Source organism: Sebastes umbrosus, chromosome 17 (assembly GCF_015220745.1).
Source record: "Sebastes umbrosus isolate fSebUmb1 chromosome 17, fSebUmb1.pri, whole genome shotgun sequence".
NCBI lineage: Eukaryota > Metazoa > Chordata > Actinopteri > Perciformes > Sebastidae > Sebastes > Sebastes umbrosus.
The window spans coordinates 19,817,375-20,105,732 of record NC_051285.1 but is presented as its reverse complement, the minus strand read 5'-3'; the positions used below and the strand labels follow the sequence as shown (position 1 = coordinate 20,105,732).

Sequence of the window (288,358 nt, the reverse complement as noted above, 5' to 3'; positions counted from 1 at the left end):
ACCACAATATTAAATTTGAAATGGTATTTTGACACACATTTCACCTTTAACAAATATTGCGATTTCCTCCTCATACTGCGATTTTAAAATTGCAGTAGGCCATATTGCGATTTTGATAACATTTCGATTAATTGTGCAGTCCTACTTACAATATGTATTTATCACAAAAATATATGTCAGTAATTATTATTGATGGTCTACCAGCTGACTATCTATCACATTTTAATTGTGCAACAGCAAAGACCTGATGAACGGCACAAAGAAAATTACCTGAGTAGTTTCCGAAAGTGTTTTTTCATTTTACAGATGAGCTCACTATACAGTCCTCTACATAGAACTCCCTGGATAGCAAGTAGGAAGTAGTGAATAAGTGAATGATTTCGGACACAGCCATACAAAAATAGTGTCCAGCCAATTTGCTCTCAAGATCATTCTTTAGCTCTTCATTTGTAGTGGTAATTTATGTGAGATTATCCTTTGTTTTTACTGTTTTAACAGTGAAAGGTGAGGTGACGGTTATGGTACAGACTTCCAACAAAAACATATAATCCTTACGGTTTTAAACCCCTGTGTCCTTTACCTTGATTGTTCATTTCATGAGGAGTGCAGCAACTCTGAAAAGCAGAGGTGATTTTTAAAAAAGGCTAAGTACAGTAAGCTATAAGTGATGAAAACCATTGAAAACCTTTTTAAAAAAGCACTGATGCTCTGAAATACATACCATTTTGACACATACACCTTTATCTTTATATCCAGTTAACCTTATTCTTACAACTGAAGTAGTTTTTAAATCCTTTTTTTCCTGTTCAGGCCATGAATATCCTCACCTCAGTGCTCCTGCTCTACGCGAAAGAAGAGGAGGCTTTCTGGCTCCTAGTGGCTGTCTGCGAGAGGATGTTGCCGGATTACTTTAACCGCCGAATTATTGGTGAGAGGGGAAGCGATGATTCTCACACCGTTTCTGCTGGTGATAAAATTTGAATGATCTCAGGAGTGAAGTCACACTCTGAAATGTTGCTGATCTTTCTTTCAGGCGCTCTGGTCGACCAGGCGGTGTTTGAGGATCTGATCCGAGAACACCTCCCCCAGCTGGTGGAGCACATGACGGACCTGAGTTTCTTCTCGTCCGTGTCCTTGTCCTGGTTCCTCACTCTCTTCATCAGTGTCCTGCCCATAGAGAGCGCTGTGAACGTGGTGGACTGCTTCTTCTACGACGGCATAAAAGCCATTCTGCAGCTCGGCCTGGCAGTGCTGGACTACAACCTGGAGGCTCTGATCAGCTGCCATGACGATGCAGAGGCCGTCACCATCCTCAACAAGTCTGTGTGAACACAAAACAAAGCAGGACTGATGTATTTTAGATGTTATCACTGTGTAAATCTCTCTTTCTCTGATGGTGTTATTTCAGATTTTTTGACAGCGTGACAAACAAAGACAGCCCCTTGCCTCCAACAGTGCAGCAAGCTTCAGTAAGCAATAACGACAAATCATCCCACTTCAAGGTGGATATCAGTGAACTGATCAGAGAGGCATACGAGGTATTGCGTTTTTTCCGTGTCAGTTTTATTTAGTGATGTCTGTGTTGTGGTTGATTTAACTAATTGTGCCTTGTTTTAGAAATATGGAAATATTCGCTCAGAGGACGTCGAGAGTTCACGGAAAAGAAACAAACTGCATGTGATCCAGACACTGGAGGATACAACCAAACAAAATGTGGTAAGTGGCCATTGAGATTACAGTAGTTAGTGTACTTTGCATTGTTACTGTTAAAGTTGTTCCAATACCAATACCAGTATCAGAAATGCACCTGATACTGCCCAAAATTCAGTATCAGGTATCGGGGAGTACGCCAGTCTATGCACCGATCGGATACCATCATTTATTAACCCAGAAAATAATCAACATGTTTAACCGGAAATCAATTCTTCTTTGCGGCTACAAATCAGTTACCTTCACTGTGCTTTCGCTCTGGATGTATCATGGCTGCCACTGGCAACTACTGCTTTAGAGCAGCGAAGAAGAAGTGATTGCAGGTGGTCACATGACGATAGCAAACAACAACAGTGCAGTGCCAGCGGAGAGTGTAACGGTAGTCAAAGCGAGGAAAATGTCAATGCCATTGGACAATATTTCATCAGTGGAAACATACAACAAGCTAAAACGGCGATATGTCCAGTAGTGTAAGAGCTTCCGTTCCGAAGGGTGGTGACAGTAAACCCCCCCCCTACCCTATGTAGGGGTGTGGTGGAATATTTACACCCTGCAGGACAAATTAGCACACAGGCCTGTCTACTGAGGAGACCGCTAAGAGGATACGGATATTTATGTTTCTTTGTAACTGACAACCTGAATATGTAAAAGAAAGTTCTGTTGCATTCATTGTCTGTATGTATTTGTTCATGTTTTACAAAGGGTTTAACTTGAGCCAGGCCATACAACAAAGATAGTAATCATATCACATCCATACATGGTCAGTAGTAAACAGCTGTTAAAAAATTTTAGCTGCACTGGTATTGGATCGGTGCTCGGTATCGACGGATACCGCAAGTGGTCATGTATCGGAAAGGCAAAAATAGTATCGGAACATCTCTAGTTACTGTGGTATTGAATTAAATTGTATTTTCAGATTCGGGTGGTGACCCAAGAAGTCCGATTCAGTGCCTCACATCTTGACGGGCTCTATAACTTGTTCAAAGTGAGTCAAAGTGTCATCATACAATGTCAACAGACATCATTTAAAAAAAATTGAGAAATGGGCGAGTTATATTTTTCTTTGTTTTCTATTTTCAGAGGCAGCATTTCCTCTGCTGCTACTGGACAATGAAGAGTCCGGCTCTGCTGCATCACGACCCCAGCCTGGCCTACTTGGAGCAGTACCAGTTGGGCTTCCAACAGTTCAGCGTGCTCTTCTCCCTGCTGGAGCCCTGGGCTTTCTGCAGCCCCAAGAGCAACCTCTCCCTCTGGGTCTTCCGCCTGATAGACGAGAACCAGGACGGCCTCGTCAACTTTAAAGAGTTCTGCAGCGCCCTTGGTGAGTTTACTCGCTCTTCTGCTTCCTCCAACTAACGCAACCTCAGTATCCCCTACTGCTATAATTTCTAACTGCTTCTCCCGCAGACACTTTTGTACAGCGGATCGTTCACAAATAAGCTGAAATTCCTCTTCAAGCTGCACCTGCCGCCAGGTGAGCGAATGACAATTGTAGCAGCAATTCTAAATGACAAGTATGTGACAACTCTAACCCCTAACCCACTGTTGTTGTCTCTCTCGTCTTTTGTAAACTACGAAATGCATTACAGTGAACCTTGAGCTCCAACCTCTGACCCATTTTCTCTCACAACATATCTACAGTGCTGATATACACCAGCAGGTTCAAAGATCAAGCGCAGCCAATGTTTTCAGACTGGATCCTTATCATTCTCTAGATTCTACCTAACATGACAGCAGCAGACAGAAGCAGCCTAGAGTGAAACACAAGGTCAGATAGACATCAGTCTTTGCTCTACAGGGCTTGAAAATGTAGGAGTCGTCCAATAACTCAGCGTTTGTTGAGTGAGCCATTGCCCGGGGGTAGAAACCTGTCCGTGAATGTGTGGTCTGCATGATGTGGCACCTTGCGGTCTCGAAGGCAGGGGTAAGAATAGTCTGTGTTGGGTGAAAGAACTTTGCCATGGCAACGATGGGTGTGAGGAGCTGTGAGTGCCATTTTGCAGTGGACTAGTTTCTCCAAAAGAGGATCTGTGATGAGGATGAAGTGCTCAAATTACAACTGACAGCTTAGCAGCAGCAGAAGAGCACTGAGTCACCGTTTGCAATGTGCCAGGCCAGTGAACGTCAAGCAGCAAAGCTTGTTTTATGTCTCGTGGAGAGTGTGTATTGCTTCAGCACCAAGGACAGGTCCCCGGTACTGAACCCTCACAGACTCCAAACGTTGTCTGATAAATGGGACAGCACATATGTGATATTGTTTTTACCTGGACAGTGATGTTTCTATGCACAGTAAAGTGTGAGGTTGATATTTCAGTATGGATTATAATGAAGTTTGTTGTTTGCTCTTGTGTAGAAGTAATAGAGTTCTGTCGGACCAAATCAACATATTTGATGTCACCATGGCTGCCATCATATGACAAACACACACATTCAGTGTTTTTTTGTTTTTTTATGATGCAAAATTACACTGTCATCACCGTTTTTGGCGTCACAACGCTGTGCATTGTGGGTTTTCCCCCCTCGAGCAAAGTTGTCAGAGTTTACGGACTTATGCAAAGGGTGCAGAGAGTGTGCAGAGAGCTGAAAAAAAAATAAATCACAGTGATCACAAACGCTTGCTGATTTCACAGCGGGACAGCCCTGGGCCCTGGAACTGGGCCAAACGCTCCATTGATCAAGGAAATGGAATCATGTGCTATTTAGAGCTGAGAGGCTGTTACGTTTTTCAGTCCAGACTCAAGAACAGCAGCTGTGTTCACTCATCAGCTTCAGTCAGAGAGCAGGGAGTACACAGTGACACCATCTGTGTCGTGATTGGTTGTAGGGAACACAAAATGTCTTGTTGTTCCTTTAACTCAGTGGTTCCCAACCTATTTTCCTTGAAGCCCCCTCTACTGTATCTAAGTACATCATCATACAAAAAAATTACAAATCCTTGAACAAATCCTCAATTTGAATAAATTGATTCAGTGTATTAAATGAATTAGTCTTTTTATTAAATCAACTTTCTTAATAAATATAACTGAATAAAGTGATTGACGTCTTGACGGAATCGCCAAGTGAATGCAGATACATTATATGACATTTTTTTGGTAATGCTTTAATTAATTTGACTATAATGGCATTAGAGCCAAAATATATTTTTGTTATTGTGGTTAAATAAATGTAATTTATGGTGTTGTTAGATTGGTGCTAGACCGCCCCGTTACTACAGGTGCAGGCCTCCCTTTGTGTGCGTCAAGCAGGAGAGAAAATTGCTTTTTGACCGCAGTGAAAATGTTCTTTTTTGAAAGGCTAAACGCCAACAAACTACTCCGAACAGAATATTTCGTTAGATTTTGCTACTGAGTAGCAAAAAATATATATTTTTAATTAGTTTTATACAGACTTTTGTATAAATCCATCAAGTGTTATTATAATTTTAGTTATACATGAGCAAACCCCTGTGATCTTTGGCGCCCCCCTGAGGGGGGGCCTGGACCCCAGGTTGGGAACCACTACCTTAACTTATAGCTACAGATAGGAGTGCTAACAATGTTAACATCAGGATTGCACTTACTATTAACAGTTGTACATCTGTGGAGCATGAACATGATTACACATGCAAATAGTCTATTACATTATGCTTATCTTGTGTGCAAGTTGAAATTTAGTTTAAATGTTTTCACAGAAAATCATTATTTATCTTTGTGCAAAGGTGATCATTTGAAGCATCGTTGACATGGGGGGAAAGGCCAGAATTTGAAGATAATAATAATTTGGAGATAATCAATATGTTTCATGTTCATCTGCCCATTCGATTTTAAATAGTATTTTAGATTTTAGATGGAAATTAGTGCTCAAGTCTGGCAAGTGAGGAAAGGTCACCACAATCATTAAGGTTCATTCAGTTTGGATACCATCACAGACACACAGAGCGACTAACAAGGCAATCCTCCGGCTGTGCCACTTGTGCAGCACGAAGCTGTCTGCCAAATATAATGACACCGCTGGCTCGTGAGGGTAATTGTGTAACCCAGCAATGCAAACTGACACACAGGCATGAACACACTCAGTCATTGGTGGGGGTTGGAGCACAGAAGTATAGCACATCTCATTCAACATCAACAAAGATTCAATCTATTTTTAGGATTGTTAGATGGTGTTGCATTACACTGTATCTAATAAACTGATGACTCAGCATATACAGATATCTATGTTGTTTTCTTTAATCAAATTCTTTAAAGGGGACCTATTATGCTGTTTTGCGTTTTCCCTTTCCTTTAGTGTGTTATATAGTTTTTTGTGCATGTAAAAGTTACAAAGCCCAAAGTCCATGCCAAAGGGAGTTACTCTCCCCCACAGAAACACTGCTCCTGAACTGCTTGAAACGCCTTGCGTGAAGTCCTGCCTTTTCTTCCGTAACGTGGTGATGTCACCAAGTAATACATTTGCATAATACCTGCCTAGCGGGTAATCTGGGGGAGGGTGTGACAAGAGGTGCCGCAGCATAGCCGTTATGAGAAAAATATTTTTTATATTATAATATATAATATTTTTCTTTCTTTCTTTAAAGCATTTAAACATGTTCTAGTAGAAACCCAAAATACAAGTATGAACCTGAAAATAAGCATAATAGGTCCTCTATAACAAATCTACATTGCTCCTCTGTCACCTCTATGTCTTCATCTTTCCTCACTTACAATCGGTATCTTCTAGCTTTCACAGGTAGTCCTTTGCACTTAAAGGAACAAAGAATCCAGCACTTTATTCCAGTGACTGAAGACTCCTCTCACTTGAGTAGACTCACTGGTTAGCCTCTTTACTATCTTTTCCTTTAAAACTCAAATTTCTCCTTTTACCCTTTCCTCCTAAATTCTGTCATAATTCTGTCCTGATGTTTGCCTGATTTCCTTGAATGCATTGATTTATTCTTGAAGCATTTCTCTGTGCAGTTTGTTCACACGCTGCTTCTGTATTTTAGCATTTGATCTGCCAGAAGATGGTGTGATAAGGAAAAGCCCTGAAAGAGGTAGTATTTCACCCAAATTGATCACAAACACTCCATGGCTATAACAAAAAAAAACTGTAATTGTCTTAGTTTTGTGTGATGGTTTACAGTTTGTGTGTGAAATTGACAGGTAAAGGAAAAGTGGACCTGCAGGCCTACCTGAAACAATGGCAAAATGAAATACTTAAGAAAGAGGAAACCATTAAGGACCTGCCTCGAATTAACCAGGTAATTTAATCCATGTTGTTTTTATTGACTGAAGGGGCCATTTTCTTCCGGAAGTGACAAAAAATAAAATTTATAGCTGAAGTAAATATGATGAAAAGTTATTTTTATAAAATGGTCACTATATCCTGACAGTAGTACATGAGACAGATAATCTGTGAAAAAATCATGTTCCTCTGCCTCCCTCTAGTGCTCGTAATGGCATTTGCAAGAGTTCACAGCTGCCGAACCTTAACCAATCAGAGCCAAGCAGTCTCTCGAGCAGCTGTCAATCACTGCTCGTGAAGCTTGTGAACACCAAACAAACTGGCAGCGCAGAACAAAAATGAATCAAGACTCTGTTACTGTAATGCCTATCCTCGCCTTTTCAGAACCATATTTTAGTGTACTGTTAAACTGTAAAATAAGAAACCCGGCCGCCATGTTGAAAACAGTCTAGCCACAACCAAGCACCGCCCACCGGCCAGAGCAAACTTTATAATTTTACAGCTAAACAGTACACTACAAGATGTATCTTACATTTGAGGAGAGAAATAGGCATTACAGTAACAGAACATGTATTCATATTTGATCAGCACTGCCTAGTTTGACCGTTTGATCGAAGTTCACAAGTTTCGCAAGCAGTGATTGACAGCTGATGTAGGGACTCCTCGGCTCTGATTGGTTGGTTTCCTTCAGGCGCGGTAAAATCTTGCAAATGCCATTAGGAGCAATAGGAGGACACAAAGGAACATGATTTTTTTCACAGATTATCTGTCTCATGCACTACTGTCAGGATATAGTGACCGTTTTATAAAAATAAATTTTCATTTTATTTGCTCAAAGTTACCGGCTGCAGCTTTAACTTCACACTTTCACAATAAAACCACCTAAGTGCACAACACTTGCTTATTTTATTATTTTCTATCTCAGACTCAGTTCATCCAGTTCTCCAAGACGCTGTACAACATCTTTCATGGCGCTCCAGAGGAGGAGTCTCTGTACCGAGCAGTGGCCCATGTGACCAGCCTCCTCCTGAGGATGGAGGAGGTGGGACGGAGGCTACAAGAGCAGGAGCCGAAGAGCCCCCCCGAGTCCACAAAGCCTGCCGACACCACTGCTTCTGCTGAGGAGGAGCAGCCTTCAACGGAAGAAGCTCCTACCACCCCTGAGAGCTCCGAAACTTCCAGCTCCCACAACAGCCAGGACGCAGGGCCCGACCTCACGGAGATGGAGTGGTCCTTTTCTTTTGAGCAGGTCCTGGCTTCTCTGCTCAACGAGCCGACCGTAGTCAGCTTCTTCGACAGGCCCGTGGACGTTCAAACTAAACTGGGACAAGCTAGGGTTGCCCAGTTGAAGTTAAAGGCCAATAAGTGAAAGGATGCATAAGTGAATTGATACTGTGAGTCTGATTCAAACCCACAAGTCACCATGAATTTGCTTTCTCCACTTGGATAGGGGCAGCGGGTTTTGGCGAGGCAGACAGCGAGATTACTGCTCAAATGGTATCGTAAATAAAGAGGAGACATCAGATTTTAAAATCTGGGGTGCAACATGTGTTCAGGCAGATGATGATCAGCAATGATGGCTAATGAAATAAGTAAGGCACAAAAAACACTGTTACAGGCCACTGACCAACACCTTTCGTGCATTTTCATGTCAGGCCTCCTTGCATACCGTAGGCTGTCCTTCCTCAAATCTGATTATGCATTTTCAACCTCTGTGATGAGGTTCACACTCTCATGTAGCCTCAGATTCTTTGGATTTTATGGAAGTTTAGTTGAACATATTTCTTTCCCCTATATGCCATGGAGCACACACAGTATAGTTTTGTATTGTGTAAGGGACATTCAGTACTAATGTCCCCTGTATTTAGAAACATGACAGAAGAGTTTGTCCTTCCCTCTGTCATCAACAAATGACTTAAACAAGATGACTGAGAGTCCACAGGAAGATGCTCCCTCTGGATATCTTGATATTCTCTTTCAGATTGCTAACTGTAAATCCTAACGTGTCCCGTGACTTCAGTGTCTCCTGTTCTTAGGCAACATCAGTGTTATTCTGTAAATGTCAACTTATTGTGAGAAACAACAGCTTTCCAGTTGAAGAGGCCCAGAATAAACAGTAGTACAGTGAGTAAGGACAAGCAGCAGAGTCGTCCCTGGAAGCCATAAATAGATTTCAGAGATTACCTGAATGACGATGTCAGATGCATTTTTATTGAGCGCATGAAAGATTCAATTATGGTATTATATATTTTGCAATAATACATGAGCCGTACTGCCACACTCATCCGTCTCGTTCCTCCAACAGCAGCACTGCAACCGATTCGACTGTTATCAAGCCATTAAATAGGTGCTCTCAGTCGCTATAAGCAACATAAATGTGGGTCATTAGGAGCCTACTACACACACCACGTTGCAAAAGTTAAAGTGAAACTTAAAAGCAATACGTTCTAACTTTGTAAAACCGAATGAAATGTCATGTTTTGAACACAAATAAAAAGGCATCTTTAGGTTTAGGCAACTAAACTACAAGTTCATTAAGTTTAGGCAATAAAACTACAACTTCTTTAGGTTTAGGCAATAAAACTACAACTTCTTTAAGTTAAGGCAACAAAACTACAACTTCTTTAGGTTTAGGCAACAAAACTACAACTTCTTTAGGTTTAAGCAACAAAACTACAACGTCTTTAGGTTTAGGCAAACAAATCAATTAAGTTTTAGGAGAAAAAAAACGTGTTTTGGGTAAAAAAAACTACGAACACAAAGACAACTACACGTTGTTCATTTTACACGGGATGCGAACACTGGTCTCCTGGGTGAAAACCCTGTGTTTTCATCTCCAACCTCCACCCCATATGGAGTTTCACACTGTCTATACTACAGCACCTGACTTCTGCTTCTGCTCCTGTTATAATTATTACGGTTGCTAGAGGTCGCTGTCGTGTTTTTTTTTATACCTTCTTTCGGTGATCTACCATCTGAATAGATGATCAAACCAACTAGTGGGTGTAATAGGCCCGTTTTGTCCCACATCTATGGGCTTATAGCGACTGATAACACCTATTTAATAGCCTGAAAACGGTTCTATCGGCTGAGCACACACAATGACAATATTATAGCATGACTTCGACTATGTCATACTGAAAGTCTGTAAAGGTAAAATTGTTTGTATTCCACAGTGCTGCTGCAGGAAAACGTTCTGCCTCGGCTTCTGAAAATGTGCGTGATCTACAGAGTGCGATTGGTTGATGTATCGTTTGCTTACGTCTGTCTTACTGTATATGTAGGATGTTATGCTCAACTATAAGTGCAGCATTTTGTACATAAGGATCAGTTCAATAGTCGTTTAATTATTGTAAGATATGAGCTACTAGTGGACTGTTGTGGACGCAACGTAAACCTTTTGAAGGACATTTTGTTTCATCAAATCTCAGGGTGCAATTTGTGTAAAATAAAAAGGGAGAAAAGGGATATTTTTTTCGACCTGGGATATATAAAGTATACGACTGAGTTATACATAGCTTACAAATGTCTGTAAGATTACAAATATAAGAGCATGTGTGTAGCATAGTTACAGGATTCGCCACATTATGCTAGCTGTCAATGAACAGCAATTATTACTGCTCGCTACAGAAAGCCAGATCTAACTTACAGTATTTCTGTTTAATTTTTATCTGTGCAATTTCTGCTTCTGCTTTGTTTTTTGCTTCTATCTCAGTGAATCATTTGCACAGTTGTTTGAGATTCACACGTTTGTAGATATGCCTGTATCTCGGCCAGATCCCGCAAGGTCATGACCGCTTCAGCTGCAGCTTGTCGTCTCCAAGGGCCAAATTCACACATTTATAGAGCTTTATCTCTGCTTGTCTTTTAGAAGCTCTTTAAGCGCAAGTGCAATTCTCCATGTGCTTTATTTTTTATTATTTTCCCATTTGCTAAGAACGTTTTGTGGTTATTGTTTCACTTAAGATTTTAGAACCAATCTGAAAAGTATTTCATTGTGTAATTATTGGGTTAATTGATATAGATTGTTGAAGTGAGCTGTCTTTGAAAATAACTCATGAACTGAAAAGACAAATCTGTCACTGTTTACCTGACTAATGTAAAAAAAATATTTATCAAAATACACCCCATTCATCTCTTGATATCATTACTTAAATCTAAAACTACATCAATGACTTCAGTTCAGTAAAAGGAGAGCGCAGCAACCTTCAGCCTTTCAAAACAGCAACTCTATTTCCATTATTTAAAAAAAAAAAATTCACCTACGACCATGGTCTGACTATATCAGTACGACTGTTCCCCGGCAGTTTCATGCTGTATTTGTAACTTCTCTGAACTTCAACAAGTTATTATATAACTCTAATTACAAGCTCTTATCAAAGACTGCATTGTGCTCTTTCTGCGAGTGTTCTGAGCTTTTGTTGCTTAGTCGATTTCTAATAATATGCGATAAAATCTTAAAAAGTAGAAATCATACAAAAGTTTCATTTCATTTGGTGGTCTTTATGAAATAAATGAACAGTGGTTAAGACAAAACAAACCTTGTGATGCTCAGTAATTTCCTAACTGTGTTTCTTTAGGCATAGCTTCTGGAAAGTGGCACTTATGATGAATTATTTTTTTAGCCTGAAATAGTTTGCGGTTTCCGCTCGGTGGGGACTTAAATGAAGGCGGTGACTTTGTAGGAACAGCGGATGGAAAAACGGACAGTTTTGAAATCTTCATCCCCCTGGCAAGCTGTCAGATTTGCCATTAAGCATCAGAGTGTATACAGTAGGCATGGATAACACTCCAGCTCCTGCATTAGTATATGATTAATCAATACTGTATACTGTACGTGCAAGTGTAGTCTGCAGCTTTTTATAGTCTGTAGCTTTTGCTTGAACGCTTGTTTTGCAAAATATGTGAAGCACAGATATTTCTGTTTACCTGCTTGATTAAGCTTTCTTTTTGTATCTCCATTCAAAGGTATCAGAATAAAGAGTGATGATTCTATGAATAATGAGGTTTGGGTCTTTCTGAGTGTCACCTGAAGCACCTGAGATCTACACACACACCAACCATCAATTGAAATGTGACTCATAACATGTTAATTGCTACTTGTTTATTCATGTCTTAAGGGTCATAACAAGCTTCTGCCTTTGGGTTATCCTTCAGTAAGTACTGTAAGTTTATATTTCTCTTTATACATGTAATATAGGGATAGTTACATAGGATTTTATTGTGTTTTATGTATAAATAAATATAGTCATGGGTGGATAATCCTATGACCGTTGGCAAGTCTTAATTAACCCACATGCTTTCAAATCCAGAAATGATCTGGGATTGATCCATTTTTGTAATTAAGTAAAAATATATCACCTGAGATCAGAGTTCATGAGTGATTGACAGCTGCTTAGAGACGGCAGACTCCAGCTTGGCTCTGATTGGTTGTTTTCCTCCGGTGTGTGAAATCTTGCAATTAAGAGCACGGGATGACACAGAGGTACCTGTACATGATTTTTTTTCAGATTACCTGTCTCATGCACTACTGTCAGGATCTAGTGCCCATTTTATAAAAATACTTTTTAAATCATATTTGCTTGATTAATGACATAAGTAACTTCAGAGATTTGCCATGCTTTCAACACACATTTTGTTGCCGCTGGGAATCCATTTGTTATGGCGTACCCAGGATCTGCTCTTAATACTAAGCCATACCTCTAAGTTCACCCCATAGGCCTTCCCTACCTCTGCTGTTAGGGAGGCACTACAAGCTATCGACTTTAGGAAAGCAACTTGGAAGGATAAACTAGATCCTCTGTGCCCCTTTTATTGCTGAACAAATCACATATCTCTTTAATCTCTCCATTTCTACTGGAGCTATCCCTCAGGTCTGGAAAACTACACATCTAATCCCAACGCACAATGGTGGTGATAAAAACAATCTTAATAACTATCGCCCAATTTCCAAACTGTCTGGTCTTGCTAAATTCTTAGAATCAATAGTTGAAAGTCAGTTCAAATCATTCCTCTCAAGAACTTCTGTGTTAAATACAAAACAATCTGTTTTCAGACCCAAACATAATACTGCCACTGCTATTACTTTGGTTATAAATGATATTGTATCTGCTGTTGACTAGGGGAAATATTGTGCTGCCCTCTCTATCGATCTAACAAAAGCATTTGACACTGTTGATCATGCCATGCTCCTGCAGAGGTTATATGTGAAATTGGTTTGGATTATAAATCCTGGAAATGGTTTCAGGACTACCTGTTTCATAGACAACAATGTGTGATTCTGGGAAATGATCGTTCTGTCAAAGGGGGTTCCACCGGGGTCTTTATTCGGTCCTGTCTTGTTCACAATTTATATTAACAATATTATGTCCTTCTTAACAAATTGTAACGGCCATCTTTATGCAGATGACACAATTCTGTGTTGCTTTGCAGCCCAGTCACACAGCAATTTGTGAAATAGTCAGATAATTTAATGTATTGATTCAATTCAATTGATACAAGGAAGCTATGACTCAATATACTGTATGCTTATTAGGGCTGTGTATTGGCAAGAATCTGGCCATACGACACGTATCATGATACAGGGGTTACGATTCACTATATTGCGATATTGCAAACATGGCGATATATTGTGATTTTTTAAAATCTAATTTTAGGAAATATATAAAGAACACACCACCATATGCATAAAATCTGAGTTAAAAAGTTTACTTTTTTATGCAATCAGAACAGTGGGATCTGTATTTCTATTTATCACAGTCCCTGTAACATCCAAATATCATAGCATTATACAGTACTCTGAGAGGGCACATCCTCTGAGAAGGAACATGCAAGTCATATTGCAAATGAAATAAAGTATTGACTGATTTAATCTTTGCATGTAAACTATTAATTGAAAATCAGTACAGTGTTTCTGTGAATTGATACAGTATCAAAAAAACATAATATCGCGATACTCAATATTTTCTTACACCCCGAATGCTTATTAGCCTATATCTGTCATAGTTCTTGTGAGAGAGGCTCCAAACAGGAGCCACAGGTCACCCACAGGTCTGGAAGTTCTTTGCCCCCTCACAACAGCTGACTACGCCACCACCAACGAACAATAAATATCTACAGACAGTCCCTGGCATGTTTCCTGTCCAGGTCTGGGCCCACAAAAGCTTTAAAGGGTCCCGCCTCATATGGTGCCCCAGCCTACAGTAAGAATGGCAAATCCTGGCATTAGGTTATAATGGTTATGTTATAATGCATTTTGAAGACGACAGCTTCAGTAAATAAAACCTCAAAAGCTTTTTAAAAACACTACTGCGCTTGGTGACAAAAGTCCAATAATCTACACTGATAATCATTGTCCACTTCCTGGCTTTTCACACCACGTGTATGTGGGAGTAGGATGAAAATGCATTAAAAAATGTACATTCCATATGCAAATGATGTGTTGAGCATGTAGACGATGCAAAATGAAATATGGTGCTACCATATACTAGAGGACTAATTTTTTATATCTTGGGGAAAGAGAAGCACAATTGTTGTTTGTTATCCTCTCTCTCCATTAGTGTGTCATATTTGGACCTGAAAAGCAGGCGTTATGATGGACAGTCTTATTGCTTACTGGCGACACAGCAGCTACAAAATTAGCCTCTTTATGGCGTGACAAAAATACGGGACCATACAGTACATATACAGTAGGCCCATAATGAATCCTCATTAACAGTGAAATGTCCCCCCGTTAACTCGTCCTAAATAGTGCACTCTGTCTGTCTGATTTACGAGTATGACAGTGTGACTCGGTGACGGATGGTCTCTGCGTAACACTCATACTATTCTGGCTCAGAGATTTGGTTGCATATGGTTGCAACCCAGAGTTCACAACCTTCACCCCCGTCACCTGTTCAGTTTTCAGCCTTGTCTTGTCAAGAGAGTTGCTCTGGAAGTTTCAGAGTTCTTGTCTTGGTTCATAACATTGATTAAAGTCAATGGAGACCTTTAAAGGGATAGTTGGGATCTTTTGTGGGGTTGTATGAGGTACTTATTTATAGAATAAGTCGGTGTATTAAGACCTTTACACACCAGGGGTTGACGAAGAAACAACACCAAAATGCGAAATACTCACTGCGATTATTTTATGTATAGGGCTTTTATTGTGAAAGGTATGAACAGAATGAGTGGATTGGTCTGAGCTGCCTTTGTTGTTTCATAAACTCAACACAATTACTCAACCCGTTCCGCACAACATGATTGGTTGATGCCATTATTGGTGCGAAAACTCGTTCTGAAAAAAAAAAACTCTTGGCAAAAACAACAGTTCAAAAAACTATATTGATGTGCAAATTAATCGCACAAAAAAAACTAAAATGAATCAATATCAGTTTAAGTGTACCCTAAATTTTGAATATAATAAATAAATAATAATATACCACCCTGCCATCAGACAGCCCTCTCAGAAAGGGAACTGAAGCCATTCTCTTTGCTCTCTTCAAAGCCACCAGACTCTATTGACAAAAACAGTAATTTTATCTTGCAGAACACGCAAGTTGCTGGTCTATCTCTGCCTCGATCGAACAAAAACAAAGTAACCAATCGAGGGAGCGGTAGACCAGCAACTTCCATGTTCTGCAAGATAGAACTACTGTTTTTTACAAAGGAGCCTGGTGGCTTTGAAGAGAGCATATGGATATACTTGCTTCAGTTCCCAGTTGGAAAGGGCTGTATGAAGCCAAATTAAGGCAGTGAAAATATTCTAAATATAGCGTACACTTAAACAGATATTGATTTTTTTTTGGTGAGTCTTTCTTTAGGTGGCTAGAATACATTTTGATGCTGTCCCCGTCCACAGCAGTACATTGTTTTTCTCCTGTGCTGGTACTCCTGTCTGTTTCTCTAAACTGGGTGCGTATCGACACTGACTATGGATAAGCTCCTCATAAAATCCAACTTCAAAAGATCCAAACTATCCCTTTAAGCATTTCTCCTAAATCGTGCAGGGAAGAGAACAGACGATAAACTGCATTATACTCACCAAGCAAAAACACGTTGTTGCTGACAATTTAGCCCAAGTAAAGTACTTGGGCTAAATTGTCGGCAACAACGTGTTTTTGTTGCTGATGCAGGAGGAGAAATTTTTGGCCCCCTACCCCCATTTACACACCCACAACACTCCTGCAAGTGTGCATGAGAGTTATTTATAGCTGCAGTGAGGAAGTCTTTGAAGCAGACCTCTCACCAGTGTATGATGGTATGTGTTTTGGAAATGGTTCCATCCACACCGCGCTCAGTCTGTGCGTGTTTGCTGCAGCTGCTGGAAATCAAGCAGTTAAGATGGCAACCTCAGGCAGAAAATAGCAGGGCTGCATTGATACGCCGGGCAAATCGAATCATAGCTGCGATTACAAAACTCAGTGAACACAAATCATACAAACCTTTTTATTACAATACGTCATTGAATTTTGATGACGAATGTGAATGATTTCAAATTCATCTTTTTTACTGTTTTTGAGAAAACAAACAACTGATCCATTCAATACAAGCTGTGTTCAACGTCACCAACTCCCATCCAATCAGGTGAGAGTATAGTGTTCAAACAGACATGGAAGCAGATGTCAGGGTCCAGATTGGGACTTTTCTGCCTTTGAGGAACTAACCTTTTACTGAGCATTTATTTGTGAAACATCATAAAGGGCATTATTCTAGGGGTGTCCTGATCAGGTTTTTCCTCTGTTTCTGATCCTGATTAGAGTCCTTTAACATTAAGTATCTGCCAGTACAGAGTCCGATCCATACACTGTATATAAGAAGTGGACGTAGTCACCATGGCGTCACCCATTGGTTTGTGGACTGCTGTTTTTAAAGCCTCGAGTTTCGCATTTTGGACGTCACCATCTTGTTTTTTTTGCAACCAGAAGTGACGAAAGAGGGAGGAGCTAAGTGAATGCTGAATAAGACATTTTTAGGCAACCAAAAATGTTATAATTAACTTTTAATGAACAGAAAACACCTTGTGAAAGGGTTAAAGTTGTAAGACAAAAACACGGACAATGCCATGGTGGCGACCTGTCAATCACAAGGTAGCCACGCCCTAAAGCATCCCCTGCTTTATGGTCTATTTGACTCTAAATGGGACCATAATTTACTAAATGAACATCATGCTGTATTGAAGAAGACTTGAAACTAGCGATTGAGACCATAAACTCATGTTTACAATGTTTACTGAGGTAATAAATCAAGTGAGAAGTAGAGTCATTTTCTCATAGACTTCTGTACAATCAGACTTCTTTTTGCAACCAGAGGAGTCGCCCCCTGCTGGTTATTAGAAATAATGCAAGTTTAAGGCACTTCCGCATTGGCCTCACTTCTCAGACCCTGGTGTTGCCCACTGGTCCAATCTAAAACCTTCATCTGACACACTCCTAATTTTCACAAGCGACTTGATTCAAATACTGAAGGTCCTGATTCCAAATTATTAAATTTATCAGTTTAAGGCGGTAGCAGCTTGGTCTGTAGGGACTTGGCTTAGGAACCAGCACGGACCAGGTACAGAGTGTGGACTGGTAGCTGGAGAGGTGCTAGTTCACCTCTTGGGCACTGCTGAGGTGCACCAAACCCCTAACTGTTCGGGGCATAACAATGAGAAGCTTGCTACCTGAATGCTTTGTACACTGAGCTTTGTTAATGAGAAAGAGAGAGGAAAGACAACAGCTTAGCATTTGGAGATAAGCAAATGTGTTTATTTTACCAAACTGGACGTTGGAAATCATAGTCACTATGATTCACATTGGTGCCCCCAAATCATTTCTCACATTCACACACTCTTTTTTTCACTTGCATATGCAGCAGGATGCTTGCAGTGCAGGCTGCTAGGAGAGCAGTGCTGACAAAAACAGTCGAGTACAGGGAAGAAACACAGTAGAGTACAGTATAGAAACACAGTAGAGTACAGTTAAGAAACACAGTAGAGTACAGTTAAGAAACACAGTAGAGTACAGTTAAGAAAAACAGTAGAGTACAGTTAAAAAAACACAGTAAAGTATAGTGAAGAAACACAATAGTGAAGAAACACAGTAGAGTACAGTGAAGAAACACAACAAAGTACAGTATAGAAACACAGTAGAGTACAGTTAAGAAACACAGTAGAGTACAGTGAAGAAACACAGTAGAGTACAGCGAAGAAACACAGTAGAGTATGGTAAAGACACAATAGAGTACATTGAAGAAATACAGTCGAGTACAGTGAAGAAACATAGTAGAGTACGGTGAAGAAACACAGTAGAGGTAAGTAAAGAAACAGTAGAACACAGTAAAGAAAGGTCAAATTTTGATGGGCTTTATTTTAGCCGATACCGATATGCACGGATCGACCCAATATATACCAATCCATAGGAACGGCTCAGGACATCCTACATTATTCTCATCTAGAGATTTAATTAAGACTCTATGAGAAATAAACATTTGGATGTAGCTAGCTCAGAGGCATGTGATTTATAACTAACACATTTTTGCAAACGTTTTTTATGACGGTGACGTCAGTTTTTCAGTTCATGTGACATTATCTCTGGAATAAATTCATGGTACTTAGTCTCAAACAAGGGAGGTTTTCAATAAAGAGGAGCTTTTTTAAAAAAAAAAAAAAAAAAAAGCATCTTGTGAATAGGCCCAGTGAATAAATCCTAACTCTACTCTGGTAGCTAATAATGTTTATATATTTCAGTTAAAAAACGTTTTCAGTCAAAGTCAGTCGACAATGAGTAAGCAGTTCATGTCTGATGCGGGTAGAGTAGAACTGACATGGAGGTGAACGTAAACAATTTGTTCAAGTCTAAGTCCACTTAAATGATATGAAAACATTCTTAATGAGTTGACAGTGCAAACCAAACTGTGCTGACTAAAACATTTCACGTCCAAATACTTAAAATCTAGCTGTCACACATATTAAATTCACATTTGATGAATTACAAGTTTTATAAACTTTTTTATAGACTTGCTTTTATGTAATGTTGTCTTTTTATTGTTTTATCTTTCATCGTCATTTGTCGTCTCTCTACTATGTTTTTTCATCTTTTGTCTTTGTGTTCAAATTTGACCTTAGTTTTGTCTTGCTTTTGTTTGACCTCACTGTTTGGCTATCTGTTGTTATATTGCCTTGTATCTTTGATTTATCTGGCAAAGCACTTTGTACACTCTGTTTTTAAAGGTTCTATATAAATAAAGTTATCATTATTATTATTATTATTATTATTATTATGTTGTTGTTGTTGTTGTTGTTGTTGTTGTTGTTGTTGTGATAAACACTGAAACATCAGTCATCTTATAAGAGGTGTCTGGCTCTGAAACTGTGACATTTGCTGAGCTGCAGGATAAATTATAAATTTTTATGACTGCAGTTTTTATCACGTGTGTTGTGGAAAAGCTGCATGCAAGTAGAAGAAATACAGCCAGAGTATATCTGTGACATTTTTTATGATGGATGAGAAAGAAATGGATGTTATTTTTGACCTCTTGATGATCACAATAGATCTGATATCTGACTTGGAACATGAAAGTTGACAGACGACTCTTTTGCTGCACATCAGTTTAATCAAATTACAGTCACAAATAAGTAAACAACAAAAGAATGTTTGTGTATGTCAACATATCTACTTTTTGATTAATAAAAGCAAATGTTCAATGGAAGCAGGAGTTTGTGTCTCCCAAACATTTCACATATTCCAACTGAAGTAAGAGGTTCATTTTTGTCTAACAGCTTTTTGCTTTTGTTTTGACATCTTTTCTGTACGTCTCACAGTTTTAGTGAGTAAATTGCTTGTAAACAAAACAATTTTCAAGTTATCTGTATCTTTATCACCCACAAATATGGAAGTTTGTTAATGTCAAAACTATTGAGCGAGTGCAAAAGAAATTTGAATATTAATTAATTAGCAAGTCAACACCTCAGAAAATGCAAGAACAGATTTGTAGACACAGGACGTTTTTTGAGTACAATCAAAGAATTGTGGGCGTAGTTGATGATTCGATGCCACATGAGGAATTAATTAAATTGTGATTTGAGTGAGAAGTGCAGCTTCTTTTGCTTATAATTTTCAAAGTTGTATCCATCACATGCAAACTGATGGTGAGAGCAGAGTAAAATGTATTCAAGTGTCACCATATTTAACCCTGCCTTCTAAGTAACATCATGCTATTGACCATAAGAGCCATTTATGGGTATGTCCCATAGAATAGGAGTAGAATAGGCATTGAACTGTTTTCCATGGTCATTTCACTAGTAGAAAAGAAAATGGCGATTGTTGTTAGTTGTTATGGTCACAAAACACGTCAATGGGGCCGTAAAGTATGGTTGAAGCTCGCCGGTAGCTTGTCATTCTTCGGAGCGGCAGGAAGTGAGGCGGAGGGACAGTTAGACCCAACGCTGCCACTGGCCACCAGCCTGCTGTTCGGCTCATTTTCAGTGTTAGAGCTAGCTAACTAGCCAGTTGTCCGCTAGTTAGCTTGCTAGTTTGCTAATTCCACCATGCTTTAATGCTACACTAGTTAACTTGCTAGCTTGCTAATCCTACCAAGCTTTAATGCTACATTAGTTAGCTTGCTATCTTGATAATTCCACTATGCTTTAATGCTACACTGGTTACAGAAAATGAGCCGAACAACTGTCATTTGGCAATAACAATGCGCTTTCCTGTGTGTGGATGAAGCATTATGTTGTGAAATTTTACTCATTTAGTCTGTCTCTCTATGCTTCGTAACGTTACTACTCCACTGCTAGTTTTAGTCGTTACTGTACAATCTCACCTCAATGAGTCCGCGACTTGCCGTAACTAGGTTTAGTTTATACAGAAATTAGCCCGCTACAATGGTTGCAATGGCAATGGTGCACATTAAAATGGCCGCCATTCTGACCATCCTGCTACGTTGTTTGTAATGGCCTCTGACATTTTACAAATCTGTCCCTGTGCGCTCGCAAATCTTGACTTGCAAATTGATAATCTGTTATGTGGTCACTCAATAGTTTTGTTCCTAATAGTCTTCCATACTAATGCAAATATTTTTCACAGGCAAATGCATGTTGTTCCTGAGTCTTGGATAGAAACAGAAGGTCCCTAGATCTTCAGGTCATCCAGCCTGCTCTTGTTATTGCTGTGCTTGCTTGACTGACTGTTTCTGCGATGGTTTTCAATGGACATCTCAAAGGCAGGGCTGGAGATTTTCCTCTCGTTCACATCATCTCCCTCTGCTTTACCTTTTCTCTCCACAGCCATGTTGTCTCTGTTCTGCTTGTAAACCGCTTTGCTGGTGTAGGGACTGTAGGCCGAGTTCGGCTCCGCCATGCTGTACTTTGACTCCGCGGGGAAGGGTTCAGGCACTGCAGGATGACCACCAAAGTAGTTATAGTTCGGGACGTAGGGCATGACTGCCTCAGTTAGGGCCTTGGAAGCCTCACCCGCAGCCTGGGCTCGTCTGTAACGGAGGCCCTGGTGGCACTTTTTGAAACCTAGATGGTACATTTCCACCAGGTTGAGTAGCAGGGAGATGAAGGCCACGGCCAGCATGAAGATGATGAAGACCGTCTTCTCAGTGGGTCGAGAGATGTAGCAGTTCACCCTATTGGGGCAAGGCCAGCGGTCGCAGGTGTACATCGGCTTGAGCTCAAAACCATACAGAAAGTACTGAGCTACAATAAAGGCCACTTCAAACAAGGTCTTGAAAATAATATTGAAGACGTAGGTTCGCAGCAATGCGCCCTTCAAGCGCACGTGGCCCTGGTTGTCTTTAATTGGGGCCTTCTTGGCTTTGGTGCTAACCATCTGCTGCTGCTTTTCACTCAGCAAGGCGAAGTCCTTCTCTTTCTGCTTCACCTTTTCCTCCATCCGGACCAGATGAAGGACGTGGCCCAGATAAATGAGCGTTGGCGTGGAGACAAAGATGATCTGCATCACCCAGAAGCGGATGTGCGAAATAGGGAAGGTCTTATCATAGCAGACGTTCTGACAACCGGGCTGCTTGGTGTCACACGTGAAGCCCGACAGCTCGTCGCCCCACACCTTTTCGGCGGCGGATCCCAGCACCAGGATGCGGAAGATGAACAGCACTGTCAGCCAGACTTTGCCCACGACGGTGGAGTGTTCCTGGGCACTCTCCAGAAGCTTCCCCAACGAGTTCCAGTCCCCCATACTGGCTCACGAATATCGACTCAGTTCTATCGAAAAAAACAGGAGAGAAGCCTGTAAGGAGAGGGAAATTTTTTTATTTTTACTTCGATTAAATAAACAGACAGTGACGCGGCAGAATGTGGTCTAGTCATTGAAACAGACTTGGTAGAGTATGTCTTTAAGCTACAAATCAGACCCTTGCTTTGACATGGTTTGGTTGTAAAACTGGTTGTGAAATTGGTTTTCAATCTTATCTTGTATCTTTTCTAACTAGCTGAACCTTCCAAAAAATACACTAAGTAGCCTACTTACACAGAGAACATTAAATCAGCTGATTTCTTGGCTACTCGGTGCAATGGAAACAAGCTGTGAAGGCAACACTTTTAAGTTGAAATGATGATTTGAAGACCTGCTTCGGTCTACCTGGTTTGAATGTAAATCCAATATTCACTCTCCGCTCAGCTCTGTTTTTGGTCTCCACTAACTCCTGAGGGAAATATCTGGATAGTTAGCAGCTCTATGCGACACTTTGTTCGCTAGCTAGTTGCTTACTTTGTGCGTCTGTGGTTTAGTGCTGGGCAAGTAGCGTAGGTAGAGTGGGTTTTCAAATTATTTTTTTATTTTGCCAAGAACATCTGCCTGCTACATCTGATAACGATGCAGCGAGAGGTTAAAATGAACCGAAACAGTTCAGTTGTGGGCTGTAAAACCAAAAGTATGAGCAGAAAAAGGCAAAACACTACGTAGAGCTGTGGGCAACAGCAGCTGATAATTGATGACTCAGATGATAAATTTCTGTGAGTGCGTCACTGTGAATGACCCCTTGCATATTACACATAGTCATTTGATCCATTGTTATTAAAAAAATATATATTGATTCTAGCAGCTTTAAAGCAGCAGTAAGCAGATTGGAGCAAATACGATTAAAATAAAGTTATTTTTATAAAACGGTCACTGTATCCTGACATTAGTGCATGAGACAGGTAATCTGAAAAAAGACTGGAGGAAAACAACCAGTCAGAGCCAAGCTGGAGCTTGCGGTCTCTGAGCAGCTGTCAATCACTCAAGAACTCCGATGAAACGGTCAAACTAGGCAGCGCTGATTAAATACGAATCAATATTCTGCTACTGTAATGCCTATTTCTCTCCTCAAATGTTTTCAGAAACACCTTGTAGTGTACTGTTTAGCTGTAAAATGAGAAAGTTCGTGACCCGGCCGCCATGTTGAGAACAATTGAGGAAATACCAAGCACCACCCACCAGCCGGAGCAAACTTTCTCATTTTACAGCTAAACAGTACACTACAAGATGTTTCTGAAAACATTTGAGGCGAGAAATAGGCATTACAGTAACAGAATATTGATTCATATTTAATCAGCGCTGCCTAGTTTGACCGCTTGATCAAAGTTTCGAGTGATTGACAGCTGCCTCCATTAAATAAACAGCCAATAGGAACGCTCTCTCTCTCTCTAAAATTACATGTGATTGGCCAGAGTCTCCCGTCATGGGTTTTTCAAAGCCTGAAAACAGAGCCATGAGGAGGTGCAGAAGTCTAGTTTTCTCTCAGAACACTTGAATTACAATATGCTGAAAGATTATTATGGAATTTTTGCCCAATGATGCCAAAAATGTTCTGCCTACTGCAGGTTTTAAGTGAAATTTAGAAGCAAGGGGTCACAAAAAGATCCAAATACCTGTGACACAAAATTAAATGTGGGAACCATGAAAATTAAATTCAATAAAGATAAAAATTAAATTCAATCAAGTGCATTGTAATTTAATTTAAATGGACAATCTATGCATCCAATCCAATCCAATAAGAACATTAAGTTAAATGAGTTTAGTTGCTGTACAATTTAGTCATGACATTCCTTGTATGCTTACCATTATAAATATGCTATTTGTTTTTGATGTTGTCACCGCACAACCAAAGGCTACTGTACTTCAGAGGAGATTTACTAATAGAAACACTGATTTATAATGAATTCGCTGTTTGTACTCCCAAAGGTTGTGTCCTATCCAGTGTACGCTAATAAAGAGGGCAAGGACACAGCTGACTGTGTGTGAGAGAAAGCCCTGGAGCAGGCAGGGGAGATTCCTACATCTTGTGACACAGTACCCAACAGTGCTCCCCGACTCCAGAATTAGGTTTCTAGTTTAGATTTCAGGGCCTATTGGTTACAGTACAACATAGTAAAAATATTCTTTAAAAATAGTCGTACTTGTCCTTTAGTGATCAGAAGTGGACAGACTGTGAATTGGAACACCTGTTTGAAATACATAAAGATTGTAAGCCAGGAATTAAAGGATTACTTAAAGGATCAGCACTTTTCATAAAGTACTAACTGTTGTAAGTGTATTTAATACTGATTCTAGATTTCAGTCCCAAATGAATACTTAGATATACTATATTAAAGATACTGTACATGAAGTTAACTTCAGAACTGTAATATGTTTTTGGATTATTAAGTTACACATTCAAAATAATTAGCTTGGACATCTTCATTAAGAAAGACTTACCTGATAATTTTCATCTCCTACAGCAGTGCAGATCCAGAGTCAGTCAGTGACGGAGCCTCTTCAGTTCACAGAGAGGCCATGTTCTCCTGAACCACTGAGGAAAGTGCAGCGCCAAGATAAACTTTTCACTTGAGGTCCTATGATCCCGCCTGCTGCCCTCCCACTCTGACCTGATCAATGCCCAGCGTTCAACAAGCACCACAGCTAAACCCTTCTGGTCCCCAGGCGAAGCACAGATGAAAACTTTCCCACTTGTACAAGAGTATAAAACTCTTCGCTTAAGAGGTGTTCCTGCTCAATGGAGTGGCAGCTCGAGAGTCCAGTGAGGATGCAGGTTAGTCTTACATGTCAGTGTGATCTAAATATAAGTCATGGTGATGGGAGTGGCTTTGTTGTCACTCTCATGGTGACCCCTGACTGTGTGGAGGAGCGTCAGGCACCGTCGAGCCTTCCCTCAGTGTTGCAGTGAGCGCTGCTGCTTGTCGAGTGACTGATAAGCTTTATGCATGGTGGTAATACGCAGAGAGACAACAAACTTGGTCCTGTTCTTTGGACTGTGTCATCTGGAAGTTCTTTATTCTTTCTATCAAGTCAAAGTTCAGCTAAATTCTTAATTTTCTTCATGTTGCTGCAGTGCAGACCACTCAACAGTGCTGGAAAGTAACTTAGTAGCCTACTTTAACTCATGTACTGTTCTTAAGTACAATTTTGAGGTACCTGTCTTGTACTTTACATATATATATATATATATATATATATATATATACAGTATATATATATACTGTTATACTGTACTATACTATATATATATATATACTGTATATACATATATATACATACATACATTTATATATACATACATATATACACATATACAGTATATACATATACATATACTGTATACATATACACACACATATGTATATATATACATATATACACACACACATATGCATATATATGTATGTATATATACATGTGTTTAAGTGTAATCTGTTAAAATACTGTATGTATATATGTATATATATACATATATATACATATATACTGTATATATGAGATAGAATTAGCCTGACCTTAAAATGCTTCTTACATTTGATCGCATCAGTAACAAAAACTCCACAATATACTGTAACATACTGTATATCATGATATAACACTCTGAAAGAAACCATAATGAGTACTTTTACCTATGGTACTTCACCACATTCTGATTATGTTTCTGTACTTTAACTTAAGTAAAATTAAGTACTTTGATAAGTATTAAGATTTTAAGTCAATTATATATACTTACACACAAACACAAGGTCGCAGTTGATCCGTGATACCTTTTGCCATTAAAGCCTGATCTCCTCCATACATATCATCCATCATACAAGACGATTACCGATTAATGAAAAACCTGAGCGGTGTTGTAGCTGACTCATTTGATATGAAACAGATCCTCATCAAAATCAGCCTCCTTCTGGTGAACTTCTAACTTTTCCTATCCTTTTAAAAAAACATGTGTGGGTGGGACTGAGAAGCCCCACACATGACAACAACTTTGCTCACACACAGTCACCACTAACGGTAATCACAGACAGGAATAACAGATTGGAGGAATTTGTTTTATGTATAGTGCTGCCAATATGAGTCACGTCAATCTGAACTCTACTATAGATGGTGTGCGTCGATGCGTTCCATAAAAAGAGAAGTGCCCTCATACTTGGTCACCTCAGGTCCAGCTGTCCGAGGGGTCAACCATTGTCACCCACACACTGACCCCTTACATGGCCAGGCTATTGATAACCAAAAACTCTGCACTTTGGCCTTCAGAAGGACCTTAAGAAGGACTTAATCAGCCTGAGATGTTTCCTAACAGGTGGCAACACGGCTCCGAGGATCTCTCGTCTAAAGACGGTGAAGGCGCCACTACTGTAAATGTGTGATGGAGTTTCATTCATGTTTCTCCCAGTTACAGAGCTGAAAGCTGTGGAGAATCACAGGTTGGCACCACTGTGACTACAGCTTCAATTCTTCTTGCAGATAACTGCTGCTCTCTGGTGATTTAATGTATTACATGAACTATTTCCACTCAGTCAGGAAATCCTTTCAAAATACTGTGCACCAGAACAATTTCAACCTCTTATACGCTGGAGCACTCCCATTGGAGTCAAATTGAACAATTTAAGAAGCCGTAGACATTTCACATAAGTAATTTCGGCATGTATAATCATTTCTTTCAGAATTTTTAAATCACATTTTGGATTTGGTGAAAAAACAGTAAAAATTACACAATTACACAAACTCTTGTTGATTTTATTCTGCTGTGTACTGACAATAAATAGACATCCATCTTCAAAATGAATGAATTTAACCCTTGTGCCTCACTTTAAAAAAGGTGCTCTAATGTCCTCAGACTTTTTTAGCCAACTTTAGTCCTGATCATTACTACCAAATATTCATTAATTTTCAAAATTTTAACCCCTTAAATGCCAGTTTGTTTACATAATGCCACTGTTGTTTTAAAAAAAAAAAAAAAAAAAAAGTTTTTTTCTGTATACTAAATGCTAGGGGAATTTTTAATTTTTTTTCACAGTCTGGGATATGTCAATGATTAGCAACAACACTTATTTGTATGCATTTTTATTTTTTGTGCAGTGTCAGATTTAAAGGTGCATTGTCGGTTGCTGTTACAGCATTCAAAGTTGACCCCTCTTCCCTGGCTCAACGAGCTAGAGAGAGCGAAGCGGTGGTCGAGCTAGCAATACAGTGAATGAAGAGAGGGAGCAGCATTAGCGAGAACAAAGCAGTGAATCAGAAAAATAAAACGTTATTGTCTGATTGTTTCACGGTGGTTACGTTCTAAAGCACAAACACACCCACACATCCACTACTAACTACCAAATATTAATTCCTTTTCATAATTTTGACCCTTTAAATGCCTTTTTTTTTACCTAACACCACTGTTGGTTTTTATGAGAAAAAAAAAATGTAACCATTTTTGTATACTAAATGCTAAAATACATTTTTGTTTCATAAATATAATATATTTTATAAAAAAAAATGTTCACAGTCTGTGATATGCCATTGATTACCAGCAATATTGATTTTGATGCATTGCATCAAACACTGCAGTGCTGCATAATACAGTAGCATTAACCAGGTGGAAACCAGGAAAATAGCATGTATTTGCGCCATAGGGCAAATGCGAGAAAATGGCTCAATGTGGTGGAAAATAGTAAAACTACAATTTTGAAGCCTGGGCTCTAGATTGAAAGCCTAGTAAAATGAACGATTTTATGATGTAATGGCCGTGTAAATTTTTTAGTTTTAATGGGTTTCATGGGGCCATTTTTGTCCTAAGGTGTTTGTATTTTGGCTACACAGTTTATTACAGAATTTTTATTATTATTATTATTATGAGCCATGATTGACCTTCCAAAATAAAAAAAACTCACACCCTTGTCAAAATATATGCCATACATTAATAGCTGTCAAAATTATCAAAAAATAAAACTCAAAAAGCCAAAAATGTCCCTAGTGAGGCACAAGGGTTAAATAACATATTTAGCAATCACTAGTACATTTCAGGAAAAAAAAGATTGAAATTCAAGTTTTTTGATGTGAGTTAATGCTTTGTTCATATCTAAAGGAACCATTTAACCAATATTAAACAAACACTGTCAATGATTTAACATGTTTTCCATGTATTAGTACAACATCTCACTAATAACAGCTACGGAAAAAAACATAAATCCTCCAGTCCATTAGATTCAATTCATGGTGATTTAGGCAAAAGCATGATCATATTTGATGAATAGAATATTATAAATTAGAATGCCCCAAATATTACTACTCCGTACTCTGGCACATTTCTCTGATGATCTTGAATAGCATGTGTCACATTTCATGATATAATTTTTTCTTTTCAACACCAAAAATCTTCATCAAAATCAAAGTCCACCATTGTGGATGTCAAAGTCCATGACAATGAAAGCATATAATGTGGTCAGTTGGAATATTTCTTCATAAATGTTACTTAATTGATCTTTATTGGACTAACATCAAGCTATTATATTATGTCAGTACAAAGTGCTGCTGTATCAAGTTTTTAGGTTCAAGGCAGTAGTTCCTGTGGGTATTCTTTGAAGTATTATCTTAAGTCTGGTGAGAACACAATGTGTTGCTTGAACACTACTTTTTCCCCACTTTGGCATCGAATGCTTTGTCACTGAGATTATAAACCACTAATCATATCAAACTGCGATTTACAATATATTATATGCACCTTACTCACAAGTTAAAGGGACTGTTTGTAACTTCTAACATGTATAAATCACCCGGGTCGGTGTCCCATGCGCGCTATGCACGCTCGGTGCTCGCATATGCACGCTCGGCACTCGTATATGCACGTGCGCTCGTGTGTGGTTACGCTGTTCAGACAAGACTCCAACACAAACTACACAGAAGCACCAAAACCGCAAAGTTATATCTAGTGAAGCCTGTCTTGTGAAACAGTGTTGGCCGCGGTCGGAGGACGCGTGGGAGACCGTAGCTTTGGTCTCCAGGGCCGGAGTCTCTGCTGTACTCTGCTCCTCTGCTCCTCTGCCTGCCTGCTTGCCTTCACTCACAGCTCGCTCCACCTCACGTGCATGCGAGCACACTACACACTGCAGAAGAGTTAGTTTAGCTCTGAGAATATCTAGTGAATGTACAGTGGACGTTTGTGCAGAAATAAATGCTGCAGCTCCTCCAGACCAACAGAGTTTTTCCGTGTCTTGTGAAGTGACGGGGCTCCGCAGCGAGAAACGTTATCGTCTCTGACCGGGTGCTGGTGTCTCCCTCCGACCGCGGTTGGGAGGCTGAAGCAGGAAAAGCCAATACTAGGATCAGCATTGATTCATGGGGAGACCTTCGTCTGGTCAGCTAACATTACTGCCAAGCATATAGAGTGATATTGTGGTTTTAGCTGACGTGTGTCGCCTCACTGTTTTGAGCGATGCTCATTCATGTCTATTTAGAGCGAGCACAAGCTCGAGCCCGACGCTGACTTTTGTTGACTTAACGGCCACAGGTGTCGCTGTTAACAAGCATTTCTGATTCTTACAAACAGTCCCTTTAAATCAATGGCCGTTACCTGGATCTAAGGTCACATATATGTCCCTTTGTGCAGGTATGAAATCTGTGTTTTGTTAGTACGAGCAGAGCTTCTTTTGGATCCAAGCCCCCATAGTCGAGACTCCAGCAGTCTGCAGTTGCTTACTGCAGGCTTTCCCCACTAAGAAGACCACCTCCGCGATGTTGAGCAAAATACAAACCCCCGACGCAGCCAGCATGAACACGGTGAAGACAGTCTTCTCTGTGGGCCTCGACACGAAGCAGTCCACCGTGTTGGGACAAGGGTACGAGTCACACTTCACCAGCCGGATCATCTTGTAACCGGGGTAGATCATATAAAACAGATACATAAAGGTGACCTCAAAGACAATACGGAACATCAAGCTGATGACGTACGTCCACCACAGAGCCCCTGAGATTTTCATCTTCTGGGTCTTTATCTGCTCCAGGTCTTTGGGGTTGGTCCGCCCCGACAGTTTGTAGAGCCTCTTGTCGACGTGGCGGCGGTGGGCCACATGCATGGCTACCAGGAGGGCGGGGGTGGAGACCAGGATGAGCTGGAGCGCCCAGAGGCGGATGTGGGAGATGGGGAAGAAGTGGTCATAGCAGACACTGTTGCAGCCCGGCTGCTGGGTGTTGCAGGTGAAGCCGGACTTCTCGTCGCCCCACACGCTCTCCGCCGCGACCACCAGAACCAGGATACGGAAAATGAACAGGACAGAGAGCCAGATGCGACCGATGCCTGTGGAGTGTCTGTTCACACCGCTGATGACGGCATAAAATGATGCCCAGTTCATCTTCGGTTCCGGGTCTGATGGAGAACACACCAAAGGGTCAACAGCTGAGAGAATATTTTGCTGAATATGACTTTATTTTTTTTGTAATTTAAGCTTTTCTAATAAAAAAAAGAACATAATGCAACACAAGACAAAACAAACCTACACTAAATCACTGAGGAATATGGAGCAGAATAAACAGAACAAATCAGTTGAGCACATAAAAGTAGCTAATAGAAAAAATAACATAAACAGATTAACATAAATAAAAGTACAAATAAAATACAACATAAATACAACATTTTCACAGTAAAAATCTGAGTATTGCCCTCCTATTTTGTGTCTTTTTTTGTATAAATTACAAAAATGAAACCAAACTTCCCTCGATAATTATTATTATTATTATTATTATTATTATTATTATTATTATTATTATTATTATTAATAATAATAATATTTTGCAACCACTCCCTCTCCAATACTTGTGATTACTCATTTCATAAAAGGAGAAACAAAAAAACATTCCTACATTAAATGAATCAACATACCTTGTTCATTTTTACACCTCTGATAGTAATTGGAATAACAGTACGGCCAATTTTTAAAGTTTAGCTGGTATATCATAATATCTGAGTATAATTTTGTATTGTGTAAATTTGCCGACTGCATCACTAACTGACCACCCAGCATCCGCCACCATGTTTTCCTACATATTTTATTCAATTCAAACTTTATTGCAGACTCAAGGTCCAGATAAGAATAAAGAAAAAACAACAACAATACATCACATATAATACATTGCAGTACAGGAAGCACTATAAAAAGTAATGATTAAAAGATATTAAAAATATAAATATTAAAAATATATATGCATACATCAATAACATATAAAGAACTATACCAGTGCCTCCACAGCTGTGATTGGTACCGTGTAGTGCTAAATCTGATGTTAGACAACCGCAAGATTAAGTCATTCTCAGAGTGATTAAGCCGGCATATAAATTTGTACGTGAGATTTCTTAATAAAGTTTGAAAAGTATTTATGCCTGCAGACACAAACATTTCACTTGCACTGGAACATCTCTGTCTTTTTAGTAATATTCTCATTGCATCATTATATGCGACCTGAAGTCTCTGTAAGCTCGCTTTTTTATAGTTTGACCCCAAATGGGCTTTATATAGTGGTGTACAATATGCCCTGAACAGAGACATCTTCACTCTATCTGAACACATACTAAACTTCCGTAAGAGAATGTTTGTTTGTACGTACATCTTGCGGCATTGCCTATAAATATCATCATCATCTGTCATATCTTCAGTAATGAAATGTCCAAGATATTTTACCTTATTACAGACACAAAGATTGTTATCAGACAATTTGAAGTCTGGAAATTTTAGACATTTGTCCTCCTTCGTTATACAGGTCAAGACTACACTCTTACTGGCATTGTATTGGATATCATGTTCCACACCATACACAGAACATACATTAAGGAGCTGCTGAAGACCAGCGCTACTTGGACTAAAGACCACAAGATCATCAGCATACATGATATGGTTCACTAAAGTATTTCCAATCATGCACGCAGTATTACAGGCTTTCAATTGCATGGAGAGATCATCAATATATAAATTAAAAAGAACTGGGGACAAAATTCCCCCTTGTCTGACAACATTGCTAACCCCAAATGAGGCTGAGACACTGTTGCCCCATTTTACTTGCATAGTCTGGTGAGCATACCAGTAAGCCAGGATTCTCACAATGTAATTGGGCACCCCTGTTTGACTAAATTTAATAAACAACTTTCTATGATTAACACGGTCAAAAGCTTTAGAAGCATCGATAAAACACATAAAAACTGATGAATTTTTACCTCTATATTTGTTTACAATTTCCTTTAATGCATATATACATAGGTCAGTGCCGTGTTTAGCTTTAAATCCAAACTGTATTTAAAATAACATCCCCTTCCCCAAATATGTCTCAAATTGTCACACTTCTATTAAAAATAATTTGTTCTTGTTTTCACTTAATACAGCATAACCTTAATGCAGCTCCTGATTAGTAGATACCTTGAAAACTAATTGTTGAAAAATGTTAATAACCTTTTTTTCTTACGCTAATAACTTTCTTATTAAATGTATACATTTTTTGCAGAATGTATCAAAGAGGTTACTGTTAGTTAAATGTAAATGTTAAGTTAAATGGAGAAAACATATTCTTTTTCATTTTAAGTATATTCTCGCTTTAATTGCTGAAAAAAATCCCTTGAAAACAGCTTAACATCTTTACTTATAATGAAGTAGTGCTATTTTGTCTTATATCGACAAGTATGGTCAAAGCTGGCCCCTCAGTCACGGCAGATTTTAATATAGTTTAAACAGACTACATAAGAGCTGAAATAATTAGATGAGTAATAAATTAGCTGACTGATTTATCAGCTACTATTTTGAGCTATTTTTCAAGCAAAAATACCGAACCAGCTTCTCAATTGTGAGGATTTGCTGATATTCTTTGTCTTATACGTGATAAACTAAATATCTTTGGGCCGTTGGTCGAATAAAACAAGCGATTTGAGGAGGTCACCTTGGACTTGAGGAATTGCCATTTTTCAATATTTTCTTATAGCGATTAACCGAATAATCGAAAAAATCTGCAGATTAATCGACAATGAAAATAATCACTGCAGCTTCACAGTGAAAAGGTTGCAGCTTCAACTCCCAAACTTCTGTTGTCCATCCGGCTTTTCCAGTGATGACCAGAGACTCAAGAGATTGAAAGATTATTAAAGAAGCTAAGCAAGTATTTAGAAGAAAACTTACAAACATAACTACAAATTAAAAAAAATAAACAAATTTAGTGCTAATAATAGTTCACATCATACTGTACCTTTATAGAAACTAGTACACTCAAAATTAACTTAGGTTAGAGCACTTTGGATGCTTGGATCTAAAGTAATCTACTTTTTCTTCTTTCCACCACATTAGTAAATCCTATTTTTTCCAAGTCCAGAATTAATTTCAAGGCAACAAAGCATCCAACATTTTTGATCTCCTGTGTGCTGATCATTATTGGTTGACCTGTGCCCCCAACATGTTTGAATTTCTAGTCTAGTATAAATGTCAGAGTTGTTACCCGGCTCAGCAGGAGGTGTAAGAGGCATAGGAGGCAGCGTGGAGGAAAATGTTGACCCGCTGGTTTGGCATGGATGTGAATCCAGAGAAGAAGGATGCCTCTCTGCCCCCCTCTGCAGTTGGCAGGCCACTTAAGAGTGCAACACTGAAGTCTGGCACCGTGCGTCATGTGACATGCTTTCACCAGTCGCCATGGTGTAGCATGCAAAGTGGGCATCTGTGCCAAAACCTAACAGTGTCTGTAACGCTTTTAATTCTTGGTGGGAATATAATTTGTGGTCTCAAAGTGTTTTGATGTGCATTAGAGAAGATATTTTCTGGTTATAAACTTATGATGAGAATCTGAAAATTCGACTTCATGACCGGCTATATAGCTATACATAAACATGACTTAGGGATTGCGAAATAAATAGCATTTTGTTTGATTATCACCATGAGAAAGGCATTTTTTTCTTTGACATTTTTTTAGAAACTCATACTTGCTGGAGTGTCACAGTTTTATCTGTAACTCTTAACTGTATATACACACATTTTCCAAATTCATCAGCCAAGTTGAGACATAACAGTAAAGTATAAACTACCCATAAACGCAGATTTAACCATCTGAACACACTGAAAACTATCTTGTCCTCATCTATATGACCTGATAACAGAGTTAGAACTGAAGCAGACTTACCCTCAGCTGTAGTTAGGTATAAAGCACATCCAGAAACATTTACGTTAGCAGATTTTTTTTTTCAATCTGTGACTGTGAACAAGAGTATCAGAGCACCATGACTTTGCATTGCTAATGATTCCCCTCACACTAGCCACTGCCCTGCACTGGAGAGGTCATATGCTTCTGTGCGCCATATTTGCATACAATAGCCCCATTTAGAGACACCAAACAAACGGCTTCAGAGTTCAGATCAAACGGTTTAATTTCTGCCCAGCTGAGGAATCTGTGTGGGGACTGCAGTCTGTCCTCACGTCCTCATTGTGCTGTGTTCTGCAGGGGAAGTGGAGGGTGTTTTTGACGCAATATGGAGTAAAACTTAAAGGTCTACAACAAAGAGTGACCCATAAAATCTTAAGATAAGAGAACATGAGTTTGTTATCATAATAATCATCTAGCTTTTCTCCTCAGCCTTTACATCCACATTGTTGCTGCCCGCCTAATATCGAATCACCGACTCAACCTGCTCACTCTGTCCTCCATGGGACCAAAGTTTGACGTATTCCTGTGGGATTAATGGCTCGTTTTTTGAAACCGAATAACCTCATTAGCGGTGTGATGTGTTGGAGTACTTCTACATAACTTAAAATAATAAATATGTATTGAAGCATTTCCACAAAATCCATTCAAGCATTTTTACTTTGTACCTTTAAGTAACTAAAGTTCACTCACAGTAAATTTTGCTTTCCCTCGCACCCAAAGCCAATGTGGAAGTGCCTTGAACTTGCATTATTTCAGCAGGAAAAGAAGTCTGATTGTATAGATGTCTATGTGAAAATGAGCCTACTTCTCACTTGATTAAACATCAGTTTATGGTTTCAATCGCTAGTTTCAAGTCTTCTTCAATACAGCATGATGTTCATTTAGTAAATTATGGTCCCATTTAGAGTCAAATAGCCCATAAAGCAGGGGATGCTTTAGGTAGTGGCTACCTTGGGATTGACAGGTAACACCACAGTGTTGTCCGGTCTGGGGAGTTGTCCATGTTTTCGTCTTACAACATTAACCCTTTCCCAGTGTGTTTTCAGTTCATGAAAGTTAATTGTAACATTTTGGTCGTATAGAAACGTCTCATTCAGCGTCCGGTTGTACTTAGCTCCACCCTCTCGTGTCCCTTCTAATTGCTAAAAAAACATGATGGCGACGGCAAAAATGCCAAACTCGAGGCTTTAAAACGCAATCTACAAACCAATGGTTGACGTCATGGTAACTATGTCCACTTCTTACATACAGGTTATGGTCAATATCTGGGTCGGGATATGTAAGAATTTTAATGACTGTATAGAAGAAATGTGTTAATTAAGTCTATAAATTGTAAATAAAACACGTTAACCCACCGCTCACAATTGTGACTGACTATAAAAAACACATTTCCGCCTACTTTTCCATGAAAAAGCTGCAGCTGCTCTGCCTGGCTGTGCTGGTTGAAGCTGCCACTGTGGATACAATTATTGAGATTTGAACCTGCGGTGCTTTTATCAGATATAACAGATGTGTAACAAAAACACCAGAATTCAGGTATACAGTAGCTTCATTACAACTTCGTTACAGCCAGCAACCATGTCAATTCACTGCACATATACTGTACAACCTGCATGTAGTACACCCATAACTAATGTGTCACGGCCATAATGATCACAACCAAAGCACAGCCATGGCTACAGCCAATCACGGCGACAGCAACAGCCAAAGCTATGTCATCCCATGGCTATAGTCATAATCACAGCTAACTACAGTCAGTCTCAATCAGCCTCGTCAGCAGCCGGTGAGACAACTAGCTCTATTTCTGATATCTAGCCAAAACCGTAAGTATTTATCATGCTCTTACGCTTTACGGAGTCTAGAACAAGCTCTCTGATTAATAGAATAGGTTGTAAGCATCAAAATGGACACTGCAATGTTGATTTTGAAAATAGAAATTATTTATGTGCATAAATAGCAGGGGTCCCGATATTGACCCTTGCGGGACACCTTTATCAACTGTGTGGACTTGATTTGAAGCTATTGGCAACAACAGTCTGAATTCTAGCAGAAAGATGTGATCTGAACCAGCAGTAAGCAGAATCATCAAAACCAATGGAAAGCAGTTTTTTTTAAAACAAATTATTATGATCAACAGTATCAAATGCAAGCAAAATGTCACTTTCGGGCTAATAAACTGCACAATAATTCAATCGGATGTCAGTGTCTGGGATGTGAATAAAATTTGGTTTGAGTCAGGTTAAGCTTAGACTGGAAAAAAACATCTGCATTGTTTGATGCATTCTGACTCTGATCAACACTAGTTGCACACATTGCGTGTTTACTCAAGTACAATTTTAAGGTACTTGTATTTCTATTTATGCTGCTTTATACTTCTACTCAACTATTTTTTGGAGGCAAATATTGTATTTTTTACACCACTACGTTTATTTGATATCTTTAGTTACTGTTTAATTTGCTGATTTAAATTATTGATAAAAAAAATACAAATCAACTGATACGTTAGGATATATTATTATAGGTTAAGCTACCCCGCAGTATGTAAAGTAATTATTAGCTCCACCTTCGCCAGCTGCAACATTGAAGTGATGAACACATTAATGCATCACTAATTATAATCCAATAATATAATATGTATTTTTCTGCATAATGAAGACTTTTATTTTCGGTTCTTTAAGTATATTTTGATGCTAATAATTTTGTTACTTTTACATAAAGTTTTTAATGCAGCACTTGTAACAGAGAATTTCTACACTGTGGTATATACTTTTCCTTAAGAAAATCATCCGAGTACTTCTTCCACCACTGAATACTATCTATACATCTATACTACATGACATGACCATGTTGTCGACATTAACTGCTGCTGCTGTTAGACATGTGTCGTTGTTAAGGGATGTCATTGTGTGCAAACATTCCTGTGGGATTCCAAGATGACTTAAAATCTCTCATGACCTGTTCTGCAACATTTCTAACACTCCTCGTGTTGTTCTTGTAAATGAGAGACCTGTACACGGATGAAGCTTTTTCAGATAAACTGATAAAGTACCAGTCCCTTTTACAAATATCAATAAGCGAAGATATAAATGACTGAATGCTGCATAATTGTGATGTAACTGGATACAAAATAAAGCATTTAAAACAGTGTGTGTGTTTGCAGGATAACTGTGGTCCCCTGCTTCAGTTCAGTCTGAATAATGACATCTGGAGGTCATTAACACTTACTGCAACATTTTGCTTCTCTTACTCTGCAGAAGGTAATCCAGTCTTGAGAAAGTGACCAACGGCAGTTTGTTCAGTGATCCAACTCTACTCTCCTCAAGTGCAACACCTCAACACAGGCCTCTCACGACACAAACATGCCTGCAGATCTGTCAAGTCATTACACAACATTTGTCATCATGCAGTGATCAATAATCATGTCCATTTTCAGACACATCTTGATATTTCTTTGATATTCCTAAAGTGGTACTCAATTGAGACAAATGACCTTAATACTTTTGTTATTATAATAATATTGTAGTAATAGTAGTGTGTGATGACATAGTTTTTACATTGATGTTTCCACTGTGTAAATCTAAAAATCTGGCAGGATTATTGTAGGTGTGTGCTGTAAGGGCCACTCCTGTGTAAACTAAGTCTGGTGAAGCTACCTGCTGTGAACAGACCAGTTATATTAACACACACCCAGTCACATGCAGGTGTGACCTGACTCACTGCAGAATAACCACATGATATGTTCAGGGCCCCACACATTAATGTGTCCGTGCAGGTGTGTCTGTATGGTGAGCTGCTTTGAAAACTAAATTTATTTTCATCCAACACAAAGCGTTACAGTAGCTTCGACTAAAGACCTATAAAGATATAAGCAATCTGAACCTTTATTTCATGTATTCAAGGACGTCCACATTCACACGAGAAGCTGCCCATTACAACCAGAGCCTGATCTGTTGGTCACTGCAGCAGTTGAGGGTTGATGGCCTTGCTCAAGAGCACCCCATTGGTGGTATTTCTTCCTGTTTCTGATCATAAACCCACTTTTCTAACCTTGTTGTTCACAACCTTTCAGGCTTGCAATCCCTTAAAATAAAGCAATGTCCACTTGCAACAACTGCTTGTGACTAGTTCAACCAAAAAGTATTTTTTTACACCTTTGTTTTATTCAATTACTTTTTAAGCAGTGGGAAACCTGAAAAGTGAAGCCAATCCTGCAGTGCATTAAACTTGCATTCTTTCTAATAGCCAGCAGGGGGCGACTCCTCTGGTTGTAAAATGAAATCTGATTGTATAGTAGTCTACGAGAAAATGACCCTACTTTTCACTTGATTTATTACCTCAGTAAACATTGTAAACATGACTTTATGGTCTCAATCGCTAGTTTTAAGACTTCTTCAATACAGCATGATGTTCGTTTAGTCAATTATGGTCCCATTTAGAATAAAATAGACAATAAAGCAAGGTCTGCTTTCGGGCGGGGCAACCTTGTAATTGACAGGTCGCTACCACGGCGTTGTCCGGTCTAGGAGTTGTCCGTGTTTTCGTCTTATCACTTTAACTCATTCACAGTGTGTTTTCAGTTCATGGAAGTTTATTATAACCTTTTTGGTCGTCTGAAAATGTCTCATTCAGCGTTCGGTTGTACTTAGCTCCACCCTCTCGTGTCACTTCTGGTTTCAAAAAAACAAGATGGCGACGGCCAATATGCAGAATTCAAAGTTTCAAAACGGCAGTCCATAAACCAATGGGTGACGTTATGGTGACTACGTCCACTTCTTATATACAGTCTATGTTTCTAAGATTAAAATTATACAGTAATTCACAGTGGGAAAAAGGGTATTAGAAATTCCAAATTAAAATACCTGATTTTTATGCAGCAGAATTACAAAGAGAAATATTTTAGTTTTTTTCACCATCTTGTGACCCCTCAGATTTATTTTATGACCATTTGTGGGTTGGGAACCACTGCTTTAAGTGACCACTGCACCTCAAGAAAATATGTAGAAACTTGTCTTTATTCTATCAGCTGATTAGATGCGGACTGTGGGCATAATGTATTGTATATCTAAAATAAATGCAATATAAAGCACAATGTAATCTCCTTCAGATTGTATATTTTTGTGCTTCTCCTTCTTTTAAATGTATTTATTTATTTATTTATTTATTTATAACATATGTATAACCAGGGCGCTATTATTTTTCCTTCACTCCTGCTTTCCCTGTAATTATTACCAATTTGTTTTGGCCCATTAATGACTTCAGCATCCTAACTGTGCAGATTTCCGACAGTACCTGAATGCAGCATCGTCGGCACAATACAGCAACTGTCCAGCAGCCCCTTTAAGAACCTCTTGGGTGTGGAAAAGGGGAAGTTTTTAGTGAGTCTGTAGCCAGCTGGTTACGTCCCATTCAGCTCTGTGTTACGCTCTTTGTAAAGATGTGGGGCTTAACGGGCGTGTATGATACCTCTGTTTGAAAATATATTTATTTACTAACACATATTAAGTGGTTTAATAGGGTGCTGTTAACTTTACAAATTAAAAATCGATTTCAAACCACGGTAAAGGATGGAAGGAGGTTTCATGAAAGGGTGAAGTATTTCAGAATGGGACGCTTCCAAATGAATTCTAGCCGCTCTGCTAATCACGACACCGCAACAAGGAAAAAGTGGTAAAGAGGACTAGGACTAGGAGACGACTAAATTGCATTTTAAACCGCGTCAGACGAGGAAAACAGGGAAGTGAATAAAAAAGGGAGCCTCTTCGCTGTTTAGTGCACTTCATACTTGACCAGCAGCAGCAGGCTCTCACGGACACCATGGTTCCTGCTCCACTTAGACATACGGGAGTGAGGAGTCGCTTCTACTGAGCAGCTATGAGCAGTGTGCGGTAGTGTGCGGTAGACGAGCGTACAGGAGGCTGCGTGGCTCACTAGAACCAACTCAGTGTTTCTATTGTGTGAAAGCCAGCTGTCCAGAAGATGGGGCATCCTCCTCTGGAGTTCAGCGACTGCTATCTGGACAGTCCGGAGTTCAGAGAGACTCTCAAGTGCTATGAAGTGGAGCTGGAGAGGACCAGCAAGTTCCTCAAAGAGTTGATCAAAGATGGCAACAGTGTGATCACTACTATCAAAGGTAAGCAGAAGATCTCTCTTAGTAGTTTTACACAGTGCTAGCGGATATAGTGGTGTGACTGAGGATCAGCATCAGTGGGGCCTTTTGAAGGGCCTGCAGGATCAGTGTGGGTGGGAGGTGGGAGGTGGGAAGGAGGTGCTAGTGCTCCCCTGGGAGAGGACCAAACAGCCCCCTCTGAAAGGCCATAGATCAGGCACAGATGTGCAGGATGACCGGCTCTGTTTGTTCCCAAAATAACACAACAGCTGTCTTCTTGTGTTGCTTCTCCACCTCTCTCCTCTCTGTGTGATGTCATCTCTCTGCTGCTGCTTGTAGAGTGGGACCAGTCCCACCACTGGTAGTTTGGACCAGGGCCAGTATGACAGCACACACTAGATGTGTATATTTGGGTCAGTGTGGCACCCATGAAGGAGAAACACTGTTAAGATCCCATTCAGCTGTCCAAATCAGCAGTGAGCAGCTTTTCACCTCGTAGACAGACTGTCATTGTAGGTGCTGTAGCTGCAGACAGTGCTGCAGAGGGTCCTACTGTATATTCAGTCCACAGAATAGCCAGAGGTCACGAGTGCTCTTGTTGGGGTCAACTGCACCAAGAGATATTCATTGAAAGTGCCAGTACTCCTTTTATTCACATGTTGGCATGTGTATCAGCCGGCATCAGCAATTTCTTGCGACTGACTCCTATTTAGTCATTATTTCTTTAAGCATATTATACTGTGTCAGTCACAATCAGCTGTGATTTTATTGTTATATTATTATACTAGGGCTATGCATATTCTATAGTAGGCCTATAATACTCCAATAATATCCCAACTGGAACATTATAGGGTTAAGGTGGTGTGTTTGTGTATAGTGTTAATACTTCAAGTGCTTTCCTGTGTTATTTGTTGTATCGCTCTATAACATATTATAGGATGTCTATAGTCTGGAATCAACAGCAGCCAGCCAGACACACAGGCAGGTATGCATGCAGAGCTGAGGTGTGAGCTATAGATTCAGGTTTTAGGAGCAGTGTCCCAGACAGTCAGGATGCTCCTACATATTATACAGCAGGATAAAGGGACACATTCTGAATTTCTACAGTGAATAAAAGGTACTCAGAGATATTGGGTTTAGGAACCGTCCCCCAAGAAAATTGTAAGGTTTTTGACTTGAAACTATGCAATTTTACATCATTTTTGACCATTATTATTACCAATTAAAGGATTATTTTATTATTTATACATATCACAGCCTTCATCTGGACATTTAATTCTTCTCTTCTCTCCACATAGTTTTTATGTTCATACTGTTTATGAGGCCAAAAACACCAGCACTGCAGAGTAAAATGATGAATTGCCGGTACTGCGCACCGTGAGTACCGGCCCACCTCGAGCACTGATTGAAAGTCACATATCTTTTCCACATTAAACACTGATCTCCAGCTGTAAAGAGCTATGAAATATGTGTTCTGCCCTGCACTTTGTCTACAATAAAAGTCCTATAAAAAGCCATTATTAAAGCAAGAATCCAAAATAAACAACACATGATTTGTTGATGGAAAAAAAACATGTGAAATGACAGAAGGTTGAAAACTGTTCCATTACACGAAGACGGACTTAAGGAAGCTTTTAGAATATGATACTAGGTACATCAGCCAAGTTCCTCATGCAAAAAGCCCTACAGTATTGATCTGACAGACGGTTTTGTTTTGGTAATAAAAACCCTGACTAAGCAGGGATAAAATAATGCATACTGGCTGCTGTTGTGCTGATGAACCCTGCCAAGGAGGTCTTTCATACTTTAGACTTTCCTACCAGAGAAAAAAAGAAAAACGGCAGTTACAATAATCCTGAACTGCGCTTAAAGTTTTACGAGAGTTGGGTTGAATTTAAATGATAAAGAATCGTAAATTGTTGATAATCATAGTTGTATTTGGAACTCCATTCAGATTTTTTCAAAAGGACTAAATGTTTGTTTTTTTATTACAGGCTATTCTCTGGCAGTTCAGAAGTTCTCCCAGACTCTCAGCATGTTCCAGTACGACGTCATCGGTGACTCCCTAACAGATGATGAGATAAACATCGGTAAGATAATGCAGATTTAATGTTTACTGCTTGTTAAAGTCATGATGATGAACTGACTTTCAGAGAACTTACAGAACATTTCATGCCTTTGTTTACTTATACAGTTTGGAAAAATATTTTTTTTACATCAGAACAAGCTGTTAAAAAAAGACTTGACCTCAGCAGAGAGGAAAATGTTTTGGCAGCCACGTCTTGGTAATTCCTCACAGCATGAAATGTGAGGAATCAGGAAACAAAATGGTTTGGAAAAACCTCTGCCTCAGAGCTTAATGACAAATGTGCATAAAAAAATAGCTGGAAATATTATCATCATAAAGTCTATTCTAATTCTAATCTTTTCCAAATTGTGTTTCCTGCGTCAGACACTTAAGATAAGAATGCGCGATGTCTTTACTCCGGTCGTCATCATCTTTGTGTTTTCATCCCCCAGCTCAGTCGTTCCAGGAGTTTGCCGGACTCCTGCAGGAAGTGGAGCACGACAGAATGATGCTGGTGGGTTATCGACTTCCTCCACGCTGACACTGCATCCTCCTCCTTAGACATTAGAAACCACACTAACGTATCCTGCACTAAAGATTAGACCACCACACAGGAAATCTTTGACACATTCTGTTATGGATAACTAACTTCCTGTTTGTTATGATGCAAAAACAACACTTTATTGTTATAGTCGATATTCCATCTGTCTCTGGTAATTGGAATATTCTATCACAAGACACATGCACCCACCTAGATGCACTGCGTGGCATTGTGTCTGCTTGTGAGAGGAATGCTGGTCATTATTAGGCTATCACTTCCCCTCTTGGTTTTCTTGTTCCCTTTTTGTAAATAATGGTTCTATATTGCCTGCATGCTGGTACACTTTCATACTCCTTTTTTTAATCACTTCTGATGCTGTTATTTCACATGTTATTATACTATAAATACTGAATATTTTATTTATGGTGTCTGTTGTATTTTAACTAGGGCTGTCAAAGTTAACACGATAATAAAACGTTAATGCAAAATCGTTTTAACGCCACTAATTTCTTTAATGCTTTAATCGAATTAATCTTTCAGAGGTTGTAGTGAAGATACTGGTATCATATGAAACTAGAAAACCTAAGGAATCCATTGGTACCAACCATATCATACTAGCTTGTTTCAAAGAATGATAAATAAGTCTCCAAACTTACGCTACATTTTGGCGAGGAAAATCTGGCTTGCCCATTTTCAAAGGGGTCCCTTGACCTCTGACCTCAAGATATGTGAATGTAAATGTGTTCTCTGGGTACCCACGAGTCTCCCCTTTACAGACATGCCCACTTTATGATAATCACATGCAGTTTTGAGGCAAGTCAGCACACTGAATAATAAATATGTACATACATTTGCATAAAGCAAGCATTTGTGCCCACTCCCATGTTGATAAGAGTATTAAATACTTAACAAATCTCCCTTTAAGGTACATTTTGAACAGATGAAAAATGTGCGATTAATTTGCGATTAATCACACATTAATCATGGACATCATGCAATTAATCACGATTAAATATTTGAATCGATTGACAGCCCTACTTTTAACCCATTTGCTTTCATTTTCCTAATTTATGTTATTATTACGCACAAGTTTTCGCACATCTCTCCTTTTTGACAAAGCCAGATAAACTCAATCTTTGTTTCATCCTTGTACGCGTCAGCAATTAACTCCTGGCAGCAGGAGCAGCAGTTCCTGTTAGACTGGGTTTTCTAGATACAGATCTAATTCAAAAACTGGACGTCATTTGGTCAATTGTGCTTGCGATGGTGCGGAAGAGCAGCATTATTATGAACAACACATTTTCACGACTTACACTTGAGATATTTAAAGTCTTTTCAACACGTTGGTGCCCCACAGATAACAATTTATCTACAAACATACTGTGTGAAAGAGTGTGTCCTACATATGGCAATACAGTATGTGTGTTTGCGTGTAGAAATGCACCGCAGTAACGGCTGCTCCATGTTTTCCCGTCCAGGTTCAGAACGCCTCTGATCTGCTTATCAAGCCGTTGGAGAAGTTCAGAAAGGAGCAAATAGGACTTACAAAAGTGAGTGTTTTTTTTACTGATTCCTCTGAATGTGGCAAAAGTAGTCCTTTCTGGAGTCAGCACTGTTCTGCTGTTGCTATGCATGGAGAGTCAAATCATTCTACAACATGTAAAACCGTCCTTACACAGACCAAACAGGTTGTTAGGAGGTACTTCCCAAAATCTATTTATGAATGAATGTGTGAAACATGAACCCGTTTATGAGTCTCTTCTTCCTCTTTGAGTCTTTAAAGATATTTTGTTGAAAGCAGTTTTGTAGTTGAGAACAGCTCATGTTTTCATAAGGTGACCCCAACCCCCTGTGTCGCTCCTTCACCAATGATTTATTCTGCTTTTAAAATCATCAGGAAACTCTGCGGGAGATCCCCTTGATTATTCACAATGACATTTGAGTTTCGTTCTGGTTGCGCTCCGGTGTTCAAAAGAGGGTTTCTCTCCCTCGGTGTATTTATTAACCAGCTGCTTTTTGTAAGTCTCGCTGCTGTGTTGATGTTAACTTAATCCGCAAGAATCGAAATGTACATGAGATATACAGGTCCTACTGTAGATGACTTGGAAAATGAATTCATATTAAAATCATATTTTGAAAAACAATCTAATCTAATCCAATTCAACGACTTATTTTGATTGTTCCAATAACTACGGCAGCTTATTCAGAAGAATATGTATTTGGCCGCTTTTAAAATAATAAATAATGACAATAACTATCCAATTCAACAATACTAATAACGAACTGGTTAAGAAAATCAGGGGTTTCTCAATAAGAGAAAAGGGGGTGTAATGTCCTTTACAATGAGAAAGTAGATGTGAGTGAACAATGTTCTAGAAAGAAGACAATATTTCACACAGTGAAAATGTTCAAAATAAAATTTACTAGATTAGTCCCCAACCTTTTTTGTCTGACTCCCAAAGCCCTATCAGATGAACTCAAGAACCTCATCATCGGCACCAGCTGTCATGTTTCAAATGTGATTGTTTGAACTGATTTTAAACTGGACGTTAAAGAACTATATCTTTAGGTCGGTTTGGTCAAGTTTGCAGTCATAAGGCTACCACTAGGAGAGGAGATTTATCGGTTACTTTTAGGTGTCCAGTTTAACCAATTGTCAATTACTTTTAGTTAACTATATTTGTTTATCTTAAGCTAATTATTTAATCAGGTTATGAATTAAATGTACTTAATTATTTGAACTGTCTATTCATTACCTTCAGTTTATTATTTCAACTATGATTTTTTTTTAGCTAAGTGGTTCTCAAACGTTTTGGGGCCAGGGACTCCTTACAGGGGAGAGAATTTTCCAAGGACCCCCTTTTAACCGTAACACTGATAAAGCATAATGCTTACTACCATTTGCACTCTTAGATGTCATGAACTATTTGTATTCTAAAACGTTTCAACCCAAATAATTCAGACCTGTTTTATAGTGATAAACAGAAACACATTTCAATATTAAGATGAGATAGTCCTTTATTAGTCCCAAAGCAGGGAAATTTGCAATGTTATTGACTGTTGATACCACTGATATACCTTTAAAACAGAGGGTGATTATATTCAAATTGTATTTGGACTCAGCTGGACAGCATTTATAGCCTACATTTCAAGCAATTGATCATTGGCATACTACTAATAAATCCAGATCTTTAAATTTACCAGTCTAAGGCTGACTTTTAGTAAGTGCTTCAACTTAAAAATAATGAACTTATTGCTATGTGTCACAATCATATCAGAGTTTCCACGCGGGTGGGTGTAATGGACACAATATGCTTGTTTTTTTGGCACAAATAGTCCCCAACTGTAGATATGCACTGTTTAATGATAAAGCACAATGTTATAATTTATAGTAAATTATTTTGCGTACCCCCTGACAGAGTGCCATGGACCCCACTTTGAGAATCACTGTTTTAGCTAACTGTTTAGATTCCTCTACTCGCATGCTAAGAAGTTTTTACACACTCTCAATTGAAACAAGTGGATGTATTTTTTTATTTTATTTGGATTTTCCATTTTATCAAATTAGTTGAGCTACAATTTCTCCAAATGTCCCCTTGGCAACTATATAAGAACCCCCTGGTGGGAAATAACTGAGTTATATTAGCCTATTGCAGATATGTTGATTTCACCGTGTCTCCATTACATAGTCTGACCACCACAGAGATTGTTTCAACTGCAAACTGCTCGGTATATATTATCTTCACAATTAAAAAAATTGAAAGAATTTAAGGAATCTTTTGTAAAAATGTTTTTTAATGTAAAAAAATAAATATTGACAACATTATTTAATGTTTTAAGCTATCAAATATTGGTATTAATTAATCTGCCTATAAAATCTACATAAAATCTTGCTCGTATTACTTTCTGAGAGCAGCTCATAATTTTACATTTTCTAAACACTATTTGTCAGTCAAGCTGTGCCAGATAAAGACTTTATTTAATCTTCCATTTTCACAATCAACACATCTGTCCTGCAGGAAAAGAAAAAGAAGTTCGAGAAAGAGAGTGAGAAATATCACTCCCAGGTCGACAAACACCTGAATCTCTCTGCCAAGAAGAAAGAGAGTCAACTTCAAGAGGTGGAGTACTGCAAGTATTCATCAGCTGTGTAGTGAAATGTAGAACTGAGAGAGGAAACAGTTTGAAATTTCCTTCTTTTTTTTTTACCACAGGCTGATGACCTCCTTGACAGAGAGCGAGTGAACTTCTATGAATCGTCGGTGGAGTACGTGTACCAGATCCATCAGGTGCAGGACAGGAAGAAGTTTGATGTGGTGGAGCCGGTGAGTGCTGCTGCCTGTGGTCTCCCACTCTTCCTCTTCGCGGCTACGAGCATGTAACAAGAGATCGAGGAAATACACACTGCACTTTAGAAGGAGAACTTGATGATGGATGATAAAAAACAAATCCCAGTGGTCATACATCCATTCTTTATGGCAGCGCTTGCTTTGTTTTGGCTCTTCTCGACAGCAGTCTCAAGTATGTAATTCATGCTTTGGTTGGACAGGTGCTGGCGTTTCTTCACAGCATTCTGACGCTCAACAACCTGACGGTGGAGATGACTCAGGACTTCATGCCTTACAAGCAAGAGCTGCAGCTCAGCTTGCAGAACGTGAGTGGTGTAAAAAATGATGCCATTAGCGAGATTTAATATCCTTTAATCGGATGTCCATAAGCGCTGTCTGGTTTTTCCCGCAGACGAGAAACAACTACGAGAGCACTCGCGAGGAGATGGAGGAGCTGATGAAGAGAATGAAACACCCATCTCAGATCTGTAAAATGCACAGTTTTCTGCCCATGGAGGGTTATCTGTACTGTCAGGAGAAATGTACGTATACTAGATGTTTATGCAGAAGCTTGATACTTTTAAGCTTTTGCTGGAATTCCCTCTGACAACCTGTTTTTTTTTTTTTTTTTGTCCCAACAGGGGCTTTGGGTGTGTCATGGGTCAAATATTACTGCAAGTATCACAAGGAGGGGAGACAGCTGGTCATGGTGCCATGTGAACAGAAGCCTACAACGAAACAGGTGCTTCACTGAAAGGAAATATGCAATTATTACTACAAATCAACCACTCGTAGCGACAGACAAACATGCTCTGACGTCTGCAGTATCTGTAGCCAGTTTATATCCTCAGACTGCTTGTAGGGATGGGAATAACCAGAGACCCCACGATATGATACTATCACGATACTTAAGTAACGATACGATCTTATTGCGATTTTAAATATTTTGTCATGTGATATATTGTGATATATTACATTTTTTCAACTCCAGATTATGCAGTTTGTCAACATCTGTTTTATCTATTAAGATGCAGTTTTCACTCTGTCCATCTCAGAGTTTTCATTCACATATCTTGAGGTCAGAGGTCAAGGGACCCCATTGAAAATGGCCATGCCGGTTTTTCCTTGCCAAAATGTTAACTTTGGAGTGTTATTTAGCATTCGTCCTGACATGCTAACATGACATGGTTGGGTAGTATTGATTCCTTAGGTTTTCTAGTTTCATATGATATCAGTATCTTCACTCTAGATTTAAGACTGAGCCCGCTTCAACCTCTGAAAGACAGATTAGCATCCGGGGTTAGTTTATATAATAAAAGATTGAAACTTCACGTCCGCGTTTTGATACTAGGGCTGTCCCAAATACGATTTTTTGGGCTTCAAAGCTTAAGTAAGACATTTTTTAAGGTATTCGAAGCTTTGCAGAGCAGCGGGGCATGGCAGGCTGACATGTTCTTCTGTCTGTTTGTCTCCATCTGCCCCGTTTCAGTGCTGCTGACACACTACTGGACACACACGCACCTCTACACACAAGAAACAGCGATATCCGTCTGAGAATAACTAATAATAATTAATGTTGAATATGAATAATGTGGGATTATATCTTATTCAATGGGCTATTTTGGGATTTATACATTATTATTACATACTTTTATATAAAAAATGAAAAAATAAAAACAAAGCATTAGAATAGTGATTTGGAGGTTGAATACCATGGCAACGATCGAAGCTTTGAGGCATTCGGATCAGCCCTAATCGATACAATATTGGCATGCAAAATATAGCGATACTATGCTCCTATTCATTTTTTTCCCACCCCTAACTGCTAGCTCTACTGTCATTGTCTCCATCACACGTACCAACTTTGTCTCCCTCTCTCTCTGCAGGGCCCTACGCAGCTGACGCTGAAATCCTGCTTCCGCCGCAAGACGGAGTCCATAGACAAGCGCTTTTGCTTTGACGTGGAAACTAGCGAGAGGTTAGCGCAAACAAACCCGAGACACTGTGAGATTAGGCAACACACACAGAAGCCTTGTGGGATAAACAGGTTCGGGGCGTCGAGGTGAACAGGTGGCTCACAAGGACAGAGTGTGAGGGCTAAATGGACTGTAGCCCAAACAATCCCTAAGCAACGGGGCACGGGCTGGGAACAGATGGCAAAGTCGGTGATTTCAGGGGAAGGAACGAGACAAGCTCATATTTATATAAGCAGGCCATTCGGTACAAAATGCATTTTAATAGAGCCATAGGCTGCTCTGTCATAATCAGGTTTCTTGACATATGTGGAAATACTTGAGTGTCGACGGGGTGTTGTTAAAGGTTTAAAAGCTGCTTGAATTATTCATCTGGTGCTTGAAAGTGTCTCTGGATGTTGAGCAGCTAATTTGTGCCAGCCAGTGTTTGAGCTGAACAATGAGGAGAAAGCTGTTTGATTAAACTGAAGGTGGCAGTGCTGTCTAGTGTAGAAGATAAATGTTGTCAGCTCAGGATAAGGAGAGCCTGAAATGCTCCTGGACGGTGCTGGGACCTGACCCTGACCTTTGACCTCTCTGGAAGGAGTTTACATAGGGCGATGCCAGCATACGAGTGTTTGATTGGTTGGTTCGGGTGTCCCATTCAGGCGTACTGACATGCACGAGCTTCGAAACAAATCAGGAAATGCATGGAATCACTAACATCATAGCCACATAGCCATATCCTACAGATATCAGGGTTGTTAGTTATTTTATAAGAGTTTTAAAGTTTTTATAGTTAGTTCATGAGTGCAGTTGGCAGCTTGAAACTCGTAGCACAGTTGTCTTAGTTAACAATTGATTCAGTCGCCTACAAGCTGTAAAATTTGGCAGTGGAAGTTTGTTGCTTCTGCAGAAGACAGATTGCAACGATGGATTTTCATCATCTCTTCACGCTTCGTCTCCATTTGCTACCTCCAATCATTAACACATGGGATTTAATCAGTTACTCCAAAGATGCTTAAAGTACTTCTTGTTGTGGCGTTCTTGTTATTTTGTACACCCTGTTTTGCTTGAAAAATGTGTAAGATCCTTAAGGCTGAATGTTCACAATGGTTGGATGCTGTAGCAGTGCATCGTGTGACTGAATAATTTAATTGCAACCTTTGCCTCTTTTAATGGCATTTGTTACTGTTTCCATAGAAACGCGCCCGTCACTTTCCAAGCTCTATCGGAGGGAGACAGGAAGTTGTGGATGGAGGCCATGGATGGAAAAGAGCCTGTGAGTTCATTTATCATCTCATCTCAGTTTGGATTCTCCGAGATAATATTTTCTTTGTGAAAACTACTTCACTGCCAAAAAATATCTACAATGCAATATGGAGTCTGCTACTGAGGGGAGACATGGCTACTGGCTATTGTGCTGCTGACACATAAAACCCACAGTGCCGGTTTCCACTTCCAATCTGCATATCACAGACTATCCAACCTGTTTTAAATAAAATCTCCTTAAATTTGAGCAGGTTGTTAAATCTGTAATCACAACTTTTTGGGGGAAGGAAGCGACAATTAGGAAGATTTATTTATGATAAAATTATAATAATTGTTATTTATAATAATTTATGAAGATGAAGTCATTGGCAGCTTCTTAATTAGATTGCACCTAATTAAAAGTGTTTTATATTCATAATTCATATTCATCATTATATTACAGAAACAAAATATCATGTTTTGTTATCAAATCCATCATGTGACAGCTCACGTGTGACTTTTGTTAAGCACCGCAGCACGTAGGCATGAGTGATCTCATTATGGTTTCTCTATTACAGATGTGTGAGATGGTAGGAAGCTTGTTAGGCACATTATGGTTTCAGTGTGCAGCTAGAAGTTGGCACCTCACAGCGGGGTTAGGTTCACACAATCAGTGATTTCTTTTTCTTTTTTTTATCTTATAATCATGTTTAGGTGTTAATGGAAACCACATAAAGAGTTTAAAGAGGACCTATTGTGCTTATTTTCAGGTGCATTCTTGTATTTTGGGTTTCTACTAGAACATGTTTACATGCTTTAATGTTCAAAAAACACATGTTTCTAATACCGGCTGTGCTACAGCCCTCACCCTCTGTCTGAAATGCTCTGTTTGAGCTCCTGCCCCGCACTCCCAAAAAGCCCAGTCTGCTCTGATTGGTCAGCTGGCCCACTCTGTTGTGATTGGTCAACCGAAACAAACTCTTCGGACTCCGCTCCATCTCCGCTCTAACTAGCTTTGTTAGAGGGCGTGCCAAACTAGCCGCTATGCAAAATGTGTTACTTGGTGACCTCACCACGTTACAGAAGAAAAGGCGGGGCTTCAAGGAGTTTCAGGAGCAGTGATTCTGTGGGGGAGAGTAACTCCCTTCGGCGCGGACTTTGGGCTTCGTAACTTTACAGACCTTTTACATGCACAAAAAACTATATAATACACTTAAGGAAAGGGGAAAAACATAACAAGCATAATAGGTCCTCTTTAATCTGACAAACCTTTCTGCTCCCACGGTCTGTCTTTGTATTCAGCAGTTTTGAGCCGATTAAAAACCACATTGCTTTACTAGCAAAATGTAAAACATTGTTAATTCCTCTTTTGGTTGTAGCTTTAAAGTTTTTTTTTGCTTTCTCTGCAGTTCTTGTCATATTAGACGGTTTAGTTTTAATGGTGGATGTCGTGTGAGTGGTGGACAAAACAAATAGACGGTAACACTACCAGAGGATGTGAAAATAACAGAAGCACACTTTTTCAATGCCCCCTCTTCCTGTGCAACTTCCCCCCATCACTTCTGTATATCGTGCACATTTCACAAGAGCTTTTCCACCTACTCTGCCCAAATATTGTCTAGCAATCATCTGCTGCACTGCACTACTGCCAGGTCTACTCTGGACAGGGATCAACTCTGTGGTGTTCTGTTAGAATAATCTCTTCTGCCACTTATTACACTCTGCATGCCCTTTAGCCTTTTGAATAGCGGACATATAAGGTACGGTCATGTAGACGCTTTCTATTAGCTCATATGGGCCTCATTGTGCAGCATGTCGATGCATGCTGTAATGTGTTTCAACATGTGTCTCTTCATACCGCACGCATCTTTTGAAACTTTCTAATGCTCTGCTTTCAGAGCCCAGACCTTTGCTCTGAAAGTATGCTGACTTTCCTGCACATTTAATGTACAGTGTTAATCTGGTACTCTAGAAAGTAATATTTCCCTATCATTGTATACTTATTGGCTTAGAGTAGACACTACAGCTGAAACGATTAGTCGATCAACTGATAATAGATTAACTCATATCACATTCAAGAAGCTGGAATCAGATAATTTTTACTTTTTTTTTCTTAGAAAATTACTCATACTGATTCATCAATGATCAAAATAATTGCCGATTATTTAATAGTTGACAACTAATCGATTAATTGTTGCAGCTCTACGACTAACCAATTAATCAAGAATTATCTGCAGATTTAAGCGATAATAAAAAATAGTGGTTACTTGCAGCTCTAGTACACACACTATAATTTCAGAGGTTTTGTGCCCATAATAAAACATTTCCAGGAGCTCTGGAGGCAAAAGCAGGCCGACGCCGGTCTCTACAGGCAGCCAGCTGGTCCATCAGTCCATAAGTCTCTTTTGGAAAGTTTGTCACATTTCCAAACCAAGAAGTGGTTAACATGCATGAACCTGTGCGCCAACAGACAACTGTTATGTAATACTACACTTACAAATTGCCTCAAGGCCCTCTTTTGTGCACTTTCCACTGGAACTTCTTACAAGTTCAAAGTATTTGGCATTAAAGTGTAGAACTAAGAGAAAAATGTTTGCATGTTCCCCTCCAAACTCCCCCAAGCAAGAGGACGTTTTGGCAATTTTCTTTTTAGCCACTGAAATTAAAAAATCATTCAAATATTGGAAAAAATTAGACCATTATTGTAGCAAAACTATTTGCAAATGTGTGTGGAGAGTTGTATAACTGTATCTTGATCCGTGTGTGCGTAATCAGATTTGCAACTATATTGAGATTTGTAAACGTGTACGTGTATGTCTGCATTTACAGATTTATTTATGCATTTGCAAATCTCAATACACTTGCAAATCTGAATACAGATTTGGAGATTTGTTTTTTACACATTTACAAATCTGATTCACACACAGATTCTGATTACACATTTGCAGATTCCTGTACACATTAAAAAATCTCAGTACGCATTTAGAGATTCTTTTACACATTTACATATCTGATTATGAACACACGGATTGAGAAACAGTTACCTAACTCTCCGCACACATTTGCAAATGGTTTTGCTACAATAACGGCCCCATAGTTTTCACTGTCAGTAATTCCTTTTTCTGATGGTAGCTTCATTATCTTTGCATCTATAGATCAGATTTATCAGTTTTGTAGCATAGCTACCATGTGATCTTATTTTTTTAATTGCCATGTAAAAACAGCAGGGATGTCAATCGATTAAAATATTCAATTGCGATTAATCACATTATTGTCAGTAGTTAATTGTGATGATTCGCAAATTAATCACACATTTTTGCATCTGTTCAAAATGTACAAATGTACAAATCAAATCATAACATGGCAAACTGAAGCCCAACAGGCAACAACAGCTGTCAGTGTGCTGACTTGACTATAACTTGCCCCAAAACTGCATGTGATTATCATAAAGTGGGCATGTCTGTAAAGGGGAGACTTGTGGGTACCCATAGAACCCATTTTCATTCACATACTGTATCTTGAGGTCAGAGGTCAAGGGACCCCTTTTGAAAATGGCCATGCCAGTTTTTCCACGCCAAAATTTAGTGCAAGTTTGGAGCGTTACTTATCCTCCTTCACGACAAGCTAGTATGACATGGTTGGTACCAATGAATTCCTAATTTCTAGTTTCATATGATGCCAGTATCTTCACTCTAGCTTGAAACCCGCTACAATGTCCGAAATCGCGTTTATGTGTTGAAGGAATTTCTGGCGTTAAAACAAATTTGCGTTAACACATTATTGTAGCGTTAACTTTGACAGCCCTAGAAAATACCAAAACAGAACATATTAGATTTGAGAGATTTTGAGTAATTTCCTCCCATGAATGAAGTAGTAGTAGTTCTATTCTCAGGTCTAAATCAATAACACAGTAAAGTTGGTGATATTTCACACTTCACCCACCTAGAACAACAAGCACTAGTCCCTGCTGAGGAGTCCTTGAACAAGACTCTACTCTCTCCAGCTGCTCTGTAGCTGGCCATGACCTCTGACAGCCATCAGTGGGGATGGTGACAGAGTGAAAAAACTGATAACAAAATCAGCTATTTTGGGGGAGGAATAGGATATAAAAGCTACTTTGGATAGATTTGAGTTGTTGGATGGTCCTGGCTGTGAGTTACTGGTGACTATGACTGTAGTCATGTACTGGTTTTAATTTTAAAGCTTCACCAAATTGCTCCCAAGTAAACTGAATCCTTTTTATTCGTTTGGTTGTTTTTGATTCAGGAAACTTTCTAGTTCCCAACCAGTTAACAAGACACACATTCTGTCCCTTCATATTTTTCTCTCTGTTTCCATTGATATTATTTTCATGCAATTAGAATCCGCTCATAAGGTAAACTTAAACTGGAAAATAAACTATCAGTGAAGTTGGATTCAGTGGAGCAGATTTGTGTCCTCCTGCCATCAAGTGTTTCTCTCATTTTCAGTTTTAAGAAAGACGTCATGCTGTCCATATGTTTCACGGTCCTCAATTTTCTTTTTACATATTTTTCATTTCAGATCTATCATTCCCCAATTCACAAGCAAGCTGAAAGTAAGTCAGTCATCATTACCCTCTAATATTGTGTTGCTGATGTGATGAGCTGTAGACAGACATAGTAATACTTTGATGTCTCACTTTACATCTCATGTCACGGAGCGCATCTGTATTTATGTTTTAAGAATTAGAAGATTTGTCTTAAAATGATTGTTTGCTGTTAAACCTGCTCTTTTTTTTTTTTACTTCCATAGTGGAACTGAATGAAATTGGATTCAAGTTTGTGCGAAAGTGCATCAACTACATCGAAACAAAAGGTAAACGGTCCATTAGAAGTTTATTCCAGCTGTTTTTAGTTCTGTTAGTTTGCTTTCTTGCCCTGAAGGGGGCGTAGTTGAGTCATAGGTTAGATGTTGATGCCAGGCCTGCAGGGAATAAATGTCCTTCATCACAATACTAGTAGTCTTAAATAATAGTCTATTTCAGATTGTAGAGAATTTTAATCATCACATCTTTTTAAAGGATTTTTTCTTTAAATTATTTCTTTAACAAAAGCCCTTTCTCTACATGCATGATAAAACGTAAACGCCCAATGTAGAAGATGTAACCTTATAATTTTACAATCACAAAATGTTTCTCCAGTTGTCCAATTCATCTTACAAGAATGGAAAGAAGTACTCAAGCCATGTAATTTGACTCATGATCCAAGCATGGCATGTCGTTCAGTCTCAAACTAAATGGTTAAATGAAGCGTGCATAATCAGGAAAGAACATCTGTATATTAATTCTGGCTCCTGCAGGCTCTGAAGAGAAGCATGTGGTACATTTCCACTGCTCTGTATATGTCCAGATTACACTCCAGCTTTTTTTCCTCTTCTTTTTACACTCCCCCTCTCGTCTTTCCAGGAGTCACACAAGAAGGAGTGTACAGAACAGTTGGCAGCAACATCCAAGTGCAGAAGCTTTTAAATGCCTTCTTTGGTAAGGAAATAAGCCTGTGAACATGTTTTACATCTGCCCATTCATTGTGTTTCTTCACTTGGGATCCTGTTCCTTAGCGAATCAAAGAAGCTCGTCTGTATGAATGACAAGGAAATATCAGCAGGTCGCTGACTCGCAGTGCTCCTGCTCTGGAAGGCTCTGCCTTAAAGTGGCTAGAAATTATATTTTTACACAAACAATGGATCAAAAGACTATGCATTAAAGGCGCCGCTTGTAGTGGCAAACCCACAAAGAACTATCACCGGATTCTGCTCTTCCCTTCAGCTCAACTTAGCTTTAAAGAGTCTTTTAACTCACTGCTTTCATTTCCTGGCCCTCAACTTAAATTTAGTTTTTCACTTTCACCGCTCTCATAGCATAACTTTCGGTCATAACAGGCAGTGAAAAAGCTTTAAAAAGCCACTGTTCACTACCTGCTCAGCACCAAACAGCAGTCGAACAAAGTTAGCGACTCGCTAGCTGGTGTAGTGGAGCATTTAGAAGCTAAAGAGACATATATTTCCCTCTAGTAGTTGGTAGAGACCAAAAACAGAGCTAAAACAGAGTGAATATTGGACTAACATTCATTAGGTGGACCCAAACAGGACTCTAAATGAATGCTAATGATGCTTTATTATCTGGTTGTATTAATAGGCAACTTAAAAGGTTATATGTCAGTGTTTTTACACCTTGTTTCTGCTGCCCCCAAGTGGCCAAAAATCAGTTATCGCAGGTTTAAATTACATTTGTTAAATACTTTTTTTACATCAGATATTTTACACAGTAGGAAAAGCACATTAATAACATTAACGATGGCTCTGTCCTATTCAAGTGTCCCAGTAAGTCATGGCAGTGAGTAAGCATTTGCAATAAGGACCCTGAAACTGAAGCAGCTAAATGGAATTCAGACACCATTTATGTTATTATTTACACCTGTGATTTGCCTTTTTTTTATTTTTATTTTTATACATTTTTGCAATTACTGATTGTCCAGTGAATTTCTGGCCCTATATTGCTTATTATTTAATTATGGCTATAGTACATGCCACAACTAGCCAGTTTGATCAATGACACAATTACACGGCATTTAACGTAATGGCATTAAAGGTTGTGTTGATAACATTGTTATGTAGACAAATATTAAAAAAAAAATAATAATAATAAATTCACAGAGCCTTTAGAAAGGTGCCGAATAAGAGTATGGCTTTTCTTAAAGTCAGTTAGTGTGGAAAAAACGGATAAATGACTGATATTGACAGTAAGATCCTGACAACGAATTGATGTGAAATAAATGCAGTGGAACGGGGGAGGGAGAACACGACATCAAGTGGCTGAATGTTATCAATAGCACCTATAAATAATTTCTGCTTGTTTGTTTTGATTTGCTCCTTCACAGACCCCACACATCCAGGAGATGCGGATTTCCACAGCAGCGATGTGGACGTTAAAACCATCACAAGTGCAATGAAGTTTTATCTCAGGTATGTTTGTGTGTTAGTAGGAGACACAAAGTTAATTTCGTGGAAAATACTAAATAACATTGTATAGTTCCAGCTCTATGGCTGTCTTTTACTGACATTATTATTATTATGAATATTATTATGAATATTATTATTATTATTCATGAATTGTTGACTACATTTTAATTGGTCAAGAGTCGCATTTGAAATTTTCCATGATTCTTTCTTGTACAAATCCCTGATATCTCAAGGATTTAGGTATTTTCCATGAATCTGCTCGATTGTCTAATGCACATTAAAGCCATTGGTTATTAAAATAGCCTTGACAGAGGTTATACTCTCTGAGAGCTTTCTGTAATTGTGTAAGGGAGTGTTTTTTTGTGTTTGACGTGGTGAGTTATATTGCACCGCGGCCTTGTACTTCTTTACGAGTGTGTGTATTCATCTGCAGGAGCTTGTCTGAACCTCTGATGACCTACAACCTACACAGAGACCTCATGTGTGCTGCAAGTAAGACGTGTTTTGGAAATTGTCCAGCGCAAAGATTAAGGAGTTTTGTTTGCATGTTCATGTTTTATTGGTCTCCTCTCGGATCTAGACCTACCGCTAAAGTGTGTCTCAAACTCACACTGGTGTTTCACTCAAAATCTAATCCCCTTGATAAAAATGTTGAAATGTCACTCACAAGCATTAAGAAGGTTGCAACTTGATTATGTGCTTTTGACAAAAACTTGTCCTCACCTGTTAGCATGCAACAGGGAAAAAAAGATATCTCCATCGCATTGCATGCATGCTTATTCATGTTGCACTTCAAGTACCCAAAGTCAACAGACTTTCTTTTTGCAAAGATGAGCAAAACCTGAATGGCAGGTACTAAAGAGACATTTGTAAATCAGTACTGTGCAGGCTGCAGGTCCAGCAGTTTAACAGGCACCACCAGGTCTGTTTGGAAGACACTAAAAGAAATCTGAGCCCTTTCACACACAACGTCACTGTAAAACAGAGAAGACAACAAGTTTAATAGCATCAGCCTCATTCTGTCAGGATGTTACAGTAAGACCACTGTTGGCTTCAGTTTCCTGGAAATGTCTTTACGTATTATACGGTTTGTTTTGGAGACCTTGCTTTATGCCATCACAGTGTATGTCTGTGCCCTATTGTGTTTAAACATTTCATGTTTATATGTAACTCATAATCATTTCTGTTATTCATCACAAATAATTTCAGAGCACCTGAATTTTAAATTATACCTCCATTATGTAAATATTTCATGAACTTAATATAAACCGTTCTTTCAAATCCATCCATTAGGTAACTTTGTGTTGTCTTTGTGTCACAGAGTCAGATAATCTGGACTTTCGACTGAGCGAGATTCATTCTCTTTCCTACAAACTACCAGAGAAGAATCGGGAGATGGTGGAGATGCTTATTAAACACTTGGTCAAGTAAGTGCTCGCAGCATACTTTGTTGTGATTTACAGTTTGTACTTTTGCTCTCACACAGTTTACAACAGTTTAGTTACAGTTAGTTTATGCAACCCAACGTGATGTTTGTTGACAGTGTGTGCAGTCACAGTGAAGAAAATCGGATGACCCCTTCAAACATGGCGGTTATCTTTGGACCCACACTGATGAGAGCAAAGGAGGAGACGGTGGCGGCCATGTTGGATATCAAGTTCCAAAATATTGTCGTCGAGATTCTGATTGAGGACTCCAAAAAGGTACGTTTTCAGAGAACGCAGCCTTTGTTGGGTCTGAGAATACATGTAAAACAGCATCAAAGTGTATCACTTATGTCTGTAAATATGAAGCGACCACCAGCAGCCAGCTAACTTAGTTTAGCACAAAAACTGGAAACGGGTGGAAACAGCTAGCCTGGCTCTGTCTAAAGGGAACAAAATCACCTACCGGCACCAGTACAAAAACAACAACGGGGAGTTGGACAATTTTTTGGCCAGGACCAGTTGCCAGGTAACCGACGGAGACGCTACGAAGTCACTGGTCCCGGCCAAGAAATAGTCCGGTACATAACCCCCAATAAAATTCTGAATTGAGGTTTTTACACTTTGGTTTGTATATGTATTAAACAAACAAGAGACTAAACTATACCTTTTGAACTGAGCCAGACTAGCTGTTTCCAGTCTTTATGCTGAGCTAAGCTAGCCAGCTGCTGGCTGTAGCTTCATACTTACACGTACAGACGTGTGAGTGGTATCAATCTTTTCATGGAACTCTCAGCAAGAAAGAGAATAAGTGTATTTCCCAAAATGTTGAAAAATTTAATGCTTCTTAATAGGGATGTCACGAGAACCGATACTTGGGTACCAAGTCCACACCAAAATTCTGAAAATGTGACGGTATTCTTTTTTTGGCCCGAGACTAACGTCGTTCTGTCCTCCCAGGGACGATAGAAAATATGTTTGGGACGCAGAAAACTCACTATCGACGCGTCCAGGGGATGCACTCTATTTCTCCCCTGATAATGCAGGCTTCACTTAATTGGTGTCCACCTTACGGGGCATGACAAAACAAAGTCTCTTTTCAATAAATTCCGTATAAAAATAATAATCTGTCTTTTAACTTAATTTTAAGACACATTGTATTAAAATAAAGATTACGTCCACATTAAATTAAATATAACACTGAAAAATGTAAATCATCAACATAAAAACAAATTATCAAATAAAATAGAAGTAAACCAAAGTGCTGCTGCCTTACTTGGCGCTGCTACACAAAATCCTGTTTATCCACTGCTAGCGCACGGCATGCCAACCACAATGATCGTCTAACTACATTACAAACAGTCAACAAAACTACACACAAATACTCCTTACACACACTGAATTATAGCTTATCATATTATTAACCATAATGACGAACAACTTAACCAAATGGGTGGTACTTTTTATCAATATTTGATAATAATGTAGGTCGCCGTTAACACATGCTTACCTTGCGGGGCATGGCAAAATAAAGTCTGAATAAGGCGTCATACATGGAGCAAAAGGCTACAGTGTCCTGTTGAGGACAAACGGCGCAAGTTGCTGTGTTCGCAGTTCAATAAATAATACAACAGCGACACCTAATGTTGCATTCAGACTACATCCTTACATGAACAACATATCCATGTTGAAATCAGTAGGACAAGAGCTAGTTGGCCTTCGCTGTTAGCTCCGTGCAGGACTGGGCTGCTTACCTTCACGAGCTCTCGTCCTGCCAGTTTCAACACTGGAGGTCACAATGATTTACAGTATGATGCGTTCAGGCTCTATTCAGTAAAAAGTGAGTAATAGGCAAAGGAACATTTTAACGTTATGATGTGTTAAAATGTAATCTTGTAAAATGTCGTCTTTTTTGCAAGAAACTTGAATAAATACAGTTGTGTGAAGGAGGTGTTTTCACAGCAATATAAAATAGATAATAGAGAGGGAGTCATGACCTGTTTAACTTCCTAACAAAAAACAGTATGCAAACGGTAATAAAGGAGTGGATGTTGAAATACATGGGATTTTGTTAAGATTGTTTTGTGAAAAATAGCAGTGATTTCTTTTTTTAATTTTACTGTCATTGTTTTTTCTGTTCCTTCTCATCTATATAACATTATTAATTCATTTACAGGCTGTAATTGTAGTCACTAAACCAAAGTGCTACTGTAACTTTTATTGCGATTACAGATCTTCAGTTATATGCCAGAGGACAGCACTGCCCCACCTGTCCCTCCTCCGCGAATCACCCCGAGAAAGCGGCAGCCCATCACCATATCCAAGCGGCCACCTCGTGTTTATCCAGCTCTTAGTCACCACTTCCACACAGAGAGTAATTATCAGCCTCCCTTGGCTTGACTGTCATCATCATCCTCATCATTAACCCATCCAAAGATTTGAACCGCAACGCCCCTGCAGGGTCATATCTTAACATTTTCTGAAGTACAGAAAAATGTGATTTACTGTAGTGTGTGTGTCCATCAAATACCATTCAAAAAAAATTATTACATATTCCTAAACATGGAGTCATTTATTTGTTTGTCAAAGAATGTTAAATCAAATTAATATTATTCTCTGTCTTTATTGTCTTATCCTTTGTTGTTGATAGGAATTCTTTTGGTGCTTTTTCATATAAAGTACAAGTAAACCTATCCACTCTACATTTTTTTTCCCACATTAGTCTTTTTTTTTTTTTCAAGGCCTCTGGCGAAATCATGTAATTTTTTGTCTGTTTGAACCCCTCATTAAGTGGGTGTGTCTCCATCCTCACATACACTGTGGCAGAGAGATTTGGAGCACCTGCAGCTTGTCCTCCCTGCGTTGGTTAAATATTTAACTCTTCTTAACTTACTATGCCACTACACTGTGGTTGGGTTACCAATTTAATGATTAATGAATGTTTTTGACATTCATTTACATTGTATTGTTATGACCTTCAGTACACATTTCCGTATGCTTTGCATGTTTTCTATTTGCACATTGAAGACAATTTGTATTATTTCACAGAGGAAAACATTTGACTGAGGCCTGAAGTTACTGTAGTCAGATAGGAAGAACAACATCCCATTCTTTATCTCAATGTGTAGCTGTTGAGTCCACTCCCAAGTACCTTGCATTAATCGGTTATGTTGTTTCTTTGCAACAGATGGCCAGAACGACAGCTCTGTCGTGGACGGGGAAGTCTCAACGAACCCCGTTCCCCTGCAGCGGACAAAACCTGTAAGCTTTCCTCCACTCGTTCCAAGAGAACCTCCTCCAAGACTAGCATTGATACCCAAACCATCTATCCGTCGGGACGGAGACTCCGACGCTGGCAAGATAGACGATATAAGGCAAAGGCCAGACTTTTCTTCAGCGGCAAATGGGGAGTCTGGAATCTATGTGAGCCGAGTACCGTCCTTCCAGGGCAGAAGACCACCTCCTAAAGGCACACCAGCCAACAGAGAAGGTAAGATGAAACATCGGTGTTTATGTGGCTGAAACTTCCTTATATCACACGTGTTTCTTCAGCTAAAAAAAAAAGACTTCTTCCAGGTTTTATGGGATTTTAAAAAATGAGAGACAAAGGGATATAATGCAATGTAGAAAGCAAATTTGTGACGTATTGGTCAGATATGTTGGGACATGAATAGTCATAGACATGTTGAATACTGTCAGTCAGCTCTTGAGAACGTCATTTACTCGTTTTCCCTTTGTCATGTGGCTACATCCAGTCCTTCAAAAGCATTCTTCTCTCCTGTTGATTTGTTTTTATGCCTCCGCGCCGGCGATAGCCGTGGCTGGAGGCATCATGTTTTCGGTTTATCCTTCAGTCCGACCCATTCTCATGAACGCGATATCTCAGGAACGCTCGGAGGGAATTTCTTCAAATTTGGCACAAACGTCCACTTGGACTCAAAGATCAACTGATTAGATTTTAGTGTTTAGTTAAGGTTAAGGTCACTGTGACCTCACGTTTTTTGGCCATAATTCAAGAATTCATGTGCTAATTATGACAATTTCATACACCTCTTACAGGATAAAATGATGAAGTGATGACATTTTGGACAGACATAGATGTAAACTGCAACTTGACGGGTTGGCGGAGGTATACAACTGCGAGGTTGTTATTGTTGTAGTTTGTTGTAGTAGTATACAGTAGTAATAAGATGTGGACGTAGTCACAAATGACATCTACCGTAGGGGACTGCCGTTTGAAAGCCTTGATAATTCGATAACTCGAATACTTGAATAACCTCGATAACCAATCGCCATATTGGTTTTTGATCATCACCATCTTGGCTTTTTGCAATCAGAAGTCACGCTGAATAAGACATTTTTAGGCGACCAAAAAGTTATAATTAACTTTCATGAACTGAAAACACACTGTGAAAGGGTTAAGTCGGACAACTCCCAGACCGGACAACGCCGTGGTAGCAGCTTGTCAATCACAAGGTAGCCACGCTCCAAATCATACCCTGTTTTATGGTCTATTTGACTCTAAATGGGACCATAATTTACTAAATGAACATCATGCTGTATTGAAGAAGACTTGAAACTAGCGACTGAGACCATAAACCCAGCCCCCTACTGGCTATTAAAAAGAATGCAAGTTTAAGGCACTTCAGCGTTGGCTTCACTTCTCAGACCCTGAGGTAGCCCCCTGATCCTTGCTTTGCAAATTTGCCTTGGAAGCCGTTAATCATCTGGTTCTCCCACATAATGAGTGTTATGCGAGCATTTATGGTGGATAATGAAGCAGTCACTGTTCAGAGCTTGGTTGCAGACATAAAGTCTTTGCTGATTGTTTCTTATTGAGTTATTTGCCCAAGAAAGTAGGTATCCAAGTATTTCCTAACTCTCAGCATGTCATTGTATAGATCTGTTATAATAACAGAAGATCCATGTTATAGTGAATACTGAAATGTGTTTCCTAACCTCTTAACCCATCACAGCCTTTATTCTTTCATTTTGCCATTTACAATTTTATTGCAAAAACTGTAATTCTACATTAATATTGTTTTTCTTTCAGGAGATTCAGACGGTCTGACCAGAACGAGGTCCTCAGAGAAACATGTTATTTGTAGACCTCCTGTCAGGCCTCCTGAGCCGCCCTCCAGATACCCCGCTCCACAAAAGAGCCCGATTGCAGCCAGCAGCGAGAGCACAGCCACATCCTAGTAAGTGCTCCAAAAGTCCAAGAGAAGTCCAAAAAAAATTCAACTATAGATCTGCTGTTTTTATTAAAAACAATAGAACTCACAATTTAAGCAACCTTGAAATAATGCCAGACGTGCAGTGTCAGAATCAGCAGCCTTCAAGGTATTAGTAGCTTTGATTATCAAAATTGTCGAGAGCTGCCAAGAGCAACCGAGGTGACGATTACTTTTTAGATTCTTTCATCCCAAAGATTTGTAAAAATATACGAATAATATGATACAATAATACAATTTGAATACTATATTGATTATGATGCTATAATCAATATAATTATATTAACAATGGACTACTTGCATGTGAACGGGGTCGCTTGTAGTGATGAACCCACAGAGAATTATCACCTGATTCTGCAGATTTCTTCTCAGCTCTACGGAGCATTTTAGCATCTTTCAGCTCATTGTTTTGGTTTTTACGGGCCACAACTTTTCAGCGGTAAAAGCTAAAAAAAACCCACTGTACACTACCTTACAAAGTTAGCAACTAGCTGGTGAACATAATTTAGCATATAGCAACTCAAGAACTAGATATTTCCCTCAGGAGGTGGTACAGACCAAAAACAGAGCTAAAAGAGAGTGGATATTGCACTTTAATACACCAGGTGGCTAAAAACAGGACTCAAATTAAATGCTAATGTAAAGGCGACCTTATGTCAACAAAAAAATCAGGTTACAGTTTTAAGTTATTTATCTTGTTATATATCTTGTAATGTTGTTTTTTCTTGTGGTAATGGATTAATTAGCTTTTATCTTGACACAAAAAAGCCTTTTTAACAAGATAGTTATCAGTTATCAGAAGAAAACTTCTATGTTATCTTGAGCTAATGAGCTAATTAACTTGATCTAAGGGACATTTTGACTTGTTCTAACAGGAAAAACACAGGTGCAACTGATAACATTAACAATGGCTCTGTTGACATTAAGTGTCTCAATAAGCTGTTCCAGTGAGCCAGCATGCACAATATCAGAGAACTGGAGCACCTGCGTTACATTACATTTATTTAGCTGCAGCTTTTATCCAAAGCGACTTACAATAAGTGCATTCAACCATGTTGGTACCACAAGAAGTGCAAGAATCATGCATCAACTTCATCAAATATGCTGATCTACTTCAAGTGCTACATTTATAGACATTGGAGATAGAAAGAGAGAGAGAAAGAGGTGAGAGTATTGTTATGGGCCAAGGTGCAGTCTGAACAGATGAGTTTTAGTCTATGGCCCTGTTCAGACCTGGTATTAACATGCGTCCTCAGCTCTAAGTACGTCTGTTCACACATTGCTCTCCGAATGCCCTTCTAGTTACTATAATGTTTTTAGTTACCTTTGCTTTTCCTGTTATAACATACAACTACCAAATAATACGTGATGACTGTTGGATCACAAAGGATCTAATGAAGAATCTCACATACATGTTTATCTACAATATCAACATGTCGTTTTTCTTCTTTTTCTGCAGTGTTGCCTCTAAAGCAAAGTTTTTTGAGAATGCCTCCAGGAACGTTGGCAGGTATGTAAAAGTGCTCCAGTTTTTCCTTTTCTTTAATTCAGGACACTAATCAGATGTGCTTGTTTTTACAGTACAGTAGATGAAAGTTAATAAAAACATCACAGAAGATTAAAGTTAGACATTTCCTTCTGATGACGCAGTTATGGAAACACATCTCCGCTTTTATGATCTGCTTGGATGGTTCAAGTTAAGGTCCCTGCTGCCCTCCCTGCACACGCAGTGATGACGGCTGTAGAGGAAGAATGCCTGAGTGGGAAGAGTTTGTGGGAGTTTTATCAAAAGAGTTCATCTTTTTCTTCATCGTAATCTCCTAGTTTACGTTAACGTGTGGCCTATGCTGACATTAAAAAGGTCTCGTTTGGCCTTTGAACAGAAGAAGCACAGATTGTGACTTTAGTGATTATTATCCCACAGCTGTATAATACGAATATTGTGTAGATATATTTAGATCTAATAATCAGTTGTTAGCCTCTGAAGATAATTACAGGTGGTTCACAGACAACCAATACTCAATACTTTATCAGACTCATCTCGCACAGTGTGAGATGCAATGAACCAAGATGCAAGATCTCTGTTATTACACAGCATATATGGGCCTTAAAGGTGCAGTCAGCGACTCTAATCCAAAACACTTTGTGTCAAATTCAGCGAATATCTGCTTGTGGTCCTCTAGCTGTCCGTTCTGTGTGCTCTGAGAAAAAATCTGATGTTCATACACAGCCCTGCCTCTGTAAACGGGAAACAAACAAAGTGGCTTAGATCGAGCCACACAACACTATTCCAGCCAATCAGCAACAGGGGGTGTTCTTACACAGGACAGGGGAAAGGCCATGGATGTAAGAAGAGAAAGCAGAAATGTGCGGTGAAATCTTTGCCTGAGTAGGCAGTGACCTATCGATGTGGCACATACACCGATCAGCCATAACATTAAGACCACTTACAGGTGATTTGAATAACATTGATTATCTCGTTACCATAGCACCTGGCAGTGGGTGGGATATATTATACGGCAAGTGAACATTTTGAACTTTGTGTTGGAAGCAGAAAAATGGGCAAGCGTAAGGATCTGAGCGACTTTGACAAGGGCCAAATTGTGATGGCTAGACGACTGGGTCAGAGCATCTCCAGAACTGCAGCTCTTGTGGGATGTTCCCGGGTTGCTCAGTCAGGACTTACCAAAAGTGTTCCGAGGAAGGAAAACAGGTGAACCGGCAACAGGATCAGACCCGAGGCTCATTGATTCACGTGGGGAGCGAAGGCTGGCCCGTGTTGTCCGATCCAATAGAAGAGCTACTGGAGCTCAAATTGCTGAAAAAGTAATGCTGGTTCCGATAGAAAGGTGTCAGAACACACAGTGCATCACAGTTTGTTGCGTATGGGGCTGCGTTATGCATAGATAAAATATAGTCTACATTAATTAGGCAGACATACAACACAAACGCCCCGAGATAAAGAGAGTGCTTGGTGTCAGCGCACCAGTAGAAAGAATAAAACATAAAATATTGGTTTCAGCACACCAGTAGAAAACAGCTCATCCACTCCTACCAAAAGTGAACACCCTAGACTGTATATAAAGATGGACAACATGACAGCTCCCCAAAAGTGAAGCCAAAACATTTTGATCGCTCTCTGGTGTTTGGCTGCAGTATAGGTCATATATCCCACCCCATCCATGTTAGTGGATGGGACATGGGCCAAACTTAAAAGTCAAAGTAGATGTCAAATACCTTTTTTTCCAAAGTATGTTTTTGTCATTTTAGGAAGTTCTTATCACATTGATGTATGTTCAAGTGTTAATTTTACTGATAAGTTTTGTTTTAATTAGTTATTTGATGCTATAAAAGGGGCTGAGACGTCATGATTGGCAGCTGTGAGTCTCTCTTGCTGACAAACTGCAGCCATGCTCAGCTCACAATTGGTTTGGACGGTTGACCTCGATACCGAGATACCGATACTGAGCGTCTGGTGACGGCGCACCAGGGTAAAGAAAAAGCTTGGTGTCAGTGCACCAGTAGAAAACAGACAACATAAAATAAATTAGGCTATATATACATTGGGGCTGTAACGTCATCATATAATGTCGTCAGCCTAAACAAATGGGGTAAATATTATTGTGTTATTGCGACTAGACCGCCCCTTTGTGTGGGGCGAGCCGGAGATCAAACACTTTTTGACCACAGTGTAAATGTTGCTTTTGAAAGGCTAAATGCCAACAAATATGGACTGAAGCCAGACATTGTTGGATAAAAACATGATGTGAATTTTGGAAATGATTACATCCATCTTTTTTCAGTAAATTTTGACTTTTGGAATTACAGCGACAAGGAGGTGTGTATTAGGTGTGTGTGAAAGAGAGAGAAGGTGGATTTTCACACAATGTTTCTATAAGTTATTAATAATAATAATTAGAATATCAACATTAAGAATGAAACTTCAAACTATTTGTACAGCCCTATTATATATAGACCTAATTTTATTGATTCAAAGGAGGCACATACTTTATTTGTAGATGAAGTCCATGCGCCTATCCCTCTGGACAAAGATGTCAATGACTTTGATGTAAAAGTCCTCCTTGTTTGATGTATTACAGGTTTCATAGTCTCTCCTTTTCAATGGAAACATGAGCCAAGGACAAAAGCCTGTTCTGCTCCAGTCTGTTACAGCTGTAGGTCTTTATGCACTTTAATGCTTTAACCACAGCAGATGCGGTTGGTAGAAGGTGTTTTGTGGCCTTTTATAGTCTCCTATAAACAATAATCTTATTGTCTGTCAAAAAAGTAAGCAGCTGCGTCATTCTTTGGACTTGAACAGTATAACCAGATCAAAGAATTTTGCATAGCTGGACAGGCTCTTCAATTTGTGATCATCAAATTTAGCTGACATCTCAACATCAACCCAAGCCAAGGAAATCAAACTCCTCCAGACTGTCAAACGGGGTTTTCATTTGTTCAGTGATGTTGTCAAGACCGTTATAGAATATTCTTTTCTTTTTTACCAGTTTTAGTTCTTCACTTTCCTGTTCAAAACAATCATAAAGATGGTCAAACTGCTGTCTCTTACACCACAGAGCATATGCAGATGTCATAGCCTTGGTTTTTCAAGACCAAGGAGCTGTTTGTCACCCACTTTCATTACAACAAAGGTGCTTGTGTCGTTTATTATATGACTCCAGATAACCTCGACAACAGCTTCAATTAAATCATGCTGTATCTGATTTTAAGTGCAGGTAAACATGTTTGAAGAGCTTTAATGTGTGGCTAACTTGTCATCTTTTTCTGCCAACACATGCAACAGCACAATATCATTTCCGTGACTGGCAGAGCTAACTGCTCTCGTCGCTCTTGCTTGATGAGGTACTGAAAATACCCAATAAAAGATTTGGAAATGGACCTTGTAAAATCTTGCGTAATAAGTTTTAACTGGAATTCTACCCTCAACAGGGAGACAATTCAACTCTTTAAAATGGTTTTGGGCTAATATGCGCTCTTGGATTGTAATTAAGGATGATGATTAGTTTGTTCTGAGTATTTTTAAGCTTCCTATCTGTTATTAGTATTTGTTTGGGTGTTGAGTTCAAAGAAGCTAGCTGCAATCTTTCTCGAGAATCGCAGACTCCACCTTTAAGGCAGATCATGGGTGGTCTCGTGGTTGAGCTGAAGCCATAAAATGGATTTGTAATTTACCTTTTTTTCTCTTCTAATTTAGTCCACCGGCCTCACCGTCAGCAACAAGAAGGTCAACTGTAAAAAAAGAGGTGAGATTTACAGTGATTGTGGAAGATTTAACAACATTAAAATACTGGATAAATTGCAAAGTACTTGTGTAATAAACTGTTTTTAATGTGTCTATTTTCGTCTTTGAGGGAGACTGTTTGTTTTGTTTCCTCAGAATTAATGTGACCACCACATGTTAGCTCTACATGGTCTGCTGGGTGCTGATCCAGCTGGAGGGAGTCACCATCAATGATCTTATCGGACAGACTGAACAAGTGGCTCTCAGTAGAACTGAATGGATGTATTTGATTCCATTTGGTTTTTAATTGTAAGAATGATGTTGTAAGGCAACACGGTAGCAGATGGACTTTTGAATGAGGTCGCAAAGTAGCTAATTGTCTCAGTGTTTGATTATTCCAAAGTTTGGATGGAGTAACAGTACTATTTCCCCCTTGTTTCATGCCAATTGACAATTTTGTCAAATAATATTACAACATTTAGTCTCTTTAAGGTGTTAAAACATTTGAATGGCCAATTTTATTTGAGGGAACTAACTACCATAACTGGTTATAACAGCTTATTTAAATCTCTTCTACACTCGTAACACTTGTTTTTAGCATTGTAAAATAGATCTCCCAAAGAAGACTAATTGATTAAATAGGTTTAATCATTACTGATTTTTTCAAAAAGAATATTTAGATCAAAATTTGAATCATGTATGTCAGTTGAGACATAACTTGTCATTCAGCCTTAAGTCACTTTTTTAAGAGGCATTACAAAAAGTATTTTGCTACACAATGTAAGCCAGCATTCCAGTCAGTGTGGTTTGAATTTACATAGTGAATATAATGTTAGATTAATAGGGAATTATTAAAACCAGATTCAATAGTGTACATTCCCTCACTTCTTACCTGATGTAGGTAGGTCAGGTCGCACAGAAGAGTCCTCAAAGTTTACATGAATTTGGTGCACCTCAAATGAATAATTGGGATTAAAAAAGCAGGTCAGGTAAAGTGATTGTTACAATATTGTATATGAAAATAACACTCCATTGTTTTGTTTTATTTCTTTATTCTTAAAATAGTTGTTATTTTTATTTTATTTTTTAAACCCAACTTGAAAATTCTGGTTGTTGTCTGTTTGGATTTGTTTTCAGGATGGAAAATAAACGCAAAAAAAGTTCTTAACATGGCTCGTGAATATTTTTAAAAATGGATCTGTGTGTTTCCATTCACTTAGATAAAAAGAAAAGGACTGTCTCCTTAAAGGGACTTCTATATTATCCTGTAAAGAGTATGAGTTGATATTTTTTTTGTTTGAAAACCAGCCTAATTGTTCTGTTATCATCTGTTATTTTTTATCCAACAAATTGAAATCACCAACTTTCAGAGAAGGCACGGAAGCTGCAGTCAACGAAAATTGTCAGTAAAGGACTGGGAATCTGTAAACTAGTATATTCTAATTTTATACTTTCTAGTAAAATCTTCAAAGGATTACAAGTGTCCATCTGAATTCAATAAATCATAGACAAACGTTAAACCATTGTCATACCAATCAGCTTTAAAAATGGCTTTTCTAACCCAGTTGTTCCGTTAGAAATCACTCATATGAAATCTATTTCACATTTGCACTAAATTAATAACTTTTTTGTATTGTTAAGTGTTCTCTCGGGGGAGATTGCAGAGCAGTTAACCGTTTCTTAGTCTGTAATATAATTTGGTGCCAGACCCATTTATGCCATCAAAGTGAACTAGACAACACATGTAAAAATGCGAAAAATTGGGGTTTTGTGAGCTTATCTTTTTGTTCAGTTCAAATTAAAGGTATTGTGTTTGTACAAACTGAAAGTGCAAGTATCAATTCAATTTATTTATATAAGGTCAAATCATAACAGAATCTCAAGACATGTAAAAAAATTAAAGCAGAATGTTATCATCTTAGTACAGCTTAAATTTACTGTGAGGAATTTTTAACTGGATATGAGACAGTCTCACTTTAATACTGATGCCTCTATATGACCTACATATGTAAACAAGACCATCAAGGAGGAGATTGGCTATTTCTATATAGTTATTCTTAATGCTTGTCATCTTTGCCACCGGGTCGGATTCCGTGAGAAATCTGATGAAATCATGCAGGTTCATCAGAAACTCCTTCAGCTCAGACTCCAGCGAGGCCTCCAGCAGCAACCAGCCCGCCGTTGACAGAACCAGATCCGGCTTCGCTGCTGCCTTCGACCTGCATTCTGAGCTCCGGTGGGAGGTGGAGAGCTCCGCGCCCGGCAGCTGCGGCTCATCCTCCAGCCAGGAGCAGAGCTTCGCCTTGTCGCTCCGCCGGTCCCTGCTGGGAGCCAACACCGACGACACGCTGCTGGAGGCCCAGGCCACATGGACCCACTGAACTGAAAGGAGACACGGGAGAACCAGGACTGCGCGGGACACACTGTCAGACACTGCTGCAGTAAAATGAGAGGTTTTCCAAAGGGACTCTAGTGCTCGGAAACACAGAGACCACCAAAATGAACAAAAATTAAAGTTCCTCTTTAATGTTAGAAACATTTTAATGTAATGAAAAAAGAACAACTCTCTGAGATTTGCCTTGCCAGATTAAAGATAACATCAAATATTTTACTCATGTTTACGACCAATGGCTTTAAATATACGACATTTATGGTGGTGAATTTTTGTGACAAAGAAATTGCTTGAAATGTCTTTCTATTGATCTGGTTTGTGGTGAAATTTAAAAATTTGCTGACATTAACTCGGGGGAAAAAACTGTTCGGAAATTTGTGTTTGGTTGATTTTTTCTCTGTTGTTACAATGCTAATTGGCATTGTATTTTACATCGTTGGAAAGCCTGTTTATTTACCTTCACAATGATGTCATGAGCAGCACAGCGGATTATGTGGGTAGCGCCCAAGTAAAATATGCCAAAATTCTCTGCCAATGGTAAACAGTGTATTCTCCTGTTGGTATTGACTCTTGTTTTGAGTTGTTTGGTGGATTGGATGATTGAACTCTCTATCAGTAATAAGGAACAAACAAGACATGCTGGCAATTTTACACTTTATTCATTTAATACACCATCAGGAGCCTCAGTAGCGGGTGGAAGATCCATACGCAGCCACAACAGCCTGGCACCTCCTCCTCATGCTGGTCACCAACCTGCTCACACGTTGCTGTGGGATGGCGTTCCATTCCTCAACTTGGATTCAACTTGGTATTGCAGAACAACTTGCCCTATCACACAGGCCTGATCCAGATCAGACAAACGTGGCATGCCGATGCTTGGAGCAGACACCAAATGATCACTTTAGTAGGGCACAGCACCCAGCAGGCCCCATGCACATCAAGCACCTGATTGGCAGCACCTGGAGCTCAAAGCAAGAGTCAATTCCAACAGGAGAATACACTGTTTAGCATTGGCAGAGAATTTTGGCAAATCTTACTTGGGCGCTACCCACATAATCAGCTGTGCTGCTCATCCCACAAATGCATGATCCTTACAAGTTGGACATCATTATGAAGGTAAATAAACAGGCTTTCCAACGATGTAAATTGTAACAACAGAGAAATAATCGACTAAACACAAATTTCCGAACTTTTTTTTCCAAGTTTATTTGTACTTTAAAAACATCCAGTCAGAAGCATGTAGGGGAAAATGATGGGGCCCAACAATGAACCCTGTGGGATCCCAAACAAAAATGTCTGCAAAGAATGAACTGTTGCCTACCTTACGTTTGCTGAACATGTCTGATTGGAAAGATGTCCCAGGTTTGATATCATTTTTCATCTCTGCCATGGCATTTTATAACTTCCCAAAAGAAGACTAAGGGCTGAACTAGCAGCTCTGCAAGGCTGTAAACGGGCACAGCAGTGCTTCGAGGGAAACGTGTGCTAACATGTTCATGATGATGAACATGATGATGTTGCTAATGTTAAGCAGGTAATATGTTTATAATGTTCACCATCTTAGTTTAGCTGGTTAACATTCTAATTTAGTCAAAAATTAAGTATTGGGCACATTCTAAAAACTAACCATGTTTTGAGGAGCATGATTAGTCAGGTTTTACCTTTATTCACTTCCATTCAAATATCATGTCTCAACAGGAAATACATACAATTTAAAGAGGCAAGATATTCTCAAAAGGCAAGCTGAGTTAAACTGTTAATGCAGCAGTAGGCATCATCATTGGGCAACATTTCTTTAACCTTTCAGGATATTGTAATTCAAGTGTTCTCAGAGAAAACTAGACTTCTGCACCTCCTCATAGCTCTGTTTTACAGGCTTTAGAAAATCTAGCCCGTAACGGTAGACTTTGGACAATCACAGGTCATTTCAGAGAGAGAGCGTTCCTATTGGCTGTTCATTCAACGGAGGCAACTGTCAATCACTCACAATCTCCGATCAAACGGTCAAACTAGGCAGCGCTGATTAAATATGAATCAATACTCTGTTACTGTAATGCCTATTTCTCTCCTCAAATGTTTTCAGAAGAATCTTGTAGTGTACTGTTTAGCTGTAAAATGAAAAAGTTTGCTGGTTGGCGGTGCTTGATATTTCTTCAGCTGATCTCAACATGGCTGCCGGGTCCCAAACTCTCTCATTTTACAGCTAAACAGTACTAGTTTGACCATTTGATCGGAGTTTGCGAGTGATTGTTAGCTGCTCAGAGACGGCAGGCTCCAGCTCGGCTCTGATTGGTTGTTTTCCTCCGGTCTGTGAAATCTTGCAGATGCCATTAGGAGCACCGAAGGACACCGGAGGACACGGAGACACATCTTTTTTTTTAGATTACCTGTCTCATGCACTACTGTCAAGTATAGTGACCGTTTTATAAAAATAACTTTTTTAAAATCATATTTGCTACAATTCTACCCACTGCTGCTTTAAGACGGTTAACTTTCCCACCTGAAACATTCCAAACGAAACAGAGGAACACAACCGTTTATAGCATTATGCACACAGCAGTTCAGTATAATAACCTCCATCTGTTATAGAAACATGTAGTCGGACACTTTATTTATTTTGCCATCCACTCCTCCCGCCACATTCCAACCTTCACTACCAGTCAGAGCCACGTTGAAATCTGCGGACCTGTACCTCAATTTCTAACCGTGACTGTACCAGCCTCTGCACTGGACTTGGTGGTTGGTTGGCCCACATCAGGGGCCGCTGGAAAATCCCTTGTAGCATTCGTGCCAATTCATACGACCTTGAGCTTCAGTAAACGAATATGCAGCCAAGTGCGAGACTTTCAAATAAGGGGAGCACGCACACGAGAACAAAAGAATGTATGTTCACACACGGTTCACTGGATGGCCAATTAAACATGTATTTATGATAACGTATTTTACTTTGGGATGTACCGTCTGATACTCATTAAATTTTTTTTCTACTTTTTAGTTAACAACATCATGCTTACCAGCTATATAAGCCTTAGATAGCTGGTAAGCATGATGCCAGTAGTAACACATAGGGGAATATACCTTAGATTCTAAGGTATATTCCCCTATGTGTTACTAACATTTATTAATGTCATTGTCTTTCCCGTGTTTAATTTGCCCTCTTGCCCAGCTTTCATGGTGCAACTTAGAATCCAAACAATTAAAATAAAGTAATACAATTACAATGACTTCAAACAAAGAGTCAGGGGGGATCACGTGATGTGCCGACCTGAGTAGACGTGGAGTTTTGTCTCTCCCCGCTGTAATGCTGTAAATATCATTTTTTAACACATTTCCTACCAGTGGAAAACTACCTCCGGTGTACACTATATTTATAATGTCACTCGACAACTTTTTTGCGACTCCCGGACCGAAAAAGAAGAAAGATGGACGTAAAAAAGGAGGTAAAGGCAATGCTAATGTAACCCACGTGCTGGAGCCTCTCTGCACACCCTGGGACTCTGCGTTGTGTTTTATAGTTGTGTTATGGGGTGTGGTGCAGATTAAGGGAAACACCGGCACAGTCTTTTTGATTGTGGTTGAGACCGGGAAGACTTTATTTGTCCACAACATCTGCTGCTCATCTCACTTGTTCGTCCACAACCTTACGAAGTAATAAAGAAAAAGTATAAACTCCATGAAAACATATATTCTAGTACAAAAATAAACACTAAACACTAACATGGAAGTAAATTACAACACATAAAATGATATAAGGCACTTTTAACGTAAAATCTCACATGAAAATAATTTAAATGAAACAACAACAAGACAGCTAGCAAACAATAAGTGAACAGGCTAATTCTCCTGCCTGTATTAGAGCGGCTGCTCTGCTCTGCACGGTAACATGCCAACATTACGGCCACTATTTACATATAAAACATATCTATAATAATAATAGGTGAAAGGCAACATCCCAATTATAAATTTAGTAGAAAAAGATGAACAGGAAGGGTGTTTTTAATTAATATATTGTACTACGATGTGGGCCGCCATGCTTACCTTACGAAGTAATAAAGAAAAGTAAACAGGAAAAAAGATGGCGTCCCCACGTAACTTTTGACTACGGTGTCCTGTAAGGGACAAACATGTCTATTGCGCAATTCTGGATGGGAATTACAGCGCACCAGCGACACCTGGTGGCTGATTTAGGCTACTGCCTTACACTAACATTAACGTCAACTATGCCAGCCAAGATAATGACCTTGACCCGGAGGGCGATGCGGCCTACAAGCCTACTGACAACCAAGACCCAAATGTGCACCGAGACAAATTAATTGTGGAGACTGTCACTGCTAATATAGAGAAGATGCTGGACAGTAAACTAGCTAACATAATTAAACCAGTTAGCGAAGTCTCGGAGAAACTCGACAACCTAATTGAGAGAATGGGGACAGTAGAGCAACAGGGTTCAGATTGGAGGATGTGTCCGCTACAACTACTAAGAAGGTATTAGATCGTCTGGAAAGTTTTGAAAACCAAAGTCGACGTCAGAACGTGGATTGTCGGACTGAAAGAAGGTACGGAGGGCAAAACACCGGTGGATTTCTTTGAAACGTGGATACCAGATGTGCTGAATATACAAAAGGATCGAATCAAGATTGAGAGAGCCCACCGTACGGGACCGCCACCGTACGGGACCGCCAGTGAGATTCGCCGGCAAGGAGGGTCCGAGAGCCGTCCTGGTGAGGCTGCACAACTACACTGACAAACAGAAAATCCTGTATGCAGCAAGAAACCGAGGCACGATAAATATCGGAGGTGGAAACGTGTCCTTCTATCAGGATTTCTCCACAGAAGTTGTGAGGAAGAGGAAGGAGTCGGCAAACGCTCGAAAATGACTGAGAGAAGCGGGGATAAGGTGCTCTTTCTTGTACCCTGCTGTCATCAGAATCTTTCACCCAAACGGCACCGGCTCCTCCTTCGCGTCTACGGATGAAATCAATGGCTATATCAGTAAGCTGCCCGCATCAAAATAAACCTCTGGCTTGAGGTTAGATAGAACGGGACTGCTTCCATATGTATATGGAATATTCAGGGTTCTAATAATGTGGTAAAGAGGAAATCTGTCCTGAACTCCCTTAAAAAAAGATAAGATTCAAATAGGAACAGGAAATGCATTTAAATGATGAGGAGCACAAAAAGTATCTCAGGGAATGGGTTGGTCAGATTTTCTTCTCATCACACTCAACAAGTAAAAGGGGTGTGATATACTGATACACAAAAATCTCCCATTTACTGTCACGGCTTCCTGTAAAGACACTGAAGGAAGATACGTCCTAGTTAAAGGGCTGCTACATGGTGAAAATATTTTGTTAGGAAATGTGCCCCTAATGTCCAAGATGAAGCATTTTATGCATCCTTATTTAGTCAACTAGCTGATATGGATTAATATGATAATAGGGGGTGACTTTAATTTTCTGCGTTATGCCCAATGATGGACAGACTTTCCTCTCAGACAATTCAATCCAAAAATGCCAAGGCTATCTTAAATATGAATAAGGAATTTGATCTTTTGGACTTATGGAGACATTACAACCCACTTTCAAAGCAATATACATTTCACTCTCAGCCTCATTTGTCAGCATCACGCATTGACTACATTGCTCTTTCTAGATGTCTTACTCATTTAGTTGAACGTGTAGATATAGGCCATATTGCCCTTTCGGACCATGCTCCTTTTGTTATGTCCATTCAACCTCTTAGACCTAATGAACGATCACTCTCTTGGAGAATGAATACAACGTTGCTTATGGATGAGAAATTTATTAAATTTTTAAATGATCATACAGATTTATTTTTAGAATTCAATGATAAGGATGGAGCTGACCCAAGAATTGTGTGGGATACTTATAAGGCTTATATGAGGGGCATGATTATTTCATATACAAGTCAAAAGAAAAAGGAGCGAATAGCAAAGCAACTGGAAATTGAAAAGAAAAGAAAACTTAGAGGGGACCTACTATGCAACAAAATTAGATGTGACCCTAATTGAACTTAAAGTAACTAGAACAGTACTGAATAATTTGATAGATAGAAAAGCAGAAAAGGATATTCTATTTGCTAAACAAAAATGTTTTGAATTGGCCAACAAACCAAATCGCCTTTTAGCACGGCTGGCAAGGAATGCCCCTTTAAAGTCCTTTATCTCAGCTATAGAGGATGAGAATAACCAAAGGCAATTAAATAATCGCCAGATCAATGAGAGCTTCACAAGATTCTATGCAAACCTATATAGTTCAGAGATTGACCTGGAGAGGCTCAGGACAGTTTGCTTCTTAAATAACTTAACTTTTCCACAGATACCAGAGGATCAAGCAAATGTATTGGAGTCCCCTATTTCCCAATTAGAAGAAGATAAAGCTATTTCCACACTCCAATCAGGGAAATGTCCAGGAGAGGATGGCTTTCCAGTCGAGTTTTTTAAAGTGATGAAGGGGAAAATTAATAATCTCTTACTATGGGTTTTTAATGAATCTTTTGAGGACTCCAAACTCCCAGAATCAATGTATAGGGCCATTAAACACTAATAGCAAAGAAAAATAGGAACACAGAGCTATGTTCTTCCTATAGGCCAATTAGCCTTCTTGGAGTGGACAATAAAATACTATCTAAGAGACTGGCTCTCAGGTTAGAGCAGGTTTTGACCTCCATTGTGGATGCAGACCAGAAAGGTTTTATTAAGGGTCGAAACTCCTATCACAACACAAGACGCCTATTCAACATTGTTCATTATCTTAACTTCTGTCAAACACCAGGTGCTGTTGTTTCTATGGACGCCGAAAAGGCATTTGATAGATTGAATGGGAATATATGTTGGAAGTAATGAAGAAATTCGGTATGGGATCAAATTTTCTGGGATGGATTAGACTCTTGTATAAGTCAGCTTCAGCCTTGGTTCTGACAAATGGTCTGTTATCTGCTCCATTTAAATTAACAAGAGGCACAGCTCAAGGAAGCCAGCTTTCTCCTGTCTTATTTGTTTTGGCTATAGAGCCCTTAGCAATGGCTATCAGACAAAACCCAAATATTCAGGGAGTAAAATTGTATTATACGCTGATGATATCTTTTGACATTAACAGACCCCACTAAATCATTGCCAGCTTTAACTGAGTGTATCAAAAAATTTGGCCGAATATATTGGTATAAAGTCAATTTTGATAAATCAGAAATAATGGCCTTGGATGACAGCGGAAATACTGAAACGACCTATGTCAAGTCTTTTCGTTGGGCTCCATCAGGAATTAATTATTTAGGAATTAAAGTTACCCCCAAAATTAATCAGCTATATGCAGAAAATATTAATCCCTTGATAAAGATTCTCAAAGACACCTTGACAAGGTGGGAGAGCCTCCCTATATAATTTCTTGGCAGAATTAACCTTATTAAGATGACAGTCCTTCCAAAAATATTATATCCTACATCTATGCTGTTTTTGATTCTAAAATCAAATGACATTAAGGTTGTCAATAAAGCAATGTCAGACTTTATCTGGGCCGGCAGGAAATCCAAAGTCAAACTAGAGACATTACATTTGCCAAAAGAACAAGGTGGGTGGGGTTTACCAAATATAGAATACTATATATTGTCCATGCAGGCCAGGGTTATTTACTCCTGGGTGAATGAGTATTCAGATTCCCCTTGGCTTGATTTGGAGTCAGTGATCTGTAAACCCTTTTCTCCTGTGAACCTGTTGGGTAAGCCCCTGAATGAATTACCACACATTGCTAAGAACAATCCTTTGATAACGAATGTAATGTGGACATGGAAAAATTAAAGAAAATATTTAAAAACACCCACCCACTTAATGTTCTAACGACACTGGTAGATAACCCAGAGCTTTCGTCGCAGGGAACTGGACCAAATTGTACACTCTGGCAAAGAGCAGGCATTACTAGAGTTTACGATCTCTTTGAGAATGGGAGATTTAAGACATTTGAATCACTGAAAGTTCAATACCATATATCAGACAAAGATTTCTACAAATACTTAAAGGTCAGACATTATGTCTATAAGAAAGCCAACTAGCTGGAATTCTCAAATGACACTCACATGCTAGAGATGTTTCTTATGGACCGCAAAGGGCGAAAGCACTTTATATCTAAGTTTTATTCAGAATTATTGAGTTTGAACTTGAACAAACTTGCATGGTTAAGAACATCTTGGTGTACATTGCTCAACTGTGTGATGGATAATGATGTGTGGGATAAGATCCTGCTGTTGCCTTCCAGAATTTCAATCTGTAATAGATATAAAGAGTTACAATATAATATCCTACATAATATTTATATATCTATATATATATATATACCGTATAAGGCTGGAGTATCACCAAATTGTTTTAAAATGTAAAACTCATGTGGGTACTAAGCTGCATTGCTTGTGGGAATGCAACAAAATTCCGTTATTCTGGAAGGCAATATGCGCTAACATTAGTACAGCAATAGGTCAACAGGTGTCAGCAAACCCACTTCTATGTCTGCTCGGAAGTGTCCCAGACTCTCTAAAACAATATGAAGACAAATTGAGACGTATCGATGGAAGGACTCATCTTTTTCTGCAGAAATGGAAGAACCCACTGGAATCTCTTGGAGTTCAATATAATCTGGACTTAAATTGATAATAACTGTGGACAAATGTTTGAATCGGGGACAGTGGGCGTGAATCAGATACACATACACAATTATGGACTTCATCTATCATTTAATTTCACCATACTTTCTTCTATATAAGTGCAGTGCCTCAATTTTATTTATGCTTTATCTTTTTTTTAAATGTATTTATTATTCTTATTTCTCTTTTATGGACCAGTCTTGTAACGTTATTGTATCATTGTATTGCGGTTTGTATGTTTGTTTGTGTTTGTCTTTAAAATAAAAAGTTGAAAAAAACAAAAAAAAACAAAGAGTCAGAATTATTTTATTTTGGCTTTAAAAGATGATGCAGCTTTAAACATTTTGAAAAACACACATATTGAAAAACACGTCACAAAAGTTAAAAATCATACAAGAGATGACTTTAAAAGTCAAGTGTTAGACACCAAAACAGACATTAAACTAATCAATATATACAGTTACTGTATCAAGTACAAAGAACCAGGTTAATATGCAGTACATTGGGCACATACCAGCTATTGTCCATTGACATAATACAAACACTGTAGCCTAACTGTGATTAAATCATATTAGTATTAAAAATGTACAGGGCAACTAGGTGGCTCATTGAGGTGCATGACCCACTGGCCTCAAATTCCCCATGTATAATGCATAATAAAGTTAAAACAGCATACAAAAATGACAACATTATTGAGAACCAACGTTAATTTCAACGATAAAGAGTAACACAATTTTAACTGCAATAATAGTCTTACAATATAGTGCATTCAGGAAATGTAAGAAGGCATCTATTTCTGAATGTTTTTATTTGATCAAAGCTTAAAGGGACAGTGTGTTGGATTTAGTGACATCTAGTGGTGAGATTGCAGATTGCATCCAACCTCCGCTCACTCCTCCCTTTCACGAGCATGTCGGAGAACTACGGCGGCCTTTGGGTAACATAAAAGAAGACTCGCTCTAAAGCCAGTGTTTGGTTTGTCCGTTCTGGCAACCGATTAGACTGTTGTGAGGCTATTAACTAGGCATTATCAGTCGCTATAAGCACCATAGATGTAGGTCAATAGGGGCCTACAACACCCACTAGTAGGTTTTATCATCTATTCACATGATAGATCACCAAAAGAAGGTATAAAAGAACACGACAGCGACCTCTAGTGACTGTAGTAATTATTACAGGAGCAGAAGCGGAAGTCAGGTGCTGTAGTATAGTCAGTGTGAAACTCCATGAGGGAAGGAGGTCGGGGACACACAGGACTTTTACCCAGGAGACCAGAGTTCACATCCCGAGACTTACTTAAGGTGGGCTGTTAAGGAGGACCAGCTATTCTCCTTTAAGTGACAAGACGCTCCTCTGAGTTTTGCTCAGCTTTTTAGCTATTATTCAATATTTCTATTTTTTAATAAACTGTTAACCGATAGCGTTAATCGGTTAAAATTCTTAATGTTGGTTAACGGTCAAACGCTTAATTATTAACATCCCTAACACTAATGAAAACATAGCTATGAATATTATATTCCATTTCTGCTAATAGATCCCCCTAAATCCTACACACTGCTCCTTTAAGCATTAAGTGCTTACTTGAAATACCGATTAGACTTCTGTGTAGTTTCAACCTCACACTGAACTGCTGCTTCCTCAAATGACAGCAGACACATTTATTCAAGTGTGAGGGCTATAATTAGCTGTTGTGGTGGGGTTAAGTCTCATAGATCACCTGAACTTGTCCATAGATATGCTGGATTCCATTTCCTGTTCACATAGCAAATATTGTATTAAAAGACAAGATGAAAACATGAAGACATTCATTTGTGCAGATGAAGTAAAATACTTTACAAACGATGAACTGAAGTTTATGAATAAATCAGTTACAAAACATGGTGAAACTGACTGTTGTAGTCAACTTATCACTGTCCACTGTACAACAAAATGGTATCATGCCTTCTGACAGATGTCCCATGCATTGAGCAATGACGACGCTACCTGTCAGTATACAATAAACGGGTACATGGAGCGATGCATGGATGTGTCCATGCATTGCTTTGTGTAAAGCTAAAAATTATGCATACGGTTATACAAACACATGATGCATGCATCTACAAGCTTGTGAAAGACATGTGTTGGATTGTTAAAAAGTGTTGAATTTACAGAGTTATAAAAAAATGTGTTGCAGAATGTACCACAGAAGTGAATTTGAAGTTTGGTTTGTGTTGGATTGTGATTAGGGCTGGGCGATAATTCAATATGATAATTTATCATCTTTCAATGGAATCGTATCGTGATGAAATCATACATTGAGATATTGTGATACACAAATATGTCGTCTAAATTGATAGTAACAAGCACATACTAACTCAAATTTCTAAAAAATTTGGATCAAAACGTTAAATCAAACTATTGTCTTAATGTGATTACTTTGTATTTGTGTGCATGCATGTAAACCCAGTCAGTGTATAGTTGGAAATTAGGGCAGTCAAAATTAATGCGATAACGCGTTAACGCAAAATTGTTTTAACGCCACTAATTTCTTTAATGCATTAATGCAATCAAACTTTCAGAGGTCTTAAAGCTAGAGTGAAGATACTGGTATCAACTAGAATCAACTAGAAAGCCTAAGGAATCCATTGGTACCAACCATGTCATATTAGCTTGTCGCAAAGGATGTTAACTAATGCTCCAAACCTGTGCTAAATTTTAGCGAAGAAAAACTGTCACGGCCATTTTCAAAGGTGTCCCTTGACCTCTGACCTCAAGATATGTGAATGAAAATGGGTTCTATTGGTACCCACCCAAGTCTCTCCTTTAGAGACATGTCCACTTTATGATAATCCCATGCAGTTTTGGGCAAGTCATAGTCAAGTCAGCACACTGACAGCCTGTTGGGCTTGAGTTTGCCATGTTATGATTTGAGCTTATTGTTTTATGCTAAATTCAGTACCTGTGAGGGTTTCTGGACAATATTTGTCATTGTTTTGTGTTGTTAACTGATTTCCAATAATAAATATATACACACATGTGCATAAAGCAAGCATATTTTCCCACTCCCATGTTGACAAGAGTATTAAATACTTGACAAATCTCCCTTTAAGGTACATTTTGAACAGATCAAAAATTTTTGATTAATTTGTGAATCAATATTTTAATCAACTGACAGCCCTAGAAATCATATCAAGATATCGTGATACACAATTATGTCATCTAAATTGATAATAACAAGCACATAATAACTCAAATTTCTCCTAAAATCTGATCAAACTCAATCCTAATCTGATTACTCTGTATCTGTGTGCATGTATGTTAACATAGTCAGTGTATAGCTGGAAATATTCATTTTTTTCCTATATTATTTCACTTAAAACTGTTCATTTTTGCACTAAACTTCTCAATTAAATGTCTTTGTCAAGTATTTAATTCACACAGGAGTATACAAAAATAGGCTTTACCATGTGGTTCTCTCATATAAACTATTTATTCATTGAATTACCAGAAAACATGTTATATCGTGATATATATTGAGTTATTGAGATATGAAGATTTTGGCAATATCGCCCAGCCCTAATTGTGATAAAAACGTTGATCTGCTACACTTCTAGTTCATTTACTGAAAGAAACTATTTCAGTGTAATGTACGCTCTGCATCAAGTAGACCAAGCTGTATGTACAAAGTGTCTTGTGTTTCACCACCTTGGTTTATGTTTTTTTAGATAAAATACAAAAACTTGATAATTGTATTCGATTCAATGAATGAATACTTTTCAACATACTTTTCACTCAAGTGTCTTTGATCAGTTATCTTCAAGGCATTCCACAGATTTTTTTCTTGGTTTTCATCTCTGAGCCTTGGCAGGGCCAGTCAAGGACTTTCACATTCTACATCTGAAGCCCTTCCAGTTATAAATTGGCTGTAAGTTTATATTTGTTGTCCTGTTAGAACATGACTGCCCTAATCGCTGGCTCGCTGGCACTTTGAGTCAAGTTCTCGTTCAGTGTTTGCCTGTATTTGGTGCCATGCGCTCGTCCTCGTGTCCCTACAAGTCTCCCAGTCTCTGCTGCTGCAACCCGCCGCACACAGCACGACGCTGTCAACACCATATTGTTGTCCATTAGGGATGGTGTACTCTGCTATAATGCACAGCAAGTGCTGATAGCTTAGTTTTATCAATGAATATTTTGCCTTTATGCTTTTAGTGAATGCAAAAATAAACTGAAGGGGAGTTTTATACTTTCTAACGGCACTATATCTGAACAGACATAGTTTGGCATGCAGAAAAAGAGCATGATATCTCTGTGGCAACTTCTTCAAAGTTGCATTATGAATATTTTTATCAATAATTTTGTAGCAGTGTAGTGGAGAAATAAAGTCAATCAAAACTTCTTAACAAACAGTCCAATTTTCTCAAATTTCCCTTGCCAAGTACCTGCTTTAACAAGTTCATCCACTACATATTTAAGTCAGTGCTTTAAAATTAGTAAGATATAGAAAACAGCCCTACGCGTTTGCTGCCAAAGTGATGAGAAAAGGTTTTAAGTAAAGACCGAAAATGACCTGTCATGACCTGTCATCTTGTTCCGCTGTGCTTCCAAATAGACAAAGGAAATACGCCTTTGGCGTTATTATTAGGAATTTAATCTTAAATTGTGATTTTAAGCGAATACTGGATGAACACAGTCTTGCATAAATAGTTTTTACTGTCAGATAAAAACAAATATACTACCGCTGCCTTCAATTGCTGTCAGTTAAATGTTCAGTAAATACAACTGGGAGGGAATTTTCTGCAACCTTAGTTGTTGAAAGGCATGTGAGCCCAAGAGGTAGTAACAATGATGTAATTGGTCATTACATTGTCGGATTTCCATATCAGCAACTAATACTCGACTTGAAATTTCACTGTTCAGTTTCTGATTAAAGGAGCAGTGTGTAGGATTTAGTGCCATCTAGTGGTAAGGTGCAGATTGCAACCAACTGAATACCCCTCCGCTCATTCATTCCTCCCTTTCCAAAGTGTGTCGGAGAACTATGGTGGCAGTCAGGTAACGTGAAAACGTGAAAGGCTCTCTCTAGATCCAGTGTTTGATTTGTCCGTTGTCCGAGCAACATGGCGGACTATGTGAAGAGGACCCGCTCCCTATGTAGATATGAAGGGCTCATTCTAAGCTAACAAAAACACAACGATTCTTAGTTTCAGGTGATTATACACTAATGAAAATATAGTTATGAATATTATATTGCATTTCTGCTGATAGATCCCCCGGAATGTTACACATTGTTCTTTTAAGACATCATATATCCCCGTAGACTTTATCGTTAATTATTACACGGCTTTGTTGCATACTCAGTTGTGATTGTTCTTCATAGCAGAACGTTGTCATGCATAACAGATCGTTGCTATGGACACAGTTCTGATCTCAGAGTCTGGAGGACCATTTTTTAGTAAGTAGCCATGTGATAAGCGGGATAATGTACAGCTAGCGGGTCATTGTTGTGGAAAAAAAAAAAACCTTCAGGACAATGCAAGACCCCCCCACAACGAATGGCCGGCTTGCTGTACATTATCCCTTATTTATCCACCTGCAGCACTAGAACTACTGTACATTCACACAGACAGACAATCTAATATTTTAGCTTCACTGTACACAATGCATGATGTAGCACATAATGTTGTGTGTTTGGAATACTTGGCTGCCATATCTGCACTGATTGTCACAGCATTGGATTTTTGCCCATTTGTTACAAAGTTTAATAAAAAATGTGTAAAAAGTTACATTTTTAAAACGATCTGCATTTCTGATTTGAAGGCTCTTAAGCACTTAAACGCCTCCCAAGTTGTATTGACCACTCTCGATTTCACAAGCAGGAACTTAGTAGGTGCACCTGAAGGCAGCACTTAGAAAAACAGATTTTGGGAAGTTGATGGGAAACAAGTATTTGTTTATTTCTGTAATCCAATTCTCATCTGCTCTTTGGGCTGTCTGTTTTTTTGTATTTATGAATACTTTGTCAAGTTTATGTATAATGAAGGTCACATGCAAAACTTGCAAAAAATGTTTTTAACCCTGCTACTTTTAGGCTGCTGTAATCATGATTTACAGACTTACTGCGTATGTAAAGTAGCATCTCTGCTCCGGCTGAAAACACAAACTGTCCACTCAGAAATAGCAGAGCTGTCAACAGGTGACGCCTTGCAACGCTTCAGATAAAAGCTTTAACAGTTCTGAACAAACAATCTCAATTATGGCTAAAAGGAACAAAAAAAAACTTGAGCAACAAAATAATGATTACAGGACAGGGCTAAGAGCTATTAGACTGAAGATGTAGGGAAACAGTACCTTTGTTTAAAGTTTATGGAGGCAGCAGATGAGTCACTTTCTGATAAATAAAAAAAATCCTTCTACTCGTGAAACAAGATGGGTTTAGCCAAACCTGCCAGGATCTTCGGTACATGTACTGAGATTATTTCTCCAATCATCTCTGGGAAGCTGACCTTCGTGGGGAGCGACTGAGCCTGGACAAAAAGGTCAAATGTAAACTGATGGAGCTTCTTTACCGTCTGAAACAGAAGAAACACAAATAAATTATATCATTTGAATAAAATTTACTGCCTCATGAAAAGAATATGTTACACCCAACTAACATAAAAATTTGAGGTTTGGAGAGCTCTGAATCATAGTAAACTCATCCATTAGGCTTTTTCTTCTGTAGTTAAATTTATAAGGTGCCAGGGTCTGCTTGTACTGGCTTGAATGCTGCATTTTTCATGGGTTATTAAAAAAAAACAAAGCACCCGATGTGATTTAATTGCATGCATTGCCAAGAAATGTTTTAAGCAAATCAGTAGGATTACTCTTGCTTTAGACGTTTTTCCCTGCTTGTCTAATTCGGTCAAATGCAAATGTCTTTCACAAATTCCATACCTTTACCTTCTGTTGGGGAGAGAACACGTGTGCATGTAACAACAGTTAAAGAGGACCTATTATGCTTATTTTCAGGTGCATACTTGTGTTTTGGGTTTCTACTAAAACATGTTTACATGATTTAATGTTCAAAAAAACGCTTTATTTTTCTCATCCCGGCTGTGCTGCAGCACCTCTTTTCACCCTCTGTCTGAAATGCTCTGTTTAAGCTCCTCCCCCCGCCTCCCGAAAAGCCCAGTCTGCTCTGATTGGTCCCAATCACTGTTGTGATTGGTCAACCAAACCAAACTCTTCAGATTCCGCTCCAGCTCCGCTCTAACTAGCTTTGTTTGAGGGCGTGCCAAACTAGCCGTTAGGCAGGTATTATGCAAATGTGTTACTTGGTGACATCACCACGTTACAGAATAAAAGGCAGGACTTCAAGCAAGGCATTTCAGGTTAGTTCAGGAGCAGTGTTTCTGTGGGGGAGAGTAAATCCCTTTGGACTTTGGGCATTGTAACTTTGCAGACCTTTTACATGCACAAAAAACGATTTAACACACTAAAGGAAAGGGGAAAAGCACAAAAGCATAATAGGTAACTTGAAATCATTAGAAGCAGTGCATCTCACCATCTGGAGAGAGTCCAGGAGTCGGGTGAGCTGGTAGAACCTCTGAGGACAGCTGGTCGCCATTCGATAGTTAATGAGGCGGTCGAGTTCGTTGATGTAGGTGAGACGCAATTCATCGAAGTACTTCTGACTCTTCAAACCCTCAACTGGCACTAGTGTAAAAACAGAAAAAAACTGTTTTGACTACCTGTCTCTCTCCTGCACACCTACTTCTGGGATAAAGTAGAGCAGTTTGTTTTGACATTTTGATGCTTGGTACACAGGACAGTGCTTACTAATGCTGAAGAGGAGCAAGGCCTTCATGCAGAGGAACTCTTCCTGAGTGATCTGCAGCAGCAGGAACTCCTGCGAAAGATGTCTCATCCGTATGCAGTGCTCATACATGGTGGAAATGTGCATCCGATGTCTGCAAAAAGGTCAGGATGAGAACGGTGAAACAATGGAAATGTTCAAATTGCAAGAGGCGAAGGAACAAATTGCTCTACACCTCGGACATTTATTCTGTAATGAATAACTGCTGAAGAGGAAAGGAATGTCAGAGGTTAGATCGGTATATCTATTAATGGTGTAATGGGGGCATTGACAGGGAATTATCTTTATAACAATACTGCTGTGTGACCTTTGAAATTTGGAGTAAGATGTTAAAAATGCAGAGCTCCGTTAAGCTAGAATCTCTACTTTATCGATTGGCTATAAAGTTAAGAAAAACATTTTAGTCATTCATATTGTAATATAATAAGAGATGATTGGATATTCCATGTTCATCATGCCTGAATAATCTTCAGTTATTTCAACACGCATGGGAGTGGGAGAACAGGCGTCGTGATCAACGTTTGCTATCTCTATGCAGTCTGATGAAATGATTCAGCCTTTCTTATGACTGACGAGAGAGACGCTTTGTAACATATTATTATTCTGTGGAGATAGAAATGAAATAGAGTTAAATAGAGCTGATTGTTCTCCATCCCTCTGCAAATGGATGCAGAGTTTCCGATATGTGGGTGTATAAATGTATAGCATAGACAGACCAGTGTATAATCCAATTGTTGCAAATTTTCTGGAAAAGTCCATCTAAGCCAACTTTGCAAGGATGGTGATGATGGAGATGGTTTGCCGTCGGGGGATGATGATGTTGCTGACACCCACCTCCGAGCACTGATCAGAACTACTGTAGACTGAGCTGCTGCACATGCTTTACTGCCTTGAAATTTCATCAAGTCAATGTATAACGGCTCATACAGCAGTCAGGTCAAAATGACAACTGACGCACCTAAAACAACCAAACTCTATGCAAATTGTAAGCCTAGTTAATTGGTTAGTTCAACATTTTGGGAATATGTTTATTAACTTTCTTGCCGAGAGTTAGATGAGAAGATTGATACCACTCACATGTCTGTCTGGCTAAGACCTAAGGCCTAAGGCTTAGCTTAGCGTAAAGACTGGAAACAGGTGGAAACAACTAGCCTGGCCAATGCAGAAGTGCCTTAAACTTGCGTTCTTTCTAATAGCCAGTAGGGGGCGACTCCTCTGGTTGTAAAAAGAAGTCTGATTGTATAGAAGTCTATAAGAAAATTACCCTACTTCTCACTTGATTTATTACCTCAGTAAACATTGCAAACATGAGTTTATGGTCTCAATCGCTAGTTTAAAATTAGTTGAATCGTTTAAAGAAGATACGTCTTTCAAGAGCAGTAATAAATAGCCCTAATTTAAATGAAGGGAATAAAAGTCTAGTAGAGACTTAATGTTTCCACACTTCACTTCCACTGATTTTTATTTTTGTGAAATATGGCACTGTTGCACAGGCATCTTCTAAGTCTTTCCACTGGCACCACAACATTAGCTGCTCAAACAGTCACAATCTTCTGAGATTCAAAAAGTCTGGAAAATTATTCCTGCTGCTTTTCATGCTATTTTCTTGCAAAGTGAAAAACATCACAATGAGTAAAATTAATTGTCTAGCATGCATTCGTTCAGATAAAGATGAAAATGCATGTTGTTGCATGTCAACCCGCTTTGCCTTATGTTTCCTGTTGCTCTCTGTTCTCAACTATCCAATAAAGCCAAATGGCCTGTTCTTAGGCACACTGAACATTGAGCCTTGTATGTTAATTCACAATAGAACCAACATGAAAACATCAACTCCTTTGTTTTAACCAGTGGGAAACCTCCAGGTCTGAAAAGTGAAGCCAATGTAGAAGTGCCTTAAACTTGCATTCTTTCTAATAGCCAGCAGGGGACGACTCCTCTGGTTGCAAAGAGAAGTCAGATTATATAGAAGTCTATGAGAAAATGACCCTACTTCTCACTTGATTTGTTACCTCAGTAAACATTGTAAACATTTATGGTTTATGGTCTCAAACGCTAGTTTCAAGTCTTCTTCAATACAGCATGATGTTCATTTAGTAAATTATGGTCCCATTTAGAGTCAAGTAAACCATATGCTTCAGAGCGGGGCAACTTTGTGATTGACAGGTCGCTACCACGGCGTTGTCTGGTCTGGAAATTGTCCATGTTTTTATCTTAGAACTTCAACTCTTTCACAGTCTGTTTTCAGTTCATGAAAGTTAATTGTAGGATTTTGGTCACTTAAAATGTCTTATTCAGCGTTTGGTTGTACTTAGCTCTACCTCTCGTGTCACTTCTGGTTGCAAAAAAACAAGATGGCAACGGCCAAAAAACAAGATGAAGACGGCCAAAATGCTGAACTCGAGGCTTCAAAACCGTAGTCCACAAACCAATGTGTGACGTTACGGTGACTACGCCCACTTCTTATATTCAGTCTACAATCTAGCCGTTGGCAAGAAAACATATAAGGATATTTCCCAAAAGGTCAAACTACTGCTTTAAATCAGTTATACCAACAGCTAAAAATGTCTATATAACAACCTGCTTCTGTATACAAACCTACACAACCATAAATTCAATATCTCTATCAACTGTCTTATAAGATAAGGTATCATGGCAGATATCTGTTCTTTCACCTGAAAATATATCTTTTTATAATAATTAAAGTAAACCAGAAACCATATGCCTGATGTAATTATGGCGGGGTTTTCTAAAGGTGAGGTATATAAGTACACCTGCACTTTTAGTTCAGTGAAAAAGCCCAACAATCTTTCAGTCACTCCTTAATTCAGTCCCCAATTATGATGACTGTACCGTTTTTTTTTTTTACCCCTCTTAAAAGGACAGACTTGGCTCGGCAGGAGAGACGGTAAGCAGCGAATTTAAAAGATGACAAGGAGCACTTCAGTCCATTAACACTTTATGCTCAAATTTCTTTCAAATAGCCTAAATTATCCACCTTTCTGACTTATATGGCCTCCACCAGCCCTGATTCAATCCCCAAAATCTGACCTACTGATCCACCACACCGTGAACAGCTGAATAAATCGACTTGAAATGAAACTGATATGAAACTTTTTCTTCTTTAGTTTCCAAAATGTGGATGTTCTGAGTCTAATATAGGTTATGGAAAATGAGAAAAAAACAACTACATTCTCCCTGTAATCATAACTTGAATCTGTTTGGGGTTCCCTGGTGTTTTCCACCTGCTCTAAACCCAGTGTTGACACAGAGGCTGTTAGCTCTAAAGAGAAAAACACCTGCGGTGACTTCACTGTATTAGGAGTGGCCAGAAGTTTGAAGCAAGGAAAGTTTGAGTTCAGAGCAGCTTTCTGCTCTGTGTCAGTCAGTGTAGATTTTTTACATTTACATAATAATCAACATAATGTGTTCAGATACTCAGCAAACAGTCGACAACTGTGAGCTGCTTCATTGAGAGCTGTGTGCATTACGGCTTTATCACCTCCACCAAGGAGGTTATGTTTTCGGTTTGGTTTCTTTGTCTGATTGTCAACAGGTTTACGAAAATCTCCTTGCCCGATTTTGATGAAAGTTGATCGAAGGGTGAAGCATAGGCCAAAGAAGAACCTGTTTAAACTAGGAGAGGATCTGAATCAAGGGTCAGATACATGCATTATCTTTCACCTATGGAAACAGCCTTGGCGGAGGTCTATGCTCTCTGAGTGCCCTTCTAGTTTTTAATTAAAGAGAACCTATTATGTTTATTTTCAGGTTCATACTTGTATTTTGGGTTTCTACTAGAACATGTTTACATGCTTTAATGTTCAATTTTATTTTTATTTTTCTCATACTGGCTGTGCTGCAGCACCTCTTTTCACCCTCTGTCTGAAACACTTTGTTTGAGCTCCTTGAGCTTATACTTAAAAGAGTTTTTTATACTTAAAAGAGGCAATGCCAATTTGTCTATTAAAATATTAGTTATTGTTTTAATGGAAACTGAAACTATCAATCCAATATCTGTAACCGCTTATCCTATTCAGGGTCGCGTGGTGGCTGGGGCCGATCCCAGCTGATATTGGGCGAAGGCGGGGTACACCCCGGACATGTCGCCAGACTATCACAGGGCTGACACATAGAGACAGACAATTAACCTAACCTGCATGTCTTTGGACTGTGGGAAGAAGCCGAAGAACCCGGAGCAAACCCACACTAACGCAAGGAGAACATGTAAACTCCGAAACTGCAACTAAAACAAAAAAAAAATCTTCTTCACTTCACTGAATTTCACTGAATTCACACATCAAGATCAGTTTATCTTATCATCTTATCTTATCATCACAGAGAGTATTATTCAGCCTGTGGATGTGGAGAGGGCTGGCAAAATAACCGTGATGATGTCATAGTGATGTTATCAGGGTTATCTCGGGTTTGGACACTACAGATATTTTGCAGAAAGCCTGATTTACAAACTGGTGGTAGGTAGGAGTTTAAAGATGTGACAGAAAGGGTTCAACAAAAGACACAATTTAGTGGATTTATGGGAAATGTAGGATTCAGTGTTTTGGCTACTTGAGGTTAAAAGTCAGGATGTCTTGGCCACTGCTGCTTTGATTTAAATCATTCCCTTTTCAATCCGTCTCTTTACTTCACTTTATGACAACAAAATCACAATTTTTGGGCGGCTGGTTAGCTCAGTCGGTAGAGCGAGCGCCCATGTAACGCCAAGGCTCAGTCCTAGCAGCGGTGGACCAGGGTTCGAATCCAGCCTGTGGTCCTTTCCACATGTCATTTCTCTCTCTCCCCCTTTCCAACACTCTATCCACTGTCCTATCAATAAAATACTTAAAAATCACCCCAAAAAATAACTTAAAAAAAAAAAAATCACAATTTTCCTCTCTTTTTTCTATAGCTAATGTGTAATGTGTGCTTCAGCCACCCCATCTACCGTTACCGTGTATTTCCACAAACACTACAGGATAAAGGGATCGAACTGACTTGCAGCTGTACCTAAGTAGGATGGAAACACTGAATGAACGCTCTCTCAACATTTCCATCAGGGATCCACACTTTGAAAAAGGAAAAACAATAAACCAGAGTATACCGAATTACTGGTTATGTGGAAGCGTCAGAAAAAAGTTTGTATGAGTACATAAAAAGCTGGTAAATTCAATGACCTACAGGAAATGCATTAGTATAAACATGAAGTAACAACCACAGCTTAAACTATAAAGTTCACTGATTGCTGCAGGAGTTAACCTAAACAGTGAGTAAATCTGGGCTTCATGATGTTGAAATTATTAAATGTTGATGCCACCTGCCAGTACTGACACATCCATACACTGCGTTTCCACAGTTTGTTAAAACCGTGCTGCTATTTTGCATTATGATTGTGATGTCAAGGAGAGTAAAAACAGTAAAAAGGGAAAGAAAATGTCACACTAATGGACCTCCCTCATTTATTCAGTGAGACAGTTTCAGTTTAGTGGACCAAACAATAGCTAAAGAGCTGTCTAATAGCTAAATTCTACATATAATTAAATGTAAATAGCTCAATGAACTTTCTATTTTGTAAGTTGGGCTTTTGTGATTCACTTATGAATAGTGCCATCAATGTGAGACTATTAACTATTCAAGCATTTAGCTATTTCTCCTATTTCCTAACACTTGGCTACGTGGATAATTTGAACTACTACTTTATTTAAAGCTTTATTTATTCAGTGCAGGTTTGCTGAGCAAGATCCTGCATCACACTCACTCACACAGTTACACAATCATAACTGGGAGCTGCCCAGTCTGACCATTACTGTCCGTCTGTCACTGACTAGCTTCAAATGAGCAGTTTAGGTTTTTTTGCTCATTTACTTCCCTGCCCAGGTTTATCCTGCCAGTTCAAGATCGAGCCAGCTACCTTCCAATTACTCTAACCTTTTAATTGTATTCATAAATACAAATTCTTATTGGGAGATACTACAACATACTGCTACTGTAGTTTGCATAAAAATAGAATATAGCAAGAGACAGGTGGTATATGGTATAGGATTACATACATTTTCTCTAAATCTATCTAACTTTATCCTGATGGATTTTTCTGCCTTTTAATTAGGGCTGTCAAAGTTAACGTGATAATAATGCGTTAACGCAAATACGATTTACACTACTTTCTTTAATGCATTAACACAACTCGCGATTTTTAGGTTGTAGTTGCCTCAGTTTTAAAGCTAAGATGAAGATACTGGCATCATATGAAACTAGACCTGTGGAATTCATTGGTAAAACAACATGTCCTACTAGTTTGTCGGGAAGGAGGTTAAATAATGCTCCAAACTTACGGTAAATTTTGGAGAGGAAAAACTGTCATGGCCATTTTCAAAGGGGTCCCTTGACCTCTGAACTCAAGATATGTGAATGAAAATTGGTTCTATGGGTACCCACGAGTCTCCCCTTCACAGATATGCCCTCTTTATGATAATCTCACACATTTTTGGGCAAGTCATAGTCAAGTCAGCACACTGACACACTGACAACTGTTGTTGCCTGTTGCAGTGCCTGTGAGGGTTTCTGGACAATATTTATCAGTATTTTGTGTTGTTAATTGATTTCCAGTAATAATATATACATACATCTGCATAAAGCAAGCATATTTGCCCACTCCCATGTTGATAAGAGTATAAAATACTTGACCAATCTCCTTTTAAGGTACATTTTGAACAGATCAAAAATGTGCGATTAACTATGGACAATGATGTGAAGAATAGCGATTACATATTCTAATCGATTGACAGCCCTAGTAAAAAATCATTCATATTGTATATCATCAGTTTGCACTAGACACTGAATACATTAGTTTTGAAAAAAAATAATCATTGATTTAGATTTTTTTTTAGATCAACTTATATTTTCTACTTCCACAAATCTATGGAAGTAAACATTTGATGGGACTTAACAAGACCATTAATATTCCTCACTAACACTCACACAGACATAACCACTGTTGTCTGTCCTGAGTAATATTCAGACCTGAATCAGCTCCACCACTCCCGTGAGAGTTTGAATGCTGGAAACTAATGTTCCTCACTTTAATCTCACAGTAACAAAAGAACACCTAAGGAGCAAATTGAATGAACATGGTCCTAAAAAGCCTGCAAAAATTTGTAGAGATGTCTTTGTGTTTGGAGAGATGGAGAGAGAATGAGATGAAGATGGAGAGAAACTGATGACTGTATTATGTACGATGGCACCAGCTTACTCACTGGGGATGATCTCTATATATAATGAGGAGTGCAGCGTGTCGGTCACCCCCTGATGAAATCATTTTGGAGAACACAATAGAACTCAAGAATTTAGAGCCGTACATACTCGTTGAACACGAGATCCGGGGCGAAGTAAAGCATCCTGCCGTTGACGTTCTTATAGGACCTCCATACCAGGGCGAACACCATTACCCCCATCCATGATTGTTGAATGACAGTCATTTGGTCGTCCACGTGAAGATTTCTAAAACCTAAGGATAAAGATTCAACATCATTAAATACAACACTGTGACATATTTTGTACTTGAAGAACCACTAATTCTTGTACATTTTACAGTACCCGAACATTCGTATTAAATTGATACTCCACCCAAAATCTTTTGAGTGTCAAACAACTCATTTTAAATACACTGATGGAACCGTTTTTAATTGGTTTGCCTCCTGCTGTATATCTCTGGCAGAGAGTTCTTTATCTCTACAGGTGATAATTTCTCCAAAAACAGTAAAATAACAGTTTTAGGGCCGTTATTTTTTAATCTATATATGATACGTCCTGGTAGTGTCATCAGGAGGCCCAACACCTCTTGTAATGACACAGGACAAACCGATGATCTTTTAATCAACCCCCTTAAAATGTATTGGTTTGTCTGAATTACAAATGATACATTGAGAATTATTTCTGTGTAATATAATAATTATTTTAAAAGACTGGTTGTCAGAACTAGCTATTTTAAAGTGATATTGTTTTAATGTTAGAAAATAATTTTGTAATAGGTATAAATAACTGAAATATGCTGTTTTTGTAAGAATTCAACACCCATGCTCTGGAAGCTCCAAGTTTACACAGGTGAGAAATATTGCCCTAATGACGACACAATTGTCTTATAATTGGCTACAAACCTGTGAATTGTGTTCTGTGAAATAACCTCCAAAGTTTAAGTACCAGGGGTCAGAATGTGAATCTGAAGAAAAGCTGTGAAACTGAAGAGCATTCAAGGGAAGTTAGAGACATGTACAAAAGAGGAAAAGGCTACAAAATAATATCCATGTGTCTGGATATCCCAGGGAGCGCTGTTGGATCAATAGCCAGGAAATGGATGCTGCATCAGACTGTACCACCCAGGCACTGCCTAGACAAGGCTGTCCCTCAAAACTCAGCATCTGACGGGAAGGAGACTTGTGAGGGAAGCCACCAACAATCACTCTGAAGGAGCTCAGTGACTGAGAGTGAAGTGAAGGTGCTCAACCATATCAAGAGCTTTGCATAAAAGTGGCCTGTATGGGAGGGTGGCTAGAAAGAAGCCATTACTCAAGAAAAACCATATCAAAGCACAAGTGACTCCGCTAAGGATGCTGTTCTGCTGCAGGATCTGCTGCAGTCCGCTAAAAAACTGAAGCTTGGGAGAAAGATCACCTTTGAGCAGTGGTTAAACAACAAAAAATGTTCCGCAAAGGCCAGATCTTAAACTGATCGAGAATCTGTGGCACTGTTTGAAAATGATGGTCCACAAGTGTCATCCAACCAACCTGAACAACCTGGAGCACACTGGCCAGGAAGAATCACTTGCAAACAGTGTGCAAAGCCGGTAGATATATACTCCCAATGACTTAAAGCTGTTATTGCAGCAAAAGGTGGCTCTACCAAGTACTAATGTGTAGGGGTTGAATACTCGTGCAAGTTTTTGATTTTCTTTAAAAGGTCTGCTGACAAACATATTTTTTTCTTTAATTTGTATCATTTTGGCTTTGAAAAATCACTGATAGAGTATATGGGTTTGCAAAAAATAAACTGAATGGAAAAATATGTGTAGGTATCATTTGTAATCCAAACAAAAAAAAAATCTTAACCGATAACCGACCCTTGTTAACTGATTATTAACCAATAACCGACAAGATTAGTGCCACGCATGCAGCGGTTTACCAGCTGCAGTGATTTACGATAGCGATTGTCTGACAAACAGTGTGTGTTTTTGTGCTATGTTAGCAGCTGTAGCTCTGCTCGTAGCTTCGTGCTCGCCGCCGCTCTGTCATTGCGGCGTAACTTTTGCGAGTGTCCGACAGGCCGTGTGTGTGTTGCGGCGGGGAGTGTGTGTTTGTCGGTGGCGTTATAGCTGTGAAGGTGTAGCAGACAGTGTGTGTACAGTTTATTTGTCGGTGGGTAAATGCTACGAGGCTACAACTCGCTCTGCCAAAGCGAGCCAGAGACTGGAGCCAACTTCCTGTATCTTGCAACGCTCAGTCTCTCTTAAGGTGGACCAGCTTTACTCCTTAAAGAGACGAGCCGCTCCTCTAAGTCTTTCTCAGCTTTTTAATTAATTATTAATATTTCTTTTAACTATTTAACCGATAGCGTTAATTGGTTAAAATGCTTAATGTCGGTTAGCAGTTAAACGGTTAATTATTAATATCCCTACCCAGCACCAAACGGCAGACAGACAGTCCCTGCAGCAACTAGCTGGTGAACACAGCGAAGCATTTAGCAACTAAAGAGACCGACATTAAAAATCAGCACTGTCAACACAACACTGATTCAAAAACTTCAACTAGTGTCCTACCTGGCAATCCTTTTGCCCATTTGACCACTTTGACCAGTTGTCTCTCTCCCAACTCGTTGAGGCTGGTGAGCAGCGTGGCGGCTGAGTCTGGCTCGCCGTAGTCGTGGCCTGCATTCACCACCTCGGGTTCAATGGACTCCAGGATGTTGAGGAAGACCAGTTGGGAGTTGAAGTTCAGGCCTGATTTAGGAGAGAAGTTCTGGATGACCTCTGAAGGGTCCTGAAAAGGAGGATCCTCTTCAGGGTTCTTCTGTTGTCCAATCTTCTTCAGTTTACGTGCTACAAACAAAAGCAGGCAATTAAGAATCAGTTCATTTATTATTTATTATGTTTAAGCTATTTCATCACACAACCAGTGTTGTGCAAGCCTGCTCTTCAATGTCCAACCTAATAATTTAAGTGTCAAATTATTTTGTATATTTTGACACATAATTTGCATGTGTCAAATTAAACTGAATTACATATTTGTCTGATTTTGACTGACAAATCCAGCTGTCCTTGCTCTAAAACAGGCATTCTCAAAGCTTTGATGACTGAATGCCAGTTTAGAGTCAACATGAGAAAATCAATGAATTACAACCTCTTAAATCACCATTGCTAGATAGCACATTCTGCACATACACTATACATACTATGGGTAGCTGTTTTGTCTCTAGGACATTAGAGTGTCCTCAGATTTAAAAATAGGATGGGTAATCTTGAGAAACTAGCAAGAGTAAGGTAGATCTCAACCAAAGAACTGAGCCCAGTGTTGCCAACTCTTTTCCAATGATAGTAGCGAGCAGCACTAGCTCCAAAGGACCCTAAATCTAGCAAGAAAGTCGCCGGGTTGGCAACACTGCACGGGCCGAATGAAATGATTGCACAGGCTTATTACAGTCCCACAACAGCCACATATTTTTTTCCCCTTTTTTTGTCAGAGCATTTGATGTTTTGATTGCTGTCGGGATGTAATGAGAATTTCTATAAATGGAGCAACAAATGTATTTGAACAGTACTACCAACCCTACCTTTAATGTAATTCTACTTTCCAAATCATCTGCTAGAAATGTCTCATACTGCAACTGTGGGTTTTAAGTAACCTTTTCAGGGAAATCAATTTTACCCAACAATACTTAGACTGACCTACTAATAGCGTTGAAGATATTAAATCATATTCTATTTGAGAGAAAACTCTCTAAACAGATGAGCCTCATCTGGTGGAAAGGCCCGTGGTCATCATGTATGAGAACTCACTGGTGATGTAGATGTATAAATTATGTTTTCACCCATTATTAAATTATTTTCTGCCAAGAAGGTTTTGCAGAATGTAGAAAATATATCATTGTACTAGACCACTCACTAAATCATGCATATTTGCATTACATTTGTGTTTCCTTAAACACTGCAGAGCATATAGGGATTAAGAGACAGCAAAAGGCCAAAAATTACAAATGCTGTATGTTTAAAAAAAAAAACCTTGCCCATCTTGAGCAATGACAAAGCTGCAATTTCCCCACAAATGCTGAAACTCGTGAGGCAGCTGCTCCATATGACAACCTGCACTTACAAACTAAATTGGAGGCAAGTCTTTGATTTGGTGGAGTAGACTGCCATGCAGAGTAAGTAGTATTACAACAAGAATGGCATTATTATGTTCAGCTAAACAGCAGCCAAATGCATTTGGTTCTATAACAGTCGGGTTTAAGACCTCCAACCATTCCCTGCAGTCAATAAGTGACTGTTTTATTTCCACAAGTTAAAGAGCTGTGAACAGTTAAGCTTCGGCTCAGCCTGTTATTTCAGGATGACAGCTGTGCTGGAGAGTGAGTGACGGACAGATTGACTATGTGCTAAGTGTATTGAAGCTTCACCCGATTCGACTGTTATCAGGCCGTTAAATAGGCATTACCGGTCGTTATAAGCAACATAGATGTGGGTCAGTAGGGGCCTACTACATTGTAAAAGTAAAACTGAATGAAGCGTTATGTTTTGAACACAAACAAAAAGGCTTCTTTAGGTTTAGACAACAAAACCACTTGGTTAAGTTAAGGGAAAAACAGTGTTTTGGCTTAAAATAACTACGTTTAAAAAGTTAAAGTGAAACTTAACGCTTGTGAACACAAACTTTCATATGGGATGCGAACCCCTATCTCTTGGGTGAAAACCCTGTGTTTTGCATCCTATCCATCGACCTCCACCACACATGGAGTTTCACACTGTCTATTTCAGTTTTTCACCTACGTCTAACTTTGTTACAAGACAGATATACTCTTTAAAAAAGTGTCATTAATTAATTTAACAATCTGTTTTAGCTTTAAAAGGTAATAAAACTCAGAGAATCAACATATGAAGCGACGTATCATTTCTTTAATCAATTGTCACTGTTGACTGGCAGTAAAAACTGCATTGATTGTAATGCAATTGCCTCTTGCAGCTTCTGTGTGTAAGAATGTCTCATTAATACCGCAGCCTGGCTTTCCAGTTCAGTTGGATAAATATTGAATTGCCAGTTATAGACACAACTTAAGTCTCTCTCAAAAGCAGCGGGGTTGAAAGACAATTGTAGATTATATAAGAAGGATAATTGGCAAGTCTCACATCTCAATGTCTGATCCGATCACAAACATTTCAAATAAAAATGGTTAATTAAAAAATTCCTCTCCGGGATTCTCAATTGTGACACAGGCAGGCATCTGATCTTTGCAGAGCACAGGGTAAATAGTTTGGGTTGAGCTAACCTTAAGATCCCCATGCTTCAGTTGAAGCCAATGCAAACAGGAGGTTGACATCCAAACGACAGATTCGAGCACGGCCTTTGTTATACTCACTGATTACAATGAATTAGTCAAGATGTTGTCAACGATCTGCATACGTTGGCTGACCAGTACACTAAGCTGCGGCGTCAATATCAGACTGTTTCCAGCTAAAACTGACCTCCAGTGAATAAGCTGCAGACGTATCCGTTACAAGCCCATTTTCACTCGTATCAAATTGCACATGTAAAATTTATTGGACATTTCCCCTTCAATATACTCACATTTTTGGTCCACTTCCCCCTATGCCATTACCCATCTCATCACCATTATAATCACCATCTTTATCCTAACTATCTTCTCAGGTTGCCAGGTGTGACTTGATTGCACAAAAAAACACAGTCAGGTCAGTTTAGCACTTTTTCCTCCTCTTGAAATGTCTTTTTGTAATGTGTGCCTTTGCAGATCCCACTTTACTCTCACTTTGGTGTCCAGGTTGGAGAAGTCATTACATCATTAGCTCACCGATGTAAGTCGTGTTTCTGGAAGGAAGAGTCTGACTCGAAGAGAGAGAGAAGTGACAGGTCTGATAAAACCGTTCCATAAAGTCCCTCTGTCACTTTCTTCTTCTTAAACTAGCCCTGTCTCCTTAATGTTATGGATATATTAATGTTAATACTTTGAATGCCAAGGCAAGGATAGTTTCTATCAAATAACCTGAATCAGGGCTGGAAATGCAACAAAAAAAACCCTGTTTAATTATCACTTCAAACTAAATATCAAAGGCCAGAATATTTACTTGGAATCACACATTGTAGTTTCTCTGAAAAATGCAAAACCACTTATTACTTAACTCCAGTGACATATTTATAAAAAGCCAGTCCCATTATCTCTAAATTATGGTTATACTTTGTTCAACTTGACACACAGACATAACCATTAACTAGGACCACACTGTTGATATTGTATTTTTCAGCCCCGAGTTATTGTTATTACATCAAAACTACTGTGCTGTACTGGATGGGGTTTTATGTGAGAAATGACTGTATATGAAGTAGAATTTTGAACAATATTCCCATAGAAAGAGGTTGAATTTCAGTATTATTTAAAGGTAATTAAAATAATATCCTAATACTACCTCATGATTTAAGGGTTATTACTCTATTATTACTCCACTGTTACTGTCTTTCATCAAAACACCCCCTTTTCCCCATTATTACTACATAATTGCAAATATTTTACACATTACATTTAAAGGAGACCTATTATGCTTTTGTGCTTTTTCCCTTTCCTTTAGTGTATTATATATTTTTTTGTGCATGTAAAAGGTCTGCAAAGTTACAAAGCCCAAAGTCCATAAATTCCCTCCTTTTCTTCCGTAACCTGGTGATGTCACCAAGTAACACATTTGCATAATACCTGCCTAGCGGCTAGTTTAGCACAGCCTCAAACTAAGTTAGTTAGAGCAGAGCTGGAGCGGAGTCTGAAGAGTTTGGTTCGATTGACCAATCACAAGCATGTAATCATGTTCTAGTAGAAACCCAAAATACAAGTATGCACCTGAAAATAGGCATAATAGGTCCTCTTTAACAGATAACATCAGACTGACTGATTATTAACAGCCTGTTATTATGCTGAAGCTGAGACAATTATGTGATTAATCAATTCGTTGACTGACAGAAAATTAATTGCTAACTATTTTGATGATCATATCAGTGTCTCAGTCATGTCTAAAGAAAATATGCCAAAGATCATCTGGTTCCAGCTTCGCCAATGTGAGGATTTGCAGCGATTTTATATCATTGTAAACTCTTTGAGTGTTGATCGTTTTTAATCGATTAATCAAAAAAATTAAAATAATTATTTGCAGCCCTGCCCTATATTACACATGTATTACCTTGTTATTGCAGAGATGTCCCTCTCCCTTACTTTGCATTAACTTCCCTAATACTACCTTAAAGTTTAATTTTCAATATTGCCAATATATTCTCAGTGCATATTGTCAAGATTTGACCTTGTTATTACCTCTGTAAATCATCATCCCATTATTATGACTGAGCTGTAATGCATAGTGCTACTACCCCAGAGCTGCATACTGTGGGGTGAGGGTTCAATGATTCACAAGGATCTTGGCATTGAGTCACCACTCCTTTGCATTTAGAGCCGGTCGAAGTTTATTCAGGAATGATTAAACCCTCCACCTTGTCCTCATCTGCCCCGAGAGAAGACCTCGGGGCAGGTGAGGACAAGGTGGAGGGTTTAGACCTCCAAAATGGTTTAGCGACACTTTGGGGATGTTATCTGGGGAAAAGGACGTTTAGGCTGAGATGGGTGGATGAACTCAAAATTAAAAGTTATATACTAATGCCCAAATAACAATAACATAACAATATCTGGAAGCCCCGCCCTACAATGACAGACACATTGTTCCTGATAAAGCCTGCTCATCACTAAAGAGTTTAAAACCAAGCACATAAATCTATCTACTGGACCTGGCTTGAAGAGCTACAGTATGGTCATTCATTCACCGTTTCATGAAAATAACTTTATGAATAAGTAATATATTTAAACTTAAAATGGAATGATGCCAGGACAGTTCTACATCACTGCACTGCCTTTTTTCCATTAAGAAGTTGGAGGAGAATACCAGCGTGCATCAATCATTAACTAACTCTGACTCACTGGTGGTGAAACAGAAGCTAAAGCGGTTATGGACGCATGTCAAAGTGTTCACTTTGGTTTAAAGACACAATTTGTTCTAGAAGTCTCATGGAAGTCACAGGTTGAGGTTGTGAACTATAAAAAGGATTTTATTATGATAAAAAATCTGTGAGATATATTTGTATTTCAACATAAGAAGTATGTAAGTGCAGATGTTCAGTGAGCTTCCTTCAGGTTGAAACAGCTATCATCATGGTTTGGCAACGGCAGCCTCCCTGCTCGGCTTCTATTTGCGAATGTAATTAACATTCCAGGAATAATAGGGAATTCAAATTATAAAAATGAAACCTTTGAGCAACTTACAATAATTATGCTTTTCAATCTTGAACAGATGCCAAACTCAACAAACGCAATATTCTGAGATTTCATCTTCTTCTTCAGACCTTCCAAACTAGAAAGACTGAAACAAATAACAAATCTTAATGACAAAGTTTATTATTTAATTGATATAACTGCAAATATATTTGCAAATTTGTAATAAATCAATCAAAATCAAATGAGACAAACCAGAAACCTCTTTTTCTTTCAGTATTTTATGACTCTGCTGTTTTATTTAAATATTTTGAGTAAAAACCCTCTGGGATAATAAGTCTAATTTTTCTGCCTCCACTTCTACAAATGATTGTCATAAATTTTCCTGTGAAATGCCGCGAGTGAATTATATGTCCAGGATGAGAACGTATAAGTGAAAGGAGCCTCTTTTTAGCCACAACTAGAAAAGGTGTGCCTTTTTACTTACAATCGCAGCATTAGATCACATTTTCCCTCCATGGGTTTGTCAGTGACTGGTGGCAAAATTACCAGCATGTCTGCTGCTTTAATTCACATGTCTCATGTCAGCTTTGTGCCTCCAGTACAATTTTCACCGTTAACAGAATGAGAAAATGGAAGAGAGTGAAAATTGAACACAAGACTAAAATTAGTCTACTACATGTCAATCTTTACAGCCTGATATGACGAGCAGGTCTGGGTAACGGTAAGGAGAAGTGAATGGAATAGGTCTAAATTGCATGGCAGCTCAGTCAGGGGCTTGATTATCAGTAACATCCCCTATTGTGATGATGCTGCAATTGAAGAGAGCCAGCTAAGATGTGCAGTGCAGAGAGAATAAAGTACTTGGTCTTGGGAAACCATTAATAGTTTCACTTTTAGGGACTCTCACTTTTTCTAGTGTGTTTTGTTCATCCACTATGTAGTGCACAGGGTTTGTTATAGTCCATACTGCACAGATGTATATTTAAATGCATATTCCTACTGTACACATCCTATGTCTGAAGTGAAATACAACTGATAATATATATTACTAATAAAATCGTCAGAGGTTAATAACACTATAATAAACCGAAGCAATAAAATAAAAAATAAACGATAATTGTTTCTTCTAAAGGCAGATTTTAGTACATTAATCCATCCTACCTCCGAGAGTCATCCCAGCTTCGAAACACCTCTTCAGCCGACAAGACGGACAGTTCTTTCTTCTTAGCTTATCAATGGTGCAGTCGTTTTTGCTTGCGCACAGGTATTTCTGTTTGCCTGCTTGGACAAAGAAACAGAGGTTGTAGATAAACAATCTGTTGAATGATAGAAAAACACTGGATGTACAGAATCTGTATTCCAACTGAAATAAAAGACAACAGGCTTAGGGGCCGTACACATGACGCGTCTTTTGCACGCTCAAATCCATGTAGATGCGCGGCAGGAGCCCTCAAACACGAGAGCCGCGCCCTCGCGCCGCGAAAACGTTCCCAAGCGCCTATTTTTCGGGCCGTGAAAGTTGAAAATAGTTCAACCTTTGGAACGCTGCAGCGTGCATCACATGTCATGTGACAAGGAACAAACAATCAAAGCCAGCAGATATCTTTTCTTTCTTCCGTAAATATCAATCTATGGTAAATATATGGAGAAGTTAATTACTTAATTGCAGAGCTACCCAGAGCTTTATGATCTGCCCCACAGACTATTTTACCTGCTTCACCCTGTCCGACCGAGGACGTCACAACATCCGGTTGAAAGGTCAATCACATTGACACAGAAATCGAGTGTAAAGCTCCTGTGAAGGATTTACGGTGCGGGGAAAAGCATTTATCTTTGTTTTGATTGTGTTTAGTTTAGTCAGTCGGGCTTCCTGCTAAATTACCGCAACTTCATCATCATTGTCATCGCAGCACGCAGGTTGTGGTTGCTAAGAAACGGCAGGCGTGACAGGGGCGTAACCTCCCAAGCACCTTGGAAAGAAAAAAAAAACGCCACAGTTGGCACGTTTTTCTGCTCTATGCGCCTCGCGTTTTTACATATATATCCTGAAAGTAATGCATGAGACAGGTAATTTTTAAAAAATCATGTGCCTCTGTGTCCTCCGGTGCTCCTAATGGCACCTACAAGATTTCACAGACCAGAGGAAAACAAGCAGTAAGAGCCGAGCTATAGTCTGCCGTCTATGAGCAGCTGACTGTTCAGATGTAAAATGAGAACGTTTGTGACCTGGTAGCCATGTAGAGATCAATTGAGGAAATACCAAACACCGCCCACCAGTCAAGGCAAACTTTCTCATTTTACAGCTAAACAGTACAATACAAGATGTTTCTGAAAACATTTGAGGCGAGAAATAGGCATTACAGTAACAGAATATTGAGTCATATTTGATCAGCGCTGCCTAGTTTGACCGTTTCATCGGAGTTCGTGAATGAGTGACAGCTGCCTCTGTTGAATGAACAGCCAATTGGAACGCTCTCTGAAATGACCTGTGATTGGCCACAGTCTCCCACACATGCTAGATTTTATAAAAAGCCTGAAAACAGAGCCATGAGGATGTGTAGAAGTCTAGTTTTCACTCAGAAAACTTGAATTACAATATGCTGAAAGGTTATTATGGAATTTTTGCCCAATGATGCCGAAAATATTCTGCCTACTGCTGCTTTAATTTAAACTGTACTATTAACTATTTGGGTAGCGTACAGGTCATAGTTTGTATTAAGGTAATATTAGCACTCATTCTGTGGTTGCTTAGCAGCAATCTAAAAAAAATCATCATGATCGTCTAATCAGGCCAAAAAAAAGGAAGTCGGTGCGCCTCGTGTTTTCCACCTGCAAAACACGCTCTGTGTGATTACTCTAGCTGTTGAATACTGGCATCAAAGTGGGAAAAACTCAGGACTTGAGGGACATCAGTTTAGGTTGTACCTTCTGCAGCTCTTTTGAAGAAAACCTTGCAGCTGCCACAGGTGAGCGCACCGTAATGGCAGCCAGATGCTTCGTCTGAACAGATCAGGCACGTCCTCTGTGGTGGAAAGAAGAACTCCATTGGGAACATGTGCTCTCTGCCAGCCTCGAACCTGCAGCCAAACATATGAAACAGGACTTCTATAAACATTTCATTATATCTGTATAATATCATTATCATTTCTTTACATTAGAAGCCGTTGTTCATGTTCCCCAGCTTGGATGTATCAATTGGGTCACAGCACACACACTATTTTATTGTGCATTGTTTTGGTGTTTCTGGTTTTATTAACTTGTGAAACTAATAGCCCACTTTAGGACCAAAAAAACCTAGCCTTATCTCATATACCACAGCATGTCCATACACTAATTGCTTTTTCCTTGTTAAATACTGTCCAAACTGTAACAACAGAACAGTTTCGGTTCACTCCCCAGACCTCTGCTACGGCCTCTCGGTGTGCAATTTTTAAGGAGGACAGAGAGTGTGATGGCTGAGGATGTTGTGGGAAAGATTTCAGCGGCAATAATGCAGCCAAGGAGGTGGGAGGTGGGGGGGGCACGATGGGCGCCCAGCTTCAGCCTTGAACACGGAGAGATTGGAAAAGGTTCAGACATAACGTTGCCTCAGTGACGTGCAACTTTAGATATCAAGGTTCGCTGTAACAGAGACAAGGATGAAGCTCAACTGTGTCCTCATTTACTTTAGGTGACAGAGGACATTAGGACAAAAATAATTCAGACAAATGGGGAAACTGATGATACAAAATGAAAATGAATCATACTGTATATTTATATATTATTACAAAATAATGGAGATCTTACATTCAATATCAGACGGATTTCATTCATAACACTCACAAGACTCCCTTAGACTGCAGACTGACGTCGAGTCTTAGACTAGTGTGAGGTCAGAGATCAATAAACCTTAAAATATGCATGTCAAGATCTACATGGCAATGCTCTGAAGCTCTTTATTGGTAAAAGATGAGTGGTAATCCATGTTTACTGACTTTCTGAATTTTTCTTGAATAAAGCCTGATAGAACACATGGTGATATTTTTCATAGTATAAAAAGGGTAAAGGGTTATCTTTTAATTTAAAAAAAAAAAATGATCATCAGCAGCATTATTCAGGTGGAGATGGATGGTATAAATATTATTCGTTATTCAATAAACAACATTTCCAAATTTGTAGTGTATTGTAGTTTTATCATATTAACAGCTGTATATTTTAATTACACTGTACATGTAAAAGCCCAACTGGGGACAAGAGTTGAAAATTAGCAATAGCTATAAACTCTCTGTGCAGCACATCAGTTTCATGCCCTGTATTGGAAATATGTTAAATTGCGTCGTCTCTATCAAATAAAAATCAAATTAAATGAATTATCCCATTAAACTTGAGTCCAGTCCAGAGGATGCAACACACTAATGAATGGTGAAAATAAATGTGTAAAAGTGCTGTAATTAAAGCTTTAAATAAGCCAGGGTGACTTTCAATGTCTGTTGTTATTAGTTTCATTCCAGGTTGCATAGTACAAGAAAACAGTCTGTATCTACACGTGTGGCATTCATGTGTAGAGGATGAAAGAACAACCAGTCCTTTACCAGCATAAAAGAGATCAAAGATCCTGGTGTAGTATCAAGAGCAGTGTTTAACAGACTGTCTCACTCCATATAGTTTTACTGATACTTTACTTTTTAAATGGGATATCTCATTCTCTGTCAGGGCTTGGGGAAGATTTAACCTTCACTCTTCTTCTTTCCGGCTTGTGAGGTGAGGTTATAAGATTTTTTGACATACTGGCTTGAATACTGAATTTTCTGTCATCTATTAAATGATCAGATTTGACTTTAGGTATACTGTATCGTATAGTGGCTGATTTGCTTATTTTAATTTGCTTTAAATTATCATATTCACTCACACCTTTGGAATGCAAAACACACTAGATATATCGTATGCGTGTATAGATTTCAACAGGAAGTATTGTATTACAAAAATATAAATTCATAATATGCACAAGACAAAATTGAATACTGCTTCACATGGTTGAACCAGGATTAAAACATCTCTGGACTGCAATGAAATAAAATCAGACAATAAAAAAAATACTAAAATAAAATTAGATAAAATAACCAGCAATAATATGAGATAAAAACAACAATGTTAAAACAGATAAGACATGTTGGAAATATAGATGTGAGCTAGGATTATTAAAAAAACTTCTTTTTTTTTAAAGATAAAGTTTTGAGAAAAAGATGTCAGTGATTGTGCAGCCTCAGATCTTCAGAGCTGAGGGGCCCCAACTACTAAAGCCTCTTTTAGTCTTGGACTAGGACTTAGGAAGAGCCAGCAGAGCCCTGCCTGAGGACACGATGATGCTGCAATTGATGATTAAACATGTAAATATCAATGAGCTGTTTGAAATACCTGCTTCCTTGCACAGATTTGCTTCAGCTTGTTTGATTTTCATTCATTATGCATAGTCTGTATTATTTGCTAAATTAATGTGCATCCATGAACATTTTGAAAAGTTGAAGTAAGTTTGTGAGTCTGGAAACTGTGTATACAGTGTTGTTTGCTTAAGCTAAATAGTTAAAGAAACATCTGTTTCCACTCATTGGAGAGGTAACGGCATGCAGTGCGCCAATATTAGCACCTTTCTTGACTGAATTCCTCTACTATACAATTCTCTCGCTGCACTGCGCTCACTGGTCACGGGTAAGTGGCGTGCGTTGCTCCCAGTCCAATCTGGATATAATTCATCGGAGGCACACAGGGTCCACTTCTCATTCTGCTCTCTTTACTAAAGCCCCTGTGAGTCTTAAAATATGGTTGGTTAAAGATAAATTCATCACTTCTGTCTGTTTGTGTGACAGTTATAATAAAAAGTTTATGTACAGCACATGCCACCAAAGCAATCCTACTAAAAAGTCTTTTGTAGAACATTTCCAGGAAATAACATCTGTCTGAGACTGGAATCCCTAATGTGGCCTACAGATGGTAGAAAGGCCGGAGTGGCCGGTCCATCAGCCAACACGCCATATACCCACAGCCAGCTGTGCCAGTTGTTTACTAAAGTTAAAGCAGCAAATAGCACACTCTGAAAATACTCCACTACAAGTGAACATCATGTATTCAAAATCTTACTTAAAGCAGTAGTGGATAGAAATGGAGCAAATATGATTAAAAAAAAGTTTTTCCTATAAAACGGTTGCTATATCCTGACAGTAGTGCATGAGACAGGTAATCTGAAAAAAAAATCATGTGTCTCTGTGTCCTCCGATGCTCCTAATGGCATCTGCAAGATTTCATAAACCGGAGGAAAACAACCAATCAGAGCCGAGCTGGAGCCTGCCGTCTCTGAGCAGCTGTCAATCACTCACAAACTCCGGTCAATCAGTCAAACTAGGCAGCGCTGATCAAATATGAATCAATGTTCTGTTACTGTAATGCCTATTTCTCGCCTCAAATGTTTTCAGAAACATCTTGTAGTGTACTGTTTAGCTGTAAAATGCGAAAGTTTGTGACCCGGCAGCCATGTTGAGATCAGTTGAGGAAATACCAAGCACCGACCACCAGCTGGAGCACAGCCAATAGGAACACTCTCTCTCTGAAATGACCTGTGATCGGCCAAAGTCTGCCGTCATGGGCTAGATTTTTTTAAAGCCTGAAAACAGAGCCAAGAGGAGGTACAGGAGTCTAGTTATCTCTCAGAACACTTGAATTACAATATGCTGAAAGGTTATTATGGAATTTTTGCTAAATGATGCCAGAAATATTCTGCCTACTGAAGCTTTAAGTAAAAGTATGTAAGTATTATCAGCAAAATTGACTTAAAGTATCAAAATTTTAAAAAGTACTCATTCTGCAGTAAAATGTTCCCCGTCAGTGTTTTACTATTATATATAATGATTTTTTTGGATTAATATTACTGCTGCATTAATGTGTACGTTGTACACATGTTTAAGGTTGTGCTAATTTTAACTGGGTAATTTTAATCTACAGCAATGCCTCATTCTATAAAATCATCATATGGTTGTAGCATAAATGTCCTGTGAGACCCAACGCATCTCTAGAGATGAAGTAGAGTATAAGTATAAGATGGAAATACTCAAGTAAACAATAAGCACCTCGAATGTACAGTATTTGAGTAAATATAGTTACATTCCACCACTGCCAAAATGTGTAAAACCCATTGATGTTTTTCTCAGATGGCACCTTACTCTGTAGTGAACTACATACTGTTGATATTCCACATTTAGACCAGATGAAACTGCAACACATTCATCTACTGCACTGATTTTTCAAATAAAAATAATACTGAGTAACTCAGCAGCAGTGTCACGTCATCTGCCTCAGCTGTTTCTATTTTGCACGGTCTGTCCCTCATTCCCCTTCTCCAGCCATGTCTCACTTCACCCATGCATTACTTAACTACTCTGTCACCTGACTTACTTTCCTCATTCCACACTTACAGTATTTAGACCGTGTCCATGTCCTCCTGCTCAGGGTCAGATTGTCAATGTTGCTTCATGCCTTTGCTTTATTTTGCCCTTGTCTGCCTCGTACACACCCCGAGACGAGCAGAAACAAGACGCAAAGCAACAGGTGCTCATTCATGGCAGATGAGATATTTGACAATCAATGTAAGGTGGTCGTGAACATCCAAAACCACAGTAGGGCCGGTGCTGGACCGGACCAGTAGAAGACAGCAATGAAAAACGTAGAAGAAGGTCCCCACACTGTAGCTCCCTTAGAGTACAAGTTATTGGCACATCTTTGTAAGTGACATAAGCCCAAGCTCTTCTTCAGACTTAATAAACCCATACAGAGATGCCAGAGGAGATATTTGAGCCATTTAGTGATAGCATCAGACCATCACACAAATAGCTAAATGAAGGGTGAGTGAATTTACAGTAGTCTATGATTTTTTTTCCCAATCTGTATTTAATTTTTTGAATCATAGAAAAACTGATTGTAGCTGCAATCATTAGATGATAATCACTGTTTCAGCTCACTCCTCTGACTGGGCCACTAACAAAGGAATTTCAAAATGGATCTGCCTAAATGCCGGGGTGGGTTGTTGTCTTATTGAATCATTATCATGCATCATGTATGTATGGTAATGAGCCGTGTTTCAATCAGTTAAAAGACAGTCTAAATGGAAAAAATGGGGGATAAAATCCAAACAGCTGTATGATATTTAAATACACATTACTGTACCTATGGGACTAACTCCGATTAGGGAAATGCAATCCCTGTAGAGAAATGTTTCTGCGTAACTTTGCTGAGTAAAACTCAAATCAGGAGCCAGATCAAAGACCATGCTCTGGTTTTTACGCAGCAACATTATCCAGATAATTCAGTAAGGTGTTAAGCAGGAGGAGAGCTGGATCTCTCAGTATTCCAGTGACTTTACGCTTATGCACATTGGTGACATTGTGCTTACCTAGAAGTCTAAACAGACCAAGGTCTGGCTTAGGACCTCTGTCACAGATCCGTCATCTCTCTCTCGCTCTCTCTCTTTCCCAATGTTTCCTGTCCCCTACTGTCCAAACATTCAATAAAGGCAAATTACCATAAAAAATGAAACCAATATGTACCTTTTGCCATTAGGCAAAGTATGTTTAGACCTCTACGTCTTCCTGATTCAAAGCAGATGAGGTTAGATCACAGCTCGGCAGGTCGGCCAAACCATGCTGCTGCTGTACCTCCACGTGTTTGGGAGCAGCTCCTTGTTTGAGATTTCGCAGCTGGTTTCACTGTCCTCACATTTAAGAACACCACTGAACTCAAGTCTTATGACTGGTAAACAGATGACAATTAGAAAATGGAAAACTGTAGAATGCCTGGGATTCCAAGACTGGATCTCTGACAGGGGCAAGGTGGCGGCTTTTGAGAGGATATCATGTAATCTATTAAATGAGGTAGAAAAATACAAGAATAAATAGGAAATGTTGCTGCGGTTTCACTCACTACAGGGGAACCAGTGAACACACCTTTCTTAGCACTAGGTTGAGTGATTTTGTTTAAGGGCCAGGCTCATAAAACACATGGGAGGCACTTTTATTGATATTTGTTTGCTACATAATGTTGTTATGTGTATTTGTGAACATACAAAGACATATTCTCTGTACTGTATACAGCTCTGATTGAGACAGTCATGATTGCAGGAGGGTGGATGTGGTGATGGCGCAGCGGGAGGAAACATTGTATGGACATTATATAAACATTCCTCTGATTAAGGACAACAAGCGGACAATAAGTTTTCATCTGACAAATTTACTTAACATGTCATGTTAATGCTGTTATTTTGATTTACCTTAGTTTATTGGTTATTTTGTTATTATCTGTTTGCTTTTATTTATCTTTTAGTATTAGTTAGTCCTCACCTATTTTATTTCATTTTTTTTGTTATTTTAGTATCATTTTTCTTTCTTCTGTCTGGCGTTGTTTAGGAATTGGTTTTGTGGCGTTGAAAATGTAAAGATTTGAAATTCAATTAACTGTATGTTTTAAATCACCACTGCTTCATCTATATACCTTGCTTAGACGTTTCACCAGCCCAGTGAAATCACAGACTGTCTGAGAAAAGGCTTGATGACGTCAGCTGCATGAGACCTCAGTCTGAGGTACACATAGTACCTTGTCAGTCAACATGTCCACTATGTGTCCCTTGTATTCCTGGAGGCCATATTCACATTTGGCGAATCATGCAAATATAACTGTTGGACCAAACACTAAAAAAAGCATGTGAAAGCTTTATTATCAACAAGCGTCTGAAATTGTCACAGAACTATAAACGCTCGCCTCCACTTCAAAACAAATTAAAGTCAAACATTAGTTTGTCAAAATTCTATTCTGTGCCGTCACATCTGACCTCTTTATGAAATGAATCCAACAAATTCAATGATAATATTCTCTTAAAGGAAAACTAGATTTATGCTTGCAAGCAAAGTCGTATATCAGAAGACAAAGAACACATTTCAGTGATACACATTTTGTTTTCACTGGGTGAAATCAGAAATATTTGTATTAAAGAATAGAATTTCTTCAAGTTCAAATGGATGTTATGAGCAGGTGCCTCAGACAAAACACTCAACACTATATTCATTTTATGTTTGATGAAAGATGCCAAACAAGTAAAAAATAAAATCTTGTAGATATTACTTTTCTTTTTTTTTTACAGCCATTAATAATGCACATTTTTATAATTGCTTTATAACTGGGGATTACTTTAATTAAAAGGAACATGTAATGGAAAAATGTATTTTAACAAGGATTGCTTCCCCTCTCATATAATCAGAAGGAGCTTCATTTTAAAACCGAGTCAGTCACATTTGATATATGAAAACATGAAATAAGCTCTAGGTTGCACATGCATCTAAAATGTCATGGATGTGAACCAGCCTAATATATTCCTACATCTGCTTCAAAATGCAGCACAACCTCAGATTGGTGAGCTTAAGTTTGCAAAGCCTTTATTGAAAGTAGCCTGATAATGTCATAAAATATTCTTTTGTCTATGCGGTAGAAAATGTGATTCTCCACCCCCCCCCCCCCCATCTGTTCACACTGACATTTGGTTTCTAACTGAAAGAAACAAATGTAGAATAATTGTATTACTTGTCATTAAAAAAAAGAAAACACAAAGAACTTAAACTGCTGTCTGTAAGAAATAAATAAAAAAGCAAAATGAGTGACTAAATCCATCCCAGATGAAGTTCTGGTAGTGTTATGATTAAATGTTCACATTGTTTTACCAAAAACAGGGCAGTAACTTCACAGATGACAGACTCTTAACACTCACGTCTGGGGTCAGACTAAGGTCACACTGTGGTCATACTGGAGACATGGAGCACTAAATTAGGATCAGGGTGTACATTGTGTTGCAATATCTTCTAGAAATCAAACTCACCCTTCTCTGCTCCCTAAACATTATTTCAGCTTCTTTACAACATGATGGATACCACACTGTTAAGAATTTCCCAGTAAAATAACTGTAAAGAACTGGCAGCAGGGTTGCCTTTATGTTACTTTAAAATTAACATTATTATACTGTCTGTGTATACTATACATTATTTTTTGCCTAGATGAATAGCAGGTTACAGACATAGGAATAGTCACACTAAATACAATTAAAGGCACTTGTTAGGAAAAAGGCTATAATAGACTTGTTGACACTTTTCCCAAAAATGTATGTCTATAGCTGGCTACAAGTACAGAATGCAAACCAGAACAAAATGTGAGTGAAGAACAGTAAAGCTAATTCACTGATTTTCCAATCATGTACAATGTACAAGCCTCACATGTGCAGATCAGGTCCCAGAATTCAAAAAATACTGCATGAAACTGTTACTGATGATACTTTAGACAGTTGATCAGCAGTAAAGTGCTGTTTTTAAGAATGCATTATAGTTCAGTTAAAAAACGGCCTATGAGCGTAATTTAACAGGTTTTCTTTTGTATTAAAAGTAAAGCACTGTTTTTAGCAATAACAGGTTAATACTGTTGAAATCCTGCTGTAAATTAACAGCAATTGTTTACAGTGCAGTTATTATTCGTTTCTATTATTATTATTATTATTATTATTATTATTATTATTATTGTGATTATTATTATTATTATTATTATAACTGACCTGTTGTCATTGTAGGCGACATCCAGCCACTCTCCGACTTCAGCCTTCACGTAGTTGGAGTTGGGATAAGGCGGCCTCAGCATCCCGCCCGGGTACCACTGCTCAGGACGCATGACGCTCCGTTCATATGGATTACATATGAACGTGTTGGTGCCCGCGCTGTGCGCATTTACGCACTGCCTGGAGCCCCAGCACTGAGTGTTGCACTTGTCATTAAACGTGTAGTTACTGCCCCACAACGCCCCGCCAGGTTCACCGTCCTCGCACTTCACTTTGACGCTGCTGTATTGTTCTGCGGGCTGGTAACCGCCGAACGTGTTCTCCATGACTTCCCCGAAGTCTCTCGCTTCCTCGGCGGGCTTGTTGTAGCCTCTGCATGGAGGTCGCTCCGCAGCCGGCTGGCCAAAGTGTGCCAGGTCGCCTGGCGCGGACGGGGCATAAGGGCACGAGGCAGCACGCGCTGTGTCCAGGTGATCTATGTCTTGTGGAGTTCTGTCGTCAGCCTCCTCGCACGGCGGGAAGTTGTGCTCGTCCGCGGACGTCCGAGTGGATGCAAGGTGTTGCAGACGCGCAGCAGTCTCGGAACTTTTGAACATTTCCACCAGTTGCTTGTGGCCGTCCCGGTCGGAGGAACACCTGTACTCGGTGTTGGCAGCACCCTGAGCTGCGGGACAGTTCAGTGACCCGGTTCCGGTTCCGACTCCAAACACATAGTCCCCTCGCATTTGGTCACTTGAGACGCACGGTGTGAGCGCGGCGTCCATGTCGCTCGTGTCAGCGGACTCCGTGGCCAGTCCCAGAGACACGGACACGGCTTTGCACAGCTCTCGGGCTGTTTCCGAGATTGTGGCGCAGGCAGAAAAAGCTCGACCGTCGCCCACTCGGCAGTCAGCGTTTAACAGCTCCTCCTGAGCAGCAGCAGCAGTGTGACAGCGCTGTGTTTCCATGGCACGGGCCAGCGCGTTAATGTGTCCGGAGCCGTAAGTGTTTGCGTCTGCATTGTTGGCTTCTATCAGCTGTCCGACACCGTTTCCAGTTGAGTTTTTGGTCAAATAGAGGCGACTTTCTTCAGTTTTTAGCGCCATGCTGGGAGCGCACACACCGTCGCCCGTTGTGATTCTCTCCCCCCCTGGCCACATGTTGCTCCAAGATAACTGACGGTTAGTTTGGCTCATTTCCCAGAAAGTGTTTACTCGGTCAGGAGACCGAACTTTGCACGACAAAGGTCTCTGCAAGTCTCACGTTGTAAAAAAAAAAAAAAGCGTGTTTTGGTAGAGGACAGGTCCTGAGGGAGCTCCAGGAGTCACTAACTCCTCCTAAACGGAGACTCTCAGTCAGAGGCGCTCACACTGGGTTTGATGAGAAGTAAAGCCTATCAGTAAAACACATTACCCCACTGAAAGAAAAGCAGGGCGCTGAGTGATTAATTTGTCAAATTTAACATTTTTAGATCTCTCTTATAGAGAGATGTGAGTTCGCCTTTATGAAGCTATTTCCGTTAGGCATCGGTCTGATATCCTATACACACAATCCAATCAAGAGAACAGATGCAAATAGACACAACACAAGCAGATGAAGACAACTTCTTCATTGCAATTTGACAACACATGACAGCATTTAAAACCTCTTCAGCAACAGAGCTGTGCGCTCCACTCTCTGAGACAGATCAGGGATGCACCGCTATATTGGCCGATACCGACTCAAATAGATTAATCGGATATCGGTGACAATGGGGCTGATCTATTCAGTTAAATTCTATGTTTCTATACTATGACGGAGTATTAGGGCCACATTGAGAACAAAACAAATCTCAAGAATTAAGTCATAATATTACAAGAATAAAGTCAGGTTTACAAAAAAAAGTTGTAATATGAGAATAAAGTCATAAGTTTAAGAGAAGAAAGTCGTAGTATCATGAGAATAAAGTCATAATCATAAAAATGTGATAGGGTAGCACATCCCAGATTTCAAAATCAAGGAGGACAAAATGCTAACATTTCACTTGTTGGCTCACATCACAATAGATATACGCTTACGGGTTTCGGCACGGAGACCTCTTCAGGGCGTGTCATAAAATCATAGTATTATAAAGTAGTAATTTTACGCGTTATTTTAGAGGGGAAATAGAAATAGAGCAGCGTGCCGCCTGTGTGAAAATGATGAACGTGGAGCAACTTGTGAAGTTGAAGTTACTTTAGTATAGGTTTCACAAATAATGAAATACTTAATCTTTTGGCACATCAGCACCACATTATCATAAGTATCAGCAACTTGGAAAGATTGTGCAAAAAACTGCGTTTATTCCGAAGAAAGAACCACACGGACCTGGGGGAAATTGCCTCTTTCTAAGGAGGAGGACATGACTTATTTCTCGTAAAGCTATGACTTTATTTTCATAATATTTCGACTTTTTATTCTAGTTAACTTATGACTTTATCCTCATAATATTACGACTTTCTTTTCTCGTAAACTTATGACTTTATTCTCATAATATTAAAACTTTTTTTCTCGTAAACCTATGACTTTATTATCGTAATATTTTTACTTTATTCTCGAAATCTCTGAATTGTTTTTCCTCAATGTGGCCCTAATACTCCGTCGTAATACACTATATACATTATATACTAGAATTTTAATTCCTGTTGAAGTTTTGACCAATTTGTTGCTGCATTAAAACGGTTTACACCCGAATTGTAATTCCTGTTAATTTTGAAGATTGTTGTTGGTGTACAATTTATTATTTCAATAAAAAAACAATTCACTAAATTTACGTTATGTTATCTATATATTTATTTGTTACATTTTGTTTTACAAAGTTAGGAAAGCGATGTTAAACACGTGATGTTGCCTTACACATAATAGAATGATGAGGCATACAGCTTATTAATTAAACACTGGTATCAGATCGGTACTCGGTATCGGCCGATACCCAAAGCCCAGGTATCGCTATCGGTATCGAGACTGAAAAATTTAGATCGGTGCATCCCTAAGACAGATGTGGCATGTTCAGCGTTTTTTTTGTCGGAGCTCCTCAGTTAAAGAATTTTTGTTTCTGGAAAAAAGTTTTGTGATTCTGATTCTTAAAAGACGTCTAAATTACTTTCAGAGCACCCATCCACTTTTAGAAGTTGTGGCACCTCTTTCCTTTTTTCCAGCCATGGCCACAAGGCCGAGGTTTTTCCAGAACAGCGTGATGCTTGTGAGATATTCTGGCTTTCCAAGTTGGAAATTTGGCCAGGAAAACTACTTGCTTGTTTATAACAGCAAGGTCGAGCCAGTTGAGGTAACTAAATGAGGTTCGCTCATCAGTCAGAACATCTCCTGGGACCGCTACTTGGACAGTATCCTCACATTTGTTACATTCAGAGCTTATGTCATCTGAGTTAATTTCCTTCTGCTTTTGAATGCTTCCTAAATGTCACAAGAACAAATTCCTCATCATGAGCCGGTCTCAGGTAGCCAGCACCTTCTTTTCCAGAGCTGCTGTCAGCAAAACCCTGCAGTAGCAAAGAAAATGCTGCTCTGCACTAAACCTGACACCCAGAGGTCTGTACTACGAAGCAGGATTTGGAGCTAGCGAGATAACTCCAGGGTTAACCCTGAGCTTTCCGTTCACTTCTTACCAGGGTAGATCGCAATGGTTACTTATGCTGAACACCTAACCTGCTCCGGAGCAGGTTATGTTTCAGATAAGAGATCAACTCGTTTGAAAGCACCGCCTACTGACCAATCAGAGCTCGGTGCACAGATCTTATGATAATATTGCACAAAGTTTAAAGTCATAATCCCGGCTAAAATCAACACAGTTTAAACTGACAAATAAAGGAATGACAGCCGGATGTATGCTGTGGGTGCTTACCGCTTTGAATTATGTTCTTTTATTTATGCTTGCTCTCAAGTCCATTTCACACCGCCGGAGTGACTGCATCTTGCACTGTTGTGACACGATCGCGGTGACAAAATCTGTCCAAAGACAGTAGGGCTGCACAATTAATCGAATATTAATCGCGATCACAATTTTGTCTTCCCACAGTTAAATGGACATGATCGACAGCGATATTGACGTTTAAAATACGTCAAATCAAGCGCTTCCTAATCTAGCAGCCAGCCACCAGGGAGTGATCAAGATGTTTTCACTTCGCTTTTGGGGAGCTGTAATGCTGCTGCATGCGCTCCTGAATGTTGCGGCTAAAGTCCAGAGTAGAAGAGAAACATACTGTATACTATTCGTTTTTCCCGTCACAACGGAAATGCACTAAATTCAGGTGAAGAAGAACCTTATTTTAAGTCTTTTTTCGGTGGTATTTCCCGCTACAAGCTCTCCAAGACCACATTTTGCCATGATAACTCACACAGACTCGCAAGGTGAAAACAATAACAGCATTGCTGCCGTGGCTGGTAATTTAGTCAGGATTTGATTTGTCCCGGGTCGTTAAGGAATGCCCTGGATCGGAAAGGATTTCTGCACTGACAATATCACATATGATGTAGCTCCTTCTGGCTGCACCATGAAACCAAATTTGAATATTATAGACGTATTGTGTATCCCTTCAGTCTTCACATTTCCCCAAAATTCAGACTGATGTGTTTTGTTTCTGTGGAAATGTTTGGATCTCGACTAGAATTTAAAGTTACCATCTACAAGATCTCCGTTTCGTTCTCTTTGGAGACACTTATGGCAACAAGCAGTAATTGCAGGTGTGTTTTTGAATCTTACTTCCCATAGTTCGCCGCTTGTGATTTTTCCCGGGAATGTCACCACAGACACCCAGTTTGTAATACTGTAAATGTAAGGGCTTTCATCAGTGGGCCATAGGCGCAATTACTATTGTGTAACCTAATTCGGTTATACATAGTAACTTAACAGACATTTATTATTATTATGAGAGAGAGATTATTACTCTAAAATAATGTTCTGTGATATGAAAAGTTTGATGATTTCAGAAACTGAAGCTGTAAAATGTAGGCTAAAGAAAACAAACGGTAGCAGACCTTTCTTTTTATTAAATAAGTAATTTTGAATTAACTACTAAACTGGAGAGTCTCCATCTCATGGTGTGTTCCCTGCGGTGTATAAATGTTTGTGCTTGTGAAACGTGGGAGGACTTGCTGGTCTGCAGCTCTTGGCAGCCATAGATGCCAGTCCAACCCAACCAAGAAACAAGTGAGCAGTCGGGCCACAGAACCACACACAGGCATGTTGGCTGATTGATGGCACTCTATACACGAGGGCGAGCTAAGGTGCCAACACTTGTTTCCCTTCTCTAAAGCGTACTGCTTGACACATTATGTCAACTGCTTGTTTCAAATGACATAATCACATTATGATTTAAACGCAACTGATGCTCACAGAAGCCAGAGGAGAAGTTGAAATCTAAACAACACACCTGTAAAGTTTTGTGACTGTATCTTGCACCGTTGGGACGCCATCACGTTGACAAAATCTGTCCACAGACAGAGAGATATAAACACCTGGCAAAGTACTCTAAACAGTTTCTGTGGTAGTTCCCACTACAGTAGTTGTCTCCAAGATCACATTTTGCCATGATGACTCACACACACAGACTCACAAGGTCAAACCAATACCAGCATCTCTGTCCCGGCTGGTCAAAAGACCAAAAACCTTCAAAAGTTTTTGTGTTTTTCAATTCCTCAAAGCTTCTCATATTTGTTTTTCAGCACAAACAGGAAGAGGGTTTGAGAGAAACTTTAGGATCACTACTCAAACTCAATAGAGCCATCAAATGATCAGAAACGAAACCAACTGTTGGGGGACAAAATAATGGAAACACCTTACAATGAATGAATTGAGTTCGAGATTGAGTACCTAATAACTCTGTCATGGACCAAAGTGCTGGTGAGATGGAGAACTGACCTGACTGCATCACTACTAGATGAGGAGGATCAAATGAAAGATGCTTTTGAGTTGCATTATGGGAAATATATGACAGAAGTTTTGGAGCATGACCTATTCTCTGGATATTTTAGCCTCTACTGCTTCAATTTTTACCATATTTTTATAAAATCGTCTCTAGCAAGTCCCCAAACTTATTGGAAGTACATAACTTACTTTACTCTTTAAACAGTGCGCTTTCAGAATTGTTTTTTTTTTTAGAAACTAGCATGTTTATGTTTAGCTTGATAACTGCGTATTGATTTGTGATTTGGGAAATTGTATGTTTATGTGTGAAGATGTTGAGCTCCCATCTAGTCTGCACAAATTGGGCAGGTGAATAACAGGTGGCAGCATCAGCTAAAGTGAATGCTGCTTGGGTTGTTGATGGACAGTAAACGCCCACACACCTGCTGAACTACATCACCTGAGCCTCCTCTCATCCCCCAGTTAAAGGCCAAGATGACCCAAAGCCTTCTAAGCCTTTTAAGAGCTTTACAGTTTATATGTATTTACACTACAGTCCTGCCTCTAACATCATGCCTTTGATGCATGCAACGTGCATAAACTATATTTAGACTCAAAGCACTGCTCTAACATATATCACACGTGATCATTTGTAGATTATAAGTAACAGTTCACTCTATCAAATGGCATTTTAACCTGGAAACATCTTTGATTGAATGAATAATCAATTATCCATCTCTATGATATTCCTCTTGCACAATCAGCTGGATTCTCTGTGAATTATGTTCTTATGCATATCTTTCACATACATTTTGGAAAAACGTAATGCCACCTGGATTCTGTTTTTTAAAAACAGCTGACCTCATATAGCCAGTCCAAAGACATTTATAGCACTATTATCCTCTTAACAATCCTCTGGCCCGCCGCTGAAGATACTGGCAGTATATGAAACTAAAAAACCTAAGGAATCGATTGGTACCAACCATGTCATGTTAGCTTGTCAGGGAATGAACGCTAAATAAGGCTCCAAATTTATGCAAAATTATGGCGAGGAAAAACTGATGTGGCCATTTTCAAAGGGGTCCCTTGACCTCTGACCTCAAGATATGTGAATGAAAACTCTGAGATGAACAGAGTGAAAACTGTATCTTATTAGATAAAACAGCTGTTGACAAACTGCATAATTTGCAGTTGAAAAAAGGTAATAAATCGCAATATATCACAAGATATCTCATCGCAATACTCAGTATATCACAAAATGTTTAAAATTGCAATAAGATCGTATCGTGATAATATCATATCGTGGGTCTTCTGGTGATTCCCAATCCTACTATTCGGCAATGTTAAGGTATATAGTAGTAGGGCTGTCAATCGATTAAAACATTCAATCACGATTAATCGCATGATGTCCATAGTTAATCACAATTAAACACATTTTGTATCTGATCAAATGTACCTTAAAAGGGAGATTTGTCAAGTATTTAATAGTCTTATATGTTTGCTTTATGCAAATGTATGTATTTATTTATTATTGGGAATTAATAACACAAAACATTGACAAATATTGTCCAGAAAGCCTCACAGGTACTGCATTTAGCATAAAAAAATATGCTCAAATCATAACATGGCAAACTGCAGCCCAACAGACAATAACAGCTGTCAGTGTGTCAGTGTGCTGACTTGACTATGACTTGCCCCAAACTGCATGTGATCATCATAAAGTGGGCATGTCTGTAAAGGGGAGACTCGTGGGTAACCATAGAACCCATTTCTATTCACACATCTTGAGGTCAGAGGTCAAGGGACCCCTTTGAAAATGGCCATGCCAGTTTTTCCTCGCCAAAATGTAGCGTAAATTTGTAGTGTTATTTAGCCTGCTTTGCGAAAAGCTAGTATGATATGGTTGGTACCAATGAATTCCGTAGATTTTTCTAGTTTCTAGAAAGTATCTTCACTCTGGCTAGAAACTAACCTAACCAACAGCTGAGTACAGCACTCATGCCGCAGTCAGCGTTGTGTTCTGGAGACACAGTTTAACGACATCCAATGTTTAATTCAGGGTCCCGGGAGGAGACTACCAAATTTATTCATTTTCAATATTTTATTTTAGGAGAGTAAAATTTCCACAGTAGCAGCAACAGGTATCCCAGGAGTTTATGTTACCAAAATAATGCACGAAGGAAGTGATGTCTGCGTTGGTGACGTTGCAGGGTGTTCCGAATGGGGTAATTTTAACGAGGGAAGTTCCCCTGACCGACATTCCCAGAACGGGGAATAGGGAGTAGTGTTTATGTACGCTCTGGAACGGAGCGCAGCTTTAGTGTTTCAAGCCATTTGAAGGGTTCCACCAGCGATGAGAATCCTTGACATTTTATGGGAGCACTGCAGGACAAATGTCAGCATATTTTAAGAGACAAACAGCACCGGCACTGAGGCCCTGCACTTGTAGATACAGTTCATCTAGAACAACCACGGTGTCCGAGTGACAGAAGGCTGCCTCCCACAACGAGTCATCTTCTCCCAGCTGGCAATGGGTCAAATGGTCAGATAAGGGAGATATATAAAAAAAAAAAAAACTCTGTGAAGGCCACCCTTAAAGATATGTTAAGATCAGTACTTAACCTTATGAGAAAAAAAAAACCCTCAGATCTACTATCATGAGCATTCAGCACCAAGGAACAGCTACGAGCAGAGAATGATAATAATAATAAGAAGAAGAGGGTCTTTAAAATGGCGTCCGTGTGTTACTTGTTTGGTGCAATAAACTGCAGGTTGTGTCATTTTCATGTTATGTGGTAAAGTAGGCTAACTTTCAAAATGGTGGTCAAAACACAGAATTAATACAGTAGCTACATATTTAGTCAGGGCCCTCTCTCTCTGAGATCTATGGTATGACAATCACAAAAAAATATTGAAATTGCCAATTAAATCATCTAAAGATGTGGATAAAGTATACATTTTTTAGTAAGTAAAACTGCAACAAGGTGGTCTGATCATTATGAGCAGAAAGCTGTTATGAAGTGCAGATGCTGTCATCCCAGACTGAGATGTCATATTCAGCAAAAGCTTACAGCTAACAATGGTTTTTAACAGAATAACTCATTATAAGAAATGAATTGAAAGCTAATTAAATCTTGTAACTTTAAAGGTGCATTGTGTAGCATTTGGCAGCATCTAGTGGTGTGGTTGCAGATTGCAACCAACTAAATACCCCTACGTTCTCTCCTCCCTGTCCAAGACTGTGGTAACCTGAGCCCCACAACGGGGCGATACACATTTTTTATATTTACATATATACACGCAAATACTATTTATTTATAGTTTCTGCAGCAGCAGAGGAAATTAAGCAGCATCGTAAACATGGCTGACAGTGGAGTGTCGGAGAGTGTAACAGCTGGACTTTAGAACTGTTTCCAGGTATTTTGATTACTTTGCTGTCTCATTCAAAATGTTGCACTCATATTCCGTGTTTTGTGGTCTTTTGGTTTGGCTTATAGCAGAGGTAATTTCCCCCTATGCTAGTGCTGCTAACGGTAGCGCTGCTAGCAAGTCAACAGTACCAGGGTATCGGTTTTGCGCTAGATAGTAGTTTAACAGCAGGCATCATCGACATGTTATTGCATCATGTTTTCGAGTGTTTTTTTTAAATGAACAGAACAACTGTTTTAAGTTGTAACTGTGCTGTACAGATGATGGTAGCCCACCAGTTCTCTGACTGGTGTCGTCACATAATGCAAACCTAAGTTCACTGAATAGCCAACTAACAGCATCACCAAAACTCAAGAACTGGTATGCTCCTGAATTTTGCCACAGTCTCATATAAGTCTATTTTTTTCCATTGTACAACACTTGCCACGGAGGAGCTTACACGATTGGAGAATATGCTTATTTGACATTTTCTTGCCAAACAGTTTTACACATTGTGGGTCATGTGTATCAAAGCAGCCCCGAAAGACTGCTCTGGAAATCACAATGAGAACCACAGTTAAGAGGAGTTGCTGTTTTGTGTGTTTGTCTGTGGACCAAACAAAAATACCACTGACTTCAAGCATAACCACATTAACGACCATGAACTGCTTCAGACAAGCAACTCTAAAACACCTAACATCGGACTTAAAATTAGTTGAATCGTTTAAAGAAGATACGTCTTCCAAGAGCAGTAATAAATAGCCCTAATTTAAATGAAGGGAATAAAAGTCTAGTAGATACTTAATGTTTCCACACTTCACTTCCACTGTCATTGATTTGGTGAATTTGGCACTGTTGCACAGGCATCTTCTAAGTCTTTCCACTGGCACCACAACATGAACTGCTCAAACAGTCACAATCTTCTGAGATTCAAAAAGGCTGGAAAATCAATCCTGTTGCTTTTCATGCTATTTTCTTGCAAAGTGAAAAACATCACGAGTAAAATTAATTGTCCAGCATGCATTCGTTCAGATAAAGATGCAAATGCATGTTGCTCCATGTCAACCCTCTTTGCCTTCTTATGTTTCCTGTTGCTCTCTGTTCTCAACTATCCAATAAAGCCAAATGGCCTGTTCTTAAGCACACTGAACATTGAGCCTCGTATGTTAAATCACATTGAACCAACATGAAAACATCAACTCTTTTCTTAACCAGTGGACAACCTCCAGGTCTGACAAGTGAAGCCAATGCTGAAGTGCCTTAAACTTGCATTCTTTCTAATAGCCATATATATATATATATATATATATATATATATATATAAAATCTATGGTCTTAAAGTGGCAGTAGGCAGTATATTTTTGGCATTCTAGGGCAAAAATTTCATAATAACCTTTCAGCATATTGTATATTGTAATTCAAGTGTTCTGAGAGATAACTAGACTGCTGCAACTCCTCATGGCTCCGTTTTCAGGCTTTAATAAATCTAGCCCATGACGGGAGACTTTGACCAATCACAGGTCATTTCAGAGAGAGAGCATTCCTATTGGCTGTGCTCCAGTCATGTGACCGGTATTTGGCATTCCTTCAAGCCATCTTAGTCTGATCTCAACATGAGTGCCGGGTCACAAACGTTCTCATTTTACAGCTAAACCGTGCACTACAAGATGAATCGGAAAACATTTGAGGCGAGAAATAGGCATTAACATCACATAATATTGATTCATATTTGATCAGCGCTGCCTAGTTTGACAGTTTGGTCGGAGTTTGCGTGTGATTGACAGCCGGCTGTCATAAACAGCAGATGGACAGCAGACCTCAGATCAGCTCTGACTGCTTGTTTTCCTCCAGTATGTGAAATCTTGCAGATGCCGTTAGGAGCACCGGAGGACACAGACACACATGATTTTTTTCAGGTTACCTGTTTCATGTACTACTGTCAGGATATAGTGACCGTTTCATAAAAATAACTTTTTTTTAATTATATTTGCTCCAATCTCGCCTACTTCAGCTTTAACCATCTGAAAACAGATGCATCTCAGTCAATTAGTGGACATGAAAGTCTTGATTAAGTAGTTTGATTTATAATATGAAGAAATATATGAAGTCTTTTTTATAGATTATCAGTGAAGCAACATGGGGCCACTAAGTGTTTGGGTGTTACAGCATCAAAAACCATTACATGACCAGGCCTTGGCTTGTTACTAAGCCGTGCATGTAGGCCAAGGATCCCTCCTTTTGATCCACATTTACCTTGATGTTGTTCGGGACAACCATCTCTGCGGTGCAGCCTGCAGATAAACTGATGCGACGCCCAGATCAGCCCATTAAGCCAGGAGGACAAGAGCAGAGGTCCTTTAGAAGCCAGTTGAAGGAGGTGTAACTGAGAGAAAAAAAACACAAGTGGACTTATTTAAAATGATGACACATTTTAACTTGAAAAACTGTATTTTGTAGTAATAAAATAATGTGCGTCTCTCTAAAGTGCTTGTGTTTATTAATATTCTATTAGCAAAGACAGAAAATGATACACATATATTATCTTAAATGAACACTCTGCTAAAGATATCCAAGGTCTCCACAGTGATGGCATGGAGTCCAAACTGGGATCCCCCATGCTGTTTGTAACCTTGAATTTTTCACTTTCGCAGAATTCCCAGTTTTTCAGGAGAAGACAGTCTAATGTCTCAGCCTTGGCATTTTGCCTCCTAGAAACCTTGCTTTTTCCTCTCTGCTCTCCCACACATTCCTGCCCTCATCTACACCCTCTTCCAGCTCGTGGCTGAGGGTAATATTAGGCTTCATATACTATCAGAAAAGGTAATAGTGACAGTAAGTTGTTATTGTGAATTCTTGCCAAATATTTAAGCGGGGAGAGTGTCATTTGCCTGTTGGTTTTTTCACTGTGGAGCCTGCGAGGTTTAAGCCAGAGCAAACACAAATGGAACATTTTAATGTCACGGCACTGGAATACTTTCATTTAACCACGCAGGTTTCATTTCTACAGTAAAAAAAGTCTTAACATTAGGAGGCAAATTAACAAGTCAATTTCATTGAGCACAGCTTATAAAATCTCTCACCAAAAAAAAACATTTTTACTGATTATGAGTTGGTAGACTCACATTTCAGTTACTTCCCTCGTCTGGAAGTCAATGGGTTCTCAGAATGGGTTTTTGGTTAGATGCCTGAAATAAGGGATGTGGTTAACACAAGCTTAAGGAATGTTCATGTTTTGTTTTATGACATAAAATATGACAGTAAATACCCAACTAGTGAAGTTTGAAGCTTTTACGTGTCTTTGAAAAGGCGGTTGCTAACAAATGAGACATTAAACGTCATCACGTTGACTCGTCTGTCTTTACATTCTTGTGTATACTCGCACTTAAGAGACCGTGGTGTAGTTCGTTTATAGCCTAACGTTAGCTTTTCACTGCTGACGATTGCATTTAGGCTTCAAAATTAAAGAAGTGGTATTCATTCGTGGAGATTATCATTATTATTAAACTTTTGTTTGCCACAGATCTTATTTTCTGCAAAAATCCAAAACCCATTGGAAACATCTCATTGTATTTTTGTCTAGGGTACCCATGGCAATGCTAATGGTGCCTTCAAATGACACTCGTGAGCTCGTGGTTACAATATGGGAAGTTGTGTATACAATATGCTTGCCGTTCAAGTGGTTAAGTCGTGAGAACATCGCTGCTATGCAATGGCAATATTAACGTTACTGTCGGCGTCTAGAAGCCACCGAGGCTAACAATTTATTAGCTAGAAAGCGGGTAACGTAATGCAGGAAATACAAAGGTCTAATGACAGAGGATGAGGCAGTTGGTAATATCAACAATTTCCTCTGACATAAAATTAAAAAGAAAAACTCTATATTACTAAAATTACAATATATTATCTTATCATCCACCAAAAAATGTACTTCAATGGTGTCCGACATGACACATCAGCAAACAAGTCACAACTCGTGAAGAAAATTTCCTCTTACGAGGTTGTGAATGCCACAAGAGGGGGCGTTCATATGGACTTTTCTCATGAACACGGTAAACAGGACCCCATTTGAAGGCAGCAAGACTTCCGGGTTGGCCTACAAATGTTCGTCATCCCCGCAACACTCTAGGGCAAGAAAAAAAAAAGTACAAAATGCAGGTGTTAAATGTTGCAGTGGGCGTTCTTATCGGGGACATTTCTGTCTGGCAGTCATTCATGGCCTTCCTAGTGCTTGCTCCTGCTGGAACAAAATACAGTCCTTCAATAGAGTGGACAAAAATGACCTAACAAGAAGTAAGGCTGTGTTGAAACTCATAATGTTATATTATAAAACATAGGTTCATGCCACACCTGCTCAGCTGCTAATCTTACACAGTACGCAATTGTCTACGTCAAACAAACTGAATGGATGAGAAGGGAAGGATATGAAGGAGGCGCTGACATCTGTCCAACATGTGGTCTTTTTGGTGTAATGGCCAAAGTGGATACAGCAGGTCACATGATGTACTTGGTCGATATACATCCACCTTTGTTATCGTCTTTACATGAGGTCAGGGATATTTTTGGACTTGATTGAATATGACGGAAGCTTTTGGAAACCTACTATGTTGTTTTTGTTGACAGTTTAACAGATGCATTTCTTCTATTCTCTGGTAACTTCTGAGGTTGTAGTATTGTGGTTTAATGTCACAGTAATTCTTTTAAAAGTTCATCGTTCCCTCTTGGTGAGCTTTTTCCATTGTAAGCAAATGCTGCCATTCACAAATGGTTTTCCTTGCCATATTAATTACTTTGCTGCTTTTGCAGTAACTAATACAAATGATTCTCTTCAAGGTGACAAGATTAGTTTCCTAAAATCCTAAATCCAACAAACAACTTATCTTTATTTGTTCATGATTAGGGATGCACCGATACCGATACTGGATCGGATATCGGCCGATACCGACTCAAATAGCTGGATCGGGTATCGGTGACAATGGGGCCAATCTATTCAATTAAATTCTATGTTTATATACAATATACATTATATACTGGAATTTTAGTTTTTGTTGCTGCATTAAAAAGGTTTACACTTGAATTGTAATTCCTGTTGATTTTGAAGTGGCTGGTGCACGATTTATTATTCTAATAATAAATAACAATTCACTAAATTTTTATCTGTGCATTTAATTGTTATGTTTTGTTTTACAAAGTTAGGAAAGGAATGTTTAAGTCAAACCTGATGTTGCCTTACACATAAAAGAAGGACACCAGTCACTTCCACACAGTGATGCATACAGCATATTAATTAAACACTGGTATCAGATCGGTACTCGGTATCGGCCGATACTCAAAGCCCAGGTATCGCTATCGGGACTGAAAAAGTTGGATCGGTGCATCCCTATTCGTGATCATACTTGATACATACTAGTGGAGGTAAATTTATATTGCCAAAACCGCAAACATGTGCATTGAAAAATACCGCAATTCATAGAGCCATCGTTCATCTTACATGTAATTCAGGAAAAAAGCAAAGATCATTTTAAATATCTACTTATACAGCATCTCCTTGCTTACTCTTCATTCTCATATTGTAATTTCACATAGATTAAAGCCAAGTTGTAATATATGCTCAGGTATTATATCAGTCACACTTAAATATTGTAATAGTGTAATAATGGTTAAGCTGGGTTCATTTTTAGGTGTCTTTTGGTGACATATAAAGTACTAGTTTTTCATGCAATGTTATGTAAGTACAAGTAAATAAGTTGTGAGCTGGTGTTATGATGTGTTGTAATGGGATTTCATGCTGTCTGTTGATGTTGTTTTTGACTCTTTGAAAGACACAATTTGTTTAAAGCAGAAACCTAATCAAGTTAGTCGGACATTACATGTACTGTAATAGTAAACAACAGAGATACAATTCATAGCTGAGTATTTAGTTCTACCCTGTTATAAAATACGAAAAGATACATTTTCTCATGTATGTTGACTAGTCTATCATTTAACCTATTGTTAGGCTGCTAGACTTGTTGGTTGTAGAGCCTTTCATGTTTTATGATAACTATAAAACAGTAAAATTATATTACATAACAGGTGCCAACTCTGCAAATCACTGAGTTTATGTTCCCAAGTCCAGCATGGCATGGGAGCACCTGTGCGGCAGTCAAAACAAAGAAAATAATCGAAAAGTTTCTTTATTCTCATTCCTATCTAACATTTTCTAAATATTATCATATCCATTTTCGTCAGTACCTCAGTTTTTTCTTCTAACTCGAAATTTGTTTTCCTCAATCCAGATGTTCTTCTGCGCTAATGAAAAAAATCCTTCACAGCAGACAATACAAACTGCTCATCTACAAACATTATACAGGGTCAGTCATAATTGACTTTTAGTCCAGGTGATAGTGGTCAAACTGTGTATTCTCTACTCATTGTATGACACAAAGCTTTTCTTGCAACAGTGAAATCGAAAATAAACAGTACAGTATAGTATATACCATATCCGTTCAAAATTTTGACAGGCTCCAAATTTACCTAAACAATTATTATTGGCTGAAATAATGCAAAATATGACTGCATTTGATATTAGAGGTCTTGCCCGGGATAATCTACAGACTGTAGAAAAATGGTTAAATGGTTTGACTCATACTGTACGCTTGCTTGCTTAAGCAAAAGCATTCCTAAACACACCTCTCGTTAAGAGTTAACATCTTTTCAATGAAGTGGTTTTCAAATATTGTCAATGAGAACAGTAACATTGGGAGAGTTTTCTCCACAACTTCAGTCCAATCTGACTTGGACCCCCTCCAGAAAAAGCCTGGTCTGCTCTGATTGGCTTGCGAGAAAAATATGGTGCACCTTTGCAAAGGTAGTTCTCAAGCCGTGACTTCAAGATCAGAAAAGACCAGGGTCTATAATACAGTATGTATCCGATTGCAATATACTGCATGTTCTAAGACCTGAGTTGTTGCATTTTAGCTAATTTACTTTTCAACCGCTCAGCGTTGTGGCAAAAGGCTGGTGTATAAGACAGGCAATTCCTGCATGATTACAGTTTTCGCTGTAACCACTGAACTGCACTTATTTAAGCTTTCATCACACTTAAAATGTCTCTGTCTCTCATTGTTCTTCCAAGTCTGACATCAACAGTATTACCTGTGTCTAATACCAGGACACATGTGTTCAGGCTGAATAAAAGGGCATTCAACAACCGTTCAAAGTCTATAATCTGAATTTGAAATGAGGTTAAGGTGAGTCACACAGTTGCTTTTCTCATTTGTCCATCGAGCTGTCGATTACAGACATCAGAAAGGATTTAGTTTGTTAATGATGTTTAGAAATTACCCTGAAAGAAAAAAACATAATCTATTGCATCAATTAATATCCTTCTTCCTGGTGTTTTGCTGCAAACTTTGCAACTCATCCAGATAATAAGTCTAATTAATTTCCTGCTTCCCCAAAATACAAAGGTGTGCACTTTGTTGACTTCATAGAGGAGATGTGTTTGTAGCTGCTCTATCAAAGCTGTTTGGATCTTCAATTAGTTCACATCTGCTTCACATTTGTTCACAGTCAGTGAAAGCTCAAACTCTGAATTTAATTTACAACCCCTGGGTGTGTAGAGAGTTTTATGTAAATCAAGTACCTGTCAAATTATGATACAGTAGTAAATATTGCAAGGAAACTGTTCTTATAAACTGTATGCTGATATGAGCAGTTTTGTCAGTGACATTTTCGTTATTCTTTTAGTCATTTGAAAATCATACATCTAATATATTCTCCAACTAAAGCAAACTGAGATTTTTTAGATTCTGTGATTCTTTTGCTAAGTTTTTTATTACTTTTTAACAAGTAATTGGATTTTTTTTTTTTTTCAGACGTAGTGCAAGAAATGTGGAAAGGGATATGAGCTAATGAAGTCTTAACACCTAAACATATCAAAAAAGGTCTATGTTGTACCAAAGTCAAATATGACATTAATTTTGCCTGAAAATTAAGTATGAGAAGGTCTACTGTTTTGTCAATCAACACGCAGTTTCATACTTAAAGTTCAAAAAATCGAGTTGAAATGCAGGGCAGGCACTTTGGCCTATATGTCACTTTTATCAGGATAATAAAATCACACTGTTGATGATGATGGATACAGCCTTCTTTCTTTCACATCTATCTAAAGAACTGAACAAACATGTTTGTACATTATATTATGGGAGGTTTTACTGGTCAATGAATGGTTGACAGGTTGATTATTATAAAATGAATACAGTGGAACTGCAAGTATGTCAGGAAACTAATTGTTTAATCCAATCTTCCATTTAGTGCCTAATGCTCCCACACAGCTCAACGTGGGTTTAACTGAGGGCCTCTTCACAAATATGATGCATTCAAATGCATTAAACCTGCAGTAGGCAGTATATGTTTGCCATCATTGGGCAAAAATTCCATAATAACCTTTCAGCATATTGTAATTCAAGTGTTCTGAAAGAAAACTAAACTTCTGCACATCCTCATGGCTCTGTTTTCTGGCTTTAAAAAATCTATCCCGTGACGAAAGACTTTGGCCAATCACAGGTCATTTCAGAGAGAGATACTGGAGGACACAGAGGAACATGATTTCTTTTAGATTACCTGTTTCACGCACTGCTGGAGGAAGTGACCGTTTTATAAAAATAACTTTTTTTAAATCATATTTGCTCCATTTCTACCCACTGCAGCTTTAACTTTCTTTTGTATCTATTTCATCTTACTAGGGTCATTCAAAAACAAAACAAATCTAGGGTTACGCTAATTATTTCCCCTTCAATATAACATTATTTTACATTGGAACTGACTTGGTGCACCACGTCAATTAATTCTTTCGTTTTAGAGTTGGTTCAGACTTGTTAAAAAAGCCTAGTTGTTTTTGGAAAATCGTTACCAGAAAAGCACCATTTAAGACGTATTGTGGTAATAGAGGTATGCTTCGTTTCACAGGGATCATACGGAAAACTACAATTACTTTAGCACTAACTGTATCAGAGGCTATTCATCCTGCTCTTATTTATTGGCTGGACACAGTGCATTCATTAGTTATCGTCACCTTCGGGCAACTATTTAAACACCTATGTTTGGTTTAACAGAGTGATAAAATAAGGCAAACCACACCGCTTATATTTAGAAGACATCGGAGACTCCTATTAAACCATAAATAGCTGCTGGACTGGGACAAATAATCGGCCCTGGCAGTTTGGCCCAGACCAGCCCCATCACCAGCCATTTAAGCTGCGTGTACCACGTTTTGTTGAAGGCTCTGTTCAAGGAAATACCTTCAAATGTGGTTGTTTTGCATACTTGCCAACCTGGACACCTCAAAATTAGGGGGGATTTCAAAACCAAAGCGGAGGGTCTGGGGCTCCTCCCCCAGAAAAATTTGAGTTTCAGAGACTTTGTTTCCTGAATTCTGGTGACTTTAAAACAATAAACCCACGCAGCGCAAATACGCTAGCGCTGCGCCGTCATATATCACCACTATGAATCTCCCAGAGAACCTGATATAGAGAGGGCAGAGGAGAGTACTGGCAGCTTGCAAGAAGCTCCGGTACGCATGAAAAAGTCACGGTACGCCAAGGAGTAAAATGAGTATAATACTGCGTACCGCTACGTACAGGCCCACTTCGAGCAGTGCTCATCTCTCATGACATGTTGAGCCAGGCAGCTAGCCCATAACTGCTTACCGCAAACTCTACACTCCCTCCCTCATCTCTCTCCCTCTCCTCCTCACTGGCACAGAGCGATTGGGCCAGCCCAGTGTCAATTAAGGAAAAGAAATAGGCCGATTTACTTGTTTTATGGGCCAAAAAAAGAAGACATACATCGGCCCAAAAGGACGTCGGCCCACCGGGAAAATGCCCGGTATGCCAGATGGCCAGTCTGGCCATGGCTGCTGGAGAGCAATGTGTTAGCAGGTCATTTCAGAAAGGAAATGACCAAGAAAATGGAGTTAAATGTACTTGAGTACGCTACAAATCTGTCACAAGAGTTACTAAATACAACCCCCCCAACCTTTATAATTTTCTCAACAAAACACACCGAATTAAAATTGGGGCTCAGAGGTTGCCAAGGGCCATGGATATTGCCCGGGATTGTAGTAAATACAGCATTGTTTCAGAGCACTGAAAAAGCTCTTGTCTTGTTAGGGGCCCAACATTTCTCAAAGCAATCACGCTGATTGTTGTACACTTGTCATTTTGTGATGCTTTTTTCCAAGGTCTAAATTGCAAGCTTTAGCTCCTAAACAAGTCAACTATATTTTCCATTTTTTGCTGAGCATTTTAGACTGCATGCTATACATTTTCAGATTTTTGGATGTAGTTTTCCCTTTTCCATTAATTTCCATAAGGTGTGACTAGGGATGTTAATAATTAACCGTTAACTGACATTACGCATTTTAAACGACTAACGCTATCGGTTAAAACGGTTAAAAGAAATATTAATAATTAACTCAAAAGCTGAGCGGCTCGTCTCTTTAAGGAGAAAAGCTGGTCCAGCTTAGCAGCCCACCTTAAGAAGTGAAGCCGGAGTTGCAGGGTACAGGAAGTTGGCTCCGGTCTCTCTGGCTCGCTTGAGCGGAGCGGAGGAGTTGTAGTTTTGTAGCATTTATTCATCAACAAATAAACTGTACACACACTGCTAGACCTACGTTCACAGCTATAACGCCACCAACAACCTCACCCTCACCGCCGCCACACACACGGACACTCATTAAAGTTACGTCGTGTTGACAGACTGTATGTGTGTTGCGGCAGCGGCGAGCACGAAGCCACTGGCAATGCTAGAGCTGCTAACATAGCACAAATAAACACACTGTTTGTCAGACACTCACTAAAGTTATGCCGGGCAGACAAAGTATCGTTACGCCGGGCAGACACACAGCTGACAACGTGCTAAACTAAACTAAATGTGTGGGGGAGAGTTACCGGGAAAGTGGCTGCATGTCCGCGACACTTAACGCAGCATCATGGCTGCTAAGTTAACGCTCCCGGACGGGTGAACTGGGGACTCACAAGTTGTCTGTTGTGCTCATACACTGCAGCTGGCCCACCGCTGCATGCGAAGCACAAATCTTGTCGGTTAACAGTTAAGAATTTTTTTTTCAAAATTAGCATCCCTAAGTGTGACATGGCAATACCGACCTCACTATGTTAATGTAACTAAAAATTAGTTTTGTAGGTATTTGGCTAGCATGGCTAAAAGTATTGGCTAGCATCATAGACTGTAAATAAGAAGTGGACGTAGCCATCATGACGTCACCCATTGGTTTGTGGACTGCTGTTTTAAAGCCTCAAGTTCGGCATTTGGCCCCCGCCATCTTAGGTTGTGGTCAGCCATCATGGGTTTTTGCAACCAGAAGTGACACGAGAGGGTGGAGCTAAGTACTGAAAGCACACTGTGAAAGGGTTAAAGTTCTAAGACAAAAACACGGAAAACTACCAGACCGGACAACGCCGTGATAGCAACCTGTCAAGGTAGCCATGCTCTAAAGCAGGGGTTCTCAACCTTTTGCAACTGAAGGCCCACTTGTGATTGTCAAAACATTTCCGAGGCACACCTTCCCAAATAAATGAGTAAAAAACCTAACATGTTTATACAACAAATAATAAACTGGGCTGTAGATATGTGTTGTGCCACTGTCAGCTGTAATGACCAAAATACATATTCTGCTTACCCTCATTGAGACACTTGGGCTTGCCTCTGGGAAATAATGAGATCAAGTCGTGGTGGGATGGGTGAGAGGCTGACAAGCAGAGTAGCATTCAAAGTTGCTTTCAGTTTGTTCCTTGCCTTTGATTTTGTGACAGTCACAATGGAAAACCCTGACTCACATAAATAGGTGGTGGTGAAAGGCAACATAAATTTGATTGCCCGTTTTGACAGAGAGGGATATTGACTGGCAGCCAGTATCCAGAATGAAGCAAGGTCTACTTGTGTGAGCTGAAGCTTCAGGCTGCTGTCTGCTGATAGTTCCATCAGTTCATTTTCCAACACAGTGGAGAGAGCTATGTCTTCTGAAGCAGGATCCACAGAGAAAGGGTCCAAAATCCAAAGGTTTCCATCTCGTGCATCTTCTGGGAAGTAGTCTGTAAACTTTCCTGACAACTGAGTCAAATGCTGGGTTATAACACTGGATATGTTGACATGAGGAGTGGCTTCCAAAGTTTCACTTAGGAGTGAAAACACGTCAAATCGTCCCTCCTTGACTCTTCTGTTCCACAGAATAAGTTTTTTCTTGAAGCCCTCAATTTTGTCTAAAACCAAAAACACTGTGCTGTTTCTGCCTTGCATTGATACATTGAGCTGATTTAACTGGTCAAATATATCTGATAAGTAGGCCAGTTTTGCACAAAAGTTACCATCAGTGTAATGCTCAGCAAGAGGGGAGTGCTGCTCTTCCAGAAATGTGTGCACTTCTTCTCTCAGTTCAAAAAGGCGATTAAGCACACGTCCCCTTGAAAGCCACCTTACTTCACTGTGGTACAACAGCTGCAAATGATCTGCATCAAGTCTTTCACACAAAGCAGCAAAACACCTTGAGTTGAGTGCATTTTTCTTAATATAGTTAACAGTTTTCACAGCCACGTTCATGACTTCATGCAGTTCTGGTGACATCTGCTTTGTAGCTAGACTTTCCCGATGTAAGAAACAGTGCGTCCACTTGGCGTCTGGCGCCCTCTCCTGGATCTGTTTTACAACACCACGATGTCTTCCCGTCATTGATGCAGCGCCGTCTGTGCAAACACCTGTACAGTATTTCCAATCAAGACCTTTTTCGGTGAAGTAATCATCAAGGCAGCGCATTACATTATCTGCCGTTGTTCTTGTTGGAAGCTCTTTGCAAAACAATAGATCCTCGTGAAGATTACTGTCCTTGCAGTATCTTACAAAAACTAACAATAAAGCGGCATTGCTAACGTCAGTCGACTCGTCCAGCTGTATGGCAAAGTATGGGCTTGCCTTTATTCCTTCCAGAAGTTGGCATTCAATGTCATCACTCATGTCAATAATTCTTCTGCTCACGGTGTCATTGGAGAGTGGTATTGACTGAATTTTGGTTGCAGCGGCTTCCCCCAGTAACTCTCGGCACATATCCACAGCGCTTGGCAAAATAAGCTCCTTTGCAATCGTAAAGGGTTTCTTGCTACGAGCTACACGAGCAGCAACCATGTAGCTAGCTTTCAAAGTGGCTTTTGACTGAGTAGTTAATGTTGTGATGATTTTCTGTTGTGCCTGAAGCCCGTCCCTTTTCCTTAGGAAATATTCTTTTGGCTTCTCGACACATCCTGGGTGCTTTGTGTTTAAGTGTCTCTGGAGCTTCGATGGTTTTAGCGCCTCATTTGACAAGATTTCACCACATTCAACACATTGTGCCTTGGGCTCAGCATCAATGCCTGCCATTACGAATCCAAATTTAATGTATTCAGGGTCATATTTCCTCACCACACGCTTCGGAGCTTTTACTGGCGCAGGGTTGTCTCCCACATCACTTTTTCGCTTTAAAAACCGATCCATTTTGTCTCACTGCATCCGAGAACGTTAGCTAGCTAACAGTGGCAAACACGTTTGTCTCGACCTGATGATGTTTGGTGTTTTTACACAAGGCCTATTGAAGGAGGTTGGGTCACACTTAATCAACGCGCCTTCGGGGTACTGCACATGCGCAGTAATATCTGCTCTGCACTCGCCGAAATTGAGCCGATCGCAACGCACGACCGCAGCTCCAGTTACACTGCGCATGTGTTATACCCAATACAAGACCCGTGTCCGCCCGTGTCTCAGCCTCCTTCAATAGGCTTCGGTTTTACGGCAGCTGGCATCTTACCTCCTTTAGGTTTTACCTGTTCACTTTGCTAAATAATAATAAAAAAATAATCTAGTACCACTGCCCCCGCGGCCCACTAGATGGCGCTCTGAGGCCCACCGGTGGGCCGCGGCACACTGGTTGAGAATGGCTGCTCTAAAGCATACCCTTCTTTATCGTCTATTTTACTCTAAATGGGACCATAATTTACTAAATGAACACCATGCTGTATTGAAGAAGACTTGAAACTAGCAATTGAGACTAATGTTTACAATGTTTACTGAGGTAATAAATCAAGTGAGAAGTAGGGTCATTTTCTCATAGACTTCTATACAGTCAGACTTCTATTTGCAACCAGAGGAGTCGCCCCCTGCTGGCTAGTAGAAAGAACGCAGGTTTAAGACAACTCCGCATTGGCTTCACTTTTGAGACCTGGAGTTACCCACTGGCTAGCATGGCTAAAAATACATTCCAGTATGGTTTGCAAAATGGTTAGCGGTGATGTCAAGTGATTTGCACAGTAAATGGGCTAAAACATGCAAACCTGTATGGTCCTTTAAGTCATTAAATCACACTGTCAACTCTGGGTCACTTTGGTGGAGTAAAGCAACTGAGCCAATATAAGAATGTTGGCAAATGTTTAACTACAATGTGGGCCTATTTTTTTTTTTAGGAAAAGTATTTGGGATTTCTTTCACCTCCTGCAACAGAAAAATATATTTCACAGTTTACTATTGGAGCATTTAAAGGTCTCCTTCAGGCTCAGTGAATGCACAGTATGTTACAAAATAGGGGTTTAAATCTATGATCAAGACTTAAAGGCTTGTTTTGACAGTAGCAGCCAACATAAAGGAAAATCTCTCTAACTGGCAGCTTCATTCCAAGTTTTCTCTCTTTGACAGATATATAAACACCTTCACCTTTGCCAAACTTTGCTCAGATTGTCTCATGACCTTAAATACAACCTTGGCACTCAAAATGCAAAAGTATAATACAGTATTTAATACGCAAATACTTTTGTGTTTTAATCAAATGGACCAAGTGACCAAATATTGTTCTTCATAAGAAGGAAGTCCAAAATGTAATATTGTTGCTTTTGTGTTGAGTCTTCTTACCATAGCAGCCCCTCTCCCTGTTGTCTTATTTATACCTTTCAGACATACCTTACCCAAAATCATCTACTCAAACAAAAATGATCTTCCTCAATTAAGCCTCATTGCATGAGCTACGACTGAACATAATAATGATGTTCAGACAGTCACTGAAAAAGTAATTATGTGAGCTCAATGATGTTTTTATTTGAATGACTTTTTTAGTAGCAGGCAGGGAACAAGTAATCCTCCTCCAACCATGTTTCTACCTCAATTAACAATCTCCTCCAAAAGGATGCTTGGCTCCTCCAAGCACAAGTCAGAGTGACATTGAGAGTGCAACATCCACAATGAACGGGGTCACGCTGAACCACTGAGTAGGAAAGGCAGTGCACAGGGGGTTTGCTTTTCTGCAACATCAACTTATATGGCAAATTATTTGTGTTTCATTGAACCATTGCCTAAATAAGACAATGGAGAAAAAAGGAAATGTATCTCGCCAGCATGTTCAATACATTTTACAGGAGCATAAGTTAATCCTTGGCCAGGGTGTTTTCCAGTATGAAAATAAAGAAGGTGAGTCCTGTCCTTCTAACTACAGTATTGGTTAACGCAACACCACCTCACGCCTCGTCTGCAATACAACATGTAAATACATTAAGTTTCTGCTCCTCAAATACTCACTAGCGCACCAAATGTGTATTAATCCTTGGCTGAAAATAGTCCTCAACAAATGCACTGTTTAGTCCTGTCTGAGTAGCGTTTGGGCTGCACGGTGGTACAGTGGTTAGCACTGTCGCCTCACAGCAACAGGGTCGCAGATTTGAATCTGACTTGGGGCCCTTCTGTGTGGAGTTTGCATGTTCTCCCCCGTGTTAGCGTGGGTTTTCTCCGGTTTCCTCCAACAGTCCAAAGACATGCAGGTTAATTGTTGACTCTAAATTGCCCGTAGGTGTGAATGTGAGTGTGAATGGTTGTCTGTCTCTATGTCAGCCCTCTGATAGTCTGGTGACCTGTCCAGTGTGTACCCCGCCTTCGCCCAATGTCAGCTGGTATCGGCTCCAGCCCCACGATCATGAATAGGATAAGCGGTACAGATAATGGATGGATGGATGAGTAGCGTTTACAACAGTGACCAGCTGTTTCGGAAATTACTACCATTTTAAACAAGACTAAGAGTGTACAGCAATGCTAGCAGCTTTGTGTCGTGGACTGTAGTTAGGCACAGCTGTGCTTTGAGCTGAATGCTAATGTCGGCATGTTAACATGCTCACAATTACAATGTCAACATGCTGATGTTTCAGAGATATAAGGTTTATCATGTTCACCATTAGCACAAAACACAAAGTACAGCCGAGGTTGATGGAAATGTTATTCGCTTTGCAGGGATTTGGTCATAAACTAAAGTACTGTATTATATTTTCTTTTTTAACTGCTTGTGGCGCTAGAATGAAAGTAAAGGGATCACCAAAGTTATTCTAATTCATCTTGAGGATATGAATGTTTGAACCAAAGTGAAACATTATTGAGATATTCCACTCAAAGCCACAAATTTCAACCTCATGGTGGTATTACAGGAAAAGTCTTGAAATGTTGACTTGAGTGAATGTACTGCTGAGAGTTCACTTCACTCCTCAAATTAAGTTTTTAATGGAACATGATTAGCAAATTAGCAAACTTCCCAGCATGCGTTTAGGGTAAAAACTCCCTAGAAACCTTTGTTTCTTGAAGTTTAAAGAAAATACAGGATGGAAACTTGCAGTGTTTTTCATAAACATTAATCTAGGTCATGGCTGTTTCTTTTGATAATAATCAGAATGTTGTAAACCATGATTAAGATTAGTTTCCATGTTAGTCCCTGCCCCTACCGATATATGATTTTATAAACTTACTAGGAGCAGTTTTACGTGTTGTTTCTTTACCAGCACTTGTGTAAAAAGGTAGCAGCCACAGCTGTAAAGCCTTGGTGGCAAATGAAGAACTGACTTTTAAGCAATGAAAATGTCACTGCCATGAACTTGCAAGCGTCACGCTGTGTCAGTGCAATGAGCGGCACCAATCTGGTAAAATAAAGAAACAGTAATACAAGCATTACAATGGGAATGTCATATTCTTGCCTTTACTGCCATCTGTTTAAAGACAGTTATATCTGTCCAAAAGGTCAAAAGTTGAGACTTATAAGCAGTGGTCAACCCCCGAGTCTGAAAAGTGAAGCCAATGCGGAAGTGACTTAAACTTGCATTCTTTCTAATAGCCAGCAGGGGGCGACTCCTCTGGTTGCAAAAAGAAGTCTGATTGTATAGAAGTCTATGAGAAAATGACCCTACTTCTCACTTTATTTATTACCTCAGTAAACATTGTAAACATGAGTTTATGGTTTCAGTCACTAGTTTCAAGTCTTATTATTTGAACATCATGCTCAATACAGCATGATGTTCATTTAGTCCCATTTAGAGTCAAATAGACCATAAAGAAGGGTGTGCTTTGTCCGGTCTGGGAGTTGTCTGTATTTTCATGTTACAACTTTAACTCTTTCACAGTGTGTTTTCAGTTCATGAAAGGTAATTACAACATTTTGGTCGCCTAAAAATGTCTTATTCAGAGTACGGTTTTATTTAGCTCCACCCTCCAGTGTTACTTCTGGTTGCAAAAAACCAACATGGCGACGGCCAAAAACCAAGCTGGCGATGGCCAAAATGCTGAACTCGAGGCTTCAAAACGACAGTCCACAAACCGATGGGTGACGTCACGGTGACTACGTCCACTTCTTATATACAGTCTATGGTTAAATGCATGTTAGCGTTCAACAGAGGACCTTTTCTTTCTGATGTGACAATATGGTCAAACATATACAAAATGTTGATAAAACTGTATGCACATAATCTGCAACAATGGAAGCAAATTTAAATGAGGGTCAAAAAGGCATCTAACATCACTAGTCAAGACAAATTAGCTACGGTATGTTATTATGCATATGAGTATTTGAATGAATGAATTATGAAGGCTGTTTAACTCAGAGTGGTATCAATTTTCTAAATATTTGAAAAGGATATAAAACACAGAAGTTGTACTGGCGAAGGCACAGCTGTCCGCAAACACTGGGCACTTCTTCAATGTACTACACCAGAAACACCAAACAAGGGGTCATTTTGGACTACGCTACTGAAAATGACCTCATTTGTCATTTTGGTACAAGGACTTGTCAAACATTAGCAACCTTAGCAACCTAACTTGTTTTTATTTGGAGTATACTATGGTCAGCCAGAATTAGTCTCTCCTTAAAGCTGCCATGATTTATATTTTTATAACAATGACAATGTGAAAACAATGTAACAATGCTAAACAGAGCTAAAAGAGAGTGAATATTGGGCTTACAGCCATCAGGACACAAAAACAATGAATGATAATGTTGCTCTGTAACTAGCAGATTTTTGTTTACAGCTGCCCCTAAATGGCAAAAAAAAACAGTTATTGCAGGTTTAAAAGTAGCTTAGTCTCAATTGAACAGATAATAATTGGCGATATAAAGAGTTTTCTGTTATAAAAGCTTTATTTTCCTCACCAAAATCAACAAGTTAGAAGAACCAATATGCCAGTTTTGATCAACAGAATAGATATGGACCGATAGTGACTGAACGTTATTTTAATGCGTGAAATTAAAGGGACTGTTTGTAACTTTTTAAGTGTATAAATGTATCGGCTTGGGACACATGCTCGCTCGCGTGTGCGTGTTTGCGTGTAGCCGGAGTCTCTCTGCTCCTCTGCCTGCTTGCCTTCACTCAGACAGAGCGCGCGTTCTCGCGTACTCGCTCCACCTCTACACGTGAACGCGCGCTCACTACACACTGCAGAAGAGTTAGTTTAGCTGTGAGAATATCTAGTGAATGTAAAGTGGACGTTTGTGCAGAAATAACTGCTGCAGCTCCTCCAGACCAACAGAGGTTTTACTTCGTCCGGTCAGCTAACATTACTGCCAAGCAGCTGAAATATAGAGTGATATTGTGGTTTTAGCTGACGTGTGTCGCCTCACTGTGTTGAGCGATGCTTGTTCATGTCTATTTAGAGCGAGCAAGCGCGAGCCCGACGCTGACTTTCGTTGACTTAATGGCCACAGGTGTCGCTGTTAACAAGCATTTCTGAAAGTTACTAATAGTCCCTTTAAATGAAACACGCTGATTGTGTCCATTTACGGTTTGTTTGGTACTTTAATCTTGTGGCTTCTCTGGAGTGTAGGTGTAGTGTTATGAGTCCCAGCATGCACTTTGGCAGCAGGTTTGTAGACATTGGTCAGTCTCTATTCATGCATTATTCTGTAATTTTATTAGCTGGTTAATTATGTTTTATTGTGTCATATAAGTACCCAGTCCACATCGACTTAAAAGCAGGGAAGTACTCGTATATTTTACTTAAGGGGAACGCCACCTAAATTAAGAATTCCAGTCTAGGAAAGTCCGATCAATACGTGTGAACATGGGAAACTCTCTCAAAACCAGAAACCAGAGAAGTAAGTCTCAAACTTGTGATGTCATAGGGTATAAAGTGTGGAGCTGCTCCATAGACAATGAATAGGAGACTGATTTTCTGATTTTGTGAATACACAGAATGTTTGTTTTCTTTTTTATACCCAAATGAGTTTTATTCTACCTCCATATCAGCTTACGTTAGCTAACGTTAGCTAGCTCTGCTCGACTACATAAAAGCAGTCCTCTCTCTATCCCGCTGCGCTCCTCAAAGTTTTCAAACATGTAGAGCTGAATGACTCTCTGCAGTCACATACTGTCACCAACAACAGAAAGGCATCACTGACTGAAGGTCAAAGATGCAAAGTGAACGCAGAGGTCACCGCCAGCGTGTATACATCATGGATCATTTGCACCTGTTCACGTAACAACAGAGGTGTGTTTGATTTGCTCAGGTCACTCTGGGTACTCACCTGGAGGGCAGCTGTGGAGAGCAGGTTGTCCACCAATCGGAAGCTTGGTGGTTCGATCCCCAGCTCCTCCGGGTCATATGTCGATGTGTCCTTGAACAAGGCTCCCGAAGGCATTGGTGTGTGAATGAGTATTTAGATTAGATTCTGATGGGCAAAACTGGCACCTTAGCAGCCTCTGCCATCAGTGTGTGAATGCTGACATGTAGTGTAAAGCGCTTTGACTGGTCGGAAGACTAGAAAAGCGCTATATAAATGCAAGACCATTTACCATTTTTTTTAAATTACGCCAGATACAGTAATGCTAATAATTACCATAGTCCCTCATGATGTGACCCTAAATTTATTTAATTGTTGTTTTTATTTTTGCGTTGTTCACTAAGTGTTATCCAGGTGAAACTGTATTTTCCTGCCTTTCAGCTAATCACTGAGGCACCTGTCTGGACAGGGAGCTCTCCTCTGACCTCCTGTGGCCGCTCACACACCTGCAACTTCTTCTCTGCTTTATTTCATTTGTTTAGCTCCATTCTCACAGTTTATCCCGACTTTTGTTTTTACTCTGTAGCGCTTGCGACTTGAAATGTAGTGAAGTACAACAGGCCTACTTGTGAAGTAAAAATTAGCCTACAGATTTTTATTTTACTCAAAAACTACAAGTAGGCCTACACAAAAAAATGTACACAGTGTACGTAGTCTACACAAAAAATGACAAGGACATCAAAGCTGGAGAAAGGTTGAATACAAACATTAAACAGATATAAATATAAAAGAGTCAAAAAAAACAATTGAAAAGAGTAAGACAATAGTGCAAATGGTACTAGAATAAATAGAGTAATTAATGTAATAGGTTACTTTATATACATGACGTAGGCGGATATGACAGTAGCCTATATACAATATACTGTATATATAGCATGCTTAGATTTATATTTTCTTTCTTTCTTATTTGTGCATTTTCTTAGTTAACATTTCAAACAAAGAAGGTTGTCCTCTACCTCAAGCTCTACAAATATCTGCCCCAAAATAGTGTTTTTATAATCCTCCATCCAGAAGGACTCCTTAGAAATGAAGGACATTTTAGTAAAACAAGTAGTTCTTAAATCGCCATTTAATGAAGTTGTGTTATAATGAACGTGTCCATTGTATGATGGGGTCTGCAGACGTTTCCTGACTCAGGAGGTGTACACGTCCAGGAGGGTGGGCAGGTTGGTGCTAATGTTCTTCTGCAGACCTCTCTGTTTGTTGCAGCCTTTTACTGTCCCTGTTTGGAGGCTGATCCAAACCAGACTGTTGCTGCATGACGTGCAGAGACAAACTCAATAATTGTGGAGTGTGGCAGATTGTTGAAAATACTTGTTTTTCGGATGTTTTCTCTAAAAGATTAAAATAGCCCTCAGAGATCTGACGTACAGTATGTATGTATGCTTTTGCTTCCATGGTGTGCAGGTAACAGCATGTCATGTTGGGTTTTCTTGTTTGGCTTGATTATGCGTCACTGATACTAAACATTTTCTGTATGTTTGCTTACTCTCACAGTCACGTAAAGTAGTGAACAAATGAACTTTTTGACCTGATGATAGAGTGGACTGGACTCTGACCTCTGACCTTGTATAAAACAAACTTGTAAAATTATAAGAAATGTTTACTGTCATTATAAGATGTGAATTAGTTAAAGAAACGGTGCCTCCATGGTATTTGTCAGCAACACTGTCTAACTTCTTCCACAGAGGTCCTGACGGAGTTGACAAAGATAACACTTTGCTGTATATGCCTACCGTTTGTTTTTCATCTTATTAATTTCATCATTATTTTGGTTATTATATTTGAGTAACTTCAATTCACACTCCTGAAACTTTTCTCAGTAGACTTTTTTACACTGATACTGAAACACATTTTTTTTGTCCCATCGTAAATCTGTGATCCAAATTGGTCTTAACATCCCTGAATCTGCTGAGCAAGACCCCCCATTGTGGTTCCTCTGATTACGGTGCCACATTAGAATAAGGGTTGACAAGTCAGTATTGTATTATGTGTTTTTCATTTAGTAGCAAAATTCACCGAACATCATCACTAAAGAATTTCGCCTAAAACCACTCTCAAACCAGGATCAGATTAAATGTATCACATATCCAAATGAAAACCTAATTTTGCAGTGCAAAGTGTGCTTGAACCATAAAAAAGATGTGGAGATGAAAGTTTGAATTCTCACAGACACTCCTTATGCTGCAAATTTTCATTTTCCTCTTTGCATATTTTATTCTATTTCAAATATATTTCAGACTTGTGCAAATTACAGACGTTTGTGTGAGAGCAAAGAATATTTCAAACCTAAAAAACAGTTTTTTTTCTAAATGTCTTTCACCTCATTGTGAAGTTTAATCAATTTCTTGATCCTGCCAATATATCTTTATTTGAATATCTTTTTGCATTCAACCCAGGTTATCTGTTTGTTCATGTTTCAGGTAAAAGCTCCGATATCACTGACTGGATTTTGAGAGAATTCTGGAGAATGATGCATCTCTTCTCTGAATTGTGCTTCAGCAACGCCATTTTTCACATCAGAGATTGTCACCAATTCAGTCTGACACTTTTTAAAATTAGACCGAGTGTCAGTGGGGTGCTTCAGTTAGAGGTCAGGTCACAATGATCCACGTGTTAACACAGTGTGGATTGTTATATTGAGCCACCTGGCTCACAAACTAAATGGTTTTGTTACAAACGTTTATTTTTAATCCTGTTGTTTGAATGGTTCCTTTAGCTGTTTTTATTATGGAATACAATTTGTGTTGTATTTATTCATGGTTTTATTTTATGTATCTATTTTCTGTGTTTTGGGAGCACTGTAATTTCCATGTTTGTTTTTTTTAGTTGAATAAATTGAACCTTGAACCTGACTGACTGTGTCATTCATGGGGCACAACGTGTTTGCTGTAGCCTTCATCTCATATGCACATGTTTACTAGGGCTGCAACTAACAATTATTTTCATTGTTGATTAATCTGTTGATTATTTTCTCAATTAACCGATAAGTTGTTTGGTCTGTAAAGTGGTGAAAAATGTTGATCAGTGTTTCCCAAAGCCCAAGATGATGTCTTCAAATGTCCACAACTCAAAGATATTCAGTTTACTGTCAGGAAAGAAACCAGAAAATATTCACATGTAAGAAGCTGGAATTTTGACTTTTTCTTTCTTTAGAAAAATACTCAAACCGATTAATTGATTATCAAAATAGTTGGCGATTAATTTAATAGTTGATTGATTAATTATTGCAGCTCTGTGTTTACATTGTATCTTCTCAATAATAAAACCTGCTTTCAGAGCATTCAATGTTGTCGTGTGTGTGTCTGAGGCATTTATCAAATATTGTAAAAGAATTTTGACACCTTATTTTCTGAAACACAGATGAGGAAATGCATACATTTGTCTTTTATTCAAGGAACGCAGCAAATCAAAATGCATTCTTTCTTTAAGTAGAGCTTTGTACAGTATGGTGTGTGTTCCAGTTGTGTGTGTGTGTCCTGTACACTCCTGACCTCCATCTCATACAGGCTAGAGAGCCTCACTGTGCACTTTGCAGTGTAACACAATACATTCTCAACCCTCACAGCCCTCATGTTGTTCAGTTATAAAACATTAGTCCCAAGTTCACATGTTTCTCTTTCCTCTAATTGATCCCATATGTACAGTATCTGCTATCTTTGGAACCTCACAACATCCCATGATTCTCATGTTACTGTGCTGAGCACAGCAGAACATCTTAAAACAATGATATTCCCCCTCTGTATTACGGCTTTAAAGAAATGGCTGGGAACAATTATGATGTGAAGTGTTGCTGTAACTGTTACTGTGATCCTTTTCGCTGTTTAAATTAGACGACTACGTGTCTCAAATGCAAATAGCAGGCAGTTACTTAGCACCAACAATTGGGAGCTCTTATGAGGCATTTGACTGTTTTTCTTATGGATAAATGAATCACACCAAAAGTTTATTCGATCATGAGCGCAAACTTTAATATGAAGTAATATGATGATGTGCATCAATGTGACGTCCACAGTCAAAGCCAGTACTGCCAGTTCCTAGCTACTTTACTGATGCATTGTACATTTTCTTGGTGTATATCACATGCTAACACAACAATATGACCTTTATTTTGGAATATATTTTGCAGTGTCTTACGGGAACTTCATCCCATGCATCTCTATGAAGAATAATTGGATGCAGCAGACCATACACTGTACATTACAAATAAAAGGAGGTATGAATATATTATGGTTTAGAAAATGTACAGTTTATACCTGTAGATAATTTTACCTCTTTTAGATATCACCCACATACTTTAAATTAGTAAATAAATAATTTAACAAACATGTACATTCCTCTCACACCAACAGTTAACATCGATCTTAAAGATTAGATAGATAGATAGATTTGAGCCTTTTTTAAGAATAAATGTGTCGACAAACTGAATATGTTAGCATGAAATGTGTGTATTGTGTTCAATATCAGAGTCTTTAATGTGAAACTGGCCTCATGCTGGGCACAAAGAAAGAAATAGAGCAAAGAATAGAGCTCTACCACCACTTACTGGTAGAATTACAGCAACAGATGCAAGACAAAGGACAGGAAATATAGAAAAGCTAGAAGTGTGGTGGCAGCTTGAAACTAAATACTATATATAAATGAGTTTTAAAAATTTCCTACACACATCGCTGTCACAAGTGACCACATATCACCTTGAGAATAAGGGTGGGGTGAATTCAGCACAGACAACTTTGGTGTTAAAACTTGTAATGAAAAACGTGTGACAGTCTGAAACTGTACGTCTGACAGACAAGATTGACATTTTTTCTGCTATTCCCACTGACGTCAGTTGTATAGCAGGTGTGGTTTAGACTTCATTTTGGAAACAGGGTTGCAGTAACACCAATAAGTTCTGCATGCACAATTTGGCAGCCTTATTGGAGGCCCGTTGCTCTTGTGCAATAAAATCAGCTGAGAACAACAAATTGCATTATCCAAATGAAGTCCTGCTCCAGACCAATGTTAATTTAAGAACATTTCCAACAGCCTTGGAGGCCAGACACAACTCGGTTACAGTGTACAAAACATTTTGACATTTGTACAACCTTCAAAAAATTTTATCAGGAAATCAAAAAAGGGCAACATGATAAATTTTTTGGCTGCAAAGTTTAATGTGAAAATTCAAAAAGTCGATTAATGGAACTGTATATGGGAGTGCCTTAAATCTGTAACACTGTGCAGATGAAGCATGACTGCACATCATCTGTCAAACAGGCATTTGTTCTTACACATACAGGCGATGCAACACAGGAAGAGGAAATGCAAGGCGGACTGATAAGTGTCGTCAGTCAGTTGGATGATAAGCTTCTATCTCCAGCAGTTTCAGAACACAAGTATAACCCTTTAGACATCACAGATCGGCCTGTAAAAACTGCACCTCATTCATCTTTATTATACACAGTTGATGCATTTGGGAAAATCATGTCATCATTCATAAATTCCCCCAAAAGATTGAGAGGACACATGAGGCGCTGTATATTTTATTGGGCAGACAGGTGAAATTGAAAGGGCACGTGATCCCACGTGTTGGCAGGGAAAAGACTTCCATCGAGGCGGATCAAAACAATTTAACAAGACAGTGAATGGGAACAATGAGGCAAATATCTAAAATGTTAACAGATGTACAGTCATATAAAACGCTGGTCATCCCTTCAGTCTTGTAGAAACTGGTCAGTTTTTCCACTACATGGATTTGTTCTTACACAAGACGTGTGTATGAATAAATGTAATATAATATGAAGAGTGCATTTTAATGCTTGCATCCCTGGCAACAGATCATTATCAAACCCAGATCTCACATGAGCAGCATTTTTCATAACCTTATTTTAACCTCTGTAACTCTGTGAGCAAATTCTGTCAAAATACTTTTTTAAAAATAAAAAATTATCCAAGAACACATAACAAAAAGACAAAATGATGAAATTGCAGAGCAGCCTTACCGGTCCTGCAAATAACAATATGTGGCATGTTTGCTAGAAGCCTTGAAATAGAGACTGAAAACCTAAATTGGGTTCAAGAGGTTAGGCTTTTTTTCGGTCAATAAATCTATTAACATACCTCTATTTTAGTCAAACATCTCTGTTGGTTCATTAATTGCACTTATTTGGATTCTCAAGGGATAGAATTAACCTTTCTGTTCATTAAAACGATGATATGTATGAGAGTAATTTGCATGTGATTTTACTAAATAACTGACAGTTAAACAGATGATACGATGACTGAGTGTTCGTCTGTCTCCACTTTTACCACTTTAACCACGATAAACCTCCTATATCCTCAAAGGTTTCACAAGAAACGGGTTCCGAGCCTGTTGCCGTGGTGTTTTCAGTTTCCTTGGCGTTGTCGACAACCCTGTAGAGCTGGCTGGACAGTCCGTTGAGTAACCCAGCACGGGTTACGTTTGTAGACAAGTGACACCTCACTTGGGGTATTTGACAAACTGACACTCAGGGATACAGAGTGTCCAACTCAGCTTGTCAAATACACTAAGTGGGGTGCCTGATCTCCCGAAGATGGCTCTGTGGAGTAAATTAAGACACCGGTGCTACTCCAACCAAAGATTAAAAGACACAAAAACATGCACATATTTCACCATTATAAACAAGTAAGTTGTCTTTTTGTACACAACATTTTAGAAAGTAGATACCAATCTTGTTACCTCAGTGTTCGGATGTGTTGAGCAGATGAGTCCCGAGTGCAGCCCTGCTCTCTCTCTTACAAGAGTTCACAATGATGACACCGTGCACAAGACAACCCGTTTGACCATAGAGCGTCGGCGCTGCAAAGAGGAAGTCAAAACAAGGAAGATAACTGCAAAAGCTAGCTCTCAGGAAATATGTGGAAATAAAGTGTCAACATGTCATGGTTGTGAAATGCTGCTGAAGGCTTTCGTGGCTCGCAGCTTTAGAGATAATGGTTTTGCTGAGACATCTTCGACAGTTTCACGTATATCTGTTTTATTTTTCTGTATCACACCATTCTTGATACAGTATCTCCATTAATGGCAATGTCTGCCTCTAATTTTGGACTCTTCCTGTGTTCACTGGCCATCATCTGCTCCTTCCTGCTTCAAGGACAAGTGTCAGCGTTTAGTCTACACTGCGGATTGGTAGTCTGTCTGTCAGTTTGCACCCCTGTGCAGAAAAGCTACAAGGATCAGTTCAAAGAAAAGTAGTAGGTACCACCTGTTGCAAAAGTTTTCCCCTGGTGTAGGACATTGCTTTACTTTGACACAGAGCAACGCAACAACTTCCTGTCCACTAATCAGCCCACCCAGCACTCAGTCCATGCAACATATCTGGACTCCAAAATTCCAAGTAACACTGACAAATGTATTACTGGCCCATTTTTTTATTGCTACACTATTTAACATTACACACATGTTTTGTTGCAACGACCAGAATCTGCACAGAGCTGTGTAACTTCCTCATGTTCACTCTGGACTAACGCACCATGAGTCACTCACTGGACTTCCCTCTGCAGCCACAACTCTACTGTATGTTTGAGCTTCCTTAACACACAACACTGAGTATACTGTATACCAACTGTTCAGAGTGGACGAAAGGGTGGACCGTTGTTCTTGTGGATCACGCTCAGCTGAGTCAATGCACTTCAGTCTGATCAAAATGTTCCACAGATCTCTTTGCAGCAGCGTGACGGGGGAGGAAACAACATCAAGGCCACCGGGGTGTAGCAGGGGAGAAATGGGCTGACTGTGGGGGCCAATAGGGGGGAAAAGGACTAAACTGAACTTGTTCTTAGACTCCCACCCTGGCTGTGGTGGTGAGTGCAGTATGGGAAGCTATTATGCTGCATCATCACTCTCCCCCTCATCACATCGATGTATAACATCATGCACTTTAGAAGCTCCTATGACCAAACAAATGCCTCCATGTATATGGCACCTGCACCTCACACAGCCTGAGTCCGCCACTGCTGATACAGCTCTGTATGTGAACCACTTCCATTAAACCTGCAGTACGCAGAATGTTTTTGGCATCATTGGGCAAAAACTCCGTAATAACCTTTCAGCATATTGTAATTCAAGTGCTTGGTATTTCCTCAACTGATCTCAACATGGCTGCCGGGTCACAAACTTTCTAATTTTTACAGCTAAACAGTACACTACAAGATGTTTCTGAAAATATTTTATGCAAGAAATAGGCATTACAGTAACAGAATATTGATTCATATTTGATCAGCGCTGCCTAGTTTGACCGTTTGATCGGAGTTCGCGAGTGATTGACAGCTGCTCAGAGACGGCAGGCTCCAGCTCAGCTCTGATTGGATGTTTTCCTCCGGTCTGTGAAATCTTGCAGATGCCATTAGGAGCACCGGAGGACACCGGAGGACACAGAGGCACATGGTTTTTTTCAGATTACCTGTCTCATTCACTACTGTCAGGACATAGTGTCTGTTTTATAAAAATAACTTTTTTAATCATATTTGCTCCATTTCTACGCACTGCAGCTTTAAATGCCAACATCTACAACATATAGTATCATGTAACACAAACGTACAAGTATATACCATCTACATCAGTGCAGTGAATAGTCCTGGAAGATTTAGGCTACAGTAGATTTAGGAGTAACCTAAGTGGCGATGGCAGGAGTCTAGGGATATCAAGTTTCGGGCATGAGGCAACAGTCTTATTATGGACAGTGAGCTAGCAGATTTCACCAAAAAAGGACTTTATTTTGACGTGTACTTCACCTTTAACTCCGTCAAGTGGTGGGTCTGTATAAATTACACAAATAGAGTTAGAGCCACCATTTTGACATATTTAGTGTGTCAGAGTCATTCCAGCATGCACCATAGCAGGGCCCTGACCCACCTAAATGGAACAGGGCCATAAATAATGTTATAAATTACATCTGTGTTCACCCTGCAATGACATGTGAAAATGACTGCTGTGAAAAGGGTCTACGTACATGACAACTCCGATTCTCATTGGCTCTGAACAAAGTTAGATAATATTCAAACACAATACATCAGTTTATCACTGGAATCAGTCATACATTGAACTAAAGAACACATTATCAAACTGATAAACCTTGAAGAATAACTCACTTTAGACACAGTGATGATTCTCCTCCTGGTTATAAGAGCACTGATTGAGGGCAGATTGAGCTTACCTGTGTCTAGTTGACTCCAGACAGCACAGGTGAGCCTGTGGCTCTGCCCACATCTCATCTGGGTCACAGCCGACATGGAAGACTTTCAACAACCGTATCGTATCGTATCATATCATATCGTATCGTATCGTAATATGATAGTAGTGGCAGATCAGAAACCCTCAAATGAGTTGTTTAAAGGAATAGTTTGACTTTTTTTGGAAATATGCCTATTTGCTTTCTTGCAGAGAGTAGATGAAAAGATTGATACCACTCTTTAATGTCTGTATGATACATATAAAGCTACAGCCGGTAGTCATAGTTTAGCTTAGAAGACTGGAAACAGGAGGACCAGCGACACATTGCTCTGTCCAAACATAACAAAATCCACCAACCAGCACCTCTAAAGATTTGGTTGGAAAGGTACTGACATGATTTAAATATGCAGAGAGTGAAAAACATTTACATTGTTACAGATCGCCTATGAGTTCCCAGATTGCCCCCAAGGCACCATCGTGCTATGAACCACTTGATAGTCATATTTAAACCTTATTTTAATATTGAATACTTCTCATTTTTTTTCAAACAAAACGGCTTTAGCAAAGTCCACCCTTTTAAACATGTTCCCTCCTTAACTGTACACAGTTGGCAATTTCCATGCTGTTTCATGAGTCACCTGCTCTGTGGAAGAATTACGAATTCCAGTCATTAGACCAAACCCTAGTTTGGAAATATTTAGAACAAGATATTTGAGAATAAGGTATTACAGTAGGCCTAAAGGACTTAAAAGGCAATGGGATGTAGTTATAGTTCTCATCTGACAACCTGAAGAAGAAGAACAAAGCAAGGGAAGCTATTTACAGAGATCCTGACTCATGCTATGTGAACTGAGGTATATACTGTGACTTTAGTTCAGACAGTAAGACTCGTGGCAGCTTATCTCGAAGTGGCAGTTCGGAGTGTGAACCATTTCAACACCCTTTCAGACCACTAATACCACAAATATAGGGGAAGTGGAGTTGAAAAAACACCACCTCCCTTTGGTGTTGAGAAAGAGATGGCTGATTTTCATCAAGTCGTTTGACAAGAATTAACTGAATTTCCTATTGCAAAAATAGCTGAAAACTCTCAAGACTATCTTAAGGTGAAATATTTACTTACATAAATAATTGAATTAATGATTTATAATATTTAGCTACCACAAATAGAAATGAGGAGTGCTGTCCACATGCTGAAATAAAAAAAAAAATAAAAAAAATTCTACTTTATTTTCCTTTCAATATAATGACAAAATGAGAGCAGAGAGTTTTAAATTGCAAATCAAACAGAGAGTTTCTTATTTGATTGCCTGTTTTGAGTCTTAAACCTGAATGCTCCATGTAGGATTTCACTAATGGAACAAATATGTGACATCGGAGTGTTTTTTCCAAGAGGAAAAAAATCATCTCTGGGAGATATTTCAGTACCGTTTACCATTTTAAAAATAATTTGCAGAACAATTTTTGATACATATTGAAGGTCTGGATGTCCCGTGATTGGGCTAGTTGCACATCACACACTCTTTTCTTTTTTAAAAAAAATATATATTTATTGTTATTGTTGTTATTATATACATCTTTTTTTAATTGTTTGTCATCACTATTATGTAGTCATATTATTTCTGTATATTAATCTTGTGTTCTCTATAACGTTGTGCAATTTTAACACTATTTATATTGAGGCTTCAAATAAGCCCAGTGCGTATTTTGCCTCTTCCTGTGCTGTATATTATTTATTTATTGTTATGTTTGTGTAGTCTTACTTTATGCAAAATAATAAAAGAAAAACATAGTTTTGAAATTCTATATTCTGAGAACTTGCTTTGGTAAATTGGAGGAAAATTAACTTCAAAGTTGCATTTCTTTAAATCTTTAAACATAGATGAGTTCACTATCAATTAACATGACATTTATATCTATGACAATCCAGGTATCATCAACCAAATGTTCATTGATGTGAATACATTTTCAAATTGTTCCCATGTCACTTTCATCGAAGACTGAGGGTAAACTGCCATCTTGTGGCTCATTGCAAGACTGCAACTATACGCACAACAGCAGGTGTCATGGGAACTTGGATTCAAGGCTGTTAAACGTAGTGGATCTGATGAGTGCGATTGCTGTAAACAATAAATTACATGTATGTCGTGATAAATTTAAAGAAATATGGAATATAAGGATGCTTATGATACACAACTAATTAAACTAGGTTGAAGTTATCACAGACATGGTAGCAGCAATAGTTATAATAGCAATAGTGAGGAAATAGTCAGGAGGAAAATGCATTTTAATTTGACTTTTATTCATTGGTGAAAGGAAGACTTGAAGCAGCAAGATCTGATGGGAAACCCGGGCAAGGCACTGTCTGTCACAATATTATGTTTCAGCCCTTTTTGATTCAAGACAAAATATTGAGTAGCATCTTTTAATACATTTCTTCTTCACACATGACGACTTGGGTTCAAATGACACTTGATTCGTAACAAAAGAAGGCTGTCGATACACGGTGCTTCAGGTAGAACATACAGTGCAGCATTATAAAAGTTATTGTCAAAGGCATGGAGCGGTATCCAAAATAGCAATGAATGCTTTTTTTTTTTTTTTTTTTTACATTTCATGGTACAAGAATTATCATACGCAGCAATGGGCAAGAATACTGTATACCAAAATGCATCTTGGTACAAATGACAAACGTTCATTCAATAATAGAAAATAAAATAAAATAAAAACTAAAATACAGTTACTTTGAACTTGTAAAATTGTGTAAAACAAATCTTTCAAACGCTAATTTCTAATCTGAGAACAAGCAAAACCCTTCGCATGTCTGCACGCCAAAATATTGAACGATGACACAAGGAAGTTATGTGCAAAATGTTTTGGATTGGTTTAAAACCGACACACCATGAACAGAATTTCCTGCAGCGTCTGGCTTTTCATGTGTTGGGGTGTTGCTTGTTTCATCAGCTGTACTATCACAGCAGTGAGCTGTTCTATTAGTTTACAACAAAATACTGATTTAAAAACGCTGTTTTTTCGTGAACAAAAAACTGTTACCTTTGACAAGCACTGCCAGATTTTATAATACAAAAATATCCTCAGTGGTGTCTGTTTTCCACCTTACATAATTCTATCACTTCTGAAAAATTCCAAATTCCAAAATACACAAATGTAATTAAATACATACAATATATCAAAAATGCATGCATTGGAAATAGAGTCTGCCTTGACTCATTTAGCAAAGGTTTTCCAGTGCATGTTTAATGAAATTTTTTGAATCCGTGCATCAAATTCTAAAAAGATTTTGTGGAGAGAAAGTTTTCGCCGGTGAAGAAAACACATGATTAAACTACAACTTTTACCTTTACAGATGACTTTATTGGTATTTGTTCACCAACAAAAGCCACCTTGACATGTGACGACTACAGTGTAATTCATTCTGCTGTACTGGTTATATCAATGCGGAAAAAACTATATTTTGATTATCAAACATCTTCACAGATGAGCAGAATTAAAAAATAAAAGCAGAGGAATAAAACTAAGGTAAAACTCTTAAAGGTACAGTAAAGTCAACTTCAAATGCCGCATCAGTTTTTTTAAATTGAATGCTGAATCGAATAGACGATGGCACTGAATAACAGCAACCGCTTTGTAATGTAGTTGCAAACTGACTGGAAGGTGTTCAGAAATGTAAAAACAGACAAAAAATGTAAATGAAATTGATCTTTAATATCACTTCGTGATTGGGGCGTAAATACTGTATGATTCGTAACAGCAGGCAGAATACACTCAAATGATAAGCAAGTAAAAGTAAATTTTCAAAAATAATACTGCTCTATTAATGCTCCACATAGATTACAGTGCATTTGGCTTTAAAACTATGGGCAGCGATTGTGGGAGAAATATTACTGTCTGAAAAATCCAGCTTGTTGCGAAGAACCGTTGCATGTGTACAGCAGAAATATTATATGTCTACAGGCACAGTTTTCAGTTTGTAATTTGGATTGGCCTCTGAGCATTTTATTTTGAAATCCTGATACAAAAACATGACAGAAATATATAAAGAAATTAAAAATGCTTACTCAATGTGTCGTGAAATAAGGCGAGAGCCCATTACTAAATATGCTACATAATGTACTAATAAAATACAGTATGTCCCTTTTCAACCAGTGACTTGCCTAAATTCAAAGTTAGGAATGATAACAAATGGGAGTTTTTCCAGATCCATATTTGTACATTGTGCTGTGCTTGTGCAACCATGTCATGTTGTGGATCTGATTGATTTGGGTACAGAGGAAAACAGCTTGTGTGAGGCAGGACTGCAGTCCAGGCAGAAAGGCAGACATGAATGCAATCACATGCACTCGAACTCGTCAATGCGCTGTTTGGTGTTTCCTGACCGGATCTGTCTGAGGGTCTTGTACTTGTCTCGTCCCGCCTTCATGTTCTCTGCGTGGATCATGTCGTTCACCGTTTTCTTGCTCTCGTCCCGAGCGTTGGCCAGCTCTGAGCTCAAAGCCTGGAAATACAGTCGCCGCAGCGTTAATACAGCTCACCGCAGGATGTTATTGTGAACATGTGAGACTCATTCTTATCCCTGAATGTGAAAAATTATTGTGAACTTTTTGGTAATTCGCACATTTTTTTAGGACTAACCATATCAGCTTAAAATATAACAATCATCTGCTTCTCTTTATCTTCCTTTTCTCCAGTATCATCGAAATGGATTTACTCATCAATAACATCTGATGGATTCACCTTATCTTATATTAAGTGTCAACGCTTCAACACTGAAGCTGCAAACTGACAAATTGGGCAAAATTTTGGCGTGGAAAAACTGGCATGGCCATTTTCAAAGGGGTCCCATGACCTCTGACATCAAGATGTGTGAATGAAAATGGGCTCTATGGGTACCCACGAGTCTCCCCTTTACAGATATGTGCACTTTATGATAATCACATGCAGTTTTGGGCCATTCAATATTTAGTTATTTTTTTAGTTACTTAAAAATTGTGTATTTTAATATTTCTGCATACTGGGGTCTTGGAATTGCATAAATTGGGTATCACTGTAAAGCTGAGAGTCTTGTGGATCCAATGAGCCTAATTGTATTCATGTGTGATGATGTTAGTCCCCATAGTACTAATTTCATTGTAATGAGACCATTTTTTTTTTTTAAACTTGACATTGCTGTATAAAATGTCCTGTTGTGACCTCTAGGATAATCACAGCCTCATGAAACTTTACATCCACAAACTAGAGAACTAGGGCATTCAGAGGATGGATTTCCTAGCTAGATTGACAATAAGGGGGTTTTCTCAGCAGTTTCTAGAAAAGAAGTGCTCGCCATCCAATCTCCGAAAAATGTAATTCTTGCAGAATTCTCAGCATGGCTTTTTCTGTGGTGTTCCTCAAGGACTTTGTGTCTTAATGTGGTATTTTGGAGGGATTATTGATAATTTTATCAATTCCTGAGTGGTAAAAAATGGTTAAATTTAGCACCAAATCTGTGTAACAAATGATATCAACCCAAATATTGCTGTAGCAACTTATGAGACATAATAGAGCATGGGGATGTTTATCATATACTTCTATCATCACGTTCTAAGCCCTGATACACTTTCAAAATGTATTTTAATGAATTAATTCATTAATGAATTAATTCATGTTTATTTCTGATTTATGACTAGAACAATTTGACACACAGTGCAGATCTGCATCTCTAATTAATCTTCAGGTTCCCAGCTTTCAGCTTCTATGTGACATATACTGTTGTACTTTTTATCTACCCCTGAACTTCCCCTGTTCCCCATTCCCAACACTCTAAAAAAAGGGGCTGGAATGGTAAGGGGTTAAAAAGCATGTGTGTGTCTTATAAGTTCTACAATACTACAATTAGCCTTTTGATCTATCGATCCAATAATTTATTGACGGATCAAATTTAACTTGATAGATGAGATACGAGCGAAGACTTACCAGTAGATGTTTCTGCAGACGCTCGTTCTTCTCAGCCTCGGTCATGCGATCCTCTTCGCTGCGGTCCTTGTATGTGGCGGCGTCTGTGAACTCGGCGCTGGCCTCGGCGCTGCTCTCGTCGTTCTCGTCGTGCTCGTTCTCTGCGTTGAGGGGCTCCTGGATGTGGGCCACCATCACTTTGTTTCTGAGCTCTTCTTTGGTCTTCTCCAGGTCCTCCTGCACCGTGGTGGCCTGAGGGAACAGAGAGCGCCAATGAGGCGATAATGAGGTGCATTGTATTTACAGGGCTCGCTGCAATTTGGACAGAGAAATAGAACTATTTCTACACTGGCAAACACAACACATTCACCCTGTAGGAAACATGAAAGTCGCACCAAGTTACATGACAATCCATCCCAGAGTTGTTGAGACATTTTTCTCTAAAAGCCGAAATCAACCTCATGGTGGTGCTGGAGTGTCTACTCAATCAACAGAAAATCAATTGACTCATCATTTCAGCTCTACGATACTGGCTGTGCAACTTAGTTTATATTATTTTAGACACTAAAAATGTATTTAAACAATTTATTAAAGACACGAATAATCCCCTTCAGCCATAGGACAACTTGCTACAAAATTCATTGAACAAGAATTAAAAAATAACTGACCAGATTAATATGTGTGTGTGTGTGTGTGTGTGTGCTATGAGCTGCTAGGAGTAACAGCCGGTTATGAGTAAGTCAGACTGGAATTTCAACTGAAACTGAACTGTAAAAAATGCCAAAAATGCATGACGTGGAAACCACCAATTAGCACAGCAGTCGTCAGAATATCATAATGGTGCAACAGAGTTATGAGGAAGAGGATTTCCTTAACACAAAGACGGCCGTCACTACCACAAAGACGGCCGTCACTACCACAAAACAGCATGAGTCACACTGCCCAAAAAAAATGAAGGGGCTGGGCCGGGTTGGCCTGGCACACATGGTCTTTACCAAAAAAGACATGAGGCGAGCTGCGAGCTTTCACCCCTCCCCTAGAAACATACAACAACGAGACCTCAGGAATGTCTGTTGTCGCTGTGTCACAAGGGAGGGACAACATGATCATCAGAATATCAGACTGATTATGTCATGTTATTTCTGCCATGTCCTCATTGAGCTCATTTTGAACATAGCTGATCACATAACACAGGTGCCATTAACCTGTATTTATGTTGTCTGATGACTTCCCAAGCAGAAAATAGTGAGTGCAGCAACACAGAAATTACTGTTTCCCTTAGTTAAATGTACAGTGTGTAGGATTTGGCGGCATTTAATGTTGTGGTGGTGGTTGCAACCAACTGAATATCCCTCCGCTCACTCCTGCCTTTCCAAGACTGAGGTAACATGAGCCGCTGAGTAAAAACCTGTGGCCATCCTTACCATAATAACTCTAGATTAGAAGCAACGGTTTTGCACTCTGCAGCTCACGTTACTGCAGTTTCACAAGCGTGTTGGAGGACTAAGGTGGCCTTCAGGTCACGTATTAACATGAAATGCTCTCAACATGATATGGAGAAACACAATATAAGCGATTATGGAATGGATAAAGAACCAGAGTGACCTGGCTGTCTGTCTGTCTCACTTTTCACCATGTGATGGCTATAGTGCATCATTTTAGTTTTTACCGACTGAAAGAGGGGAAAGAAGAAGAAATGTAGCTGTGTATGTAAGTACCTATTAACGCTGCTATGGATGCAAGTCATTTGTGCATGTAAAAAGTCAAACAAACACTTTCTTTTCATGTCATCAGTTCTAAAGTTGAGCGTGATACAGTACTCTCCTTTGTGCTTTCATTTTCAAAAACTATAACTGCCACTGCAATCAAAGGAATAAAAAAAAAGTCATAACTCAGATTGTACCTTATGTTGCCACTCCACTGCCTCCTCTTCCTTCTTTTTCTTGGCATCCTCCAGGAGGGAAATCTTCGAAGTCAGGTCAGCCAACTCTGTCGCCTAAAAGGACATTTTCCTTTAAATTCTCTTGATATTAACATTTGAAGCATCAGAAGAACACCCATTTTTTTCAGCCTACAAAGCCTTACATTTTCTAGTTTCAATGGTTAGACAAACAGTGTTTAACTGACCAGGTGTTCTTGGTTCTTCATTTGGTTCTCTGACTGCTGCAGCAGGGCCGATTTGGCGTCCTCGGCACCCTTCAGGTCGGCCTCCAGACGTCCAGCCTCTTCCTGAGCGCTCTTCCTCTCCACCTCAAGCTCCAGAGCCCTCTGTGTTTGCTCCTCCAACTCTGTGAGGACACATATTCACATACACAGAAGCACTTGGTCAGTGTTGTGAGGAAAAAAACATTGTCAGCATTCATTACAGTACATCGACAGGCTTTTCTTGAATACTGACGGGTCACTCACCTTGTTGGGCTTTTTTCGTCTGCTCCTCGATCTGCTTTAATCTCTCCATTAATTCCTCCTTTTCCTTTTCAATCTTTTCCTTTTCTTTTTCTGCGACTTCTCTTTTCCTCTTTTCATTCTCCAGAAGAGCTCTGATGGAAACGGAGACAACAATCATACAGTAATCATGATCTTTCGAGCAGATGATCACCATATTATACACAAGGCATTTACTAAATGGCTTCTAACATCAGAAATCATACAGTGTAGTTTCTGTCTGCAGCTTGTGACTCTTACCTCTCCATCTTCTTGTGATTCTTCTCCTCCCTAGCCTGAGCCTTCATCTGCTGCACTTCGATGGTGTCAGGTTTGCGGCGGCGCATGTACAGCTCGTGGTTGCCCATGCAAAGAGCCAGGATGCGCTTGTTGATGCGCAGTCTCGGAGCGTAGAATACAAAGTCCTAAAACGGCGACATTAGATATTTCTATTAGGGAGTGACACATAGACAGATGATTTATCAATGTTAACACTGTTATTAAGGGTTAACCTACAGGTGCTTTCTTGTCGATTGGTTTAATGACAAACTTCTTGTCATTGAAGGAAATGTTCCTGATTTCACTCCAAGGAAATCCAATTTTGGGCGTCATTCTGTTGAAGACAATGCAAAAACCTTTGGGTCAGCTGCATTACATTGGACAGGAACTAGTCATTTTAATAATTATGCTGACCATGTGCATTCATGGCAATTTCACATTATTGTGAAATCACTTACTTGTCATTCTGTTCATAAATGTTGAGCCCCAAAGCGTCCACTCCCAACCACAGCTCTGTTCCCTTCTTATTCTTGATGTTGAAGTAGTTGACTCCGTACATCTCGAGATCTTGAGCGATCTTCAGGTACTCCATCATGGACTCCTCTCTGTGGACAATTAAGACGTCTTTAATTAGTGTTTCAGAGAAAGCGATTAAAGGCGCACACAAACAACTGAAATGTTGGAGCTTTGAGACTTTGAATCAGGAGCTCAAAAAGGCATGTAAAGTTCAAGCCTCATATACAATTCAATAGGGGTGTAACGATTCATCTACTACATCGATGTATTGATTTATATTCCTACGATACAACTACATCGATAGGCACTCGGCAAGTTTTCCTTCACGGGAGACGTATATCGATATAAAATCGATTTGAAACACAAAAATCGATTGTATCGATATTAAGGATTTGCACCTTGTCAGTCTAATGTAGTTTTAAAATGTTTTTCCAGATGTTTTCATGTATGAAAAAACCCCAAAAGAACACTGTAGGTGGACTATTTGATTACTATAAGCAGATTATTTAAAAAGCGTTTGTATAAGAATGATTATTGTCCCAAGCTGTTTGATCACTATCAGCTGTTGATCACTGTATTATTGCTCTACAGTTTATATTGTAAATGAGGACAGAAGCAGCAGGTTAAACCACTGTTCATTTAACTTGAATAGAAGTTGGTTTAATATATTTTTTGTTAAATATTGCATTGCCTTGTATCTTGAGAACTGAATCAGCAGGTCTTGCAGTTGCACTTTTTTATTATTTTCAAATAAAAGGTGTATGTATTTGCCATTAATCGTTGTTTACTTGTTTATATCCATAATTAATTTATCCCTGATTCCCTTACAAGAAAAACGTTGAGGAATCCTAACCTCTATTTTCCAGTATCCAGCTATTTATTTCACAGTCACACTGACCGAATTTTTGGCAAAAAAAGTTACTGTATCGATTTCAAATCATTGAATCGTATCGTTTCGTATCGTATCGCTCTAGATGAGCCAAATATCGTCCTGAATTGTATCGGAACCATGGAAATCGTATCGTATCGTATCATTGTAAAAACGTATTGTTACACCCCTATAATTCAATGTACACCCTTCAGTCCCTATTTTGGGCTAAGAGTGTGAAAGATTGTCTTGAAATAGCATCTTTTGAAAGAGCAAGTGGGCTCTTCTTCAATAGTTTGTGTGCACACGTGTGTCAGCTGTTACCTCATCATGCTCTTGTGTTCTTCGTGCCACACTTGAATCCTCTCCTCCCACTGGTCCTTGTTGAGTTTGTGCTGGTCCAGAACTCTGAGAACATGAGACATCCCAGTGTCAGGAGCCATGCAGAGAGACATGTCTCGTACAAAACACACTGGCTGAAAGGTGACTGACATTAACTGCCACGTTGAAGTGGCGATATATAAACCTGTGTTACCTCTGAGGGAGCAATTGTTCACTGGACAGATAGCCTGGCGTGTGCACTTCCTTGTTGTAGTCAGCATACTTGGCCTGAACCGCGTAGGAGGCCAGGAGGACCGCCGTCTCTGGAGGGCAGTAGATGTCGTCATTTAAGATCCCCTCCTTCACCTGCAGGAAGAAGAGCCGCTGCGTGGCGTCCTGGATTAACTCCTCCGTCACATCCTCGGGGAAGAACTTGGCACGGAACTTAAACAGCAGCGGGCTTTCCTTCCTCACATCCTGGGCTGTCACCTAAAATAAAGCGTGGCACGGGTGAGGGGTAGAGGTTACGCTTCTGTAAATAGACTTCAACGGAGAGTAAGTTCAATTTTGACAAAGAAAAGCAAAGCAGTGTATTAGAGAAGTTAACCTTCTTATTGAGCTTGAGCCATGTGGAGAAACCCTTTGTATCCTGGTATTGGAGTCCAAAGTACCAGACCTCTCGCAGCCCAATGGTCTTAACAACCTGAAAATATAAAAGCAGAAGTATTGTGTAATGTGCCTCCTCACCAGAACATTAGCACGCTCTGTTTTCTAAGACGTCTATGAACAGTGAACCACAGACAACAGGTGCCATTTGTCATGCTACTGTATGTTTGAATGTTTCATACACTCTTACAAACACAAAAATTACAAAAACAAATAATTTTGACAATATAGCAGTGTTATATCCCATGTGTTTTTAAAATGGCAAATAAAATGCATTTGGACTAACAATGGCAATTGTTATGTTATTGGTGTTGTTATAGAACTATTGCAGTAATTAGTATGGTAGTTATACTGTAGTTTAAAATAAAGCATCATACCATTTATCTGCTGCTTATAACTTAATGTACAGTAATTTAGAGGGTTAAAATATTCCCATATCACACACAAAAACAAACACAATCCATAATTTGTGCTTCCAGAATACGTTTGATTCAAAAGTCTGTTACTGTCATTGGATAGCACGTTAACACTCATTCGCTTTTCATACCTGGTCGAAGAGTTGCTTCCCTGTTGTATTTGGCTGAATGGCGAACTCCAGTTCAGCATCCATTGTAGTGACCCGTACACTAATCTGAGGAAAAAGAGCACATTGGAAGAATGAGTGATTTGTTTCTTTTATCTAAATCGACATAGACAGCATTTTGGATAAATAAATATCTCATATATATCCTTGTGCTAAAATCAAAGTAGCAAAAAGGGGGCTTTATTATATTTCTTGATCATGATCAGAAGATTATTGGCTTTTGTGTCTCAAAGAAATTGATTCACGTTTAGCTTTTTGAGCTGTCAAAATTCACTGTTCAATTTAGGACTTCTGTTTTAGCTTTTTAGCATTCAATCCATTTTCAAATGTCTCTCCATACACATCTAACATGGGAAATCTGTCTCAAAGTTAGGTCAACACTGACATATCATTTTGTGGAATCCTTGATGCTTTAACTGAAAAAAAAAATCATCTTTCTTTACCATATATAGAATTTGAAAATGTCCCAATGTTGCCCCCCAGTGGTAGTATCAAAAAAGCAATCAACAGAATGCCACAAGAAAAAATAAGACTATATAATTACATATAATTCTACATACAGTGGTTCTTCAGCCAATTTTCAGTTAAGCTGCTGAGAATAAATGAATAAACCTGTCTGTGAACCACACCCACAACCCTCAGTGCACACACTCCACAACTGCCATCATCATATCATGAAAAATTGTATTTTGATAGATGTAGAATTCATGAAAGATCACGTCTCATGTGTGTGAAAAAACGTGCCAATCTGGCTCTGACTCAGTACAGAACTTATCTACAGGAAGTAACCACATCCTCTGGTGGCTGCGAGGCACTGCTGCTGAACGCTGAGCTCTCATGAGAGTCGCCTACATCCTGTCATGCATCAAGCAACCTGTCAGCTTTCTGCTAAGCTGCTAGTCTGCCGTGGCAGAATTTAACAAGGTTCATCCTCTTCAGGTAACATGCTTTGTTACAGCTGGTTATTTACCCAGTGAGGCACTTCTTATTTAAAGAGACTGGAAATGTTTGTCTATTGCAAAATGATATGTCAAAAGTTGAATGAATATATTTAACCTTAAAGCCCCCCTCCATAAGGTCGCCCAGAGAATAAATCCATTCTGTACTGAGTAAACTGACCATGTAGGCATTTCTCATTTTCTCTGTCCTCTTAGAGATGACGAAAACAGCAGCAAGCATGTCTATTGGGAAATAACTGTGCAGGCTGAGGCCCACGCCTGCCCTCAACAACAATGGTGTGCATTATTTCCCAGTTGTGGGGCTGATTAGAGTTGTGTTCTTTCCCATTCATGTCAGCAGGACCCCATTTACTGCTCAGGATACTTCACTTCCTGTCATCACCAGCAGAAAGAGTTATAGTGAAACATACAATCTGGGCCTATACGCTGAACTCCAACACTGATGCCTCAAGACATCTAGACATACCACTCTTTAAACTGACAATTATGAACTTTGATGAACATTTTTTTCATTAGTGTAAAGATAAGAGTTCAGTTCATGGCCACCCTGCTCGGGTTTCAGTGCTTTCATTTCCTGTGTCAGAACGGCTAATTCTGCATGAAAAGGGAACTGCACTTGTACAGTTTCTGCCTGGTTAGGGTGTGTCTCTCATGGCCAGAATTCAAAAGCACTTAACACACTATTATTAGCACATGCTCAAAAACAGCAGGCCCACGTGTCGAGTTTCCATGACCTGTTCTACCTTCTGTTTTTTTTATCACACCAACACTATGATCAACTTTTAACAAACTATACATTTAGAAGCATATCTAAATACCAACTCTGTTACACTGTTGTATTTAATTAACTTTTTTGACATGCTGTTGTTTAGTTGAATCACCTCTTTAATCTGTGAAGCTCTTTTCAAGAATTCTCCACTTCACTGCCTGAAACTTTGGGTTCATTTTAATAACTCCATTTGCTTTATCCTTACTCATACAGCTGTGTCCTATTACTTCTATTGACCGCACATCCATCAAGGTCTCTACTCCTCTTGTGTTAGTATAACTGGACTTTGAATTCTCAAACAATCTCGTCACCTCATAACTAATTCATTATCTAATTACTGATATTCAATCACATGAAATATAAAAATGATATGGTATAAAAGTGTATTGACTTATTATTTATATATAGTACTGAGTATTCAAATTAGATTCACATCTAGTTTCAAGAGAACTGCACTTTGGTTCTCACTTACAAAACATTATTGGCCAAGACTAGGAGTATAGCCGTGCTAGCAGCTCTGTGAGTCTGTACTTACGTACAATGGTGCCTTGAACTAGCATCTGCAAGCTAACATGCTCACAATGACAATGCTAACATGCTAATGTTTAGCAGGTATAGTGTTTACCATGTTCACCATCTTAGTTTAGCGAGTTAGCATGCTAACATCGGCTAATTAGCAACAAACACAGCTGAGACTGAATGCTATTAGTTTTGAAAGCATTTGGTCATAAACCACATTATTGGACAAAGGGATCACAGCAAGGTTATTACATTTCATCCTGTGGGGAACATGAATAGCTGTACCAAATTTCATGATGGCCCATAGTTGTTATTTCAGTCTGGACCAAAGTGGTGGAGCTATAAACCGTCCAACAGGCTGGCATTGCTATCTGCATCTATAGAGCCATGCCACAAGCATGGTTGAAATCCATATTATTTACAAATTGACCCAATAAGTTACACTTAATATTGGCTTAATTACAACTCATGTCACTATTAGTACAAGTTGCAATGCTGAAAACTCTAACTGATAAACTCAACTAGCCAATGGAGGGAAGGGTAAAACAGAAAATATGAGTTGTATGACTGAAAATATTGAAAGCTGCATTAAGCCCTTCAACAGAGACAAAGCCCACTAACTATCATTTGTCATAGTGGTCAAGTTTCTTTTTATAATGAAAATATATGAATATTAAACAATGGAGAAGTGAACCCAAAAGTGAACACACCCTAACCCCATGTTAGCTTGTTAGGAAGAGGAAGCAAAACTATTGACACTCAAAGAAAAGGTGTGATTTAAAGAGGTACAGCCCAGGGCAGACCCAATGATGTAAGTACAGGCTAGCATACTTTGTTCTTCACTGAGATCCCCTTTAAAAAAAAAACACCATACATATTACAGAAAGGAAATTAACAGTAAAATGATTCGCTGGAAGAACCCATGACATCCCAGCATTCAGTGAGTCATCATCCTTGCATTCCCACACCAGTGTTATCTCTGTGGGCTGTTTAAAACCAGAGTCCTTCCAACCAAAGCCAAGACAACACAGGAGATACCGCGGAGTGGTTTTAGGAGCAAGAGGGAACAAAACATGCTGACCAACTGCATCCTTATGTATGTGGATGGCAACAGAATCTCATCGCTGTGCACAATACTCCATACCATTTTATGTGTGACAAATATAACAAACGCGATTAACTCCTATACACGACGGTATACGACGGCTAAATCGGAGTCGTACTTCTGAATCATGACGTCCATAACAGTCATACAAGGTCAGCGACTATGCTGAACATCTCATTAACAATGGATCCACCCTAGTAACCACAGCAACCATGATAACACCTGTATTCAAATGTGAATACAGAGTAAGTACAGTTAGTATTTGAAATCTACAGTCTAACCTTGTGACTACCGACAGCACACAGTCAACAGTTAATGCCAAGCTCAATATGAAGTGTGAAAATGTGACGGTGATGACCAAATCTGTGAGGCAGAGCACAATAGCCTTGTTATGTTATCGCTTGAAGCCAGTAATACAAGGGGAAATCATGTGAGAAGACTTGTGAGCAAGTCAACAAGCATGTTTACATCCTCTAAAGCCAATATACGAGGCAATATACTGAGTTTGCAGCGAGCCGACAGGAAAGCATCTATGCTACAAAAAACAATTAGGATCCTAATGAGTAAAATCACGAGTGCTCTTATTTCAGTAGTGTGTTCTCATCCTGGATGCCTTGTAGCATTACACTGCAGAAACCCTACGGCTGAAGAGTACAAACTGGGCGACAGGAAGAGGGAGAACAGAGAAGAGGATGAGGTTTCTCTATACGCAAGGGACAGTAAACACAAGGGCAAAGGGTCTTTTAGAATGGGTTCCCATGACCATGTTTTTAAATTAATCAAATGTTACTACAAGAATTATAAACTGGCTTTCTAGTAGGGCTGGGCAGTATATTTTGGATATCGAAATATCGTGATATGGCATAAATGTTGTCTGTTCCTGGTTTTAAAGGGATGTAATTTTGTCTGTTCCTGGTTTTAAAGGAATGCAATTTTGTCTGTTCCTAGTTTTAAAGGGATGTAATTTTCTGAATTTACCAGACTGTTCTAGCTGTTATTTGCCTTTACCCACTTAGTCATTATATCCACATTACTGCCGATTATTTATCAAAAATCTTATTGTGTAAATATTTTGTAAAAGCACCAATAATCAACCCTACGATATCATTGCAATATCGATATCGAGGTATTTGGTAAAAAATATTGTGATATTTGATTTTCTCCATACCACCCAGCCCGACTTTCGAGTTGTTTTGGATAAAAACAGCCATTGTGGTAAAGACTGCAGCTTCACTCTCTCCAATCACCTACATCATCATTTTATCACTCAGGTGCTACTACTACTTCTTGCCAAATTGACTACATCGCCTGAGCTTTCAAACACTTGTTCTGCTCTTGCTGCCTTTATTCTGATGACATATTGCCTTCATTTGACCCCTGTATTTTGTTTGCCAACTGTGCCAGCCGTCATGTTGCCAACTGTAAGCCTCCAACTGACCAAGTAAGGACTGCTTTATCCCTACTCGTTTCGTCTGCCAAGTCTGCTTTGGGGTTCAAATCCTGTGTTATATTGTTACAGCCATATACGCAAAAAATATGTAGACAACAAAAAGACTAGGAGGTACTAATGCTTGTCTGACTATGTTCTCCAATATATATTTTATATACAAATTATTTTCATGTACCCAATTCCATGTTTCCAGCATAGTTCAATCGCTAGAAGTTGCCAAAATTCCTGCAGCTCCATCAATATGACAGGACGACCACTGGTGACACTGACAGAGATTATGTACAGTACAGTTATCCTCCTGCTCTATTTGTTAGGTGTGTAGTAATAATTATGGACACGACGTTTACCACACAAGACATCCACTAATACAAACCACAGGCACTTCTGTTCGCAGCTGACTAATGCTCACCGTAGTGCTTTGCTTACGCTATTCTTTTATTAAGTACACAGTTTGAACTTTGCTGGCTTGAAGGTTGTACTACACACTTTCATTACAACGAGGGACAAATAATCATAATATTAATCTCTCATGTCATCGTAAGATCCAATTGTAATAATATTTTAACGACTATAATGGTAGGTTATATTTTATACAGAACATTAGATGATCTAAACAGAATTGTATGTATTGCAACAGCAGCTTTAGAAATAGACAAAAAGCAGAAGATAATAAGTGCATAAAAAGTATAAATAATAAATGAATAACAAGAAAGAACTTACAATCAGAAGTTTGATATTCTCATATTCTCCAAACAGAAAAAAATCAATAGGTGTTTGTGTAAAGCTCCACAACTTTTGACTGAAGTTTGTCCAACACCTCTACCTCTACACGCTGTTAATCTGCTCTGCTATGTGTACTACAAACTCTTTTAATCCCCTACTTGCATACCGCTGGGTCTTTCCATTTTCTCCATAGCCACACTTGTTAAAAGTTTGGTGCTCCTAACAAGAAAACTGCATCTGTCGTCATCTTTCTACAGAACAGGCTAAAATGGTAAGTTAAGCTCAAGTTTTGTGTAATAATAATAGTTTCTGTGTCTGTATTTGTGGATAAAAAGGTGTTAACTGTTAATATGACTAACATTATTGGTTATATTGTTCAAAGAGCAAGTAGGAAAATAAGAGCGCAAGCTGTTACTGTTGTTAAGGCCCAATCAGAAATACAGTCAATGAACTGGAAAAATATATATTTTTGTTACAACATGGGGTCAGATTTTAGGATTAAAACCATAAATGTTTAGTGCTTGAGATAAAACTGGCCTATTTAAAATGTAAACGGTGGGTGCTTCCTTAAAAAAGAAGTTAATAAGCCATACCTACACATCACAGCAACATCTAAACAATCTAAATTCAAAAACTAATATCCACTAAAATGTAAAATAACACTGAGACCTACAGTAAGCACTGAACTTGTTGCGCTGCTGTAATGCAATCTAAAGTGGAGCATGGCATCTGAGGACCACGCTAGAGGAGAGCAGGGAGGAGAACAGCTAGACCGTGATGTGAAAGTCCTTATAAGGCTGCAGGCAAGGAAATTACCAGAGAGGAACTGATGTAAGTGCAGAAACCTTGAGTCACAACATGACTTCCTTGGGAAACTCAAGCACTGCCAGGAGGAGTCCAGCAAAGGCAGAGTTTCTCAATAATTACTGCTTTCGTGAGACGTCAAGGTTGTTATAGTGAACTAAAACACTAAATAAAACACCAAAACAGTTGATGGAAAAACTGTTATGAAGGAATAGACTGAATTTAACTCCCTGAGCTGGCGACTACAAATCGGGGAAACAACTTTCACTGATGCAGAGTGAGCTTAGATCATTTGCTGAATCAGTGTCCAGCTTCCTCCTTTCATACGCCATTTCTGTCTACTGCATCTTCACATGGCGCCGCAAGCTTTACAAAAGGAAACAGACCACTGAGTGTTACAATAACAGGTTTCGGTTTTAACCATTTCATCACTGATATCACCATCCACCAGGTGCTGCGGCTTTGCCGCATCAGCACAAAGGAGACAAAATATACCTTCTCTTGGTGGCCCCTAGTTTATATGTTTAACGTTGGAAACACATCATATGCTGCTCATTAATATGAATATCATAAATATAAGCCTTATTGTCTAATATATCCCACAATACTTTTTGGTCATCATTCATCGTCCCTGTTTATTTTTTGAGAAAATATCACTGCTTCCCTTGGACCATCTATTCTGTCTACTACTAGTTTCCTCTTTTCTAACTCTTTATTATGTACAGGCGAAGGTCTCTGCAACACAGCTGCACTCTCCCTGCAGTGTCCCTGTGCTAATGTGAACCCATCGTGACTGCCAAACAGATTCTTTAGAGGTCTTTCAGGTCCCCAGCTGTTACTTCAGTAGCTACATACTACAGGCTAGCACTCTGGTGTTGCTGAGGCTAACAGCATCCCTCTGCAGAAATGTTGGCACTAAGGGTGACACTAAGCGAAGGACTAAAAAGACATATAAAGAGCATAGTAAACACTTGCAGTGAAAAAGATAAACAATGTTAATGCTTATGTTAATAAAGTCCCCCTACTACAAACAGGATACCAACTATGATGATCTATGATTCTGATCAATAATGTTTTACTGCTCAGATGTATTTTTGAACTTGAAAGTTTTTTCTTGTCTTGCGCTAAAAATTGCCCTTAAAATGTAACATATCTTATGACTAAATGTGCCAATTTATGGCTAATAACTAATCAATAATACCTATTTTTTAATTGCTCCAATAGCACAATTTGACCTTTATAAATTGGCCGTATAAAGCAAACTTTAAAATGCTGCTATGATTAGAGGAATTCCTTTCAGGAAGAGGAGGGTAGTGAACGCTCCAAGTATGCACTTTAAATGCCAGGATGCTACGACATTTTTTTCAGGTTGACAGCTGGAAAAAAAATCGAGGAAGTACTAGCAGAAACAACACTGCAGGAAGAAAGCAGCTACAGCCTTTGGTTCCATTTGTACTTCTGTTTGTAATTTGGAAGTGTAGGAGTTCACAATACAGGTTTAATGATATGTCAGCACAGCAGTGATAAAATACATATGTAAGCAAGTTTTTTGGGTTTTTTTACAATTACATTCTAACAATGAGTTTGTATCACATTGCCCACAATGATATATCTTTTATAATAAGGGGTAGAGATGCACCGATACCCGATCGGATATCAGGCTATTCTGATTCAAATAGCTGGATCGGGTATCGGTGACAATGGGTCCGATCTATTAAATTCAATTCTATATTTCTATACAATAAACATTATATACTGGCATTTTTAAGTTTTGACCAATTTTATCTACGTATTAATTTTTGTTAAATTTTGTTTCACAAAGTTAGGAAAGCAATGTTTAAGTCAAGTCTGTTCCAGTCACTTCCACACAGTGAGGCATTCCGTTTTTTTAATCAAACACTGGTATTGGATCGGCACTCTGTATCAGTCGATACCCAAAGCCCAGGTATTGCATTAGTATCGGGAAAAAGTCGGATCGGTGCATCCCTAATAAGGGATAAATTATGAGTCTGAAGCAGGTACCCCAGGGTAGTGATGAACAACAAGATAATCTCATGCTGAAAAAATACTAATATAGTGATTTAATGAATTACAGTGCCATCTAAATGGTTTATCAGCTTCCTCTCATGGGTCATCCGTGACTCTTTTTGTAACATTATGTTCCTTTTAATGCCAGAGTGGGCATGTGGGTATCACAGCTCTGAACAAACTGTAGATAAGAAGGACGTAACACAGGTTTCCGTTTATCTTCTTAATTCAAAAAGCATTATGCTGAGTGAAAGCCCAACTCAAGCTTTCATAAGGGACACAGAGAAGAGATGGGTTATGCACCACTTTCACTTCTGATGAAGGCGTGAAACATTGGGGCTCTGCCTCCTCTAATGCTGTTTGAATAAAACAAAGAGTCCAGTCTGTGTGTGTGTGCGGCCATCCTTCTCTTTGTTCAGACTGGCTACAACCAGCACTAATCTATATGAAGCTTTGGGGTGCTTCTTCATCTGATATCACAGAGCAGAGCAACATTTGGTCCTCTTTTCTCCACAGTGGATAAGGCCTAATAGTTCTCCTAGTGCCTCCCCTTAGATGCCACCTCCCTGTTTTAAGTTTGCCTCCATTTGCTCCAGATTTGGGCAGCACAGCTGGCCCTGAATGACAGTTCAGATCCCTCCTGGTTAGAGCTGAGTGAGAAGGAGAGGAGGAGGCCTAGCTCGGTGGCTACTGCAGGCTGACTGCAGGCTGACTGCAGGCCACACAGCGGCTTCCTCTCACAGCCGAGTCCACAGACGTGATTTCAGGCTGTTCAGCTGTGGAGAGCAGCTCATAGAAACCTAATAACGTGCCGTGCTGAGCCACAAAGCCTGAATGAATTACCCGAGTAAAGGCGCTAATTTTAATGAACAAACAGGCGGGAGCGCGCACGCGCACCCATCTAACGGAAAGTACCCCAGTAGCTCAGAGAGAGAGTCTGAAGGGATGAAAAGGGTGGTAACATACCGGTAAAATACCGGTAAAATACCGGGATACGTACTGGGGAGGCAGTTAGAGGTATTTTAAGGTTAATATTCAGAACCAGGGTCAAACAATGAGTCCAACATGGAGTTTAACAGAGATAATGTTGAGACAGAAATACGGTAGTTTTTACATGATAACGTTCATGCAGGTTTCATTCTTACCGTCTTCGGCATCTTTCCTTTCTTTTCCGTCCGGTTCAGCTTTTAAAAAGAGACTAAGTAGTTAAATGAGAGGACCGGTTAACGAGACGAGAGCAGCAGAAAACTTTTTCCCATCAGAACAACGGCGCCAATCTAACGGCTTCCGGTCTCGAGGACACAACCGTTACTTGGAGCTCGACCGCGAACAACTAGTTTCAACCGTACGCGCGTGAGAGTGTTTTTTTCTTTGTTTCGCCCTAAAGTGAAATGGACTGAGCTGGATTTCCTGCTAACGGTACCCCGGACTCTCTGCAAGACCACACCCAGGACGATGACAGGACAGCAACCAGCCAGACAGAGAGAGAGAGAGAGAGAGAGAGAGAAAGAGAGAGAGAGAGAAAGAGGGTTCAGGCCAGCAGACTCCGCCTGCAGCAGCAGCAGCCTCATCATCATCATGGCTGCCTGACTCTCGACTCCTAAATAAAGTTCAGCAGCATTCTCACTTTCAGACAGGACACACGCACAACACAGACACATAGGTAGCTCACAATAAGTACTCAATGTATCAGAATACTAGTCTACATACATCACATCAATACCATTAAAGCAGGCCTATCAAGAGGTGCATTTACACATTTTAAACACTAAACATTAAACCTGCAGTGTTTTTGGCATCATTGGAGAAACATTTCATAATAACCTTTCAGCATATATTTTATTTCAAATGTTCTGAGAGATAACTAGACTTCTGCACCTCCTCATGGCTCTGTTACTCTGGCTTTAAAAAAAGCAAGCCTGTGACGGGAGACTTTGGTCAATCACAGGTCATTTCAGAGAGAGAGCGTTCCTATTGAGCGTTCCTATTGGCTGTGCTCCGTCTGGTGGGCGGTGCTTGGTATTTCAACTGATCTCAACATGGCTGCCAGGTCACAAACTCTCATTTTACAGCTAAACAGTACACTACAAGATGTTTTTGAAAACATTTGAGATGAGAAATAGGCATTACAGTAACAGAATATTGATTAATAGTTCATCAGCACTGCCTAGTTTAACCGTTTGATCGGAGTTCGCGAGTGATTGACAGCTGCTCAGAGACGGCAGGCTCCAGCTCAGCTCTGATTGGTTGTTTTCCTCCAGTCTGTGAAATCTTGCAGATGCCATTAGGAGCACCGGAGGACACAGAGACATATCATTTTTTTCAGATTACCTGTCTCATGCACTGCTGTCAGGATATAGTGACCGTTTTATAAAGATAACTTTTTATTTATAATATTTGCTCCATTTCTTCCCACTGTAGCTTTAAAGGACCAGACTATTTTAATGGTCTGTGAAGTTTGCCAGTAACCAACACATACAATATATTAATAATCATAAAATGCCATTAAGTGGTTTAGAGCAGGGGTGTTCTCAAACTTTTTGGGGCCAGGGACCCATTCAGTTAAGAAAATGTTCCCAAGGACCCCCTCATAATCGTAACACTGATTGAGAAAAATGCTTCTAATGAGAGGTTGGTCTGCCAGTAACAAATGCTGTTGGGCAAATCATGACTACCACACTGTATGCTTGCAGCTGCTGGTCAGAGTGATTTACACAACTGTGCATATAGAATAAGCCACCAAATTAAATAATTATGTCACATATGTGCCTTACAAAGTAAGTTTAAGGTTTTTAAGTTTAAATTATTAGCTGGTGGGAATATACTAAGGCTTTAAAGAGCCTCTCAGGACATGTTTTAAAACATATAAAATACTCCGCTTTGAATAATAATTTCTCTTTTTGGGTTTTCAACAAAAAAAAAACACCAACATTGAAAAATACTCTTTTTATTTTCCCAGTTTTCTTTGTTAGACATACACATTTATAGCCAACATTTCAAGTAATAGATCTTAAAAGCTTTCAGAAAATGAATATATGCATGACTGGCATAGTCTTAATAAATCCAAATACTTAAATTTACCAGTCTAAAGCTGACTTTCAGTAAGTGTTTTGACTTCAAAATAATGAATTTATTGCTGTGTGTCACAATCATATCAGAGTTTCTATTGGCCCATAGCTAATGTGGGTGGGAGTAATGGACACGATATGCTTGTTTTATTGGCACAAATGGTCTCCATCTGTAGATACGCACTGTTTACTGATACAGCACAATTTTATAATTTATAGCATATTATTTTGCGGACCCCCTGACAGAGTGCCCCGGACCCCATTCTGAGAATCACTGGTTTAGAGGAGGGTTTTTTCTCGATGAAAACCTACTACATATGCTCCTAAACAGATTGAACTAATAGTGTACTTACGTACAGTACATGTAGCTTTAAATCTACAGGCATTTGCTTCAGCTTTAGTAGCCTACATATTTCCAAACAATATATTTATTTTTTATTTAAAATGATAGTGTATTATTTCTTAGGTTGCATACACCTCTGCACACCATACTACACAGTGCAAGTCTGTGTGTCTGACATTGATCATGTGCTCTCTTTCAGTTCTACACATTGAGAAAGTGAATGCATTGCAATAAGCAGTGCAGTCCCATGGCCCCAATGGAGGTCATGTAGAGACAATTAACTTTGGTAACTTCACAGTTTCACTTCTGCAAAGTTGGGTTTTATTAGGTTGAATTAAAGTTATAAATAGGTCACTACCTCTAGCAGAAAGAGAACTCCAGAGAGGCCAAATCATCTGTGTTCAAACAACAACAAAAAGTTAAAGGCAGGGTCGGTGATCTTGTGAAACTACCGAAAAACCCAGCCTAACTCTTTTCCAAAGAAAGTAGGTTGCAGCACTATCTCCAAAAATCACTAAAGCAACACTGACAACCCGTCCCTTCAGGCCTCCATCCAAAGCCACTCCCCCACAATTATCATTAGTAAAATTTGCATATCATAACGAATAGAAAGGCAAACATGGCTATTATTAGTATTTACAGCTGTCAAGCTAGCAGCTTGTGGAAAACTCCGGTGACTCGCAATGAGTTCATGGGCAGAGTACACTAAGCACACCGATCCTTTCATTCAGGCCAAATGAAATGATTGGATGGGTTTATTACAGTCCTGCGACAGCCACAGATACCGGCATTTGATTCATTATTTGCTATTGGGATGTAATGAGAATTTCAGCTAATATAACAAAAATGTTTCTGAAATCTTTACCAACTGTACCTTTAAATTTCAAGGGCCTAAGTGAAATGCTAAAAATAATTATGACGGTGTCAATGACAACCAACAAGTTACGTCACACATTCACAGTGGGAGCCTATCATAACATGACAAATTCATTCCAACAGACAACAGCTGTCAGTGTGTCAGTGTGCTGACTTGACTATGACTTACCCCAAACTGCATGTGATTATCATAAAGTGGGCATGTCTGTAAAAGGGAGACTCGTGGGTACCCATAGAACCCATTTTCATTCACATATATGGAGGTCAGAGGTCAAGGGACGTATAACGTATTTTTGCCTTCTTCGCAACAAGCTAGTATGACATGGTTATGCCAATGGATTCTTTAGGTTTTTGTAGTTTCATATACCAGTATCTTCACTCTAGCATTAAAACTGAGCCCGCTACAACCTAAAAATCGCAAGTTGTGTTAATGCGTTAAAGAAATTAGTGGCGTTAAATCGAATTTGCATTATCGCGTTAACTTTGACATTCCTTGTATATCATTTTTTTATTTAATTTTTTTTTATTTAACCTTTATTTATACAGGTAATCTCATTCTCAAGAGAGACCTGATTCAAGACAGGATATACAGGCTCTCTGTACAGGAACAACATAATGCAATGTGGTGGCGACAATCACTGTCATCACAAATATTACCAATTGTGTTGTAATGATGGAGAGGTGGAAAACAGTCAGGCGCCATTCCAGAAACGTCCAGCTGGGTTTGTGGTTACAAACCATTCCGGGACCACTTGTGTCCTGTAGAGGGATAAATATCATTCTGGGAAGTCCACTGCCATCAGGAGAGAAATGCTTCTCTAAAGAGCAACCCCGATCCCTGAAATGAACCTGTCAGAGGTTCAACTGTGTCACAAAATGTTTTCCCTCAGGCCTCTTGACGTCTTTTGGTGTGCACCAAACAGAGCATGGTGACTCATCAAACCACACTTTTTTCCCACTGCTAAGTAAACCAAAATGTGTCTTCTTTGTATCGCTAAAAGTGTATTTTTGTGTGTGTAATACATGCTTGATATATAGCATCTGTTTGTGGATGAAAGTTTGTGGTCAACACGGTTAGTGTCTTGTTTTCTTTGCAGCTTAAATCATTACACATTTCCCTCCACAGCAGCCCCTAGCTTATGATGTCTTGACCTCTGCTTTCTTTCAGTAGTTGTATGCATGGCCTCCAACAAATGCATTACATTTTATTTACATATTTGAATGAATATTTCAAATCTAAATATATGCAAAAGAAAGCGAGCGTAATGCTGAATGTACACTCGTAGAAGTAGAAATTCAACAACAGCATTCAAGGTTTAATCTCTAAAAGTGACTGACTTGAAAAAACAAACAATTACTACATGAAGGAGTCCCTGGAGACTGGCTGATCCTTTAATATTCCCAGAGAGAGCACAGCAGCAGCACAGAGACGTCACTGCGTTTGCATGTTGACTCATCCCTTACACTCCCAGGGCAGGATGACCTCCCACAGTCTCAGCTCACTCAATGAGCTGCTTGCTGCAGTGGAATCAAAGGCAAGATGGTGTGTGTAGTTCTCCGAAATCAAGGTCGATGATGCTGACCAGACCTGGCTTTCTTTGTGTGTCAAAACTCTCCAGCTGTCCGATCCTCCTTTATCAAGATTATTGCGTGGGTTGCACCACAGTCTATACAGTCTGCCTTATATTCACGGTACACAGTACATGGTGTACAAAACAGCTGCTGATTCAACTTAGAAGTCAGCTGGGGACAAAAGGTCTCAGCAGCTGTAGCCTCTTTTTTATTGCATTAGTTTTAGCTACACATGCCATTTTAGTGTCTTTTTGTAATGTCAAATGATGAAAGTCTGGGTCTTAATGACACATTCCCTGAGCCATTACACCATTTAACCACCAGATAGTGTGCATGTGCTGTGTAACCTGTTGCAGCTGCGGTACACACACAGACAGGTTGTGAAAGCATTAGATATGCATGAAACAAAGTGACTAACTTGTGAAGAATTATATAAGTTTCATAGAACTCAAGATGAATTTACATGTTATTACTTCAAAGGTTATGAAAACATTTATTTTATACATCCACACAAATGGCACAGAGGGAAAAAATGATCACGGCCCTGCTTGCATTTTGGCAAACATTAGCATCTTTTAATGATGTTTGACTACATGTACAGTAGGACCAAGTTTACCATTTCGTTTCAGCAGGGCTTTGCTGTACTACTACCAAACCTCTGAGACCAGTACACCAAAATAGGCCATTACGTTCTTTGGAATCAATGTTCCTCATATACGTACCTTCCTCTAACAAACAATGGAGACTGTTTTCAATGAGCAACCAATTCAAGCCATCTATTCAGCTGTCATGGTTAAAGCATGGTGCTATTATTTCACTATGACTGAAGTGGATTCATCTAACTTTTCTCTGTTCTAGGCAGGGCCGACTCTAGCCCTTTTGGTGCCCTAGGCGAAATTCGGATTTGGAGCCCTGCAAACCGCAACACACATCAGACATCACAATGGTTTTAAGACAAAAATTCAGATTTTTATTTCCATAAATAACTGTATTTATCATAATTGGGCCCTGATATTGTTGTTGGCTTAAAATTGTTTAGTCAGTTTCACTACAACAAGAGTTAAAGGGGTAAAAAGTGTATTTCTTTATTTGTTCATTTGTTAACTTGATGCAGAAAATGAGGAAGGGCATTTTTTTTTTTCAGAGGGCGACCAGCACCCTCCAGAAGGTGGCGCCGTAGGCGACCGCCTAAATGGCTTATGCCTTAAGCCGGCCCTGGTTGTAGGCTAACTTATTCATCAAGTGTAATAATAATTGAATAGTTGGTACAGAAAAGGCTTGAATGCCAGGAGATGTTACATACAGTGCTGAAGGATAAGAGCTGCACATAATGATCAGTGAGCATTCTGAGATATACCACAATATTACATTTCTTCATTTCAAACCAATTTAATATGTCATTCTATTCAAGTAAATAACTACGGATGCCACACAAAACTTTGAACATAGTGTTTTTGTAATCTCTTTCCTGTCTCATTAAAAACAATAAAACACAGTTTGAACATCATTTTGCTTTATTTGTGGAGAGAAACACATTTTGTCATTAAGACTTACATTTTGTTTGAGCCCAGGGGCCCAAATAGTCTATTTTTGTATATTTTGGTCTATAAAAGCAATGCTATCCAGTCAGAGTGGATTACAATACTGCAGATCATCACAACACAAAAAACTTTATATTTCCCTTTTTTTTCATTGCAGACACATAGGTCTACTCAAACAGGAGACCTAAGAAAACAACCAAGTAATGTGATTTAAAATGTTTGTGTGACTTAACCTGAGTATTACACTGTATACATGTAGTCGTGTTCAAATATATGTGCCTCTTCTCGTTTGTACACCAACGATTCAAATTTTAAATGATATGGTTGCAGAAACTCCAAGACATCAATTAATTTGACCAGAACACTTTGTGTGTGTGTGTGTGTGTGTTTGTTTGAACCAATTATCATAACCGGTGCATAATGTGTGCACATCAAAAGATCACTTTGGTCTTGATCTAACAAATTAAGTTAATATTACATTGAAAATATCAGTGTTAACTTCTTGAAAATAGCACTAGTCTAATTTCCATAGGGCCAGCTAAAACCTACAGACTGTTCATTTCAAATGCAAACTGGCCTCAGACACAAATTATGAAATTACAATTGGTGAATAATTCAATAGTAAAAGAAGTCACAATTCAACACCCCTCTGCTTTGTCAACATACAGGGTTAAGTCATTAAATCAACTGCAAAACACTCCAATAAAGTCCTGTTTTAAAAGGATCTGTATCTTGAGAGAAGTATCAAACACAAATCTGTTACTGCCAATGACAATTCTGTATTATGCTTTTAACCGCTTTTAACCGTCTGATGAGACACAGATTTGTGTTTGGTGTTAATTTCCTTTTTAGTTTACATTATGTGGAAAATAAATCCTCTGAAACATAGAATTCATTGCATGACAACCCGTGTGTTGAATCACAACAAATTACATTTAACAAAGCCACCCAGGAATAACTTTGGCAAGTTTTATTAGGCAAAATATATTCAAAAATATTGAAATTCCCATTAAAATAGCATAAAGCGGACATGTCAATTCAGAGGAAATAGATGCACTTAACCGGGGTGCACGGGTTACAACACAGAAATTATTATCCAAGTATCTGAACAACTGAAGTAACTGTTACATTTACAGATCGCTTTCTATATATATACACACATACGTGTGACTATGTACAGAGAGGACATGATGCTTACTGCTGTACACAGGGTATCTGTGCACCGTTATGTAGCGCGTAAATGTCCCTGTAAATTACTACTGTACCCAGTAAGAATTAGTACATACCAATGGGCTACTCCCAGTGACACACAGTGTCACAAACATTATGGCATTGATTTTTTTTTTCTCCCCCCGTTATTTAAATAAAACTATTTTCATATTATACATTTCATATTTTGTTACATTCAAGGTATAGATACAATTTGTATCAACAAGCAAAAGTCAATTCTAGACATTTGTGGCTTAGTTGTTTGCGGCACTTTCAAAGGGAGGGTGGGGACGCCGTACTGGCCTTTAGTGTAACCTTTTAAACAAAATACTCAACTGGTACATTGAAAGTCTTTTGGAGCGATAGTGAGTTTATTTTTAGCCAGGAAGTAGTCTATTGTCCAGCAAAAACACAAGTTTCTGGAAGTAGTTTTAGGAACAGGGACATGGTTGAGCTATCTCTGATAAAGACAGAAAAATAAATGAAAGACGTAGCGACATGTCCCTACATGTCTCTTCCCTCTTTGTCCATGTGGGGAAAATGTCCAGATTGTGAAAGCAGTCTAACCTTTTGGATTCATTTCTAATCATTTTTAATTATTATCTTGATTTATCAATTAGTTGTTTGGTCTATAAAATGTCAGAAATGGTGAACCCGACATGACGTCCTCAAAACTCATAGGAGTATAGAAACCAGAACATATTCACATTTAAGGATCTGGAATCAGAGAAATTTTACTTTTTTTTCATAAAAAATGACTCAAACCGATTAATCGATTATCAAAATAGCTGGCAACTGATTTAATAGTTGACAACTAATCGATTAATTGTTGCAGCTCTACAGTACTCTGAGTTCATCAGGGCAATAGACTATTCCAGTGTTTAGGTTAAAGAAGGATCTCACTATCACCAAGAAACATATTCCAATATTAACCATATTAAAGTCAAAACACTAGTGATGGTCATTTGGCCTCTCAATCAACAACCATGTTGATGTTTTTAGTTTGAGAGTTATTTTTTTTTTTATCAGTGACAGACTAGTACGTCAGTTTTTTTTGCACGGAGAACATTTATTTTTTTCTTTATCTATGACAGTTCAACAATCTCAAGGGAAAAGGATGGCACGCAAACTTTTAGCCAAATGCCAGAAACAACCTTGACAGCAGCCTTGCAATCTGATTGTTTCACATGAAGAAACATGTAGGCAGTTTGTTTCACCTTCTCATGAACAGACAGCCGGCCTTAGGTGGCCTCGTCTTTTTTCATGAAAAAACAAAGTCAGCAAAGCCCAATATTCATTTGGGCAAAACACATTCAAATGTTTTTTTTTTTAAACTTTTTTTTTCTTTACATCTGTTCATATACCACGATTGTACCTAAACATTATAAAGAAATATAATTTTTTTTGAAGCACCACCAATGAGACAAAGTCAGGCTAGCATAATTAGCCCCATTGAAGAGTAATACCACTCAGTTTAAAAATTCTCAGACAATTTTTTCTTTGCAATCATGAACACTTTCCTGACCCAAAGGACAAATATACAGGTCTGTGATGTCATCAAATCATAGTCTGATGCTGCTCCATTTACTTCAAATGGGAGCCCACACTTCTAGCTCACTTCCCTGTGTTTTTAATTATTTATTAAGATAATAAAACACCAACAAAATGAACTGCCCCCTAATCGATTTTTGTTATTTGACTCACAATGGAGTCAAATAATCTGACATTAGGGGGGAGCTCCTCTCTATCACAGGCATAACACACTATACTGTTAATCTGTAATGCTCATGCAATCCAATAGTAAGCCTAGGGGTACCATACCTGAATCCTGAAATTAAGTGGCATTTCCCTTTAAATGCACTCAAAGCATGATCTTACTATTAGGGTTGGCTTTACATGTTACAACCTCTCTGCAATTGCAGGCTCAACATTTCATGTGGCACTTTGTCCTGAGGGTGGGAGTATAGAGAAAAAGCAATGGATCATTAAAGAGGACCTATTATGCTCATTTTCAGGTGCATACTTGTATTTTGTATTCTGGTTTATACTAGATCATGTTTACATTCTTTAATGTTCAAAAAATGCTTTATTTTTGTCATACCGACTGTGCTGCAGCTATCTCTTTTCACCCACTGTCTGAAACGCTCTGTTTGAGCTCCTGCTCAAAAATCTGCTCTGATTGGTGACCTGCTCTTATTGGTCAGCTGGCTCACTCTGTTGTGATCAACCAAACCAAACTTCAGAATCCACTCCAGCTCCACTCTAACTAGCTTTGTTTGAGGGAGGTGCCAAACTAGCCGCTAGGCAGGTATTAATTGTGTTAAGGGTCTGAAATTAGCAGTGGCGGGTAAAATTGTCAGGCCATCCGTCACTTTGGCAGACCGGGAAAACACTAAGGATGGGAATAGAGAACCGGTTCCTGTTAAGAACCGGTTCTTAGATTTCTGATACCGTGGAATCTCATGCCTCCGTCACTATTCATTCCTCGGTATTGATGCTTTCCGACAGTTACCCATGCACAATGACGCATACGCACGCTGTATCATGTTTCAGTTTGTTTGGGACCGGAGTCACGGTGGAGGAAAAAAAAAAAAGCGCTTAACAGCATGACGATACTAAACCTCAGGGGACACACCCTGTTGTTTCCCTGATAATGCTACACTGTGAATAACAAATCTGTATTGAAATCAACAGGAGGAGAGTTAGTAACGTAATGTGTAGGCTACAGTGCCCTCCCTGACCCGAGAAATATGGTTCCCCCAGAAGCCACGGTGTAATTCGAACACTGTAATTTACCATGCATGTAATGTTTTTTGTGTAAATTATATTGAACATTGAATGACATCAGATTTAAAATGTTATTCCTTCATTTAGCGCAGAGATTTCAAAAGTGGCAGATAAAGTTTCTGAGTGGCAGACAAAAAAAATAATTGCCTGCCACAGTGGCAGGAACTGAAAAAAGTTAATTTCAGACCCTGATTGTGTTACTTGGTGACATCACTGTGTTACGGAAGAAAAGGCAGGACTTCAATCAAGGCGTTTCAGGCAGTTCAGGAGCAGTGTTTCTGTGGGGGAGAGTAACTCCCTTTGTCGTGGACCTTGGGCTTTGTAACTTTGCAGACCTTTTACATGCATAAAAACTATATAACACACTAAAGAAAAGTGAAAAAGCACAAAAGCATAATAGGTCCTATTTAAAATCGGGGTGTTGATCCTCTTGGGAGCATGAATGTGCTTAGCATTAGTTCATATTTCTTGTGAATAAGTGATAGGTTTGGCCTGATGACTTGGGGGAGGGGGTTGGGGGGCATACAAAACGTCATTATTAGCATCCACCATTAGCACACTTGGGCCCCCACTCATGGATAAATTTAAAGGTCTAATCAAGATCACTGGCTCAACAACTGCCAGACAATCAACATATTGTAAAGAATATGGGCAAATCAAACAACCTTATTTGTTTTGGGCTCCATAGGCACCCTTATGGACACCAACCTTCATTTTACTTTACTTCATCTGACTAAAGCTGCATCACGTAAAGCCATCCTATTAGCCCAATTTTCTAAATCTCAAGGTGCATAACGAGGATACACACAAAAAAGTACAAAGTTTTGCAATGCCATCTCCACGGTTCAACTGTACATAACTAACTTTAAGGTACTACATGTTACATGTAGGATTTTCACAAAATATATCACTACTAGATTAGACTCTTGCCAGTAACCACTGGTTTTTGGCAGGGAGAGACTTAAAACTAGAAAATTGAAAGCATCCTGAGAGCAATGTGCTGCAAGGCACAGCCAAATACTTCCACGATCCCTGGAGACTAGATGCAAGTATGCGTACTGTACATCTGTATACGAGCAATTCAGCCTCTCAAAAGCCATACATTAAATTTCATCTTCAACATGCTTTCTAGCATTCCCTTCAATTTGTATACAATTATTGAAACCTCATACTCTACAAGATGTAACAAAATGAGTCCAATATTTAACTCACTCCTAGGCCTGACTGTATCAGCCAGATTATATCTGGCTATAATGAAACATCAGGTAAATATTCAGTCTTTTGCAAATTTCCTTGTGCAAACATTTAAACTGTGATGGTAAACACTGTTTCCATCTCTACTAGTAAATTTCTACGACTTGTCCCTACCTAAGTCACATCACAGCCCGGTGAAATGAATCCTCAAAGTTTCACTATGTTTACATGCACATAAGAAACCAGGTAACTGCCAGAAATCAGGTTAAGGCATGACATTTAGATACAATGCAATAGTCTGATTTCTATAAAACCACAGTTTGCACACAGTTTTTCAGAAAGCAGATTACTCCCATCCCTCCATATTTTAAGTTTGCCATATTTTAAGAGTATCTAATATGTTATATAAGAAACTTGTTAAGTGATATGACACTGCCACATTGATATTTTTTTGATTGGAGCATTTGGGCTGGCAGTAAAGTGAGGATAATTTCTTTCTTTTAATGCTTTACATTGATAAAGGCTTCTTATTTCTCATGTATGCATCAGGAATCAGGTCATTGAGAAAAGCTGGAAATCATCAGACTGCTTAAGTGCATGTAAAAGTAGTCTCTGAAACAAAATGAACCCGTTCCTAAAAACACACTGCTCCACTGACAACTTGAAGAAGTCCATTAGAGCTACTGTTTGAAACAAAGATACTTTGAATATTTTCACATTGAAAAGAATCAGCACGACAAATTTGACCAATATATAAATAGGAAAATCTTGGACATAGCATCCAATAAACTCAGAAAGGTAACTATACAGTACACCATAGGAAATTATCCAAACACAGATATTAGTTTATACTGTAATCTGATCGCTTCTGTGAACCAAAATGTAAAGTTATGAAGAATACTGACACTATATAAATTCTATCTTTTTTTGGCATTATTTAGCAGCTTATAAATGACTTTGAAATAATGGCTTTTGTGTGATTATATGTACATAGATAGGTGCACATGCATACAAGTCAAATCTCTTTTTTGGCTTGCTTTGTGCACTGTCAAATTCTACCAAAATAGTAGCTTTGTTAAGTGAGGCTGAGAAAATATATCTCTTTAGATACTGAGATAGTGCTTTACATTTGAAAATAGGAGGCTTCAATGACTAAGACTTTCATTGAAAACCAATCAGACAATGACTAAAGCGTGAGGTCATTCAGATATAAGGCCATTAAATGTCATAGTTCATGCTGTGAGGTATGTTACTACCTCCCTCTTACTTCTCTTCAAAATAAATGCACAAAAAAAGTCACAAGAATTATTTACAGCAGAGGCAGACCTAAGCAAGGTTATTTATAGTTCCACTGCACCAGAAACACTTCAGATGCTTTTCACAACACATTCACAGGGCCTGAACAAGATCTTCATAAAAGCTACATTGTGTACAAATGTCGACGTACTCTTATGTCAGATTTAATAAGGCAAATGTGGGAGATGTTGCTGAGTTATTACTCCCCGTCTTGACTTCGTCGCCATGTAGTTAACCTGTTTATTGTTCCACTTAGCTCACATTGACTCACATAAGGACAAGATTCAGTATTACACTAGCTAGCTACATTAGTTGGGATTATAGAAATACGCTTATTTAAAAGTCTGTCTTTATTTTACAATAGCATTTTCCCAGTGACGCATCATCATCACGTCGTTATTTCACAATGACAAATTTAATTTCATGCAGTCAATTTTCACGACAATGGTGTTGTCACAGCCCTCTCACCTCTCAGCTAACCTCAAGCTAGCAAGCTCAACAACTGCTGGTTAGCCAGCTAGGCAGGGTTGGTATGTGCAGCCTTATTAAGCTAAATTAATAAAAGGAGAAGTTAGTTTCTGTGTCTATTTACAGCAGCAGCATCTAGTTGGTTAATTCAGAATAACTTTAGCATTGTTGTTTCTCTAACGTTAGCCAACAGGTGCTGACTAGCTAAATCTGTTAGCAGTTGTTAAAACTTGCTAGCTTAAAGGGACTGTTTGTAACTTTTTAAGCGTATAAATGTAGCGGGTCGGCACACATGCGCGTTCGCATATGCGCGCTCGCGTGTGGCTGGAGCCTCGTCTCCGCTGCCTGCTCTCCTTCACTCAGACAACGCGCGCGTCCTTGCTGTCTCGCTCCACCTCTAGACGTGAACGCGCGCTCACTACACACTGCAGAAGAGTTAGTTTAGCTCTGAGAATATCTAGTGAATGCACAGGGGACGTTTGTGCAGAAATAAATGCTGCAGCTCCTCCAGACCAACAGAGCTTTCCCGTGTCTTGTGAAGTGACGGAGCTCTTCAGAGAGTTACGTTGTCTTCTCGTTACCGACCGGGTGCCGGTGTCTCCTCTGCTCTCTCCGGCTGCGGGCGGAGAGAGCAGGGAGACACGCTGCAGAGCCTCGCTGCTTCAGCCTGCACTTAGGCAGGAAAAGCCAGCACTAGGATCAGATCTAAATCATGTTCATGGAGAAACCTTTGCATGGTCAGCTAACATTACTGCCAAGCAGCTGAAATATAGAGTGATATTGTGGTTTTAGCTGACGTGTGTCGCCTCACTGTTTTGAGCGATGCTCGTTCAGGTATATTTAGAGCGAGCAAGCGCGAGCCCGACGCTGACTTTCGTTGATTTCACGGCCACAGGTGTCGCTGTTAAGAAGCATTTCTGAAAGTTACAAATAGTCCCTTTAAGACAGGTAGGGCAGATGGCATGTGATTGGCTGAAAGATGAGAGGGGGGTAACATCACCGCCGCTGTCGTAAAAAGTGACATTTTGAAATAAAAAGTGGCATTATGAAATGTGACAAAAAAGTTACAGGACATAAAGTGCCATTGTGGAAAATGTCATTATGAAAAAAAAAAAAATTGGGGGAAAAAAAAAGAGAGAATGAAATGTCTGCTATGAAATAAATTGAACCCTGATAAAACACTGAAAATAACAATTACTTTTAATTACTTATCATTTTCATATAATATGTAATCAATTTTATTGTATATATATTTTCTAGAATTAATGATATTGAAGAAGGGTTCAGTTAATAATGGATATAGTACAAAGTGCTGCTATGCAGTTCCTGCTCAGGTAGTATGAATGTGTTATGAACCAGATTTCTAATAAGGTGTTACCTTATGTCAACTGCACCACACTTCATATAAAAACATAGCTTTCAAATGTGAAACATCTTACAATTCGAGATAAACTTATTAGACATACTTCCTCTTTGCTGATTACCTCTATGTCATCTCAGTGATGTAAAATCTGATTTCCCACCCGAGACATTTAAAAAAAACTCCTGAGGGCAGATGTTGCGTGTGCAGCAACATTTAACTAGTGCCTATCTTTGCAATCAAAATCTGTATTTCCCTTATCACATCGCTTTTGAATGTTTAATAAGATTAACTGCTTAATGGCATGACCTCAGTTTTGTAACAATGACGGCGGCAAGTTGTTGTGGATCTGTCAAATGAGGGTTCTTCTCCATTACTGAGTGGACTACGTAAGCAGGAAAGATGTTACAAAGGTTCCGATATGTTTGATACTGGTGGTCTGGGATGACATACCGCTCTTGATGTTCAATTGCAGATGGCATCTCCCATGGTGAGTTCCAGATTTGTTCCATTTTGTCTGGCATGCTTCGGACCATCACCCGCTCGCAACACGGCATCAGGCTGTTACTCAACGGATATGAATGATATCCATAGGACTCATTTCCGCAAGGCAGAGGGTCCCAGCTTGCATGCTGCTCGCGGCACAGTGGAGGTCGCCTCTGTCTCATCGGGTTGCTATCATATAGCCTTGAATCTGATATGCTGTCCATGCGAGTCATACCAAGAGACCGTGTGGGCTGTGAGGACAGAGGCGGGAGGACATTCTGAGTGAGGGGATAGTCTCCAGGACAGCTGGACCTGGCTCCCACTGCAACATGCTGGATATGCGGTGCTAGACGAGGTCCAGGCTGCTTGCGGGGGCCCTGCTTGGGTTCCTCAGGTCCATAACTCTGTACCCTAGACAGCGCTTCATGACGAAACCCATGGGAGAAAGCTTGCATCCTACCCTGTGCAGGAGACTGCTGCTGCCCCTTCATGCTCTCCTCTAAGCTACTGTCCACGGAGCTTGGGTACATTTCCCCATAAGAGGAGAATGAGTCACTGTTTGAGTGGCTGAGGCAGGACTCAGGGCAGTGGCTGGGATTTCTCTGATACACACCATGCTCGTGCTCCATGCTACAGAAACTGTCGACATTATGCATGCTGCCCATGCTCATAGTTGAAAAATCACTGTGCAGTGAATAATATCCATGGTCGCTAACTGAGTCATACTTTGGGAACTGTTCACCGTATGTAATAGAGGCGCCATGACTATTGGTAACCAAAATAGGAGGGTACTGTACACTAGACATGTGCTCCAGAGAACTGTGCGCGAACTGCAAAGAGCCTGGCACCGGGCTGCTGGCTGATCGTGTGTTCAAGGCCCCAGCTGCATGGCTCTTGACAGGCTGCATGGTGGGCACGCTGAGAGCAGACACAAGGGAAGGCACTGAATTCGTCTCAGACTTCCTAGCAACGGACAGTCCCTCTGGAGGCTCACAGGCCACCGAGCGAATACTGGGGTCAGATTGACGTTTGGGCGCCACACGTTTGACCTCAAAGTTGCCGTCCCCCTTTACAGTCACAGGACCGGTACCGCATTTAGCCAAAGCCCCCTCGCTCATCGTCTTCACCGCGGACAGTTTGGCAAAAGCCCGTAGTTCATCAGCCACCGACCGCAGTGGCTGGTTGACACGCTCCGGATGATAGTACTTGCACTTGTGTCCATATGTGCACTTTTTCCCTTGTTTAAAGAAAGAGTGGATCAAGTCAAAAAATATGTACACACTTAAATTATGCAGACAAAAATGCAACATCATTCAGTAGGGATGTAACAGTACACAAAATTCTGGGTTTGGTATGTACCTCGGTTTTGGGTTCAGGGTTCGGTACGTTTTTGGTATTCTTACTTTAACAGCTAAGGCATTCAAATACTTGCAAATTGTCAATAAAAGACAGATAAATAACAAAAATAACAGAAATGTCTGTATAATGTCATGTAAATGTTACCCAGTTTCCCCCCCGGGATCAATAAAGTCCTGTTGATATTTCCTGAACTGAAGTGTAGCTTGTGCTTTTTACAGGGCAGGCACAACAGACTGACTGGAATACACACGTGAAGGCACATTGTAGCGGGACTCAAAACACTTTGACCATATGCTTTAATTCTGTATTATTTACAATCGAGCCTGGTCGCATATGCAGCGATGGGAATGCTGTGGGGGAACAGACTCGCCGTGCAGTCTGTTATTATTTTGCTCTGCTAATTGACACATTCAGGTGATGCCGTCCTAAATTAAATGTTAGATGTAAATTAAATGAATCTGTGGAGTAATCCACTGATATACCCGACTTCAGCTCAACAGTGTCGGCATACAATTTGACACAAAACGTTATCGAATTGAGCTTGATTAACCCGGCAAACTAACGTTACAGCGCTACTTCAGCTGATAGAGAACTGGGTAAAACTCGCGCTCCAGAAATTCTGTTCCGCGTGTGCGAGTAGTAGGAACACAAACAGGGTGTACCGCAATATTGTCGCGGACCAAACCGAACGTCCTGTACCAAACGGTTCAATACAATTACACGTATTGTTACACCCCTATCATTCAGACATTGATTTGAAAAGACAATTAGAGAACTTACCATAGGGGCAAGGTTGTTTTTTGTGCTCTGGAACGACAGGACGCTTGCGGAGGAAATTTTCTAAGCTTGGACCATGTCTTCCCAATGGATCGTCAGGCGGCATAAACCTATTAAAAATAGACATTCAAAAATGCTTATTTTCAGCATGAAGAGTTGCTGCAACAAAACAGAATTAATAACTGATCTTCCTGATTTTCTATTAGCAGAGGTCGTAATACAATCACAAAATAGATTTCACACAAATAATATTGAATAAATAACCATGTATAGTACTAACCAACTTTGATATAAAAAATATTATTGTATGTATGTATTGTAGTGGGGTAGACATCTCATCTTTTAATAAAGAGCCCTAAAGTGCATTTTACATAATTTGGCTGCCATAACAATGAATCATGGTTCCTTACTTGTCATTGACAAATGAGTACATCAGGAGACGCTCTTCTATGAACTTCTTCCACTCTGGCTTCTCATTTTGCAAGTCCCTGTAGTTGTCGTTCGACACAATAATTCCATCAGAATCAAAAGACAGCTTCACTATGAAGCGATCGTCATAGCACACCACCCTCCTGCCTTGAACTCTCCGAGATGGGGTGAAAACCAGAATCTTCTCTTTCTCCAGCTTGCGCAATATTTCTTGATCTGAAACAGAAGTTTCAGTTGTAATGTTGATTAATAGCTCATCACAATGCAATCAAAAACGACCACAATCTATATCGCAATGTATTTTGTATATATGGCAATGGTATGCATTACGTTATATTATGGTAATTTATCAAGTATCGCGATATAATGTTTTTTGATACTGTATCGATTCTCCAAAATGCGGTATCGATTTTTAAATTACCTCCTAAAAATCCGCCGGCCGCTATTCTGTCTTTTGGAGGTTGTAGCGGGCAGTTTTAAAGCTAGAGTGAAGGTACTGGCATTATATGAAACTAGAAAAGCCTAAGGAATCCATTGGTACCATGTCATAATAAAAAATAAAAACTGTCATGGCCATTTTCAAAGGGGTCCCTTGACCTCTGACCTCCAGATATATGAATGAAAATGGGTTATATGGGTACCCACGAGTCTCCCCTTTACAGACATGCCCACTTTATGATAATCACATGCAGTTTTGGGGCAGAATCCATTCAGTTTGTTTGCATGCAGTACTAATGTGTTATTTTCACTTATTCTAAAAATGGTGTATCTGAATATTTCTGCATACTGGGGTCCCTAAAGAATTACATAATTATATAAATTGGGTATCACTGTAAAGCTGAGACTCTTGTGGACCCAATGAGTCTAATATTATTCATGTGTAATGATGTTTGTCCACGTAGCAGCCATTTCACAGTGATTTTCTTTTTATACATATGGTATGTATATGTTTTCCTAAATTTAGATTTAGTTTTCCTAAATTTAGATTTAAAAATCACAATATATCGCCTTGCTTACAGTGTCGCAATATATTGAATCGTTACCCCTGTATCATAATAAAGTATCGCATCGCCAGATTCTTGCCAATACACGGTCCTATTTCAAATAGCAACTGCCTTGCAAATAGCTATATTACCTGTGATGAGGGCGTCAGGCCGCGACTGTTCCTTTCTCCAGGCTGGGACAAACGCAGTGATGTCTTTGTGTCCTTTCTCCAAGAACCATTCAACAGCAAGTTGGATACCTCGACAAGAGAACACCTCTTTGTTTCCATGGCTAGAAAACAAAACAGTGTGGTACAAGGGCTAGATTTACCTCACGAGATGGACAGTCATTAAAGGCAAATGTTTCAGAACATAAGTACATTCCGCATGAAGCAAAATTAAATGCAAGTGTGTTTGTTAGTGTCTTACCTCATTGCCACATTTGAGCCATCAATGACGATGGGCCTGAGGTTATCATAGGTATCCACAGAGTCATCTTCCACTGACACCTCTGGACTAACAGTCTCTTTAACGCAGGGGGCCCGTGATGTTGATGTGGCCGTACTGCTGCAAGGTTGAATTTCAGGCTCTACTTTGTTTCCGAGCCTTACTAACTCAGCGAGAATGTCGTTGATAAGTGCAGCCGCCCCCAGCTTGTTGAGCACCGTCTCCACCTGCTCTCCCGAATAGCCCAACTTCAATGCAAATTCCATCTTAGTCTGGTACTCTCTGTCGCTTGCAGGCTTGATCCCCGGTCCCGCGCTGGTGTCATCCTCACGTAAATCTTGCGCATTGCTACTCTGGGAAAAGCTGGGCCGGTCGAGGCATGGAGAGCGACAGAGCTGTCGGTGGGGTTTCGCGACGCCCAAGGGCTCCCTCTTCTTACACCTGCTGCTGTTCACCTGAACCCTCTGGTGTTGCTGCTCTTCTGATTCGCTTTCCGAGCTGCTTCCATCCTCAGAATCATCACTGGCATGCTGGGCCTCGCTTGAGTCAATGTTCTCCTCCCTGCATGGGCGTTTTTCCATTTTGAGCTTCTCCACCATCGACCATACTGTCATCACGTTCGTCTTGACACCTCAGATTTCCACCCCATGCTTCCTCACCTCCACCGCAACCAGGGAATCATGCTGAATGCTGGACTTCAGCGCTACAGGCTCTTTGTGTAGAGCCAAAGTAACACGTGTGGGCAGGCAAACTCAAACTATTAAATCCTGAAAGAGAGCAAAAACACAATGAGTTTCAATTAGTAAAATGTGTTCAACTTTAAATTAACCCTAAGAAATCATTTGCCTCTGTTCTCATACATAGGCTTTATTTTGTTGGCCCAACCAAAAAGATTATTTTGTATTTTTAAAAGACTGCTTTGAAAAGCAGTGGCGTATCAAAATAGAAGAGTCTACTAGAATGAAACATTTCTATGCAACTGTTTGTTAGCTTGTGAATTCAATCATCTTTTAATGCACCTTGGAGTAGGTCTACATAAAGCCGATTCATTTGTAAGTATCTTATTCTCTCCATTTCAGCTCTCTGTCCAGACTAATGGTATGTGTCCACAGGGGCGTTTTTTATCGCGAGGGGATGCACCACTTCCCAGCATTGGACGCTTGGTGGGCTGTCACTAGAAACAAGGCTCTAGGCTCCTGATTGGACGAACGCTTTCCCTCCATGGGATACTGCTCCCAGCTTTTAAACCGGAAACAGTATGGAGGCTCGTTTGGAAACTTTCTTCTCTTATTTCACGAAAATAGTTCACCGAAATGTGTTTCTGAGAACATTTGAGGCGAGAAATAATCCATGCAGCTGCTGAATCTGTCTTTATTTTGGATCAACAACGTTTATTTTAAAAGATTCTCGGGAGTTTCGAGAGGCGGCGAGTAGCGTCGGACGCCCGTGATTTGAATAAAGTAGACTAGCCCTCAACTTTATGCAAATGTGACGCTCCGTTTCTCGAATTGCGCCGCCACACTACCAGAATGCATTGCATGGCTGCTTACATAAACAATGAATGGGAAGCGTGGAAAGGACGGGGGCTGTGGACACGTACCATAAAACAGCACTTTCGCCCAAAATGAAGCTTTTCCAAAAACGGATTCAAGACTGTGTAAATCTTAAAACTCAGGGTTTGGTGTTTCAGTGTGCATGGAGTAAACGGAGCTTTTGCAAAGCGATTACCCACTAAGCCAGTGCAATGAGGGTCGGGGGCTGTGTGCCACAGTGCGAGTACAGTTAAGAGGACAACCTTTAGTCGCCTCTAACAGCAGAGCTGTTGTCATTAACCTGGATCTATGATGATTTTGTCAGACGACGTTGCAATGATAAAAATGAGGATTTTATCACCGCCGTGAAGCAGCTTGAGAATGACTGCTGGTTAACATTTAATGTGTATTGGCCACGATTAAATAACTATTTCATAAGATACAACAAGAAAACAGACATATTTGTGAATGGCAACAACTATAATTGGATGCTAAGGTGGATGCAAGTTTTGAGCAGCGGCAGCAGCGACCGCAGGGGGTGCCAAAAAAAACCTGCAGCAGCCTGCGTCAGAAAAGCAGAAAGAGAATCAACTTTCAGAGAAACGCAACCCGATGTCATGCTGCGGTGGCCAATCACATAACCGGCAATCCAGAGCCAGCCATGAGGGAACTAAAGACGTCAGTTGTCACAATTAAGGGGCCATTTACGTGACGCTCCCACACTGCCGCACAACCCTGTAGCGAATTGCCGCAACGCCTGATCTGGTACAAATGCAGCCTTGCAGTCTTCAGCTCCCTCACCTCCTCACCCACCACCCTACTTGTGGTAGACCAATAAATTCTCAACCTGTGGGAAACACTGCTATCTGGGGCAAGTGACGAAATCAGTCAGACAAACGAAACATATTAGTCACCTGCTCAAATAAACAAGTTACCAAAAAACCACTGCAGCGCAGGAAAAGGACTGCTCTGAATAGGAACATATGTATGTTCTCTCTGACCGACTGTGTTTTAGTGTTTGTCGTTCACAATCGCCAAGTTTAATCTTTTGATTCGTTTATTGGTGAAACTGGTTGGTTAAATTATCTGCAATAGTCTGGGTGATGTTTGCAGGGTATACGTTTTGTCTGACTCACTGTCACTCCTGTTCTGAAATGTTATATGTCACACCTACAAACTCTTTGATTCTGACAAATGTACAACGAACAATGTACTTAAAGCTGTAAGCTGTAACTAACTGCACATTCAAACTATAGCAAAGCATCTACAGCACTGTTGCCCTGGTTGTAGCAGGTATGCAGTGAGAAAGTTACCAACAAACCTGAAAAGAATTGTGAATATTTACTAATGTTAGGTGGAAATAGCATCAGCGTACTGTGAATATTACAGAAATTCACTTTGGTTCTTTTTCGCAATAAACAAATACATGCATAGAAAAAAAGAAACTGTCACTGATCTCCTCTTGCTTATAGGTGCAATATGGAAAAATATAGTTACAACAGACAGCCACCTGACTTCCCTGTCTCTCCAGCTAACTGGTGTTAAAATGAAAACCCCAGTGTTCCTGCACAAAATGTGTTAATGTGCTGCAGAACAACCCTCGCCTCCATGTGCACAAAAGCCTTACTGGTCTCGCAAGCAACACTGGAGCCAGACACACACATGGGGTGAGTGCATGAGTTAACATAACCTGAGACAAAGTGTGGGCCGAACAGCGTATCCCTGCGCCTCCAGCCCTCTGACGGACAATCTGAATTGAACTGAATTCCTCAGGGAACGCAGCCGTTTAAAGGTAAAGCAGAATATGACTTCAGGGGAGCCTGAACACTCTCAACAGCTCCAAGTGTACATTTGTACATATGGATATTGGTAATCGAATAATCTTAATAACAAGTGCATTAATGCACAGAAACACTCAACCACACTTTCCCCCAGTCTTGCAGAGAGCAGAATACAGCCAGCTTCGAGCTTCAAGAGGCGCAGCCCATGATGTGCGTTGCTTAGCAACACAGCCTTGTCATCAGCTAACTCCTTTTTACCAGTCACGACTAACACAAACACAGCTCATCATCTCTCTTCAGGCAGTCAGTAAATGCAGAACACTTACAGCTACACTACAACTCCACACTAAAACTCTTGAGGCAGCATATTTTGCAATAAAAAAAATTACATTACATAGCAACTACTATGTCACTGGCAACACCCTCATCAGGTAATACACAAGACCTATATTTATGGAAGACCCTGAAGGTTGATAGATATTCTGAGGGTCAATCTATGGCTACAAATGCATACCTTCATTCTTAAAGCATCAGTTGTGCACACTGTCTCACTGCTGATCACAACAAGGATTGAGAAGAAACTAAGGGTTGAACACTTGAAAGGAGAAAAAAGAGGGATGTTGAGGCACATTTGTAAAACTCACACATTCCACTGTCATTTAAGACATTTTACATTACTTGTATACATGTTTAAGGGAGCAGAGCTCTTCCAATCCCTTCCCTTCCACCTCCAGATTCACAGGCTTCGACTCAGCAAGGCCTCCAGACTATCTCTGCACATGTACAGACTCGTGTGGTTCGGTTTCATAGCAACAAGTGAAACAGGTCCCTGAAGCCGTCTTTTACATTGCTGACCCTACATAGTATCCAGTATGAAGAAGGGATAAACTGCACTATATGGTCAGTGTTGCTTACATGTACCACTTGGCTGGTTAGATATCTTGAAATTAAGATTGACAAATTTAAGGCACCGCTGTACAAAAATGATCCAGCAGTTATTTTATATGAGACAGAAAAATGATAGAATGGTATGTAAGTGTTGCTGTGATAGCACAAAGTGGAAAACACAATCAGTTCCCAGTACTCTGCATAAAGACAGTTTCAGCATGCTTAGCCACCACCATCTTTAAGAAGACCCATCACTTCAAAACTACAAAACTGAGATGCTCTTGAACAGTGGCTACTGCAACACCTAATCAGTGTGAAGGGCATGTGAAGATTATCTGGGCCTAGAAATAACTTCTTCTTCTGAGCTGAAAAGCACAAAGACACACAAACATAAATGAGAGGTTATGAATATGCTTCAACATAACCAAGGGGACGTCATAGTAAACTGTCATCCAGGGCATGAAAAGAAAAACTAATATGATCTTATTTCCTTATTTACATTGATCAGATGATGGCACCATGCTCCCATCTCACTTTTAGACCAGTGACAGCTCTACTGCTACAATAGGAAGACTGCATTTTGGCTGATAATCATTACACTACACTTTTGTAGGAGTTCACTGGTCATCTTACAAACCAAAATCCCCCATATGGCCCGGGTGACCTCTTCCAGTGTGTCACAAAGAAAGGCATATGTCGCATTGTTCAAAAGTTTTTTTTTTTAGTTTTTTTTTTTTTTTTTTTAAATCATATGGTCTAACTGTAAACGGCTTATGTTGCTGAACAAAACCCCCTAAAATATACGTTCTGTGCATGCTTGGTTCATCATCTGCAGAGGGATTTTTAGCTGGTATCTTAGTGGACAGCCGTCACTCCTTATGTACACTTGCTATGGAAACGCACTGTAACAGTCATGCAGGAAAAAAGGTATCACTTGCAAGTCTTTTCAGTCATTTTTAAAAAGTATAAATTTAACCAAATGCCATGTTAGAGTACTGGACATCTGGATCTTTGCATTTCTTAGTGTGTAGTTTCACAAACAGGCCAATCTCCCTCCGAAAAATCAGGATCATCGCCTTTCATTACAAACACATAAAATAAAGTTGCATCTATTCTATATAGTGTATGAACTAATTAATGCATGAATGAGGAATCAAATATCATGAATATGACTCCAGGTAACAACATGCTTCATACTTCCCCATTCTGTAAAGTATATTGTATGTCATAAACATTCAATTAAGTTCTAACTAACTTTGCTTATTTACTGTGAGCTTTTACTTAAGTTCTTCCTCTTATCAAGTTGATTGGTGATTTTTTAAGTAGAATTTCAACTTCTACAGACGCATCCAATTAATTATGTGTTTAACAGGTTGGAAACTAGAATCATTTCAAAGTAAAACCTGAAGAAATGGTCCCTTTAGCAGGGGGATATTAACAGTAAGCAAAGAGAAAGTGAGGATTGAACTGAATGCTCATATTCAGCCAGTTTTATCTTGATTTAACAGCACACTACATGGATGTGCAACCAAAGCCAAACACTGCATTGATCCCAATGACAGTAACATAGATTAAAGCTCCTGACCTGTTAAATGAACCTAGGTAGACTAGGTTATTGCATTCATGAGCTAACTAGTTGACACGTCAATAGAAAAGAACTGAAGTGCTTGATATCATTAGCATCAGCATCATGAGCTGAGAGGGATGAAATAGAGGAAGGTTAAACAAGATGACAGTAAAAGAGATAGAATACTTACAATACACGTTATAACATTACAGCTGCACACGACGTCACCTCTGTGATTTCATTTGGTTAGAGATAACCGGGTTGACATCCTTAGGCCCGAGTCGCGGTTAGCACACGCTAGCATGTTAGCCTGCTAGTGTACCGTTACTCTGCCAGCTGGAGAGTCAACATCTTAGCTACAGAAGCTAACCGGCCTACTTCGGTTCATCTGTTTTGGCACTGCCTAGAGACTGACTAGATAGCTGTTATTGCAAGCTAACGCTGACTATCAAGCTTTAGTTAACGGTAGCTAACGTTACAGTGATGATAGCCAGCTCAGTGGCTCCTCAGGCTAACTTCAACCTCGGGTTGCTAACAGGAGTTAGCTTTAGCTGCTGAGCGGCTGCTAACAGAATACTAACGCGCTGGAACTTGAGATAAAGTTGACGATAATTTAATATTTCAGACGGAGGTGAAGCCACAGCAACACAACATTATTCTCTAGATAATGTGCACATGTATCAGTGCTGTCGTTGACTTGAGACGGTGCTCCTCTCACCTTGTTGCTGTCATCCTGCTCTGCTCTCCTCTCCTATCCTCGCCTGGAACACTTGTGTTTTGCTGCCATTGGCGCTGTCGCAGTTTGGTCCGGGTTGCCAGATATCGGGAGGGAAATAAGTAACCTAAGCGGCGAAAAGACACCGGGGTCACAACACCGTGACTTTCTCGTTACCGGCTACTTCATCAGAGGTTTCATCAACACGGGGCTTTTAGGATACTTTCGTTGTGACATTTCCCAGACCACTGAAAATAAATAAATTAATAAACTGAGTCTTGCAAACAAGCAAGGACAGATTTGTCATAGAATCCAACTGAGGTGCTTAAAATGGGAATAACTTGATTATGAGTAAATTCTAATTAAATAATACCTCAATAATAGTAATAATAATAGCACAATAGCTAAACCTATACCCTGTACTCTGAGTGACTTGCTCCAAACTACTAACTAATTCCCATTCAGTTTGAATACAGAAGCTTGATCTAGCAGATCATAGTAGTCATATTAAAATAAATGATGCATATAATGCACATACAAGACAGGTGCCAGTGATTTCTAAATTGTGTGCTAGCAGCTTTGCATCCACTCCCAGCAATGACAGTCCTGGATTTGAACCAGACTGTACACGTTCTTCTCAGGTGCTCTGGTATGGTGACCAGGTGTCACACACTGCACAGCATTTTTTATCCCAGTTGTTGTTGACCCACATATTGAGACAATGTCCCACATTTTCTTTGGCTCTAGTTTTTCAAAAGTCAAACCATTGCAGAACAGACACTTTTTAAAAATCAGGTTTTTATCCAATGGCTGTGAAGAAAGCAGGGAAGGCTGTCATCACAGGGTTGTATTTCCTGTCAATCAAACTGCGCACACCTGGGTCAAGTGCAGGTTGACCTGTCGCCGTCTTTGCTACTCTATGCCAGGGAAAATTGCAAGTCACCACAAAGTCACAAACTATGCAGATTTAGGGCAAATATGATGGAAAACTACCACAAAGAAAAAGAAATGCAACTACAACAAAGGCTACTTAGAAGTGGGTGAAACTGGCAATTTTTTTGCGAACTTTTCTAGTTCTTTTTCAATTTCACATGGAAGGAATAGGACATGGAGCTAAACAGTACATGTGAGTCTCACATGAAACATCTGGCTCAAAAAAATATATGCCGATCAATAGATGCATTCAGGTAAAGATTTTACGAGGTATGGGGCAGAATAGAAATGTTTATTTTTTAAGTTTAAGGACCTCACAGCATTGGTAACATGTCCCACATTGTCCCACACAAACATACTCTTTGTCCCACATATCATTTGTTGGGATTTGGTCACCCTATGCTCAGGTGAACTTGAAACTCTAAACTGCTTATAGGTGTCAGTGTGAATGTGTCTGCCCATGTTTAAGCGCTACAACAGATTTGTCAAGGTTTCCCTGTCTCAGCTCCCCCATAATGTGAACAAGTGAGAGAAAATGAAAAAAAAGACAATGGAAAAAATGATGTCTTGTCGTGTTTACTTTAGTATAAGGCAGTGTTCTACTCTGACAAAACAGTAACAGATTTTCAAGGGTAATCCCCTAATGTAACATGGCTGTAACTTAACAATAAAAAAATATCCAAAATGTAAAAGAAAACTCAAACAAAAAAGAATATTGCCAATTTGTAATAACCATTCTGAATACAATGTTACAGTGTACAAATAGCTGAGAATATAAATACAAATCATTTGACATTTGTTCAATACTACACTATAAAAAACTACATCATCTGACAGTTTAACCTCTGACCGATCACACATTAAATGCACAAGAAAATGATGATACCAGTTTAGACATATCATTTCAAAATCAAACTACGTTTTCATTCCACAAGCGTACAGTAATGCAGTAATGGAGTGCATCATTTCAGTAAGATTTTTAAACTTTACAGGTGGTCAAGCTGTTGGAAAATTGAAAACAACAGCCACGGTAAGGCCAAATCGGCTAAAGCAATCACACAGTAAATTTGAGACTATTAGGTACAGCTAGTTTCTTTTTCCTTGATTTGTTATCTACCGTTTTATAGATATTTGAATCTGGCAACGTTTTATATAAAGCACTTTCATACACAGGGTAACTGCATGTGAAATGTGCTATATTAAGCACAAGTAGATGCCTTGTAAAGCTATCTACAGTGTGTAAATCAAGTGGCAGCTGAGGTTAAGATGCAAGACCTATCAGTCCGTTGGTACATTTCCTATACATGCTTATCCTGAGGGGAAGAACTAGCTGTTAGATGTTTGGAGATTAAGCCAAACACAATAACAGCTTAATGTATTTCAAATAAACCCCGTGAAGGTATCAGCAGACATGTTTGAGATTGTGGATTGAGCTACTCCTCCATGTGAAATGTGATATTCTCTTGTTGTTTCCTAAACCCAATCTGTCCTGAAATGTGGTAAACCAAGAAAACAGCTAGAAACAGTAAATTTGAGCATCATGACAGGCCAACATAAAGCTAACTGGAGTAAGCTTCTCTTTACTGGAGTAAATAGAGGCTGTGAAAAAACAGTAAACACAAACATAAGCCGGCACTTAAAGCATAAGCATGTGTTTCGGGGCAATAGGCAAAGTAAGCAAGACTTGCCCTGTTTGGCTTTGCTATGGAAACCAGGCTAATGAATACCAATTAAATAAAAGTGTGGCATTACTACTGAGACCTGGACACTGAGGCTACATATGGGTATGAACATTACAGTAAAATTCAATAGCTTAATGAGATGAATCTGTGAGCATTTTCAGTGCAAATTAAACTATTTACTTGCTTAAAACACTTTCAATAGACTGAAATGGCCTGTGTGACACAAGCAACCGTTGCTGTGGAAATGCAGAAAATCTAGGGCTGCCCATAATACTATTTTTTTGGGCTTTGAAGCTTTGGTGAGAAATATTCGAAGGTATTCGCAGAGCAGGGCAGTGTGGCGCGGCAAGCTGACATGTTCTTCTGTCTGTCTGTCTCCATCTCCCTTGTTCAGTGCCTGTACACACACACGCACCTCTACACAAAACAAACCATCTGAGAATAAGTAATAATAATTAAAGTTGAATATGAATAATGTTGTGGGATTATTCCTTATTTCATGTGCTATTTTGGTATTTATACTTTATTATTACACGGGTTTGTTGAATACTTGATTCTGATTGGTCAATCATGGCGTTCTACGGTCTGTTATTTCTTTATAGCAGACCGTTGCTATGTATAGCAGACCGTTGCTATGGGCGCAGTTCTGATGTCGGACTGTTTTTGTGTCAAATTATTGATTTCTTAAGTAAATAGCCGTGTAATAAACGGGATAATGTACAGCTAGCGGGTCATTGTTGTGAAAGAAACCCCTTCAGGACGATGACAGACCCCTTCGCTTTGCGTTGGGGTGCGGCATCGCCCTGTCGGGGTTTCTTTCATAACAATGACCGGCTCGCTGTACATTATCCCTTACTTATTACATTCTTATATATTTTTTAAAAAATCCGAAGGATACGAATAGTGATTTGGAGGTCAAATACCATGGCAACGGTCGAAGCTTCAAAGCTTTGACGCATTCGGGTCAGCCCTAAGAAAATCCCTTTTGACTTCCGAATGAGACAGCCATGTACTAGACACAGCATGATGGCACAGACTCTACATTTCAGAATAATTTCAAACTTCAATTCATGTCCCGTCTCTCACAGTGTACAACAACTTTTCAAATGAATCCGTTGTGCAAGTAAAAAATAAGCAACAATTACTCCTTTGGATGTAACATAAAATAAGCACTCATTAGCACATACTGTATACATGTGATTTCAATGCCAAGAGCCTTTCAATTAAAGGTCGCCTCGGGGAGTTTGTTGCAGGCCACATCCCTGGGTGAGGACGGCCATTTCATCTTTAGACACACCTGCGTTCAGAGGACTCCCAGTATGAGATGTCCCTTCCCTGTTAGCCACCGGTCTGCTTTTACCACACTGATTATAGGATTGCAAATTGGTGGCGGCTTTACAAAAAACCTCCTCATCAACATCATCTGATTCGTCGTCCATCATTCCAGGATAAACGAAGGTGCTGTGAGGTAAATCTGACTGAGATGGAGGGTGACGCTGCCTGTTGTACAGCTCTGCATTCTGTGATATTAAATCTCTGTCTGACACCTTCGAGCAAAGTTGTGATTTACTGTTGGGGCAATCACTGCTGGACGAACTGGAAAATATTTTGCGCTTCACTTGGGATTGACTCTGAACTTTGTCAGTGAATCCCCCGTCTGTCAGAGGAAGGCTTAAAGACATTTCTGACCTTGTTTGCCACGATAAGGCCATAATGCTACTACTGTCTCTAACCTCGGACGCAGACACGAGTACATTCTTTTTGTAATATGCTGAAGAATCTCTTTCAGAGTCCTGTTCGGTTTGAGAACGAGAAACGATAGCAGCTCTGTTCTCCCTGTATACGTCAGGCATCTTCAACTCAAGGCTTTCTGTGTCCAGAGACCTACTTCTCCTGTCCAGAGACAATGGATTAGGCATGGACTGACTGACTCTTGTAAGGCCTAGGTGCCGTGGCAGAGTAGCAATTGCCCATGTGTTACTGATCATGTTCTGCTCATACAGGTCTAACATTTGATAGTCACATTCAGCAAATGCATCTTTTTGTAAGTAGCTCTCTTCAAACTCCTGATAGGGCGATGAAATGTCCTCCTCCAGCTCCATGTGAATCTGCTCGTCGTATTCCCCCTCGTTATGCATATCCACTACATCAAATGTGACTATGGTAGGTAAGGCCTGCATGTTTGGGGTGAAGGCAGAGTTTGTCTCCAAATCGTCCGCGTTGTTGTGCAAGTTGCTCAGCATCTGAGATTGTTTTGTGTAGTCCACAAGTGCTTGAGAGAAACACACAGTTTGTCCATCATCCAAGTCATTGTTGTCATCTGGAGATGGAGAATTGATGTTTTTGTATGGTAAAGCCACAGGCTTGTTTTCCTCCAGATGTTGCTCTTTGGGTTCACAAAATGTTTCAAAATCGGGGTCGGATGTGCTTCCGAATGATACGCTGCTGTGCCTTTTCTCACAATCAGCATTTATGGATTTTGTTCTTTTTTCGGTGGAAGCATTTCCTTTTTCATCAAATACATCTGACGGATTATTCTTGTTGCCTGATGCTTGTGATTTTGAATTCAAATTACAATTTTTATTTGTGCTGATTTCCTGCCGACTGACCGTATTTTGTGCCAACTCCGAGGATTTACCGCATGTGCTCGGCGTCTCTAGAAAATCGCCAACTCTGTACAGTTCAGCACTTATTTGTAATCTATTCATGTCTGGAACAAAGACGGAATCTGTCACATCAACACATGGCTCACTTAAATACTCGCATTGTTTTGAACTGGGCAGCTTTGATTTGTTTTCATAATGTGGACTGATGAGGCTCTCGTCAGGTGCAAAAAGTTCATAGAGGGCATCGCCGCTGTAGCTGTCCCTGGGTAATCTCTCTGCCCTTAGTCTGTCAGCTTTTTCCTGTCCATCATCTGGCCCCGGGGTCGTTGAATCATAGTAGCCCTCGTCGCTGTTTGGAACTGATTCTTGATGCTCGCTTTGAGGAGTTAACACATCAGCAATTGAAGAAGTGTCCATGCCACTGGCTTGCTGTGCACTGTTACTGTTCAGCAAGTCCATATTGTGAGAACTTGACAGGTCAGCAGTCAAATCTGTGTGTTCTTGGTTGCAAGTACAGCAAATTTCCTCTGTCACACTATTTCCCCAGAAATCACACTCCTCGTCCAGATCTTCGGGGGAGGCCATTTCTTCGCCGCCGCCCTGATACGTAAGATAACAAGAGGCCCTCTTTCCTCCATTCCTGCTCCTCTCTCCAGAAACCGTGCTCTCTGTGATGCTGTCGTCTTCTTGATCTGCAATAATGTCCCCGCAGCCAGTGAGCGAATCAAAGCTCTTCAATGATGCAACGTCTCCATAAATCAGGTTCAGCTGATCCGACGAGCCAGCAGGTGTTTCGGACTTCAACGTGGGCTCAGACATCGTCTGAAGTTTCAGACAAGGCTCGCTGTGTCCTCTGGAACTCTCCTTCAATTCGCTGGACACCACAGCCATCAGACTAATTTCCTCATCACAAATCTCATCGTCAAGCTCGGACTTTGGGCTGTCTTGCTCCACACTCTTCTCTGATGGCAGCTCAATACATTCAGCACCAATGGAAATATCACATACAACATCTGCAAAGTCAGGCACATCAGGTTCAAATCCCAGGCACTCTGTGACATACTGGTTGGTGTTGTCCGGGACAACAGGCACCTCTTTCTTGCAGCGAGGAGAGGACATTGCGATCATTTCGGTTTTATCCGATCCAGCATTTCTATGGTTTCTGTGATACTTAAAACTTTGAAAAAGACTCCTAAAACCCCTTTTCTGCCGGGTAAGAGTCAGTGATTTCTGGTCAGCAGCGTGGTGACTACATTCATTGTGGCAGCTACTGTGGAGCTCTCCAGCACAGTCCCTCTGGCCGCGGTACTCAAAATCTCCAGCTGAGGTGTAGCGACTGCTCAGATTGTCATCATGACTAACCTTACTTATCCCATCATGCGTTCTGCTTTTGTTGATTCCTTTCTTAGAAGACCACTTGTTCGGATTTTTACTCCTCCCTCCAAAGAAACTAGGCAAAATACAGATGCCTTTACGAACTCCGAAAAACGTCAGGGCAGTCCTCCGAAATTTTCCAGATTTCTGGGATTTCACCGCAGCGTTCATCGTTTCCGGCTGAGGCTCTTCCGTGATGTCATCGGGGCCACATGGGGAATTCTGTGCAGAGCCTGAAGCCAAACCCTTGGTGTCGCTCGGTAGCTCATCTACCTTACGAGAAGACATGGCTACCACGTTTACAAAAGCAGTCCAATGGAAGGCATAGTAGCTGAATCTTCTAAATCAGCTGATAGGATCATTGCAGAGAATGTGTCTTCCATCTGATATGAGCCCTGTAATGAGAAAGTTGAGACAAAGAATCAATGATCAATTGAAATGTAACATCTGCCACATTGATATGAAGTATTCACATTGCAGACTCTAAATATTTCCACTCATCGGTGTCCTCTGTATCACTGAGCCCATCAGCCTTTTTACTTTTGTCATCTACAGGTGTATTTTGACATACCAAGATGTAAGAAGACAACTTCAGCCTACCGGAGGTGAGTCATTGTTCTGTAAGCTAAAATTACTCAACCGTATATGCATAAAAAAGAAATCTTTACTTCATATTTTTTTAACATGTTCTCAGAGTGGGAATTTGTAATAATTTCACCCGAACACAAACCCTGACTTTTCCGCCCCACTTACGATTGTTATGCCTCTGTGTTTTTTTGTTGTCTTGGTTGCTTTCTTTTTATTCTGTATTATTTTGCTGCATTTTTGACATAGTTTATTGCTGACTTAGATCTAAGGCTCACTCTCTATTAAGTAATTTGAGCCATTCTTTTGTGAAAAGGAAGAAAAGCCATATAAATAAATGTAAGAATGTTTATGCAATATTACTGTACTTCCACTTTGGCTTGGTGTCTGGTTAAAAGGCTAAACAAAAAATAGCTGAAATTAGCTTAAACTCATTTACATCATCAATATAAAGCTTATATGCCTAAGCAACTTAGTGCATTTATTTTTTCAGTTTTACATATACACCCTATATTCATACTGAATGTATTGTCTTTGTATTGGATATTTGTGCGTTTTGTTTATATTTCTGCAAGTATGTTATGCATATATTGTGTTGTGGGAGAATAAAACTAAACTAAACCAATTAACATTATAGTAATGTATATCTTAACATAGGTGCATGCCAGAGAAATACAGACTACGGTAAAACTATTCAGTGCATTTATGTTTAATTGCACAATTGCATATAACCGTGACTGATTGAACGTTAATCAAAGATGAAATAAAACCCAAGATAGTGACTTGTATTGTGATGTAAAAGCCCAGGTGATCAAGCAACAGGCTACAGCTGTAACGCCGCTCTGCCACAGTAATAAAGACCAGCAGTGGGTCACACATTCTCCAAAATGTGCTTTAAATGAGAGCCTTAGCAAAGAGAATAGGCTGTAGCCAACACTGAATTCACTTCAGCTAACAGACCAAGTCTGAGACGTCAGTTTCCATGTGAAACCAAACTAAATGGCACACTAGCTCCTGGAGCTAGCTGGGTTGTAACGTAAACAAACTTACCAACTAACGCCAGAATCCTGCAGCACGGAGCTGGAGCTGGTTCCTCAACCAGGAGACCTGGTTACCTCTCAAAGCATGCTTTCTGCTTTCTGCTAACGCCGACTCTAACTTTGGCTTACAGCATGTGTCGACTCGGGCCCAGGAGTAACGTTAGCTTTCACCACATACGGTTTCATTTGTTTGCAGCCACCGTTATCTAGCTAGCTACCGTTAGCTTTAGCTAACACCGTTAACCTCCACTCACCAGTGTTAGTGTCTGTACTGGGAGTGTGACAGTGTCTAGCGGTGGGACACGTTCAACCACACCGCAGCGAGACTGTGTGGTAGAAACACGTAGACCAGCTACACACCTGTCTGATTCATGTGTCTAGTTTAGCCTTGCATGTCCATTATGCTGGAGATCATCACAAAAGCTCCAGCGTTTAAATGTTGGATGATGACTTCCTCTCCAGACTCACCTCATTTACCCAAAGCTCCTTGCGTGACGTAACCCTCCTCTCGGCGCACGCTAGTGACGCAACATGTGTGTAACGTGTGTTTTATAACAATAATAATGGTGATAATGACAATAATAATAATATAACAATAATAACAACCATTATAACAATAATAAGAACAATACTAGTAATAATAATAATAATAATAATACAATTAGAAATATAATATATAGTCCGGAAAAAAACATAATTGCATGCTTAATAAAATTTAACCCCACTATTATAAATAGATTTTTTTCGAAACAAAGAAGTGGATGGAGAGTTCCTTCTATACATTCCAAAATATGTGTTGCTATTTTATTTCTACTTTTATCTATATGTTTAACACAATGTATTACATATTTTCCTATATGGGAAAGGGAACCTTGATGAGGTGGGGTCTTTTTCATTTGTTTAGGTGTAATTAAAAAATAATGTTGACTGGTGTGTCATCTGTTAATTAAGGAAAATGCCACATTTTTAAAAAATATATATAAACTTTATTTATACTTATCAGAGCATAGAAAATTGAAAATGCCAAGGGGGGGAGGGGACGGACGGACACATACACGACAAAAAGACATAATTAAATAAATAACCAAAACACAATAAATTAAAAATGTAAGGAAATGGGGTTGAAATGATATCTGTAGAGGAAATTATTTCAATATAATTTTTGACATTGCTCATAATGATGGTTTGCTTTTGTTGAATTTTGACTCATGGATGTGATGTTTAGCTGGAAGCAAAATAAGATTAGTCACAAAAAAGAGTCAGAGGCCTCCTCTCTCTTAAAATCAATAAAACCAAAGATAACATTTCCAAACCTCAAGGAGGTTTGTGGGGATGTACGGGAAAACAATGTCTATGACTTGTTTCCAGAATCTATTGTAGTAATCACAGTACCAAAACAAGTGAAAAGATCTTCAATATGAAGGTCACAGAAGGAGCAGAAGAGGGAGATAGCTCAGGATGGATCATTTTGGTTTATGATATATAATGAGGGAGAGAAATATATATAAAAAATGTCATCATTAAAATATTTGTCTTATTTACACTCACAATTACTATACATACAGCAAGTCTCACATTTTTTTCTTTACAGTGAAGCAATGATTATGCCCTTTTCAGTATTTGGTAAAACATTATGCTACAGTAAAAATCCTCGTGATATAGTGCACAGTCTGGTATTATTTACAATATTGATCTACTGATAGAGAAAGGTTTACAGTGCAATTTTGTGTTTCCACCCCTCAGACAAGCATCTAACTTACTTACTCTTGTACTTTTATTTCAATACTGTTTTTCAAAGTGCTTTTAGATTGTTTTTGGTCCTCTTCATATATGTCCTCTTCGCTGGTGTTATTGTTGGTCTTCCTGATTTTTTTCAGCATGCATGTTCCATTTATGTTTTTGACTGCCGCACATCTGTCCACTCCATTTTTGTGCTTTGCAGCGCCTGAGTCTTCTTCTCATCCACCTGCACGTAATCCACTCTGTGGTCATCAACAAGATAGGGCTTCTGCTGGACACGGAGAGGGAGAGATGAGGAGACACTGAGTGATACGTTTCCAAAATGAACATGGCTCTGCTTTACTTGTACGAACAATAATCATGTTGCACTTAATGTATTTGATGCTCCTGAGTGTACTGTACAAATCTTTGGGATCATATCCTCGATAACGCATTTCTCATTGCAACGTTACATTTTTCAATACTATAAGAGTCAACTGTTTCAAGATGTCACAAGTAACAAATCTTAAAATATGTGTTTTGTTGTCACTGCTTACAGACAAGTTGTTGGTGGGTTTTTTTTTACCTGTGGAGTTAGCACTCATTTGGTCGTTTCAAATAATAATAAGTAATAATAAAGGTCAGTGGAGCTAATATTGTAATGATATACTCCTTCTCAGTGTGGGCTGGCTGAGCTGAAGTAAGTTTAAAAACATGATTAGTAACACTTCATTTTACAGGTTCACAAATTTCATGGTAATTAGGTGATAATTAGCAAGTAACCTATTTGAAATTTCTTTGGAATTACTGCCAAACTACCCAAATATTTAACTCAATCGTTATCAAAAAAGGCCTTTATTATAAACATTATTTAATAATTATATGCTAAAATAGCATATAATGGTTTAAATAGGGCCCTTAGGCTTGAGAAGCAGCTGTGCGCTGCTCTTCATCGGAGGTGGAAAACCAAAACTAATAGAAGACAAATCTGATCAGGCACAAATCTCACCATTGTGTGACTTATTGTCTACACAAATGTAACCTGGTAGCTAATGTAATGATTCAGGGAGTTTTTTAAAGAAATTTCAAAGTAAGGTATTTGATAATTATATCTATTTACCAGCAGACATGGAAATAAAGCCTATGCAATTCACTTTGTATTCTTTTCCTGGAAAATATATTTAAATAAATTACCAGCTCTTGATACTGCTTATTAGGAAATAGCGTATATAATTATTAAATAACTATTTATAATAGATATAAATGATAAATAATAAAATTCCAGAGGCAAGTCCCAAGTCAAGACAGCCAAACAAAGTAATTTTTGACACATTTTGAGGTAAATATTGGGGTAATTTGGCAGTAATTCCAAAGAAATTCCAAATAGGTTACTTTCTAATTATCACCTAATTACCATGAGATTTGCGGACCTGTAAAATAAAATGTTACCAAAATGTATTTTACAATATCAAAGATCATTCATGTGTGGTGTTAGCTGTCCGTTCTCTCCTACATCAACAATGTCAGAGTATCAATATCCAGTTTAGAAAAATGAAGACCGTCCACAGAGGCTACAGTTGCACAGCGGAGTTTGTACTTAAATATGGAAGATATTATTTTAATTTCTGTCATTGATCTGATCAGAACATACCTTCTGCACAGGAGAGGGGGACGCAGAATTGAAATCCAGTGACAAATAGTCAAGGTTGGATCTTCTCGCCCAGGGTTGAATGGCTCCATCAAAGGTGAGAAAGAAACTTTGCCTTGACTCCTGTCAGAGAAAGAAATGGATGAAGTTCAATCATCACTGTTCCCAGGTAAAAATGATCTGAGATACCTTCAGTATAAGTTATTTTCACATGTGCTGCGTTATCAGTAAATCAATCATTAAATAAAAAGGTGGCCTTAGACTGTCCATTTTCAGATTGAGTTTAGAAAAAAAACAGGAAAATCCTAAAGTGCATCCACTTGCAGCCTGTCAGCATGTTTTTGTACAACAGGAGATACAGTACATGACTAATATGCTTCCCTCATGACTCTTCTATGACTTTATTCCAGGAAAATCAATTAAATATGCAACAATTTTCCAGGAACCAGCCTCATACAGCATCACACTTTTAAAAGGTCATCCCTAGAGATCCTCACGCGATTACAGTTTGCTGAGCAGAATATTTTAGAATCACGTAGTCACTACCCACACCTACATTTTTAGCTGTGCGGAGATTCAAGCGCATTTCTCTGCTCACAAACGGTCCTACAATTATAACAATGTCAGACTTTGTTCCTTGAGTGATTTCCAGAAATATCTAGAAATTTGTTTTGACTACATACAGTTGATAATAAAAAAAGTCAATAGTAAATTAAAGATTTCTGCCCACATGATGAATATTAAAACAGTTTTATATTGCAGTGTTTAGGCAGCAGATCTGCAATATTATCACCATATGATCACACACAGGATTTACATATTGTGGGGGGAAAATGCAATCAATGTACGTGAAAGTGGATGATTCATTATGTTGATACAAGCTACGTGACAAAGGGAGGTGAAAATATCTTTATGGTGCATTATAGGAAACACAGAAATGCACAGTAAAAAGGCCTGCTGTCTCTGAATTGAGTCAGGCTATACATTACATCGGTGCTGTAGACAAGACCACCTAAACCAAGACCAAGTCATGACCAAGACCAGAGTGTAACGAGACCGAGGCGAGACAAGGCTTTTTGACGGGTTGAGACCAAGTCAAGACCAGACCAGTGTGAGTCCCACACTGCATGACACACTTAAGATAAAATGTGGAACATGCCTCAAATTGATCGAAAAGATCCACATTCCCATAAAAACACCCACAGAAAAAAAATGAAGACTCCTTCATTCACCTCTTTAATTGCCATATACACTGTGCGTGTGTATGTATATATAAGTGTACCATGATGTCTTGATAAAAGAATCAAACAGCATTGCAGAGGTGAATTTTATGTGTGGGAATGTTCCTTTGTTTTCTTTGAGCAATCACAGTAATGATGTTAACAAATAAATCAGACAATGCACAGGCAATTTAGTGATATCCACGCTGTCATGGTCTATAATCCACAGTCATCTTTGTCTGAGACCGAGACAAGAGCGAGTAAAAACGCGGTTGATTCCGAGACGAGAGGAGTGGTCTTAAGACCGATCTCGAGTACTACAACACTGCACTATAAATGTATTGTTTTAAATGTGTTTTCACAACTGTAAATAGTTACCATTGCAGTGCAGTTTGTGTCTTCATCTCTTGGATTGTCTCCGTTCTCAAGTCTTCTGTCAAGAGGTGAATAGTTCTCTGAAAAACTGCAATTACACAATAAAAACAAGAATTTATGTCAGACTAGCAACCAGCTGTGAAGTTTTACAAACAGAAACCGAGAAGCAAAACAGGACTTCTATCGATACCTTCAGATGTGGCATTATGCTAATAAAAAGATGAAAAAATATAACACAGCCAAGGACGGGTTTGATAGAAATTTTTAAAAAAGCATATAACTCAAATACTGTTAGAATCATTTCATGTATGTATAAAGGGCTATTAAATCTTAAAATACAACATTATATAATAATTGTGTATAATAAAGCAAAATGGGAGAAGGAAGCAGAGACAATCATATCTGAGGAAGAATGGACAACAATATGGTTGTGTCAATGGAAATGTACCAGTTCTCAAAATTGGAGGGAGTTTATTTGGAAAAGTCTGATAAGGTATTTTGTTACACCTTCTCGGAAATCCCACTATGATGATAATTTCCCAGCTTGCTGGAGAAATTGTGGAAAATGTAAATGCACATCAGTACCATGTTTTCTGGGATTGATCTGTTATTTAAGATTATTGGAAAGGGATTCATAATGCCTTACAAGATATTTTCAGATGTCATGTTCCCCTGAGGAGTAGACTTTATTTTTTGGACTTATGCCTCAAGAATGGTTGAAAAGAGACAAATATTTATTAAATATATTGCTGGTAGCTGGTAAAAACATTCTTATGAGGAAGTGTTTATCACAGAAGAGCCAAACTTTAAATGCATGGATGGACATTACAATGGACATTTACAAAATGGAGAGGATAGAGGATAACAGCATATGTTAACCATAACTTGGAATTATTTATGTCAAGCTGGGAAAACTGGGTTAACTATGCAACAACCCACAGGCCAGATTTTATTTTTGCAAATCTTTGATTGTATGGAAATGAAAAGATCACTCCCTATTTGTTCATAGTTTTTACTGTTTTGTTTTTCTATGTATAACAAATCTTAAAATACGGCACTTTAGACAGATATGGGTGTGTGATGTATGTACACAGGGTCTGTAACTCATTTCATGCAAGTATATTTGTTACTAAGTGTCAATAAAAATATAATAAAAAAGAAGCAGGATATTACCCTTGAGCTGTATATTTTTAACCAAGGTAAATATGAGATTTAAATTGTCATAATTTAAAAGGTAAAATCAGAGTTTTAATGCTTAAATGGCTGTCCCATAACTGACACACGTGACTTGAATCTGCTATTATTTCCTATTATATCCACTTTGTGGATAAAGAGACCTTTTTTTCCTCTCACCATGATTCAGTCATTGCTCTGCTCAAAGGAAGATGAGTGGGGCACTCTGTGATTGTAGAGAGGCCTCTCAAGTCAAGAGGTGGAGGTCGAACTGTGAACCCAGAAAAGGACAAAGTTACTGGATCGGCTATAATTCTGTAATGTGCAACGGAAAGGCCAGCTTTCAAAGGGTGACACGTAGCAAAGATGATTGTGTGGGAAAAAAAATCGATGTATCTGATATCTGCGTGAATCCTGTACTGACATTTCCTTAGCACAGCCAGGCGGAGGACTGGTGTTTTCCACACAATGTCAAAATAAATGTAACATGAACCAATCAGGACTGTTATGACACACACCTCTCCTCAGGCGAGGCTTGAGATGCCGATGAATTGGAGGCGGCGCGAGATCCCCGGGTTGACCCATCAGTCTGCCGGAAGTCGCGGGGCCTCATCGTTTGCAGTTTGGGATTGAGGAACTGAACGTCCTGTGGTGCTCATGGGGAATGTAGCCGTCGCATTCAATGGTGGCAACGGAGGGGAGACGGGACGCCCATGGGGGACATATGACTCATCCTGGTAGCTCTGAACTTGTGTGGTATTTAAACAAAGCGGCTGAAACACAAAGCAACAGGAGGTCAGACAAGTGCACCATCTTGACATTTTGGTACACATTCTTAGTACAACCCCTCGGGGTGCTAAAGTTGTACATTTTCTTCTTTCTTGTTGTAAAACTTTTTTTTAAAAGAATAGTTCTACATTTTGATGAGTTAGATGAGAGGATCGATACCGCTCTCTACGTCTGTACGGTAAATATGAAGCTACACCAAGCGGCTACTTAGCTTAGCTTAGCACAAAGACTAGAAACAGTGGGAAACAGCTAGCCTGGCTTTGTCTAACGGTAACCAAGTCTGCCTACCAGCAGCTCTAAAGCTCACTAATTAACACGTTATGTCTTGTTTGTTTAATCTGTACAAAAACGAAAGCTGAAAGTCATGGGTGGTTATGTTTTGTTATGTGCTGGACTATTTCTTGGCCAGATTCACTGACTTCCCGGTGTGTCACTGTAAGGTTGCCCTGGCAACCAGCGAAGACTCCACGTAGTGATATTTTTTTAACTAGGATGACCCGCCCTACTCTGCCTCTGATCTGAGCCTCTGACCCTGATATTCTTACCTTAACCCTAACCAATCTCACTCCTCATGCCTAAGCCTAACCAACCCAACCAACGAGTACGAGCCAATCAGAGGCAGCATAGGGCAGGTCATGACTTTGCCATCCTAAACCCTAAACAATGTCTCTCCTCATGCCTAAACCTAACCAATCCAACTAACAAAGGCAGCGAGTACTAGCCAATCAGAGGCAGAGTATGGTGGGCCATGCCTTCGCTATAGCAAGATTCATAATTGAGCATCCCGGCTGTAGCGTTACCACCAGCAGAAACACTGGGAAGTTACTGTGCCTGTTTTACAGATTAAACAAATAGGATACTGTTTCCAGTCTTTGTGCTAAGCTAAGCTAACTGTCTCCTGACTGTGGCTTCATATTTAAGGGACAGAGTGATGAGAGTGGTATCAATCTTCTCATCTAATTCTCGCCAAGAAAGCGAATGAGCATATTTCCCTAAATGTCAAACTATTCCATAAGCATGAGGTTTTATTTCAGCAAGATCTTGATTGAAAACATGTTTTGTTTTTCTGCTGTTGAGGATTCTCTTACCAGATTTAGACTCTGCCTCCTGTTCCTCATCGATCTGCTATCAGCATCTCCTAAAAAAAAATGTATGATTGGCATAATGACATTAGTTTTACGTTCTCAACCCTTTACACTCAGCTATTGTCGACATTAATCCGTATGCTGCCCCATCATAATAGCACATAATAATAGTTTGTGTATTATGCATACTGTGAGACAGCCGTCCTATGAGGACATACCTATTCTGAAGTGGTCCAGGCTTGACAAAGAGGTCCTCCGGAGACATAACGCAGCATTGTTTGTGAAATGCCGTGCACCTGTTGCCCGCGGCCTGTGTAGCTCCTTCATCACTTTGCTGCTCTGACAAAGTAATTAGACTTGGGTGGCAGCGGAGGAGCCGTGTGTCTGTCACTCGTCCACCTCTGAACGACGCAGAAGAATACGGTTGTTCGAACTGGAAGACACTTGTGGCACAGGACTCAGCGGAGAGGAAGAGGACGACGGCAAAGCCCCGGAGGTGCACGGAGCGCTGAAAGGAGGGTTAGTCAACCTTCAGTGGAGGAAAAGAGACGGACTGTGGCTGGCGTGGAAGATGGAGGACGAAGAGGAGTCGGTGAAAAGAGGCGAGGGGACGATGTCCTTGACAGTGTCGTCTGATGACTTCTGCTCCAGAGAGATCTCAGAGTTTGAACAGCTGTCGTATCTATGCAAAAAATGAAAACATCGTATTTGTTAAACATGAATTACTGCCATCATTTGTCTTGTGTCAAAGGTTTTAACAGATTGTACATACCTACTAGTGCTCACACTGCCCGTCTCACACTGTGAGAGAAATAGGTAGTCCAGTGGGTGACCGGATTCTGGTTGGCTTGATACAGACACTCGATCAGAGCTGTCAGGTGACGGATGAAGGGGGGATGGGGTGTGAGGAAAGCCTTCTTCTGAGCTCTCTGTTGAGAACAAGCAGAGACAGAGATCATGACGTTTCTGAAATGTTACAACCACTATAAGAACCATCATGCTGACACCAAGGGCCAGCTGAAACATGCAAACCAATACACAAACAGAGGTTTCTCCAGGAGACTGTAACTCAAATTTACGATAGTGCTGTAAACGGAGCGGGTGAATTTGAAAAGACGAATGGTATTTTTTTTTTTGCAGGCACCTTGAAATTGGAGCCCTGTTCCCTCTTTTGTTTATATGTCCTCCAATCTTTTAGTCAGATTGGCTCGCTCAGAAATGTGTTTCATTCCATTTCACTCAAGCCGCGGAGTCAAGGCTCTCGCTGCAGAACCATGTTGGGGAGGGGGGGAGAAATCCCAAAGTCTTTGCATGTTCTCATGAAACATTTGCTACCCTTAATAGACGTCTGTGCTCTCCTGTGGGTGCAGAACAACCTTTTATATTCTTTTGCAAAAAGTCATGAGGTGCCATCGCACAGAAGTCTTTTGAGATCCAGGCAGTCCTATTCTTTCAAAACCCTTGGTTGAAGCTACATTATCTGTATCACAGTGTTTATTGTGTGGAATCTAGTTTCGCATTATAATCGACTACTTGTGTGTGTTTTTCCTGAGAGCATACATGATTTAAGGTAACATGCAGGGCAGCGTGTCACAACATCTCCTTCACACAGATGACAGTGTTCTAACAGATGTCTCCTCACTAATGATCCCTGCTTTCACTGGAGGCAACAGTAAAGCAAAAGGTCAAAGCATCATCACCCTGGACATAGATTGATAGGAGTTGGTAATAAAAGCAACGCTTAGTGATAGAAGATGACAATTTAATTCTGTGCAGCCCCAAGCATGTTCACGGAAGTGACACAAAGATCTCATTATTTATCTGTTCATTTGGATGGGACCTCAGCTCCCTGTTGATCTGCTGTTATCTCCTCTAATACAGCTGCAACGTGAGGCTGCGTGACAGGCAAGTAGTAACTTGCATCTTCAGGTCTGATATGCGGTCACGTTTTGTCTACCATGCTTGACTCATCTAAATTAATTTCCATTACAGAGGAGTGGTGTGAAAAACTGTAGTTAAAAATATTTCTATATTTATAATGTTACCATTTTAAAATAATGCAATAATGACTTGTTTTTGTTGTTGCTGCTGCTGTAGAAAGAAGACCAGATATGATTTGTATCAAAGGGTTTTAACCACATGACCACGTGACATTTTGTAGATTTGGGAGCTCACTTATTGAGAAATCTATCTGTAAAGTGCACAGCTCTGTATCAAGCACACTGTGCTAAAATGGACTGATAAAGCAGCTGATAAAATGTTTGAAGCACGGATCATTCAGATAGATGGCAAATCACTTACATTTTCCCTCAGGTGTTTTTAAATGTAGATAAAACACTCCCCACTCTACCAATTTTTTTAAAATAATGCAAAATACTAGGACACCGTGGAAATATTCCAGATGTTTTGTGCATCATTTTATAAATGCAGCCTGAAACTGGTATCACTGGGAACTCCATTAAAATTAAAAATGTGTAAAAGAAATGTAGTAATGAACGAACACGTGAGTATGGCAGTTTTACATATTCTCATTTAAACCTGCATTTGTACATTTGTAGCAAGATATGACAAATTGAAATTTGAGGACTTTAAAGGTGCTAATTGCGAGATTGGGAACATTTCTATTGCCGCCGCATGGCTCTCAACATGGAGACGGCTGAGCCGGCGGCTCGTGCTGAGTGGTGGCTGTTAGCTAGTCAGTGGGGCACATGCACTAAAAGCATTCGCAGCTGGCCCGGCTATGTCAACAAAGCGTGGAGAAGCTCGGATTACAACACAGAGAGGGAGAGCGACTTCATTCTCTGCTCAGGTAGACATTATTCCTCTATATCTTTACATAGCAAATAGATGTTAACTGTTATATTAATACTCTGGATATCGTATAGAGCACCTTTAATGCTGAACAATGATGTGAGTCGTCGGTAAACTGCGCCCTTATGTCTGAACCCTGTCTTCTCTGTGAACCACGCTGCACCAAATAAACAGTTTGTCCTGACCTCATTCTAAAGGTTGATTTTCAGTTCGCCACTTCCTTTGTGGGGTTAAGTAACACCAGTTTCTTCTAGACCAGCAAGGTGAATCTACTGAACTGCAATAAGTGAATGGTATGACCTTCTGTTTTACACCATTATGTTGTGATTTTTAATGAGACAGGTATATTTTAAAAATTTTAAGCTTTAACACGACCACATTTTAAGCTAAATAGTAGTGTGTGTGTTTACCTGCATCCTCCGGGCTCCCAAACTGGCAAATTTGACTGATGCTACTGATCCAGCTGTTCATGTCCTCCTCAGTTTTGGCCACCAGGTAAAAAACACGAGATGAGGTCTTCACCACAAAGAGGTGCTTCCCTGGAAGTCTCGCTTTATCCTGAGCTGCCCGTTAGCATTTCGACCTCACACTCTTTCAGGTCGATGGTGCGGATTGGCTTTTTGGAGCTATTGCTTTGATAGTACTCCAGCACATCAGGGTTGCCGCACATGCGACCTCTTCGAAGCACAAACCAGCGTTTCCTCCACGCCTGCAATAGAAAGGGAGCAAACAGTTCATTATGGAGTTAATTTTAAGTTTTAACTTTGTCCTTATACACTGTGTTTTATTATTCACAGTGCTGCATACAAATGCAGCCACCTAAAATTCCCCCTCCCAGCCGGTTCCCAGTCGGTTCTCCGGCCAATTCCCAGCCGCTGGGAGTCTCCCTCACCTCCTCCTGTTTTTTTGACAGGGTGTGTATTATAACAAATTCTTTAATTCTAACAGTTACATCTCCCTTTCCCCCACCACCACCACCATTTTAGTAGTCATGACCAGTCATTGGAATCAGATCACAGCTCCTGCTACAACAGCTAATTTAGCAACTTTACACTTGTTCTTTTTGCTCTTGATATGGTCAGTAAGCGGGAACTTCAACTCAAATTTCCCAGAAGTACAGAGAAGAGGAAGTTCACTGTATTTAGCAGAAAATGTCTAACACAACGAAAGAGTTATTTATACAGTACTTGGTCACTTCTTTTTTACTGAGGACTTTACTGAAAACCTAATACTGAAACTGTTAACAGATATTTACAGCCCTCACGGCATACAGGGAACCAGTCGTCAACCCAGTCGTGTAGGCGTCATAAAAATAGCAATGATTAAAACTAGTCATAAGAATATTAATGCTGGATGTACCTTCTCACACTTGGGTTTGTGGCTGTGTGCATTGTCGGGTGGAGCCTCGTCTGATATATGTTTGTGGTGTGAACTTGAAACAAAACTTTGTGTGTGTGTTCTGCATTTGGGTAATCAGCTCCTGCACAAGTCAGTTGGTAAGATGTGTTTATACCAGGAAATGGTTAGACACGCCACATTTACCGCCAACAACACTGCCAAGTTTCAGAGGAAACCGTAACTAAACAGATGGCTATTTTGAATATGGAAAATTGAGATCTGAAAAATAAATTGTTTCGTATATATATATACTGTAGGTGCTGGTGAATGTAGAAGCAGATCCATGTATTGATGCCGATACCGAGGTTTTTATTGTTGTTGTGATCTATTCCTTTTTTGTGCAGAGAAACAACAACAAATTAATGGAACAACCTTTAATATAACTTTCTTTCACATAAAAAATATTGTTTTTTATTTTTATTTTTAATAACTAACATTTAGCCGGAGCAAAATATATGTGACACAACAGATAAACATCTGCCACTGCCATCAGCAAATGCCAGCTTATTTACAGATAGGCCGATGGCAGTCAACAAAGTGAATATCGGCCCATTCCGATGTTCGGCCGATAAATCGGTGCATCCCTAGCTTCAAGAGGCTTCACTGTTTTCATCAAAGTGATCTTTTCTTTCTGTTACTTGCAGGCTGAAGCCCATACCCCCCCCCCCCTCCCCCCGGTGCATATCATGCTTGTTTAATACAATAACATGGCTAACTAGGAAATCACAAAAAAAACAAGCTGACGTTTGGCAAAAAAAAAATCTTAACTAAGTTTTAACCAAAGCTTTCAACCATATATCATGGTCTTCCTCAGCAGTAGTTGTCATTCTGTGACCTCAGTATGGAACACAGGTGGTCAGCGGTGGTGGCAACTGAGCAAACGTAATCCACTGAGAAACACGGTGTGATGCTGGTAAATGGACTTTGAGTTGAGGTTGGGTTTTTTTTGTGGTCAAAATTTCCAAGGTCAAAAATGAACATTCACGCTCAGGCTGAGGTTTATCTTCACAACACTCTGAAACAGAATAGGCCTTTTTTTTCACAGCAGGCATTTTGACTTATCATAGTAGGAAAAGCATAGGTGTAACTAATAACATTAACGATGACGCTGTTGTACTCAAGTGTCCCAGTGAGCAGTGACAGCGTGACAGTGAGCCAGAAGGAACAACACCGAGGGCTTCGTCCGAATTTGCATACTATTCTTTACATATTGAATATGTGTACTATCGTTCAACATACGTTTGTGTGTATAAGCGTAGCATGTATCTTTTCAGACGCACTGAGCAGTAATTTACGCCGTCACTTCCTGAGAGCCTCCTTGTCGGTTGGAGGATGTGTAACCATGGTAACCCGTTCCAACCTCATGTGAGAATCAAAGTCCTGAATAAATTTAAAATACATATTACACCTAAACAAAGTGAAATCTTATACTTACAGTTAAATTGAAGAATTATTGATGTTACAGAGGTTTCCCGTCAACGTCCTTTATGAACGTTGTCGTCACTACCCGCATTGCATTGTGGGATATTTATGCCACCGGAGTGTACAGCGTTTACATACTGAAATATTAAGCAATTTTCATAATATTGGTTTCGGACATACTAAAATATTTCACATTACTGTTTTAGCATACTAAATAGCATGTCAGTATGGAATTAACGGACGCAACCCAGGACCCTGAAACTGAAGCAGCTAGATGGAATTCAGCCATCAGTGATTTTATTATTTACACCTGTGCTTTTCCTACTGTGACATGTCAAAAATGTTTACAGGTTAAAATGTTGCCAATATCCATTCTCAAAAGTCTTAAAATTATAGTATCAACAATGCTTAGTGTGCAATATTAGATGTTTATATACAGTATCTAATTCATGAGATTTTCAATAGTTTCTCTTTCAATACTTTCCTTTTTCCTGTGTGACCTTGAGGAATGGAAATTCTATACAAAAAAATAGTGACAGTGAGCTCATATAATAAAATATATGTCCACAAAGGCAGCAATCAAGGGATATGGCAATAATGTACTGTATATACTGAAGATATGATGAATAGAAAACAGGCCATCGCAGGCAGAACAGACTACCCAGGGTGGCCAGGCTGTGTTCACTTTGTCATAACAGAGAGGTGGAGACAGAACCTCACTTCTTACTGTGCTGTGAGAAACATTAAGATTTAAGAGTAGTCTTTGAAAAAACAAATAACATAAACTGACATATTTATGTGGGGAGAAAAATAAATGTGCAACATCAATTATTCAATAATATGTATGTAATTTAGCTTTGGCAATAATGTAACCTGACCATTCATGCCCATAAAGCTTATGTGAATTTGAATATATTTCTTGATGCAAGAAATACTAGCTCATGTGAGTGAGGGCCAACTTCACTACACACTGTAGTGGACAACCATTAAAGCTGCAGTGGGTAGAATTGGAGCAATTATGATTAAAAAAAGTTATTTTTATAAAATGGTCACTATATCCTGACAGTAGTGTATGACACAGGTAATCTGAAAAAAAAAATCATGTGCCTCTATGTCCGCCGGTGCTTCTAATGGCATCTGCAAGATTTAACAGACCGGAGGAAAACAACCAATCAGAGCCGAGCCTTGCCGTCTCTGAGCAGCTGTCAATCACTCACAAACTCCAATCAAACGGTCAAACTAGGCAGACATCTAGACGTCTTGAAGTGTACTGTTTAGCTGTAAAATGAGAAAGTTTATGACCCGGCCACCATGTTAAGATCAGTTGAGGAAATACCTAGCACCGCCCACCAGCCGAAGCACACTTTCTCATTTTACAGCTAAACAGTACACTACAAGATGTTTCTGAAAACATTTTATGCGAGAAATAGGCATTACAGGAACAGACTATTAATTCATATTTGATCAGTGCTGTCTAGTTTGACCATTTGATCAGAGTTCGCGAGTGATTGACAGCTGCCTCCGTTGAATGAACAGCCAATAGGAATGCTCTCTCTCTAAAATGACCTGTGATTGGTCAAAGTTTAGATAGATTTTTAGATTTTTCAAAGCCTGAAAACAGAGCCATGAGGGGATGCAGAAGTCTTTTCTCTCAGAACACTTGCATTACAATATGCTGAAAGATTATTATGGAATCTTTGCACCATGATGCAGTGAGTGGAAATGCAATGTTGACAGAAAATGACACAACAGAAGTTTGTCAATACTTCTATTTCTACAAAGTAAAACCAAGATGCTGCAGCCAAATACAGCAACTAAACAACCCTCCTTTGTGAACACCACCAAAACACTCATAACATTGTTTTTCTTCTTAATGCTGTCTGAAGACTTTCATTTCATCTGAGAACACTGGACACATTTGACTGTGATGATTTAACAGCATGTGCTTGACATTTGAATACTGAGTCAGATAGTGTGCCTGGCTGCCCTCACAACAGTCCGAAACACACATGTGTTTACTTTGTTCTCTGGCATCAACAGGATTTGCATACATAGCGTGCTGGTGGCTAAAATAAGTATCTATTTCCCGCCATGGACCCCATCACTGCACACCTCCACCGACCCCATTCCCTGCACTGCTGTTGACAAATGATGGTCCTCCTCCTCCTCCTCCTCCTCCTCCTCCTCCTCCTCCTACTCCTCCTCCTCCTCCTCCTCCAGTCGTACAGAGGAAGTGCAAACAGCCGTCATTAACGCTGCTGGACTATTTCTGCTTGTCACTTAAGTCTCTGTCTGACTGCTGCTGACATTACTTCCCAGTTTCACAATGCACACGCGCTCATCACACAAAACACATACACACACAGAGCAGAGTGAGTGGGCCAGCCCAGCATTATCACATGACCCCCAACAACCACAAAACAGTGCTGTGTTTCCATGTAAGCATTTACATACACTAGCTGTAAGAAGTCATTTCCATACATATTGTTGACATGGTGACATATTGTTATTGCCATAATTTAATTGTTGTTCTTACTATTAAGCCAGAACCTAAGGTGTTATTATAGAAATGAGGAAGATGACATATAAAGGAGATTGAATTACAGCCCAGTTTCACAATATGTAAATCATATTCCACACCATAACACACGCACACAGAGATACAGATCACATAAACACAAGGCTCAGCAGCACAACCTGGCATTCCTACCGCTGGCAGAGGACATAAACAAGTGTCCGGTGTGCACTCCTACTCACAAATCTCTTCAGCTTCTTCTCCGGGGGGGATTTAATGAGCCATCCGGACCAGACCACATCCCCAGCACTCATCTTGACTGCAGAGCGTGTCGTCCTCACTACGGTTGCTGCTGCCACTGCTGCTGCTGCTGTGAAACTGAGTGCACTGCGAAGCATATCCTGTGTTCTGGTATTCAGCATAGCCACTCCAAAAGGAGGAAGTCGAAAAATTGATCACACTGACAGAGAGAGAGAGAGAGGGAGAGGGAGAGGAGGGGTGGGGGGGGGGGGTGGGGGGGGGGGGGGGGGGGGGGGGATAGAGACAGAGCATTATGTGTTTATTTTCTCAAGTGCTCGGGGCAAGAAGATGGAGCCGTTGGCTTAAATACTACACATAATGAGGTTTGACAGGTTTGAGGATTAAGTTGTATTGATTCCTGTAGCATACAGGGGCTGAGTCACAATGCTGTTAAAAGTTATTTTCTTAAGGTTCATGTTTAATACATGTGTTACTGAGTTAGCTGTTATTATGTTTGTTTGTCCAATGTGGTTGCTGAGGATTACAGGAATTGCCTGTGTGTTTATGCTTAATGATAAACAAATAAGGGCTGATTTCCATATGAGCTTTCACGGACGTGTTGGTGCAGATATAATGATATTAATATTAGTGGCACCACCAGCTTGTTTTTCTTCCAGTGCTCAGCCCTCAAAAGTAAAAGGTTAATAAGGTGAATTTAAAGATTAAAAGGACAATGTACTGAAGAGGTTTAGAAAGTAACTTCTTCTGTTAGATTCACACTTTACTTTTGAAAAACATTGTAAGAAAGGTTGCAAGCTGACATACATATTTAAAAATCTCTACCATTTTATGCTGCAATAGTTTTATGCATTCCATGATCTTTTCACATTGGACATATTTTGTAACTCCTCAGTCACAAGCAGCTACTACAACAATCAAGCCTCTCAAGATGATAAACAACCATGCAATTCAAATTTTGCATAGGACGCCGATAAGATCCCAGCACTGCCATGTTTGTGAAGAATTTTTATTTTATTAGATAATATTATATAACATTTGCATTAATGCCTATGAATGACCAGGCTCCTGAGGTGCTGATATGATGGTAGGTTACCTCTCAGGGTTTCTGGATCCACCTATGAGGAGCTGTAAGGTGGCCTTTCCTCTGATCATAATTCTAACCTCATGTTTACACAGCTTTGAAAGACTGATCGGTCATGTAGTCATGGATGATGGTGCTTGTCATAGAGTTTTATGGTAATTTTACTCTTACAGCTCCTGTTATATATCAATATACCATATGAGCTTTATAATGTTTGTGTTGTTGATAAAGTCAGATTTTTGCTGCCCCCATGTGGCCCAAGAATGAATTTTTACAGGTTTCAGATCTGCTGAGTCTGCCACCTATTAGTATACTTTAAGGTAATAGTTTTCAAAGTGGGGTTCAGGGACCCCCAGGGATCCTTGAGGGGGTTACAGGGGGTCCCCAGCAAAAAGGGGGAATCATTTATTTCCACTATAAATCCATCCATAAGTGCCATTAATTAATTGATAAAATATGACATAAATTGATGTTTCGGTTTTAATTTGCTTCTTTATTTATCTTTGTATTAATTCCCTTATTTACTATTCTGTTTACTTTTCACTATTTATTTATTTATTTGCATTTATTTTATATTACAGCTATCAATATATTTGTCACATTTCATCAATTAATGGCTGCATTTATTTTTGATATTGTTTTTTGCTGCATTTGGTGATATATTTGTTTATTTATCGAGTCATTTATTTATTTATTCATTTTGGCAAAAAAAAAAAAAAAAATCCACCCATAAGTAACACAATGACAGAATATATGACAATTTTTGTCATGGGTTTCATACACTTTCTGTAATAAAACATCTAAAGCCAAAAATCATATCCGATGGGGGTCCGTGGGCTAATTTGTGTCACTTTAGGGGTATTTGACATAAAAAAGTCTGGGAACCACTGTTTTAAGACATTAGCAGTAGGCATATGAACAATGTTTGAATTGAGGTGGTTGTATGATATCTGACAGAATAACAGCCTTTCATTTGTCAGCATATTCATCATGAGGTTCACTGTGTAAAAAGTGACACCATGCCCACAACTGCCACATTTCCAAGACACCCATCAATAACACGATAACAGCTCTTGTGATTGGCTTTTAACAGTCACAGAGTAAACTATCCACAAGCTTACGTGGGAGAGATTATGTTCAACCCAATTTAAAACAATACTTGTCACAGCTTTGGCTGTGCCCCTGCAGATCAGTGTTTCTTGCGTTTCCAGCACCTCCCTGTCTGTCTCTTCCTGTCTGTGTCAGTGTGCGGGGCGCCCGGATCTACACACACCTGCCATCAATCGACTCATCACCCCTTCCAGTCTGCTCACCTGTCTCTCATCAGTTCATCAGCTCTGTCTAGCTAGTCTTCACACATCCAGTGCCAGATCATTGTTTCAGCTACTGTGGCATATACTCGCTTCAGGCCTCTGAAGTTTTTCCTGTTTTCTGAGAACTATTCCTCGTGTTTGTTTTGGAGCCTGACATTTTTTTAATTGGAGCCTGACATTAACCACTTAATAAGTGTCTGGTGACGTCATGTGTTTTAAACGCCTGGTGGCCTTAGGGGTTTCACAGCCAATCAATTTAGACTATAATCACCCAATCAGACCACACTAATCAAGCACTGATATTCGTTGCTGTTTGTTTGAGCAGCCAAAGGAAAATCCCAAGTATACACTTGGGTGTTATTTTTTATTATTATTTATTTAAACATCTATGTTCAAATATGTGAAGTAGAGTGTAGTTATAACAGCCTTTTAATACGTAAAGGCTGTTCACAAATGAACAGCCTTTACGTATTGTTGACTGGATAACAGCTTGCCTGCTGTTACTGTAACATTCCTGAGGGTGGCAGCAGAGGACCATTTATAAAGTAATTATTCCTTATGGCCATTAAAAAGCATGGGATTATGACTAACTCTTTCCTATTGTAAGGAATCCATTCTAGTTTTTGTAAAACTGTGTAGATTGATGTTATATAGTGTTTATTGATATAGTAAAAAGGTTCACAGTCCATTTTTCAATTGTAAGTTTATTTAATTAATATTATATCACTATAGTCAGTGTCCATCACAATGCAAAGATTACAATATTAGATTTCAAGTAACCTGTGTGTGTGTGTGTGTATATGTATATATATATATATATATATATATGATTTTATATGATGTATAATAATACTCCCACATGTTTAATCAAGTAAGGTTTTGAAAACAGGTCTTTCACTTGAGAGTATTTAGTGCTTTAACTTAAGTAAAGGATAAGAATACTTGGTCCACCACTGAGTGTCACACATAATTGCATTCACACATCCATTTAGTTGTTTCATAGTATTCAGCCTTTAACTACACTGACAACTGAATACCAGGCAACATGAATAGTTAGAGGAAAGTGATATTAAACTGTAAAAAGTAATTAAAATGAAATGCATTAAAAGCTGTAATTTTGTTGTTTAATTAAAAGCTAATCCCATTTGGTAATTTCCGCATTTTATCTTGTCACTCTTACAGCTCCTGATATGAGAGATAATATGTGAGTGTTGGTAATACAGATGATTTTTGCAGCCCCCATGTGGCCCTGGAATCAATTATTGCAGGTTTTAAAGCTGCTCAGTCTACAATATTTTAGTATTCTTTGGGCATTAGCCCAAACAGCCTTTTACTGTTTGCGGCCCTAAGACAAATAAATATATCAATTTAAAAAAAAAACTGTTTCATATAGTTGCAAGTGTGAAATCAACAAGCAATCAACTTATTCATTTTTTTTTTAATTTGCCCTCACTGTATAAAATGACGTGTGGTAACCTCTAGAATAATCACAGAACCTTTACAGCCACAAACTAGAGACATAGGGCATTCAGAGGATGGTTGGCTTTCCTAGGTAGATTGATAATAAGAACAGGAGTGCTCTCCATCCAATCGCAGAAAAATGCAATTCTTGCAGAAATCTCCAAATGTCAAAAGTTTTTGAAACCAAATCACAGCATGGCTTTTTCTATGGTGTTCCTCAAGGTCTTGGTGTCTTAATGTAGTATTTTGGAGGGATTTGTTATCAAATCTCGAGTGGTACAAAAATTGTTAAATTTAGCACCAAATCTGTGTAAACTCAAAGATTGCTGCAACAATTTATGAGACATAATAGAGCATGGGAATGGCCATCACATACTTCTATCATAATGTTCTAAACCCTTATACACTTTAACAAGTTATTGACACACAGTGCTGAGCTGCATCTCAAATTAATCTTCAGCTTTCAGATGATGTACACCCATTCTATGTGACATCTACTGTTGACCTGCTATCTCCCCCTGAAGACCCACAGTTCCCCATATAAAAGACAAAAACTGCTCTATTGTGGCTCTCAGAGGGTTAACAGAGGGTTCTCTTTCTACATCCATGCCTACATTTCACTTGTCGAGCTGATGACGTCAGGTCAGTCCTTGCTCGGCGCGGAATTTCAAAATAATAGTTTCCTGTTCCTGTGTACATTAGCCGGCTAGTTTCTAGCTCAGACCACAGTACTCGGTATGGTAATGTTAGACATATAAATTAAAGTTAAATATTTTAACTTGGGCTGTATTTCTTTCATTTTGCTCACTTTTTAGTGTTGAAAACAAATAATGACGCAATCAAACTGCGCCCGCGCATTGTTTGTAACGTTAGCCGTTAGCTAGCTGTAACGTTAACTAACTGTAACGTTAACTTCGTTGGCACAGTAACCGTTGGATTGTTGTCTGGTGAACTAGCTGTAGTAAGAGAAGTCTACTCTTACATTCACTCAGATACTACTAATCATTTCTCTGCAGAAGTTTAAACGCGTGTAGGACATCGCTGCTACTAGGAGGAAGAAGTTAGTTAGCTAACGAGCTAACATGAGAGAAGTTGGTGACAGCAGCGACTTTGTCTATCTGACATCTACTAGTTGACTCACCGGTCCATGATGGAGGAGAACTCGTCTTGTTCTTCGCTGGTTCCTGCTCTTTCTCCGGTGTCTTTCCTCCAGAGGACGTTGGAGCGGTTGTCCTCCTCACAGTGTGTGAGAGTAGACTCAGAGGTGTGTGCTCCTGTGGCCGTCATCGCTCTTCAGCGGTACTTATGTGAGCAGACTGAGGGCCAGCAGCAGCAGCAGCTGGACAGCTACAGCTACGACGTGACGGTCACTGACGGAGTGTGGCGGGCCAAGTGCTTCCTTCACCCTACTTTAAACCACTTGGTGCACACTAACACCCTGAGGACTGGGGCTGACGTCCACATCACGCAGTGTTCTTATGTCTACAGCGAGAGGAGACTGGGACACGGGTATATCTGCATTGAGCAGCTCAGATGTGCTGCAGAGAGGTCTGCTCTCCTGGCACGAGTAAAGGATGTCAGCTCACTGCCCATGTTGGTCAAGCACGGCATGGAGAGGAGTGTGTTGCTGCAGAGTGATGTCCCCCTTCAGGTGAGCCGCAAACATTACCTGTGTCTGTGGAACAACGACGACCCAGAGGGAGACATCTGGACCTCAGGGTGTCCCTCCTCTGACACAGTGCTGGACGGTGAGAAGATCCCTCTGTCACACACTGATCTGTTCACATGGCTGCATCTGACACTTGTCTTTTCAGCTGCAGGGCTGGACAAAACAGATCAAGGCATATATATCACAGTATATTAGACCCAATACCTGTAGAATTGTGACACTATTTTTAGGATGACATTTGGAGCAATCACAATATGTTTTTGCACAAGACAATTGAGTGAATTTAATTAATTGGATGTGATGCATGGCAGCAACTAACAATTATTTTCATTATCAATGTATAGATCTTTTTTTTAAATCTACCTCCCAGGCAAACAAAATTAACAAAATAGTGAAAAATGCCCATCACAGTTTCTCAGAACACAAGGTGATGCCTTCAGACTGCTTGTTTTGTCTGACCAACAGTCAAAAACACAACAATAATTCATTTATAATAATGTAAAACAGAGAAAGGCAGCAAAGCTGAAACTAGAGAATGTCAAGCTTTTTTTGCCTGTTGTTTCTACATTTTCTGTTGATGGATCACTTGACTAATCATTTCAGCACAATTCTGATGACCAAGCAGACCAGACACATTATTGGTCACTTCACTCAGCTACAACAATGTAATGTGTTTAGAAAATAAATGTAACTAATTCAGGTATTGAGACCTGTAAAAGACAATTTCAAGATATTGCAATACCCACAATCCTAGAAAATATGTACAGTCTTACACCATAAAAGCATTATATTTGTTGACTAGAATATTTGGCACATTTGTGACTCTAATGCTTCTCCTTACAAAATGTATTTAAGATTTATTTTGGATGACTAAAATGCAGAGAAAATCAATGCAATGTCTTCTTTTCAACAGTATCCAAGATTACTCTTCTTTGTAGTCTGGAGTCGTGCTTTAGACAGACGTGGAAACCTCTCCCTCTCCTAGTGAAGATTATACACAAATCCAGATTACGCTATTATGGGAAGTTTGGGCTCAAGATTGATTATTCCTACCAGGTTAGTTTGGAGCTTCAGTAACAAGATGTGAAGAGGATGACAGAGTGTAGTCTACTTGTTTTTCACCTCATGCTTTGTCACATTTCAGGCATACTTTGAAGTCGCTGACCAGAGTGGGACGATGTCTCTTGTGCTTTGGAATGAACTTTGTCCAGAGTTTTACCAGAGACTGAACGTAGGCACTGTGTTGTACATCCAGCATTACACCTTGAAGCAGAGCTATTCAAACCGGTCACACCCGCAAATGGACCATCACAGACTGAAGACCTTTAACTCTTTAGGTATGTGTTTATTTTTTGGGTTGTCTGAAAGGTCTGGTGAAACCCAGTAAACCTCAAGCTTAAATGTAATATCTTCATATGTATTTTTGCAAGAAATCTGCCTGAACCCTCGCAACCCTGCGTCAGTCATCACTGTGGTCTCATCAAAGAGTGTTCTGCCTCAGTGGGGACTGCCTGAGGTTTCCTACCAGTTCACCACCAGGTAATGAATTGGCATTAATCTAGAGGTGTGCATGCTATGCTATTTTTTTTTTTTTTTTTTTTTACTGTTTTGGTTTCTACAACTACAGAAGACATACTGACTGATTTCAGTTTTTTTTTTTTTTTAAAACAGCTTGATGTTATGAATATATCTTACAGGTCAGAGCTGGAAAAATTAATCAACAATTCCTCATGTGATGTCATCGGTTTGGTGACATTTGTTGGTCGTGTTGAAAGGGTCAAGAGTAAAGGGAACAAGGGTAAGAAATGTTCATCTATAAACTGGAAATTATCTTTTTCAAAAACTGAAGTAAAGCTGATGAATTTCCTTTTTAAATTTGAATTCAGTTATTGGTGATTGACCATGTTCACCTTTTAGGTCCGGAAAAATACTGGACGTATCGCTGGATCCACGCGGTGGATGGAACATCCAACCGTCCTTTTATCCTGGAGGTTTTTTCCTCTTCCCAACCAGAAGTCTTCAGTCGGATATGCCCAAGTAAGTTGCTCGTGTCTAGAGGGTGACCTGCAAAACGTGCGAAAACTTGCAAAAACCCTCACGAGACTCTCTGCCCGATGACCTATCCTATCCTTAACCATTCAAGCTCAACGCTTAACCTTTACCATCTCGCGAGAGTTTCTCAATTTGCGTGTTACCTTCTAGACACGACCAAGTAAGTCAACTGTATCGGCTCCTATCCGATAGCTCTGCTGCCACATTTGTAAGCGTTTTTGCTGTTTTAATATCATCATCTCTTCCACAGTGACCTACCTGGTGTGCACTCAGATGCGAGTTTGTCAAGTGGAAGGCTCGTTGCCCTATCTCACCAGCAGCTTCGAGACAGAGACGTTCATCACAGGTTAGCACAGCTGTGACAATAAGTATCCGATAACGTACATATATATGTATAGGTGGTGGCGGTATTGGTCACTATATTATCTGTCTCCACAACAGGCTACCACAAAGGTCAGCCATATGTGAGTGAACCCAGAGTGAAGAGCTTCATCCAGTGGACCAAAACTCTGAAGGACAACATCGTCCTCCAGAAGACTGCTGTCGGTGGTCATTATTGCTACCCTCGTCCCCCGCAGAAATATACACAGTCAATGGCAGATGCCTCAGGTGTGGGAAAAAAACACAGAATGGTTTTATTTGGAAAAAAAAAAAATTGTTTTAATGTCTGTATCTTAATGTGTATTTGCAGGGAGTTCATCTTTATACATTTTTGTTAGAATCTTCAAACGCTATCCTTTCAAACTGCCCATAAGAAGACTATTTCTAGACATCAGTTTGGCCCGTAAGACTTAAGTTATTTTAAAACATTTATGCTCCATCTTCAGCTCAGGCTCCTCTAATTGCTGCGGCTGACTTGAAGAAGGAGTTAGAGACCCTGCAGTACAGGGAACATAAAAAAGTTGCAATTCAAGGACAGATCACGGCAGTGGGCTACGTTAAAAACCCAAACGCCACACAGTCTCAAGGAACAGAAGAGACAGAGGTAATAGACATTATTTCAAAGCCAAGAGTAGTGACCATTAAAGATGTAAAATAAGTAATAACTGATTTCCTGCAGGCGCCAGATGTTTCTACTGATGCGTGTGAACAAGCCGTACCAGACGCACACGATCATCCGTCAACAGCTGAGCAGGCCAGTTTAACATCTGCCTCTGCTGAGAAAATCTCAGCAAGAGGAAGGAAAAGAAGAATTCAAACAAGGTATGATTTCATAGATCTGTGAGCTTGATAGTGTATCAATAATTGTACTATTCGTGGCTAGTAGGAGCACATATCTAGGAGAGTTTTAATTCATTAATGAAATGTAAAATATGTTTTTCCAGAAAAGCCACACAGCCCTCTTTGAATCGTGGTGGCGCGTCAGCAAAAAGGTACTGAAAATCCAGCAGGTAGTATTCATCAGTAATCCACTTCAGTCATTCTGAGCTCATTTGTTTCTGCTCCTACAGGAGACGTAAAGATACAGAGGAAGGACGAGAGCAGGAAGAAGAAGAGAGTGACTCTGGAGCTGAGGAGGCTCAGGAAGTGGAATGTAGCCAACAACTGCAAAATCAAGGTGCGTTACTGGAACTACAGCTTCACCGTGGTGTACATTACCCATTCTGATACACTGTCACACTGGCGTGTTTGTTTCCACCAGACTCTGATGCAATATCTTGGGAAAGCAGCAGTTGGCCGAAGCAACGACAAGAAGTGTCTGAACATCTGCGTCAAGGCGGTCTGCACGGGGACAGCGTGTCTCAGAGGTTCACGTTTGACGAAAAGAACGTCCTCCTGCAGCGAAGTAACCTTCAGCCGACGCGGTGGACACCAGACCACAGCTCTGACGCCATCCCACCTGTGGTTTGTCCAGGATACTACCAAGTAACAATATTAGGTATCGTAAGAATTACTCTGATCTGATCTTTGGTGTTTTAAAGGGTTAGTTCGGATTCACCAAAGTCACACAATAACGCAAACAAACTAACCGATTGAGGCAGCGGTAGACCAGCCATCCCCGTGTCTTGGAAGGTTAAATTACAGTTTATGTCAACGGAGTCTGGTGGCTTTGAAGAGAGCATTGATAAAGGCTTCAGTTTTCCATCGGAAAGGGCTGTGACGGCGATGTATAGGTGAAAATATTCTAAATATAGCGTACACTTAAACTGATATTGATTATTTTTAGGTGGGCCTTACTTTTAGGTAGCCAAAATACATTTTGCTGCTGCCCCCGTCCATGGAAAAGTAACTCATACAACCCCACTTCAAAAAGTCCGAACTATCCCTTTAAAAGATGACCAAAATGACGCAAAAAAATCTTTTAAAAATGTTTTTTTGTTGTTTGATTGTCGGCAAAGAACGATGATGACGACTTCTTTGTTTTATCTTTTTGACAGGCATAAACAAGCAGATAGCCGTCGATGCTGCATATGTTCCTGTCATGAGCTCAGACGAGCCCAGGGCTGTCGGTCTTCCTCAGGATCCCCATGGCAACACGATGCTGTCCTGCCTTTCGTCAGGCTTCCTCTGTCCGCTCAGTGACGCCGACAGCCACAGCGAATCAACGTTTCCTGAGCCAGGTAGCTACCACACCGGTGGGAGGGGAGGACCAAACCCCATTCAGATCAGCCTTGCTTTTCCAACAGACCCGGGAGGTCTGTTATCACTAACACAAAGCATCGTATTTAGAATCAATGTGACGGGTGAAATGTTTGTTTTGCAGAGGAGGTGTTGGCGACCGCCAGCGAGCTGGAGGACACACATGTCGTGTGCATCTTGGACCTTTGCCATCTGGGCGGAGACGAGGTGGAGGTCCTGATCAACAAGGTGTACAGAGTGACAGAGGTTTCTCTCGACTAGGAGGTACAGAGGAGCAAGTGATCAGCTCTGTGAGGATATCTTCTAATTATTATCAGCATATATTAATCATGTTATTTTGGATAGAAAGGGCAAAGGTTTTAGATTTGATACTTGTAAATTCCCTGATTACCTGTAACACATGTACAGTAAATGTCACATAAATCTTTATATAATGCTTTTGAATACTGAATTAAAATACTGAAATACATAAAATTGCATATTTTATTACCGTCAGAATTCAGCTGTGTATTTACTGCGACTGACAGATTGCTTAGGCTACATATAAGGTGTCAGCTTAACACACACTGCAAGTTTTAACTCCTCTAACCAGCAAATCGGCGCTGTAGACTAGAATTTTGAGAAGCGAATGGTATTTTTTGATGACTGACATCAAAATGAGTCACTGTGAAAATCACATGGAGGTGCGACAGTAGCTCATATGGGCTCCCCTCTGCTGTGAGAGAGAAGTGTGAAAAACTTGTTGCACAATATTTTATGCAAGAACTGATGCCAAACCTTTTTCCTCCTCCTAGATTAATACTAGCGTGGCTCTCTGATGTGAAAAAATACAGCTTTTTGCTTTAAGAACACACAGTTGACAAACAGTCTTGTACATAAATGATTTTCTATGTAAGCTCAGAATAACAAAACATATGTTTAAAAATATTTATTTTCAAATATTTCACAATATCCAGGTTGATTTATAAATAATTCAATATAACATAATTAATATCAAGATATTTTAGAATGTAAACTTAATTTGTTAATTTCTTTTAAAACAATATTAACGATATTTTTTAAAGCTTATTTTGATGGTAAATACAGAAAGAAAACAAGCCATACAAGTGACTGTGCAACACCAACTTGAAACGCAAAAAAAAAAAAGCCTCACCGCCTCTAATAAGACACTTCATTATCTGTTACAAAATTACTTTAATTTTAAAATCATGTAACATACATATATAATCTATTAGACATATAAAATAAACAACTATATATATATATATATATATATATATATAGTCTAAACTTTTTTTTACATTCTATTATACAATATATTCAATGTTTGTTTCTGCACTGAAACTGCAGAAATGGCTGTGCACCAAGTTTGTTTTGTTCATGTCCTGACACAGAAAGCATTGATCGGACTGCTCACGCTTACATTTAAGGTGATCAGTCACTATTTTACAAATCAGAAAAGTGAAATGTGATTAAAATCACATGCCTTCAAAAACAATGACACTCAATGAAAAACCCCATGAAGAAGAAAAGCACTCAGAAAGTTGAAGGGAAAAAAAAACAAAAAGGTGTGGTAACTACTGCTGGGAACAAGACAAACGGTACCGACAGAGCAGATGGGTTATTTACAATAACGTCTGTGAAGCAATACACACCTAAAAAAAAAACAAATCATCTTGCATCCAAACATGTGGCGGAGACTGGGTGATTTTTCCGAAGCAAAATAATGTAACCCACATCTGGAGCACAATGCATGAACCATCTCAACATGATTCACTCACAGTTTATTGAGCCCCGCGATCACCTTTGCAAGGCAAATAACAGCATGATAACGGTCATTTTGGACACAAACATGGACTGAAATCTTCTGAGATGGAAAACAATCTCAAGGGGAAATTACACTGCGATTGACTGAAAGGTTGAAAATTATGAATTTTCCAAAAAAAAAATGTCTTTCAGTGATTGAAATAAAATTGAGAAAGTAAAAAATATAGTCATCTATGGCACCTCTGAGTTCCTGGCTGAGCAGAACTTATATGGTTACTGTTGCTATACCAAATGTGGATGTACAGTAAATACACAAAGGGAGACTGAGATTCCCTCAGCCATCTAAAAAAAACTGATTTTGATGATGATGTACAATTGCACTTTTTCTTAAAAGCTAAACAACTGAAAGTCATTAAACTGAAACTTGCAGGTTAACTTCAGTCACTTTTGGCTGAACTATAAAGACCACACAGCTGGACAGCTGTTCCTGCTTGACGAGAACAAAAGGATTCAGATTCTTCACTTAATCTTTTTTCATGATCACGGTGAACATTACGACCCTTTACTCCACAGTTTCTGTTTTGTTGTCACGTTTTGGGGACTACTCTGCACCACATTCCCATCTGATACCTTTAAAAAAAAAAAAAGAAGATACTGCTGATATCAACGGCTGGAGGAATGTTAGGACATTTTCATTAAAAAAATACTTCCATAGAATTTACATGGTACAATGGCTTATTATACACCTCTATATATATACATCGTACATTTGTTGTGAAACATTTAAAACAGTATAAATTAACATTCTTATTTTTCAAATTGACATTGCACATAGGAAAGTGTAAATCGGCAGTGAACGTACACGTTCAGACAGTTGCCTTGTCGTCCGCTATGAACAGCACCAGTCTTGAAAGGGACTATGACGCCGCTAACTTGAATGTGTTACAGCTGAGACCAAACTGTCATATTATTGAGCGTGAAGGGCTGCTGAAACACTGAAACACTGAGTCAAGAGAAACTGGTTTTCCTGCGGAGCTGGAAACAACTATGTAACCCGGGAACAAATGTAAAGATAGATTTTTAAATTCAAAAGATGAAGTCAGACTCTGACGCAGGCAGCTTCTGAAGAGTTTACTGTTACAAGTTGTCTGATTGTCATTAAGTTTAAGTGCGTTTTCTTCCTGGATGTCATTCAACTGCTAATCCGGCTTCACCAGCACACTCCAAACCTCTTTCTGTTACAACTGTCTATAGCTGCAACCATTAATCAATTAGTAGTCAACTATTAAATTAATCGGCAACTATTTTGATAATCGATTAATTGGTCGTCGTCTTGGGCTTTGGGAAACACTGATAGTAATTTTTAACCGTTTTCTGACATTTTATAGACTAAACAACTCATTCATTAATTGAGAAAATAATCGACAGATTAATCGACAATGAAAATAATCGTTAGTTGTAGCCCCTACAACTGTCATCTCACCATTATCGCAGCGCTGCAGTCTCACTGTTATCGTCCGCTTACTTTTTTATATTCAGAATGACTGTGTGAGATAGCAGGGCAGTTACAAGAGCTGATTAGCAGCGGCACAATATTGCTTTCACCAAAGAATCTCTCAAAATATGATGGACTCAAAACGATTGTCATAGAAAAAGCACAGTATGAAAAGAAGATTGTAACATCTTGAAATACTGACAGGACTGGCTTTCAGATGAATCAACATTCAATGTTAAAATGATGTCAAATGTAGTGTTTTTTGTTATCACTGCAACAATTAGTCGACTAATCAAATCGACAGAAAAATAATCGCCAACTATTTTGATAATCGATTAATCGTTAAAGTAATTTTTCATGCAAAAGTGGCAGAAAATGCTGTTTTTAACCTCAAATATGGAGATTTCCTGCTTTTCTCTGTTTTATATCATGTTAAACTGAATATATGTGGACTGACAAAACAAGACATTTAAAGATATTACCTTTGATTTTGAGAAACTGGGATTTCTCTGTCAATTTATAGACCAGACGATTAATAGATTAATCTAGAAAATAATCGGCAGATTAATTGATTGTGAAAGTAATAATTAGTTGCAGCCCTATGAACAATAATTCTACATTTTCAGTGAAAATTAAATCTGCTCTCGGTATTTTAGTTTTTTTCGATGAGATCACATTCATAGCAGGAAACGATGTATTGTTTTTTCTTGTAAATGAGCTCATTTGGTCACTATTAGAGCGTTACATTTAGTGAAATCTCAGATGGTTGAATAAACCCAACAAAAACAAATAATACCAGAATAAACAGGAATGCAGAATAAACAAAGTAATACTGTTCACAGATATCCAGGTAGCAGGGAGAATTTCTCCCAAATCATTTCCAAGATGTTTCAATCACCAAGCTTCCACTTTCTGCAACACTTTGTTGTATTGTTGTGCGGAAAACTACTATGAGCCACCTGTTCTTGCATTGAACCATTAACCCAGGTTGGGTAAGACATTAAGACCAGCGTTGACCTTTCAATGTCTAAATGAACACGTGAAATCCATTAGAGTCTTTGTGTATAAAACTAGTTTCTTAATCCCATATATTTTTTTTCCAAATATATATGTAATAAATAAACATGAAGTGATTTAGGGGTTTCAGTAAATAGTTAAATGAATCTTATTAGCTACTATCATTTGGACTTAACTGATGTAAAGGTTGCGAAAAGCACCCAAATATATATTCATAATACATCCGTTACAAAATCTAGATGCCATTTGTTTTAAATCTGATGCGGAAAATAATAAATTATGACCTATGAAAATATAAACTTTGTATTCCAAGTGGACCTGAGCTGGATTTTTAAAGCCGTAATCAGACACAACCATCAAACCGCACCGTGGACGAACCAACGGTTAAAGGCACAAATTATTCTCCCCCTCTGGTAGCTCGTTTCACTGCAGAGCTCATCGGAAGCGCCTTAAATCAGGACTTCAGAGCTTTGTTGTCTCTCTCAGTGAGAAGTGGTGGGACGGTTGTTGCGTCCCTTCTGCAGTCCCAGATTGAGGCTTTAAAAATCTAGATAGACCTTTCTAATAATTGGAGAATATTCCCCCTAATATCCCAGTGTATTTAAATTCTTACCGAACCTGATTTCAGATATGACTTTTGTCATCTCACCGGTGCATGTTTCACAATAAAGCCCCTTTCTAGTGACCATGAACATACCTGCAAGTAAACTGTTTTATGGATGAAATGGGAGCGACTTGTGATGTCTGCCAAATGAAATAAACATTGGTGTGGAGTTCCCATGTACACAAATCCCTTTTATGAGATGAACCATTTCTACTGGAGCTAAAAATCTGGACCAGGGGTGATGATTGTTTGACACTGGGGAGGGGTGTCGAGCCATTATTAGTGAGGAAAATAGAAGATTAATTCATGGGCAAAAATAAATATTCTACCTTTGGGTAGGGGGGCGGTACCAAAGTGCAAACAGACACTTAGAAGGAAACTCTCTTAGATGAAAAACTTCCACATGGAAACATGTGAAAGTGGTGTCTTCTTGAGAGCTTTGATAATCCACTTGTTTCCAGCAGTTTCACTGAGTGTGACGTGGGCCGGCGATGAAGGGCCCAGCACCTCAGACTCTCCTCGGATCCTGCAGGTGACGCCGGGTCAGTGCAATCTCTGCTTCGCTCCAGTGATGTACAAGAACCGGCTTCATCTGAACGGGCGGCTTCACATCAACATTAAGGTCACTAGAAGCAATTTAGCCACTTTCAGGCATTTCCCCGCCGCACAACTTGACGTCGGGTTTCGACTTCCGAATGCCACAAACGTGCTGCCGCCTACACGGCGACAACACAGAGGGAGATCTCAGCGCTCTAACACGGTCCGCAGCGCTACCGAGTCAGCATATTTCGGAAGTCTGAAACACTGCCAGTCTGGTTTTGGGAATGTTGGTATTGCCTTTGTTGCTGTTGCGCCTGTTGCTGTTGTGCTTGCGGCAGCTGCTGTGTTTGTTGCTGCTGCTGCTGCTGCTGCTGGATGTATCCCACAGTGCTTTGCTGTTGGACATTAGTGGTGTGTAAGAATGCTGGAGTAGATCCACCGTGTACGAGTCCTTGAGCCATCTGTGGACACAAAAGAGAATCTTTCTTGAACTGTTGCCCATCTAATCCTTGACTGAGATGCATAACAAATAGTGTATACACGAGCGCTATCTCTGAATATTAAAAGGGATAGTTCAGGTGTTTTGAAGTGGGGTTTTGTGAGGTATTTATCAATTGTCAGTGTATTACCTACAACCCCACTTCAAATCACCCAAACTATCCATTTAAGATGTACTTTAAGATGTACTGCAATAATAAAGAGGGAGGTAAACATGTGAGGGAAGCAAGTTTAACTGAATCATCACCAGTATGACTAAACTTTATTTCTAATACATAACATGAATACAACCATTACTTCCTGGCGAGAAACGATCTGCAGTGCATTAACAATCGTAATACTTTATAAGACTAGTGCACAAACGAGTCAGTGTGCAGTATAAATGAAGCTTTTTCTTACTTTTCTGCTTATTATGTGAGGACAATGTTTTTTGTGTAAAGAAACGTAAGATTATTTAAATTATAGACTGTGCAAAAAGTGTTGTAATGATTTCAAACCCTTTTTTCAAGCTTGAATTGTTCATAGAACATGTGCCAAAATCGCACATTAGAAGTGGAATTAGCATTTGCCAAAATGATGGCGAACATAACAAACAGAGCTCGTCCTTTAAGAGCAACTAAATGAACAGTTATTACTGTCACCAAATAACAGGCAGCAGCTCTGTGGCTGCTCAAGAGCCGCAGCACCATCATATTTTCCTTTCACCCATTAGTAGAACAGGCTGGTCTGTCCTTAAGATGCATTATAGGCCTTTTATAGGTTATAGGTAACTATATGACATTTAACTTGTTGGCTAGCGGAAAAATGGTGCACTCTTTAGAGAGAGATGAATTAAAGCCCTGACACAGAGATGTGATTGTTGTTCTCATTACACATGCCAAAATGTACCTTCATTTTATTTAATTTTTTTTACAGTAAATCTGGCAAGAAGGTGTGGCGCTTCTGTCTGTTCCAAAGTCAAGGTTTAAATCTAAAGGTGACCGAGCTTTTGCCATCAGGGCCCCTCGGCTTTGGAACGACCTGCCTGAAGAGATAAAGCTCTCAGAATCAGTAATCTCTTTTTTATAGACTTGCTTTTATGTGATGTCGTTTTTTTATTGTCTTTTTTATTGTTTTTATTGCGTTTTTAATTTTGTATTTATATTTATTTAATGGATACGCTTTGTATAGTTTTTATCTATTGTATTGTATTATCTGTGTTTAAATTGTACCATAGTTTTTTCTTTCAGTTTTTGACGTCACTGTTTGGCTTTCTGTTGTTATATTGACTTGTATCCTGCATTTGCTTTGCATTGTCTGTCAAGCACTTTGTACACTGTCTTTTTTTTTTTTTTTTTTAAAGGTGCTATATAAATAAAGTTATAATTATTATTAAGAAAATTATGAAATAAAATTTTGGGTATGATACAATGGAAAAAAACTAAAGACTCTTCCCTGCTCCCCTGAAATGTTAAGACACGCTTCTATCAGCAAAAAATAAAAATACATCCACCTCCCAACCCACACATACAGTCCCTTATGCCTCTATGACTTCAACAATATCTTAACTCTCTCTCTTTGGTGTGTAGAGGGATTTAGTTAAACTACTTATGAACTGTATTTTTCCAGCAGGCTAACACAATTGATCTATTGTAGTTTTTTTTTTTTTCAACGACTGGTGACTTGTGTTGTCCCTGCTGGACAAAGATGACAAAACTAGTCTGGAGAAAATAATGCATCTGACCTAATGAATTTTAGATTACATCACAGCTTTGCTACAGAGCCGAGGTTTTAGAGTGATTGAAAATAGCACGGGTCTCTAACAGCCTGTGAGAATTACGCAGTTAGTAGATTGTTGCTGTGGTAACGAGGGATTCAGATGCAGTGTAATGCCTGAAATGATCATTAATCTGTAAATATAAAGCTGTGGGTAATTAAACTGCATTATGCAACAAGCCATCACGTATTACTTGCAGTTAAAGTCTAGAAACCTAAAGACAATAATTAACACGCAGTGACTAATACTGCTGCGTCGCTACACAGCAGATGGACGTCGTACCTGAAAGAACTGCTGGGGCTGCTGTAGCTGCAGGGAGTGCTGAGAAGCCTGAGGCTGGGTTTGGTAGGCCGACTGGGACTGGTTTGCAATGAAACTGTTGTGTGGGATCATTATGGGGGACGTGAAGACCGGGGAGGGCACGAGGACGGCGTTGCAGTTGACCTGCTGCATGGCGAACGACGGGGCGATGATCTGCTGCTCCAAGGTGTATCTGTTCGGACGGCACAACGGAGAACTTCAGGCACAACATGAAATAGCATCATGCAAACAGACAGGCGTGTGTGTGTGTGCGTGCAGTGTAATTAAACAGTTCTCACATGGTTTGAGAGATGCCCATGTTGCACTGGGAAGGCTGCGTGGTGACGCTGCTAGTGGGAACCAGCGTCTGCATTGGCTGGTTTAGGAGCATGCTGCTGGAAATACAAATCTGTTACTGGAAGAACTCAATCTGTACTGTATCGTCAGAGGAAATCGTCAGGCTGAATTTCACATTTATGATGTGCAACATATTGTCTCTCACCGTAGTTGTCCATCTTGGTTGAACTCGCTGTCTGTGTGTCTTTGGTTTGCGTCCTGCAGAGACCTCGTGTTGGTCTGAGAGAACATCATGGGGTTGCTGTAGAAGGGCATCGTCACGCTCGTGCTCGTCTGCACGGGCACGCTCGCCGACTGTGCCTGCTCGCTCCGTGCAATCCTCTGCTGGACCTAAGATGAAACAAAGGAAACACACACAGCATGTAAAAACCAGTGGGCTTCATCCGGGTCTGAGAAGTGAAGCCAAGGCTGAAGTGCCTCAAACTTGCATTCTTTCTAATATCCAGCAGGGGGCGACTCCTCTGGTTGCAAAAAGAAGTCTGATTGTATAGAAGTCTATGAGAAAATGAGCCTACTTCTCACTTGATTTATTACCTCAGTAAACAGGAGTTTATGGTCTCAATTGCTAGTTTCAAGTCTTCTTCAATACAGCATGATGCTCATTTAGTAAATTATGGTCCCATTTAGAGTCAAATAGACCATAAAGCAGGGGATGCTTTAGGGCGTGGCTACCTTGTTATTGACAGGTCGCTACGACGGCGTTGTCCGGTCTGAGAGTTGTCCATGTTTTTGTTGTAGAACTTGTGTGTTTTCAGTTCATGAAAGTTAATTATAACCTTTTTGGTCAACTGAAAATGTCTTAGTCAGCGTTCGGTCGTACTTAGCTCCGCCGTCTTGGCGATGGCCAAAATGGCGAACACTAGGCTTCAAAACGGCAGTCCACAAACCAAAGGGTGACATCACAGTGACTACGTCCACTTCTTATATACAGTCTGTGAGAAACTACACTAGTCTTACTACTACATACTTCCTTCCTACATGAAGATACAGTATAATGAAGCAGAAGCAAAAGAACATTAATCTTTTTGACAATTAGGTTTCTGTGCGTTTTTGCTACAACGCAAACAAGCACACACTGCAAGCAGCATACGGCTGAGGAACTGAATACCACGCTAGCACCTGTTGTTGTGATGTTTATACCTTTCAAAAACAGACTGACATTAACGGCTGAATCCATAACCTGCCTCCTGTTGTGTTGCGAGTACCAAAGTAGGCTGCGAGTCGTTAGCTGCTAATGACTGAAGGTAATTTGATTCAATATTATCCTCTTAACATTAGAGGATAGCTTTCCAAACAGCTGTGTTTTCTGACAGTTGTTTCAGATTTGTGACTTAGTGCAGCTGTGTACCTGCGTCGAGGGCGAGCTGTTCTCTCTCAGGAGGGAGTGAGGGGATGAGCTGTGGGCCCCGCAGGACGGTGCTTTAGGGTGGCCCGAGAGCTGCCTGATGACCCCTGATTGGCTCTGCTGTGGCTGCTGCTGCTGCTGCTGCTGCTGCTGCTGCTGTTGTTGCTGCTGCTGCTGCTGCTGCTGGGCCTGGCCAAAGTCATTGTGGATAGGCTGCTGTAACAACACCTAACACACACATAAACAGAACATATTAATCTATCCTTCATTTACTTAAAGTAGAGGTTTGCTTCCACAGTGGTTTTGCTTGAAAATACCTGTTTATTATATACTAAAAAGTAGGGTTGTCAATCGATTCAAATATTTAAATTGCAATTAATCATTAAACAGGCAACAACAGGCAACAACAGCTGTCAGTGTGTCAGTGTGCTGACTTGACTATGACTTGCCCCAAACTGCATGTGATTATCATAAAGTGGGCATGTCTGTAAAGGGGAGACTCGTGGGTACCCATAGAACCCATTTTCATTCACATATCTTGAGGTCAGAGGTCAAGGGACCCTTTTGAAAATGGCCATGACAGTTTTTCCTCGCCAAAATGTAGCACAGGTTTGGCATCCTTCACGACAAGCTAGTATGACCTGGTTGGTACCAATGGATTCCTTAAGTTTTCTTAAGTATCAATACTCTAGCTTTAAAACTGAGCCCTTTACAACCTAAAAATTGCTACTTGCATTAAAGAAATTGGTGGCGTTAAAACAAATTTGCATTAACTTTGACAGCCCTAATAAAAAAACGAATTAGTGCAAAAAAATATGGCTCAAATGCTACTCTGCATATCTTTAGTTATTTTATTCAGTGTTTATTCTGCAGTATGTCTGTAATGCCTTAGATTTATTCATATTTAGGTGAGGTAACATTGGGCAGACAACAGGGTACACGCTTCACCTCACACCACCAGTTCCGGTTTGATTCTGATTAAATCTGTTGCCCGGAAATGTGTGTTTGTTTCAAATCACAGCTCGTCTCATGTCGCCTTCACACCCAGCAAGCGATGATATTTTGACTCCCAGAGTCTCCTGTCTGTGCAAGTTAAGGGGGTCATGTAATGGTTAGAATGCTTGTGACTGAACTGGTCTGTGCTGGCCTCTTGGTGGGGCCCTTCCACCATTACTGTGAGGGGTTAGGTCATGTAAGCTTACAATATGTTGACTTTCAACAGCTGATAAGTAAATGCCTGATAATTGTTTATGTCTAGATTTAAGTCTGCGGCTATCTAGTTTTTTTTTTTTTAAAGACATTTAGTGCTGCATGCCATGGGTAGTTTTTTCTTTTATCTTTGTGGGAGTGTTACCTGGAGATTAGCGAGGTGAAGCTTCTCCTTAATGTCGTGCAGCTCCTGCTGCTGCGTCTTAATGTCAGCTTGCAGAATGCGCGTCCTCTCCTCCAGCTGCTCCTTCAGCTGGTTCATTACACAGAGCTGAGGCTGCTGCAGCTGATACATGGGAGATGACTGCTGCTGCTGCTGTGTTTGCTGTTGCTGCAAAGACATGATCCAAAAAAGCAGTTTGAAACAGACAGTATTTCAGTTATGTTTCATTTTTTTCCCTTCTTTTGTACAGCAAACGTAGCATATGAGGAGATAATCAGTTAGCATGAGTCATATAATGGCTTATTCTTGTGATTCCTCCCACTTTTTCCATGAAATTGGTTTTACAAGTAAAAAAAAGTGATAGGGATGAGTGATTTCTTTGAGAAGAATACAAGCAATATGTGGACAACTACGACAAAAAAAGACATTTTAGATATAATCTTGATGCTTTTTTTCTTTTTAACTGTCTTTCTTACATGGTTTTATAACAATCTTATAACTGGGCCTGGAGGCACTGGAGGCACAAGAAACAGATGAAATAAACATAACAATAAGATATTGTACACAAACAGAGGAGAGGAAGGCAACAGGCAGGAGAAGAAGTCTAAGCACTAACCATTGCGGAGTGCTTGCTGCAGGTAGGAGAAAGGGGGAGGCTCAGTTGGGGTACGAGGTCAAAGGAATTTTTTCTTTGTGCCAAATTCTACGGGGGGAAAAATGACACAATTTAGCACAATCTGTGACATGATACGGTGTCAACTTTGTGCAGTTGTTTCCCACTGCACTGACCATCTTATCTGCGAAGACAAAGACACGTAAACGTTGTGAACTGACCTTTGAACTACTGGGTTGGAGTCTGGCGGATGTCTTCTCTGTCGCGACGGAAGCAGACTGCCATGATGGTGTGCAGGCCTCTGTGTAGGAGTTAGCTGCTGCAAGACAGACAAGTCACCTTTAAAAACACTTCAATAATAGTAGACAGTAGAGGATATGTTCAGTTAGATCATTATCACTGTTTTTTTTTTGTCAAGTGACAGCTGAACTGCAACAAAGGCAAGATACATTCAAAGTCTTGATGTTCTGCTCATTCCATGAGTAGGATACAGTTTCTTCTACATCCTTTTATAGCAACAACTACATTGAATCGATATTTTTTCTTATATTCAATAATCTCCTTCCTTCAAAGATATGGTAGTAAAGGACAGTAATGTCCTTGTGCTCTTTGTCACAAAGATGCACATGCGATATTCATCATCAAGTATGAGGTCTCTATTGACGAAAACCAAATTAAATGTGACTTTAATTGCCATTAGTGTATTAATGATACTGCAATGAACAGCGTTTGTGTTTTACATATTACGTATTCAAAAAGGAGGATTGTCAGTTCCTCCCAAGCAGAGTAACTATAGCCTTTCTAAAGGCAGAACAACTTATGAAATGCATTTCCTCTCTGGTTTTATAACAATACTGCTGATTCACTAGCCCTTGAATGCCACCTCATTCTGCCTCTGACTTTAACCCACAAACTCTGATGCATTCGGCGGATGTTTTTTTCATCTAGGCCAACGCAAAATGAAGAAGCATAGAAAAACCATCTACTAGCTATTTTTTCTGATGGATACAGTTTTATGAATATGTCTTTGGAAATGGTGAAAGTGTGTATATGTGTGGGAAGGCAGCAGCAGCAGCAGCTATGTTTATGAACAGCGACTGTAATGAATCTGCCACTGCCGCTGTGTATTGTTCATAAACATGCAGATGGAAGTGAAGTGTTTTCGTACATTAGAGTGTGGGTGGAAGAGCAGCTAAAGTCAGAGAGACTGGAGGCTCAAACAAACAGGACACGCTAAAGTAAGCCTTGGAAACATTTCATCATCGATGCATGTAGGTGTTTTGACTTCTGCTCTGCTTAGTCTTCTCAAATCATTTATTAGGTTTGAATCTATTCAAACGATTTTATTCTATATTTTCAAAAAGGATGACCTACCATCTCCATTATTTTTGAGCCAATGAAAGCCTGAGCATTATCACTGATGCTGCAGTGAATAACAGCGGGAGTCAGATTATTTGCTGCCTAGGAAAGTCTCAATCTCAAGCAGAGAATCCCATTTTTCAGCAAGATTCAAATTACACAGTGTTAGTTGAGTCACAGTTCCTTGAGCCATATAGGAGCGACATTTTCTGTACATATTGACCTGCTGTCGAGTGAGTTAGCACTTTAGGGAGCAAAGAGATGACTCACATGCAGAGTCGGACATCGCTGTGTGGGAGGACTTCCGGGAGCTGTGGGAGGATACCGAACGTGCACCGCTGTTTCTTTCCCGCGGAGGGTCCAGCGTGGAGCAGATGTCCAAGTACAGCTCCTGGGCCTGGAACACAGAGTGGTGTCCAATGCCGAGGGTCAGATCTGAAATACTTACCTTGTGAACATCACATTCTGTATGTAAATGGGGGAACATAACTCTTACCTTCACTGAAGAGGGAGCTATCTCAGGTGGAGACAGCTCTTCAAAGCCAAACGCTCTCCTCCTTTCAGCTCGCACTTCAGCATAACTGAAAAACAACACATAGAAAGAGTATGTGTGACAAGTGTATATCTAATTTAACCTTAATCTAAACACATTGTTATTTTTGCAAGGACAGCCTATGCTTTACACACATCCCTAATCCCAGGACAAAGTGTACACATCCCTCCCTTTGCAGATGTTAGGCTACGTTCACATTACAGGGCTTAATGCTCAATTCCGATTTTTTGCCCAGATCCGATCTTTCTGTCTCGACTGTTCACATTCGTGTTTGATGTGACCCATATCTGACATCAGTGTGAATGGATCTCTGCTCTGAAATGCCTCACATGCAACCAATAACTTCAGACACATAGAGTCTACAATCCGAAAATACACACTGGAGTTGTTAGAGTCCAGTGCCTGACAGACTCCGTTACACATATTGCTTAATTTAACAGATCTGGGTTCCTCGTTACACAGATATTACTCATAATCATAACGTTTGACTTTGTATGACTCCTGAAGAAAGAGTTTTCCTTTCGGCTGATATTTACTTTTAACAGCTTTTCTGTGAACTAAGCTAAATAAACTAAAATAAGATGTGTGATGTTACTATTTCACATCCCGAAACACCGCCAGTGAGCACGTCCATGCAATTTTTTGAGTTCATTAAATAGTTCTGCTTTGTGAAACATGAAGTTATCAGAAGAACTGATAGCGAAAAGTCTGTTTGATAAGTTAATTTACATTTCAAATGACTGACGAGGCAAATAAAGTCTTCAACTATTTCCTACTGTCGGACGAAAAACCTCTGTTAACACTATTGTTAAATATAGCCAAGCTTACCGGTAAACATCTACTCCTTCTAAAAGATCATTTATGATTTCTTACGACTCATAAACAGACACTAACTCATTCGGCGAACGTGTTTTAATATAATTCGGTATCAGTTTTAGCTCCATGTAAAGTGAATAAACGTGATGTTTCCCTGATAAAGCTCGTCTGCCTTAACGACGCAGTTTAAACATTTTTGTAACTGCTGATTTATTAAATCAGAGTTCTACTGAGTGAAACATGATGCTGAATTTAGCAGAAGAACTCTGTAATATAGAAACAGTCTTTTTTGTCAGGCGAGTTTCTCGAATTTGGGCCACATTTGCTTGTAATATGAATGTAGCCTGAGAGTATCCGCAGGTGCAACAATCAGGCTTACCTGACAACAGTGTGAGTGCAGACAATGAACTCAGGTTTGGAGTTCCACTGGTGGTAAGTGATGTAGTAGTGAGTCTGCATCCAAATCCACTGCTGACCTTTGGTCAGGAAGCGATAGTAGCAGGATTTACCCTTTCCAAACTGCATTACTGAAGAGAGAAGAAAAAGAATGTAAACCTGTAACCTATTTTCCAGAGATGGAATCCTGGACCTGGTGGTGATGAAGAGTTACTCACGCTGCTTATGACACTGGGCTATAAGCTCCAAGTCGTCCACATGATAGTAATCATAGCCAGAAGTCCCAAGAACCTCAAAGGGTAAATAGCCGATGATTGGTGAAGCTCTGAAACAAAAACAGAAGACGATAAACATGGAAGAAAGCTACACTAAAAAGCAACACTACCGATTGATAGGAGAAGGAATCCAACAAATCTTTTACCTGTGATCTAAAAACAGGAACTTCCATTCGAGGCTGTGTCTGGATGTGAATTCATCACAGGGATCTTCAACATTACACAAATCCTAAACAAACAAAGCAAGGCAAGGAAGGAATTAACAGTCTTATAATATTTACTTTTTGCCTAGGTTGTTGGGAGATTAGAAGCTTATCCACTAAACTCAGCTTGAAGCAGGTAGAAGTTGTGCCTCACGTCTTGTTTTGTTTTCATATCAACTTTGTTCATACATAACAGCCAAACGGATACAGTTTTCACCAATACAATGTAGGCAGTTTAATCTCTACAACTCCTTGAGGCCGCCGGCCTCGGCCGACTTTACTGTCTTTCAGAGGCTGATGGCGGGCTCAATTTTAAAGCTAGAAGTTAATGGCATCATTATGAAACTAGAAAAACCTGAGGAATCCATTGGTTCCAACCATATCATACTAGCTAATAGCAAAGGAGGTTAAATAACGCTCCAATGTTACGCTAAATTTTTGCGAGGAAAAACTGGCATGGCCATTTTTAAAGGGGTCTCTTGACCCCTGACCTCAAGGTGTGTGACTGAAAATGGGTTCTATGGGTACCCACGAGTCTCCCCTTTACAGACATGCCCACTTTATGATAATCACATGCAGTTTTGGGCACAAAAAAAAAAGCAGTTTCGTGCAAGCAGTATAAATGCGTTATTTTTGCCTATTCTAAAAAAATGCAATTCTTGCCGAAATCTCCTAATGTCAGGTTTTTGATACCAAATCACAGCATGGCTTTTTCTATGATGTTCCTCAAGGTCTTGGTGTCTTAATGTGGTATTTTAGAGGGACTTTTTATTATTTTTTATCATTTCCCAAGTGGTAAAGAATTGTTAAATTTAGCACCAAATCTGTGTAACAAATGGTATCAACCCAAAAAATTGCTGCAACAACTTATGAGACATAAATGAGCATGGGAATGCCCATCACATACTCCCATCATAATGTTTTAAGACATTACACACTCACAATTTATTTTAATTAATTATACTTTTTATTATTTCTGACTATTATATTATTTCTGACTAGAACAACTTGACACACAGTGCTGAGCTGCATCTCAAATTAATCTTCAAGTTCCAAGCTTTCAGATGATGTACACCACTTCTATGTGTTATGTACTGCTGACCTGCTATCTCCCCATAAAGACCCCCCTGTACACCTCTAAAAAAAGACATAAATGGGTCTATGGTAAAGAGGGTGGAATGGAAGAGGTTAAATATAATGTTTTGGAGCTTTAAACATTTTTGAAGGAGAAATCCAATTATTTTTGCAAGGTTGGTATAATGCTTGTACTATGAAACATATCAGAAAATGTTTTGCTGCTCTAAGCGTCAAGCATTTGTCATATTTGTTCGCGTCAAGGTCAGTTTGCGTGATCCAAACTGAGCTGTAACCTTGAACATTCAAGTACAGTACATCATGAACAGACGGTTATGAAAGTATACTGTGGGAGAAACCGTGAAAAAGTTTAGAAGTAGTGTTTGCAGTGGATTGTGTCTGAGAATCTGAGGGAAAATATATTCCATGTGTCATACGGTCCAGACTTTACTGTTACAGTCATTCCATCTGGCAAATCAGTGTAATCAGTGTCTTCTACATTTTGGAATAAGTAGAGGGGGAGAGTTGAAGCCTGTCCAATAGATCTGGTTCTTCTGGCACATTTGCTCTTAAAGCTCAAGCACATTTTTACGGCAGAAATGAAAAGACCTGTCAGACCTTTCATTTTTTGGACTTCCCTTCGCTCCATCTGACTTTCCTTCTAAGTTTGGAATGAGTAGAGGTCAGCATTAAACTGTTACTGTGCTCTGAGTTGATATCAACATTACAAGATCTCAGACATTACAAGATCTCAGATCTCAGATCTCACTGGACTTTAATTTACTTCAATAATAGTGTCCAGATTTCAACTCGGGGAGCACCTCTGAGATCAGATGTATCCTAATGATGTAATCAGTTGGAAGGTACACAGTGCGCAACAAGAAATCTCCAGAGTAATGACTCCACACACATGCAACACAAAACTGAGAGAGAAATGTACAAAATTGATGATCCGAGCCGGTCTTACCTTTAGAAACTGTGGAGTGACTAATCGTACAGTAGCAATGAGGCAGACCTGCTCCTCCAGCGATGACTGCAGGCTTCTTGGTAACGTCAAATCCAGCCCGTTACAAGAAGATGTAGGCACTATATGACAGAAGACAAGGCATACAGCTGGTTGTGACATCAATCTTAATTTTATCCCTTTCTTTTATATATATTTTTTAGGGCTGTCAAAGTTGACGCGATAATAACGCATTAACGCAAATTTGTTTTTAACGCCACTAATTTCTTTAACGCATTAACAAAACTTGAGATTTTAAGACTTTAGCGGGCTCAGTTTTAAAGTTAGAGTGAAGATACTGGCATCATATGAAACTAGAAAACCCAAGGAATTAATTGTTGGAATCATGTCATACTAGCTTCTCGGGAAGGAGGCTAAATAACGCTCGAAACTTACGCTAAATTTTGATGAGGAAAAACTGGCATGGCCATTTTCAAAGGGTCCCTTGACCTCTGACCTCAAGATATGTGAATGAAAATGGGTTCTATGGGTACCCACATGTCTCTAATCACATGCTGTTTGGGACAAGTCAAAGTCAAGTCAGCAGACTGACTCAGTTTGCCATGTTATGATTTGAGCATATTTTGTATGCTAAATGCAGTACCTGTGAGGGTTTCTGGACAATATTTGTCATTGTTTTGTGTTGTTAATTGATTTCCAATAATAAATATATACAAACATTTGCATAAAGCAGCATATTTTCCCACTCCCATGTTGATAAGAGTATTAAATACTTGAAAAATCTCCCTTTACGGTACATTTTGAACAGATAAAAAATATGTGATTAATTTGCGATTAATCACGATTAACTATGGAGAATCATGCGATTAATTGCATTAAATATTTAAATTGATTGACAACCCTAATTTTATTCCATTCAGTTTGTTAAATTGATGCAAATTAAGAAGATTTATGGACCTTAACTGCAATAAAGATTTACTGAATCTTAAGTCTTTTAAACAAGGAGAAAATAAATATCCTTACCATTATTATGAAACTTGAAATCTCCCACAAACTTGACGTATTCGTATACAGGCGGCTCCTTTGGGTCAATGTTACCTCTGGCCAGATGACAGCAAAATTCAATATGTGCCTCACCTGAAAAACAGACACTTACTAATAGAACACTTTGACCTTGACAAGACTTGAATTTCCTGCAAATTTACAATGTAATTGTGTATAATTTGGTAGCAGTTACAGGCAGGTGATTATTCCGCAGAAGCTCAAAAAAAACAATTTTTTTAGTGGACAGGCCGGGATAGTTTGTGATCTACTTGAAGAGGCCTTTTATGTGAATTAAATAATTATTTTAAAAAATAATTTGAAAATCCACATCTTGTGTAACATGATTCAGCATAATTTTCACAGTAAGGCAGTCATTTTGCTTAAAAGCCAGACTATCCTTTTTGTGCAACACAAAAGCTGGATGTCTCTTTTGAAGTGTGCCAAAGAGACGATGATCGCTCCAGACTTGGCTCTGTGACAGTTTGCTATTTAGGCTTCTAAGTATAGGCCGAGACACACTAGCTCACCATCGCTCCTTCTCAGAAAAGCCCAATAGTAACACTGGATTAAGGTCAGTGTCTTGAGCCCCAGATACTACATTGCTTTGGATTACTGTGCTAACATAACAGTGATTTAAAGTCTTACCTATGATACTAAGCTGGCTCCTATTATTAGCGAAAGGGCTAATCATAGATCCACGCTAATTGGCAATCCAATAAAGTGTGGACCCCAGTTCAGTGACCTGCTCTAAATATAAACCGTTTTAAGTCTGAAAATAACTCGATAAGAATGATGTCAAGAGTCAGACAAGGGCCTTATCACACAGAACTTTGACCTGCAAATGAAAAATGACAACTGCCTATTATGTCCACAGTATTTCTCTCACATATAGAACTTTTGACCTCCCAATATGAGAGACAACCAGACACAATGCGGTGTTAGAAACAGACAGGAGCCAGACGTGTGCAGATAGGCCGCCCAGGTAGGATACTCACTGTCAAGGAAGTCAGCAGCAATGGGGTCAGTCATCAGCATGTGGGATGATAGCAGCTTATACACCTCCCCGTGTTCCCGCTCCGGGAGGAAATTCAAGATATTTTGGTCCACCATATCTGACTGGTGCAAAAGGATAGATGACCTTTAAGCATTTTAAAGTAGTTTCAGATGCACTCAAAGCCTATGGCAATTTGGAACCGGTACATACATTAATGGATGTAATTCATTTTCATTCATTACCATGAAAGAAGCTACTGGAATCTCTATGTGGTATCAAAACTATCTCTTGTAAATGTGATTCGGCAACAAAAATGAAACAAAAACATCAAGGCAAACCTAAAAAGTCAACTTCAAACATGTCCTGGATCAGATCAGGTGAATTGCCGATGTCACTTTATCAGTGCAAGTCAAATATAAGCTAATTAAAGGGTAACACCACCTAAATTAAATATTCCAATATGTTATTTCCATGGCCTAAGAAAGTACAATCAATATGTGTGAACATGAGCTGGTCTCTCTCAAAGCCAGAAAACAGAGAAGTCTTCGTGCCTTTAAATGAAACTCGTAAGCTTGTGTTGACAACATGGGAAATCGTGTACACAATATGCTTGGCGTTCAAGTGGTTAAGTCGTGATAACACCGCTGTTAAGAAACGGCAATATTAACGTTACTGTGAGAGGCTAACAATTTAGCAAGCTAGCAAGTGGGTAACTGGGTAGGCTGTTGGGAATATCAACATTTTCCTTAAATCTATTATAAAATTACGAAGAAAAACAATGTACAACTAAAATTACAATATATTAATTTATTATGCACTGAAAAATGGACTTCCATGGCCTCCAACATTTCTAACAATGTCAACAAACATGTCACAAGTCATGAACTCAAAGCTTTCAGAAACTTTCCACTTACGAGTTTGTGAATACTACAAGAGGGGTCGTTCATATGGACTCTTCTCGTGAACACGGTAAACACGACCCCATTTGAAGGCACCATAAGTCTCAAACTTCTGATGTCATAGGGTATAAAGTCTGGAGCTGCCATAGACAATGAACAGGAGACTGATTTTGTGGACCCACAGAATGTTTGTTTTCTTTTTATACCCCAATGAGTTTTATTCCATTGTAATGTTCTCTGTTGTGGAACAGAAAATGTTCCCATATACTCAGATCATTCCCCTGGGTGCTCTCAGTGTCATCTAGAACATCTCTCCCTATTCATTGTCTATGGAGCAGCTCCACACTTTATACCCTATGACATCACAATTTGAGTTTTATTACTCTAGTTTTGGGATTTGGGGGACAGGTGTTCATGCTTACTAATATTTTTGGACTGTCTTAGACCATGGGAATAACATGCAGAAATTTTGAAAATGGGCATAGTTCCCCTTTCATATCGTGTAATTGGCCTTTTTCTAATCGAGCAGCATTTATAAATTATAAATACTCAAATAAATACAAAAGGACAACAACAAAAACAATGCAGCGTTAGCAAGAGAATAACTTATTTCAGCTTTCTGACTTACCGGTAAATGGCCAATGAGTGAAGACACACTGTCAGATACGTATATGATGTTGCCGTCTGTAGTTAACGCGACCAAGAAACCATCTAGGGCCTGGAAGAAGAGGGAGAAATTGGGCACTTTGACAACAAGGTCATAAGGTGTGAAGGCGTAAATGAAAAATTGCACACTTACGTTATCACATATCATCTTCATCATCATCTGTGGTAGTTACACACATTATAAAATGGGTTTTTTTGTGCCCTATTTGCCTCAAAGTGCCTCCTCTACTCCTACCACACTTAGAGACACTGCTTTTAGATAACCACTTGAAAAAAGGTGTGAACTATGACAGTGAACAGTGAAGATATAACTCAGCTGAGAATTTAATTCTCATCATGTCATTTTGCCTAGCTCTCCATGGGCGTTTTAGGGAGAGTGTTTCCTTTTTTCTTTATTAACAATATTAATCAATGTCAGAGCTGTTCCACAAACACATCCTCCTGAGCTTTACCTCCAGCATCAGCTGAGTGAATTCCTCATTACTGAGGAACGAAGGCTTCCAGTCCTGTCTCACATCGCAAGTTTCGTTCTGTGCAGTGATGTCTGAAAAAGACAAGGACGAAGTGTAATCAACTTCTGCCTGAGAAGAATTGTATTAGGTTATAACATAAATAAAAGGGAGAAATGAATAAAGGTGGGTCTAAAAGGTAGAAACAATACTAATCTGTCAACATTTCTCACACTAAGAATACATGCTGTTCCTACCTTTCTGTTTCTGCAGATGGTCAATGGTTCTCTGCAGTATGGTGGACTTGTCCATCTTGCGCGGATGGCCTTGACCCTGCAGCATGGTGCATAGCTCCTTGATGAGCACATTGAATTGGTCTCTTCTTTTCTTTTCCGATTTGTTACGAGATGCCCTGCAGAGGTCAACACAAGAGGACAATTATAAATCTTTGGAAACACACCTGTTTACACAGTTTCTTCATCCTGTTCAGACTGTACATCACTTGTCCAAACAAAGCTTGCGAAGACTGCAGGGACACACTTAGTTGCAGACAGATAGAAGAATAACAACAGAGCTGTTTTCAGAAAACATGCTGACAAACCCACTGTATGTTACCTGCTACACACCCAACAGCAGACAGACAAAGTTAGCAAGCTAAGGAAGGAGACTAAAAGAACATGACTCCAAATGAATGCTAATGTTGCACCACGTCTGTTAGATGTGTACGTAAGCAACTCTTTGCTATCACGTTAGCCACACAGCAACTTAAAGCTGTGCGTCTGTCAGCTTGTTTTGGATTTTCCTCTGTGCCCAAAAGTGATTAATGCAGCTTTAATGAGAGGAAGGATTAAGTTTGTGATTTGAGATGGCTCTTTTAATATCGACTAATCTGGAATTATAGAAAGCCGAAATATTTCAAAACATTCCCATCTACCATTTTAGTGGATTCAAGGTTTATGCAATTAAATTACATATTCCATCAAAGGGGGTCAGAGAAGGTATTTTGGGGGAACTGGGACCAATTTAATTTTTTGAAATTAGGCATAATTTCCCCAACATCATACAAAGGATGACATTTTTGAATATTCTTAATATATGAAAAAAAAACTTTTCCATAGTCAGAAACCAGATAAGAATTACACCTGGTGCTCTTCATTATATGAGACAGCTGAAAGGAAGCAGGAGCAAGAGGTGACAAAAGTAATCATCACTTCTAAATGCATTTTTTTTTTATCTAAAGTTATGCTCCGATAGACATTAATCATAATGGGACTTCAAGGTTCTTTTGATAACTACTACCAAATATGCATGTTTTCCATCCCCATTACTGATGGAGCAGAGAGAGAAACTACAGTTTAATTTAGTAAGGTTTAGTACACAGGAATATAACGTACTGTATGTTCAGTCAGATACAAGTCCAAACAGACAGACATACAAACATAAATATAAACAAAAAGACTGAATACTTTTTTGCCCTGTCTTTCTCGTCGTCATCCATTAAATCGTCCACGCAGCTGTTGGTGCTGGAAAACAAAAGGGGTACAAGGTAAATGTAGTTTCTTTGATGATTGAACAGTGTTGTCAGATAATAGCATGGCATACTTAAATTGTGTCATGATACATTGTTGACCCTTCACCAGCATGCACAATACCAGGACCGTGAAACTGAAGCAGCTAAATGGAATTAAGCCATCATTCATTTTGTCCTTTACACCTGTGCTTTTATTGCTGTCACATGTCAAAACGTCTTCTGGGAGTCAGACAAATTCAGGAGGTTAAGAGAGACAAACTGTGAACCCACATCTATGTGCCATGCCATTCTGTTGGAATAACCCGGTAACCCAGTTCAAGTGCCTTGTTTTTCTCCCGTATTTAACAGGTCACTGTGGCATGTAAACGTCCTGCTCTATTTTTGGTTTTAGCTCTCTGTGCTGTCTCAGTTTCACACAGTTTGATAATAACAAGAAATATGGCAGCAAGTTGAACATGGGGAATCATATTTTATGTATCTGTCAAAGAGCAGAGGGAGGGCTTAACCAGCAGCCAGCCTTATCACGTTTACACATCCCTGCTCGGAGATGTTTACTATCTGAGGCCAGAACGGCACGTGTGGACTTCAATATACTTTAACAGGTTCATCAATGAACAATAATCATAAATTCATAAAACATTGAGGTACAGTATATGTAAACAGCCTCATCCAAATAAGACTTTAACCTGATTACGGCCAGTAGCAAGTTGCCACAGATAAGCAATTTCAAGGAGTGCCACCAGACTTCTGCTACCCGAACCTGACACCTTTGTCGGGTTTCGTTGGTTCGAGTCAGGTTCAGAGCGTTTTGGTTGTGTAAAGCTTCAGGCTCGGTTTGAGGTTGATTATTTTCTAATTTAATCTATAAATTAATTTCTGTCTTTCTCTTTCTACTGTAACTGTGCCAATCCTTGTCATGTGTTGCAAGTAGACAAGAAGAAGAGTGAAAGAGAAAGATTGCAGTATTAGCCTGGCATGCTTATGGTCAGGTTCAAGTTTTAGGACTGCGTAGAACTCTGTACATATTTTATTTATTCGTTGCAATAAAATGCCTGTTTTTTAATTTATTAATTGCAATAAGACAATACTTAGTATTTACAACCTCGTAAGTGGAAAGTTTCTGAAAGCTAAGAGTTCAAGTTCATTTTCGGTACATAATAAGTGAATATATTGTAATTTTAGTTGTGTATTGTAATTCTTTGTAATTTTATAATAGGTCTGAGGAAAATGTTGATATTCCCAACGGCCTCGTCTTTTTCCTCTGTCGTTATGCCTTTGCATTTCCTGCATTATGTTACTTTCATTTGCAGGCACCATAACCATGTACCCATTAATGCTTACACTAGATAAAGGAAACTGTTTAAAATTTGAATCCCAAAGCCAAATCATTCCATGTTGAATACTTCACTACCTATGTCATGTCATAACTGGACTCATCCAGGACAATGAGATGCCTGTTAAAGCAGAGTAAACACTGTCCACTCTCCAATGCATGTTTGATGACATTTACATGCAGAGGACATATCCCAGCTCAGGTGTCTTTCACCCTTTATATGTGCAAATGCAACATCTTTATTAGGAGTAATTCAAATATTGAAGAAATATTTGCACAATATAGAATATGTACATATAAAGTGAACTAGTTTCTAAATGGAGCAAAAATACAATGACATCAAAGTGAAGTGAACTAGTTTTAATACTCACTCCCAGTCGGTGCGGGTGGATGGACAGGGGCCCCCGAAGTCAGAAAGGTTGTCCATACTCACTCCTTTTCCCAACCAGGCCCTTTCTGAAGTCTTATAAGTCCCATCCGCGCTGACCTCGTCTGAACACTCTTTTGGAAAAACCTACCGCGGACCAGCTGCCCACCACCTCCTCGAGTCCACCAAAGAAACACCAAATCCTGTGAAAACAGACAGAACTGATTACAGCATCCTGTAGGGGCCGTTTTGTTGAGGATGAAAGCTGTGTTGCGTGAACTCGAAACGTTTTCTTTGGAATGTGTTAATGAAAATACAGGAAGATCCTCTATTCATCTGTAAAAAAAAAAACTATATTTACTATAAGGACTTAATGTTTTTTGTTGGATAACCATTAATAATACAATGTAAAGTGTATTAGCAATGTTCAGCTACTACCTGGGTACAATACTTCATCACTGAAGAAGTGTTTTTGCACAGGAGGAGCTCCCCTGACCTAGAAAACACGTCTGAGGCAGAAGCCTCTTTTGATAACCCAGCATAAAAAAAGAGAGTGTAGAACAGCCACCTCCTTCACATCTTCTGTACAAAGCAAGCTTAAACAACATGGAGCAGACACCTCTATTATAAACCAAACTAAGAACTAACACACTGGCAAGCTGCAATGAAACAACATACAACTGTATTCAATTACAGATATTAATACATCGTCTGCATATAGTCTATGTGGTTAACAGAACATACAGTACATCATCTCAGTCACCAAATGTCAACTGTCTGAAATAGTCACAGTACCAAAGAGTAATTGTTTTACTCCCAGCCACTGTTAAAGGTAGTGTTTCCAGTAGGAAAACTAAACACACTACTTTCCTTTAGCCTTGATTAAATTAGCTCATGGTTTTGTGGTCTGGAAATTTTTATATTTATATATCAATTATATCCAGGTTATTATTACAGTGGGTGGGTAATGTGAATTCAAGCAGTCATCAGTGTTTTTGTCTTTGTGGGTTTCATTTGTCTGAGTGATGTCTGAGTGATGTACACAAGAAGCCTCAGGGGAAACTACTATTATTGCATTTTCCATCATTTCAAATCAAAATGAGACCCATTGTCAGGGGAGGAATACTAAGTTTATAGTAATGCAATGTGGTGCAACCCTGAATAATTACTCAAAAAACATTATGTCTGTCTAAAAAAAAAACCTGCATCCTGCACTTTCCTTCAAACTAGCCTGAGCTGAGAGAGTCTTATGCCTTTTCATAATGGAAAAGGAGTACATTATAATACTGACATGGAGGTATTTAATTTCAGGTTGGGATGTCACAATACCAGAAATTTAGTAGTCGATACCAATACCAGTGAAATTCCACGACTACTACGACTAATACTGTTTTTTTGCAAATGTATTATTAATCCCTGATGATTGGCCTCGAGTTTCTTGCCAAAAACATTTACAGGATTGCATTTTAACACATCGTAACATTTAATTTACCTATGCCCAATACTAATACTACTGAATAGCATTTGAACGCTTCATAATGTAACTCAATGAAACCTCCGTACGTTAGCTGTTAGCTCCGTTATTTAGCCAAACAGGACTGTGCTGCCCAGCGGGTGCTAACAGTTAACATTAACTAGCTCTCCTCCTGCCGATTGCAAAATGGATTTATTGTTCACAATGTAGCATCATCAGGGAAATGTTCTATCGTCCACGGGACACTGTTAGTCCCTCGAGCCCTGATCCACGGTACCGTAGAATCATTTTCAACTTGGTACCGAAGTATCAGTTCTCCTGACATCCCTAATTTCAGGCTTATTTTAAATTTTAGGTTTCAATATTCTTCTCTACTCCCAGAGCATGTATGAACATACAACTGTATGCAGCACATGCAAACATGGGAATGTGAGCAAGAATGGTTGTCAGGTTCTCTGTGTCAGCTCTGTGATTGATTGCCAACATTGGTGTACCCTGCCTCTCACGCAATGTCAGCTGGGATTGGCTCCAGTCCTCCCCACAACCCTCTAAAGGATAAACAGGTAGAGCTAATGGATGAAAGGATGCGCAGACTTATTGGAGAAAACAAAGAAAGATTTCATGTGACAAAGCAGGGCATTGCAGCTCAAGACATTTCTCAAGTGGTGCAACATATGAGAACAGGACGAAGCAAGCCAGTGATTTTAGAAACTCATTGGTCCGTTTGCTACTAGGATATTGATTAACATCAGCATATGGCACACGTGATTTTCTTCTTTCCCATGTAACTATTGATAACGTCTATGGACCAATGTCAGTCAATAAATATTGTATTCTAAAGAATTAACAAAAAATATACATGTTTGTCACTAGATAGAGCTTAATGGCAAATCTCACATTTTGTATGTAGGATTTGAAATCTGTGAAGAATGCATCTCAAAAATTATGCAATCTATGTCAGTTGATATGCCAAAAGTGACCACTATTAAGCTAAAAGCATGTAATTTATGCTTTGACCCAAAGCTAAATCATGTAATATGCTGCTTTATGCTTGAATGCTATGCTATGCTTTTTGTTATGCTCATATGTTCTTTTACTTTTGATTCAACAGATAGTATCATCACTGTTCTGATTTGCTCCCCCTTTCCATATCACAAACTCTCTCCTCTCCATGCTTCATGTAACGGCTTCACAGTAAAAATCCTTCCAGGGTCCAAAATCCTGTTCAGCAGGCGTATTTAAGTTCACTTTAACTGTGAAGCAGCAAGCGTTGATTTCTTCAATAGATTATGTTCATATACAGCTAATTTGCAAAAGTGATTTACCTTTTGAGTGACAGCATTTAGTCCCAACGCAGAGAGTGGCGTGGGTGGGTATACAAAGTGCTTGACTTAAAACACAGAAGGCCCAGTTTCACATCCCGTCTCCTACTTCAAGTCAGCAATCTTGAACCATGGATATGTCCCCAATCTTTACTCTAGTTACCGAAACCTATTGTTGAGGGGTGGGGGGGTCACTTCTATGATGCATACTCCCCAACTTCGGGCTTAGCTAGTTCAAAGACGGTAGGGATGACTGCACAATTGCACAAACCAATTCATTTGAAACGCACCTTTCCATTAGTCTCTTAATTAATGTAAACAAACCAGCATCTCCTCCTCCCCTCCCCTGCCCACACAAACCCATCAGAAAAGAAAGCAGGAAACGCAGCGGGGAGAAACTTTGCACTCAAGGATGTTGAGCTGCCGACGACTGAAATTCTAAATTGTTACAGATGATTCATGCTATTATTTAATTGGGTCATTAAGATTTTAATGTTTCCCAAATTGATCGTGACGTTCGTTTCATGATCAGCAAGAAGGAGCGTTTGCTATCGCTGAGGGAAACACTAATGCTTAATCAGAGACATAACTTCTGCATTTACTGCAGTGCTGTCTGCCAAACTACTGTTTAGACAGATTACAGTGTTACAGCTCGAGACTGAAGCACTAATAAAGTTCCTGAAATGTTGATACAGTAACAAAATGTAAAACTTTTTGTCTGAGGTGCATGCTGACTAAATGAGAAAAGCCAAATTTTCCATACAAACAATTCAATTTAACCTACTGTGAAAAATGTCTATTTGGAAAATTAACTAAAAAATATCAAGAATCACTTTATGCAGCTTTAACTTATACATCTTCAATCTGCAAAGCTGTGTAAAAAGAAACTTCACATATCAGCCTGCATTCTTTTAATGTATTGAGGTTAAACCGCACCTTGCAAGGTTAACAGCTAAGAAACAGCCTTTAACCAGCAACCTGAACTCATGACACAAGTCAGTACACTCACTGAAGTTCAAGTTCATGACCAAACTCTGCAAGTAAACAGGCTGTAAAAAGGGATGGAGACTATTACTCTGACAATAAATTACTTTGTTATTGCGCGCAACCTTCGAAAGAGGAAACGCAATGCAAGGAACAACGGTGTTTTTCTTGAGAGAGTGTAGGTTTCATTTTAAAGTTTAATGGAGGAAAAAGCCCCTGCTGCCACAGCTGAACCTCACACCTCACCCTATAGCTTGTTGTGGGATATAATGTTGTCCCTTTGTATATTTTATTTAACTGTACTAGGTTTCCAGAGGCAAACAGTACAAGCGTAGTGCAGATTTTAACAGTTACTATTACTACCTGTTGTTTCAATGCTGTGCCATCTCCAGACAGCTGCCGAAGATAAAATCCTCCACTCTGAAAAAGGACGTGAAAAACCCTTGTTCCCTCTTCTTCACTTTTACTTCTTTCCCGTTACATGTGCATTCTGGTGCTGGTCTTTTGAACATAATAGTTTGTCATCTTGTAATGAAGATTAAATCATGTCATGCTGTCTGTCAGATCCTCATTTAGGGATTATCAACACTTTTGTGTTGCAGTTAGGTAATGACGGATTATACCTCTCGAGCACACATGGTTGTTTTTGATGCCATCGTAACGATTTAAGATAATAATGGCTTGTATAAGACCTGGGCACAGATCTTGACAGCAGATATTTCCCCAGAGCTGTCAAAGACAAAATACCTGTTTGACATCAGTCATTGGGGTGTGGCGGGCAAGCCTGTCAGCTTCAGCGCGTAAGGATTGCAAGCTGCAAAATTATATGAGCATTATATTCAGATCTGACTCACAGAATCGTCACACATTGTCTGCCTTTCAGTGGTTTGAAAATCATGAAGGCAGATAAGAACAAAAGCCAGACTTTTACCTCATAATGCTTAGAACTGTTTTAGCATTGATGACGTTTGCAGTTTATCTTTAATCTAATGTAAGCCCAAAGAAAACCTACTTTGTTCATGGACAAGCATTGTGTAATTATATTGGGCGCTGTTGCAAATCAAGCAGGACTGGTTTATGGCAATACTGGACTTTTGCGTCAATGAGATGAAGCAACTTGATTTGTCTGGTGTTTAATCTTCTGGATCAACCAAAAACAGGCCTTCTCAGTTTCTTCATTGATTTTCCAGAAACCTTATCATAATATATATCAATATAAATGGACATGGTGAATGGATTTGCATTTTTATAGCGCCTTTCTAGTGTTCCGACCACTCAAAGCGCTTAACACTACATGTCAGCATTCACCCATTCACACACACGTTCATACAGTGTGTTCATACATGGCACAGGCTGGCATACAAGGTGACAAACTGATCATCAGGATCTAATCTAAAGGTCCTGACACACCAAGCCGACGGTCGGCCGTCGGACAGTTTGGGGCCGTCGGTGAGCGTCTGTCAGCCTAGTTCTTGCGGTGCGTCCCACACCGTCGGCCCTAGTCTGCCCATGTCGAAGGTTTTTCGTCCGAAAGAAATCACTCTGATTGGCTGTTCAGCTTAAACGAATCAGTGCATAACAAGAGAAAAGGAAGGGAGGAAAGAAAGCCAACGAGTAAAGTCAAGAGGAAAAACACAGAAGGCTCTTCTCATTTTTCATCTTCATCTCATCTGATCATTCCAATACACAGATATTTTAACGACATGGTCATCTGGAATGAAGCTAAGTGGTGAGTGAGAGTGGTGTGAAAACGGTCGGCAAACGCTGCTTTGTTTCACGTACGTATAATAACAACGGTTTGTATATCCACGGTCTTCTGGTTTCCCTCTTTAAAATAACGAATACAGACTACCGCTGGCTGCTGATGTGGAGAGTTATTTCCTCTCACCCAGGTGCAGAACGTCCGTGCTAACTGGCCATCAGCTGTAGTCTTTGTGGTGTTTTCAAATGCAACTTGTCGAGGCAACGTGAGGCAACGCAACAGGGGGCCCTTATCGCTCAGCCGCTAGTTCTTTGATGTCGGCTTGGTGTGTCTGGGCCTTTACACACTCACATGCCGATGGCACAGCCTTCGGGAGCAATTTGGTGTCTTACCCAAAGACATGCGGACTGGAGGAGCGGGGATCGAACCGCCGATCTTCCAATTAGTGGACGACCCGCTCTACCTCCTGAGCCACAGCTGCCCAAACCGTATTGATCTCATCCCCTCTAGTTTTTAATCATCAAAGCAGTATAGGTGACTCATATAACTGATATATTATCACTAAAAAAAGTAGAAAAACACAGCTAATATCACCAGCTCAGACACTGGCAGCAGTTTCCAATTTCTTAGTATGTTTCAAAACAGAAACGTTAAATGCCACACAAGCCATGTCTGATTATCAAAACCATAAAAATGTACAACACCCCTTTAGACGATGAGAAAAACCTGTACTGCTTTCAGAAAAAGGCAAACTGGGTAGGTAAATAACGGCTCAATTAATGGTTCGTAAGTTATTCAGCAAATCAATATTCACCGTTATGACACACAAGTGCAAAATATCCAACACAAATCAAGTGCTAGACCAAACATGAGCCAAGATCTGGACAATAAAGTCCCCAGACTGAGAGCTCACAATAAAATAAATGTTCATCACCATAATACTTGTTGACTGTGTTTGACTGTTTTATTAGAAAGTGATAGCGAAAACTCTACTCCCTGGAATAGCACCATAAATCCACCAATTAGTTGCTGCTGACAATTAATGTTATCAAGAGAGGACTTCTTCACAGCATGCTAATATTTCATCTGCTCACACACACACATACACAACTAAATGAATCAGGTAATAGACTGTTAGAGAGAAAGGACTACCTGCAAGCTTTCTGAGAGCAGAAAACATTCTTCATACTGTGGAGCTCACGGTGTTTTTTGCTGCTCTTGTGTTGATAGATTAATTTCGGATTACTTGCTAATCCAGAGGGTAGTGACTGCTACTGTCTGCCTGTGTAAAAGTTTACACTGCCAGACCACCTCCACCTGCATCTGGTTTTGAGCTGACAGCTCAAGCTGTGAGGTAAACATTAACCGGGCCTGGACAAGCTTACTTTCAGTCAGACTGGAAATGTTTAGTTTGACATGAGGTCTGCTTTATCTTACATTGCATATAATATGAAATCATATTTTAATCCAAAATTAACTCATTTGCTTCAGTTTCCCATAAAATGGTAATTATGCTTGAATATTAAGAGACAGGACACGTTATCTAAAAACTGACAACCTCACCAATGTCCAACATCTATGTGATCACACATGTATCTGCTGCTCCTTTGCTTATAACATATAGCCCATACATTCATACAACATACTTGACATCCTTGAGACATTAATAATAGGGAGGATTTCTAAACCCAAGCTGGGTTCCCCCCCCCAGAAAAAAAAAGAGTTTCAGATACTTTGATTCCTGCATTCTGGTGACTTTTAAATAATGAAAATAACTAAATATTACGTACAATGCAACGGCATTTTTATGTTAAATAGGCCTACTTAAATAGGAAGCAGTAAGGCTTATTCACGCTGTACAGTGCCAGAAACAGGTTGAGATAACGAAAAGGGAAAAAAGGTGAGAAAAACGGGAGGAAACCGGGAGAGGGCAATGAAAAACAGGAGTCTCCCGGGAAAATCGGGAGGGTTGACAATGGCATGCAATATGTGCATATTTGCATATGCAGTGGTGTGAACATATATGAAAATTCAAAATGTTTTTTTTAATCTATCTAAATTCTAATAACATGTAGAAACATATTGATCAGTTTTGAAATAAAGTTTCTGTTTTCTGTTGGGATTTCTGGTGTTAAGTGATAAGGAAACAGGAAATACACACCTACAAATGAAAAACAGTTGGAAGGCCAATGACTGCACTTAATGACTCTTTAACTTCCCATTTATGTCCATAATAAATAAGTCATTCTGCCACACTTCATCCTGGCATCAAACAGAGGAAATCTCTCTCTCTCTCGCTCTGTCTCTAGAAGAAAACTATGTCAACTGCAAATGAGAAGCCCCAAAACGCCTCATGAACAATAAACCAGTGGGTTAGTCAGAGAAATGTGAACTCCTGTAGACTTAAAGCTGCCAGGTTGGGTAACATCAGCCTGACCTAAGTAAAGCCTGCTGAGAAATTATTTAAGGATTCCTTTTTCTTCCTGTGACATTTAAAATGTTTTGCTATCTGACGTCTTACAATGACGAAAATCCCTTCAGTGTTTTGCAATGGATGTCATCAGCAGTGGTACATAGAAATAGGTTTATTTCAACCTTGTAAGCAGGGCACTGGATCACTGGGAGCTGAAAACATGGAAGCAGCATTCAAGAGCGCCAGGTATATATAACACCGCTAATATACACTCCTGGATTTGACACAATATATATCTTCAGCCTACGCAGTTTGGGTAGAAAACATTGGAAAAAGCTCTAGTCCTGCTGTGGACCAGCTCTCCTCTAATGGAGAAAGAGGCCAACCGTGAACTTTGATGTGACAGCAATATATGACAACCTTTAGCGCTGAAATTAAATCTCACGTACCTTGAAAACGTGTCTCCAGCACAAATACAGATCCACACTTCACTTTAATCAATGTAGTCATGTTTTACTAAACTACAGCATCGCAGCTGAGCGCAACTAGCAGCGTGTGACTGGCCAGGCGAGAGCACCGAAAGCGTTACATTGCATAACAACGCCTCTAAGTTCATAACGCTATAACGTTATTAATCGCCGGTGAGAAGCTCTGTGGCTTTGGCCACGGTCCCAATTCATCAACAACACGCCAACAAATGTCCCATTTCGTGCTGTTTGCTATAGTTGCTGGCTGTGTCCGTCTATTTTCCAGGCACTGTACTCCACATCCTCCGCTGGCAGGGACTTGTAAACAGGACCGAGCGGCTGAGAGCAGAGAAAGTAGGTCAGCTGGTAGCTCAATACTCGGCTAACGACGGCAGCAGCATAAGCAGGCGGCTGTGTGCAACACTACCGACACAAACCTGTAGTGACCAGGAGGAGGGGGCTGCTTGTAATCTTTAACACGTGCTAAATGCATAATAGCACCCCACTAAATGTCATCGGAACGGTCTGAAGTGTCGCCTATAATACCACTTTGGCCATGGAAGCATGACAAGCAACCTTTAATAAGCCAGGTCCAAAGGCACTGTCAGACTAAAGTATGAAGACAGATCGCATGTGGAGGAGGTGAGGGGAAACAGTGTCTCCTCCCTGCCAGCAAGACAGAACAGATTAGCCTGTCTGACCCTGTTTAGAAGTTTATAAACCATTTATCTCAATCTGGAAGAAAAAAAAAAAAAAACCTTAGGCAAACCTAAATTATGACAATTAAAACAAGAAGTTGAAGGCCTTTTGTTTTTCCCCTCAAGTACTTCCCCACTTCCTATGGATTTTTTTTTTTTTTTTTTTTACAACTTCCTGGTTGCCTTTTCCCCCAGCTGAAGTCCCAAATGTGGGTCAGCAGTCTGCATGACTAAATTCAAGGGCTCATAATGGACCTGCTCCAAATGTTTTGCTCCTGTCAAATGATCACACAAATGAAACCAGATGCAGATGTACAGTGTATCCACATGTTGACAACTTTTAAAACAACTGAAAATGAGCACGTAAGACAACCTATTAGGAGATGATAAGAAGGAGGTGCAACTTTAGGCTATAAACAACCCTACCGGTATTTGATTGTCATAATCCATCAGTATGTTAATCATTCCACAGTTAATCTGTGCAATCTCCACAGAGTCTACAGAGAATGTCAAAAATTGTAGACGAGTCTTGAATTGTATTAATAGCCGTCATTTGTCTGGGATAAGTGATTGTCAGTAGGTAGATGTTATATTTATGACAGACCTGAATGTGATCCTGTATTTTGGCTGATAAAAGAACAAAATCTGAACAGAAGCAATTGTAATCTTGGACAGCTGCTAAATATGGGACCCCAAGTCTTTTCACAGTCTGTATTTTCTAGGGATGCACCGATACCACTTTTTTTCAGACCGAGTACGAGTACAAATACTTACATTTGGGTACTCGCCGATACTGTTTGTACATCACGATAATCACACCAAAGGATTTCCCCCCCTCTTTCCTGTATTGATTTAGTTATGTTTGACAGACTCCTGATAAGAAATGTGTACCTCTGTCAGGGTCTTTGATATTTAGACAAAGCCTTAGTGCGACTGTGTGTTACAAGACAATATTTGTAACTCCTGCTTTGATGCTGCCATCTCCTAATATAATGTCACACCATCCTTTCCTTTTAATTCTGGATGTTTAGGTTGCATAGAGGAGTTTCCCTAATAATAGATGGTCTTGTGATAAAGGCCAGTCGTCATGTGAGTGAAGAGATAATAGAGCACATGAGAATCAGAAAACCTGTTGTGCGTGTTTCCCGATTAGACAAATGAAGCTTCTCATAATGGAGAGGGCGAGTGTTGGTCCTGAGAGTACAAGCTGCCTCTCTGAACAGTTTCAGTAAATCATTTTAAAGATTTCAAAAATGGTGTATCCCCTTCACGTGCGATGAAATATTGATAATAAGATGTAACATCTTTATCTTGTGTTCTATATTGTTTGGGTACTTGTGGATGTGTGCAATAGCTTTTTTACAACAATACTTTTAAAACAGAAAACAAAAATCTGTGGGTATATGATTTCAATGTCAAAACCTCTGCCAGTCCTCATTATTTGACATTTTAGGATTAGAATTTCTCTCCAGATGTCCTTGGGGCTTGAGACAGAGTTAAAACAATGCTGCATCTGCAGAATCAGACCACTTGTCTCGATGGCCATCTTCGTGTAATGAGTCACACTTTCCCACAGTTGATTCAGACTGCAGCTGTTGTAGTAGACCAGGTTTCAATGACTGATCTAGCTCATCATGTGGTACCAGTACGATGCCATTTTAACCAGCTTGTGAGACGTGCAGGCACAGCCAATCTTTGGCATGACACCTTTTTATTGAGGTGATAGCACATAACTGTCAGTGCTAAGTAACTTCAGTAGCAAATTTCCACTGTCTCACCGCTCCTCGCCGTGGCTGCTCCACAACAGACACAGAGTTTGAGGCCACTCTTGCAAACAGTCTATGACACCTAACTTGTAAAGTGCACTTAGTCCTGCACTTAGTATATAAAGTGATGGCTGATCAAGGACGGTGTCTGCTGAACTTCTAACCAAGCAACCAAAATATGCTTTTTATATTGAAGTGAAAGTAGACTATTAATTGTGTTGGAGTTTATTAGCAATATAACAGTAAATCATGTAGGTAGAAAATCATTATCCACTGCTGTGTTGTGTTGAAACTTTCAAGCATGTTACAGTTTAGCCAGACCGAACACAGCGAGGTCACCAGGCACCACCGAGGCCCCCCGCTACCCTAGTATTGGCCCCATTCAATTCCCAACGTTGGCCCTTTCTGTGTAGAGCTCCCGCTGTGTGATCACACTGGCTGTCCCAGTTTCTCTCATGTCTGAAAGACATGAAAGTCAGGTGGACGGCAATTTCCTCCCAAATGAGGAAATTGTTGTCACAAATCAAACATCAATTATATGGTAGTGGTGACTCAATCCAGACAAAGACACTATAGAAAATACACTATCAGCCATTGTGAATCAAGACCGGAAACAAACATATGCCATTTAATCATCTGTAACGATGATGCTGTTCTCGTGAATACGCAAAGAGTACAAAATGACTCCCCATGCCTGTGTCAGTAAGCCTGCAGCCAGTATCAAATGTGTTACTATTAACACTATTTCTACTGTCAACAGCAACCCAGGGGCTCCAGCAAAACAACAATTAGTTTGTCCTCGTTTGTGGCCTCATTTGAAAGCCATGCTTGCAGAGTTAAAGGCTGAAGTGTGACTATTTTCCAGATGTCTCAGTTTTTGTACGGGGTATTTTACTGTACCTCCACCAACATTTATTTATATTTGCTGGCTGCCCTGCAGTCAAAGCATACAAGCAAATTTGTATTTTTCTATAATATAAACCAATGTTTGCCGTTTTTATATGTGCAAAATGCGAGATTGGGAGCATCTCTATTGCCTCAATACGGCTCTCAACATGGCAACAGCTCGTAGCTAATGGTGCTAACATGCACCAAAAGCACGTGCGGCCAGGCCGGCTATGTCAACAAAGCACGGAGAAGCTCGGATTACAACCCACGCAGCTTGTTTGCTGCTATATTAATTCTCTGGATATCGTATAGAGCACCTTAAACTGTTAATTTAGCTTGGTTTATCCAATTATTTAAATACATTATGTTTGGATTATAATGGATTATTATAAGAAAATTCTTCTAACACTACAGTACATTCCCTTGCGTTTAGATAACAATAAACCAATATCTTAACACAGCGATAACCAGAGAAATCCTGAACTCACTGCAAAATTCGTCGTACAGTGACACAGCAAAGTACATGAGCAGAACAGTAGGGACAGGAAGAAGGAAATCAGTAAGACGTCGCTCTCATAAATGTCTCCTTTGACTCTATCCTGACGCAAAATGGTGATTTTTAAAGTGTGTATCCTTTCATCTAATAAATAAAAAATAAGTACGACTTGAATATTCTCAAACTCTAGAAGCAAGTAAACTCTTGAGAGACATGGTGGCTCCATTGGGTTATGAGAGGTAACTGTCTAAAAAGTTTGACCTTAAACACCCAGAAATCATGTAACAAAATGTCAATAAACTGCACACAGCACACTTGTATTTACCAACCTGTCTAGTCTGTGATAGCTTTACACCAAAGGATACTAAAGGGATGAAAAAGGAAATCGATTCAAAGTTAGTGTGGCTTTTTTCCCCAACATGTTACATTTGAGGATTCCTTACCAATAGTCGTAGTAATTTTAACACATTTGCATTGTCTCTTAATAGTTTTTGCATTCCCTATAAATTCTTTTCCCTGCAAGCTCCAATAATGCATACATGACGCTTGGCCTTGCCATACAGGAAATTAATGTTATACAATGATTTCTGATGCTCTCACAGGAAACATTTTATGGTCCAAAGACTCCCTACTGTGACCCTTCATGGACTCCACAAAGAAGAAGAAGAAGAAGAAGAAGCGCCTTTGAAAATAATTTCCTTTAGGGCCAATAGAGCAAATCTAAAGTGTAGTTGTACCAACTACTCTGGATCGATTGCCATTAAAATTGATTCATGTCCCTTAAAAGATGAATTGTAATAGTTAGTTATCAATACACAGTGAGATGTTCCAAAAACATCTGCGTGTGTGTGTGTGTGTGTGTGTGTGTGTGTGTGTGCGTGTTCTGAAATGCACTTCAAATTAGCCTTTTTCTCTTGATTTGTCACTTGCATTGTTTTATGTATATCTTGTGTTGATATTACGGGTATCAGAAGTTTCATCACGATACAATATTATATCGATGCTTTGAACGATATTTGATGATATCACAAAGTTTAATTCAAGGGCCTGCCGATCAATATGAGACAATATCATATTACTGGGCTCTGTAGGAAGGAGGTGCACCTCGACGAAATGGTGACACAGTCGTGCCATGGGAAATTTCAAAATAAAGACGTGTCTTAAAGATGATGATATGTATCAATGTTTTCACTTTGCATCAATGATTTTGGATCGTTCCTCATTGAATCGATATATCGATCCAGATCAATGTATCGTTACATCCTTAGTTGATATGGTGCACAAATTTTTAATACAAGTCTAATATATTTTTTAATACATATCTCTTCTATTGTTCTTTTACATAACTAAGGACTATAGAAGTGTAAAAAATAGGCTACATCAGATAATTCCAAGGTATATACACGAGGGGGTCCCCTAAGGGGTCCTTGGCTGACAAACAATTGAAAACCTCTCTTCTAAAGTGATGTCTTTGAATAACTCAAAAAGTTTAATGGCATATTAATGCAGGAACAGCTGCCGATTGTTATGTAAAATAACAAAGACCAACCTGTATGAATTAAATGATGTTAAATGGTAAATGGACTTGCATTTATATAACGCTTTTTCTAGTCTTCAGACCACTCAAAACGCTTTACACTACATGTCAGCATTCACCCATTCACATACACATTCATACACTGATGGCAGAGGCTGCCATGCAAGGCACCAACCTGCCAATCAGCGTTCAAAATACAAAGAAGAATCTGTGCCACAAACTTATGTGGTCGCTTACACTTTATACACAAAACAATGATAAAAAGGGAACAGTGATGATATAGAATAATCCTGAACTAAACTGTTGCTATGCCAGCAACCAACAAGTGTGAGACATCTAAGATTCATAAAGATCTCCCACATTTTACTGCATTATTCACCATCCGCCTACATAGAGATTAGTTCTGCTCTTTTATGTAGGTCATGCTATTGGATGATGAGATGACATTTAGTTCTCATAAGCAGGCCTCACTACATAATAAATGTTCAGCATTGGGTGCTTTACATCCTGTACCTTTGTTCAGACTGCTCTCGCCTTTACATCTGTGAAAAACGGGATTATTTAGATAATCACTCAGACACTAAGCCATGTTGCCTCCAGCTACATCTGTGATACTGGTATTGCTGATGTCATCGTGGCCCTCTGCTGAAGCACTGACTGTCATTAATTAGACTGTGGCACTGCTGTTCGCTCTGTGTTCCCATGGTAACAATGTGTGGTGTCTACTTTTCCCCAACCAAGGCAGCTATGTCCATCAAGCCACTGGTTTCCATTTTCTTTAGGTCCAGGAGATTTTTCATGCACTCCTCAGTAGCCCATTTGTTAGTCTGATTAATATTAATAAAGTGGCAGGCAACCTTCTCGCTGTATGCTTTGATTCTTCATTATAACGACCCTAACACTTCTCAACACATTGTGCACAGCAGTGATGATTTATTGCAACCAAGTCGCCAGAATAAAATGTTGGTATTGTAAAATACAACATTTCTACATACAATATGTGTATATCAACGCCCATCCATCTACCCCGACCTCCCTCCCTGCAAAACTTACATGGACTTTGATTAAACGTAAAATTAGGGCTCGGCGATATGGCTAAAATCTTCTATCACGATATAGGTCATTATATATCTCAATAACAACATATATCACAATATAGCGTGTTTTACGGTAATAAAATCAATAAATAAATAGTCTATATGAAATAACCACATGGTAAAGCCTATTTTTGCATACTCCTGTGTGAATGAAATACTTGACAAATGAAAAGTACGAGTATTTTCTCATTTTAAGAACTGAGGGCAAAATGAACATAAAAGTTTGAAGTGAAATTATAGAGAAAAAATAAATAAATATAGCCCTAGCTTATATCGCAATAGGAACAATATAGAACAATTTATACGTTAAACATTTTTATAACGTTTTAGATAATATATATCGAAATATTGCCCAGCCCTACGTAAAATATGTCCAAAAAAAATGGAATCCAGGAGAAGAAACATTCCCCCTATAAATAATTGACAATGAAGTTTTGTTGTTGGAACTTAATTTTTAGGAGGGCTAAAAGATGGGCTACAGAGATGATTTACTGTCACAGCTTTGAAGTAATAATTCCCTGTTTTTTCTTTTAATATTAAATCGTATTTGATATAAAGAATGTCTCAAATTACATTAATAAAACAAGAAATCCTAAGGACATGAAATGCAGCAGGAGGTCTGAAATCTGTTCAGGTAAAAGAAGAATGAAATGCTGTAATTCACAGTATATAATCTCATGTGTAGATGAGATAAGATAACTACAGCCTTGACTGGCAATAAGTACACAATAAAAACTTCTGAGCTCTGTCTTTTCAGAAACATCAGCAGTAGATATTCTTCCTGCATCAACCAAAGAAAATCACCTATATTCCGGAAATGGTGTCCCTCATGTTTCTATATAAGCACTCTTCAGTCCACTCTTACTGCTGGCTGGTTGATGCTACACAATGTTCAAGTCAAGGACATTTTGCACCTTCTAATTCAATATAAATGGAGCAGCAGTGACAACAACTTCAGACGTCATTCAACAGCAGAGCAGGGGAAAAATCACAGAAGAGAGACTACTAACAGCATTTTCTTCCATTGAGTACCCAATGGAAAAAGGCAGGCAGGCACAGGTCAGTAAAAGAAACAAGTCATCATGCCCCTCCTCAGCGGTGCTTTCCACGAGCGCTGTCCGTCTCAACCACACAGCAGCTTCACACTAATCCTCCCCTGGGCAACAGCTGAACTAATGCACTCACTGAGCTTTACCCGCTGGACAATCCTGTCACAGTGCAGTTGAACACATCCTCACCTGCTGCGCACTAAGGACAAAACACATGGCCTTTTTTATAACTAACCTAGGTAAACAACCTCAATAATGCTCTTGTATTATATAGTTTTTGTGCTGAAATTATAAGTCAAACAATCAATTAGTCAAGTAAAAAATGCCATTCACATAACATTTGCTGGCTATAACTATACCGTATTTTTCCATTTCACTTTGGTAATCTGAAGACATCATTTCTTGGCTCTGATTAAAAAATGTCATATTAGACATTTTATAGACAAATAGTATTAGTAAAGGCTGTCACAATATCAAATTATCACTTCACGATATATTATCGCGATATTTTTAGAAAATTTGAAAAAAACAATAATAATGCTATATCAGTCAAAAATTATTTTTTTATTGTGCGTTTTGTCAGGTCGCCAGACTATCGCAGGGCTGACACAGAGACAGACAACCATTCAAACCCACGGGAATTTAGAGTCAACAATTAACCTAACCTGCATGTCTTTGGACTGTGGGAGGAAACCAGAAAACCCGGAGAAAACCCACGCTAACACGGGAAGAACATGCAAACTCCACACAGGAGGGCCCCAAGCTGGGTTTGAGCCTGGGACCCTCTTGCTGTGAGGCGACAGTGCTAACCACTGCACCACCGTGCATTGAATAAAATATTTAATCGCTATTAATTGCATGATTGTCCATAATTAATCACAATTAACAATTTTTATCTTTTCAAAATGTACCTTAAAAGGAGATTTGTCAAATATTTAATACCCCTATCATAATGGGATTGGGCAAATTGGCTTGCTTTATGCAAATGTATATATGTATTTATTATTGGAAATCAATTAACAACACAAAACAATGACAAATATTGTCCAGAAACCCTCATTTAGTTTAATTCAAATCATAACATTGCAAACTCAAGCCCAGCAGGCAACAACAGCTGTCAGTGTGTCAGTGTGCTGCTTGGCTATGACTTGCCCAAAACTGCATGTGATTATCATAAAGTGTGCATGTCTGTAAAGAGGAGACTCGTGGGTACCCATAGAACCCATTTTCATTCACATATCTGGAGGTCAGAGGTCAAGGGACCCCTTTGAAAATGGCCATGCCAGTTTTCCCCTCGCCAAAATGTAGTATGACAGTTTAGTATGACATGGTACCAATGGATTCCTTAGGTTTTCGTGTTTCTTATGATGCCAGTATCTTCACTCTACCTTGTGAATATAATATAAACAACTCCGCCCGCTACAACCTCCGAAAGATCAAATAGCAGCTTTAGGTTAATTAAAATTCCCAAGTTGCGTTAATGCATTAAAGAAATTAGTGGCATTAAAACAAATTTGCATTAACGAGTTATTATTAAGTTACCTTTGACAGCCCTAATATAAATTATTTAAGAAGCGTTGGATTTTTTTATATTATATTATCACAGGTGTATTATTAACATGATATCACTATTCCATTTTTAAATATCACGGTTATCATCAATATCGGTATATCACAACACCATTAGTGTTAGTAAATAATAACTAATAACAGATTAATCCGTCCTATCATTTTTAGTGTGCAGTTGATCCCGTTCAGTCTGAACATTTTATCTAGGTTTCTTTCACTTATTCTGTGTTACTTTTCATGCTTATACAACAACATTTGTCAATGATTTTGCTGATGCTTTACCCAAAGTGCCTTGCAATTACACATTCACCACACAGCACAGCCTCCCTGTGGGTGGCCACATCCATTTCAATGAGAAAGAAAGACCTTTGAAACAAACATCCTTTCACCAGGTAGATCTGCTCTCAAATTTCCTCATACCGGTAATTATATCTTTCAACAATTCCAAAATGAATCATTAAATTATTCCAGGCCTGTTATTGTGTGCTACTGCTCAGGAAAAAGATGCAATTACCTAAGGCAGTGTGTGAGCAAATATGTGGGTCACCATTCTAGGGCATGGGTGGAAAGGGCAATGCAAGCTCTTTCTTTGTAGCGCTGTCTCCAGCTCAGATCGTAGGTTACATCTTTGATTAAATTCCAGGCTGTGGAAGGGCGCTGATTCTTTTACAATGCCCCAAAAGAAACATTTTGAGGTGATCATCAGAATAATATTATTGTTATGAATTCATCAGCAAGCGATGTGTTTGTTAAAACCCAAACCGCAACCAGCCACTCTGAGTCTGTGCATAACACCGACTCTGAACTCAAATACCCTTTTGCAAGCAGTCCATGGAAAAAATGACCTTATGTCTCCATTCCCTATCTATTGCTATTTGATTTTCCTCGTTATGAAACGCTGCCGTCCATATTTCCAAAGCTTCCCCCTTAAAGCACACAAATCTCTCTCATTGAATTCAGGTTTTATCTTTTTTAAAGAGGAAGGCAGCTTGTAATAAAAAACATTCATCTCTTTGAGGAAAACGGTTAACAAATAGCTGAATATTGAATTGCACTATGACCAAATATCCTGTCTAATTTTTAACCCACAGAAACCAAAAGTACAGGACTGTAGATATGTTTCATTCCCAGATTGAAACAGCAGACATTATCGACAGCTACACATTAATTTTTCATATACTTGTAAGGTAATTAACATTTTAGTTGAACTACAGGACACAATATCAGCTGTAGATGGCCTCTTTTTTTCACCGCAGGCCTGTTAACTGAAAAATGAGTTGACATATAATCACAATAGATGCCTGGCTGCCAAAAGTGGGTTAATAACGTCTACATTTTTAATGATAAAAGGCTGGATCATTAGTCGCCTGGAAAAAAATAATCACACTGACTAGTTTTCACTGTGTTTACACCCGGTTTATGCTTCACGCCTGATTTGAGTACGACCAAATGCCAGCTACTTTTGGATGCTTAAAAAGACCACAATCTCTGTGAGTGCACACATTATTCAGGATAACGGCTCATACTAACAGGGAAGCAGATTGGTGTAGCGAGTGTAGAATTCATGTTTCGCTGTGATAATGGCTCATGATTCATTCAGCCTGCTGAGGTGTCCTTGAGCAAACCCTTAAATCACTTCCAGCTCTGTAAGAGACCCTTTCCTCTGACCTCCCTGTGGATGGTGAACCACATTTCCCTTCAGGTTTCCAAAACGTATCATGTTCTTATGAGATACACATATCAACAAAATATATAGAATAATAATAGCATTCAGCTTGTAGTATCAGTATGCAGTGTTGGGGAGTAACTAGTTACATGTAATGGAGTTACATAATTAAATTACAAAATTGTAATCAGTTACAGTTACTGAGAAACAAATATGCAATTGAATTACAGTTCCTAACCAAATTGTTGGTGTTTACAAAGGGGTTACATCCGAATCATTATGGCTGTATATAATGATGGACGACATGACAGCTCCCCAAAGGTGAAGTCAAAACATCTGGATCGGGCGATCCAGATGTTTTGGTGGCTGGCTGCAGTAAAGGTCATAAATCCCGCCCCCTCCATGTTAGGATGGGACATGGGCCAAACTAAAAAGTCAAAGTACACATCACATAAATTTTTCCCAAAGACTATTTCTGTCATTTTTATGTAATTATTATCACACTGATGTATGTTCAAGTGTTCATTTTTCTGATAAGTTTGGTTTTAATTAGTTATTTGATGCTATAAAAAGGGGGTGAGACGTCTTGATTGGCAGCTGCGATTCACAGCTGCTCTGAGTGAAGTAGTCGTGCGGCCGGAGGCTCGGGAATTGTACGAGAGAAGAGATGTAACTTTATCTTTTCATAACCGTCACGAGTCTGTGTAATAGAACATGTGTCAATATTGATCATAAATGTAGTTTGTAGATGTATTATGGTTAGTTGTTGTGTCTTTCTAGCCAAATAGCTACCGTGGTTGTAATGTAGCAGCTAGGTGGCTCACGCTAGCAAGCTGCAGCCGTACTCAGCTCGTGATTGGCTCGGGCGGGGTTCTGGGCGGGACCTTGATACCGCGGCTCCAGCCCCCCACGATCACTAGTGCGCAGACTCTGGCTCCAAATGACGTAAAGATCTCAAGATGGCAGCTCCCGTATCCTGGATATTTTGGCTTCACTTTTGTACAGTGGGAGGAGGTGGAGACGTGTCATCCATCTATATATACAGTCTATGATCCAAATATATTATTTTCAGTAAAAACTTAACCTATATGTATACACGAGAGGGTTGAGCTAAGTACAACCGAATGCTGAATAGACCATTTTTAGATGACCAAACTGTTACAATTAACTTTCATGAACTGAAAAAACACTGTGAAAAGGATTAAAGTTGTAAGATGAAAGCACAGACAACTCCCAGACCAGACAACGCCGTGGTAGCAATCCTGTCAATCACAAGGTAGCCACGCCCTGAAGCATAACCTGCTTTATGGTCTATTTGACTCTAAACGGGACCATGATTTACTAAAATGAACATCCTGCTGTATTGAAGAAGACTTGAAACTAGCGATTGAGACCATAAATTCATGTTTACAATGTTTACTGAGGTAATAAATCAAGTGAGAAGTCTCTCATAGACTTCTATACAATCAGACTTCTTTTTGCAATCAGAGGAGTCGCCCCCTGCAGGCTATTAGAAAGAATGCATATTTAAGGCACTTCCGCATTGGCTTCACTTTTCAGAACCAGAGTTTGGCCACTGGTCGTAACTAAGTGTAAATCACATGGTGTGAGCTCTGACACTCCAGTTCAGTGTCACGAGCCATGATCAGGTTTTGCCTCCTTGCCGTCAGAGATTGCAGATAGTGAATATCAAAGGAATGTGGAACCCAGACTGGATGTGCTCTTTCCATTTCAGCATCAGTCCTGGGGTGCTCGTTTATGGTCTTCTGGTGCGTTGTGTCCACAAAAACAAACCGCATTGTAATGCCCATGCAGCCAACACCCTGAGCTAAACATCTGAATCACATCTAGGTCACACACAGGGGCCGGGCCCCACACATATTGTGAAACCCTTTTTTTTTTTCTTCATCTGAAATACAAAGTGTAGCCACACCCGATTCTTGAAAGTGACCTTTTGTCGTGGAAGACAGATAAAAGCTCAAGTCATGTGAATCAGCTATAAAAATTAGACAAGGACTCCAAAAAAAGAAAAATGACTGTGCAGCAGACAGTGCAGCACTCAAATAGTGGCTGAATTAACTTCACCTGAACCTCATTTATGTAGATGAGACCTTCACTCCTGTGAATGAGGAGAACTACCTCAAAAGAAGTCACTCAGAACATTTCAGGGTCACTGGCGTACATTTCGCTCAATAGAGACCTTAGTTAACTACTGCAGCATCTTGTAAAAGGGTCTCACACATTATGTTCAGACATTTATCTCGGGTAATGTCACAATTTCATGCCACGAATATAAGAGAAGAAGCAAATTCACATAATGTGATGTCTTAGAGCCCGAAGAAGGCAACTTTGGAAGAAAAAAAAAGCAGTTAAATGTCTTAATCATGCCCCGGTTGATTCTGAGCCTGAAGCTACTGAGGACAATGACTGTGTGCTTTGGAGCAAGAGATCAGTGGCAGCAGCAAGGACGATGACGTCTGTGGAGGGCAGTTATATAACTGGAGCTGAACATTTTGTCTGTCATAGTTACAAGGTTAAAGAGAGTGACATGAATACCAGTCATAGTCTCAAGAGTCATTGTGCAACATAGTTCCACTGGCCGAGTTCACCGATGCAGAACTCAGACAGTCAGTACAGAGCAGTATGGAGCAAAAGGAATGTCCATGCTTGATGTTTCTAATCAGCATGTCTGTCTCTTTAGACACATGGCTTCTCTCAGGGCTTCAAGACTCCTTGCTGGAGATACACCAACTATTATTCACTTCTCAAAAAATGTATAATAAGGCAAGAGAATCCAGAACTTCCATTCAGGACTACAATAAGGAGACAGAGACCAGTGACTATTGCATCTACGAGACACAAACTGAGATGTAAATATACAATTTGTACCACAAACCATTTAAAGTCCCCCTCCACTTTTGCTTATTGTTACTTTGCTTGGATGTTTGCCCTTCACTGTGCAGAGTTTTGACACTAGCTGTTCTAACATTTATCTGCTGATCACCTTGAATCTGAGTTAAAGACGTTAACATAATTTTGTGACATCACATCTTGGAAACCGAATCCTGGTGTGATGTGGAAACTTAAGCCTCCAACACAGAATGAGAATGGACTTTTCAGTAAAGTAGGAGACACCTTGTGTGTTATAAAATTAAAAATATTTGCATATTTTATCAATTCTGTTTTTTTTCAATGAGGAAGAAAGAGTAGATGACATTTTAAGTTTCAATAGAATACTTATATTTCAAGAACTTAAGTAGTTTATTGAACTGTTTTTGTGGGGAAAAAAACACATTATTCAAAGCAGAATATTTTATATATCTTAAAACATATCTGGAGGGAACCTTTAAGGACTTTAGGATTTCCCCTCCTACATGAAACCCACCACCAACACAGCTCATTAGCTATCCGCAAAGTATCTCAGTGAGTCCATTAAAGGACAAAAAGTAGCAGATGTAGTGCATAGTAAAGCAACATCATGATAATAAATCATCATAATACAAAAATAGACACATGACTAGAAAGATCTAGAAAGAAATTAGTAAGTGAATAAATAAGTCCTCATTAAGAGGAGTGTGTAGGCACTCAACACGCGTGTGTATTCAATTTTCTCTCATTTCAAGATGGTACATACTGTAGAAGATAAGTGGAGATTGTTGCTTCCAACATTAAATGCTCACCACCGCTTTTTTATGACTATCATACCATATATTGTGTCATAGTCTCCTCTGATGTGCCAAGTATTATCTGTGTTATCAGACCATACTGTATTTGGTTACTTACTTATTTCCTATTAGCCCCCATTTTTAGGACTGAGCAGAACATTGTGGTGACGGCACCACCACAATGTCAAAGACACTTTGCATTGGCTTGCAATAAATGCTACAGTTTCAATAGATACTGTGTAGCTTTCTCACAATCATACAGGAAATGTTTTAGGAAAGTCTATGAGGAGAGGTGAGGAGTAACATTAGGCACAGCCTTGGTCAATTTGTCCTCACTAGAAAATAACTTTTACACTTTTGTTGTTTGTTTGTTAAAAACTTTCAACATTGTTTTGATTGTACATATAGGCCAACCTGTATCTCTCCTTTCTAGAGTAAGTAACAATAAGCATCATATACTGTAAATATTCTCGACAAATAAAGAGGACATAATTATTGAGAATTGGCTTCTACAAAAGCTAAAGGAGAATCTGCGACAGTGGGCAGAGAGCAATGCACAAAACCATGGTGCCACTTACTGAGATTGACTGATTAACTCCAGTCACACTAAATGAGAAACAAACTACATCTTGCATTCATTTAACACCTGATACAGATTTCCTGTTTTTCTCAGCATCCAGTGCCTGTTTGTGTTTAATATTGTTCATTACACTTGAACAAAAGTATTCCAGGTCTTTGCATTCCCTGGAAAGTGCAAACTATCTAAATTACAAATACATTGCATGCCTATTAATATAGTCAGAATGCCTGTGAGACTCTTGACTATTAAAAAAAACAAGCCAAAACACTTTGATAGGATAATGTCACAAGATCAAGTTTGTCATTATTGTTGTAGCCAAGTGTAAAAAAACAAAAAGCACACGCATATAGCTATAGGTACCATACAAGAAGCAAGTAATAAGGCATCCACGTACAGGTAACATGAGAGTTTCTATTTTCCTTTTGCACCATGATTCTAAATGTTTGAATATTTTTAGAGGAACAAAATCCAAGATAATTTCTCTGACTTCCATACAGACAAAATAGTACTCAAGCTTTGTTTTTACTCGCGCGAGACAACGTGGCGCGGGCCTCCGTACGAGCATGCACAGAGGCGTTTATGCTCAACGCATCGTTGTGTTGCAATATGCCCTGAAACGCCAGTGGGCATACAAACAAAATATTCTGTGGATAAGCAAGAAGTCAACGAGTGTTACCAGAAAGGAAAGTAGGCTGCCTGGCAACAGTAAACACTGACTTACCGCCAAACATTGCATTTGTGTACTGTAATTATTACTGTCGCTTACCTCCAAGTCAAATTACTTTTCCGTCTCTTGGTTCTTCCCCTCAGGTCGCCACTCTTTCCAGGACACCTTTTTTTTTTTAGCATATTCTTTTTTTAGCATATTTTCAACATATTCTTCACAGCCTACGGCAAAAGCCTCATCTTTCCCGAGTGTGTTTGCCTATTTCTTTCCGAGACTTTAATGTCATGTGACTGTCCCTGTGGTCAATGAATAGTTGTAGAGATGTCTGTACGGGCGAACGTGCTCGGCCAGTCTTCCCTCAAAGGCATCCATGTTGAAATGAAAGGCACGGCGCGTGCAGTGGGCGCGTAGTTACAAAAATTCAGAGGTGCACGACCAAGTGTCGAGACAACTTGCAGAGCCTTCACGTACCACGCAAAAGCCACAATGATGTAATTTTCTGGCTTCGCTACAGCGACCATAAACCAGGCTTTAGCCACATGTCTCCTCAGCTTCAGCGATAGCATTTAAAGCACCAGTGTGTAGGATTTAGTGCCATCTAGCGGTGAGGTTGCAGACTGCAACCAACCGAATACCCCTCCGCTCACCCCTCCCTTTGCAAGTGTGTTGGAGAACTACGGTGGCCTTCTGGTAACGTAAAAACGCGAAAGCCTTTCGCTAGAGCTCAGCATGGCAAAGCAACATGGCGGCCTCCTGAAGAGAACCTGCTCATTCTAACCTAATGAAAAAACAACGATTTCTTATTTTCAGGTGATTAATCACTGACTATGAAAACATAGTTATGAATATTATATTCCATTTCTGCTAATAGATCCCCCCAAAATGCTATACATTGTTCCTTTAATTTTTATTTCTAAAAGAAAAATAGGCCATTGATGTCAATGTGAGTAAGTCACTAATACTATATAAATATACTAATACAATGTAAATGCTAAAAAATAGGCTTCTCACACACAAAGAGATAACCTGTTTCACTCCATTTCATGTGTGTTTTAGATAAATCAACATGGGTTGAACATTCAACATTCATTCTATGTGGAGCGCCGCTCTGTTTTCTTAAAGAGACAGAGGGTAGAAATGATCTCCATCGCTGTTGCACAGCCCTACACCATTTGTGCATGCCCAGTCACACTAAGCAGCTCTAGCAATATTCAGACTAGCGTTCAGTTTAAGCTTGCAGGACATGGCCCAGTAACCTACTTTCCCCACAACATGCTCCGTAACATCAGAGACGGGGTTGTGTGTCATCAGTTAACTAACCTTCACCGCAGCATAGTTTCAGCAAAGAGACGTAGAAACCCAGGGCAGCACTGCTGACGCAAAAAAACAAGAATGCCAATGATCACAGTTATTTCTCTGTCCATAAGGCCTCATCCTCAGTTTACTATAAAAGGTGAAATACAATGCTGGAAACTGATATTCTTTGCATATTAACAGGCAGTGAAGAAGAAGAAGAGACACAAAAATAGGAACATGAAGAAAGTAAATGTCACAAAGAGGAAGGGATAAAGGGAGGAAATTATCTAAGAGATTGTGATACAGTGATTATAGGGCAAGCTAATTATGAGGAGGATTTTCATTATTGTGAAATGCTAAGTCACAGTAACGGGGTAATTAGTAAGTAAGATCATAAGTCATAGTTATGAAAATGTTTCTTAAAATTATTAGATAAATCATATTTGTGACGCACTGTCTCTTGATAAATAGACTACGAGATTTTTTTTTTTTGTATTTCACATAAATATGACATAAAGCATATTTATGAAACAGAATCTCATAATAATAATAATTAATATTATTGCCTGCTGCAAAAACTCTTTAATTTAAACAATATTTAGTAGATCTTCCCAATGAAACATTGAGCCTTTATCTCTACCCAACTGTCAGGATTGCTAAATGGCACCAGGACACTGTCTTAATGGGTTTTCCCCCTTCCCATGTGTTCATCCCATCCCATTACAGTCCATGTATCAGGTGAACAGCACTATAAACTGTATAACCCTACAACCTGATACTCTCAAACCATTCTTCTGAGTTTCTGGGTTAACATCAAACTCAAACACCCACCCATAGTGCATAGAGAGTGAGCCACTGACACAGTTCATGTATGCTCACTCTGCTCAACAAATCTAATAACTGTGTCGTGACAACAGATGACACTGGTGATAAAGTATGACCATTGACCACTTAAGATTCTGGACTTCTGGACTGGACTGTGGGCTGATTGATCGGTTTGAATTTCTGGTTATGTGACAGTGGTTGTTGTATCTATTCTCAGTTAGGGATAAAGACAATTTATCGAAAATCACAATATGAGTAAACATGGATTGGTAACGTGTGCAGTTCAGTAAATTAGCTTTATTGCCCCACCCTTTATTTATACCCCATAATTATGAAAATGACATTTGTAATTGACCCCTGATCTCTGTTTCCATAGGGGCTGACCTTATACCAAATTGCAATAACAATAATTTATCTAGCCCAACAATGTAAGTTTGGGTTATTGGATTTGGTGACGGGACTAGAAATTGTCTGAAGGGAGAGAGGAAGATTGCATGAGTCATGAGGCTGGCCCAAAATGTTTAGCAGCGCGATGTAAAAAGGAGCATATGGTGCAGTGAACACCCCAGTTCAGTCAGTCATGGAACAGCCCATCCTGTCCCACTCAGCTGTCAGCACACATCCTCATCACTATTCATGTGAAGCTCAAGCACTGACGCAGTAAGCCGGCAAAATGGCTCAAGTGTCAATATGGAATATACGTGGATGATGAAGACTAAGAACAATCATTTCGACACTGACATAAGTTGCACGATGGCTCCTTTCAACTACAACATGGGCATTTCTTTTTGCATCAGGTTCCCTCAACGAAGTGGCACAGTTGCCATCGACTTGGCATCAGTTTAGACTAGTGAGGCATGAGCCTTGCCTTATCAAACTCCTGGGAATTTGGTGTCTTTTCCAATCACATAATCCAGCATCTCTCACTAATCCTGGTCCAAATAGTTTGTCTCTCCATACACAAATACACCCTCTGCAATACTCTTTTAAAGTCAATGTATGCTACTGTCCTTTAGGCTTGCATTTTATTCTCATTTTTCAGATCAAGTAACTAAAACAAATACCAGAGCCACTTTCAAGAAAGCATTAAAAGAGTATCTAATGCAATTAACTGCATAACGAACAGTTAATGATTCTTCTAGGGTGCTGATAATTTAATTTGTTTGATGTATGGGCGTCTAAAGGTTTGAAATATGTAGAGACAGTACCTCACTGCATGGAATTTGCTGGAATGATTATTATATAAGGTAATGTGAGTTCAGTGATTTTTGTATGAGATGTTTCAATGGTTATAATGTACAAAATTGTTTGTGATTTCTATGTCAGTTAATAGGGATCCTAATAAACTAAATAAACTCAAATGTTCAGATGTAATAATGTGACTGTGTGTGCCCCAAACCAACAGGCTGGTGTCCAGGTGGCTGTGTCAACACATACAAAACTTACATATTAACTTATAGTTGGACAGCACTTCGTTAATAGGGTTCCTTCACACATTATTAGCACCAGAGAAAATGTCAATTTGTTAAAATACACTATAATGTTTTGTACATGTAGTTAGCAGTCATGTAAATCCTAAATTGGCCAACATGAGAAAGCACTTACTGCCTCCACACATTAAGTTCAGTTAGCTAGAGTTAGTGTGACTGAATGTCATTCACTGGTGGAAAAATGAACTAGTTTTTAATATTGTAAAGTAAATGAAGCTCAGTAAAGATGTGAATAGAGAGAAACTCATAAGCCTGTGTTCCTTTCATCCGTGTTAAAGTGTCTCCAGTTGTCCAACAGTGAATGTTAAACTAACGTTAAGCTAACTTTAGATGTGTAACAGCCGTGACGTTACAGAACCGGAACGGACCGGACCGTTAGCAGGTATAACGTAACAACAACGAGCTGTAAACTCACCTTCTTCTGTGGGGATATACGGGTCAGACGGAACCAAACGGAAGCATGTGGGTAAAGAGAGCTTTAACCGAACAGAAAACCCGACGTCCTATATTCCCAAAAAAGTTGCGGAGAGGTGAAGCTGCACCGCCGGTCTACCGGGGACAGTGATGGGACACATATGGGACACAGATCCTGACCCAGCCCACACACCTCACTCTTTATACTCTCATTGAACACAGCGCTGAGACACACTGGTCCTGTCCACACTCACAGATGAAGGCTGAATGAGGAGATTTCTGCAGCCAGAGTTTGTCCACACTCAGAGTCCCGCCCACTGGACTATATACAGGACTCATAAAGTTAGATGGTGGTGGTGGTGGGCTTTAAAGATACTCTTTAAATTAATAAATGGTAATTAAAGATAATTTAATTCACCCAAAGAAATGTTAAAAAAAAACATTTATTCTAATGACCTGATCATGCAGTGTGTCAACAGGTTATAAAAAGCACTGAGTACATATATACAGTATATATATATATATACACACCG

General features: G+C 39.4%; 11 protein-coding genes and 2 long non-coding RNA genes across 29 annotated transcripts in view; 4 read left to right on the top strand and 9 right to left on the bottom strand.

The window, feature by feature from the left end:
- Window positions 1–6,920, top strand: part of tbc1d8b (TBC1 domain family member 8B) — a 17,333-nt gene extending 10,413 nt beyond the window's left edge. The window contains 9 exon segments of the mRNA XM_037748850.1: window positions 811–928; window positions 1,034–1,319; window positions 1,409–1,538; window positions 1,618–1,716; window positions 2,627–2,695; window positions 2,791–3,031; window positions 3,118–3,184; window positions 6,674–6,721; window positions 6,831–6,920. Coding sequence (XP_037604778.1) covers window positions 811–928; window positions 1,034–1,319; window positions 1,409–1,538; window positions 1,618–1,716; window positions 2,627–2,695; window positions 2,791–3,031; window positions 3,118–3,149 — 975 coding nt within the window. The 3' untranslated portion in view covers window positions 3,150–3,184; window positions 6,674–6,721; window positions 6,831–6,920.
- Window positions 6,921–19,208: 12,288 nt separating this feature from the next.
- On the bottom strand, window positions 19,209–24,884 carry gja2 (gap junction protein, alpha 2). Of its 2 annotated transcripts, none has more exons than XM_037749796.1 (2): window positions 24,576–24,884; window positions 19,209–22,102 (listed from the first exon to the last, which is right to left on the bottom strand). In XM_037749796.1, exon 2 carries the CDS (start codon window positions 22,074–22,076, stop codon window positions 21,006–21,008), a length of 1,071 nt encoding a protein of 356 aa, XP_037605724.1. In that variant the 5' UTR covers window positions 22,077–22,102; window positions 24,576–24,884; the 3' UTR covers window positions 19,209–21,005. The 2 variants fall into 2 exon arrangements, with proteins under 2 accessions (XP_037605724.1, XP_037605723.1); XM_037749795.1 differs by having other exon boundaries at window positions 19,210–22,127.
- Window positions 24,885–29,564: 4,680 nt separating this feature from the next.
- On the bottom strand, window positions 29,565–34,389 carry gjb1a (gap junction protein beta 1a). 2 transcript variants are annotated; one of them, XM_037747602.1, is made up of 2 exons: window positions 34,266–34,389; window positions 29,565–30,489 (listed from the first exon to the last, which is right to left on the bottom strand). In XM_037747602.1, the coding sequence occupies exon 2, from the start codon at window positions 30,473–30,475 to the stop codon at window positions 29,753–29,755; it is 723 nt and encodes a 240-aa protein (XP_037603530.1). In that variant the 5' UTR covers window positions 30,476–30,489; window positions 34,266–34,389; the 3' UTR covers window positions 29,565–29,752. The 2 variants fall into 2 exon arrangements, with proteins under 2 accessions (XP_037603530.1, XP_037603529.1); XM_037747601.1 differs by lacking the exon at window positions 34,266–34,389 and adding an exon at window positions 33,591–33,716.
- A 5,284-nt stretch (window positions 34,390–39,673) lies between these two features.
- On the top strand, window positions 39,674–69,998 carry LOC119475761 (oligophrenin-1-like). Its single transcript, XM_037748768.1, has 24 exons — window positions 39,674–40,416; window positions 42,387–42,482; window positions 42,913–42,974; window positions 44,480–44,551; window positions 47,021–47,122; window positions 47,216–47,326; window positions 47,551–47,655; window positions 47,742–47,871; window positions 47,971–48,071; window positions 49,216–49,307; window positions 50,485–50,563; window positions 55,075–55,108; window positions 55,306–55,368; window positions 55,958–56,032; window positions 57,429–57,513; window positions 57,944–58,002; window positions 58,832–58,937; window positions 59,054–59,213; window positions 61,167–61,308; window positions 62,122–62,424; window positions 63,988–64,135; window positions 65,628–65,678; window positions 69,384–69,432; window positions 69,567–69,998. Exons 1-24 carry the CDS (start codon window positions 40,263–40,265, stop codon window positions 69,570–69,572), a joined length of 2,385 nt encoding a protein of 794 aa, XP_037604696.1. The 5' UTR covers window positions 39,674–40,262; the 3' UTR covers window positions 69,573–69,998.
- A 5,370-nt stretch (window positions 69,999–75,368) lies between these two features.
- Window positions 75,369–75,972, bottom strand: LOC119475962. Its single transcript, XR_005203930.1, has 2 exons — window positions 75,841–75,972; window positions 75,369–75,442 (listed from the first exon to the last, which is right to left on the bottom strand). It is a non-coding gene; the product is annotated as an uncharacterized LOC119475962 (long non-coding RNA).
- Window positions 75,973–86,363: 10,391 nt separating this feature from the next.
- Window positions 86,364–116,581, bottom strand: LOC119475935 (androgen receptor-like). 2 transcript variants are annotated; one of them, XM_037749072.1, is made up of 9 exons: window positions 115,407–116,581; window positions 106,724–106,875; window positions 104,960–105,079; window positions 98,088–98,366; window positions 95,639–95,783; window positions 88,249–88,379; window positions 87,974–88,125; window positions 86,807–86,999; window positions 86,364–86,738 (listed from the first exon to the last, which is right to left on the bottom strand). In XM_037749072.1, exons 1-8 carry the CDS (start codon window positions 116,579–116,581, stop codon window positions 86,841–86,843), a joined length of 2,313 nt encoding a protein of 770 aa, XP_037605000.1. In that variant the 3' UTR covers window positions 86,364–86,738; window positions 86,807–86,840. The 2 variants fall into 2 exon arrangements, with proteins under 2 accessions (XP_037605000.1, XP_037605001.1); XM_037749073.1 differs by lacking the exon at window positions 86,364–86,738 and having other exon boundaries at window positions 86,841–86,999; window positions 104,960–105,076.
- A 39,437-nt stretch (window positions 116,582–156,018) lies between these two features.
- On the bottom strand, window positions 156,019–175,194 carry msna (moesin a). Of its 2 annotated transcripts, XM_037748121.1 has the most exons (13): window positions 174,849–175,194; window positions 165,311–165,394; window positions 164,705–164,800; window positions 164,312–164,586; window positions 164,101–164,184; window positions 162,851–162,997; window positions 162,630–162,726; window positions 162,375–162,538; window positions 162,099–162,229; window positions 161,817–161,977; window positions 161,593–161,685; window positions 159,711–159,941; window positions 156,019–158,253 (listed from the first exon to the last, which is right to left on the bottom strand). In XM_037748121.1, the coding sequence occupies exons 1-13, from the start codon at window positions 174,858–174,860 to the stop codon at window positions 158,089–158,091; spliced, it is 1,740 nt and encodes a 579-aa protein (XP_037604049.1). In that variant the 5' UTR covers window positions 174,861–175,194; the 3' UTR covers window positions 156,019–158,088. The 2 variants fall into 2 exon arrangements, with proteins under 2 accessions (XP_037604049.1, XP_037604050.1); XM_037748122.1 differs by lacking the exons at window positions 164,312–164,586; window positions 164,705–164,800; window positions 174,849–175,194 and having other exon boundaries at window positions 165,311–165,369.
- A 14,335-nt stretch (window positions 175,195–189,529) lies between these two features.
- zc3h12b (zinc finger CCCH-type containing 12B) lies at window positions 189,530–200,752 on the bottom strand. Of its 2 annotated transcripts, none has more exons than XM_037749030.1 (6): window positions 200,385–200,752; window positions 193,881–194,665; window positions 193,604–193,743; window positions 192,450–192,684; window positions 192,043–192,149; window positions 189,530–191,140 (listed from the first exon to the last, which is right to left on the bottom strand). In XM_037749030.1, exons 2-6 carry the CDS (start codon window positions 194,510–194,512, stop codon window positions 189,714–189,716), a joined length of 2,541 nt encoding a protein of 846 aa, XP_037604958.1. In that variant the 5' UTR covers window positions 194,513–194,665; window positions 200,385–200,752; the 3' UTR covers window positions 189,530–189,713. The 2 variants fall into 2 exon arrangements, with proteins under 2 accessions (XP_037604958.1, XP_037604959.1); XM_037749031.1 differs by lacking the exon at window positions 200,385–200,752 and adding an exon at window positions 199,857–200,378.
- Window positions 200,753–203,745: 2,993 nt separating this feature from the next.
- On the bottom strand, window positions 203,746–209,114 carry amer1 (APC membrane recruitment protein 1). Of its 3 annotated transcripts, none has more exons than XM_037749319.1 (2): window positions 209,070–209,114; window positions 203,746–207,371 (listed from the first exon to the last, which is right to left on the bottom strand). In XM_037749319.1, the coding sequence occupies exon 2, from the start codon at window positions 207,262–207,264 to the stop codon at window positions 204,220–204,222; it is 3,045 nt and encodes a 1,014-aa protein (XP_037605247.1). In that variant the 5' UTR covers window positions 207,265–207,371; window positions 209,070–209,114; the 3' UTR covers window positions 203,746–204,219. The 3 variants fall into 3 exon arrangements, with proteins under 3 accessions (XP_037605247.1, XP_037605248.1, XP_037605246.1); XM_037749320.1 differs by having other exon boundaries at window positions 208,962–209,075; XM_037749318.1 differs by lacking the exon at window positions 209,070–209,114 and adding an exon at window positions 208,612–209,062.
- Window positions 209,115–209,570: 456 nt separating this feature from the next.
- gab3 (GRB2 associated binding protein 3) lies at window positions 209,571–227,676 on the bottom strand. Its single transcript, XM_037749691.1, is given in 17 exon segments — window positions 209,571–210,612; window positions 211,972–212,091; window positions 213,567–213,651; window positions 214,917–215,007; window positions 215,255–215,453; window positions 215,456–215,509; window positions 216,614–216,663; window positions 216,829–216,952; window positions 216,955–217,005; window positions 217,008–217,072; window positions 217,075–217,292; window positions 217,383–217,539; window positions 219,832–219,963; window positions 219,966–219,995; window positions 219,998–220,130; window positions 224,999–225,216; window positions 227,502–227,676. Coding segments are annotated over 16 exon segments (1,809 nt in total). The 5' UTR covers window positions 225,179–225,216; window positions 227,502–227,676; the 3' UTR covers window positions 209,571–210,492.
- Window positions 227,677–229,560: 1,884 nt separating this feature from the next.
- Window positions 229,561–235,647, top strand: radx (RPA1 related single stranded DNA binding protein). The gene is made up of 16 exons (XM_037749689.1): window positions 229,561–229,607; window positions 229,889–230,620; window positions 231,455–231,597; window positions 231,686–231,878; window positions 231,972–232,080; window positions 232,239–232,339; window positions 232,459–232,578; window positions 232,844–232,939; window positions 233,035–233,202; window positions 233,421–233,578; window positions 233,654–233,796; window positions 233,919–233,966; window positions 234,045–234,151; window positions 234,236–234,472; window positions 234,972–235,154; window positions 235,298–235,647. Exons 2-16 carry the CDS (start codon window positions 230,020–230,022, stop codon window positions 235,432–235,434), a joined length of 2,544 nt encoding a protein of 847 aa, XP_037605617.1. The 5' UTR covers window positions 229,561–229,607; window positions 229,889–230,019; the 3' UTR covers window positions 235,435–235,647.
- Window positions 235,648–236,086: 439 nt separating this feature from the next.
- On the bottom strand, window positions 236,087–288,094 carry npas2 (neuronal PAS domain protein 2). 10 transcript variants are annotated; one of them, XM_037749685.1, is made up of 23 exons: window positions 268,105–269,760; window positions 259,765–259,963; window positions 257,996–258,052; window positions 256,787–256,941; window positions 256,533–256,624; window positions 256,043–256,132; window positions 254,517–254,637; window positions 253,501–253,614; window positions 252,481–252,599; window positions 250,383–250,465; window positions 250,180–250,286; window positions 249,945–250,092; window positions 248,693–248,777; window positions 248,467–248,593; window positions 247,059–247,156; window positions 246,841–246,927; window positions 246,207–246,392; window positions 245,039–245,080; window positions 244,856–245,002; window positions 243,653–243,837; window positions 243,450–243,545; window positions 243,133–243,367; window positions 236,087–241,057 (listed from the first exon to the last, which is right to left on the bottom strand). In XM_037749685.1, exons 2-23 carry the CDS (start codon window positions 259,818–259,820, stop codon window positions 240,827–240,829), a joined length of 2,661 nt encoding a protein of 886 aa, XP_037605613.1. In that variant the 5' UTR covers window positions 259,821–259,963; window positions 268,105–269,760; the 3' UTR covers window positions 236,087–240,826. The 10 variants fall into 10 exon arrangements, with proteins under 10 accessions (XP_037605613.1, XP_037605608.1, XP_037605614.1 ...); XM_037749680.1 differs by lacking the exon at window positions 268,105–269,760 and adding an exon at window positions 287,827–288,094 and having other exon boundaries at window positions 244,856–245,080; XM_037749686.1 differs by having other exon boundaries at window positions 244,856–245,080; window positions 257,989–258,052; window positions 268,105–269,762.
- On the top strand, window positions 266,993–274,367 carry LOC119476295. Its single transcript, XR_005203987.1, has 2 exons — window positions 266,993–267,901; window positions 272,573–274,367. It is a non-coding gene; the product is annotated as an uncharacterized LOC119476295 (long non-coding RNA).
- Window positions 288,095–288,358: the final 264 nt, after the last annotated feature.

Bases quoted from the DNA above. Each gene is read 5' to 3' on its own strand.
- gja2 (XM_037749796.1), bottom strand. From the start codon at position 22,076: ATGGGGGACTGGAACTCGTTGGGGAAGCTTCTGGAGAGTGCCCAGGAA.
- gjb1a (XM_037747601.1), bottom strand. From the start codon at position 33,618: ATGCCTCTTACACCTCCTGCTGAGCCGG. The intron at 30,490-33,590 runs GTAACAACTCTG...GTTCTCCATCAG, and splicing joins TACACCTCCTGCTGAGCCGG to ACCCGGAACCGAAGATGAAC.
- LOC119475761 (XM_037748768.1), top strand. From the start codon at position 40,263: ATGGGGCATCCTCCTCTGGAGTTCAGCGACTGCTATCTGGACAGTCCG. The intron at 40,417-42,386 runs GTAAGCAGAAGA...TTTTTATTACAG, and splicing joins TGTGATCACTACTATCAAAG to GCTATTCTCTGGCAGTTCAG. The intron at 44,552-47,020 runs GTGAGTGTTTTT...TCTGTCCTGCAG, and splicing joins AGCAAATAGGACTTACAAAA to GAAAAGAAAAAGAAGTTCGA.
- LOC119475935 (XM_037749072.1), bottom strand. From the start codon at position 116,581: ATGAGCCAAACTAACCGTCAGTTATCTTGGAGCAACATGTGGCCAGGG. The intron at 98,367-104,959 runs GTAGGATGGATT...TTTTGTTTGTAG, and splicing joins AGCTGGGATGACTCTCGGAG to CACGTAAACTGAAGAAGATT. The intron at 88,380-95,638 runs GTATGTACGGCT...ACCTTTTTGCAG, and splicing joins CCGGATCTCGTGTTCAACGA to ACATCGGATGCACATTTCCA.
- msna (XM_037748121.1), bottom strand. The intron at 162,727-162,850 runs GTAAGTGATTTC...TGTCTTCAACAG, and splicing joins ATTTATGAACAGAATGACAA to AATGACGCCCAAAATTGGAT. The intron at 162,230-162,374 runs GTAAGAGTCACA...CGTTTCCATCAG, and splicing joins AATCACAAGAAGATGGAGAG to AGCTCTTCTGGAGAATGAAA.
- zc3h12b (XM_037749030.1), bottom strand. From the start codon at position 194,512: ATGACAGTATGGTCGATGGTGGAGAAGCTCAAAATGGAAAAACGCCCA. The intron at 192,685-193,603 runs GTAATATAGCTA...CTTCTGTTTCAG, and splicing joins GCCTGACGCCCTCATCACAG to ATCAAGAAATATTGCGCAAG. The intron at 192,150-192,449 runs GTAAGGAACCAT...TATTTTTAATAG, and splicing joins TACTCATTTGTCAATGACAA to GTTTATGCCGCCTGACGATC.
- amer1 (XM_037749319.1), bottom strand. From the start codon at position 207,264: ATGTCTTCTCGTAAGGTAGATGAGCTACCGAGCGACACCAAGGGTTTG.
- radx (XM_037749689.1), top strand. From the start codon at position 230,020: ATGATGGAGGAGAACTCGTCTTGTTCTTCGCTGGTTCCTGCTCTTTCT. The intron at 231,598-231,685 runs GTTAGTTTGGAG...GTCACATTTCAG, and splicing joins AGATTGATTATTCCTACCAG to GCATACTTTGAAGTCGCTGA. The intron at 232,940-233,034 runs GTTAGCACAGCT...TCTCCACAACAG, and splicing joins GACAGAGACGTTCATCACAG to GCTACCACAAAGGTCAGCCA.
- npas2 (XM_037749680.1), bottom strand. From the start codon at position 259,820: ATGGACAACCTTTCTGACTTCGGGGGCCCCTGTCCATCCACCCGCACC. The intron at 256,625-256,786 runs GTAGGAACAGCA...TGTCTTTTTCAG, and splicing joins CCATCTGCAGAAACAGAAAG to ACATCACTGCACAGAACGAA. The intron at 247,157-248,466 runs GTGAGTCATCTC...TCTGTCTTGCAG, and splicing joins AGCGATGTCCGACTCTGCAT to CAGCTAACTCCTACACAGAG.